Source organism: Oryza sativa, chromosome 1 (assembly GCF_034140825.1).
Source record: "Oryza sativa Japonica Group chromosome 1, ASM3414082v1".
Taxonomy (NCBI): domain Eukaryota; kingdom Viridiplantae; phylum Streptophyta; class Magnoliopsida; order Poales; family Poaceae; genus Oryza; species Oryza sativa.
In genome coordinates, this window is record NC_089035.1 from 43674354 (window position 1) to 43922500 (window position 248147).

The 248147-nt window shown below is 44.8% G+C and overlaps 33 protein-coding genes, 2 long non-coding RNA genes and 3 other non-coding genes across 66 annotated transcripts; 18 read left to right on the forward strand and 20 right to left on the reverse strand.

Annotated features, from left to right (window-relative positions):
• Positions 1–4326: 4326 nt before the first annotated feature.
• TRNAI-AAU (transfer RNA isoleucine (anticodon AAU)) lies at positions 4327–4400 on the reverse strand. The gene has a single exon. It is a non-coding gene; the product is annotated as a tRNA-Ile (tRNA).
• A 14270-nt stretch (positions 4401–18670) lies between these two features.
• LOC4326407 (protein TRIGALACTOSYLDIACYLGLYCEROL 2, chloroplastic) lies at positions 18671–22637 on the forward strand. The gene is made up of 5 exons (XM_015763613.3): positions 18671–19362; positions 20382–20711; positions 21538–21653; positions 21917–22007; positions 22118–22637. The coding sequence occupies exons 1-5, from the start codon at positions 18880–18882 to the stop codon at positions 22208–22210; spliced, it is 1113 nt and encodes a 370-aa protein (XP_015619099.1). The 5' UTR covers positions 18671–18879; the 3' UTR covers positions 22211–22637.
• Positions 22638–22780: 143 nt separating this feature from the next.
• On the forward strand, positions 22781–24990 carry LOC4326408 (outer envelope pore protein 16, chloroplastic). Of its 5 annotated transcripts, none has more exons than XR_010741516.1 (6): positions 22781–23032; positions 23137–23188; positions 23467–23498; positions 23671–23764; positions 24014–24081; positions 24541–24990. XR_010741516.1 is itself a non-coding variant. In XM_015763624.3 (6 exons), the coding sequence occupies exons 1-5, from the start codon at positions 22919–22921 to the stop codon at positions 24079–24081; spliced, it is 300 nt and encodes a 99-aa protein (XP_015619110.1). In that variant the 5' UTR covers positions 22781–22918; the 3' UTR covers positions 24476–24990. The 5 variants fall into 5 exon arrangements, 4 of the variants coding, with proteins under 4 accessions (XP_015619110.1, XP_015619105.1, XP_015619122.1 ...); XM_015763624.3 differs by having other exon boundaries at positions 23671–23704; positions 24476–24990; XM_015763619.3 differs by having other exon boundaries at positions 23671–23704.
• An 859-nt stretch (positions 24991–25849) lies between these two features.
• On the forward strand, positions 25850–26551 carry LOC4326409 (metallothionein-like protein 2B). The gene is made up of 3 exons (NM_001397951.1): positions 25850–26005; positions 26070–26135; positions 26246–26551. The coding sequence occupies exons 1-3, from the start codon at positions 25941–25943 to the stop codon at positions 26355–26357; spliced, it is 243 nt and encodes an 80-aa protein (NP_001384880.1). The 5' UTR covers positions 25850–25940; the 3' UTR covers positions 26358–26551.
• A 1558-nt stretch (positions 26552–28109) lies between these two features.
• Positions 28110–37877, reverse strand: LOC4324294 (uncharacterized). 10 transcript variants are annotated; one of them, XM_066310738.1, is made up of 19 exons: positions 37492–37877; positions 37325–37404; positions 37182–37232; positions 36589–37095; positions 36193–36444; positions 35767–35832; positions 35166–35342; positions 34508–34559; positions 34139–34426; positions 33524–33634; positions 33099–33287; positions 32215–32490; positions 31063–31671; positions 29778–30286; positions 29617–29677; positions 29474–29542; positions 29076–29276; positions 28488–28654; positions 28110–28377 (listed from the first exon to the last, which is right to left on the reverse strand). In XM_066310738.1, the coding sequence occupies exons 1-17, from the start codon at positions 37723–37725 to the stop codon at positions 29193–29195; spliced, it is 3615 nt and encodes a 1204-aa protein (XP_066166835.1). In that variant the 5' UTR covers positions 37726–37877; the 3' UTR covers positions 28110–28377; positions 28488–28654; positions 29076–29192. The 10 variants fall into 10 exon arrangements, with proteins under 10 accessions (XP_066166835.1, XP_015620965.1, XP_015620964.1 ...); XM_015765479.3 differs by having other exon boundaries at positions 28488–28537; positions 36193–36447; XM_015765478.3 differs by having other exon boundaries at positions 28488–28573; positions 36193–36447.
• Positions 37878–42615: 4738 nt separating this feature from the next.
• LOC4324295 (probable E3 ubiquitin-protein ligase XBOS31) lies at positions 42616–44308 on the forward strand. The gene has a single exon (NM_001428087.1). The coding sequence runs from the start codon at positions 42744–42746 to the stop codon at positions 44082–44084; it is 1341 nt and encodes a 446-aa protein (NP_001415016.1). The 5' UTR covers positions 42616–42743; the 3' UTR covers positions 44085–44308.
• A 1509-nt stretch (positions 44309–45817) lies between these two features.
• Positions 45818–49303, reverse strand: LOC4324296 (pectin acetylesterase 5). The gene is made up of 10 exons (NM_001428088.1): positions 48839–49303; positions 48665–48744; positions 48450–48539; positions 47770–47894; positions 47240–47300; positions 47101–47151; positions 46907–46984; positions 46714–46819; positions 46452–46597; positions 45818–46134 (listed from the first exon to the last, which is right to left on the reverse strand). The coding sequence occupies exons 1-10, from the start codon at positions 49266–49268 to the stop codon at positions 46009–46011; spliced, it is 1293 nt and encodes a 430-aa protein (NP_001415017.1). The 5' UTR covers positions 49269–49303; the 3' UTR covers positions 45818–46008.
• Positions 49304–50009: 706 nt separating this feature from the next.
• Positions 50010–51650, forward strand: LOC4324297 (glycine-rich RNA-binding protein 2, mitochondrial). The gene is made up of 4 exons (XM_015757044.3): positions 50010–50810; positions 50960–51028; positions 51132–51238; positions 51345–51650. Exons 1-4 carry the CDS (start codon positions 50684–50686, stop codon positions 51390–51392), a joined length of 351 nt encoding a protein of 116 aa, XP_015612530.1. The 5' UTR covers positions 50010–50683; the 3' UTR covers positions 51393–51650.
• Positions 51651–51889: 239 nt separating this feature from the next.
• On the reverse strand, positions 51890–54919 carry LOC107278964 (soluble inorganic pyrophosphatase 4). 4 transcript variants are annotated; one of them, XM_015757033.2, is made up of 10 exons: positions 54771–54919; positions 54191–54253; positions 53777–53974; positions 53571–53599; positions 53284–53349; positions 53088–53195; positions 52817–52882; positions 52621–52741; positions 52217–52298; positions 51890–52142 (listed from the first exon to the last, which is right to left on the reverse strand). In XM_015757033.2, exons 3-10 carry the CDS (start codon positions 53913–53915, stop codon positions 52100–52102), a joined length of 654 nt encoding a protein of 217 aa, XP_015612519.1. In that variant the 5' UTR covers positions 53916–53974; positions 54191–54253; positions 54771–54919; the 3' UTR covers positions 51890–52099. The 4 variants fall into 4 exon arrangements, with proteins under 4 accessions (XP_015612519.1, XP_066166839.1, XP_066166842.1 ...); XM_066310742.1 differs by having other exon boundaries at positions 54152–54253; XM_066310745.1 differs by lacking the exon at positions 54191–54253 and having other exon boundaries at positions 54771–54911.
• On the reverse strand, positions 54917–55608 carry LOC112935997 (uncharacterized). Its single transcript, XM_015757060.2, has 2 exons — positions 55460–55608; positions 54917–55345 (listed from the first exon to the last, which is right to left on the reverse strand). Exons 1-2 carry the CDS (start codon positions 55538–55540, stop codon positions 55250–55252), a joined length of 177 nt encoding a protein of 58 aa, XP_015612546.1. The 5' UTR covers positions 55541–55608; the 3' UTR covers positions 54917–55249.
• Positions 55609–57939: 2331 nt separating this feature from the next.
• LOC4324301 (protein SOSEKI 5) lies at positions 57940–59489 on the reverse strand. Its single transcript, XM_015757012.3, has 2 exons — positions 58457–59489; positions 57940–58352 (listed from the first exon to the last, which is right to left on the reverse strand). The coding sequence occupies exons 1-2, from the start codon at positions 59362–59364 to the stop codon at positions 58232–58234; spliced, it is 1029 nt and encodes a 342-aa protein (XP_015612498.1). The 5' UTR covers positions 59365–59489; the 3' UTR covers positions 57940–58231.
• Positions 59490–75519: 16030 nt separating this feature from the next.
• LOC4324302 (transcription factor MYB59) lies at positions 75520–77079 on the forward strand. The gene is made up of 2 exons (XM_015765673.3): positions 75520–75883; positions 76095–77079. The coding sequence occupies exons 1-2, from the start codon at positions 75619–75621 to the stop codon at positions 76658–76660; spliced, it is 831 nt and encodes a 276-aa protein (XP_015621159.1). The 5' UTR covers positions 75520–75618; the 3' UTR covers positions 76661–77079.
• Positions 77080–86021: 8942 nt separating this feature from the next.
• On the forward strand, positions 86022–86992 carry LOC107281162 (uncharacterized). Its single transcript, XR_010741571.1, has 3 exons — positions 86022–86434; positions 86566–86618; positions 86730–86992. It is a non-coding gene; the product is annotated as an uncharacterized lncRNA (long non-coding RNA).
• Positions 86993–91853: 4861 nt separating this feature from the next.
• On the forward strand, positions 91854–92915 carry LOC107275406 (agamous-like MADS-box protein AGL29). The gene has a single exon (XM_015784989.3). The coding sequence runs from the start codon at positions 91923–91925 to the stop codon at positions 92547–92549; it is 627 nt and encodes a 208-aa protein (XP_015640475.1). The 5' UTR covers positions 91854–91922; the 3' UTR covers positions 92550–92915.
• A 1973-nt stretch (positions 92916–94888) lies between these two features.
• Positions 94889–96363, reverse strand: LOC4324303 (probable aquaporin TIP1-2). Its single transcript, NM_001406109.1, has 2 exons — positions 96159–96363; positions 94889–96077 (listed from the first exon to the last, which is right to left on the reverse strand). Exons 1-2 carry the CDS (start codon positions 96289–96291, stop codon positions 95452–95454), a joined length of 759 nt encoding a protein of 252 aa, NP_001393038.1. The 5' UTR covers positions 96292–96363; the 3' UTR covers positions 94889–95451.
• A 3049-nt stretch (positions 96364–99412) lies between these two features.
• Positions 99413–104672, reverse strand: LOC4324304 (vacuolar fusion protein MON1 homolog). Of its 2 annotated transcripts, none has more exons than XM_015785552.2 (15): positions 104228–104672; positions 104025–104104; positions 103816–103887; positions 103637–103676; positions 103408–103509; positions 103164–103285; positions 102953–103085; positions 102362–102453; positions 102205–102286; positions 101426–101490; positions 101024–101311; positions 100835–100926; positions 99883–99947; positions 99637–99728; positions 99413–99538 (listed from the first exon to the last, which is right to left on the reverse strand). In XM_015785552.2, exons 1-15 carry the CDS (start codon positions 104600–104602, stop codon positions 99502–99504), a joined length of 1737 nt encoding a protein of 578 aa, XP_015641038.2. In that variant the 5' UTR covers positions 104603–104672; the 3' UTR covers positions 99413–99501. The 2 variants fall into 2 exon arrangements, with proteins under 2 accessions (XP_015641038.2, XP_015641045.2); XM_015785559.2 differs by having other exon boundaries at positions 99622–99728.
• Positions 104673–105132: 460 nt separating this feature from the next.
• LOC4324305 (ABC transporter B family member 20) lies at positions 105133–113647 on the reverse strand. The gene is made up of 11 exons (XM_015785524.3): positions 112999–113647; positions 112173–112227; positions 111916–112091; positions 111620–111820; positions 111041–111300; positions 110650–110960; positions 110349–110569; positions 109907–110247; positions 108692–109470; positions 108205–108446; positions 105133–107062 (listed from the first exon to the last, which is right to left on the reverse strand). Exons 1-11 carry the CDS (start codon positions 113374–113376, stop codon positions 105833–105835), a joined length of 4194 nt encoding a protein of 1397 aa, XP_015641010.1. The 5' UTR covers positions 113377–113647; the 3' UTR covers positions 105133–105832.
• Positions 113648–115380: 1733 nt separating this feature from the next.
• LOC4324306 (11S globulin seed storage protein 2) lies at positions 115381–116947 on the reverse strand. The gene has a single exon (XM_015785625.3). It carries the CDS (start codon positions 116795–116797, stop codon positions 115664–115666), a length of 1134 nt encoding a protein of 377 aa, XP_015641111.1. The 5' UTR covers positions 116798–116947; the 3' UTR covers positions 115381–115663.
• Positions 116948–120988: 4041 nt separating this feature from the next.
• Positions 120989–121812, forward strand: LOC4324307 (protein SODIUM POTASSIUM ROOT DEFECTIVE 3). Its single transcript, XM_015785679.3, has one exon. It carries the CDS (start codon positions 121080–121082, stop codon positions 121692–121694), a length of 615 nt encoding a protein of 204 aa, XP_015641165.1. The 5' UTR covers positions 120989–121079; the 3' UTR covers positions 121695–121812.
• An 836-nt stretch (positions 121813–122648) lies between these two features.
• TRNAR-UCG (transfer RNA arginine (anticodon UCG)) lies at positions 122649–122722 on the forward strand. The gene has a single exon. It is a non-coding gene; the product is annotated as a tRNA-Arg (tRNA).
• Positions 122723–122788: 66 nt separating this feature from the next.
• On the forward strand, positions 122789–132957 carry LOC107276114 (fructose-bisphosphate aldolase-lysine N-methyltransferase, chloroplastic). 6 transcript variants are annotated; one of them, XR_010741567.1, is made up of 16 exons: positions 122789–122918; positions 123007–123122; positions 123221–123284; positions 123386–123496; positions 123587–123646; positions 123780–123887; positions 123986–124055; positions 124648–124688; positions 124790–124870; positions 125009–125044; positions 125239–125322; positions 125654–125784; positions 130036–130289; positions 130760–131520; positions 131634–131782; positions 132479–132957. XR_010741567.1 is itself a non-coding variant. In XM_015785572.3 (15 exons), exons 1-15 carry the CDS (start codon positions 122859–122861, stop codon positions 132629–132631), a joined length of 1353 nt encoding a protein of 450 aa, XP_015641058.1. In that variant the 5' UTR covers positions 122789–122858; the 3' UTR covers positions 132632–132957. The 6 variants fall into 6 exon arrangements, 5 of the variants coding, with proteins under 5 accessions (XP_015641058.1, XP_066166861.1, XP_015641066.1 ...); XM_015785572.3 differs by lacking the exon at positions 130036–130289 and having other exon boundaries at positions 131432–131520; XM_066310764.1 differs by lacking the exon at positions 130036–130289 and having other exon boundaries at positions 124648–124677; positions 124803–124870; positions 131432–131520.
• On the forward strand, positions 132669–137381 carry LOC4324309 (protein NETWORKED 2D). 2 transcript variants are annotated; one of them, XM_015785535.3, is made up of 3 exons: positions 132669–132801; positions 133313–133435; positions 134167–137381. In XM_015785535.3, exons 2-3 carry the CDS (start codon positions 133342–133344, stop codon positions 136863–136865), a joined length of 2793 nt encoding a protein of 930 aa, XP_015641021.1. In that variant the 5' UTR covers positions 132669–132801; positions 133313–133341; the 3' UTR covers positions 136866–137381. The 2 variants fall into 2 exon arrangements, with proteins under 2 accessions (XP_015641021.1, XP_066166848.1); XM_066310751.1 differs by lacking the exon at positions 132669–132801 and having other exon boundaries at positions 133189–133435.
• A 1266-nt stretch (positions 137382–138647) lies between these two features.
• LOC4324310 (2-methoxy-6-polyprenyl-1,4-benzoquinol methylase, mitochondrial-like) lies at positions 138648–141991 on the reverse strand. The gene is made up of 8 exons (NM_001428091.1): positions 141693–141991; positions 141479–141605; positions 141341–141402; positions 140714–140869; positions 140474–140618; positions 140217–140288; positions 139340–139448; positions 138648–139046 (listed from the first exon to the last, which is right to left on the reverse strand). The coding sequence occupies exons 1-8, from the start codon at positions 141802–141804 to the stop codon at positions 138945–138947; spliced, it is 885 nt and encodes a 294-aa protein (NP_001415020.1). The 5' UTR covers positions 141805–141991; the 3' UTR covers positions 138648–138944.
• A 613-nt stretch (positions 141992–142604) lies between these two features.
• Positions 142605–146096, reverse strand: LOC4324311 (probable protein phosphatase 2C 38). Of its 2 annotated transcripts, XM_015785645.3 has the most exons (6): positions 145154–146096; positions 144718–145079; positions 144289–144525; positions 143815–143858; positions 143269–143686; positions 142758–143168 (listed from the first exon to the last, which is right to left on the reverse strand). In XM_015785645.3, exons 1-4 carry the CDS (start codon positions 145452–145454, stop codon positions 143847–143849), a joined length of 912 nt encoding a protein of 303 aa, XP_015641131.1. In that variant the 5' UTR covers positions 145455–146096; the 3' UTR covers positions 142758–143168; positions 143269–143686; positions 143815–143846. The 2 variants fall into 2 exon arrangements, with proteins under 2 accessions (NP_001415019.1, XP_015641131.1); NM_001428090.1 differs by lacking the exon at positions 143815–143858 and having other exon boundaries at positions 142605–143168; positions 145154–146024.
• Positions 146097–151031: 4935 nt separating this feature from the next.
• Positions 151032–152310, reverse strand: LOC4327810 (GATA transcription factor 16). The gene is made up of 2 exons (XM_015785691.3): positions 152037–152310; positions 151032–151885 (listed from the first exon to the last, which is right to left on the reverse strand). Exons 1-2 carry the CDS (start codon positions 152163–152165, stop codon positions 151586–151588), a joined length of 429 nt encoding a protein of 142 aa, XP_015641177.1. The 5' UTR covers positions 152166–152310; the 3' UTR covers positions 151032–151585.
• Positions 152311–154431: 2121 nt separating this feature from the next.
• LOC4327811 (probable LRR receptor-like serine/threonine-protein kinase At1g67720) lies at positions 154432–158287 on the reverse strand. Its single transcript, XM_015775275.3, has 7 exons — positions 158023–158287; positions 156763–157945; positions 156612–156683; positions 156461–156529; positions 156257–156328; positions 156042–156110; positions 154432–155936 (listed from the first exon to the last, which is right to left on the reverse strand). Exons 1-7 carry the CDS (start codon positions 158150–158152, stop codon positions 154589–154591), a joined length of 2943 nt encoding a protein of 980 aa, XP_015630761.1. The 5' UTR covers positions 158153–158287; the 3' UTR covers positions 154432–154588.
• Positions 158288–160857: 2570 nt separating this feature from the next.
• LOC136355537 (uncharacterized) lies at positions 160858–162116 on the reverse strand. The gene is made up of 2 exons (XM_066308230.1): positions 162102–162116; positions 160858–161721 (listed from the first exon to the last, which is right to left on the reverse strand). Exons 1-2 carry the CDS (start codon positions 162114–162116, stop codon positions 160858–160860), a joined length of 879 nt encoding a protein of 292 aa, XP_066164327.1.
• A 2276-nt stretch (positions 162117–164392) lies between these two features.
• LOC9272410 (tetraspanin-6) lies at positions 164393–165648 on the forward strand. Of its 2 annotated transcripts, none has more exons than XM_066306971.1 (2): positions 164393–165356; positions 165427–165648. In XM_066306971.1, exons 1-2 carry the CDS (start codon positions 164492–164494, stop codon positions 165456–165458), a joined length of 897 nt encoding a protein of 298 aa, XP_066163068.1. In that variant the 5' UTR covers positions 164393–164491; the 3' UTR covers positions 165459–165648. The 2 variants fall into 2 exon arrangements, with proteins under 2 accessions (XP_066163068.1, XP_015630772.1); XM_015775286.3 differs by having other exon boundaries at positions 164393–165327.
• Positions 165649–168295: 2647 nt separating this feature from the next.
• On the forward strand, positions 168296–172674 carry P58B (dnaJ protein P58IPK homolog B-like). Its single transcript, NM_001401729.1, has 9 exons — positions 168296–168421; positions 168835–169000; positions 169276–169477; positions 169571–169731; positions 169861–169954; positions 170032–170244; positions 170730–170810; positions 171699–171917; positions 172240–172674. Exons 1-9 carry the CDS (start codon positions 168346–168348, stop codon positions 172441–172443), a joined length of 1416 nt encoding a protein of 471 aa, NP_001388658.1. The 5' UTR covers positions 168296–168345; the 3' UTR covers positions 172444–172674.
• A 496-nt stretch (positions 172675–173170) lies between these two features.
• On the reverse strand, positions 173171–174066 carry LOC4327813 (transcription factor MYB44). The gene has a single exon (XM_026022515.2). The coding sequence runs from the start codon at positions 173999–174001 to the stop codon at positions 173249–173251; it is 753 nt and encodes a 250-aa protein (XP_025878300.1). The 5' UTR covers positions 174002–174066; the 3' UTR covers positions 173171–173248.
• Positions 174067–175114: 1048 nt separating this feature from the next.
• LOC4327814 (pentatricopeptide repeat-containing protein At3g16610) lies at positions 175115–177805 on the forward strand. Its single transcript, XM_015775263.3, has one exon. The coding sequence runs from the start codon at positions 175260–175262 to the stop codon at positions 177699–177701; it is 2442 nt and encodes an 813-aa protein (XP_015630749.1). The 5' UTR covers positions 175115–175259; the 3' UTR covers positions 177702–177805.
• Positions 177806–178742: 937 nt separating this feature from the next.
• Positions 178743–178815, forward strand: TRNAK-CUU (transfer RNA lysine (anticodon CUU)). Its single transcript has one exon. It is a non-coding gene; the product is annotated as a tRNA-Lys (tRNA).
• A 2934-nt stretch (positions 178816–181749) lies between these two features.
• Positions 181750–194402, reverse strand: LOC4327816 (E3 ubiquitin-protein ligase listerin). The gene is made up of 15 exons (XM_015757213.3): positions 194121–194402; positions 193769–193831; positions 193011–193088; positions 192158–192249; positions 191874–191976; positions 190826–190978; positions 188678–189336; positions 188114–188603; positions 186792–187276; positions 185525–186323; positions 184595–185285; positions 183446–184509; positions 182916–183371; positions 182190–182420; positions 181750–182104 (listed from the first exon to the last, which is right to left on the reverse strand). The coding sequence occupies exons 1-15, from the start codon at positions 194292–194294 to the stop codon at positions 181877–181879; spliced, it is 5766 nt and encodes a 1921-aa protein (XP_015612699.1). The 5' UTR covers positions 194295–194402; the 3' UTR covers positions 181750–181876.
• A 4937-nt stretch (positions 194403–199339) lies between these two features.
• LOC112937633 (ABC transporter B family member 20) lies at positions 199340–200656 on the reverse strand. Its single transcript, XM_026022514.2, has 2 exons — positions 200128–200656; positions 199340–200038 (listed from the first exon to the last, which is right to left on the reverse strand). The coding sequence occupies exons 1-2, from the start codon at positions 200504–200506 to the stop codon at positions 199458–199460; spliced, it is 960 nt and encodes a 319-aa protein (XP_025878299.1). The 5' UTR covers positions 200507–200656; the 3' UTR covers positions 199340–199457.
• A 4735-nt stretch (positions 200657–205391) lies between these two features.
• On the forward strand, positions 205392–209606 carry LOC4327818 (mitochondrial uncoupling protein 2). Of its 3 annotated transcripts, none has more exons than XR_001542664.3 (9): positions 205392–205639; positions 205866–206084; positions 206201–206285; positions 206477–206607; positions 206696–206794; positions 206930–206982; positions 207084–207158; positions 208900–208986; positions 209165–209606. XR_001542664.3 is itself a non-coding variant. In XM_066306857.1 (9 exons), exons 1-9 carry the CDS (start codon positions 205580–205582, stop codon positions 209183–209185), a joined length of 897 nt encoding a protein of 298 aa, XP_066162954.1. In that variant the 5' UTR covers positions 205392–205579; the 3' UTR covers positions 209186–209606. The 3 variants fall into 3 exon arrangements, 2 of the variants coding, with proteins under 2 accessions (XP_066162954.1, XP_015622201.1); XM_066306857.1 differs by having other exon boundaries at positions 206477–206626; positions 206700–206794; positions 206878–206982; XM_015766715.3 differs by having other exon boundaries at positions 206878–206982.
• Positions 209607–211284: 1678 nt separating this feature from the next.
• LOC4327819 (cysteine synthase) lies at positions 211285–217238 on the reverse strand. Of its 2 annotated transcripts, none has more exons than XM_015763767.2 (10): positions 216926–217238; positions 216414–216523; positions 216275–216332; positions 214521–214784; positions 214306–214443; positions 214179–214230; positions 214023–214102; positions 212570–212629; positions 211884–211964; positions 211285–211704 (listed from the first exon to the last, which is right to left on the reverse strand). In XM_015763767.2, the coding sequence occupies exons 1-10, from the start codon at positions 217172–217174 to the stop codon at positions 211612–211614; spliced, it is 1185 nt and encodes a 394-aa protein (XP_015619253.1). In that variant the 5' UTR covers positions 217175–217238; the 3' UTR covers positions 211285–211611. The 2 variants fall into 2 exon arrangements, with proteins under 2 accessions (XP_015619253.1, XP_066166886.1); XM_066310789.1 differs by having other exon boundaries at positions 214521–214838.
• A 5112-nt stretch (positions 217239–222350) lies between these two features.
• On the reverse strand, positions 222351–223285 carry LOC136354945 (uncharacterized). The gene is made up of 2 exons (XR_010738867.1): positions 223075–223285; positions 222351–222921 (listed from the first exon to the last, which is right to left on the reverse strand). It is a non-coding gene; the product is annotated as an uncharacterized lncRNA (long non-coding RNA).
• A 152-nt stretch (positions 223286–223437) lies between these two features.
• Positions 223438–224662, forward strand: LOC4327820 (cinnamoyl-CoA reductase 1). Its single transcript, XM_015766958.3, has one exon. The coding sequence runs from the start codon at positions 223523–223525 to the stop codon at positions 224504–224506; it is 984 nt and encodes a 327-aa protein (XP_015622444.1). The 5' UTR covers positions 223438–223522; the 3' UTR covers positions 224507–224662.
• The last annotated feature ends 23485 nt before the right edge of the window (positions 224663–248147 follow it).

The window sequence follows — 248147 nt, forward strand, 5'->3', positions numbered from 1 at the left end:
TATGTTAAAAAAAATCTCAAATAGTAAACTTAAGTGTGATAAAAAAAATCTGACCTTCAGAGTCTAGAAAAAAAAATCTCAAATCTTAAAATTCAGTGTAATTTATTTTGGGTGGTGCTAAACTTCAGTGTGTTTTAAAAAAAACTCAAATATTAGACTTCAGTATGATTAAAATTAAAAAAAAATCTGATCTTCAGTGTGTTAAAAACAAAATCTCAAATGTTAAAACTCATCGTGTTAAAAAAAATATGGATGCTGCATTTTAGTGTGTGAAAAAAGTCTCTGGGGATTTTTTTTGACGTGAAAAAAAATCTATGGGGATTTTGGATGCTGACCTTAGCGTGTTAAAAAAAATCTCAAAGTTCGCTTAAAAGACTCAAATTATAACAGCAAGCTGGGTGGCCCGCGCAATTGCGCGGTTAGCACCCAAACAAAATCATATATTTTTTAGTATGATTTTACTTAAAATTTATTAAATAGCTATCTAGCTATCTCATTGTCTTGAGACTTTAAAAGACCAAACCTTATCATCCTCGTGTTTCTAATTATATAGTTTTTAAAAGTCACACCAGTTGCTACCCCTTATGTCATCTCCTTCTTGCTTTCTTGATCTACCACTATTTCTATTCATTCTTCTTGAAACCTTTAAAAATTGGATTTTATAGTTTTTAGAGTTTATTGTCACGTTGGGTTTCATTTTTATAATTTCTAGATGTCCCGTCAAACGTTGCTATTATACTCTTCTACGGCCCGTCCACTGTCTCTTCTCTTTGTTGTCATTGAAATTTTAAAAATCGAACATAATTATTGTTTGGGTTCATTTTTTACTTTTTAGAAGTCCCGCCAAACTGTCAGCGGCTTTGCCATTATACTCCTCTACGGCTCGCCCGCTGCCTCCCTTCTTTATTCTCATTAAGATTTTAAAATCGAACATAATTATCATTGGTTTTTTTTACTTTTTAGAAGTTCCAAACTTTTAAAAATTGGACTTGTAGTTTTATTTTTTATAATTTTTAGAAGTCCCATCAAACGATGCCACTATGCCCCTCTACAGCCCGTCCATCGCCTACTCTTTATTGTCATTGTGATTCTAAAAATTGAACATAACTATCGTTGGAATTCATTTTTTATTTTCTAGAAGTCCCGTCAACCGTCGGCGGCTCTGCAATTATACTCTTATACGCCCCGCCCGCTGCTTCTCCTTTTTATTGTCATTGAGATTTTAAAAATTGAATATGATTATCAATGGGGTTTGTTTTTTTTACTTTCTAGAAGTCCCGGCAACCGCCTTACTCGTTTGCTTCACGGCCTGCCTGGCGTCCCTCCTTTTAGTCGTCATTAGGATTCTATTTGATATTTTATTAACAATTTTTATATCTCGTATCAACCGCCACCACTCTACTCCTTTATAGGCATGTTACTTAATTTATCTCGTCATGTGTTTTAGATAGTCTTTTCTTTCAATAATCTTTATTTTTATCACAAATTTTAGTTATTTATAAATTGTATTCCTAATTGAAATCTTATTTTTCTTTTTCTAATTTCAGATTTTTTTAAAAAAAATAGTTAATATTGTATTATGTTATTTTAATGTTTTTATTTTTTATTTTCAATTTCAGTTGTTTGAAAATTGTATTCCTACTTTAACTCTCTTTTAGTTTTTCTAATTTTATATATTATTTTATTTTTATTCTAAATTTTAATTAATCTCGTATTTGGTTCTTACATGGATTCTTCTTTCAATATTGCTTATTTCTAATTCCGAATTTCATCTAATTTTAAATTGTACTCCTACTTGAACTCTTTTTTCATTTTCTTTTGCTAATTTTGGATTTATTTATTTTTATTCTGAATTTTAATTAATCTCATATTGGTTTCTTATATGTACTCTTCTTTCAATATTCTTATTTTTAATTCCGAATTTCAGCTATTTTGAAATTGTATTCCTACTTGGACTCTCATTTCCTTTTCTAATTTTGTATTTTATTTTATTTTTATTTCGAATTTTGATTAATCTCGGATTGTGTTCTTATATGGAAACTTATTTTAATATTCCTTATTTTTAATTCCGAATTTCAGCTATTTTTAAATTGTATTTCTACTTGTACTCTCCTTTCCTTTTATTAATTTTGGATTCTATTTTATTTTTATTTCGAATTTTGATTAATCTCGTATTAGGTTCTTATATGGAAACTTCTTCCAATATTGCTTATTTTTAATTCCGAATTTCGGCTATTTTTAAATTGTACTTCTACGCGCAATTGCGCGGCTAGCACCAAAAAAAAACATATATTTTTTAAAGTATGATTTTACTTAAAATTTATTAAATAGCTATCTCATTGTTAAGACTTTGAAAAAACAAACTTTATCATCCCCGTGTTTCTAATTATATAGTTTTTAAAAGTCACACCAGTTGTTACGCCTTATGTTATCTCCTTTATTTGTTTGCTCGATCTATCACTATTTCTATTCATTCTTCTTGGAACCTTTAAAAATTGGATTTTATAATTTTTAGAGTTTATTTTCACGTTGGGTTTCGTTTTTATGATTCCTAGATGTCCCGTCAAACGTTGCCATTATGCTCCTCTACGGCCCGTCCACTATCTCTTCTCTTTATTATCATTGAGATTTTAAAAATCGAACATAATTATCGTTTGGGTTCATTTTTACTTTCTAGAAGTCCCGCCATTGTACTCCTCTACGGCTCGCCCGCTGCCTCCCTTCTTTATTGTCATTGTGATTTTAAAATCGAATATGATTATCATTAGTTATTTTGTTATTTTTAGAAGTTCCGAACCTTTAAAAATTAGACTTGTAGTTTTATTTTTTATAATTTTTAGAAGTCCCATCAAACGATGCCACTATACCCCCTACAGCCCGTCCGCCGCCTACTCTTTATTGTCATTGTGATTTAAAAAATCGAGCATAACTACTGTTGCAATTCATTTTTTATTTTCTAGAAGTCCCGTCAACCGTCGGCGGCTCTGCAACTATACTCTTATACACCCCGCCCGCTGCTTCTCCTTTTTATTTTCATTGAGATTTTAAAATTCGAATATGATTATCAATGTGGTTTTTTTCTTACTTTCTAGAAGTTCCGGCAACCGCTTTACTTGTTTGCTTCACGGCCTGCCTGACGTCCCACCTTTTAATCGCCATTAGGATTCATTTGATGTTTTATTAACAATTTTTATATGCCGTATCAACCGCCACCAACTCTACTCCTTTATAGGCATGTTACTTAATTTATCTCGTCATGTGTTTTAGATGGTCTTTTCTTTCAATAGTCTTTATTTTTATCACAAATTTTAGTTATTTATAAATTTTATTCCTAATTGAAATCTTTTTTTTTCTAATTTCAGATTTTTTTAAAAAAAATAGTTAATACCGTATTGTGTTCTTTTAATGTTTTTATTTTTTATTTTCAATTTCAGTTCTTTCAAAATTGTATTCCTACTTGAACTCTCTTTTAATTTTTATAATTTTGTATATTATTATATTTTTATTTAAAATTTTAATTAATCTCGTATTGGGTTCTTATATGGATTCTTCTTTCAATATTGCTTATTTTTAATTCCGAATTTTAGCTAATTTTAATTTGTATCCCTAGTTAAACTTTTCTTTATTTTCTTTTGCTAATTTCGGAAATATTATTATTTTTATTCTGAATTTGAATTAATCTCGCATTGGGTTCTTATATGGACTCTTCTTTTAATATTTCTTATTTTTAATTCCGAATTTTAACTATTTTTAAATTGTATTACTACTTGTACTCTCCTTTCCTTTTCTAATTATGGATTTTATTTTATTTTATTTCGAATTTTGATTAATCTCGTATTGGGTTCTTATATAGAAATTTCATTCAATATTGCTTATTTTTAATTCTGAATTTCAGCTATTTTTAAATTGTATTTCTACTTGGACTCTCCTTTTCTTTTCTAATTTTTAATTTTATTTTATTTTTATTTCGAATTTTGATTAATCTCGTATTGGGTTCTTATATGGAAACTTCTTTCAATATTGCTTATTTTTAATTTCGAATTTCAGCTATTTTTAAATTGTACTTCTACTTGGACTCTCCTTTTCTTTTTTTTTTCTTTTTCTTCGATTAATGTGAGAATTTCTAGCCCCCACAGCGAACGTGGTGCCTCCTTTGAAAGCAATTTTAATAATATAATAGATAGATAATATGCTTTGGTTTTGGGGGATTTTGGAACCTGACCTTAAATGCGTGTTAAAAAAAATCTCAAAATTTGTTAAAGAAAAACTAACTTTATTTATTTTATGGATACAGAGTGGAAGAAAAATCGCAACAAAAAATAAAACTGGCCCATGCAGGTCTCGAACCTGCGACCTTCGCGTTATTAGCACGACGCTCTAACCAGCTGAGCTAATAGGCCTTGTTGTGTGTTGATTTTGCCGTAGGACAAAAAACGTAAATACTACTAGCCTGTTTGCTTTTTTGCCCTTGTCCTTTTCTTTTGGAATTCGTTCAATGGGGACACGCACCGGTCCACCACCGTCTTTTTTTTAAAGAACCAACGTGGTACACGATTCTCACACGCTCGACTCGACCAAACATACACCTACTACAAAGAGCCAACCCACACCACACTTGCCATTATTTTGGGCCAACTCCACCTCGCCGTCCATACTTGCTAGAGCACCCGCAATGATAAAGTAAGGTGTTATCTATAAACATGTACATGTCAGCGATAACTAAATTAATAGTAAACCACCTCAATAGTATGTCTACATGGGTATCTACAGCTCTCTAATAATTGTCTCGTTTTTCTCTATAGACTATCTCTAAGTTAGTAGATAGCTTTGCTCTCTCTCTTCATTTAATCTCATCCAAGTAGGAAAATATGCTGACATGAATCTCTTGTAGAGAGCCTATAAATAACCATTACGGGTGCCCTCAGCACTTGCTTTTTTACTGTAGCCTATTAGTTGTATTAGTTAAATTAAATTTGGAAACTAAAATTTAGTATTTATTTTGAGGCATTTTCATTTATTTAGTAGTATTGTGTCGGTGACATGGGACCGGGAGTATCATGACTTAGAGACTTGAGGCAGACACGATCACCCACGTGGCCTAACCCCCTCGGGGGGTCGGGCCCGAGGGTGATACGGCCGCCCTTCTCTTTGTCTCCCCGAGGGGTCGGACCGCTCCCGTCTCGGCCCCGAGGGCCGAGGCGCCCCAACCCCTTGTGGGTTTTACGCCGCGTATATGGGGTAGGTAAGCATAGCGGGGCTCACCTAACCGCATTTATTGCGGTTTGGACGAGCGCGTCACGCCACATGTAGCGCAGTATGGCACGCTCGTTTATCCGGTCTGTGACCGGTCACAGATCGGTCAGATTGCGGGTTAGGTGGCAACAGGCGATCTGACACACGCCTCGCCCCGTCCCGTCAGGATGAGAGTCTCTAGGCACTCGTCCCTAGCCGGAGCCAGCGTGCTAGCTCCTGGAGATGGCACGTTGGTCCTGGTCAGATATATGCCAGGCTTTATCCCAACCATTATAAGCAAGACGTTGTATGAAGAAGGGCGAACATGCAGATTGCTAAACTGACACGTGGTGGACAAAGGTGACCGGTCTGTGACTGGTCTGACACTGGTTATGTCGCCGGAAGACAACCGTGTTCCCACGTTGCACCTGCTTCCGGCGGAGTGGAGGTAGGTATGGGCCGTCCCGTCAGAAGGGTCACTCGGGCAGCAGCTGTTGCAAATCTCCGCCCATTTATGAAGAGATGACAGGGTGATCCCCGAGGTCAGACGAACGAGGACGCGTGGCCACACTCAAAAACAGGCAGTGTTTCAGCTTCCAAGAGAAGGCAAGCCAAGTTTTACTATAGATAGGATGGGCCCCCACCCAAAAAGAGAGAGAAGGAGAAGTGGTGCATGTGGTATCCCCTTGAGATATAAAAGGAGAACCTTGCCCACTTAAGAGAGGGGGCTGGAAGGGGGGATGATCTGGAGAGGAGATCCCACGAGAAAAAAAAAGGGAGAAGAGGGTTTTTAGAATAAGAGCTCTCTGGCTCTCCAGCTCTTTGTAGCTTCTTCATACACAGATCCACCAGAACACAGGAGTAGGGTATTACGCTTCTCAGCGGCCCGAACCTGTATACATCGCCCGTGTCTTGTGCTTTTTCCATTCTCGCGAACTTTCCACAGACTAGGAGCTTAGAATCTCACCCAGGGCCCCCGGCCGAACCGGCAAAGGGGGGCCTGCGCGGTCTCCCGGTGAGGAGCCCCACGCTCCGTCATCTGGCGCGCCAGGTAGGGGGGTCTGCGTGTGTTTTTCTAAGTTCTCGCATTCTTTCGTGTGCGCCAAGCTTTTCCTGTTCAGCCCAATGGCCGAACAAGCAAAGGCGCACAACCTCTCTCCGAGTGTTAGCGGTGACGACGGGGAGCCGAACCCACGCCGTCGAGCTCGTACTCCACCGCCCCCTCCACGCCAAAGTCCTAGGCGGGAGGAGGCGCTCGAGAGGGTCGAAGGATCCGCGACTTCGACATCCACGGGTGATGGGGAAGGGCGGCGAGATGGGGAGCGTCGCCTCCTCGTCTACGGCGACGGCAGCACGCCCCAGGGCGCGCTCCAAGCTGCGGGCGCGCTCCTACGTCACCCGCCCATTGTCCCTGACCCGGAGTCTCCAGCCCAACGTTGGCTGGACGACGTGGCCAACTTGGTCATGACGGCGCGGCAGCGCCTAGATACTGGTGGGCGGTCCTCCGCCACCAAGACCTCTGGTACTGCTACCACCGGCTCCACGTCGTCAAGACGGAGGGCGCGGCGAGCGGCGGCCGCTGTTCGCCATTCGGCCGCCACTCCTTCGTCAGCGCCTCCGACCCGGGAAGATCTGCGTGGGGGGCCGGATGCCCGCATCAGTATCGAGCGCCGGCGTAATGGCCGACGTGCTACCCACGCAACGGAGGGCGCCTCCTCGTCTGGAGTGTCACCTCAACACGGACGCGGGGATCAGCCCTCCGTGCCCCCGGTTGGTGGTGTCGGCTGTAGAGCCTTTGTGGCGAGCCTTCGGAACGTCCGTTGGCCCCCAAGGTTCCGGCCCACCATCGCCGAAAAATATGACGGGAGCGTCAACCCCGCCGAGTTTCTCCAGGTCTACACGACCGGGATCGAGGCCGCCGGGGGTGACGACAGGGTCATGGCGAATTTCTTTCCCATGGCCCTGAAGGGACAGGCACGGGGTTGGCTAATGAACTTGCCACCCGCGTCCGTCCACTCTTGGGAGGATTTGTGCCAACAGTTCACCATGAACTTTCAAGGCACATATCCGCGCCCAGGTGAAGAAGCGGACTTACATGCAGTCCAGCGAAGGGATGATGAGTCACTTCGCTCATACATTCAGCGGTTCTGTCAAGTCCGCAACACCATACCATGCATCCCTGCACACGCGGTGATCTACGCGTTCAGGGGGGGTGTGCGGCACAACCGCATGCTCGAAAAGATCGCCTCCAAAGAGCCCCAGACTACCGCGGAGCTTTTTCAGCTCGCGGACCGAGTGGCTCGTAAGGAAGAGGCATGGACCTGGAACCCCTCCGGTTCCGGTGTGGCAGCTTCGGCCGCCCCCGGATCCGCTGCTCGGACATGGCGGCGTGACAGGAGGAGGAAGAAGAGGTCAGCCCATTCCGACGACGAGGGTCATTTCCTCGCCGTCGAGGGCGCTTCGCGGGCCACCCGAAAGGGGAGGCCTGCGAGCGACAAAAAGAAGGAGGCCGGCGCTCCCAGTAGGGAGCGCCCAACCGGCAAGTGGTGCATCGTCCACAACACCTCCCTTCACGACCTCGCGGACTGCCGCGCAGTCAAAAGTTTGGCTGAGCGGACGAGGAAGTAGGAGGAGGAGAGGAGGCAGGAGCGCCGAGAGGGCAAGTCCCCGGCGGTTCCTTCCGGCAATCGGCGAAGTGAGGCCAAGCAGAAGGCCCCCGCCGAGGACATCGATGACGGCGATGATGACCTAGGTTTCCAAGAGCCTGGGGCCACCATTGCCACTGTCGATGGGGGAGCGTGTGCTCACGTTTCTCGCCGGAGCCTCAAGGCCATGAAGCGAGAGCTTCTGGCCGCGGCCCCTACTCATGAGGCGACGCGCCGGGCGCGGTGGTCGGAGGTTGCCCTCACCTTCGACCAGACCGACCACCCACCGTGCGTTGCCCGGGGAGGACAGATCGCAATGGTGGTTTCCCCCACTGTTTGCAACGTGAAGCTGGGGCGTGTCCTCATTGATGGGGGAGCAGCCCTCAACATCCTTTCCCCCGCAGCCTTTGACGCTATCAAGGCCCCGGGGATGGTGCTCCGGCCGTCCCAGCCGATTATCGGTGTGACGCCGGGTCACACTTGGCCGCTAGGTCATATCGACCTCCCGGTCACCTTCGGTGGATCCGCCAACTTCCGCACGGAGCGGGTGAACTTTGATGTGGCGGACCTCAGTCTGCCCTACAACACGGTCCTAGGGAGGCCCGCGTTGGTGAAGTTCATGGCGGCAGTCCACTACGCCTACCTCCAGATGAAGATGCCGGGCCCCGGTGGCCCCATCTCTGTCCATGGCGACCTCAAAGTCGCGCTTGCTTGTATGGAGCAGCGCGCGGACCACCTCACCGCCGCATCCAAGCCCGAGGGAGGCGACGAGAGGCTTGGCACCTCCGCCCCCGCCGCCCCGAGGCAGCGGATAGTCACATGCGACGAGGTCCCGGTCAAGGAGGTTGCCCTGGGCGACGGCCCGTCCAAGACCACACGGATCGGTGGTCTTCTGGACGGCAAATAGGAAGACGCGCTCGTCTCTTTCCTGCGGGCAAACGCTGACGTCTTCGCATGGAGACCGGCGGATATGCCCGGGGTCCCCAGGGAGGTGATTGAGCACCGTCTCGCCGTGCGGTCGGGCGCAAGGCCGGTCCGGCAGAAAGTACGGCGGCAGGCCCCGGAACGTCAAGCCTTCATCCGCGAGGAGGTGGCGCGACTTCTGGAGGCCGGATTCATCCGCGAGGTCATCCATCCGGAGTGGCTGGCGAACCCGGTGGTCGTTCCCAACGCGAACGGCAAGCTTCGGATGTGCATCGACTACACCGACCTTAACAAGGCATGTCCTAAGGACCCTTACCCCCTGCCTCGCATAGATCAGATTGTCGACTCCACAGCGGGGTGCAACCTTTTGTGTTTTCTAGATGCATACTCTGGTTACCATCAGATTCGCATGGCTAGGGAGGATGAGGAAAAAACTGCATTCATTACCCCCATAGGAACTTATTGTTATATGACAATGCCCTTCGGGTTAAAGAATGCAGGTCCTACTTTTCAACGTACTACTCGAATTTCTTTGGGTAGCCAAATAGGACGTAATGTTGAGGCTTATGTCGATGACTTGGTTGTAAAGACGCGCAACCAAGAGACCTTACTCTCGGATCTAGCGGAAACTTTTGAGAGTCTCCGCTCCGCCCGCATAAAACTGAACCCCGATAAGTGCGTGTTCGGTGTACCTGCGGGCAAGCTTCTCGGGTTCTTGGTCTCTGCCCGAGGCATTGAGGCCAACCCCGAGAAGATACGAGCTATAGAACGGATGCGCCCCCCCAGCAAGCTTAGGGATGTGCAATGCGTCACCGGTTGCATGGCCGCCCTAAGTCGGTTCATATCGAGGCTGGGAGAGAAGGCGCTACCCTTATTTAAGCTCCTCAAACACTCCGGGCCGTTTACTTGGACGGAGGAAGCTGAACGTGCCCTCACTCAGTTGAAGGCGTATCTCAGCTCTCCCCCAGTTCTGGTCGCCCCGGAGCCAAATGAACCCTTGCTACTCTACTTAGCGGCGACCCCGCAAGTGGTTAGTGCGGCGTTGGTTGTGGAGCGCGATGAGGACAATCCTCATTCCGCGCACCCCCACCCTGTGCTGGCTTGGCCCGGGAGAGAGCAGGGAGGAGAGGCCCCCAAGCCGAACGGTGGCCCAAGGCCCCCGACAATCGGAGCAGGCCCTCTGCCCGCTTGTCAGACGGTGCCAGGTGCCCCCGACCCCCAGGATGGCCCGGGGGCCACTGCGGGAAGGCCGCACCTATCGCCCTCTGACCCCGAGGCTAACCCTGTGCCGACTCGACCCGGGAGAGAGCAGGGAGAAGAGGCCCCCGAGCCGAACGGTGGCCTAAGGCCCCTGACGACCGGAGTTGGCCCTTTGCCCGCTTGTCCGACGACGCCAGGAGCCCCCGACCCCCAGGACGGCCCCGAGGCCACTGTGGGAAGGCCGCCCCTGTCGTCCTCCGACCCCGAGGTCGTCGGCACAGAAGACGAGTGCGCCCCGCGAGGCCGCTTGGACAAAGAGCGCCCCAGGGATGTGGCCCCTAGCGAAGAGGATCGGCCCCACCGAAAGGTGCAGCGGCCCGTCTACTTTGTTAGTGAGGTCCTCCGGGACGCCAAGACCCGATACCCTCAGGCCCAGAAGATGCTTTACGCTATTCTGATGGCTTCGAGGAAACTGCACCATTATTTCCAGGTGCATCGGGTCACAGTGGTTACGTCTTACCCCCTCGCCCAAATCTTGCATAATCGAGAGGGTACAGGACGGGTGGTGAAATGGGCAATTGAACTTTCTGAGTTCGATTTGCACTTTGAACCACGTCACGCTATCAAGAGCCAGGATCTCGCCGATTTTGTGGCAGAGTGGACCCCGGCTCCCGAGCCCGTCTCAGTCCCCGAGGCCAGCTCGGGCCCCTCGCAGCTGCCTCACACCGCCCACTGGGTGATGCAGTTCGACGGCTCCCTGTCTCTTCAGGGCGCCGGTGCGGGGGTCACATTGACCTCGCCGAGCGGAGACGTCCTCAGATACCTGGTTCGCCTTGACTTTCGGGCGACCAATAATATGGCAGAGTACGAGGGACTCCTTGCGGGACTCAGGGTGGCAGCTGGACTGGGGATCCGCCGCCTCCTGGTGTTAGGCGACTCCCAGCTAGTTGTTAACCAGGTCTGTAAGGAATACCGGTGCTCTGACCCGATGCTTACGTACGCCAAGTACGGCGTATAGAGCGCCATTTCGACGGGATAGAGCTTCGGCACGTGCCCAGACGGGATAACACGATTGCCGACGAACTCTCACGGCTCGCTTCCTCGCGAGCCCAGACCCCACCGGGCGCCTTTGAAGAAAGGCTTACCTAGCCGTCGGCGCGACCTGACCCCTTAGGGGAGACGGACGCGCCTGACCGGCCCCCGAGGCCCGTCGGAGTCCAGGCCTCGGGACCCGAGGGGAGCGCTCCCAGCTCCCTTAGATTGATTGCTTGGATCGTTGAGATCCAAGCATACCTCACAGATAAGACTCTACCCGAGGACCACGAAGGAAGTGAACGCGTCCAGCGCATCTCCAAACGCTACGTGCTGATAGAAGGGACCCTCTATCGGCGCGCGACTAACGGAATCCTCCTGAAGTGCATTCCTCGGGAACAAGGCGTCGAGCTTCTTGCTGATATCCATGAAGGCGAATGCGGAGCCCACTCCGCCTCGCGCACCTTGGTTGGTAAAGTCTTTCGTCAAGGTTTCTATTGGCCGACAGCTCTCAATGATGCGGTCGACCTGGTCCGGCGATGCAGAGCGTGTCAATTCCACGCCAAGCAAATCCATCAGCCGGCCCAGGCCCTGCAGATCATACCACTTTCATGGCCATTTGCTGTCTGGGGGCTCGATATCCTAGGACCGTTTAGGCGGGCCCCGGGCGGGTTTGAGTATCTGTATGTTGCGATCGACAAGTTCACTAAGTGGCCCGAGGCTTATCCGGTCGTCAAGATCGATAAGCACTCCGCACTTAAATTCATTAAGGGCATCACATCCCGGTTTGGAGTGCCTAACCGTATTATTACGGATAACGGCACCCAATTCACTAGTGAACTTTTCGGCGATTACTGCGAAGACATGGGCATCAAGCTCTGCTTCGCCTCACCTGCCCACCCCAGAAGCAACGGCCAAGTGGAGCGCGCAAATGCGGAAATCCTCAGAGGCCTTAAAACCAAGACCTTCAACATCCTCAAGAAGCACGGCGATTCGTGGATCGAGGAGTTGCCAGCGGTGCTCTGGGCGAACCGAACCACGCCAAGCCGAGCAACCGGGGAAACGCCTTTCTTCCTCGTCTACGGCGCGGAAGCGGTTCTCCCATCCGAGCTCACCCTAAGGTCCCCTCGGGCCACCATGTACTGCGAGGCTGATCAAGATCAGCTTCGCAGAGATGACCTCGACTACTTGGAAGAGCGAAGGCGGCGCGCGGCCCTCCGAGCCGCGCGCTACCAGCAGAGCCTGCGGCGCTACCATCAGCGCCACGTCCGGGCCCGATCACTCTGCGTCGACGACCTCGTCCTACACCGTGTCCAAACGCGTGCTGGATTGAGCAAGCTCTCACCAATGTGGGAGGGTCCGTATCGAGTGATCGGCGTCCCCCGGCCGGGCTCCGTTCGGCTGGCCATGGGCGACGGCACAGAGCTGCCTAACCCGTGGAACATCGAACACCTTCGTCGCTTCTACCCCTAAAGGGGGATCGGGTGTCAGGTTTCGGGCTCGGGCCAACCCCGCACCCCCCTCGGGCGTGCAGGGTTGGCCGGGGGCTACCACATATGCATATTCTTATTTCTCTTATATCTGTATTTCAATAAAAGCATTTTTGATTTCCTAAAGGCTGTATCTGTGCTGTTGTTTCCTTTTGAAGGATCTTGACTTGAAATAGGTCACTCGTGTTCAATCCTGCCCTCGGGGGCTCGGGTCGGCTAAAATCGCCAAACGGGGCCCAGAACCGAGCCGTGCCTCGGGGCGTAGTGAACTCCGGGGGGGAATCGGCAAAAACCCACAATCGGGTCACCCATAACCCTCGGTCACCACGCTCCCGGCCTGGCCAGTCTCGACATGTGGATCTCCCCAGGCACTAGCCCCGACCCGAGCCATTTGAGGACTAGGACCTGGGCACGAGCCCTTGTTCAAGCCAAGACACAAAAGGACCGCGGCACAGACATCCTCGTCTCATACACACAACAAATAGAATTGACACAAAAAATTTCCTCTTTATTTGATTGCAGATTAAATTAGTCTATACAAGAAGGGGGCCCGAAGGCCTCGGAAGAAGAAAAGAAGAAACTATTTAAAGATTGGCGGGGGCCTGGGGGCTCACTCCGATGCACCCGGGTCGCCAGCCTCGTCGCCACTGTCGCCCACTCCGCCGTCATCGTCCTCCTCGTCGGAGTTGAGGGCGAACGCGAGCCGAGGGGCCGAACCCTCGAAGCTGTGGACGATATGGTCGGCGGCGTCCCGGACCTGCGCGCGCGCACCGTCCTCGGTCCCGGGAGGGAACTCGTCCAGCGCCGTCCATGGGGAGAAGTCGGGATCCCTGGCTTGGTAACTCGCCAGTACGAGCTCCACCGCTCCTCGGGCGAGGTCCCTCGAGGATGACTTAATCGTCCTCTCGAGCTCCTCGGGGAGCCGTTGGAGAGTCCCGGCTATCTCTGAGAGGCGCTGGGCGAGGCCCCCCTGGTTGGCGGCATACTTCGCAGTCCGCCCGCCCTAGAGGCCCGCCTGCCGGCCGGCGCGGTCTAGACGGGAGACGGCGTCCCGAAGCATGCCGGGCCCTACCTCGCCTGCCAAGCGGAGGGCCTCGACCTCCCCGGCGGACGAGTCTAGCGCGCCCTGCAGATCGGCGATAGTGTGTTCGGCAGCTGTGAGGCGGGCGGTTAAGTCGCTTTCGCCCGCGGCCGCCCCGCCACTGCGCGCCCTCGCGTCCAGCTCCTTCTCCCGCGCCTCGAGCTCAGCGGCCCGCTGGTTCAGCGCGGCCCTCTCGGCGCGGGCACCTTCCAGATTACGGCGCGCCTGCTCCTCCCACGCTGCCTCACGGAGGGACAGGCCGTCCGCCAGCCGTTGCGCCGCGGCCTCGGCCTCCTCGAGAGCTCGCTCCCGCTCGGTGAGCGCGTCCTCGCGGAGGCGGAGCGCGGACTCCTCTTCGGCACAGGCGGCCTCGTGCGCAGTCAGCGTTGCCTCCCGGATGGCAACGGCGGCCTCGCGATCCGCCAGGTCCCTCTCCACGGCGCAGGCACGCTCTTCCAGCGCCATGGCACGGGCCTCAAGGGCTTCTTCGCGCCGCCGGGATACCACCTCGGTCTCCGCCGCCCGCCGTTCTCGGGCAGCGGCAGCGTCAAGGACCCCCCGGGCGGCGTCGAGCTTCCTCCCTAGCTCCGCCTCCCAGCTCCCGTATTGAAGGCGGAGGTCGTCCTGCGCCTCGTTCATCACGGTAGTGGCGATGAGGGCAGCCCCCCTCTCCTCCTCCACCTCCCTGGCGATCTCCCCCAGCATCTTCCGACGGGCTTCGAGCTCTGAGACGTGACGGCGGTGTGCCTTGCGGCCCACCTCCACCATGGCCTCCACCGAGCGACGCCCCTCTTCGACACGTGCCCATGCGGCGTCGAGCTCCACCCGCTCTGCTTGCAAGGCCTCCATCTGGGCACTTAACCCGTCCAACACCGTGGTGTTAGCGACGGCCAAGGCCTGCAGAAGAGGCTCTGCGCTCAGTGGGGCAGCGGAAGGCGTGGGGGAGAGCCGCCTCGGTGAGGATGCCGCGCGGCTCGGCCCGCCGATGGACGTGCCGGACTCAGGGATGTCCCCCGGACCTGGCTTGTCCTGAGCGTCGCCCGAGGGAGTGGGCCCAAGCGATGCGCCCGCGGCCTCGTCGCGAGCTGCCTCGGAAGTCGTCGCCGCCTCGGCCTGGCGAAGTCTGGCCTCCTCCCGAGCGGCTTCTTCAGCTTGGCGAGCTCGGACGGCCACCTGGGCGGCCTCCTCGGCTTCCCGTAGGCGATCCGCGGCTTCTCGCCGGTCAGATTCCCGCCTCCGAGCCTCCGTGGTCGCCGCATTCTCGGCCTCAGATTGGCCGGACTTGAATTGGCAAGAAGGACGCGACGGGATCTCGCTGAAGCAGAAGAAAAGCCAGAAGACAAACAAGGTGGGTGAATGAAAACTTGTGTTGGAAGAATGAATACAGCCACAATGGGCGTGGGACGAACCTGCGAGGGGGTCGGTTAAACGACCACCTTGGAGGGGAAATGAGGTTTCCCCGGGATGGTTCTGTCCCCCCCATCTTGCGGAGCCGTTTCTTCTTCCGCTCCCCCTCGGGCTGCGGCGTCGGCGCGGCCCCCTCCGGGCGCCTGCTGCTGACACGCGCCGCCCCGCCCCCTCGGGGAAGAGATGGGGAGGAAGTACCCTCTTGCTTCCTCTTCCCTCAGGCGTCGGCAGGGCGGCTGCCCCCCGAGCCCCCATCACGGGGCCCGGAAGCACAACCCCCTCCTGGGGTAGATTGATCTCCCTTGCGGCTCCCGCTCGCACCGTCATGGCCCTTAGGAGCTCGCTCCTCTGAGGCCCCGACCGCCATCATGATGGACAGGATGTTGGCGCGATCTGGATCGCTGCAGAGGGGGAGGACTCCTTGGGGGATGAGGGATGCCTCCGCGGAGCTGAGATTCAGCACCCGTTGGATCATTACCTTGAAGTCTTCGGGGACCCAGTCCCATTTGACCCCCCGGTGGGTCCTCATACAGTCCTCGGACCCGGTGTACTCCCAGGCGCCCCGAGCGCGCCGCTGGAGTGGCGCGATCCGGCGACGAAGATAGTCGCCGAACACCATGGCCCCTGTGAGCCCCTGGGATCGCAGGCCCGCCAGGCGGTCGAGGACGGCGTCGTAGCCATCTCCCAGATCTACCGGCGCCCGCCAGTTGGAGGCCTGCGCTGGAGGCTGGCTCGGAAGTCGGAGGCGCGCTTCGTCGGCGAGGGGGGTGTAGAACCAGTCGCTCTTCCAGTCATCCCACTTCTTGCGGAGGACGCAGGGAATGTAGCGGTTCAGCACCGGCCCCCGCGGCTGGAAGTAGCAACCACCAACCACCGACGGCGGCGACACCGGCTGTACGGTGAAGAATCACCGGAACAGCCGAAGGGATGGGCGCACCCCGATGAACATCTCGCACAGGTGCGCGAAGATGGCCAATGTCATTACCGCGTTGGGGGTGAGGTGCGCCATCTGGAGATCGTAAAACTCCAGAACATCCATGAAGAAAGAAGAAAATGGCGGAACCAGCCCTGCCATTGCAAAAGGGAGGAAGAAGACGGACCGCCCCGGGTAGCGTGGCGCCGGGCATCCCTCGCCCAGCGAGACTATCTCCCGGCCGGTGGCAGATTCCGGCATGAAGCGGCGTGGCAGCCCGGCCTGTCTCTCGCTCACGATGCGGGAAGACGGCAGCACGCTACCGTCAAGCGGAGCGGAGCCCCGTGCCATGACGCCGGAAGAAGAGATGTTTGAGAGCGAGCACGTGTGGCGAAGGTAGGGCACAGGAAACAAGGAGTTAGGGCGCAAGCGGCGAAGACAAGGGGAATAATAGCGAGAGGAAGGAAGCAAATCTCTTCCTCGGCGACTTTATACCCTTGCCAACGCTGTGCCCGGCTCCTCGTTTCTCGCGCCCACTATTTCGCCCCCTCGTTTCTCGCGCCCACGCTTCCACTAATCCCATTCGCCCGTTTGCGGTGCATGAGGTGGATATGCGGCTGTGGCAGTCGAGATGGAACATATCGTGCGCGCGTTAATTACGCTCGCCGACCGAAGCGCCATCATCATATCTCTAGGAAAAACGAACCGGCTTGTCCCGATTTTTAGACCGGCCCACCTGTCACCAGGCCTTAGAAAGTGGCGTCACGCCCGACCGCTTCCCTCGAGGAGGGCGATCGCCCTGACATAACGCCGGGGGCTACTGTCGGTGACATGGGACCGGGAGTATCATGACTTAGAGACTTGAGGCAGACACGATCACCCACGTGGCCTAACCCCCTCGGGGGGGTCGGGCCCGAGGGTGATACGGCCGCCCTTCTCTTTGTCTCCCCGAGGGGTCGGACCGCTCCCGTCTCGGCCCCGAGGGCCGAGGCGCCCCGACCCCTTGTGGGTTTTGCGCCGCGTATATGGGGTAGGTAAGCATAGCGGGGCTCACCTAACCGCATTTATTGCGGTTTGGACGAGCGCGTCACGCCACATGTAGCGCAGTATGGCACGCTCGTTTATCCGGTCTGTGACCGGTCACAGATCGGTCAGATTGCGGGTTAGGTGGCAACAGGCGATCTGACACACGCCTCGCCCCGTCCCGTCAGGATGAGAGTCTCTAGGCACTCGTCCCTAGCCGGAGCCAGCGTGCTAGCTCCTGGAGATGGCACGTTGGTCCTGGTCAGATATATGCCAGGCTTTATCCCAACCATTATAAGCAAGACGTTGTATGAAGAAGGGCGAACATGCAGATTGCTAAACTGACACGTGGTGGACAAAGGTGACCGGTCTGTGACTGGTCTGACACTGGTTATGTCGCCGGAAGACAACCGTGTTCCCACGTTGCACCTGCTTCCGGCGGAGTGGAGGTAGGTATGGGCCGTCCCGTCAGAAGGGTCACTCGGGCAGCAGCTGTTGCAAATCTCCGCCCATTTATGAAGAGATGACAGGGTGATCCCCGAGGTCAGACGAACGAGGACGCGTGGCCACACTCAAAAACAGGCAGTGTTTCAGCTTCCAAGAGAAGGCAAGCCAAGTTTTACTATAGATAGGATGGGCCCCCACCCAAAAAGAGAGAGAAGGAGAAGTGGTGCATGTGGTATCCCCTTGAGATATAAAAGGAGGACCTTGCCCACTTAAGAGAGGGGGCTGGAAGGGGGGATGATCTGGAGAGGAGATCCCACGAGAAAAAAAAAAGGGAGAAGAGGGTTTTTAGAATAAGAGCTCTCTGGCTCTCCAGCTCTTTGTAGCTTCTTCATACACAGATCCACCAGAACACAGGAGTAGGGTATTACGCTTCTCAGCGGCCCGAACCTGTATACATCGCCCGTGTCTTGTGCTTTTTCCATTCTCGCGAACTTTCCACAGACTAGGAGCTTAGAATCTCACCCAGGGCCCCCGGCCGAACCGGCAAAGGGGGGCCTGCGCGGTCTCCCGGTGAGGAGCCCCACGCTCCGTCATATTGTGTTTTGAATTGCTAGGAATACCAAAGTTGTTAGTATCAAGATTCTAGGCAGTATCCTTAAAGTAGTATCAAATCGTAGAATTGTATGGTAGTATTGTAATACTATTATATATAACCATTCTTTTTTTAAAAAAAGTAGAGTAATAATATATATAGAGTGTGAAGCATGGGCACAAGCAAAAACAAAGAGGGAAAAAAAACCACGTGGAACATGTGCACATGGTGATGCAACAAACAGTAACTATACCGGAGACAATAACAAATAGTCCTTGTTTTGTTGGAGGAGAAGAGACGACCTTGCTATAACAACGGAGAGATTAAAAGTAACACCTCCGCCGCACCTATAGCCGGTGGGTTAAAACCGTTATTCAATCCACCACGTTGTCAAATCGTACATGTTTGATCTATAACCGAGAAAACCAGTGTAACCCGCTTGTACTGATTTGGTTTTGGTTGCTGGGTTGGATGGTTTGCAATGAACAAACCTAAATTCGATGGCTCCTAGAGCGTTGATAATGTCTAAATTTGTATACAAAAGTTGATTTATTTTAGAACAGATGAGTTAATACACAAGGTTAGCAGTATATTTTCTTTCACCAAGAAATATTTTCTAAAATAATAATAGTAAAAATAATGTGAAATCTTGTGTAAAGGTTTGGAGGAGTGTGTGGTGGAGGTGATGTGATGTGATTAGTTGACGAGACGGGGAGGGGCGTCCAGCCAAAGAGGATCGAATCGCCATCAGCCACCGCCGCCGCCGCCGGAGACCTCCGATCCGCCGCCTCCAATCGCCGACGATGGAACCGCTCAATCATCCAAGGTGACGCATCGGCATCGCCTCTTCCAATCCCCCTATTCATCCATCCACTAAATTCGTCATCATCGCCATGGCCACCACCAAATCCTTTCTCCCTCCCCCATTCATCGCCCTCTCTTCGAACCCTCGTCCCACCACCCTCGCTCCCACTCCCAATCCCAGGCCCCGCCGCCGCAATTCCCTCGCTATCTGCTCCGCCTCCGCCTCGGGCGACCCTTCTCCCACACCCGAGGCCGAGGGCGGCGGCAACCCGCTCCTCGCGCTATGGCGCCGCACGCTCCACCCCCTGGGTGACTACGGCTTCGGCAAGCGCAGCGTCTGGGAGGGCGGCGTCGGCCTCTTCATGGTCTCCGGGGCCGCGCTGCTCGCCCTCGCCCTCGCCTGGCTCCGGGGATTCCAGCTCCGCGCCCGCTTCCGCAAGTACCAAGCCGTCTTCGAGTTCACCCAGGCCTGCGGGATTTGCGTCGGCACCCCCGTCCGCATCCGCGGTGTCACCGTCGGCAACGTCGTCCGCGTCGACTCTTCCCTCAAGAGCATCGATGCTTATGTTGAGGTACCCCCTACTTACACCATCCTCTTCCTTTTTTATGCATCCTTTTGCATTCCTTCAACAAACCAAAATGGAAGATGGCAGATCTAGTACATGCACCATAGGACTACTTCTTATCACCTTACTTATATTACTCTCTCATACAATTGGCACTCAAACCATGTAACTTGTCAAAATGGCAATGCATATTCTTGTGTTTAATTTTAACGCATTTTCTTGCTAACTGCTTCGCCTTCTTTCTAATTATCAACTGAAATTTGATGCTAACCTAATCAATCAGAATCAAATGACTGCTTCATGCATGTCAAATTCTATGCAGATATATGCCATTTCCTTCTAAAGAAGATTGCCATTGCTTACTGATGCTGAAATTAATTGCATCTAGAGTAGTTTTTTTTTTCTAAAAAAAATATTGGATCTAGAGTAGTTAGTTGCTCAAATTTTGTTCATTCGGAAAAGCTGAGATCTTTACTCTTGCTGGCTAGTTTATTTTAACCTGGCTGTGTAGCCACTCGATTTACCTAAGCTGGTAATCTGAACAGCAAATTCCTGGTATTGTAACTTGTCATGATTCATGATTCATGGATGGGAGGGGTCATGTCCTCCTTTTAGATGCTTAGAGTTTTCCACTACTCACTTACTCAGACTTCACATTTTCAATATAAAGTTGGTGTTGCAGGTGTGCGACTTATTTGAAAGCAAGACTTTGCATTGACTTTGCCCTAAATGCCTATTAATTCATAGAACAACTTTCTGAAAAGAATCCATGGTTTAGTTTGTGCAATGCAATGTGTCATTAATTTGCATTTATGCTGTTTCACTAAGCTTCAGGGCTCATTGGTTCTCTTACGGATACTTTCCAGTTACACAAATAGGTTGAGTTTACCTTTCAATCATCACTCCTTTTAGTAAGTTGGGCAACAAGAGCACCTTCATTTTGGTCTTGCCTATTGTCTACATATGTGCATTTCTTACTGTATAATTCCCCCTGGGCTGAATATTTGCTATCTCTTGTATGATAGGTTGAAGATGATAAAATTATTGTGCCCCGCAATTCAGTGGTTGAGGTGAATCAGTCTGGTCTTCTAATGGAGACACTGATTGATATAACACCAAAAGATCCACTCCCTACACCTTCAGTTGGTCCTCTTGACCCAGACTGTTCCAAAGAAGGTTTAATTCTCTGTGACAAAGAGAGGATGAAAGGACAACAAGGAGTAAGCTTAGACGCACTGGTTGGAATATTTACTCGTCTAGGAAGAGATATGGAGGAAATTGGTGTTCACAAAAGCTACAAGTTGGCTGAAAAAGTAGCATCAATAATGGAAGAAGCGCAGCCTCTTCTTTCACGGGTACATTTTTCTCATCGTTCTGCTTTTGTATATAGTTTCCATATCCGGAGAAATATTTATAATTTGTCCTATTTAGTTAATCAGATCTCTTTGCAACCTATTTTTTTTCTCACTGCCACTCAATAAGATTTCATGGTTCATATGCTTTACCCCTATGGTGAAATTTTCGTAACCATGCTTGGAAGTGCAACAGCGTTTCCTGATCCTGTGTACCTTTTAAATATTGAAAAGAGTGGTTACTCTGGCAGTTAGTACCACTGGAGTCTCATCCTTTATACCTGACAGTTTTTCCTAACATGTCAATGTATCATGCATATGAAGCCATAAATCATGTAATTATCGTGATTATTACTTGCAAATAAATTTTCAGCCTTCATTCATTTGTTTTCATGCCTTTATGTACAACTCAACTATTGGCATGTTTTTTTTTTATGTCTTGTATATGGTTCAAATTGGTTGTGTACCAAAGTATATGATCTATTTGTGTATGATATACCAAGAAAAAAATGATCCATCCTGTCCATACTTAAGTCAGACGTTGGTTGACCACTGAATGTTCCAGGGTATGGTCAATTTTTGTCCTATCACATAGCTGCACTGGTTGGCATGCATGTAGCACTGTCAAGAGAGGGGACCTCCATTTAGGGGGGATATGTTGTTAGGTTTCTTGTTTATGTCACATGCTTTTGAGAAAGAAAAAAAAAAGGTTGTGGGTGGTACTTCCTCCATATGTGCAGCTCTGCCGAATCCTTTTTTTTTGGGTGCAAAATCGAAAAATGTTCCTGAATAGTAGTACTCATCCATTTAAATGTTAGTGATGGAACAGATTGAAGCATTAGCTGAAGAAATTCAACCTCTGCTTTCTGAGGTTCGTGATAGTGATCTGGTGAAGGATGTCGAGATTATAGCTAAAGGTCTGGCTGATGCATCCGGTGATTTAAGGTACTTCTGGAAAGCATTGTGGCCTAATACATATTATTTATACAACTATGAGTTATAACATCTTGCTTGAGGTAAGTCATGATAAGTAATGATATAAATTGGAGAATTTGATATAAACCATCAAGCTATGACTTTCTTATTATGAAAGAGTCTACAAGATTATACTAGTATTCAAATAGACCTCTCTAAATATACACTGCATCATATTATATAATGTACCAAAGATAAATGTGATGATAAACTTTTCTTGTGCTACCCTGCAGAAGGCTGAAGTCTTCCATGCTTACCCCTGAGAACACCGATCTTATTAAGCAGTCTATTTTCACCCTTATCTTTACTCTGAAGAATATTGAGGTTTGCATATATATACTCTTTTAACTTTCTTTAGGTCAGTTTTGGTTATTTCTCAGTCAGATCATCAGACTGAAATGTATTTGCTGTACCCGTCCTTGGTTACTTCGCAGAGTATCAGCTCAGACATCTCTGGTTTCACCGGTGACGACGCGACAAGGCGGAACATCAAGCTGCTTATCAAGTCACTTAGCAGACTGTTGTGATTGCTCAGGAATAACACGGGGGAGCTTTCTCCATTGGGAAGCGCTGATACAGGAATTTGCTATTAGTGTAGCATTTCTTGAAAAAAGGAAGAAAATGAGAGGAAAGCGCAGGTTGAGAATGAGATTAGAAAGAGGTCATTTGGAGAGAGGGGAACCAAGTTTTTGAATAGTGGAATTATAGTCTCTGGTTTTGTTTTCCAAGTTTCCTGCATTCCCGGATATTATTAAAACAAGAAAAGCACGGGGAAATGTGTAAATCTCCGTTAGTTGTGTAGGGCATCTTCTTAATTTGTTTTTGTTTTTTTTTTTTGGGAGGCAGTGTAGGCCGGTTTTTGTTTGATATTGTGATGTTTCATTCTTGTGCCCTTGCGCAAAGGTAACCAGCAAGGAATGCATAAATACATGAAAACTTTGTTGTCTGAGTGAACCATCTTGTTGTGTATGGGAGTCCCATGTGTTGCGTATTACTCCTACTTGTGTGCCCAGAAACAGAAAGAATTGCGTGGGATATGGACTATGCGAGAGAGAGAGAGAGAGAGAGAGAGAGAGAGTGCAGAGGAAGGGAATTGAAGAGGTAAGCGATCCCGGGCGGAAGGTGTGCAGTGCATGCCGGAGTTGGCGACTGCTTCAACTTAATTGGCTGGCTATATTATTTGTGATTGTATACACAATAGAAGACGACGAGATCGATCGAGCAACGAACAGCATATGGCTCACAGCGGCTTCTCCGGCAGCCTGACGTCGCCGAGGTTCGACCTCGCCGTCGACATGGGCCATCCCTTCCTCAACCGCACCGTCGACGGCTTCCTCAAGATTGGCGCTGTACATAATACATCTCTCTCTCTCTCTCTCTCTCTCTCTCTCTCTCAATTAATCTCTGCATCTTATGTATTATCTTTTATTTAATCGAATAATAATCGATGCAGGTTGGGGCTTGCAAGGTCGCTGCCGAAGAGACCTTCGAGTGCCTTCACAGAGGTCTCAACTTTACTTCATCTGCTGCATATATAATTTCCCTATCATCGTGTTCATTTCTCTCTCATCCAAAAGGGACAAAGACACACCAGAGACAACATGAATCTCTCCTGTGGCCATCATTTCTACCCACCATATTTGTTTTTAATGTTGTCACTCTCCTTCTCTATTAATACATAAGCTTTTACCCCTTTTCAAATATATAATTCACCCACTGAATAATGCACTTTCAGAGTTAGTGCTCCATGCTATTTTGACTTTTGACCTGTTTCTTTCTGCAGGGGACGTCTCAAAGCACAAAGTTGAGAGTGCAGTAAGTATATATAAATACACTCACATTTCCATAGCTTTGCATCCGTTATTCCATTTTCTCTCTATCTGCTGTTCCATCAAGGACAGTTTCTTCAGAAATGAAGTTACTGTTTCCCCACCTAATACTGCTATACTCCTGCTGATCTTGCGCTCCTGAATTTATATGTATGCAGCTCAAGAAAATTTGCAAGGAAGGCGCATATTGGGGTATAATTAAATAATCAACTCATCTGCATATATAATCTCCTACTTCCTCCGTTTCACAATGTAAGACTTTTTAGCATTGCCCATATTCATTTAGATGTTAATGAATCTAGACATATGTATGTGTTTAGATTCATTAACGTCTATATGTATATGAGCAATGCTAGAAAGTCTTACATTGTGAAACGGAGGGAGTACTTGATTTTCTATTAACTCAGCTTTGCTCAAAACTAACAAAATACTACTGTCAACGTACTCAAGCGCATGTGTTGTATTTTTGTTAATCTAACAATGGAAGAAACACATATTCAGGTACTATTGCGGGTGTATATGTGGGCATGGAGTATGGAATCGAAAGAATCCGTGGTCACAGGGACTAGGTAATATACGCATATGGTGTTTGATTAATTTGGTCGGAGTAAATCTCAAAATACTTGGACCAAACTATCGCAAAGCTACAAATTTAATGTTGTGCATCACAAAACTATAAATTTAATGACTTGTACCACGAAACTACAGATTTTGTAATGAATTTATCAAAGAACTACAGATTTTAAAGTTTAAATCAATAGCCTGTTGTTTTTCTGAAAGTTACAAAAGCTACAGTTTTATAATAAAATTGATGTTAAATTTGTAGTTTGGTGATAATTTAGTACTAAATCTGGCAGACGCACTCTTAAATATATAGTTTTGTGATAGTTTGATTAAAGCATCTGTAGTTTTGGAAAATGTACTCATCTGTTCATGAATATATACTGGCTGCTGTCTGTGCAGTGTGCACGATCGATCTGGATGTTAACTTGCATTTCCTTGGGATGTGTGTGTATGCAATTGAGCAGAAGAACGCGATGGTTGGAGGCGCCGTAACAGGAGCACTGGTGTCTGCGGCGAGCAACAGCCACAGGCAGAACGTGGTGAAGAACGCCATCACTGGGGGAGCCATCGCAACCGCTGCAGAGTTCCTCAATTACCTTACCTGAAGTCTGCATACTACTTGTTGTTGATCTGTGCCCCCAAGAAGAATAACACTCTACTCTTACTTGTTGGAAAAAAATAGTATTAGCAACCACGCATATGCAAATTTTAATGCAGTAATAATAAGAGATGGATCGATCGTTTTCCAGCTCTTGTATATGTGACTGGCCCTGCTTTATGTGTGTAGTGTTAATTTCAGCTTTAGCAGTACGTGATTAGTGATGGACAATAATTGTCGCAGACGTATCTATCAATTGCTCCTGTTGTGTGATGCTTTAACTGTTGGAATCAAAGTTGCGTTGCCTTTGTTGTTATGAGGAGGAATATATATGTTGGGGCAGGAAAAGAATGGAGGAGAGATCGTTCTCCATATCCTTATCATCGGCCTCGTCACTGCTCGCAGTTTAACTTTTTGGTGATGCGAGCGATGGTCAGCCATATATATACTCCCATGCTGCATGCTAGTAATCAATATACGCCTTGTAAAAGTAAACGATCGTCTAGTAATTGCAATATCATAGGGGTAGCCATTGACAGAGATCTACATAGATAGAGGGGGAACAAGAATTGACACTCCACAGATGCTCCACTCATTCACCTTTACTAATTTATATCTTTTGATGTTTGATCGATCGATCGATCCGTCCGTCGGTGTCTCGACGAATAAAAACTGCAAATCGAACTGTATGTATATAATATAGCGTCGTAAATTAAATTAAATTAAATCGAACTGAATACTACATGTCGAAGCAAGAATTAGTTCAACTAAAAGATTTAGTTTTTCCGGTTGCAATATTTGTGAAATTAATTGAAGAAATTAAGAAGAAAACTGGAGAGATATATATATGGATGAGACAAAATGAGATAAGACGCATGGTGGTCCCTCGGATGATGTCGTCCGTTCCTTATTTCCATTCCATGGCAGCTGCTATCGCTATCTAGTGCGCGCGGCATCTCCAATCCCATCCATTCTAGTGGTCGATCTAGCTACTACTGAGTATTGTTTTTTCTTCTTTTTACTACTGTTGATTATTCTGCAACTGCAGTTAGATGCTTGCTACTCCTACATCGATCTCTCTCGCGCGGGCGTATGCATTGCATTCACTACTGATGATCCGTGGGTGTAGTGTGGGTGGCTATAAATAGGGCAGGGTGCGGTTGCCATTGCTCCTCAGGCCAGCAACTGAGAAGCTCCATACAAGTAAGCAGCAGCTAGTTGCCGACAAGGCCAGAGAAGGAAGAAGAAGCTCTCATCATCATCACCATGTCGTGCTGCGGTGGCAACTGCGGATGCGGCTCCAGCTGCCAGTGCGGCAACGGCTGCGGCGGGTACGTATATTACATGCAGATCGATCGATCGATGCAATTCAAACTTGACGATCGATATATGCAGATGCAAGTACTCTGAGGTGGAACCCACGACCACGACCACCTTCCTTGCCGATGCAACCAACAAGGGGTATGTACGTATACCCATGCTTGATTAATTATACATACTCCGATCGATAGATTTTATATAAGTATGAACACTATATATCCATTACATGGGCAATGCATGATCGATTGCAGGTCTGGTGCTGCTTCCGGAGGATCAGAGATGGGGGCGGAGAACGGCAGCTGCGGCTGCAACACCTGCAAGTGCGGCACCAGCTGCGGCTGCTCCTGCTGCAACTGCAACTAGAAGAAACTTATCTCCATCCAATTCATCACCTGATCAACGAGCTACCAGTACCACTACATATGCCATGTACTAGCTACCTAGCTTGCATGCAAGTCCTTAATTTGCTGCTAGCTAGCTAGCTACCTACCTTAGCGTCTCATGTATGTCATGTTGCCGCCTGGCCCCTAAATAAAATTCCTTACTTAATCGCAAAATCTTATTTATATACATTTTCTTTGTCTTAACTATATACTATACTCCTGCTGCATGCAAGCAGAGGCTATATATGATCGAGAGAGTACGTAATTCTAATCCTACCATCTTATTAATTCATATTAACTTGGCTGCTTATATACTTCTGTAACCTCGATCTCAAAAAAAAGTGAAACAAGCTGAGCCTAATATTGAGAAACTGAATTACTACACGCAAAAGTTCAGCGCCAGACAGGTATTGATGATGCATATCCTCTGCGGTATAACGGTTGCTACTGCCTCTGCAGTATTACAGGGGATCCCTGTTGGACAGGCAAAGGGAATGCACCCTGACCATTGCTGCTTGTGCTACCTCCCTGGAGCAAAGGATAATTTATAGAGGATGCTTGTATGAGTTGAATCATATAGGAATTCTTTCCCCTCTCTTCTAAGATAGCCCTTTGAAATAAAATTGGACACCATTTGATGCCTTCTTCGAAACAGAGGAATTTAACAAAAATTTGAAGAAAATAAACTGTCTCATGTGAAAACCATTTAGGATGGCTCGATACAAGGAGAATGTGAAGGGAAGTTTGAATAAGTTTAACTTATTGGAAAATTTTCTTTGACTGTATCTCTCATTTGATTCATATGTTTTTCCTACGATTTCATCCAAACTGACATTCATGAAATACCTCCTTTTTTTAATATATATATATATATATATATATATATATATATATATAGTAAATTTGTTTGGTGCTCCATGGTGCCCGGGCACCATTGTTGAAATTGAGTATATACCCAATTCAAATTAGTATGAAACTTTTTCAATTACTTAGGTATTAACATTAACTACTTTACTAACTAGTTTAAAGCAAGTTTGAACTGAATTTGAACTTGTTTTTGTTAGATTTTGATTCTAGGTATATAGCATCCATACATATAATTTGTTAGGTATGTAATCATGGATTGTGAAATAAAGTTAAATTTGAGTTGTTTTGTTGATAAGTAAAGGTATAAATCAAATTATTATAACTAGGTATATACTCACAATTTGAAAATTTTGAAAAATTTGAGTGATTTTGTGCATTAGATACCATGGTGCCCGGGCACCATGGTGCCCCATATGAGTGTCCTATATATATATATATATATATATATATATATATATATATATATATATATATATATATATATATATATATATATATATATATATATATATATATATATATATATATATATATATATATATATATATATATATATATATATATATATATATATATATATATATATATATATATATATATATATATATATATATATATATATATATATATATATATATATATATATATATATATTGCCGTTGACTTTTTCATACATTTGACCATTCGTCTTATTCAATATTTTTTACAAACAAACAAAAATATAAGTCATTCTTAAAGAAATGTTAATGATAAATCAAGCCACAACAAAATAAGTATTAATTACAATTTTTTTAATTAGACGAATGATCAAATATATCTCAAAAAGTGCGACACGTGTGCATAATACTAGCAACTAACAAAATGGTAGCAGTAAATTTTACACTCCATATTGTACAGGAGATGTACTATTCAATTACCATAAGCAAAATTTTTCTGTTTCACCCTACGCATTTACAATGTTAACTCTCAATACGAATCTAAGAATCACAAGTTAATTTTTCCAAAAAAAAAGAAGAAAACAATAATAAGTTGTCTGGAAGTTCACTGATATCTGCAAGGTTTGGTTTCTTCCAGGTAGCAAATAACACTAGCATGCAAACATGTACACCCTTGTTACTTTCGTTGGAACAACGCTGCAAATAAACACACATACTATTATTGATCCCAGCATCCCTCTCAAAAACTTGCGCTGGCTCAATCTTAATGGTTGGCTACAAAATTGCAGAGTCGCATTTATGCGCACCTCGCCCAAACTTAGTCATACTTCATTGAGGTAGCCACAACGCTTAGATCCTGTAATCAGCTTGCAGGTGACAGGTGATTCAGATCCTATAATAAACAATTAAGAACTTCAGAGGCATGTGCATGCATCCGGACGAAGGAATTTACACCATGCACTTGCACTAATATCTGTAGTTATTTTCAAAACCATTAGTAACCTCATAAAGTACACCATGCCAAGTTCTACGGTTCTAATACAAGCAGATCAACACAGGCAAGTCAACTGCAGATACAATATGTCAATATCAATATATGGGGCAGTTAAAACAGGTTGTTTATCTCCAAAATCCACTGCAAGGATTGAAGAAGCATTGTGCTGCAGTATGTAAAAAGTATTGACAGACTGGACATGTGTCAATAAATGTTCGGCCTAAACAGGACATGTGTGCATCTTATTTCTTATTTCCACTAACATTGCAAAGCACTGAAGAAATAATGTGAATTTCCATATGTAAGATAAAAGTGGTGAGAGGTCATCCAAAAGGTGTTATGCAAATTCACAGGAACTGCAGCCAGAAGCTAGTTTGTGATGAAGTTTAGCTGCACACACCTTTTCATAGTTTGGAGCAGAGGAACACAGCCACAGATTATTATACTGCAATGAGCATAGTTGAAAGTACCAATTCTAGCCCATGCTTCTATCCACAGAAATAGCACATTCGAGTGATTATTGAACTCCTAGATCGTTTGACAACTGCAGTATCCCACGCATTTGAAGGTATGGGTTCTCCAGCAGTTTTTCATTGTTACACTGGCAACAATGTAAATAACATGTCAGTACCGACATAATTGAGATATCAGATATGCATGAAATGAAACCTCCTACGACACTTGAAGCACCTGGCGTGAAACCAGAAACTAATCTAGATAAACCGATGCATATGGATGGCATTCATGTAATACTTCAAATTTCACCCCCATAATGAGATAGGAAAAAAGAGGCTCCACCTGTTGAGCTTTTGAGATGAGACTTTGAAGCATCCGTTGGTAGGTATCTGGCTCTTCTGTCATCATTCTCTGTGCATATAATTTTTATCAATCAAAGTGGACCAGAACTATAAGCAAACAATCAACAATTGTGATAGGCATACCTTCAAGAGAAAAGCAGCAGAATAATATGCTACCCTTGAGTCTGTATCATCTAGAAGACCCCTGTTGGTGTTGATTAATTAAGGGGCAAACATCATCATCATGTGTTAGCTACACATACAACACATTATGTAACTAATCTATGTAGAATAGAAAAGATTACCTGAAGAATTCATTGCCTTCTACTTCCTTAAGAGCTTCCTGGTCAGCTGTGCATTTACCAATCAAGAGTAAAAGAAGCGCTGCTCGAATATCTGACGTAGCACCAGGGAGATTGCCTCTACCTGTGCTACCAACAGCAATACCCAATGCAATATCATCGCTAGCTGCCCCTTCAAGTTGCATCAATGGCCAGAAAAACAATGAAGTTGGTACGCGTGCTACAAGCTGCATAGGAGCTATCGCAAGGCCTCTCAGAAGTAGTGCTGCCATTGATGTCTCGGAGAGTAAAGTGGTTTGAGCAGTTTGATTTACGCTTATGTCTTGCAATGTCTCACTCCTGCAAAAGTTCTTGTTTCCAACATTTTGATGCGACGCAAGAGTTTCCAGATGGCTCTCGATGTTCTTAGTTGTACAACCAAAAAGTTGACCAAGGGATTGAAGCCCACCCATATGCATCACATTTGAAGATGGCAGTCTCAGACATAATTGAGAAAACAACATATCACACATCTGCATGAGGAAACTACAGATCAGAGAGGATAGAACTCAATAATACTAGTTTGTTTAAACAGCTCATTCCACAGGGCACCACAGAGGTAACTGACTTTAAGCAGTTAATAAGGGCGAGGAGAAACAAAATTAGCTAATTTCATTTTTATTTAAAACAAAAGTTGAACTTGAAAAATTTTTAGATTGGTTACGATTAGCTGTATCTTCATGATTCTTCATCCAAATCCTTCTCAGTAGTTCTTATATGCCAGAATATTGGCTGTAAGAATCTAATTTTAACTGCAAAATAAGCTAATCAACCGAGCAGGTATGTTGCTGCCAAATGCTACTGACAAAATATGGCCACCACTTAAAAAAGAAAGAAAGAATATAATTAGGAATCATCTAACAACAGAAAAAAAAAAGTACTAGCTTGACAAACAGAAACTGCAAGCTCGGGAGGAGGTTTGACCATTCTAAATTCAAACTTTATGAGCAGCAATCAATAACATGGAACAGCAAAATAATCAATAAGCATTATAATGTTACTCATACGTCTAAAAAAAACTGATTCCCTTCTGCAAACTTTTATAAGTTAACTTTTTTATCTTGAGTTCCTAAGGATTCTTGGGAGGTGCCAAGAGGTTTAAAAGATTAACATTAGGTGGTATCAGTACCTATTGGTGCCTCCCAAGTACCGGGAAAAACACTTAAGTTTTAAGGAGGAAACTGCTACATACACTACCAATTATGGCTTGTACCATAAGTGCCAATTGCACTCATGTGAAAGTAATCACCTTTAAGATGTTAATATGGTCTGTCTCATTATTTTGGACCACAAGCAACAAAGCACTGTTCATAATATCTATAACCGCAAAAGCTTTGTCCAGGCGATGTTTGCTATGATCAGCAACTGTGTGCTCTTGCATGTCATTGTCATCTAATAATAATTTGCAACGCATCAAAAATTTGTCCAGAACATATAGAAATCCCCATCTAATGAAGTTATGTTTTGACTTCAGAAGCCCACATAGCAGACAAACAGGCAATGAAACTTCTGAGGATGACAAATCTTGGCTTCCGGCAACTTCAATTTCGTCTTGGAGCTTTTGGATTTTAGACCATATAGAACCATCTGTTTCCTCACTGATTTCTGAAAGGAGCAATTCAACTAACCAAATATATCCATGATGCCTATATGATGAAATCTGCGAGTTAAGAAGTGAGTGCAAAGTAGCCCAGCAAAGCCTTGCTCTAAGTGCAACATCAGCATCTTCATGTCCATCTCTAATGCTGCTGAAACACTTGTAAGATTTTGTTACTTGGATCATATAAGCAAACTCAGTGTCAATCCTAGAAAATGTGCTGACTGTTCCATCAAGTTTCCTGATAACCTTGTCCAGAAGCTACAAATATTGAGAATCAATCAGAATAAACACATAAATAGATTTTTTTTTTAAAAAAATAATGTGCTGCTTCAAGTTCGTCGCCAACACTGTCCCTAGTCCTTACTTTATACAGAATAAAACATCCTTACTTTATACAGAAGAAAACATTAACATACTACAATATTAATATACAGAAGAGAAGTATATTGCATTGTCGTGTCAATTACACAAATGAAGTCCAACAAACAGAAGAAACGTGCATAGCAGCAATCTGCAATACCAGGTAATACAAATAGCATGGGGATTTTATTTGTTGGCATCAACTGTTGCTTTTTAGGTGCAATTGTGCATGTATATGGATCATTATTTGTTGAAATCACATAATAGAGTTGATTTTAGAAGCTATGAAGATTGTGGATACAGTTTCCCATTACACACAATTGTGCATATTTGTGGTTTAGTGACATGAAATAGAAACTCAACAAAAGTGTTGTAATGTCTACTCTTAGCTTCTTAAGCGTGCAACATATATTAGTAACACACAAGTCAAAAGCATAATACCACATTCAACTGCTCATATTCTGTTGACTGTGACAAAGCTGATGATATAGCTTTTCTCAGCATGTCTCCAACGCCTTCAACACCGTGCTTCACAGAAATATAGAAGGCCTCTGGAGCATCAGCACATGCAAGAAGGGAAGCAAGGGGCTGAGCATCATCATAAGTGTAGGTCGAAAGGCCGCCAGCCAAGAATGTTTCATTTATTTGATGCAATACATAGTCAAATAGAACAAAGAACAAATCCCGCTTCTCCTCCCTTGAGTTGGCTCGTGAATACTGCAAATGAAAAGGTATATGCATAAACATCTCTTTGTTAATGACTCTGCATAAAATGTAGTGATGCAACTGAATGAAAAACACCACAAACATAAACCTCTTAATGAAGTCCGAGAACAATACTATCATGATTATTAGAAAGGGATATTGAGCTGAATTATTGTTTCATAAAGACATGTAGGTTCGAGAGAGAGCGCAGACCATTGGCAGGCCCATAAATCAATTATGATTCCTTGCTTCTTACTGTTTACTACTACCTCCGTCCCAAAATATAAAGTGTTAGGGTTGGACATGGGTATTAAGAAAGTTGCTGGAATTAAAAAATGGTGGAAGGTTGTGATTGGTTGAGAAGAGATATGCAGGAAATTTGAATGGTGGAAGACTGTGATTGGTTGAGAAGAGATGTAGGTAGAGAAGTTGCTATATTTTGGGACAAGTTTGAAGGCTAGAAGTAGTTATATTTTGGGACGGAGGGAGTAGTAATTTGTGCACAACTAAGACACTAATAGTAGAATATCCAGTCAAATAGACAGAAAGCTCGCTAATCAAAAAGCCATATATAAAGCAGCATAGGCCATCTACACATAGGAAAAGAGTATAAAACTAACCTCGAGACAGATATAGTCAACTCCACCAACGCGATCTATCTGGTCAGGAAGAAAATGTGTATCAATGGCACCGTTTGGAGCTCCATCAGATACTTGATACAACATATTTGTCAGCATGCAAATAAGTTTGCTGTGCACTACTTTTGCCCACGAATGCTCCACACTTATCTCAAGAAGAGTCTTGATTACCTATATATGGTAAAAAAAGATGCAAATAGTTATATCCTCCTCAAAAAGAGATAATTTACTGACAGAAATTAGTTGAAACTACATAGCATATGTGTTCATACATTTGCTTTTGCAACTCCAAGATTAACAAACAGTAATCCACATTTTTACATAACCTAAAAGGCATGTGAGTAATTGGACTAAGAAAATGCTGCTAGTCAAGAGAGAGAAATTTTGAAGAAAGTATGTTTTCTTACCCTTATGTCCAGACCTCCAAGTCTACTCCTAATGATTTTTCCTCCATCACATACAAAATAAAATAGACAGCTCAAAGCTGATGCCCATACAATCTCTTGCCGCTCCTCCATCTACGAAACCAAGAATAGCAAACAGAGCCACATGTGATATGTATCAGCATACTACAAAATTGAGCATCCCGTAGAAAAACATAAAGACAAATGGAACAGAACAACAAATAATCAATTCACTCAGAGTTAACCAGTTTCCATAGGAAGCAAACTGGTAGAAGCACCATCACATAATCATCAGTTGCAAATTACTTGGGCATAAAAGTAGACTCAATTTGAAGTAGCTTAATACTACCTTCATATTTTAATGTATGACGCCGTTGACTTTTTGTCTAACATTTGACCATTCGTCTTATTCAAAAAAATTATGTAATTATCATTTATTTTATTGTGACTTGATTTGTCATCAAATGTTCTTTAAGCATGACATAAATATTTTCATATTTGCACAAAAATTTTGAATAAAACGAATGGTCAAACGTTGGTCGAAAAGTCAACGGCGTCATACATTAAAATACGGAGGGAGTATATGATAAAATCAATATTCTATCGAGTGACAATCACCTGAACAAGGAGAAGAAGAACCTCAAACATTATTTTCAGAAGCCACGACTCAAACTGATCAATAGCAGGACTAACCCTCTGCTCTTGTTCAGATTCTGTAGCCCTCTGTTCATCCATACTTGATCCATATTCGTTGTTCATATAAGAATGATTCACAGTTTCACTTTTCTCAATAAGTGGTGCATTCTCAACTATCATAGGCTCCAGCAGGTGTGCATGAATCCCAAGGTTTAGTATCAGATCAAATGCCTTTGTCCTGGCAGGAGATTTTTGAGAGCTCAACATACCCTAAAAAGCATATAAATGTTAGTGATATAATCACACAATCCCTTTCGGGCCACTGTCTAACTGTCATGCAAAGTAGAACACCTCAAGCATATATAGTGTTAGAGGGGCAGCGGCCTCCGAGTCCATCATATACCTGGACCAAAGAAAATAAAGGAAATCATTTAAGCCCTCAGAGAATATGCACAGCATAAGATACATGAAAAAGATATCTGCACAGCAGAAACTTCGCAAATTGGTAAAGGGATTTAAATAAATGGTTTCAAAGGCTGTAGGGGAAAAAAGAGGCTACATCAGGCTTACAGTAAGAGTTGGGCAGGATCAAGATAATCTCAACTATTTTAACTGAGATGTGTTCATATTTACTCAGAAATATCGATATCTACACTGTGTATCTCCTGAAGTAGCTCACAACATTACTATGTACACAAAGGAACAGCAATTAATTACTTGAACTACTAATTCAATGGGAGCGAGATACAAGTATGTGTTTTATACTCTAAATGCTGCCTCAACTATAAAAATATTTTATTCAGGTAATAAATGATTCATTGAGACATGATATAAGAATAAGTAATGGTGCCAACAATTGAGCTATCAGTAAAAGCCCTAAAAGAAACTACGCAGCCACACTATCAAGGATTCCAGTGTAAATGAAATACATCACGAACATTTACAGGTGTGTGAATGGAGGACAATGAAACAAAACAAAATGAAATGAATAGGGTGTAATGTTATTTACATGTCGATAACAAGTTTGATAAGGACACTGAATGCCACATCTGCTGAAGGTTGGCGACTCTGGGTGGTCAATCTTGATGGAGCACTGAACTGATTTGAGTTTGAAGTTGTTTCTGAGCAAACTTCAGCTATGACTTCGGAAATTTCGGCAGGGTTCAATTTTAAAGGTTGCTGCTCACTGGTAAAAGTGGGTAACACAATAAGCAAGACATTCAAGCGCATTGTTAAACATGACCATAAAAAATAGATAAAGAGACAAAACTCATATTCAAGAACAGTTATATATATCTCAAACGAGTACTGTTGATTTATAGAAGAACATCATATCATCTACAATTAATATGGCAAATTGATATAGGGGCAGCGAGAGAGAGAGAGAGAGAGAGAGAGAATCATTTGACAAAATATAATTTGTGTCTCCATAGGTTTGTCAATTAAGCACTGGTTGTTTCTTCTTTTCATTGTCTACATCAATCTGTATGTCTGTAATATAAACACTTACAGTTCAATTTCTGTAATGCAACACTGAAACCGGCCTTATATAAGCATTTCAAATGCTGCCCTGGATTATGTAGAGTGAATAAATGAAACAAGAAAAGTACCTGTAGTGCCTATACTGAAAAAGGGGACGTGCTCGAGGCTGGAAAGTATTTGCAGGTATGTTCATCCTACATAAGAAGTAGATGGTCCCATAGATAAGAAATTGTCATTTATCGTTGATTTCAAAAAAAACATAAACATTATGTCCAATAACTGGTTTAGTGATGACGATTTTACTCATAAGGACATATACATAAAACAATTAGTATACACCACTGGTGTCAAAAGCAATAATCCCAAAAAGAATTATAATTACAACCAGAAACGTTCAGCAAATTTTCCAGGGTAAATTCTTGAAGAGCATCGATATGTCAAGGGGTCTTCTTTTCAAGAAAAAAAAAAGAAATGAAAATAGAATGTAAAGCAGTGTGAATATGTTTCATGCAAACTGATGCAGAGACATCTATACATCACTTTAAAAAACCTACCAAACTTGATTAGGGCCTGATTTCATGCGTTTTGAGGCAGTTATTGCTTTCAAGTGACTCTGTGATGATGCAAAAGTACTTGCTGTAGAAGTTGAAGGTTGCAACAGATCAATATCAGGAAAGTCCTGGATAAAAGAATATTTCCATTGTTGATCATTAATCTTCGCCTCCATATCTCCAACTAGAAGAGCTGCAGCACCAACTTCAAGAAAACCCTGTGTATGAAAATCTTGAAGGTCCGCAAAATCATTGCTGCTGATAAAGGAAGAAGTCAGTGTTCTTAAATCTGTATATTTTTTTTTATTAGTCGGTGTGGTCTATTTTCACAAGGGAACTAGTAGAGGGAAACATTCCAGTCAACCTAATCAAACCAAGTAATAAGCACAAAAGAAGTACCTTTCTTTGGTAGAAGCCGATGCTTGTCTTTCACCATATACATGCCATCGCCAGTTTAAAATGTCAAAGGATATATATTTGGTATCATCGGCAGGCTCTCCCCCATCAGCTTTTTCAGTTGCTGATGATATTAAATCTGAAGGGGCATGTGATTCCTTTGATTCAACAAGATCCATGTTGGTAATAGCTTCTGGAGTCAACTGAGAAACTAAGGACTTGTTGAAAAAGGAAGAAAGTGAGGGGAGGGATTGTTTTGTAGAGGTTGGTGCAACAGAGTGGCCAATGGGTTGGAAGGACAACTTTGGGATATGCCTGGCAACTAATGAGCGGACGTAGTTCAAAGACTTGACAAGAGATGGTGAAGCAAAGTTGGTTATTGGTGGAGCAGCAACAGAGGAATGTGGCGAAGCTGATGATGATCTCTGAGTTCCCAATGGTTCGCATTTTGCTATGGTATTTGCGCAAAAGAGATCGATTTGGCGTAGAGTTTGCACCCTTGGGGTGTACCTGATTAAAGAGTGAATAAAGTGTTTCAGTGTTTTAGGTGTGAAGAATTAGAAGAGAGAGAGAGTGAGAAATGAGAATGAGCTTACCTGATAAGATAAGTCTTTAACAAGGAGACACATTTAGGGACAACTGCGGGGCTGGTTGAAAAGAAACGAGGCGGATATTGTAAGGGAATAGATAGAAGCATTAAATTAAATAAAAAAGGAAAGGAAGAAGGGTGAAAGCATACCTACGATCTCTTTCAGCAAGAGCATGGTCGATGAGGACATTGTAAGCCATATCGATGGTTGATGGGTTGGCGATATAATCCTGGCAGCAGGAACAGCAGAAGATTAAAAGTAAGAAGAAGGGTGGAGAGAGAGAGAGAGAGAGAGGGGGAGTAGTTGTTATTATTACCCGGAGGGTTCTGGAGGCCTCGGCGGGGGCAGAGGAAGCGGCGGGTGGCGGGGCATGGGTGTGGGTGTGGGGAGCGGGAGGAGAGAGGCAGTCGGCGACGGCGCGGCGGAGCGGCTCGGGAGGCTTGCGGGCGGAGGAGAAGGAAATGGAAGCGGCGAGGGAGACGGATCGCGGTGGCCGGTGAGGGGGCAGCTGCCTCCCCACCCGCTTCGACTCCTGGACCTGGACCGCCATCCCGGATCTCTGATGCCCTAGATAGCCTCGCCCTAACTGCCGCCGACGCCGACGCCGACGCCCGCCGGAGCTCGCCGGAGCTCCGTCGCCTGGGATCCCTCGATCGATTGTGAATTTTGTGACAGTGTAGGGTTACTAGGTTAGGACCTGTCACCACCAACAAGACGACCACCACATCTATATGTGGGCCTTCCCTTCTCCAAAAAGGAGGCCCAAAACATGATCATACGTCGTCTCGTTCGGCCCAATAGGCCTAATGTAAACAGCATACAAGGTCTAAGTCTTCATGGGCTGGCTCGGTCCTTAGGCCGATCATAGGTCCGTCCCTGTTCAAGTCATCGGAGTATTTTTTTTTTTTACTCCTACTAATATTGCTACTCCTATTACTGAAGGCTAATATCTCGAACCAAACAACATTGTCCATCCTCTCTCTAAACAGCACTGCACCCAAAGACGCTACAGGGACAGTTTCCTTCTAAGTCCCGACCTTATAAACCTTCTAATTAAAAACACTTGAAAACAGTATAAAATTAAAGATACATATTAATCTGCAATCAATATAGAACGGTTAACATACAACTATATTTTTTATTATGGCTACGATTAAACATACAAGTGATCCATCGGCTACGATTAGAAATAACAGTGCTCTTCTTTTATAGATGATGTCTCAACGTATCTTGAGTAATTGGATCTAACTATATATGAATACTACACAACAGAACTACTAAAGCAAGGTCTTAATTTCTGGAGAAAAAGAACGGTATAAAACTCTAGTCAGTATTTTTTCCCCCCTTCTTCATTTTATATGCATGTTCAGAGTTCACTATCCGGACTAAAAATGAGTATATATAGTCCAGACTGTAAATGAGCCCATATAATCAGCTGAAATTAGCTGGTACTGCTAGCAGCTTGTGTTACTTTCAACTATACAATTCAATGATAATTACATGCATGTCGAATGCTGATTGCCTAACCTGTCGCCGGGCAGCATCTATCACCTACACCATCAAAGATTCAGTCTCAAACTCTGAAACCTCTGAAAGCGATCCAAAAGGCTGCAGGCGAAGAATGAAGATCAAGCAAGCTACTCCAATTACTAATAGGTTAACTTGTAACTGTCATGACTGCGTATATACTGTCAACTTGCATTGTTCTAGTATTTCTGCACTTGTTGATCTATCGCCCGCTGACGAAAAACGAAATTGCTAGTCATTAACACGTAGAGCGCTACGTCATCGTCGCATCCATACTATAATATCAGTATTTTCTTTTAATCGTCCTTTCTTGAGTCAAAGCAGCAACAATTAATAAAGTAAAACTGATGACCAGTATGAGTATTATTAAGAGTCCTTAGAAGTTGGATCTTAGATGCAACTACTCTGCTTATGCCTGCTGTGATCGATTGATCGATACGCGTCTTATGTTTAAAATGAAAACTGGCCATCACATGCATTAGCTACTTGGTCTATTACATTCATTCATTCATCCAGGCCATGTGTGTGCAATGGAAGGATATTAGCTTAGCTAGCTAGGTGTCATGTTAAAAACAAGAGTACAATGACCTTTCACCCTGTACAGCAAGGCGACTAGCTAACTATCTGCCTTCTTCACATACAAACAGATGCATCTGGTAGTATGTTGCGTCAAGAAACTGAATTTAAGCCCTGTACTGTAATTCAGAAAAACTTATATACGCATACATACAGTCGAAATCATTTCACTGCCAGCTTGTTCATCAGTTTAATTAATTACTCCATATATCCATGGCAGTACAAAATACTACTCCCTCCATTTAATATTATAAGTCGTTTTGATTTTTTCTAGTTAATTTTTTTTAAGTTCGACCAAGTTTATAAAAAATATATTAATATTTTTAACATAAAACAAACAAATTATCAAAATATATTCAGTGTTACAATTATTAAAACTAATTTGGTGTAGGTTAGCAGACATCACATCAATTACAAACTACTACTAGTAAAAGATCGAGATGAATAGCAATTTACTGTATAAATACATGCTAGTCGCCAAATGGGATGCAGATGCAGTGTGCGAGTAAAAACAAACTGAATAAATGCATGAAAACTACACATGCAAAATGCTCCGATCCATCGACAAAAACGCATCTATATATGTGCACACAAGTGACCTAAGAGCCAGAATTAATTCGATGCGTACGCACGATTATATTTGTTCCTTTGAAAGGGATTATTATGCTTACTTTCGGTTCTAGATTTCATCCATATTTATACTAGTACTAGTTGATCTATAGTACTCCTATACCGTAAAAGACAGCACGTATATATGCGTGGTTTGAACAAATGAAAACTAGTACTAGTCATGATAGAGAATTTAAGTAATACTTTTCTAATTGAATAATTTGATACTTAATTAAGCTTATTGTTGCGTTCGCGAAAATTAAGCCTATTGTTAATTAGCTATTGTTCCTGCGACTGCGACGTTAATTAGCAGGCAACAAAATGTTTTGGTGAGTCAATTCTTCTTCAATTCAGAAGAACTAGCTACACCCAGTCATTAATCGCAGATATGCAGTGCCATTAGCAGCTTATAGTGTTATGCTCCAAGTTGGAACAATTATTAAGGATGTTCAGAAGTCTCTCTTCATGCACAGTTATTTACTCAATAACACATCGATCAATCAGGTGAATGGTGACATTTCTCAAGTGGATCGTTTACTCACGCTGGGTTTAGATCCAGGGGTGAAAAGTTTTGGCTTATCACATTGGATATATGGACACATATTTAAAATATTAAACGTAGACCAATAACAAAACAAATTATAGATTTCACCTAGACAAATTTATTAAGCCTAATTAAGCTACCATTAGCAAATGTTTGCTGTAGCACCACATTGTCAAATCATGGATCAATTAGGCTTAAAAGATTCGTCTCACATTTTACACGCAATCTATGCGATTAGTTTTTTTTTCTATATTTAATACTCCATGAATGTGTCCAAATATTTGATGTGACATGGTGAAAAGTTTTTGCGTGGGAAATAAACAGAACCTCAATATAACACTTAGAACTATCATTCTAAGTCAAACATGTCTATGTTTACCATTAATTTTTAGAAATCCGTGTAGTTCTAAGAAACATGTAAATTTGTCTTATTTAATTTTTTTTATGATTAGTATTTTTATTGTTACTAGATTATAAAATATAAATAGTACTTTATGCGTGACTTATGCTTTTTAGTTTTTTCAAAAAAAAATTCAAATAAACCGGACGATCAAAGTTGGATACGAAAACTTATGGCTGTGCTTATTTTAGGACGGAGAGAGTATTATTAAAGTATCATGAATCAAGAATATACTCCCTCCATCCCACAAAAGAGCTAGCATCCCAAGGTGGAATTAGTGGAGATGAAGAAGGACTAAAATGCTCTTATTGAAAAAAATAGTAAAAGTGATAGGTAGGTAAAGGGTATTGAAGAAATAAAACTTCTCGTTTTACACACTGAGAGTAGGTAGGACAAAATTCATACTCTAGAAGTTGAGTTTTTTTTACGGAGGGAGTATATCTTATGGTACTAAACTATATAAGTTTATAGAAACTGATAGGTAAAGTTTGAAATGTTTGACATAAAAGAAACCTAAAACGATAAATAATTTGAAATGGATGGAGTACTGTATTTTCATGGGAAATGGAGCTTGTAGACTAGTAGAAATAGAGTCTCGATTTAAACCTGAATTTTGAATAGAAAATGGCCCACGCAATAGTGTACCAATAGTAAGCTAGAGAAACCCAAGGTAAATATGGTTGAAGTTGAAAGTGTACCAAACACAACCTTGTACAAAACTGCGTGCGGTGCATAATTAATCAAGCCGGTGATGCCAAGCGTGCACCGACAACCAGTTTGTTTCTTATTTTAAGAAAATCAACACGGTCGTCTCAGATCGCATGTTTGATCCGTGTTATAATTAATTAAGGGGTTAGCTAGCTCATTAATTAACAACCGCTTGTTTGCATGATTGTTGCATCCCCTGTACAATATACTCCAACTTTATCATATTTTAACAAAACAATTAGTAGTATTACTTAGTACTAAGGCACTAGTAGTAATTATATACCATCAGATATATAGACAGTACTTTGATGGACTTAAGCATTAATTAAGACATAGTAGTACTTAAAAAGATGTAATGATCTTAAACGAGCTCATCGGCTGGCGCGGCTCGTTTTGAACATGAGTTTGAGCTGGCCTAACTGTTTAGAATAAAGGTCACATCCACGTTGACAAGTCAGAAAAGGGTAAAAGGCAGCTGCGCGGCCAAGATTGCAATCAAATTAAGGTTAAAACTGGATAAACTCTCCCAGGCTCCCTCAAAAATCATACAGTACTATTTCAGTGGCTGCAATGTTTTAATTTCTAGTAGCAATTATAAGTGGATACGATGTTCGGTTTCAAAAAAAAAAAGTGGATACGATGTTATATACAGTAGTGTTCCTGTCTGAATAGCGATTTTTTTTTTGAAATAATGAATAGCGACTTTTCCGACCTGTTTTGGCGCATGATGCCAATTCAATTGGTGTCACCGGAGTAGGTTCCAAAGTTTACCTCCCCAGAATTATTGTAACACCACTAATGTATGTGAACACACATGTTTTTATAGACTCGTTAGAATTTCTACTAGTATGACGAAGCTAGAAATTCTTGTGGGAAAATGTCCGTTTTGAGAATATACGTTCATAAGTCTGGAAACAATCCTAACTACCGGAAGAAAAAAGGGTGAATGTTAAATAGACTTAACGCCTTTATTAATTAATATTTATTATTACAAAAAGGCACGCATGGTAGTTGAAGAAGAAATCAGTGTAGAAAGCGAAGACTAAATTGAGGAAGGCAAGTGGTTTGAGGAATGCTACGAGCGAAAAGATTTGGAGTATAAATAAACAGAGAGCGATGGAGCCGGTCGTTCCAAGCTGAAGCCTCCACTCACTTGCTCTGCCCACCGGCGCCGGCGCCGTCGCCGCCCTATCCTGTCCTACCTATGGGGCACGGCCTGAGCTGCAGCCGCGACACCGACGAGTACGACCTGTTCCGCGCGGCGCAGCTGGGCGACATCCACGCCCTCTCCGCCCTCCTCGCCGCCGACCCCGCGCTCGCCCGCCGCGCCACAGTCTACGACCGCTTCACCGCTCTTCACATCGCCGCCGCCAACGGCCGCCTCCAGGTACTGTCCATGTTGCTGGATCGCGACGGCGACGTGGACGTCCTGAGCCGCAAGAAGCAGACGCCGCTGATGGTGGCGGCCATGCGTGGCAACACCGAGTGCGTGGTCAGGCTCCTCCGCGGCGGCGCCAACGTCCTGACCTTCGACTCGCCGCGCGCCAGGACGTGCCTCCACCACGCCGCCTACTACGGCCACGCCGAGTGCCTGCAGGCCATCCTCGGCGCCGCGGCGCAGGCGCAGGGCCCCGTGGCCGCCTCCTGGGGTTTCGCGCGCTTCGTCAACGTGAGGGACGAGCGGGGCGCCACGCCGCTGCACCTGGCTGCGAGGCACGCCCGCGCGTCCTGCGTGCGCCTGCTGCTCGACAAGGGCGCCATCGTGTCGGCGCCAACCGCCGTCTACGGATTCCCCGGGAGCACGGCTCTGCACCTGGCGGCACGCGCCGGCAGCATGGAGTGCATCAGGGAGCTGCTGGCCTGGGGGGCGGACCGGCTCCAGAGGGACTCGGCGGGGCGGATCGCGTACGCGGTGGCGATGAGGCGGGGGCACAGGGCGTGCGCGGCGCTGCTGAACCCGGCGGCGGCGGAGCCCATAGTGTGGCCGTCCCCGCTCAAGTTCATCGGCGAGCTGGAGGCGGACGCCAAGGCACTTCTGGAGGCGGCGCTGATGGAGGCCAACAGGGAGAGGGAGAAGAGGATCCTGCACGGCAGCGACATCAACATCAAGGGCGGCGACGAGGAGGAGGAGAGCGAGGATGAGGAGGAGGCGTGCAACATCTGCTTCGAGCAGGCGTGCAGCATGGAGGTGAAGGAGTGCGGGCACCAGATGTGCGCGGCGTGCACGCTGGCCATCTGCTGCCACAGCAAGCCCAACCCCAAGACCCTCCTCCTCCACCCGCCCGCCTGCCCCTTCTGCCGCACCACCATCTCCCGCCTCGTCGTCGCCACCACCAACTCCAACAAGACCAACAGCCGCCGCCGGTCGAGGAGCAGAAGCAGCAGCTTCAAGGGGGGGCTCTCGTCGGCCATGGGGTCGTTTTCCAGGATAGGCCGCGGCTCCGGGAGATTGGTGGTGGACGGCAGCAGCGTAGGAGAGCTCGCCGACAAGCCTGACCACGACTTCTCTTCTGTCGCCGCCGCTGCTGCTATTTGTGACACATGACCCTCCCTCTATTCATTTTTTGTGCAGTTACACCTTACTAGCACTAGAGCTTTGGGTAATCAATCAATCCTCCCACAAGCTCAAGCTAGGTTATTCATTATAGCAAACAGGAATTGGATATTGGGATTGGATTGCATTTGTATTGTCTTGTGTTGCATTCAATTTGTAGTATATACTTGTTTTTGGCTTGTCATGGTAAATAATATTTACTCCCTATTTATTGTACGATTATCAAACTCATACTCAACTACACTAAATACTGCAGTAGTATAACAAGGCCAACACCAGTGGATGTGCATGGTTGCACAAACATTGTACTAGTACTACCAAAGCTATGAGATCTCCATAGAGGTACTATATATCTTAATGTTTCCCTACAAATCAGCAGGTGAGTCTATCACCCACCTCACCTGTACTGTACTGTACTTAACGCTAATTACTTCTCTAATTAGTACCATGACCAGGGATAGCTAGCATGCATGTGTCTCCCGGCGTTGGCTTTTGTATCATGTAGAGTAGTATAATTAAGTTTATGACCAAGACAGATTTCCTCCTGAAAATTAAATTACTGGACAAACTTGACGGTTTCACACAGAAACTGCAATACACAATGTGCAATGCAATCGCCAAGTGTCAATGCAGTGTAAGCAACACGTTAAAGCTCATAGACCGTACCTACTTGTGTGCCTTTCCGGTGTTATAAAAATTAAGAAGCCTTCCTCCTTATTACACGTTCCATTACCATCATTTGACCAGAAAGATTGATGAGCCGATCAAACAAAGATACTGCTGCGGCTGCTAGCCAAGCCTTCCATGCATAAGATGGATAGGAAGTTGATTCAGGGAAAACTTCACCAGTCAATTTGGCTTCAGGAACGTGGTGCTAGTGCTTAGAATTGGAATTGGAATTGGAAGAGGAAGAGGTCGAGTGGAGTGCCACCAACCTGTTGGTCTCGGACGCACGCACGCACTTCCACTTCCACATCAATTAGTTAGGGAAAGGGCAGTTTCAATTTCCGGATTACGATAGCAGCCGGCAAGTACACAAGATATTTACAAGGCTTCCTCCTATCATTGAGCAATATAGTATACAATACAACAACCTACAATAATATTTTACTGAAAGAAAGAAAGAAATATGTCACCTTTGCTAGTGGAGGCAGAGGAAAGGAAACAAGTGTATGTGCAAATCTTCCAACAAATTGCGTGCTTAGACCGGACAACTTACCTGTCAAGAGGACAAGCAGACAGCAACACATATGTTTGACATAATCCCAACCAAACCAATGGAAGAAAAACCGGCTCAACGCCATCAGGTGTACTTGCCAGTCTTACGTTCCATTCCAGCTTCATCTAACAAGGACAAACACACTCTGGTCACTGCCAAGTTGGGCATGCCATACCCATATAGTATGGCCTTGTTTGGATCCTTCGGGCTATTAAATAGCCCTCCGGAATCTTGTTATTTAGGAGTATTAAACGTAGGTTACTGACAAAATCAATTCCATAACCCCTAGGCTATTTTGTGAGACGAATCTAACGAGGTATATTAATCCATGATTTGCTACAGTGATGCTTCGTTAATCATAGATTAATATACCTCGTTAGATTCGTCTCGCAAAATAGCCTAGGGGTTATGGAATAGGTTTTGTCAGTAATCTACGTTTAATACTCCTAAATAACAAGATTCCGGAGGGCTATTTAATAGCCTGAAGCATCCAAACAGGGCCTATGTCATCAAACTGATAGAGGCATCAACACGGCAAGATCTTGTCAATATTTCTATGTTTGAACGGTCCTCAAGAGGTGCACTACTACTAGTGTGTGTCCCATTCAACTGGACATACTGTATCTGAGAGCCCCATAGGGGTGGGTATATTCTGCTTCAAATCATCGGTAAACTACAACGGCGAAGAACCACATGTCAGCCTTCCTGATAGGGTTGTTCAAGAACAACATTGAAGCATGTTGGGTTGCACGGATATTCACAGTCTATTTCCTTCACCTCTCTCCGATCAAAGAACCAGTCGCCCACCGCTTCAGCCACAGTCTGTTCACCAGAATTGAAGCAGATGTGAGTATATGACATGTCATTGATCGCAGAAGCAAATGAATCAGCAGGACTGCAAAGAATATAAATATTGGTCGACAACCAGTAAGTTAAGTACTACCCTCTGATCAGACTTGATTTCAGCATTCTACATCTTGCTGGCATTCAGAAGCCATGACGACATTGCAATAAGACTACACCATCAAACTCTAAAACGATGCAATATCTAACCACCAAAGTCTGTAAGTTCAAATCCTACGGGGGACATGCCAACCTATAGTTCTATAAACAAGATCATATCATTCCGCATGTGTTACCTTATTGTTTATTCTCGAAGCAGATGGGGAGTGCCAAGCCAAAGACTTCATGGATTGGCAATGTATAAAGCATGAATCAATGAACATGCCCCAGCCCCTTTTCTTCTTGAATTCACTTATAGCATCAAGCAGTGATTTTCTAAAACCTGAAAAAAATATTTCTCGAGATGGTAAGGTGCCAAAGTGACAGCGGATGGAAGGTAAAGTCATCCAGAAGGCATGAAGCAGTAGAGCACATGTCATGAGTTTATCATATTACAACCTTGTAGAATTTCAAGCTGTTTCGTATTACACTTGGTAATATCCATTCTGCAATCTTGCCACAGATTTTGAGGGTCAGATCCGTCTGGAGTCAAGACATGCTCTACCTGAAAAGGACAACAAATTTTTTATCACACTAATATTGGAGCTGCTAACAGAACATGGAACCTGCCAACAGATACGGATAATGGTACCTGCCAAACATCATATGCTGGATTGAGAATAAACATTGGGGTGGTGATGCCTTTCGCCACTTCTTGTGGGAAAAAGCACTACAAGGCACGATTAAGGATTGCTACTTAGCACATAACAGCTTGAAAAGTACTGAATAAAAAAGGTGATGATATTAATACAAGAAACAGTATCATAAAAACAACTAAAGGATTACCTGCCCTGGTTCCATATCTGAACTACAACCAGGGAACCGTTTCCGCAAATCCTGCAACAAATCAACAGCAAACATAAGAATCATACAATTAAAAAAAAACAAAAAAAGGGTATACGCAGAGAAAAGTGCAGACAGCGACCTGTTGACGAGCAACATCATTATAGAAGCCCCGCATATACCTTCTCCCAGAAATGTCTTCCCTGTAATGAGAAAAGTTAAAGGAACAGTAAAATGCAAGTTTTAAGGGCTGGCTATACTTGTGTTTTGCTAATGGCCAATGCCCCAGAAGAAGTGATAAGCTATCCTATGAATATGTTGACCCCAAAAGTGGAAGTGTGAATTATGGGTTATTGGGCACATTGTTGGATGATCAGCAGTAAACACATGCATAGCTAACTTATTCGTCCACAGCTGATTCACCTGAGGTGAGCAGGCAATGTGGTTTTAAATGTAAACATTTTACACATCCAAAGTTAACATATAATAAAATCATGACAAATTGTCAACATCAAACCCCTTGACAACTTAGCATTCCCAGATGCTTATACTGAAGTAGCAGCAGTCCAGAAGAAAGGATAATGAAGCAATGCGTGAATTGCATGTTGAAAACTTAAACAGGGAAGAGGATATTGAAACACTGCAGTGCTCAAGATCAAAGCAAGCACATACACGTCAAGAAAAAAACCACCATCTGCAAGACACTTAACAGTAGAATCCTTTGGTAAAAGTGCACGGAAATCATCACAGTGAATGTATGTGGATAGACCACCTGCAGAGCATCCTGTAAGAAAAGCCTGCAAATGTAGGAAATAAAAAGAAATAAATTAACACAGCAACATTTTGAGTTATTGCATCAAACATAGGAATGAATCATTTGATATAGCTATGGAAAAATCCCTTCGCTAACTTGCAAGTACTGTAAATGAATGGTTAAAATAATATGAAACACATTAAAATGAGGAGATCAAAAGATCAAAGCATAAAAATCATAAAAGTGGGTGTAAATCATCCACAATAAGGGCTTAAAGAGATTGGTTGTCAGCTACAGGTACAAGATATAGAAAAATGACGAGGAACACTTGTAGTACATTATTTTAGAGGAATATTGTGGCGATCAGGTGAGCATGATCAATAATTGACAGGGCTTTGCAAGTGAAGACAACATTCATGCTGAAAGTGAATTATTTTCCCTGTATCAATACATATTCTAGTGTGGTGCGTAAAAGCAGCCAGACCGATCCAATACTGCGACAAACAATAAGATACTAGTAATTCATAAGTCAAAAGGTTCTAGCAGTGAGTATGAATAATAATCGGGCATCCTATTTTAATTGGAAGGAAGAGGAAACCTGTTTAGCACGGGCTAGACCCTTGGGTAGAAGTTCAGCCATGACGGCCTCCCAGATGCGCTGGCCTCTGAAGAAGAAAGTGGCGCCATACTGTAGAGAATGACGGCGCAGTACAGTAGAACAAGTAAGAAAATGTGGTGAAGTGAAGTGGGGAGTGTAGGGTATGGTGACTAGTACAGTGTATAGGAATAGGAGGTTGGTTGGTGCAAATAAACCTGGTGTTCATCTTGGACATTTCCAGATAAGGAGGCACCATCACAATACCTGATCTTGACCTTGTTCCAGTTGTAAAAATCTGCATCACTATGTATGTGTGAAGTGAAGTACTCCAATAGCAAGTAGTAGTAAGTAGAAGTGCAAAGAGGTGAGAGAGAGCGATTGGATTTGACCTGGGTTCTGGGCCTTGTCGTCGCTCAGGATGCCGACGAACTCGACCCGGGTTTCCATGTAAGCAGATGAGCCAAGACTGGTTTTCTTGCGATGATCACAGGACGTGCGATTCCTGCACCAGCTCCCGCCCTCTAGGTGGAGGAGCCATTTGTTAGATCCGTCGCCGAAGCCTGGCAGCCAGTGGTACCCAGGCGGGGTCCCGTCGAGGCAGACAGCGCCCTTCTCCTTGGCGCCGTGGACTAGGGTGAGGTCGACGAGCGTGGGGAGGCGGTGGCCGTAGGACGGGGAAGGGGAAGGGGTGCCGAGCGAGCGGGGGTGTACGAGGAGGAGGAAGAGGAGGGCGACGGCGAGGAGCACAAGGGCGAATGCGGCGGCGTGGCGGAGAAGGCGGCGGCGGTGGAGCGCCGGCGCGGAGAAGAGAGGCGGCATGACTGAGACTAGTTGTTGTTGTTGGATCTGTTGAGGATTCCGTCGTCGTCATTTCTAATTTCTAAAGCCAGCGGGATCCAGGATCCGGGATGTATACAATAATAATCGCAAATGTAGTACAAAAATAAATAATCTCGCTGGTCTTCTCTTCCTTCGCCGACTGATCGAAGCGCCGCCGCCTCCTCCGCCACCGCCGCCGTCTCCTCCAGTCCCTCCGCCTCTGATATCCTCCCTTACAGATGGGGCCAGCCGCTTGGTGGAGCTGAAGCCCAATCACATGAATGTATTCCTTCTGACCCTTTCCTTTTTTTTCTTTTTCAAAATTTGATATCGTACATCTAAAATGTTGTCCACCTCTTAAACCAAAACGGTTTATTATAAAATATAAATTAATTTATACGTAAAACTTTTATATATTTATTAAGAAAGATTTGGGAAATACCATCACAAATATACATGAGTTGCAAGATACCATTATACGTGACAATGATATGTGGGGCTTCAATGACACATACGATGATTTTTCCAATTTCGTGATTGGCCCTATTTATTCTTAGCAAGTTAAAAGTCAAATATAAAAAAACTACGTTGAAAATATATTTAAATTAATTTCAAATTAAGATTAAAAATTCAAATTTGCTTTTGCTCATTAGGCCTACCGATGGAGCCATGAAATTTTGGTTATTTGCTGGTGGACATTTATCCCATTAAAACGAGCTATGGAATCGTCTCGTTTCTCCCGACCAGTTGGATTGCTTCTGCCTCATCCCTTCTTGTCGTCCACGCCGCCATCTCCTTGGTCATCCGCAACAACGAGGAGCTCGAGAAGCTGCTGTCTGGGGGTGACCATCGCCCATGGCGGAGTGCTGCCCAACATCAACCTGGTGCTCCTCCCAAAGAGGGCCGCGGAGAAGGCCAACAAGGAGGCCAAGTCGCCAAAGAAGAACCCCGCCACCGCCAAGTCCCCCAAGAAGGCCGTCGCCGCCGCCGAGTAGAGTAGAGTAGAGTAGAGTAGAGTAGAGTAGAGTCTGAATCGGGTTTCTTCTTCTTCTGCTGTATGTAATGCTGCCGTTAGATCTGATAGTGGTGGGGTGGTATTGGTCCTAGCTTTGTACTCCTTGCATTCCTTGGCTAATGGAAGTTCCTTCCTTACTTTTGCTCCCACATCTGTCTTGTTCTTGGAAACGCATTCCGTGTTCTATTTCTGCAAAACGGGATTCTTATGTGCTTGCTTGCTACGTCCGGAGTCCCTGGACTAGCAGTAACACTGTGCTTGAGATTGTTGGATTGGACAATTTATTAACAGTCTCTGTCCGAGTCCAAAATATGTGGATTTCACAGGGTTCCGATTGTCAAAAACGACCCGCTTCTCAAATCAGTATTTGATTCGGGGATAGATCTAGGGTTTAAAGCCAATGCTGAATAGGAGACCAAAGCTGGTGCCTTACGCGGCGACTCCCTTCGGGATTCTGTCCCATCCTTCATCTACTGCCCGTGCCCGTGCCTCTTCCTCCTCCTGCCGCTCCAAACTCTTCATTGGCGGTGCAAATTTCCTGCCTACCTGCTTCGAATTCGATATACATTATTGTGCAAACATTGTCTTTGGTTGAATTAGTGTTAGCTCTAATTCGCTGCAACCACGCAAGCCTAGTGCTAATACTTGTACCGCTCTGTCTTGTTTTGATTTGCAGGTCTTTCTTACGATACAAATGAGACTGCTCTCAAGGATGCTTTCTCTCAGCATGGCCATATTATTCAAGGTACATCTCAAACCATCTGTTCCTTTCCGATGCTATCAGGTTTCTGAATCTGTGTGTGTGAACCGACAGCGTCCTCTCCCTGATTGATTAATGTGTTGTGCAGTGAAGGTAATATGCCACCCAGTGACAGGGAAATCCAAAGGGTATGGCTTTGTCAAGTTTGCCTCAGAAGATGAAGCTGCTGCAGCATTGCACAAGATGGGGGGTGAGGTAGGTTTGCTCTCTTGTGGTGCTAGACAGGCACAAGTCAGGATGTTTTGCTATAATATGCATTACTTTGCTAATGCAATTGTTCCATTTGATGAAATTGCTTCAGGTGATTGATGGAAGGAACATAAGGGTACACTATGCAAACAGCGGATGATCTGGTGCCACTTCTTCTTGGAGGAGTAAGTGTCTTGTCTTGTGTCGGGGTGCATGGAGAGCTCAACTAAGGCATGTATTTGTAGATATGTAGTCTTTCGTTTTCATGGCTAGCAATATGCACCTCTGCATATGTGGGTTTCAATCTTGTCCCATCTCCCCAATACACAAGTCATTTGATATATCATCTAAACATTTATTCTGTATTCTGCTGAATTTAGACAACTGGAATATATCAAAGCAAGCTTAATTTCCCCCAGAGTAACATGGAAATAGAACACTAGTCTCTGTCTGCTTTAGCTCAACTTGGACCCCCCTGTTGGCGGAACAATTCCATGTTTCCGACTTGAAAACTTATATGATTGGTGTAGCTACCCTTGAAAAACCATTGCACGAGTTTGAAAAAAAGAACTGCTCATTCTATGCACCAGTAAACGCTAAGCCTATTATGGGCATATCAATTAACAAGGAAGCTCGTACTTCTTGATGCACACATGATTCATCCAAAATTTCCAAAGCATGTCATATTTTGCTCAATCAGTTATTCATATCACATATATGAGCTGGGAAAAGAATATTTATCGGTCGGGCGTACTGCCATCAAGGCTACAAATTATCTATAGTAAGAAAGAATGGTATTATATACGTATATAATGCAATGTGTCCATGTTTTTTCGTCAACATCTTCCAGCAGTGACAAGGCACCTCCTATCTGCGTAGGCCCTCAAGGATGTAAGTAGCATATAGATCCCTGTAGAACAAAAACCAGCTCAATATTTGGCGTTGCATATCGCCCAAGGAACATATGTAGGAATTGAAACTCACATGGAATGGCGTATGGTCTCATAAGCAGAAGTGGCAGGCATGAAGTCGTTGACAGCCACCTCCTTATTCTCATTCTTCTTGTCTATTTTACCCCATTAAAGAAAATACTCAATTCAAGAAGATAGTAGCACTGTCTAAGTACATGTACATGCACTAAGTGGCCAAGATGCAGTAATCAACGAACTTCTGCGAGAGATACAATTACTAGGCATCCATCCAAAAACACAAACCATATATGTTCCTTGTCCTTTCAAACTTGAGAAGCTACAAATAATTCATACTGCAGTGATAAATAAGGCAATGGGAAGCTAGCTGAGCTTGTTTCAGTAGAGTTCCATGAATATTTTATGCTCTATGAATGCAAATAGAACAAGTACATTAAGAGCAATAAATTAAAAGGATACAGTCCTCGAAGAAACGCCTGATTTCAGCTAAGCGGTGAGGTGGGAGGTCCTTGATATCGTTGTAATGCTTGTACTCAGGATCATCAGCACAGACTGCAATAATCTTATCATCTGCCTCTCCCTGGATAAAACCTTACCACTTTAGAATCTGTTCATTCATTCTGAAGAAAGCGCACTTGTTGAGTAGGGACCAAACCTGATCGATCATTGGCATGACACCGATGGCCTTTGCCCGTAGGAAGCATCCTGGGATAACTGGCTCCTGTGTGCAGTAAACATTAGTTCAAAACCACCAGATACGCAGGAAAAGGGATCAATTGTTAAGGATTACAAAAATAGACTTGATAGTGGATTTATTCTATTGTGTTGTGTAACAAGTTTCAGTGAAGGGACCATGTATGGATGGGCTATACCTAGATGAAAGACTTATTGTATTCTGATTTAGCAACGTGCAAGGAAATACACACCTGCATTATGACCAGCACATCCAAAGGATCACTATCGTCGCACAGCGTGCGAGGAATGAACCCATAGTTGTGAGGATAGACGACTGAAGAGTAGAGAACTCGGTCTACCTGAGCATGTTGCATGGTACAGAAAAGGAAACATAAGCTTAGGAAAACTGCAAGTGCAGAAGAAGATGAGTGAAACATGTATCTTTACTTTTACGAGCCCGGTTTTCTTATCAAGTTCATACTTGACCTTGCTGCCTCTCGGTATTTCGATGACCTGAAAACAAAAGTGGCTGAGTATTGCTTTGTCACATAATGTGGCTTTGTGAGACAGAACATGGGTGGGTTGTTGAGTCAGTGTCAAGATGGCCATCATCAGAAGACTGAATATACATAGCTAGCAGGTTTTGCATGCCATCCGCATGAACTGTATGGTGTAGTTAAACAAGAACATTTAAGTGATGAGAGAATCGGCAAAGGCAAGCAGCAGTGTCTTACACAGTTGAAGATGGTGGGTGCCTCAGGTCCTGCAAGCAAAGCAAAGGAGGGAAAATGATGAATTTTTGAACCTAAGAAATATAATAGAAATCTGAAGGGTAACGTGTACCCAAGGAAATCACTACTAGTAACGAAATACTCCAAAGTGAGGTGGTTGAGCAGCAGTTAGTAGAGTAGAGTAGAGAATAGAGTTACGAGTATTTTACCAATCTCAAGGTCATGCCATGGGTGTGCTGCAACAGATCTCTTGGACATGGATGAGAGTATCCTCTCATTGAGAGCTGGTGCCTTCCCCTCGCGGGTGGAGGAGCTCGCGGTGGTCGCGACTTGGAGAGGGGGAGCCATGGAAATGGAATATTGAATCAAATCTTAAATGGAGCTTGCTGTTGCTCGATGAAACAAGCCTGCATGACATAGATGAACCAAATCAAACAGAGTACTATGAATGAAGTAAGGAAGGCAGGAAATGACTTACTAGTAAGTTGCAGGCTAGCATAGGCATAGCATGGACAAAATAAATTAAGAAAAAGAAAACAAAGCCGAGCAGATCATACTAGGAACTCTAGGAGTAGTATTATTACGTAGAGAGGGGATGGGGGCAGAGAAGGTTGCAGACGCACCAAGTTGAGACGTTGTGTGTTGTGTTGCTGCTTGGATTGGATGAGCTTGATCTCCTAATTAGGCTGTGTCAGGACAGGGAAGAAGAAGATCAGATGGAAGCAAGCATGCAATGGATGGTTTGTCTACTCTGGCGGTTTTTATAGAGAGGCAGAGGCAGAGGCAGGCCTAAAAGTGTTGAGTAATTGCTGAGTCAGCATGGGAAGACGGTTGGAAGAGAGAATGATCGATCGATCTATCTATCTATCTATCTATCTATCTTCCTTTCCTTCCTTACCTACAGGGCAGGGCGAGAGAGAGAGACCAAGTCTAGTCAGTTGAATATGTATGTATCGGAAGTTGGGACAGAGCTGTATTGTATAGAAACTGAAGTTGTATGCATGTACTGTATGCACTGCACGTCCGTCCGTCTGCGATTAATTGACCTGGAATCAGTCGTCCCCGTGGATCTGTGCTATGCTATGCCGCATACTATCATACTACTAGTTGTATGAAGTATGAACCGATTAATTGGGTTGGGTTGGCTTGTTCAAGCAGTAGCTGTGTGCATTGCAGTTTCTACTTAGAGAGCGAGCAGTTTACCCGATCAACATGTCGGCCACCACGGCATCCAAATGAAGAAGATGTCAAGATCCATTGTTCCAGGCCAGGCCCAGTGTTAAATGTTACTCCAATGTTTGCGCGTTGAACCGTACCGTAGTAGGAGGAAGGAAGGAGAAGGACATGAATTAATCGATCCAAAACCAAAATGTAAATCTAATGGAAGGTGTGAGCGAGTGAGTCCATACAAGACAGTTTAATACTCCTACTAATAAGCTGCCTGAATCCAACAAAGCAGCAAACTACGGAGTAGGAGTATGTAAGAAGCAATTCAATTAGGCAGGCAGGCGATTCATCAAACACGTAGTACTCGTTTTCAACGATCATTAGCTACTACGGAGTACTACTACCCATCAAGTGATGAAGAAGAAAGTAAGTACTACTGTAGAGGGGAGGAGCTCCACTACTGGGGTAGTACAGTAAGCCCTAGATGGGATGGAATGGAAGGAGTAGCTGCCTAGCTAGGAGTCGGCGCCGGCGAGGTCGTCGTCGTGGTTGGAGTTGGAGGGGAACTTTTGCTTGAAGGCGTCCTGGCGCTGCATCCACATCATGTGCCCCTGCCATTCAATTCAATCCATCCATCCACAGATCGATCTGAGTGAGTCTGAGAGAGAGAGAGAGCAGCCACCGCGCGCCACCATGGATGGGATGGGAGTAGGTGATACTGATACCTGGAGCGCGGCAGCCCAGACGAGGAGGAAGGAGGCGACCCAGAACCTCTTCTCCTTCACCACCCTCCTCATCGTCCCCATCTTCTTCAATTCCACCCCTTCCTTCCTTCCCCCTTGTTCTTCGATCTCGATCCGATCTGATCTATTCCACCCCACCCTTCCTGAAGAAACAAGACATTTCTCTCTCTCTGGCAAGTTTGGAATTGGAAGTGTGGGGAATCAAAGAATTGGGCTGACGAGCCTTGTTCGGCCCATGCATACAGATTCATTGTTGTTAAAAGGAAGGAAAAAGGTACACCCAAGGTCCCTTAACTTGTCATCGAGATAAAAAACATCCTCGAACCGCAAAACCAGATATGCGGAGTCCCTCAGCTGTACAAAACTGGTCACCTGAGGTCCCTCGGTGGTTTTCAGCCCGGTTTTATCTGACGTGGTGGCTGAATCAGCATAGGACTCACGTGGGCCCCACATGTCAGACAGTCCACGTCATCACCTTTCTCTCCCCTCTTTTCTCACCTCCTCTCTCTCTCTCTCTTCTTCTTGGGCAGGGCGGCCGGCAAGCGGGGAGGAGGCCGGCGGGCCGGCGTTGCGAGGCAGGAGAGGAGGTGCGGCAACCGGCGGAGGCGGCGGGAGCACAGGGGGAGGCGAAGGGGGAGCATGGGGAGGGCCAGCTGCCTGTCTGCCCCGACACCGCCGTGGCGGCGCGGGCCGTCGTGGTTGACGATGAGCTTGGCCCTGATCGATGGCAGCGTCGATGGAGGCGAACACCGAGAGGAGGAAGACAAGAGAGGGGAGGAGACATGCTCCGTTGCCGCTCTCCCCTGCTGGCCGCCGGCCGCGCCGTTCACCTCTGGTCCCCCCCCCTGCCCGCTGCCCGTCTTCGCCAGCGAGCGCCACCGCCGCTCTTCTCCCCTATCGGCCGCCAGTCGCGTTGCACGCCTCCCACTCCCCCCCGGCCTCTTGCTTCGCCCCACCCTGCCCTGCCCGCTCCTCGGGCGCAGCGCCGCACCCCGCTCCTCCGACGAGCCGACCTAACCGCGCCTCCCCAACTCCAATGAGAACGACATGGATGCCGGCAGCGAGGAGGCGAAGCAGGAGCAGCACCGGGTGCTAGCCCACAAGCTCTTCCTCCTCTCCCACCCCGACCTCAACGACCTCGCCAAGGTTGCCCTCCGCTCCGACGCCCTCGACGCCGTCAAGTCCGATGGCATGGCGCTGCTATTTGAGTCGTTGGCCGTCAACGGCGTGCTGGAGCCGGATGACGCGCTGCTCGTCGAGATGCGCGTGCGAATCGATGAGGAGGTCCCCCAAGCCATCGTCGTCCGCGCCTAGCTCCTCCCCCGCCACCCACGCCCGCCGCACCGACCGGCCGTGCCCAGCTGCTTCCCCGGCGGCCAACGATTCGATCCAATCCGGCGAGAGAGAAAGGGAGAGGATGTTGCTGGGGTCGGCGGCGCTTCTTTTCTTTCTTCTATCCTCTTCTCTTCTAGTCGCCGGCAGCAGATGGGGAGAGGCAGCCGTTGTCGCCTCCGCGCCTCTCGGCCTTGTCGGCAGCGGCGGCGTCGTCCTCCACCGTTGTTGCCCTCCTCACGAAGGCCTCGGTGGCTGACGCTGCGGCTGGTGCCCGCCGCCGCTCCGCCGGCCACCGCCCTTTTTCCGCGCGGCCTCGAGCGCGTGTGTCGTTGTCGGGTGCAGCGACGTAGGTGGAGGCGGAGGCTGACGCTGCGGCTGGTGCCCACTGTCCCTTCTCTGCCCAGCCTCGCGCCTGTGCGCCATCGTCGTCATCGGTGCGGTGGTGGAGCTTGGTCATCGACGTGCCCCGCCTCGCCCGCACAGAGAAGACAGAGAGAGGAGGAAGGGAGAGAGGGGAAAAGAGAGGTGACGACGTGTCACCTGACAAGTGGGTCCACGCTTACTCAGCTGCCACCTAGACCAAAACCGGGGTCAAAACCACAGAAGGACCTCGGGTGACTGGTTTTGTAGAGTCAAAGGACCCCGCATATCTGGTTTTGTGGTTCGATGATGTTTTTTAATCCCGATGACAAGTTAAGGGACCTTCGGTGTACTTTTTCCTAAAAGGAAACCTGCATTACTCCAGTATACGTAAAGTAAAGAGTCGCTTCCCCTGGCTCCAAGCCTCCAACACCACCATCTTTGTTTCATTAAAAAAAAAACAGCACCATATATATTCTCAGGCATCAATAAGATCATCCACAGTTAAATCCCCCACAATCCATTCCATGAAGACCTACATACTCCTTTCTCATGCCTTTCTTTTCTTTTAACAAAGGAAAAGGATAATCAATTGGAATACATGTTATCGCCATGCCATCAATTCCTCCTAATTCATCGACGGAACAAAGGCGAAAAATAACCAAAGTCTTAATTTTGATGCATTCGATTGCTGGCTGGTACGTTGTGGTTGGTAAGCTGAGTGCTAGTACGAAGCATCATTTGCTATGCGTCGGTACTCAGGCATGTGCTGGGTGACAATCATCTGACATTGATTGATTCCCTTAAGTTAATAAAAGACGAGATTACACAGATGTTTTTATACGTGTGTTCCATCGTTTTCGTTTTCGTTTTCACACCAACTGATCGAATCGCGCGCTCAAACGAACAAACTAACTTGTTGAAATGAAAAAAAAAGGGAAATAAAATAACTAACTAGTGTAGTACTAGTAACAGAAGAAACATTTTGGTATCATTCGATGGATGAGTTGCCTGACAAGAGCATTAGCTTAGCTTAGCTTAGCTTGCTGATCCCCTCCTCTATGATCTGATCTGATCTGTCTCCGGGCTGTCCATGCGCGCCGCCGTCGATTTGGCGTGCAGCTGTTGCCTCCTCGGGACGCCATCCTGATCCACCACGCCAAGCCTACTACTCTGTCCCCTGCAATTCAATTCAATAATATAATCAAGAGGGATTAATTTGTTGATCAAATTAATTAACTAGTAATGTGTTACGCAGTATATGTAAATAAAAAAAACTGGTACCTGTGGGCATTGCAAGAGGATGATCTCCTGAGGGTGAGGTCGATAGGGTGGGTGGTTGTGTTGTTGTCCAGCAAGCTTCCACTGAAGTAGTCACGGTGGTCCATGATGTCCGGCTTGTTGTTATGCCAAGCAGTAGCACGGCAGCGTTGTGATTGTGCTTGGCCCTGCAGCTCCTTGATGGAGGAGGCGCCGCACGAGATGAGCTTCATCAGCATCGCCGACGTCCGCATCCGCCCTGCCGGTGTCGTCGCCGCTTGTTGCTGGGGCGTGCAGCCATCCTCCTCCTGTTGCTTCTGCTTCAGGGTAACAAGCTGGGTGGTGGTGTCGTCGGGGCTGCTTGAAGACGGTGGAGGTGATATCTCATCAATGCCAATTAAGGACTGCTGCGCCGCCGCCGGGACAGGGACAGGGTCGGTGGTGCGGTGATAGTCGGCGAGGTCAAAGGATGTCATGCACCTCCTGTGCTGCGGGGGCGTATTGGAGTTATGGTGGAGCAGCGGGGAGCCCTTGAGGACATACTCCTCATGGTTGGTTGATGGCGCGGGGATGAGGTCGTCGGCGGTGAGGTCTTGCCAGACGTAGCCGGCGTTCCTCCTGTAGGTGGTCTTGGCGGACCAGGAGTAGGCGGCGGGCATGGCGGCGCCGCGGAGGTCGCTGAGGCGGGCGATGAAGTCGCGGAGGTGGAGGCGCGGCCGCGGATGATCGGAGTCGGAGTCGGAGGGGACGTGGACGTGGACGAAATGGGGGTGATCCAGCTGCCCGTCTTGCCGGCACAGGTAGTACACCACGCCCACCACAACCTGCTTCATCTGCTTCTTCTTGAGCTCCGTCCTCCACACCATCGTCCGCTCGGGGCTAGCCCAACCATTACCATCACCTGACCTGCTATGACGACTAGGATTTGCCATCAACCAACACTACCGTGTGCTGCAGAGGCACAAGATCGAGTGTGTGTGTATGTGAGTAGAAGAAGAAGATCCAATTCGAAGAGGACCGCCCGAGCCGACGGAGGAACAAGCTAGCTAGCTAATCCATCATTCTCTCTCTCTCTCTCTCTATATGCAACTCTCTCCGTCGCTCAAACGCGTTCGATAGCCGGAATATTTTGGGAGTAAAAACAAGTGTGAAGAAGGTAGTCAGCAGTTCACATGACGCATCACGACCACACAAGCCACATGCATCAATGGCCGTCCGTCTACTATACTAGTACTAGTCAATTCCACTCCACGCGCTCCCATCACTACACATGCATATGTACGGGCGGCACAACCGGTCAAACATACTACACTTAGTCCACACCTACTACTACTCCCTAGTACTACAGATACTCCATGCAGACCAGTGGGTCCAGTCATCAATCCGAGTCAAACTTGACAACTGGATGGTCAACTAACTTCCCATCATGTGTGTCCCTCTCTTTTAGCGGGCCGCGGAGCCCATCAACCATGCATCTGGGCTAATTTATCCTCACCACATTAACCAACCGCTACCTAGCCCTATCAGGAATTTTTTTTATTAAAAGTTTTACAAAAATAATTTTCAATTTTGAAAATTGACATAAGTAGTCGCCCGCCACCCTCTGGGAAAAATCGCCCTCCCAGAGGGCGGCAAATGTGACGTGGCAGACGGCCGTTCGCTCTCGGGCGACGGCCGTCAACGAAATTTGCAAGCGGCCCCCTTGCCGCCCTCCGCTAGGGCGATTTTACACTGTGCGGGGGGCCGCCTGTAAATGGGTGGCGGGGGACTGGAATTTTGCACGCGGCCCCCTTGCTGCCCTGGGGGAGGGCGATTTTATACTATGCTTTATTTGAGAAATATATTTTTTTATTAATATCAATAGTTATCAAATCTTTTTGTATTGAAAATTGCACGCGGCCCCCTTGCCGCCCTGGGGGAGGGCGATTTTATACTATGCTTTATTTGAGAAATATATTTTTTTTATTAATATCAATAGTTATCAAATCTTTTTGTATTGAAAATTGCACGCGGCCCCCTTGCCACCCTGGGGGAGGGCGATTTTATACTATGCTTTATTTGAGAAATATATTTTTTTTTATTAATATCAATAGTTATCAAATCTTTTTGTATTGAAAACTATACAAGATTAAAATCTCCAAGATTGGTAAAATACAATTTTATTATTTTTTTAGGGCCTATTTGAATTGTTACCCTACAAATTTTTTGGTAGTGCCAAAATATAGGCAAGTTTTGGCACTGCCAAATCTTTGGTAAGGTAAAATTGCATTTGATCATATTTGGTTTGCTACCAAAATAGAGCCAAAATGTAAAATTGTAGTGAAGAATGTTCTACATGATCCCAAATCTAGATTAGGTATTACCAATGAATAGGCTTCAATCCAAATCAAACACAAGTACTATTCAAATTACCAAAATATTAGTAGGGCATGTTTTTGGTAGCAATCCAAATAGGCCCTTAGTCTTACGCATACAAAAATTCACCACCATAATTAAACATTGTAATGATAAGATAGATAAGAAGTGCCATCGATACACGGTACAAATTTGTTGATCCCGACGAATCTAGCCTGCGGTAACCTATCGGCCCCTTCTAGGTCGGTCAGAATGCATTGCATTCTCGTGGTCCTTCAATCGTTGATACTCTACTTGTGTTTCTGACTCTGTTATCTTCTGGCCATGATATGATGGAGTGACATTGTCGATCTATCGAGTAAATCCACACATCCTTGGATTGCCCTGAAAAAATAGTAATGTTATTCAGTTTGGGTAGAAATTTTGTGCAAATCATAGCGGATTTTGGAAACGGTTAGACATACAACGAAATCGTTGTCTACATTGGGGAAGACAAAATATCTCCTTCCAAATGTTTGTTCAGCAAAGGATGTAGCCACCTGGCAGCGATCTCTGCACCCACACTTTGGACGCTCGGACCATTTAGGTAACCCTAATGGATTGTTCCTCCAATCTAAGCTTGCAATTTCCACCCGATGTTCGTACTCCATCCAAGCATGAATGAACTATGTGGTCGGTTCAGGTTGCGTTATCGGCCCGCCACTGGAAGTAACTCGGACTTTGTCAATCCATTGTACGAATTGACATTTCCTTACATCCTCTTATGTACATCCATTTTGGGATAGTTAAGTTAATGATAGTACTGAGGAGTGATGAAAAGAATAGTTGTAATTACCACGAAATCATCGTCGACAATGTTTGGACACATGAAACACCTTTGTCCTCGAGTTCGGTGCCTTACGGACCTTATGACCTGACAACGGTCACCACAACGACACTCTGGACGCTCACGCCACGTGGGGAGTCCTAGGGGATTTACCTGCCATTCTAAAGCCTCAGCAGCAATTCGACATTCATGCTCATCCTTCCGCCTTAGGTAGTCCGATCTTGTTTCACTACGTGGGTATGCACGTGTTCCGTCGTTTTGTGGGTTCTCCATGTCTACCCACTCGATGAAGTTGCACATTGGACGATATGTCTGCGTAAGATGTTACAATTGTGTACGAAGAAGTTAGTTTTTTTATCCATTTGAACTTTGAATAGATGAATCATACCTGATCAAAGTTCGCACATTGGAAGAATCTCCTGCCCCGAGTTTGTATCATGAGGGAAGACTTGAGTATGCATCCATCCCCACAATCGCACAAAGGACGGTCACACCATGGTGGAAACCAACCAGCAAAAGGATCGCTTCGCCAGTTGAGACGCTCAAGGAATGGCGCTTCCATTCTCGTTAGTTGTGTGCTAGTTGGAAAGAAGATATGAAGAGGTTGCCTTCAGATTGTCAATTATATAGCATCGTTTTCAGTGCAATATATGTGCACTCAATGAGATACATTATTCATTAGATGTGACAAGACGAGCACGCGCGGGCGTGATTCACTTTATGTCAGCAGGCAGCGCCGAAAGTTGATAGTGACTACTCGAGCTGCCGCTTTTCATGTGTGCCGTGCTGGACTGTGCGCGCTACTGGATCTGACACTACCGTGAAGCGCCGAAAGTGTGTTGTCGTGAGCATAAGTTGTTCTAGCACCATATGAATGAAAAGAACTATGTAGGCGAGAGAAACACAAGTAGTACTGCAGTAGTAATAGCAAAAGTAGTATTGCTTTACAAGTTTGTAAGCCAAAAGAAACGGTCACATAAGGACTGAAGAGGTAGAACACTACTGACGAGACCTCTTACCCCTGTCCCTCCTACCCTGCGCCCTAACGTGCCCCTGGGAGTACGTGAGTCGGTCCGGTGGTATGGCACGGCCAACCCGTCCTGCCTGTACAGGTGTGACCTCTGGCTGCTCCTGAGTGTGCACCTCTGGAGCTCCTCCAAGCTGAGAGGAGCCTAGTACGTTGTCACATCCTGATTTTTGTTTCAGGATTTATAAATTATTTAATAAATTATTATTAGAATTTATATTAAATGTTCATTAATTTACAAGTGAAGTTAAATGTGGGAAATAAAATTTCCTAAATATAAAGCATGGATGGATTTAATTTTGATTAAATTCTCCATGATTAATTACACTCTCTGAAATTTTCTCAGATGTTTCGGAGCTCAATTCTTAATTTTTAATCATACAAAGAGCATTTCAGTAATTACCCACATATTAAATTAATCATTAAATGGTCTGTTTTTAATATTGTTAAATACTTTGGGTGTCCAAGTATGTTCAAGATTTTTCTTGGAATTATTTGAGCATAGGAAGTATTTTTAAAAATTCAAAGATCATTTCATTGATTAATTTAATTGGAAAAGTAATAATAATCCTCTTCCTAGTCTTGGGCCCTTTCCAGCCCATCTCCCTCTTTTGTCTGCACGGCCGTGCAGCCCAAGTCGGCCCAGCCGAGCTTCCCCCTTCTCTTTCTTTCTTTGCTTTGTTTTCAGCCAGCCCAAGACGAAAAGTCTAATTTGCCTCCCTCGACACTGTTTATCTTCTACCTCTAGCAGCCGAACTGAGACCGATTTGGCTCGGTTTTTCTCCTCCAAATCTGACCTTTCCCCTTGTGTTTTTCTAAAATTTAGTTGAGGGGAAATATTCCTCTTATCCTCCTCTATCTTTACCCCCAAAAATCGGTGCAAATCGTTGAGTATCTTATCCGAATCGAACTCGTTTTCGAGTTTATCTCCAAAACCGAGTTTTTGATTTCCCGGATCGATTTCTTGCGGGAGGAGTCCGATCTCTTCAATCCAAGGCTATAAATAGGACCCCCTAGTCCTCCTCTTTCGTTTGCCCCCTCTCCCGTGGTCTCCCGTGCCTCGTAGCGCCGCCGCCACGTGCTCCACCCCGCCGTCGTCGCCGGCCGAGCTCCATCCGCGTCGCGCCGCCGCCTCCGTCGTCGCCGCCGGTCGCCGTCATCGCCGTAAGGTGCGCCGAGGTGTGGGCAAGCTCGGCCGCTATCTCCCCGAAGCCGCCGACCACCGCAGCCCCGTCGCCGCCGTCGACCGAAGCCGCGCCGCCGCTAGACCTCGTCGCCGGCCGTCGTCGTTCGTCGTTTGGTTCGAGGGTGGGTACCGTTGGGTTCGTCTCGTCGTCCTCTACGTGTTCATGTCCTCCAAAGTCGCAGCCGACCATCCAATCTCCGGCGAGGTCGCCATCTTGGTCCGGCCATTGATGAGGTCATCATCATGACGTCATCATTGTTTTTTTCTTTTTCCTGTTTTTCTAATAGATTAAATCTTCGGAAATTCATAACTAAATCATCGTAACTCGGTTTTGAGTGGTTCAAGTTGCTAAATTCATCTAAAATCAGGATCTACATGTTTGTTTACTTTATATGTACTGTTTATTTGGTTTTTATTAGTCTTTTTCTTTGTTTTGCGTGTTAGCTTGTCGTTTCCGTCGTTGCGAAGGTTCGTGAGTGCGCCGGAAGTATTCAAGAAGATTAATTGAAGATCGATTATTGCAAGGCAAGTCACACAGATCCTAAACACAATCCTTTGAGCATGTTGATCCTATATTTAAATTCTCTATTTATTTCAACTGTGCATTTATTTTCGAATGTCACCGGGTGGTGTGAACTTATTCCTTTGTTATGGCCAATTTGCATTGATTACTTTATTCCTTGATACCTTGGGTTATTATAACTTGACTAGTTGGGCTTTATATATTGGTTCAGCTAGATATTAGTTATGATTGCTTAGCCATGCTTAGAAACATTAGCACACTATTGGGATAACTTATGACTCACTATTATTTAAGGATGGCTTAATGATAGTTCACGATGGTTAATCGTGATTGGTTAATTAATTACTTGCCAACTAAAACTTGATAATGGTGGGTTGTGAGCACATGGTTTTGAGAGTCGTGCTCATGACAATTAAGGACCGGTTCGCGAGCTACTGTTGTGAAACATTTATCGTGCCAACCACAAGCCAGCGTGGGCAACGGCTTTATCTTTTGTGTAGCGTGATTCATTATAGTGCGCCAGACTGAGAAGTGGCGAGAAGTCCACGGGGGTCGCTGGGGAGTCCATGCCTTGTTTATAAGGGGGTGATTATGATCCAGGAAAGGTGTGCTGTAATGGATTATGTTGTGCAAGGGGTATTGTCACAACTCCTTTCCGAGGTACCGTGGTGGTATTGAGGCACATGGTGACATGATGTGGGGTTGTGTCTTGTGGGTACAGTGGTACACCTCTGGCCAGAGTAAAACTATTCGAATAGCCGTGCCCGCGGTTATGGGCGGGTTGAGCAATGTTTTTCGTGATTAGTCTCACACCTCTCACAATAATTATGGATGTTATATCTGGTAATAATTTGCTTAGCTCCTGGTTTGGAGTTAGATCTGTACAGCCGGGTATGGTTGTTCAGGATGGTTGGGCCTGTGCAGCATGGGTGTGCTGTTCAGTGTTGATTAAAATTTCTGATTAATTACTCCACTGTTTTACTCCTCTTAAATGTTTTGCTAAATGCTGCTTTTGCAAATGAGCCTATATTATGCCATCCTTTGGTATCCTTGTGCACTTGCATATTTGCTGTGTGGCTTGTTGAGTATGTCATATGCTCATTCTTGCAATAATCAATCAACCTCAGTTGAAGAAAAAGGATCCAGAAGGAGAAGACGTTTGGCTTATACCCCAGTTGAGCTGCCTGTGGGAGTGGAGCCGGAGCTTCGCTAGACCGTAATTCCGCTGCTGTTTTCTTTTCTTTTGTAAGTGTGTAACGTTATTATTATGATGGATTTGTATATTAAATTGTCAGTTTGTGTACCTCGGCTGATTCCTGGACGAGGATTTTATGCACAAATAAGTTCGGAAATTACTAGTGAATTTCCGGGCGTCACCTCTGGAGCTCCTCCAAGCTGAGAGGAGCCTAGTACGTCGTGGTGGTGCGCACCGTGCAAGTCGTCGTCATAGAAATGGCTAGTAGGACCAGACCTACCGGCGTGAGACGAAGAGGCACCAGTACCCAAGATCCCGGCTGCAAATCCTGCTGGACAAGGACCATCAGTTTCATACAGGTATTTAATAGTATTAATAAAAATTAAAGTACCATGTGGGCGAGGGATCGACGCTCCGTGAGAGGAAGAGCTGGCGAACGCGCCCGAAGAGGTGGCGAACGCGCCGGAAGTGCTGGCGAATGCCCCTGCAGAGCTCGCGGAAGCGCCAGTCGTGCCTGCGAACGCGCTCGAAGGCAGACGAGGTCCTGCGATGATGAAACGTGCAGTTAAAACGTGGTGACGTATTCGTGCAAAAGCTGAAACAAAAATGAACTAACCTCTGGGCTGAGCTGTACCGTGCGAAACCGGTGCTGTAGGTCGCACTGCTCCGACGCTAGGGGCGCTCGAAGGCAAACGAGGTCCTGCGAGGATGGAACATCAAGTTACGACGGGGTGATGTTTTCGTACAAAAACAGAAACAAAACTTAAGAAACCTCTGGGCTGAGCAGTACTGTACGAAACCGGTGCCATAGGTCGAGGTTCTGCTCCGACGGTAGGTGCGCGAGGCCGTGGTTGTACTGGACCAGCTGGAGGTACAATGTCCACGGCGCTGCGACAGGAGAAGACGCGCATGACCGCACGCATCTTCTCCTGCATCCGGTCGAAGGTCATCCTCTGCTCAACGTCAGTCAAGTGCAAACCTCTGTTCAACCTCACTTGGACTGCGGTGATATCGGCACTGATATCTCGTGCGGCATCGGCCTATGCAAGATGGAAATAAAAAATTCAGTAATTGTCCTATATTATGCAAGATAATTGAAATAATTGTAAGAACTAATACAAATTCGACGTACCCCCACGAAGTAGTCTCGGTCATGGTGCATGGGATACGCGTCCGTGACAGCGGCAACGTGCGGCTCTGGGGCGTCTGGAGTGAAGGTCACACACGCACGAGTGCGAGGAAGGTACCGGCGAAGGTAGTCACGGTAGTTCTCCTCTGTGTGTGGGAAGAGCTCGTTGATCACCTCCTCTGTAGCTAACACCCAGTCGTCAACGTACTGTTGTACACGTGGAGCCCAAAGTGCGCCTGCTAGCTGTCCCTGTCGAGTCAACTTGTGAAGAGAGGTAAATTATATGGCTCGATGAAGTAATTAGCATAAAAATTTTGAAATGAACCATCCGAACTCACGAGTGGTCGGCAGGGAGGACGGTCGGCTGCACGTTGCCCGGAAACACCTGCCTCAGTCCGAACTGTCTCATCACACACTGCGGGCAGTGAGGCTCGACGAAAATGTCGAACACCATCGGCAGGATGGGGAGCCAGTAAGCCTGGTCGCATGTGCACAAGGACGAAAGTCCTAGCGGTGCTCTCGCAGCGACGGCCTCTTCTGTGTACGGCTCCCAGATGACGTCGCTCGGCTGGAGACGGTCAAACTCAAACACAAAGTCCGGGTAACCTCGTCTCACCTGGACGTGAGCGTAACGACGCTGCAATAAACATGATCGGAATTAGACATGTTATGTGATGATAAAAAAAGAAGACGATTGATAAACTTATAACGCAGCGAAGTTGCACTAACCCCACGTCGACACCAGTAAGTCCCCATCGTGGGACCGTCCTCTGGCCACTGCGCGCTGCGACCAACCCCGTAGGGTGCGCTGTCCACCACTGGTCGACCTATGGCAAACCTCTCGGCTGCCCAAAGCTGAAGCAACATAGGGCAACCAGCGAAGATCGCTCCCGCGTCGGTCTTCGTGCACGCCTCACAGAGGGCACGGTACATGGCTACTAGCACGGCAGAACCCTAGCTCCACTGCGGCACGTCCTGTGGCTGAGCATCCGCGATGGACCGTGCGTAGTGGACCAGCCGGCAGTCCACAGCGTGCCCGTGGGTGCTAGTGAACATCACCCACCCGAACAACCACAACAGGTACGCCTCAAGGGAGCGTCGGACCGAGTAATCATCAGCGTCAGGGTGCAGAAGGTCCGTCTACAATTAAGAATGAAATGTTAGTACAAAACAATCTGTTGATCGCAAAATAAGCATGTATGATAATAACAAGTTATTTACTTACAGTGAACTGAAGCAACCAAGCCTTGCTAGGCCCGACGGTAGAGTTAGGGGGAAGGGTGTCGGCCGGTCCTAGGTGTGGAAGGCGCATCACGTGCTCGAAGCGCGCGGTGATATCCTCCTTCCACCCAAAAACACCGTCCACGGGACCAACTGGGGCTCCTGCCAGTGGTAGCCCGAGCAGGTACGACACGTCCTGCAGTGTCGGAGCCATCTTCCCACAGGGAAGGTGGAACGTGTGCGTCTCAGGTCTCCAGCGGTCTACCAGAGTGGCAAGGAGTGACCGGTCTGCATCCCACCGCTTCGCTGGGTCACGGTCGTCCGCCGCCGCCTCAACAAGCCTACAAAGTTGGTAGAAGGCCTGCCGCACGCAACCTGCATAGAGCAAACTTTAAACATAAGTACAAGACAAAGCAAAGTTGAGTTGAAATGTGAACATACGCGTTCCAAGGAATGTGACGGGGGTCGACACGCAACCACTCGCGCGACGTGCGTGGACGGAAGGTGCCGAGCTGTGCACCCTCGACTGATGACAGGAACGAGCAGTGGCTCCTGTCAATCCCACGGTTGAACAGCGCCGGTGTGTCGTACGCCATACCTACATCCAATAGATCGATCAGAAACATAAAAATAATTAGTTCAACATAAGTAATAAATGTTCATAAGTAAATTACTAACACATATTAAACAAGAGTACAAACAAACAAAAGTGTCACAATACGGAATATTTCTGATTACAATAATAACTGCAGTTACACGATATGAGTACTTAGTCCGAACACTCATCACGATAACATTATGATACAACACCGAATAATTCACAATACTACTAGTACAACAATAGTCAGAGGTACTCATTACAACAACATTCAATTGAAATTACACGATAGAAGTATTTAGTCCGAACACTCATCACATCACAATAGCATTTTATTTCCTAAATCGATAGCATTGTTACACCATGGAATCGCCTGCTGCAAGACGACGCCTTGGCCTTGCGCGCCTGCTTGTTGTTCCTTCACCAAGTGGTCGCCTTCCATCACTTGCCTGTCCAGATGGACTAGCATCCGCGCCGCTTGGAACTTCTGCATTCTTCGGGCATTTCTTGTAAGTATGGCCACGCAGATCACACTTGCTGCAGCGTAAAGTCCTCCCACCTGCTTCTGACTCATCCATATCATTTCTGATGCGTCTAGTTTGGCGTCAACCCTTTTTCACCCTTAACTTAGATGGATCTGGAATATAAAAAACTTTGCCACTCAGCGTTGTGTAAGATCCTGAGATCCCGAACCCATATATCTCCTCACTCCATGTATGAAAGATTGCTTCTTTCCTGAAATAATTTGAGACGTACACATTGGGAGATATGCCACAATCACCGGCAGTAGCAAGAACGTGTGAGCAAGGAAGTTGATGAAGCTTTGGCTTCATACAACTGCAGGTACATCCACCATCCGCCTTCAAGACACATTCCTGCATGGCTTGCTTGCGATAGATACCACGCCTGCTCCTATCAACACAAATTATTTCATACCGATGCACTTGTGTGCCTTGAGCAACAACTCTATGTCTCCGTGCCTTTTTGATTTTATCTTCCATGTACTTTGTCACTACGTTGCCAAACACTATGTTGTATCGGCCATGGACGGACCAATTTTCTTGTATCGATCCCTAAAGTAGGCTTGCGTGCCGTGAAGGATGAATTCAACAATAGCAACCAATGGAAGTACCCGAACTCCTCGCATTACCCAGTTGTACACATCTGCCAAATTGGTTGTCATTATGCCATACCGAGATCAATCGGTGTCGAACAATAGAGACCACTTCTCCTTAGGCTCATTCTCAATCCACTGAGTGAAATTTCTGATGGACGACCCTGACCTCCTTCTCATTGTTGGTGGGTCATCATGTAATGCACCAAGAGGTATGGGAGGCTCGTCACCTTCAACTTGTGGTCTGCGAGATTGCTCGTCTGTTTGCTTCGTTGTCAACTCATCCAACTTGTCCCACAACTCATTAAATTTCTTCTCTTGGTTCTGTGCACAGAGCCTCTTAAAGAGCTCCATAAGATGCTTGTTCTTGAATTGCTTGTAGAAATTTGCACCCATGTGACGCATGCACCACCGACTCCGAACATTAGGCCACTTAGCTGGAAGTCCCTTCTCATCCCAACCGTTCTGCAAGTAGTCAATAGCCCGCAACATACCCGCATGACAATCATGTATAAGGCAAACGTTGGGCCTCATACGCACCACTGCAATGTGCACTCTCTCTAGGAACCAGTACCAGCTTTCAGTGTTCCCACTCTCTACAAATGCAAAAGCCATAGGTAGAACCTGGTTGTTCCCATCACACCCAATTGCTGTCAATATCTGACCTCGGTATTTACCTGTCAAAAAAGTTCCATCTATGCATAGAACAGGTCGACAATGCACAAAAGCATTGATGCAAGCACCCAATGAGAAAAAGGCTCTTTGCAGCACACTCTTTATTCGATCATCAACCGATGTAAATGTATGTAGGTCATAGTAAGTATTATTATTCCTCTGGGCAATGGTGGCTAATAGACGAGGCAAATTATCATAAGAAGCTTCAAATGTGCCATACCTCATCTCAATAATCTTTTGTTTGGCTCTCCAGGCCTTTGCATAGCTTATGGTGTACTTGAATTTGTTCTCGATGTGCCTAATAATTGATTTTGGTTCAAAGCCAATGTTACCAACAACACTGCTGTACATCTCACTTGCCACAAAAGCTGAAGTGATGTTTCGGTGATACTTCTCCACCCCTTGTAAGTAGCATTGGTGCTCGGTCACAATGCTAACTTTCCAATAATCATTCCATTTACCCTTTTATGCATGGACACGCCACGGACAATCTTCCTTCATGCACCTCACTTCATACACATAATTTGTTGACTTGACCACCCTAAACTCTCTCTGCAAGGAAACTGCCCAATGCTTCACCGCCTCCTTCATCTCATCCTTATGAGCATACCTAGCACCCTTAATTACCTCGTTCTCCTTATACTCCCAGGGTACATGATCACCCTCTGATATAACAAGTCCAGAGAAGTCCTCATTTGCCCAATCAGTGGCCATTACATCACCTTCCTCATTGGATGATGCGTCGTCCTCCGCTTGCTCATTATCCGAATCTTCCCTCTCCATTTCATCAACAATTATACCGACTCTCTCCCCCTCATCCGCCATGCCCATGGCCTGCTCCTCCCTTGGTTGATTTTCCTCATTTTGCATCGATGGTCCAACAACATCCCCTGCATTGCTAGGACCCTCCACATCTTCGGTTTGCATTGAAACATTTGTATATTTCTCTTGTACCGACACAAATATAACGAGGGGCCATGACCGTTCAAAAGCCATTTCCACATACCGTCTCCAAGCAACAGTGCTGTCCATCGGCATTAGTTCCCAAAAATAACCTTCTATTGCACGACTCACTACAACAGATACTGACATTGTGTAGACTTCTTGGTCTATTCTAAATCCTCTCAACAACCAACTATAAATTGACTGAAATGTTCTCTCCGCAGGCCTATCGATGCCCTTAGATGTCATTACAAAATCTGACAGATCAACACCATCTGGACCAAATCTAATATTTCCTTCACCGTGAACTATCTGAAATGTGACCTTATTTGACATTGTGCCTGATGAAAACAATAATTACGTTAACCTCGCATTTCTGTACTACACCCTAAGTTACATTCTCTACAATATTGTTCTCCAAAATTCTAAAAGTAGGTTACGTTCTCCAGATCAAACTAAACTACATCTTACAATTAACACTACTATCTATGTCTCAATTCATACTATTATATTCTGTGCTCTGGATCTACACATGTGTGCTGTGTGCTATAGATCTGCTAAAATATATGGAACTAAAACTAAAACGCAACATATATACTCAAACATAACATATTAGTACAAATGCAAAAGATGTATGGGAGCAAACCTGTGATGAAGTGAGCGAACCAGCAGGGCTTCGCCGCTCCCCTTCTGCTGTCCTCCCCTCTCTCTCTTTCGTTTTTTTTGGATTTTTAGTGAATATAATGAAATTTGAGAGAGGGGGGACGGGGCTATATAGGGGGGAGGCAAAAATCGCCCTCCCCCAGGGCGGCAAGGGGGCCGCCTACAAAATTCCAGGCCCCCCGCCGCCCATTTGCAGGCGGCCCCCCACACAATGCAAAATTGCCCTCCCCCAGGGCGGCAAGGGGGCCGCCTGCAAATTTCGTTGATGGCCGTCGCCCGAGAGCGAACGGCCGTCTGCCACGTCACATTCGCCGCCCTCTGGGAGAAATCACCCTCCCAGAGGGCGGCAGGCGACTACTTCTGTCAATTTTCGAAATAGAAAATTATTTTTGTAAAACTTTTAATAAAAAAAATTAAAAATAAAAAAAATTCCCTTATCTGCAGGTTACAGCGAGTAAGCGACACTACTATTCTACTATAATGTATGCATGCTTAATTCCAAACAAGTGTACTAGTAGTATTTATTTACTAAACGAGCATAAACTTCTTTTTTCAAAATAAATATAATTATGCTTGACAGTTGTTGTCGATTGACAAACACTTTTACCAAAGGGTAAGTTTCACTTGATTATGTGTAAAAGGTAAATGGTAAATGTAATAATCTCTCCAAAATTGTATCCCCTATTACATAACCCTTAAGAGTTTATTTATAGCTTGCATATCTGGGTTTAGAACTCTAAGTAGGGATGAAAACGGAGCGGATACGGACGGATAATGCTCATACCATATTCATTTTCATATTTTTTACCGGATACGAAAACGAATACGGATAGCTCGAATACGGAAACAAATACGGATTATCTCGAATACGAATAAGAATCGAATATGATCGGACACGAATACGGAAACAAATTTTTCTCGGAACACGAAAACCAACTCAACTTCTAATATAAATAAATATCAACATATATAATTAGCTCATTTTATATAAAATGAGGTATAATTTATAAATATTTTTTAAAATTTAAATAATATTAATAGTATGGACTAGTGTTAAGAGATAAACTACTATTAAAATCTATAAATGTATATTGAAGGTTATAGAGTTAGAAAGAAATGGGGTATGTCTCATGGGTCCTGCGGATATCCGAATAGCACTGTTCACCGGATATCCGAATTATTATCCGTATCCGACGGAAACCCTGATATTATATTCGTATTCGTATCCGGGAGAAAATATCCGTATTCGTATCCGTATCCGAAATATCCGAGAATTATCCGATCCGAAAGGTATCCGTATCCGTTTTTGTCCGGAGCGGACGGAAACTATCCGCTCCGTTTTCATCCCTAACTCTAAGGTACTGTTAGTGAGTTTACACAACCGTCTTTGTGACATGTATGTTTATAAGGGTAATACTAGTCTTTTGGCCCAACCTACCGGCCCACTGGCCCTAAAGGTCTCCCCTCCTGGGCTGCTTATTGGGCTTCCTTGAACGGACATTTTCTCATACTGTAAAATTACATCAAATTTTAGTATCCTCTAGTAAAATTTATCTAAAAGTTTTTTTTAAGCATAACTTATATTTTGTGTTTATAGAACCTTTTGAATAATGTTAAAAATTAATAGCGTCATATATTAGAAAACGGAGGAAGTAATCATCATCGATGATTCATGTATACTATTCTTTTCATCATTTTAATTAACGGTGAATATCAGAATATAGACGGTCCTCTAATCCAAATCGGCCATCACTGACGATGATGGATGGTGCTAATTAATTAAATCTTTAAAATGTCCACATATATATGACGTCGTAGGGCACGATAGTGACATCTATCGCAGTGAATATAATTGTGACGACGCTTTGTCAAAAAAAAAAAAAGGTTGTGACGACTCCGATCAATGTAATGGTGGAGTATATATGACAGATGGGCACGCATGGAGAGACATATCATATGTTTGTGTATCTTGCGTCAGCTTCCACTGATATAGTATTATGTTTAGGAGATGGATTTTCATTCATCGAGAGATATCCCTCGCTTTTTTGTCATAAAAACAATTTTTAAAAATTGAACTATATATTTGTACGTAGAGTCATATATATATATGTCTCGTTAATTTATCTTGTCCATTCTTTTTTTTTTGACTGAAAACATATTTCCATCATGTCATCTAAATAGTCATAAAAAATTTAAAAAATTTAAAGTTACATGTGTACGGAGTGATATGTCTCATACTAATCTATCTTCTCAATTCTTTTTAAATTATTTTGATGGAAAAGCTAAAAACCATCGATAGTTTTTATCGATTTCACACATATTTCACGCACCACACGCCTGGACCAACTAAGGAATGAACATTTTCTGATTTGAATTGAAATTACACTTTAATTACCTTGTAATTATACTATAATTACATGCAAGTTATATTGTAATTATGTTTGACAATTTTTTTTTAAAAAAAACTATGGGTATAATTTTAGATGCACCCTTTTTTGGACTGTCTATGTAGTATTTGACAAAAAGAACCCCTAAAAAATCTCACAATTTTTCAACCGTCATATTGCTTTAATATTTGTGTGCACCTACCTAATGAAACATAACCTACCATTCCTCATCTCCTCTCCCCCTTAGCGGCCCCACGACACGAGCTTGAGTACTTGATGCCGCTGCCGCCACCTAGCCTCAATGGCTTGCGGGAAGGCGTCAACGGCGCGGCGAGCCCCACCGGCTGGCTTCTCCCCCTTACCTCCCTCCCTTTCCTCCCTCTCCTACTCAAGCTGGTGTCTCCCCGTCATCGGATCCATCACAACAGCTGCCCATAAACTAGCTTTGCCCTTGCCACCAACACCGGCCCATCACCCTCCTCCATCCCCATGGCTCCAGTGCCGCCGCCACCACCTCATCATCTGCCCGTGTCCACCGCCCACCGTCGGCCCGCGTCATCCCTCTAAGCTCAGTGATCTCCCTCCTCTTCCCCTAGCCCCCCCTCTCCTCATCCAACCCTCACCCTAACACGGGACCCTAAACCTTAACTCTTCTACCTTCGTTGGGGTTGCTGAAGCTGGCGGAGCTAGGGAAGAAGGTGTTGTCAGAGCTTGAGGAGGAGAACTGGGATCGCCGGAGCATGAATCATAAAGCAAGTATCAAGGTTAGTAATTTGTAAGATTTTGGCTCCCCAAATCTATCGTCAGCTATTTAGCTATTTTTTATTGATTATTTTAAGGTGACATGAGGATATGGTGAGAGGGATGAAAATACTTTCCCTTAAATGTATCGATCGATGGCTAGGAAATATGAAGTATTTTCTCTATCTCAAAATAAGTTAATTTAGTATGGGATGCGACATCTGTTAGTACTACTTCCTCTGTCAAAACTAACCTCATATTAGGATGTAAACATTTGTATGTCCAGATTTGTTGCACTAGTATGTATGACGTTGACTGTTTTTTTAAGGACGGAGGGGGTACGTACTACTAGCTAGCTAGATGCCGACGGATGATGATGGATTGGAAAGGCAAGTAAGCTGGAGTAGGTGGTACTAGCTAGCTAGGTGTGCCACGCACTCGCACTGCACGGAGTAGTACTGCTGCTGCAGAGAGGCGCACGACGACTATAAAAGGAGAGTGCAGGTATCTTCCTATAGTAGCTAGCTAATTGTATTATACTAGCTTGCTTGTTCAATTCAATCGAGCAGTAGCTAATTGCATAGTGATCGATCGATCTGTATAGATGGTGGTGGCCGGCAAGAAGCAGGGACGGCATTCTTTTTCTGCATCATCATCGTCGTCTTCGTCTTCTTCTTGTTCAGTAGTGCAGCTGGGTCATCATCAGCGCCCACAGGGTGAGGACCCTCTCATCGGCATCAAAGCAGCAGCAGCAGGAGGAGGAGGAATAATGAGAAAGGGCCCGTGGACGGAGCAGGAGGACGTGCAGTTGGTTTGGTTCGTGCGGCTGCTGGGCGAACGGCGGTGGGATTTCTTAGCAAAGGTGTCAGGTTTGCGCGGCGGCGGGTGATGAGCATATGCGTGCGTGCATCTAATCTATCGATTAATTGTTGATGATGTCGATCAGATGGATGGATGCATGCATATGCCGTACATAGTAGATTTGATGATAGTAACTGACATAAATATAATGTATGCGTGCGATCAACGCTGGTTGTTGGATCGTCCGTCGTGTGTATGGGTGGTGTGTGGCTGATGCAGGTTTGCAGCGCAGCGGGAAGAGCTGCCGTCTCCGGTGGGTGAACTACCTGCATCCAGGGCTGAAGCGAGGGAGGATGAGCCCCGAGGAGGAGAGGATGGTGGTGCAGCTCCACGCCAAGCTCGGCAACAGGTGGTCTCGCATCGCCAAGAGCATTCCTGGCCGCACCGACAACGAGATCAAGAACTACTGGCGCACCCACCTGCGCAAGCTCAAGCTCAAACAGCAAAAGCAGCAGCAGTCCGACGACCACCACAACGACAACGACGACGACGACGACCGCAACTCCTCCTCCTCTTCGTCCTCCTCCAACAGCAACAGCAACCTGCAGCAGCAGCCGCAGCCAGAGGATGAGTCGTCGGCCAGTGGCAGCCTGCAGGCCCAACATCATGAGGACCAGCACCAACTGTTCCTTCATCCTCTCTGGAACGACGACATCATCGTCGACGTCGACTGCTGGAGCAGCAGCACCAACGTCGTCGCTCCGCCGCCGATGCCCGCCTCGCCGCTCTGGGATATCGATGACGCCTTCTTCTGCTCGGATTATTCGCTACCTCTCTGGGGATAGTATATATCATCCATCAGCCGCCAAGACGATGACGACTACATCAACTCGATCGATCGATGCCTCCTAATCATGTGGGAGTACTCAGCTCATCTCAATTGTTACATCCTTGCTACAGCTGCTAATTACTGTAATTACTAGCTTGCATATAGGGATCGACGGAGGAATTAATATATACATGTTAGTAACTCGTTCTATAGCGCAACTTGCAGTTGCATCTCAATCTCTGATCAGTACTATATAAATATATATATATGTAACAGCTGCTAGCTATAGCTAGCTGCGTACACATCCATATGAATGTGTGTGTGTTCATGCTTGTACTGCCTCTTGTAGTATATGCACATATACGTGCAAGTGCAACAGACGGCTGCTGGCTGATATATTTTGATCAGCGCGCCACGTGCACGTGCATACGTTTCTTCATTTCTGGCAAATTCATATGTATCATGTTATACACTGAACTGAATACTGTATTATGCTTCACGTACCATTTTGTATATATACATATCAGATAATAATTTTATGGTGGCTTGGTATGGTACCGAGTGGAATTAACAGATGATCATCGTTATTCTTTTCGCACGCGCGCGAAGCAAGCATATTAGGGCAGTAGAGAATCTGAATTTCGCAAATAGCTTGCTTACACAGAATCTGAATAAATGCATTCATGAGATGCAAAGCCAGGCTGATTGAATTGATACCCGCCCGCCGCGTGAATCTTAATAATTGTGTCTGTACATGCAGATGCATGAGCAACATGCATATTGCCTCCTACCTGAAAACTGTGGAGCGATTGCAACTGATACGTACTATATCAATCCAAGATGCTGCGTACTACGTGCTATATACAGAACAACAAGATTAGGAGGACAGCTATCTAAATAGCTACTGTTGCCACCCGGCCGGCGATTAGCTATACAAGCAAGAGAAGATCAGAGGCCGGACAGGTACGTGTTCCTTTTCCAAATTCCATCTCAACTGTAGTCGGCCTGAATGAGCGAGATAGATAGTAGATGGAGGGAATTGGGTGATGTGTATTAGCTAGCTAGCTGAAGGTCAGCCACTGCCACTGCCCCTGCAAGTTGGAGAGGAAAAGAGAGGCCCCAATTCAACTGCTTCCAAGCTAGATAGCTTCTGATAAGCCACCTGGTTTTTATTCTTTTCTTTTCTTTTCTTTCTTTCTTTCTCTCCGGCCGGCCGGCCTTTAAAAAGGAGATCGATCATATCGATGACGATCCAACAAGATGAAGAGCTAGCTAGCTAGAAGGTGCCAAGATTAAAGTGGTAGAGCATATAGATATCGCCGTACGTGATAAGGAGCCAGCAGCAGCTTGGTACCTTTGTGCAACTTGCCTAATTTGCTGTAATTCTCTCATATTACCTAGCATTATCCTGATGATTAGTTTACTCCAACTAGCTAGATAGTGCTTCATCACCATGTAGCTAGCTTGCTTGCTTTAGTGCTGTTGTCTTGTCTTCTAGCGTGCTGATAGCTAACCTCACGCATGCCCAGCCTCATCTCATCTGATATTGATCCTCACTTTCTTCTTTTCTGACCCCCACAATGCTAGCTGCTGCTTGCAATCTCTTGCAATTTTTTCTTTTCTTCTCCTTCCTGCCGGCCTCCAATTCGATAGCTACGTCTAGCTTGACATGGGATAGGGATATGATATATGCACTGCACAAGAATCTTGCGGCCTTCCTGTTTCTTCTTTTTATCACAACATCCATAAAGTCGCTTTCTGTGGGGAAAGATGGTTGCAAAAGTATTACTACTACCCTCTGTCCTTCTTAGCTTAAGCTTAGGGTCAAATCTTCTCTCATCATATATTCCAAAAGGAAGAAAGAAAAAACATATGGATCTAGTGACACGCGCACTGAAATCATACAGGGGATTTAAGGTTCCTTGTTTTGTTGTTCACAATATGTGTTAGTAGTTTGGATGTATTTTAGATATAGATAGATGCTTGTTAATTAGTATTCCCTCCGTTTCATATTATAAGTCGTTTTAACTTTTACCCACTTGAACTTATTTAGACTTGATCGAATTTATAAAAAAAATAGCAATATTTACAACATCGAATTAGTTTCATCAAATATAATATTGGATATATTTTAATAATATGTTTGTTTTATATTGAAATGTTACTATATTTTTCTATTAGTCAAACTTATAAAAGTTTGGCAAAATAAATCAAAGTAACCTATAATATAGAACAGAGGGAGTAGCAAGAAAGAAAAGTTCGATATAGTGTATACCGCAATTCTGAAACTAGTATATTATGCATGCATGAGGATAAAAGGGAGGAAATGGTTCTAAACTTCGAAGGAGCGTCCCATCGTTGTTTGCTGTGAAAAAGCTAGTTAACTATTTCATCTGTTTATAACTAGTAATATGTCCGTGCATTGCAACGGATGAGATCCATATAATATAGGCTAGGAAGGTGGATTAAGATGACTAGAAAAGTGGACTGAGGATAAAGCACTGGAGGCGGTGGTTACATATACAAAACCGTAGAAATTAAGATGTGTGCGGGTGGTGAGAGGAGGAGATAAAAGGATGACGACTCCCTTTTAAATAGTAGAGATTTCTCATTAGTGAACAAAAAGCTGACGTCTTGAGGATTCAGTACATAGCTGACACTTGTGTCTCTAGATGTCTTAGTGAAAGTAGAAGTGCACTTGGAACATACTATAAGATGCATCCATGATAGGCAGCATTGACACAGCTTTCAGTGCAAAGTCAAACAACATACTCCATATAGCTAGGCTAGCCCTGCATTTGCTTTCTTGTTCCATATAATCTTACACCTTGATGCATCAGTGGCCTATGGTCTGATCATGGCAAAAGAAAAGTACAGTATATTCCATTCCCAAGCATAATTCAGGTTCACCTTTTTCTAGGCAGAAAATTAAGCGATTAATAATAGTTAATAAGTGTCTGACAGTAACTAGCTAGCTAGTAGATAGAGACTGGACTGAACTAATCGTCAATATATATAATTGATTTGTCAGAATTAAGGAGCAAAACTGGAGCTGCAGGTACATATATTACAGGTAGATGTGGGCCTATCCTAAATTCTAATTTCGGTATGCCTGTGAGTGCTGATCAAATTAAGCACTTAAAGATTACTTTATTGTGGTGCCATGCACGCAGTAAGTAGCTAATCAAAAGTGAGCAGAGCTGAGGAATCAGCCATCAGGCATATCATGATGGATGGATGGATGGGTTAGCCTTGCATCGATCATTCAGTTAACACTTAACACCCACAAAGGATTAATTCAGGCAGACACTGATTCAACAAGAAGCAAGGCATCAGTAGAGACGACATGCACTTTAGCCACTAATATAATTACTGTCTAGTTAGTGTCTCCATTCCAACGACGTCGCCATTGATCATGGAGGAGGGCTACGCAAGCAAGCAATGCAAGCGCATGATTGTTTTTCGATCGATCACGTCACTGACGAACGCATATCCATCATCATTCATATCCATCCAACTTGCAGAGAAAAGATCACGTCGATGTTAGCTCAAGGCAGGCGCAATACACTAACAGAGTTTAATTAATTCCAAGTGGCCTTGCCGATTGGTTATATAATTAGCGTGTATAATAACAAACGCAGGCAGGCATTGCCATTGATGACGATATCGTACTAACTAACTAGCTAGACAATTGATTGAATTGGATGGGCTTATCCACGTTTTCAAATCACCGCTCGCAATTTCGTTAGGATCTATCATATCACACATGCATACTGGCTGCGCATGTCGATCACACTAGCTATCTAATCTAGATCGATTTGTCCCCAATGGCAGACAACATGCCATATGACCTTATCATCGTATATATATCTCGTTTTCGCTGGAAGGTGGAGCACCCCCTGCCTACATGTGTTTGTGAAAATCGGCATTTTCACATGCAGACGTCACAACCACACGCAAACACGATTTTCACATATGGACGTCCTAAGGAAGCTGCTTGGAAAAACCGATTTTTACAACCGACCAAGCAAGAACACCGGATTGCAATTTTTTTTAAAAATAAAAATAAAAAATCAAATCCAAAACCCTAGCCAAGGTCCCCGTAAGGCTACCGCCATCATCGAGCACCGCCACAACAGCCTGCTGCCATCGCGTGGTCCAATGTCGATGTTGTTGTTGCGTGGTTGAGGTCCTCGTCATGCTGTCGAGGTCGAGGTCTTCATCGCGCGCTCATTGACACTGCCCTTGTGCCCGATGGTGCCGTGGATCCGCCGCCTCCGGCCACCAGGAGACGGATCCGCCATGGCTGGAGCCCTCTCGACTGATCTTCCTCTCCCGCCATCAGAGGGGTAGAGGTGTCGCCGCTACCAGATCCACGAAATGCCATCGTGGGTTTGCCGCCTTCGGGCTAGCAGGAGACAGATCCACCATGGCTAGGGCCCTCCTCGATGGTTCTTCCCCTCCCGTCATCGAAGAGGGAGATGTGCCACCACCTATCTCTGTTGTCGTCGTCACCGCTGTCGGCCTCCACAGTCGCCGCCAACCTCTATAGCGATCGCTCCCATAGTTAGCCGCTCCTGGCACCAATGCTCCTGTCATTGCTCGATGGGGAAGAGAGGAGAAGAGAAGGAGAAGTGAAGGGGGAGAGAGAAGAAGTGAAATGGATTGATAAGGAGAAAAGAAAGAAAATAAATAATGGGGAATGGAGCCGGCCAGTCGTGCCTCAATTTTCACATACAAACCTCTTAAGATGCTCGTCTGGGAAAATAATTTATTATTGTAGACGGATCTGTTAAGAGACCTACTTGTGAAAATTTAAAATGTGGGCCTTGATCAAACACCTCTCGCACATTTTTATAAGCGGGTATTTTTTTTCCTCCTTAGTAAAAGTAAAAGGGACCTACACATGAAAATCCTTTTTAATAGTGCTTGCCACTGCTTACGATTTTTAAGATGGAGGTTGTTACTACTTCATTGCAGGGCCAGGGGATCCAAAACTAATTTTCTTGTTTGGGAGGGGCAAAAATGCACTATGCTGAATTAAAGAGCATGCGGTTAGCTATATACTAGTGGACGACATAGAAAAAAATTTCACGCGGTTGCAATCTCCAAGTGATATTTATCCTTTACTATAGTTCGAAATGTTAGTGCACACATGCAATGCACTAACAAAGCTTTCCTTGTCATACTAGTGTTGATCCGCTTGCGATTCTTCTTGAAAAAAAATGTAGCAAAACTCATATATATATAATGTAAAAATCTGAAAACTATATCCATGTCATCTAGCTAGAGAAAACTTTTACTCTCAATTTTTTTACGCATGATTAAATTTAAGGGTAAAATTTTACTCTTGATAACAAGAATATATATAGAATGATTTACACTGTATATTTTACTTCCTTCTAGTCCATATATAACTCTCTGCCGTTTCGTTTCGATTGGGGAGGGGGGGGATTCCCACATAGACCCATCTGAAAATGATCAGTGATCGATGCCTAGTTAATTATCCTATTGCAATACTGCTTTCTTTTCTTTTGAAGATGAAGATAAAGATTAAATTTTTTTTTGCACAAAACGAGGTGGTATTAACGTATGATTGATTGGATTTTAATTATAACAAACTAGAAAAAAGATTAATTAATATGATATTTTAGAGCAACTTTCATATAGAAAGTTTTCGCACAAAACACATTATTTAGCAATTTGAAAAGCATGCCACGAAAATCTTAATCTTTATCCAACTCTTGTTGGAGAAAAGAACGGGACCTAAAGTAGATAATTCAAAATTAATACATGAATTATTCATTCTTTAATATGCTCGAAGATCGAAGAAATACCACTAGTTTCCGTCTATTTAAACGTACATTACGGGATGCATTTAAGAATGTGTGGGTGCGCTCCGTTCTTTTTAAAAAAAAATCAAACTAAGAGGAGATATGACCCCTCCTAGTATAACGAATCTAAACAAAGGGCTATCCACATTAGTTGTACCAGAAGAGGTCACATTTCCTACTAGGTTAGCTTTTTTAGGGTGGAGTGAGTAGTGATGTGTGTGTGGGTGCGTCATATAATAAAAAAATCGTTAGATACTCCAGAAAAGAGTAGCAACTAACTAGGGAGCACCAAGGCATATTTAGTACTTGCACTAGTAGAGTAGTAGTAGGGAGTGGATTTTTATCTCTCGAGGGGACATTCTCTCGTTTTATGCATGGTGTTTAAAAAGTTATCAAAAAATTTAGAAAAAAATATTAAGATAGATCAATATATGATATATCTTTTCGCAAACTTGCAAATTAAAATTCGACTTATACAATTCAAAACAAAAATAACAAATTTGACCATGAATTACGCGTTCTATTAATTGTCAAATTCGTTATTTTTATTCCTACTTGTATAAGTTGAATTTTAATATGCATGTTTGTGAAGTGATATATCACATATTGATCTATCCTATTATTTTTTAAAAAAAAATTTGATGGCTTTTTAAGTGACATGTAAAAATAAGGGGATATCCCATAATGGATGAATTGAGTTTTCGGTAGTACTAGTAGTGTAGCCTGTAGTTCTTTTTTCCCCCTTGAAAAGGAGAAGTAACAAGGTGAACAGGCCTCCTAACACAGGTTGAGAGTAAACCAACATTATCCCACCAAAGTTTTACGGAATAAGTTCATACGAGGTCCCTTAACTTTACACCGAATCCGATTTTCGTCCTTCAACTCAAAAACCAGATACAACCGGTCCCTGCTCTATCAAAATCGGTGCAAACGAGGTCCCTCGGTGGTTTGAAATGCGGTTTTGGCTAACGTGGCGCCAACGTGGCCGGTTTGACTTGGTCTTTGTCCCACGTGGCATTTGACGTGGAACTTACGTGGCAATTCGATTCCGGAAAAATAATAAAAATAGTGGCCCCACATGTCAGCTACACAAAAAATATAAAAATGGTGGGGCCCACGTGGGCCCCACCTGTCAACCTCGCCTCCCTTCTTTCCTCTCCCCCTCTCTTCACCAGCCGCACGCCGCCGCAGAGGCGCTCCACCTCCGGCGCCGACGACTCCCTCAGTCTGGGCACGTCGGCGACCGCCACCGCCACCGAGAACGCCTCCCACCACAGCACGTCGGCGAATAGCGGCGTGTACCTATCGGCGACCAGCAATGTCACGCACAGGCGACACGTCGTCACCGTCAGGCACCTTCGTGGTCTTGGATTGCGAACAGGACGAGGAAGCGCTTCGGGAGGTGGAGCGCAACCGGAACCACAAGCGGCAGTGGGCTGCCCAGGGGCTGGCGGGGCGGCGCTGGGCGCTAAAGATGACCGAGATGAGGCCGCTCACGAGGACGACAGCCCGCGTCATTATTCTTGATTCTGGCCAATTAATTCTTGATTCTTTCTGGATGCGATGATTTTAGCTTGAGCAAGCAGTAGATCTTGATACTGTAATGGTTACTCGGTCGCTGCCGTCTTGCTTGGCACTGCTCGTCGCTGCCCTGGTAGCAGCAGCAGCAAACAATATGCGAGATTCTTCAGGGAAATACCAAGTTCTGGTGCTGATAGGCGGCGCCATGGCCGTAACGGCAGCAGTGGTTGCGTCGGTGATGAGAAGCTGCAGGGGTCGAGCATAGGGATCTCGATCTTGTCCGCCTCCTCCTCCTTGCTTGTGTTGCTCTGCGCCCCGGCTGAGTTGCCGTTGGAGCAGTTGGCCGTCGCGCGGTGGAGGACGACAACGGCGAGGGGGACGGGACGAGCACGTCGGTCCAGGTCGTCTTCTTCTTGCTCTTGCCCCCACCCTTCTTCTGCTCCGGCAACACCCGCTTCTTGAGGTGCGTGCTCCACCTCGCCGTTGGCGTCCTCTCGGCCTCATCCCGTCGCCATCTCCCAGGAGCTCGCCGCCACTCTCCACTGCTCCGCCCGCCGCCCCTCTCTCCGCCCGTCACCCCTCGGCGCCGCGGTGCCGTCGCCCCTTGCCCCTCGCCTGTCCCGGCCTGCTCCAGCCACCGCCGCTTAGCTCCGCTGGCCTGCTCCAGCCACCGCTGACATGTGTGTAGCTGATACGTGGGTCCCATGATTTTTATTTTTTAAGATTGAATTGCCACGTAAGCGCCACGTCAATACCACGTGAGATGAATACCTAGTTAATGGAGCCACATAGACGCCACGTCAGCCAAAACCGGGCATAAGAGCAAGTTCAATAGTATAGCCAACTACTAGCTCCAAATTATCTATAGCCAATTTATATAATATTTGCTTACTATACTATAATATCTGGTCCCACCTATCATACACACATTATGTCTTGGAGTCCGTGCTGCAGCTGGCTACAGATCTGTAGCCCACTGCTCTTCTCTCTCTTTATTTATCTCTTTAAAATATGTTTATAACTGGCTTATTGCCCGCTATTGTACCTGCTCTAATACTGCCAAGGGACCTTGTTTACACGGTTTTGTAAGTTGAAGGATGCGTTGTATCCGTTTTGCACTCGAGGGACGAATTTCGAACTCAGCGACAAATTGAGTTTTACTCATCAGCTCCAAATTTCCAGTAAGTGGACAAAGGAATATGGGCCTATGGGCCGCCGAAGTTCTGGCCCATCCGTCCAATGAGATAGATGGGTGACCAGTTAATTGGGCCTCCCGTACGTTGAAGGCCTGAAATATTTAGGCCACGGAAAGTGCTAGCATGACATGCGTGGGTCCTCCCTATGAACTAATTCACATTTAACACCGTCTATTCGTGAGTATGTTTTACATGAAAGGGATCATCTGAGGGGGCGTCTAGTATGCGGATATTCGCGGTCAGCGAACGTTCCAACAGCCTCTCGTTCCAACATCCGCACCTGGTTTCTGACGCGCGTGCAACACTGCAAGCTAGCCAAGCCAGCCCATGGGCTTTAACCTGCCTTTTCTCTTTGTACCATGCCTTAGCCCAAGAATGTCTTGATCAACCCAAAACATATTTAGGAAAAAGTACACCGAAGGTCCCTCAGCTTGTCATCGAGTTACAAAATCGTCCCCTAACTGCAAAATCGGATACAACGCATCCTCCAACTTACAAAACCACTACAAACTAGGTCCCTCGGCGGTTTTGACCCCAGTTTTGTATGACGTGGAGGCTGAGTCAGCGTGGGACCCACGTGGGCCCCACATGTCAGAATGCCACATCAGCAAGGTCTCTCTCCCCTGCCACGTCAGCAAGGTCTGTCTTCCCTCTCCCTTCCTCTCTCTAATCTCTATCTCACTCTTCTCTCTGGGCAGGCCGTCCGGTGGTGGAGAGGAGGTCCGACGGCCGGCCGGCGATGCTGGAGAAGGAGCGACGCGGCGCCGGCAGGCCGGGAGCAAGCAGGCGCCGCGGCGGTAGGCGCGGAGGCGGGCGCCGTGGCGGCGGTTGGCGCAGGGGCGACGGAGGATGGAGGAGGACGGTCGGAGCGAAGCTCAACGATGCGAGTCCTGTGACGAGTGGCCACTTGCGATAGGGGCGACGACGCTCGGGCATTCCCGGATTGGCCCGGCGTGACTGCCGCTCTGATTGAGACCAGTGGAGGCGGTTGCGCTCCGATGTGATTTGGTGGCGAGTAAAGACGGAGCGAGCTTTGCCTCTATGTGGCGGGGCTAGGGTCTTCTAGCGACGAGGCGGCTTAGGGTGAGCAGCCCGCGGGCGGCATCATGGTTGGGACTTGGGGGCGCGGCTAGGCGAGGGAGGAGGTTGTTGTCGAGCTTGTATGCTGTTAGAGAAAGGAGAGAGAAAATGAAATCGTGTAGCTCGAATTTGTATGCTGTTATTTGATAGTATCTGCAGGTATGAGTCTCGAAGCTGATGAGCATTCGATGATTAAATTTTAGTTGCATTGCATCTTCAAACAGTCCCCTCAGTTCGTGCTTATATGATTTATTTACAGAAATGATATTGTAGTGTTTGAATGGATTCAGGTTCTGAAGAGTTCTGGAGCTTATTAAGAGTGCGCTTCTGGCAGCACTAGAAGGTTACTGTTTTGAACGCTTGAAACTTACTGAATTATTGGTTGCTTGAACTGCGAATTGTGAGCGAGTATAATTTATGTTGCTCCTCAGTTGTCTTTTTCTCTGTGCAACAGCTCCGATTCCAGGCTCCCTGTTTAGACAGTATGATGTACAAGGTCCAATTCCAGTTATAAAAGATGTTTTTATCCCTCCAGACACAGAAGAAGATGGGCTGCCTGCTGCCCTTGAAGATGCCATGCCTCTAATTTCTTTTTTGGCCCCTCTATGTAAGAAGTGTTACAGTTTGTTTAGTCAATTTGAACATGTAATAATGACAAGATAAATTTACGAGCAGATCGACACATGCAAAGATCGAATTGCTGCTGCCCTTGATAAATTGCGATTTACGACATACATCTTCGTGGGAGCGAGGTGCTGCTTCTGGGCAGGAACCTGATACTGTTTTACTTGGTGGCCGAGGTTTTGGAGCAGCCATGTCTGCTCTAACTGACGCCCTCCCCCGACGTCCTGCTTCTCTCCGCCGGCCGCCTCCTGCTCTGCTCCCGCCGTCGCCTCACCCGTGTGAAGCCGCTACACGCCGCTGGCGTCGCTGCCGCTGGAGCCGGGTCCACGTCCCGCCGCCGTCGAGGTCGCCCACAAGCCACATCCGGCGGAGAGGAGGCGCCCCTCCTCTGCCCTTTTGCTGCCTGACCCAGGCGTGGTGGCCTCCTCCCGTCGCAGCTGCCGCCGCCGCCGCCGGTTCTCCTCCTCTCCCGCCTCGTCCCGGGTGACCTCCTCCCCACCCCACCCGTCGGCCGGCTTGCCCAAAGGAGAAAAGCGAGAAAGGGAGAGAGAGGGTTGATGACGTGGCATCCTGACATGTGGGTCCCACGCTGAGTTAGCCGCCACGTTGGATAAAACCGGGTTCAAAACCACTCAAGGACCTAAAGCGAACGGTTTTGTAAGTTGAGGTATGTAATATATCTGGTTTTATGGTTGAGGGACGATTGTGTAACTCGATGACAAGTTGAGGGACCTTGGGTGTACTTTTTCCAACATATTTATACCTAGACTATATACTTCACATATGTAAACTATATACAAAGAAAGTTTGTACATGTAAATTTTTTTCATGTAAATTTTGTACATACAAATTTAAACAATGCAACAGTGTGCAATCCCTTTCTAAAAGAATATTTATACGCGAAAAAAAATCTATACATAGAAACTTTATACATAGATATTTTATAGATATAAACTTTATGCATAGAAAATTTCTGCATATAAATTTTGTACCTATAAACTTTGCACATATAAATTTCAAACGAATTAAAAAACAATTTGCAAAAACCTTATATTAAGATCATTAAGGCCCATATGCCCATCAGATGTGCTTGTGTTCACGATTTCACGTGTACCAGCGTTTTCGTTTTCCACGTGAGAGCAGGCAGGCCGTGGGGTGAACAGAAAAGGAAAATCATGCGTGACCCTAGAAATGGAAATCCGGATTCGTTCGCTGATCTCGCTACCCGCGAACGTTCACGCATTAATTAGCTTTTCTGATCATCTGTGTTAATGACATATGGGCTAAGTGGGACCCACATGTCAGTGACTCAAGGTTCTGCTTACGTCCTGTGTCCTGTTTAGAGAGCCCAAAATTATCGAAAGCAAAAACAGCTAGTGAGTAGTTAACCTATATAACCGATTCATGCATCCCTTTTACTCTTTCCGTCAAATCATCCTCATCTTCTTCATATATATGATAGTGTTCCTATAAGCACTGGCACAGTAGACTAGAGTAGTGTGGAAGCCTTCGTAGGCACAGTGTCACTTCTATCTCTATATCGCCATCTCCGCCAATGAGTTGTCGTCGTTGCCTCCGAATACTAGCCTCATGGTTAGCAGTTAAGAAAATCCATCCTTGCCCTCTACATTTGGTGGTTATTACGTACTTGGCGGTTGGCCAACAAAATATATTGTCTTGATGGTTTTGATGCTATCTTTGACCCTTTTTGGCTACCAAGAAAATTCTGGTTTCTTGTAGTGAGCCTCGAAAAAACTTAAGTAACGATATCAACGGCAGACTTTAAAAACGAGGCTCCAAATCACCGCCTCTATAGGCTTGCTATCGGCCCAGATCGCTGTCTGCGCTGACGTGTTGTCGCCGCTACCTTTGCAAGCTAGCTGTCACTAGGGTTTAATATTTCATTTTCGGCATTTGTATCGGGGGTGCGATATACCAAAATTTTGGTCTGAAATTATTTGAATTTTTGAACAAAATTTGATCAAATTTAAACAAAATATTGTCAAATTCATAAAATAATGAAAAATTTTCAAAATTTTAGCCGAAATATTATCGTATCGGGGGGAGGGGGGAATCCGATAGAATCGAAATTTCATTCAGGAATTTTGAAGCCGTGGCACGAGATTCTACCTCCACGGCTTTGTCTTTCGTTTATTGGCGAGATGGATCGGTCGAGGAAGACTAGAAGAGGGCGGCTGTTTTGCAGAAGTCAAGTACTATTGAAGGTGGGCGGTTGTTTGGAAAATGCAGGCTTGGAGATTTATTAACCGTAGGATTGATCGGAGGGCTTCATGAAGTCGTGTCGTGTGTACATAGAATGCGTAGTACGTTGCTCTACTTTAACTGATCAATAGATGCACCTCTCCTCATCTCAACCTCTCTTCTACAGCACCTGATCGATCGATCATATCTCAGCCCCACTAAATCTATCGTCCTAGCTAGCTTGACCACCGCTAGGTCATAGACGTGACTAGTACGGTCAGTTTTCCCCTGGCTTGTGCCCAAAAATTTTGGTCATTGAGCTGGTTGTTGAGTTTCATCAAAAATTTTCCTTGATGATCGAAGAGATGATACGTACTTTTCTCTCTCCTCCACATCAGCAACTTATCTTTAGCTAGCTAGCACTTCTACGGGCCAGGACAGCACATTGTTTTATTAATTGTATTAATTTCTAAATGCTGTCAAATTAAATGTGCACTCTGATATTCAACTTTTATACAGCTTGGCCAGTTTAATTTGCATGATTAATTTTGACACGAGGAGGAATGGCTGGCCCTCGAGCTAGCTAGCTAGGTAGAGAAATATGTGTGTGTTCAAGCAATTAACAGCGCTCCACTGGCCCTTAATTAATTAAACCTGTTATATATCTGTGTAGTGTACGATCGCTGGCGATAGATAGGTACTAGATAAATCTATTATATAATTAAAGGAATAGAAAAAGGAGCCTCCACGTTCGCTCTCATGGTCTAGAAATTCTCACATTAATCGGAGAAAAAGAAAAAACAGAGTCCATTTAGAAATACAACTTAGAAATAGTTGAAATTCAGAATTAAAAAATAAGGAATATTAGAAGAGGAGACTAGAGTCCATATAGAAATACACTTTAGAAATAGTTGAAATTCAGAATTAAAAAATAAGGAATATTAGAAGAGGAGTATAGAGTCCATATAGAAATATAATTAGGAAATAATATAAATTCAGAATTAAAAATTAAAAATAAGGAATATTAGAAGAGGAGTATAGAGTCCATATAGAAATACAATTAGGAAATAATAGAAATGAATTAAAAATAAGGAATATTAGAAGTAGAGTATAAAGTCCATATAGAAATACAATTAAGAAAAAAAATAGAAATTCGGAATTAAAAAATAAGAAATATTAGAAATAGAGTATAGAGTCCATATAGGAATTTAAAACTAACTAAAATTCAGAAAAAAAAAAAGGAGCCTCCACGTTCGTTCTCATGACCTAGAAATTCTCACATTAATCGGAGAAAAAGAAAAGGCAGAGTCCATATTAAAATACAATTTAGAAATAGCTAAAATTTAGAATTAAAAAAATAAGGAATATTAAAAGAGGAGACTATAGTCCATATAGAAATACAATTTAGAAATAGCTAAAATTCGGAATTATAAAATAAGGAATATTAGAAGAGAAGACTAGAGTCCATATAGAAATACAATTTAGAAATAGTTGAAATTCAGAATTAAAAAATAAGGAATATTAGAAGAGGAGACTAGAGTCCATATAGAAATACAATTTAGAAATAGTTGAAATTCGGAATTAAAAAATAAGGAATACTAGAAGAGGAGACTAGAGTCCATATAGAAATACAATTAGGAAATAACCGAAATTCGGAATTAAAAATAAGAAATATTAGAAGTAGAGTATAGAGTCCATATAGAAATACAATTAAGAAAAAAAATAGAAATTTGGAATTAAAAAATAAGGAATATTAGAAGTAGAGTATAGAGTTCATATTGGAATTTAAAACCAACTAAAATTCGGAATAAAAAGGAGCCTCCACGTTCGCTCTCATGGCCTAGAAATTATCACATTAATCAGAGAAAAAGAAAAAGCAGAGTCCATATAGAAATACAATTTAGAAATAGCTGAAATTCAGAATTAAAAAATAAAAAATATTAGAAGAGCAGACTAGAGTAGTTATTACACATTAGTAGTTTTGAAAAGTTATTGCAAAATTTAAAATTACGTTGTCATTGTAATATATTTTAATAATATAATGAGAAAACATATATGCTATTATATGAGAGAAAATATAATGATGCTAGCCGCGCAATCTGCGCGGGCCATCATGCTAGTTAGATATAAATAAAAATAACCGGTAATGCACGTCAATCTGGATGTGTATATATGTGCACAGCAACGAACACCTCGCGAAGTACTGAGTGATAACTAAAGTATACAGCATGCATGTACCGAGAAATGTATACGATCGATCGACCTTAGAGCAGACGTCTAGCAATAATATTTGTATACAAGATCCTAATATATAAAAATACTTACTCAATATATATATGCGCAGTCAGCAGAAAAGAATGGACATAGCTAGGTAGCTAGCTGCAAAACAATATATATGTGTGTGTACATAAACGTACAAAATTGGAAGATGATGAATATATTGATGCGCGACTAGCTAGCATGAGAGTAAATAGCTAGCTAGTCGTAAAACCCTTCCCAGGATGCATGCTCATACATATATAGCGTGCATTATTTACCAGCATGACAGACATTATTGTTAATTAACCCACACCCCATATTAGCAAGCTTGCAAACACTAGTAGCGAGTTAATTCTGTAATAATTTTAGAGATATGCATCATATCATATCCCTCCTCCACACCCAAATTAAAGCTAGTGACAACTCACGCGATCGATATGATGGAGCCTGGAGGCTGGAGCTGTATATATAGACATATGAACCACAGATCGATGGAGAGGACACCTGCGCTATAGCTAGTCGTAGTTGTGAAGATCGAAGTTGGTTGTGTGATTAGATAGATATGGCGATGCAGGTGGCGGCGCCGTCGCGGAGGAGGCCGAGCTTGGGGCGGCAGAAGATCGAGATCCGGCGCATCGAGAGCGAGGAGGCACGTCAGGTGTGCTTCTCCAAGCGCCGTGCCGGCTTCTTCAAGAAGGCCAGCGAGCTGTCCATTCTGTGCAGCGCCGACGTGGCCGCCGTCGTCTTCTCCCCCGCCGGCAAGGCCTACTCCTTCGGCCACCCCTCCGTGGAGTGCCTCCTGGAGCGATTCCTGCCGGACTCGTCGTCGGGAGCGGCGGCGCGGGTGCGGCGAGGAGCGAATAATAATGGTGGTGGTGGGATGGTCGGGGAGCTCAACAGGCAGTACGGCGAGCTGCGCGCGATGGTGGAGGCGCACAAGGCGCGGCGGGAGAGGGCGGACGAGAAGATAGAGATGGAGCGCGCGGCGGGGAGGTGGCTGCCCATGGACGCCGATGTGCGCCGCATGTCGCCGGAGGAGCTCATGGCTTTCGGGACGGGCCTCATGGCTGTGCAGGCTGCCGTCTCCGCGCGCGCCGACCAGATGCTGCGCGACGCGCTCCTCATTGGCCGCAGGCCGCCCACCACCACCACCGCCGGCTTCGGCTTCTTCCACATGCCACACTACTGATCTGAATAATATCTATCTATCTATCTCCATTCATCCATCTCCGCAATATAATCTGCTAGAGCTAGCCTCCTCTTCTTCTTTGATCATTTCATCTCATCTATTATTAATTAGTTGCTGCATGCATGCATATCATACCCGGCCTCATCGTTGTATCCCGGTCGATCGATCGCTAGCTAGCTTTTTTTGTTTCCATCACACATTCATTCGATTCCATGGAGATTGGAGATTTGTATCCCTGCATGTTATTATGTCTTCTGCTGCAGTATGTATCGTCCTTAGCAAGCACGCGCAAACTTATATGCGCCACTGCAAATGACAGATTAGTAGTTCACCTCCAATGTATTAGCTGCAGCCACGCGGATGTAATATCACCCTTTTTATTACTAAAAATATATGCATTAGCTACATGATACATGTCTTCTTGTTGTTATTGTTATTGTTATTGTTAATATATTTTTCTCTCTGCGTGACTCTGGGATATACGCCCTGCTAGCCCACATATATATGTTCAGTACGTAGGTATATATAGGCGGTGGAATAAATGTATGGCGTTTGTGAGTTGTCGTTCGTGCACCTATCCCTAGTAGAAGAATGAGTGATCCCCCTGCGGATCATGGCCTTACCACTAGGTCTCCGATGGTTTCTTCTCGTTTTTCTCTTCGTGAAATAGAAAGTTGTTCCACGAAACTAGAACGAACATTACGAAAAATAAGATTAGAGTCCTTTTTACACCCTACGCGCTATTTCTATATATGGCAAGACTGTTTCTAGCTAGCTAGAAAAGGAAGCTATTAATCTAAAATGGCAAAGTAAATTAGCTAGAGCCCGACATCTAGGATACGTTTGGAACAACTTGCATGTTTGTCGAATGATTTATCATATACTAACCTATCTTGTTAATTTTTTTTAATTTTTTTATAACTATTTGGATGACATGCAAATAACGAGGGGACATCCCCTCGAGAGTTTAGAATCCACTCATCTCTATAGCCCTTGCTCAGCTAGGTTAGCTCACCAAGCCATAGCCCACCAAAGCAAAGTTGCTAGTTCGATAGCTTGTCGACAAAGGAGAGGGGCAAGGATTTTCAACTAGGCCGGGCGTGCTAGTTTCCCAAGCAAAGCAAGGTTTCTAAGCAGTTACCCAAATGCACAGCCTAGCATGGCAAGGAGTGGAAGTAGCTAGCCTAGCATCCAAACGTTCCCCTAATCTCTTATCAAATTATGTCTTCCATCTGTGTGCTACCTCTCCTATCTCCGTGCTCCCATTGTGCCAGGGTTCAAGAGGATGAGGCCTTTCTTCCCATTGCCATGTCTCTAGCTAATCCTAACTAAATACACTGCTACCCTCCTCGTTATGCATGCATGATGATGTGTGCCAGGAGGACGCAGCTTTAAAATATAGATGGGGCAGAGAACGGAAATGTTCACTCGATAAGAGTAGTTGAACACAACATATATCATATTTATAGTTCAATCGTATAACTATCTCGATCATTGTTTACAGCGTGCGTGTGTTGTGAAGAGACAGACTAATCTGTTGGACGTTCGCACCTTGTTATACCTAATTTTGATGGTACGATAAGAGGGTAGGAGGGTTTTTTTCCGGGGGGGGGTGTCTAGGGTGACACGGGTCGTAGCTGGGTCCATCGGCCCACCCTAACTAATAGATAGATCCGCCTCTGGTGCCGGTTGTGTGTTAGCCCCTTGTCCAACATTTCTAATGGACCTCTATAACAATTATTGATGCATATCTCTATGTAGAAGGCCACACACTCTGGATTAGCAATGAAGTGATTTGCAATACGTATGGTGTCATGCTGAAACAAGATTGTCAATACATGATAGAAATTTGATCGTTGCTACCACAAATATATCCTACCAGTGCATGACTAGGGTCAAGAAGTAATCCCTGTTATGATCTTTTTTTTTGTTCGATTTCAAACCAGTACATAACTAAGAAAAGTGGGATCCACCAATTAAAGTAGCAGCTTCTCTATATAACTTTAACATAACTCTACGTAACTAGCAAATAACTAGGTATCGTTAGCTCGTCTATACCAAATAAGGAGGCGATTCCCTCGGAAACAGGGCCGAAGAGAGAGTTAGAGATAACTCCCAATATCTTTGCCTCTATTATCCACATTCATGTGTTCGGTTGATTTTGCATCCTAGCACCCTCTTTCTAGAAGTGAAAGGCTTCTTTCTGATCTCTACTCTTTCTAGTGGAGATGTTAAAGACAGATGATTCAAATCAGCTTGCCTCTATCTCCACCCACGAATCAAGTTAACCCAATAATTATCCGTAGTTGGCAACCCAGATGGCAGAACTAGTGATTTTTAGATAATTGAATTCATTTCGGCCTTTGCTTCAAATAAGTTACAACCATTATTGAGAACATGATGGTTCATTTTCTACGTACATCCCTTAATAATATATAAATAATAGATAGATGGGATTTATTTAGGTCCTCATTTGGAGGAAGCAAATGGATCGGAGCGCATAAACTCGTTTCAATCATGAAGTGATGGTGCAAACGCAGCATGTATGTATATATCTTTCCACCAACTCAAACAAGGACGTGAAGAACGACAGTGAAGAGAGCTTTGGATTAGGATGCATGGGATGTGTTGACATTATATTGCAGATGAGACAACCGATGGATGGACGACGTTACAGCTGCAATGCATGGTTGGCTTGGTTGACAGCACAGCACAGATTTTGGAATTAAAGGAGATTTACGTAATTTGTTTGTACAGAAGAAGAGAGTAGTAATTGATTGGGGGTGGAAGACGACACAGGTAGCAGCTGCATGGAGTAATTAATATTCTAGCTATATATGGATCGAGACGGGGGACGAATTCGATTATTGAGACTGGGAGCAGACGATATGATATGATATGATCAGTAGTCGGCGGTGGGCAGCTGGTCGTGCGGGCGCTGGCCGATGAAGATGATGTCGTAGATGAGCGCGGCGATGGCGGCGCCGACGAAGGGGCCGAGCCAGTAGACCCAGTGGTTGTCCCAGACTCCGGTGACGACGGCGGGGCCGAAGGAGACGGCGGGGTTCATGGAGGCGCCGTCGAAGGCGCCGCCGGCGAGGATGTTGGCGCCGACGATGAAGCCGATGGCGATGGGGGCGATGACACCGAGGTCGCCCTTCTTGGGATCCACCGCGGTGGCGTACACGGTGTAGACGAGGCCGAAGGTCATGACGATCTCGAACACCACCGCGTTCCAGGCGCCCACGCCCGCCGACAGCGAGAAGGCACCCACGGCGGCGCCGCCCGTCGCGATCTTGAGCAGCAGGCACGCCACCACCGACCCCAGCAGCTGCGCCACCCAGTACACCACCGCCTTCACCAGGCTGATGTTCCCCCCCACGAACGCGCCGAATGTCACCGCCGGGTTCACGTGCCCGCCGGAGATGTTGGCTCCCACCGCCACCGCCACGAACAGGGCCAGCGCGTGCGCCAGGGAGGCGGCGATCAGCCCCGACGGCGTCGTGCCGCCGCCGTCCGTCAGCTTGCCTACGTACCATTATCGATCCATCATCATATTAATTACTCATAATTAAACGGATGAATTACTTGGATTCAATGCTTGCTTACTGAAGGCCATGCCGGATCCCGATCCGGCGAAGACGAAGATGAGCATAGAGATGAACTCGGCGACGGCGGCCTTGGCCGTGTCCGGGTGGGACAGCTCGCCGGGGGCGCCCACCGCGATCCGGCTCACCGGCATTTTCTTCTTCTTCTTCTGCTAGTACGTTCGTCTAGTTACGCTAAGCGCGGCTATTATATTGCTCCCCTCCACACTCTCTCCCATCTTTGTACTACTATATATAGGGAAGGAGGGAGAGTGAGTGATTCATATATGACCTCTTCAAACCAAACCAAACCAAGCCAAAGCCATGCATAAGGCATCCATATTTCATTTTATTAATTAGTTTCTTCACCGCCCTTTGCGCGCCTATTTTTGTCATCAATAACAAAAGTTGCAGACAGTTCCATGGATAAGGACGTGTTCTATGATTTTTTTTATTTGTATTTCAGAGATTTTCTGAGACTAGATGCCTATCCAGAAGGAATAAAAAAACGTCCAAACAAAACTTCTTCCAGAACCTGGCTGAGAGTATCGTTATATATAACATTGCATTTTTTTTCTCATCCGTTGGGTCGTCTTGAGATTTGTGCCATGTGAGAAAAAAAAACCACTAAGCAGGTACCTCTTTTTTTTTTGAAAACTCAATATAATATTATAGATTAAAGACAGAGTTCACATGAAGTAAATCCATGATACATCGTCCGAAAATAAAAGATCTCAAAAGCAATTTTCCTTATGAAAAGGAAGGGAAACTTGACTACGAAAAACAAGCAGGTACCTGAAGCTAGGATTTAAACCCTCATCGTCGTGAGCGGATGCATTCGCTCTTAGCCACCAGGCCACACTCGAGTTAATTCAATAACATACGAACTACATATAAATTGCTCTATATGTTGTAATTGGAATATAGTTATTTTTACTATATTTACATTTAAAAGTTTTCTGTAAAATATATCAAATAATGTATAACCACTCCCTTATAATATACTGTACTAAGCAAAAGATGCTCAGAAATTTTAGAAAAGAAATGCATTCATACGGAGCTAGAGAAATTGTTTGGACTAATATAGGAGAGTACCAACCTGTAAAATAAATAATAACTGAAGTATTTTTTTTTCTTTTAGAAAGGAATCGTCCATTATAGAAAACGATGAGTGAGAGGAGGGGAGGGAGTAGAAACAAAGGAAGAAGGCGATGTGTGCCGCCCAGCCGTTGTCCTTGCTGATAGGCCGGGCCTCCTGGCCAGTAGGGACGCGCCACGAGGACAAACGGTTGGCCAGGGTCGCTTCTGAGGCGCCGACCGTGACGTGGCTGCATGCTCTCTCTGGATTCAATAATTTATCTGACCGTCTGGCTATAATAATGAAATGGAGGCTCGTGTTGTGGTTGTGAGAGCTCATCCATGGAATTTGCAGGGTCATGTAGTACTCCCTCTATCTATTTTTATAGTTATATTTTATATTAGCACACAAATAAAAGATAAGTAATTCTACTTGTCATTTATTTAAACATACTACGGGTTATTTCTCGTAAATAAGTGATTCATTAATATTTACATTTCTCGATGTCCATGTAGCCAATCTTGTATGGAAGAATGAAGTCACGCATTAAATCCGAGAAAGTAATTAAGATGATAAATTGTTGGATTAAAATATGCCTATCAAAAATAAATTTTCCAGATTTAAAAATATACCTATCAAAAATAAATGGAGGGAGTACATCTTTTGTTTCAAAATAAGTTCATTTTCAGTTTCTTATGTTTGTCCCAAAATACTATCCCTTCATCCTAAAATAAGCTAATACTCTCTTCGTACCGAAATACTTCCTCATCACATAATACAAGAATCAGGATCGGATGAAACATTTTCTAGTACCACAAATCTAAAGAGGCTAGAAAATATCTCATTCGATTCTAGGTTCTTATTATCGAAGAGATGTATAAATTTATTTTTAACCCATCCCGTTTGTCCTAAAATAAGTTCATTTAGTTTTTGAGTAATCATTGCATCAAGTTAGTGAAATTAGAAAATCAATGTATTGAGAGTAGGTAAAGTAGAAAATCATTGTATTGTGAGTTGATAAAGTGAGGATATTCTAGTCTTCTTAGTTTTGTATTGATTTATATGGGATTTGGGACAGAGGAAGTATCAAATGTGACATATCCAAAAATGGGAAGCAAAATACTCCCTCCGCCCTATAATATATAAGGGATTTTGAGCGGATTCAGAGTAATATGATGCATCACATCCATCCAACATCCATCCAAAATCCCTTATATTTTGGGACGGAAAGAAGACTCACCAAACCAATCAATCAAGCATCAATCAATGGTATACTACTCCACTCCACTCCATAGAGTAGGACATGACCATCATCGTCATTCAGAATCTTGTGATGATCAGATGAGGTTGGAATACACTACTACCAGGCAGCCAGTATATGTTGCACAGCAGTTTGGAATCTTTTTAGTAGAATCTGTCAGCTAGCAAATGTGCATTAATAGACGCATTTCTCTACACAGATAAAAATACCAGCAATAAATCGGAAAAATGTCAAAGAGAAACAAGCGTATTCCAGGACGTTTACACTTTGTGTCTGCTAGTACAGACACTTGCGGTGCGTATTCCAGGACCAGATCGATCCACACTTGGAGTTGTAAAATAAAAAATCCAGCAGAGCTAGCGGATGCTTCTGGAATCGACTCCACTCGACTGCTCCAGAAAGATCCTATTACCCGTCTCTCTCTCGCACATTCTCAGCGTTTAAAACATGGCATAAACTTCGAAAAAGTGGTTGACGCACAGGTTTCCCAAAGGCCAGGTTACCGCCGGGCGCCCCGGCGGTAAGCACGGTTACTGCGCAGTAACCATAAAAAACTGTACGAAACCGTACAAAATTTATCAAAAATTTAAATTATTTTTTAAATTTATTTAAATTTAAGGAGGTTACCGTGGTTTTTCTATTACCGTACCCCCGTGGTTAAGGCCGTAACCGCGGTAACCACGCGGTTACCGATGGTAATGTAAACCCTGTTGACGCATCACCAAAGAATAATTAACCAAAAAAAATCTCCTCTAATATACAAGAATATATTTCACATCAAGTTCCTAAATAATATCCCCTCATTTTGGCCCGGAGAAAAGTCCCCGTAGTTTAACAGTAACGAGTATGGATCCCGATGGAAATTACTAACTCTAAAAGGTACTAACGGATTAGATTACACGAAGAACATACATAGAGTGAAAGAAACGAAATGGCATTGACAACAAACAGGAACCAATTAAAATTGACATGAAATACCCTGGGTAGCAAATAAAATCATGACTTTAGTGAAAATGTTATACAAACCTAATCCCTCATATCTCCCCAACAGTGATGGTACTGCCTGTGTCGGTATATATAAGCACATAAATAAATCATCAAAACTTCCAATAAAGAAAGAAAATAAACGTACAGGAATTTACATACAAGACAATATATCACCAGGAAAGGGTGCTTTCTCCGTATACGAAAATTTCGTTTTCCAGGTCCCTGATCCATTGGCATACTCTATTGCATACCTTGATTGCTTGACTCTGCAAAATAAGTATGCTCAAAATTATTGAGTTGCTATACAACCAAGAATATGGTACCTTAATCCATTCCCCTGGTGCCTAGACTACCACAGCATTTACCACAACAAACAAAACACAAGTGAGCATACATAAACTGATTGTGACAGGTACAAACCTTGTCAGCCAGTGGATTAAAAGCGGCGTACAACTCAAAATCCTGGGTTATCCAGCAGAACAGAACTGCAACAAAAAAAAATTATAACTTTAACAAACTGTCTTCCTATAAAGCACACGGAGAATATCATTACTCAGTAATTCTAGTAAACCCAAGAACACCATGATGACATATGCATGGGCTTGCAAACGTTCATAACCAAATCTTACAGAAGAGAAAAGCAATTACATCCCTTATCATTGTATACTCCCCAGATTTAAAATTATTTCAAGAAGGATTTCACACCTATGTTTTGTTTAGTAATGCTAACAGAAGCTGACATTCCAGTTATACAAGGGCTATAGGTCATGTTCGTGAGACTTTACAGAACCTTTATGGGTCACAGATTCAAAGCAACTGGAATCAAAACTTAATAAATATAATTTTGTATTGCAATTCTACATGGAAGACTGACAAATGGGCCCTCTACGTCACAAAATGCAACGTGCAAAGCAAAAATCAAGCTAAAATCTTATAACTTCTAGGTCAGTTTGTTTGCAGGACACATGCATCAACACAAATGGCTCATGCTGGAAAACCCAACAAAATTACCATAGAACTAAAATGGATCCAATGACAACTTATCACCGTATAATAACATCTATCTTTATCATTCTTCGTAGATTGTCTACTTCTCTTTTTCATGAAAACAATTTGATGAGCAGAAACCTGAATCCCCACAGGTATCTTATCAGTGGCTATTATAACTCGTATGCATTATAAAAATAATTGAGCATCAGAATTGACTAATAATGGATTGCACATTTCATCTTTTATGTGGTATAAAACTATACAGATTCTACTCACAAATGTGCAACAAACACCACCGTCTGGTTAACAAACTTAACTGAAATGCTGTATCTGTCAATGATATCTCTTCAAACAAGGGTAATTAAATTGCTGGGTAACTCACCATAATCTTCATCTCTTCTGAATTGGGTTTTATGTGGACCAGTTGCTTTATCATGCATGGAAGCATACAATTTTTGATAAGCTTTGTACAATCTGCGCATATCAGTTGAATATTAATTTTATAGAAAATATCATACGTATGAAAAACAAACAGTGAATTGTATTTAATAAATAAATCAAAATACAATACCTTTTCTGTTGCTTTGGATTGCTTATGATTAAGGGGAACTCAGATGATACATATTGATCAAGGTAAATGCTTTTATATATAAAATGCCAAAGTCCAGCTGGTCCACCAATTGCCATTTCAGAAGATAATAACTGAAAGTGCAGATCTTGAGAGAACTGTGGAGGTGGTGATACAGATTGAGAAGATGGATCAGCAGGGAGATCTTCAATGCGCAGTGCGCTCTCACGCAGAGACCTTTGGACTTCCACAAGGACATTTGCCTTCAAGAGAACATTCTGAATGCGGGACCTACACAATGTTCATAAAAGGGAAAGGAAATTAATTCCATATACACTTAAGACAGGACATGCTCAGGCATCATGATATTTTTAAGAGACGTGGTCACTTGATTGTATAGCTCACCTGGAATCTTTCAGATCATAAAAGGCGTCTGATCTTGCAGTAAGAAGTGTCAAGTATGTATTTTCCTGCCATGAATTAAATAAGATTACTTAAGAAGCTACAATATAGTTTCCCCCTCAAATATGATACAAATTATATAATGAATGATTAGAAGCATGGCCCTGCACTCGCCAATTCTATTCATTCATATGTTTTGTCCAAAAGTTGAATTCCCCTATAGGAAAAAGAAAAGGAGTCCCAGCATGCTAGGTGCTTAGTATTTTTTACAGGACCTGGATTCTTACTCCGATTTTGCCCCTCAACACTGTTTTCTTTTATATTTGTCTTCTCTACATTCCTCTCTACCAACACTGTCATTATGCATCACCCTCATTTCCATTGATCCTCAGTTTTCAACATGCATATTTCAAGCTCAAGGTTTTTCGAAGTGTTACTGCGATTGTTGACTATGTAGACCATGCTTCGTAAAATATAAATTGTTGTCTGTAGAGAGGAAAATGGACAATAGACAAAGAGGCCAACTAAGCTAAAGTTCAGCAAGGGAGATAAAAGGCATTATAGTATGATCTGCTGAGGGCAAGACTTTGCTTTTCTTTTAGTTCAAAGCTTAATTAACCTAACCAACAGTAAAGATTCAATAGTGAGGAAATTTAGTCTAATATGAGGACAGATCAAACTGAGATATCACACCTCAATACATTAGCACTATTTATTGTACTTATAAGTTATTTCGACACAGATTAAAAAGCATACATATTCAGATGATATATTTGACTCACATCAAAAAAATGAACATAAGCATATAAGAAAGCCATAGAATTGTATCTTGGAAGGCATATGGGTGAAAAAGACTCCGAAGTCCTGCATTAAAGAAAATGTAGTAAGAACGTCTCAAAGTAAAGATTACCATTTCAGAGTGTGTGTCGTGATGATTACCTAAAAGATTCAGAGGACAATATGAAATTTGAAAGTAGAAAAATATCATCAGGATGCAAAGTTGCCTTTTGTGCTCCCACTAGACTAATAACCTGAAAAATAACAAAGAATGAAATCCCAGAAACACGAACAAGTAGGATTGAAGAGAAAGATCGAGGACAGGCCCTATCTTAGCCTGCCTCAGGATGGGATGCTAGCAGCACATAACAAACCTAGATAGACAGAACAAAGAGCGAGACATACAGATCCTTTTGTAAAATTATAGGGCAAAGAACTACAGATAATTGTTGGCTGAAGCGTGGGACGGCGACAAAACGAATGACGCCTCATAAAGACCTTAACAGAATTGTAAATTCAGCATAGTTAAGGACATAAGGTGAAGACATGTCAGGTTTGGTTAACCAATAAAAATGACGAGAGATACCATTGTATATAGTATATACGCATCTCTAATAGATGAATGTGGACATGTGGTACCTAAATTGTGCTCAGAAATTCAGCACACTAAACTTAAATACTTCATTTATGCCCAAAAAGTCACATAATTTAATATCCCAGTAAAAGTTTTCCCTGGCGTGAAAATGGACAAACCTTGTGCTCACACATCAACAGTGCAAACAAAACTCCTGAATCAGCAATGTCTTGTAAAACTGCACTAGCCGCCTGCCTTGTGGATTGGGCGAGGGGAAGGCATGTGTACGCATGAAGAAATGTAGCAGGATTCCTGCAGAATGGTTTGGTGAGATTTAGTTGGGCAACTAGAGTGTAAAATATTTCAGGCAAAGGAAAAAACAAAACTGACCAGCTGAATGCATGTATAAGTGATAGGAAAACTGCATCTGTGCCACCTAGCAATGGTGCCATATCAAATTTAGGGTTCTTCTCAAAGCATCTGTTGACAGACTTGGTCAAAATCAGCAGCATCTACAAATTAAATTTTCAGATAGAGAAATCTGGATGAGAACTTTAGAAAGTAAGTTTGTGTAATCACAACCAAAAGCCCACAGAAATTAATTGTGTTAGGATGAATGCAGCAGGGGAAGCACCTGACCATACATGAGCTCTAGTTGTCCCCTCAATCCTTCATATGACTCTTCAGTGCAACTTATACAAACTAAGTATATTGGACCCTTGACAAGGAAAACTATCTGAAAGATGGAGAATAGGTAGGAGTTAGAAAGATTTGGAAATAAGAAGTCCATGTTAATTATGCTTGGATTTATCTTCGAATGCGGCATAAAAGTATACAAGTTTTGGACAGGAAGCCCACATCACCTGATGTTTGGCAGCCCTTACAAATTTGATATGGTCACCACTGGAATGAATGAAAACAATAGGTCATTGCCGAAAAGAAAGCACCAATTGAAGAAGACAGACAGACAAACAGATAAGGTTAGGCCACAAGAGAAGAGAAAAGAATAGAAGAAATGTGATCATTGGGTATCATTACACACCTGTTCTCAACGAAAGAAATGATTGCTTGCAACGTGGCGGAAAACCCAGCAAGCTTATGCTCATCTCCATACCTAAGAATTGGTTTGTTTTTTGCACAAGTGGTGGAAAAATTGAAGGGGAAAGAGAATGCATTAAGTGAGGGTGGCAAAGGGTCGTTTGTTTTGTGCATAAGTGGTTGTTCTTCTTTTTATAAAAGAAAAGAAAATACCTAGAATAAATTGGCTTGCCAGAATTGCTCAAGATGAAGAAGTGCTTTTTCCGTTTGCGCCATGAAGCAGAAGTATCGTCCTGGAAAAAGAAGGGAATAATGGTACAGTACAGGAGTAGTAGTTAGTCCAGATTAGAGGATGTAGTTAGTGCGGAGTGGTGATCCATGGAGATTGGAGGGAGGAGGCATATGATATGGAAAACCTCGTGGAGATGCTTCTTGTCGCGGGGCCAATCGTCGTCGTCGGGTTGGGGTTGGGGATCGTCGTTGGCGGCGGCGCTGGAGGCGAGGCTGGTGCCCCTCTCGGCGGCGTAGCCGCTGCTGCTGGGGCTGGGTGGAGCCACGTCGGCGTCTTCGAGGTCGTCCTTCCAGGCGGAGGCGGAGGTGCTGATGCTCCCTACCCTGGAGACGGCAGTGAGGTAGCCCTCGTCGTCGTCGTCGTCGTAGTCGTCGTGGATCTCGAAGTCGGGAGGGAGGTGAGAGGTGCGGAGGGAGAGGGAGGCGAGCCTCTTCTCCGGCGGCGGGGAGTCGGGGGGACCAGGGGGGCTAGGGTTATTGGTGGGAGGATCCATATCCATGGGGGGCCTTCCCGACGCGATGCCGATGCCTCTTCTTCTTCTTCCTTGCTCGCTCGCTCCCCTCCCCTGTAGAGAATGTACTCTATTCGATTCGATCGTGTCTTTGCTGGGTTGGGTCGCCTCCGTCGGTCGGATTCGATGGAACGAGACCGGTTGTTGGCTCCCTTTGGCTACACTACACACAGTTTCTCTCCCTTCCCTGGATCTCTTCTCCTCTACATACAGTCCTTCATTCATTCACTTGGGTTCAAATCTACATATACATACATGTTATACCAGCAATTCCTTACTATTAGTAAATCCCTCGTGCCTTCGTTTCAGCACGCACGCGACTGACACCCACCAAAAACCGCATTTCGTCTTTGGCTATCGCATTTTGCTAGCACATGATGTGTTTCTAACTCCCATCTCTCTTTCCCCCTACACTACAGGGATGTACTACACCAGGATAGATATAGATATTAACCACACAAGAGAGGGGCAAAACACACACAACCGGAAATATAACCAACTCTTCCGCCGCCCCATCATTCCATTCAACAACCCAGAGCTTTGCTCCATTACCAAACTGAGTGTATCAACAAATTAATTACCAGTGCGCCTGCTTAAACATGATCAAACAAGAATACCTACCCACTCCCACTTCCAGCACACCTATGCCCAAAATTACTTCTACTACTTCCACCAAAACAAATATAATATCCCTTCCCTAATTACACTTCAATGCAGTACCAAACTACACAACACACCCCCCCCCCCCCACCAAGAATTCCATTTAAGTGTCAAAAATAAAATGCCAAAACTACATCACACTATCACAATGAACAAATCCGATCTAATAACGATCAGTTACAAAAATGAATGAATAGGCAGGCAGCGCAGCACATGGAATGTTGACCAATTCCATGTGCTATATGCTATTCCGGACTCATCAAACTCTCAAGTCAATGTTGGAGTGGATTCAATGGGACAGCGCATCTCAGCTTCACCTCCTTTATGCCGCATGCTATATGCTATTCCGGACTCTTCATCTCAAAGCTTTATTACAGCAAAGCAAATTAAAATATCATGTGTCCAGACTCCAGAGCCTGTGCCAATGCCTATGCCTATCCTGTCAGATCGCAACACAAATACTTGTACCATCTCATACTGTCTCCAAGCTGCCTTCCACGTTTCCAGTCACTAGTTAGTGAAGCAGAGTGAGCAATGTACAAATGCTACCAGGGGTTCTTATATTAGTCTACGTTGACGGAATCCTTTGGTGAAATGAGGTTGCATCAACTTGACATACAACCCATTCTTTTGCACCAGTGAATCATGCGTTCCCTGCTCAACTATCTTTCCACCATTCAGAACAACAATGTTATCCACATGCTTCATCATTGCCGCCCTATGTGCAATGAGAACTGTCGTCTTATTCCCCATAATCAATGTGTCGAGGGCCTCCTGCACCACTCTACTGGACTCGGATTCAATTGCAGAACTGGCTTCGTCAAGCAGCAAAATGGGTGCATTCTTCAGCACTACACGGGCAATGGCGATTCGCTGCTTCTGCCCAGGAGTTAAATCCACTCCCCTCATTCCCACATGTGTGTCATAGCCATGTGGCAAACTGCTAATGAAATGGTGAGCGTTCGCAATCCTAGCCGCCTCTTTCATCTCAGACTCTGTTGCATTGTGCCTTGCATAGATTATGTTCTCCCTTATGGTTGTGGAGAATATAACTGGGTCTTGAGGAACTAAACCCATGTGGCTCCGCAACCATCTCAAGTTGAACAGCTTCAGATCACGGCCATCCAATAAAACTTGCCCGGCGGTTGGATCATAGAATCTCTCTATCAAAGAAATTATCGTGCTCTTCCCTGATCCAGATACACCTACCACAGCAACAGTTTGTCCTCCATTGACTCTAAGGCTGAAATTACTCAAAACCATCGTCTCAGGGCGTGTAGGATAGCAAAAATCAACATTCCTGAATTCAATGCTACCATAGACATTGGGGGGTTTTAGCCCACTTGCATCATCTGGATCAATCTTGGGTGCACGATCAATAATTTCAAATACCGACGTCAGAGATTTTCGACGCTTGAGAATATATGGCGCAAGGCCAAATGGCTCCACCAGTGCAAAAGTCGCAAAAGAGAAGACAATGTACTCTTTAAGTGCTGTTACCAGACTAAGGTGCCCATTCTTAACAGCTACGGCTGTATACCACAGCAGAAGTGCATTGCAGGCGAAAAGAAGGAACTGAGATAAGCCAAAGGCAAAACCAATACCCATTCCATGAACCAAGCTTTTCCAAAGAATATTCCCAAGCTGCAGTCTGTAAAGTTCCATTATTTTGTTACCAGCACAAAATGCCACAACAGTATAGATATTCCTGACTGCATCCTCAAGAACCAAAGAAGCCTTCCTGTGCATCTCCTGAATTCCTCTTGAAAAGCCAGAAAGCCACATTTTCTGAGGGAAGGAAAAAAAAACAAATCCAGGCATGAGCTCCACATGATTTTCATTTTTCAACAAGCTCACTGTAAAACTTTTCATGTCAAGATCTGTGCATTCTCATTGGACAACTATATGAAGAAAAACAATTGTGGATTCAAATGTATACTTGACTCACATGCAAAACAAAAGAAGCAAAGCCACTATAAGCTATTCAAAACAGTGATAACAACTTTCTCAAGTACCTTTACATAGACTAAAAGTGAGACTCTTTATATCTTTGATCATAATGATGGTATGCTGGTTTATTAGCAGAATAATTATTTTCCATAAATGAATATATGGATACAGGCAACCTTTTTTTTTCTCGAAAACGCAGGAGAGCTGCATTTCATTTCATTAAGGGGAAGAAAAAACAATACAAAAACACAACACAAAGAAAAAACCAAAGTAGGAGTGCCCAAGCCCTCCTACCAAGACCCACACACACTAGACAACCCGGGGAGCTTAGTTGCCTAGATTAGCCGTCCCACTAAGGAGCTTTTGAAGGCGAGAAGCTCCAGCGACACCCCAAAGATGGCCCTCATTTTCTATCACTTACAAGACCGTCACTACTCTAGGATACAGGCAACCTGTAATTGGAATCTTAAAGCTTGTCTATTATTATCTCAAATAAGTCAGAAAATACCAAGTTCAAAATTGTAAACACAATGCATGTTCACTCTGCAAATTTGCATATGATTGAGAGCTTATCAGGTAGTATTGCATTACTTATTTTTGTTTTAATCTGAATTATCATATTATAGCTAATTCTAGATTAATAGTTTATCAACACCAAGAGGACAATAGTTATGCCACAGCTTTACCAAATCAAGCCTATGACTCTAGCAAGTCTGGACATGGTTGAGATGGGAATGATGTTGCCTCACTTGAAACAATGCCAATGCCAGGTAGCATTGAACAACATCAAAGAAAGTTAACAGTTGGACAGAGTTCAAAACTTCAACTGTTACCAAGACATAGCTAAAAGAACGTTGTAAATCTTAGTAGCATGTAATAAGCGTTCAGTATAAGATGCATCTATATAGGAAAATGTAAGATTAGTATAGACTTACGGCATTACCAGCTTGAAGAAATGTTGAAAATAGATGAGAACTAACCTGCGCAACTGCAGAAATTACAAGGATGGGCAAAGTTGCCAGGGCAACCAGAGCAACACGCCATTCTAGCAACATGCCAAGAAGAAGTGCCACAAAAATGGCTGCTGTATCCTGAATGAATATAGAAAGCCTGTTGCTGAAAGCAGCACGAACAAAAGTAGCATCATTTGCGAGTCGCATTGATAATATGTCTGCACTGTTTTCTTCTTCATCAAACCACCCTACTTCATTGCGCAAAATTGCTGGAATACAGTAAACAGAAAATGTAAGTTCCCTAAGAAATGTGAATTCTGATTGCAGTGGATATGTTAGATGTCTACTGCCGAATCATCTGTGCTATAGAAGCGTAGTGTCATGGACACACAATCACAAAATAGACATTATTTTAAATATGGATGTGATAAACAATCAAGAGTATGTTATAATGGTGGTATTGAACCAAATAGCGCAATGGAACTTTCCATGGCACATTTCAGAAGAGGCATACCTGAAAACATCATCCTTCTAACACGTTCAGTCATCTTCTCTCCCATTATACCAAAATAGAAGTGCTGTAAGAAGTTAGCTAGCACGGTTATTATACCCATGCCAACAATGAATGAGCAGTACTTATTGACTTCATCATGCACATCACGTACACCAATTCTATAGTATGCCACCACTATTAAAGATATTGTATAAGCAAGAAGAGGATTAAATGAACCAAAGCAAGCAGCACCAGCACTCCCTAATAGAGCATAAAAATACTCAGCAAGACTAAGTTCTACAAGCCTCCAAAACGATGGAGCTTTTGTTTTCTGCTTCTTTGACTCCTCAGCATGAAAATTGTCAAACATATCAAGAGGACGACTGAAAGTTTTTGAGTGCGAGCGCTCATTCTTTGGATCAGAAGTCAATAGTGGTGATATTGGTGATTCTGGATCTGAAGTATTTGAAGATTGTCGGTGTAGTGGGACATCAATTTTGGGAAGATCGGGCAATTTCATTTCAAAACTGTCCTGCCTTTTGATGGATGGAGCTCTCTCAGAAGCAACTGTAGGTAACCTAGTTTCTGCCATTTGTTCGGAAGGAGGGCTTTGAATATTTGGTGATTCGTGTGAGTTATGATTTGCATCTGAATTACGGAATGCAAGAAAACCGTGTGTTTTCTGAAGTGACGGCGACTTTGACATATTAGGAGATGATGACTCTTGGAAGCTGTGACTTGCTGAAGAATCCCTTTCAATTTGGAAGGAGCTAGGCTCTTTGTAGTTTCTTATCGGAGTCCTGAAACATTTTAGGTGGGAATGAGTCCTTCAAATCAACCATCAAAATTTAGGACACTTATAAGCTATGAAGAATAAACGTTATTTGATTGATGGGCAAATAAATAGCTAAGAGATTAAAAGTAGGGATATATACTGAACAATAAGAAAGAGCATAATATGATATGAGGCTATCTAAAGAAAATAAATTGTGAATCCTGAATGCACGAAAGGAAACTATTAAAACTGTGAAGTCAGAACAATTCACTCAAGCTGGAATACGATAGAGGCAGATAGTACTGGTTGTCCAGATTTCTTTTCTAATACATGTATCTTGGGACCTCAAAATTCAAATAAAAATAAAACATTTGCTAGCACCAAAGGAAATCAGGAAAATTCTCCAGCATTAATGCAGAACAAAAAAATACATGGTAATTAGATAAGATGGGTGCACTAACCGCTTTGGAAGTTTTGCTGCTTCTTCACACCTAAGTAGTTCTGCATAAAGGCCATCCAGATTTAACAACTCATCATGTGTTCCCATCTCAACAAGCTGACCTTCCTCCATTACAGCTATATAATCAGCATTCCTGATAAGACTGAGGCGTCTAGCTATGATGATGGTAGACCTACCAAGCATCAGAATATCTAGTGCTTCCTGAACAGCTTTCTCAGCCTCAAAATCAAGAGCACCAGTAACCTCATCCAGTAAAAGAATTGATGGATTTGAAAGCACAGCACGAGCAATGGAGAGCTTTATCTTTTGTTCTTCTGTCAGTGAAAGGCCAGCCCGACCAACCTATGTCATATTTAGGTTCACTAAATAAGCACGTTCACCGGTAAAAGAGAATAAGAAGTTTCACAGTTTCAATATATGTTAGAATAAAGCATGAACAGCACCTGAGTATCATATCCTTTTTCAAGTGAACTGATGAAAGTATGTGCATGAGCTGTCTTTGCTGCCTCCTCAATCTGGTCAGTTGTGGCAGATCTTCCATATGCAATATTTTCCCTGATGCTCAAGCTCAATAAAGCCGGTTCCTGGGTCACAAGTCCTATCTGGCTTCTTAACCACTCTAACTTCAGGTTCTTTATATTCTCTCCATCCAAAAGCACTTCACCTGCAACATATAACAAAGATGATTCAAATTCATAATTGAGTAAACAGAAAATAGCAAAGAATAGCTTGTAAGCATAATACCTAAAGTTGGATCATAGAAACGTTCCATGAGAGGAATAATGCTGCTTTTCCCTGAACCATTTCTGCCAACAAGAGCGACAGTCTTTCTAGCAGGTACAGTAAGGTAGAAACCACTTAAAATGGGGATTTCTGGGCGGGATAGATAACTGAAGTAGACATTGCGGAACTCAATGTTGCCTTGCACTGAAGGTAAGGTACGGCCATCCTGGTTTACAACAGAGGTTGAACGGCTAATCATTTCATAGAGCCTGTATGCAGCTATACGTCCTTGTTCAAAAGAATAGAAGTTTGTTGCTGCTTGATTAAGTCCCCTACAAACAATTGGGAACCATGAGTGTGCTGATCAATATAAAACTATAAGTAAGGCAATCTCTTAAAATTGGATGCTTACAGGCCACTCAGGATAATAGAAAACAGGGCTACTACAACTTCACCACCATTAGCTTTTCCATGAGATATAAGGAACCTCCCAACCCAAAGTTGTAAGGCACAAGAACATATGGCAAGGCCATATGTAAATCCAAGACCAAGACCTTGCACCAGACTTATCAGGATTCCATAGCGCAGTGTTGCTTGAAGTGAAGTAGCATAAGAATATTTTGCGAGGGTCTCATTTGTGAATGAGTACAAAGTCCTAATGTATAAGATTGCCTGCAATAATGAGAATGATTCAAATGGATGCATACCTTCATTAGCAATTAATAATAATGCTACATGCAGTTGCGAAAGGAAAGTGTGTTTTGTATTTTAGCAAGAGGTATATTCCTAGCTAAATCCACCATTCCGCACATCACTAGAGGCCTACCAATTTCAAGACCATAAATTTATTATCCTTTTAGACGATGATGTTGTACTCTCATCTTTTTAGAAATAGTCGTTTGTAGCGAGAAAGTAGGACAAACCAAGGTTATTCACGGATGAGATGTGGGCAGTCATTACAGGATAAAAGAAAGTCAAAGAATTTGAATACCTGTTCGGCAACGCTTGCTGCTTCACCATACGCATCCTGAATGTTTTCTGCAAGCCTGTGGAGAAAAATATTTGATATTCCTCCTGCAGCAACAATGAACGGACCAGTAGCCAATGTCAAAAGAGCTATTTGCCAACAGTTGACCAAACCGATGATAAGACCACCAAAAAAGGTAGCCATGTTGTGAATGTAGTTCCCAACCTAAAAGAACAAAGCCAGAATGGGAGAATAACCCTTGTCAGTCAGATAAGCATGCGATTTGTTGTGAATAATCATGAAGGCTCATAATTACTCACTTTCTCACTCAGCGCAGACTGGATGAGTAAGACATCACTCAGCACTTGACTGACAATATCACCATTGTTCCCATAGGTATCAAAGAAACTCATGTCTTGATTTAACAACACTTGTACATACTTTGATCTTATCACTGCTGTCTGCCTTTCCCCAGTAAGAATCCAGCATGAAACCTCTATAGATATAACAGACAGTGAATTTGTTAGAATAAAAGAAAACAGAGAGTGCATAAAAAGCTGATGTAGCCTCATCTTACCTATCCATCCCGCAAAGAAAACGCCAATGGCAATATATAGGAAGTGTAAAGCATGCTGCGGGTAAAACACTTAGTTACTAACTTCCAAAACACAAAGATACATAATTCTGAGAAAAAATGATTATACAGAGATAGAAGGACAAGCAAATGCTGATATTCACATAAAAGTGAGTGTAACCAATTAGATAGATGGACAAGAGATGCATAAATGAGTGTAGAAATGCACAGATATTAGTGTGGAGGTTAGAAAATTGTGAAGGTTTAGAAAACCAGCAAGCTGCCAAAGTAATTTTACTAGTAAATGAATTTGCAAAGGTTCATCGCGTGAGAGCGAATTGTTTCATTCAGTGTGTTGGAGCGAAAGGTTGGTTCCAGCTGAACACGCATAAATGCATAGGTCATAGAAAAGCTAGCGAAAGCGGCACATTCAGACATGGAGTGATATAAGCTTCAACCATACGCCTATAAACACCGGTAGCAATACCATATCGTAAAAGGTCAGCAGCTTATCTAAATCAACATCAGAGAGAGGCAGAAATAAATAATGACAGCTTACCAAACAAGCCTAAGAATAAATCTGCAGTCTAATACTAACTAGGTAGTTTGCTTATGAAATTGGAGATAACTAATGCAAAGCTGGCAGAAGAATTGTAACTGTAACAACCAAGGAAATTTGCATGATTACTGCGCCAAGTAAGAAGGAATGTTGATTTGCGGGGTGGGGCGGGGCGTACGTATACCATATATGTAGGAGTGGAGTGGCATGTATATGAGAAAAATGGAGATCTGGTAGTACGTATGAGAAAGGGGAATGAAGGAACCTTACCTGGTTGATGTGGTGGAAAAGGTCGTGGTTGTGGCGGCCATGAAGCGAGTGGATGGCGGTGCCGAAGAGGTGGAGGTAGACGACGAGGGCCACCCCGTGGGCGGCGGCGGCAAGGGCGCCGGCGGACATGAGCGCCCAGTCGAGGCGGTCGGCGCAGGCGAAGAGGCGCTTGAAGGGGACGGCGGCGGGGGGCGGATCGGGCTCGTCGTCCCCATCGTCGAGGGCGGCGGCGGCGTCATCCTCCGGAGGCGGCGCGGCGTCCCCGGCGAGGTCAGCGGCGTAGGGAGAGGGGGATTCCGGCGGCTCGGAGGCCTCGGAGACGGGAGTGAGAGGCTGGACGTGCGGCGGGGACCAGCCGAAGAGGCCCCGCGAAACCATGAGCAGCGGCTAGTACTCGTCGGCGGCGGAGGCAGATTTGAATGGCATCCACACTACCTTAGTAGCTAGCTAGTCAAACAAGGTAGTCCAGTCTAGAAGAAGACCCAAGAAGAAGAAGAAGAAGAAGAATGCTTCATGGGCGGGCGGCGGGCGGCGAGGTGAATCGGTCAGTGGTGGCGGACCTCGATCGCCGGCCGACCCGGATCGGAGCCCAACACCAAGACCAAGAGGGGAATACCACTACTACTCGCCACACTAGCCTACTACTGCTACTGCTACTGCTGTTGCTTTCCTCTTTAGGTTTAGGTTTACAGGTTGGCTCTTTTTACCGCTCAACACCTCCATCTTCTGCTGTTTTGCGTTTTCGGGTTCCTGCTACTCTACTCTTTGCCTCTTTACTCCTCCTCTTTACTCTCTTATTAAAAAATAATAAAAGTCATAAATAGCTCAGATAATATTGGACAACCATGTAAAATTCTAAGCACAAGCCCAACTAACTGATCTAAGAGGGTGTAAAGTTTTGGTGTGTCACATCGGGTATTATATATGGTGTTGTATTGGGTGTCCGCGCACTAATAAAAAAACTAATTATAGAATCCGTCAGTAAACCACGAGACAAATTTATTAAGCCTAATTAATCCGTCATTAGAAAATGTCTAATGTAGCACCACATTGTCAAATCATGGAGCAATTACGCTTAAAAGATACATCTCGCAAATTAATCGCAATCTGTGCAATTAATTATTTTTTTAACCCATATTTAATACTTTATGCAGGTGTTCAAACGTTTGATGTGACATGGTGAAAAATTTTGGGGTGGGATCTAAGCCTAAAGATTCTCGCAACTTCATGTTTTCCATACTGAATTTTTATAGCCCACTTAATGAATTTCACACTCTGTTAGCAAAATGGGCAGAACTCTACTCTAAATTCCAAGTGCTATAGTTCTTGTCAATGATTTCCATCATCAACTAGAGCGGCAGAGACCTAGGAGTTCGGGCGGAAGAGGATTTCCTCGACGTCGGTGGAGGAGAACTGGGATTTCAGCAAGATATGCGGTCCTAGGGGCGGTGGAAGGTTGGGAGTCCGGGAGGCGGAAGAGGATCTCGACAATGACAGCTGCTCTATATGCGGCGAAGGCGCGGAAGCGGATCCCGTCTAGTCGGCTAGTTTTGACTGGACGACAACTAATGAGGGTGGGCTAACCAGCGGCACGTGGCATCAATTCAACTCACCTAAAGCAAATGTGTACCGAGGTCATGGTTTTTTTATGGTTGTATGTTCTCTTCTTGTTTTTTTTATGGTTATATGTTCTCTTCTTGTTGAGATGCGAGTCTAAGTGTTTTAGGTATTCATTTCGTTATATATACCCTATGTGGATAATTTGGTTATGTATATCCTTGTTGGATATTGAGACTGGATTAATGAAAAATCATTATTTTAAAAGAATCATCAACTAGAGCTGCGAAACAAGTTCTGTTGAACAGTAGAGGACAAGATACCATAACGATTTTTGCAGATGTACCACTAAAATGAAATTTAGGAGCACACGAAGTAGTATTGATTTCAGGACTACGGGAATTATTTCAGAGTTTAGATTAAGTGCTGAATTCATAGCTTAGATTCAGGAATTCCACAAAAGTTAAGATTTGAATTAATGATTTCGAAAGAAAAATCAGAACACTAAATTCAGAGCTATAGCAGTGTGCATTTCCCCTGTTCAACAACAATGAAAGCAGCATGCATGCATGATTAACAGCTCATCTCCCTCTACAGTTCATCTCCTAGATGTAGGAGACAAGAAAACACAATAAACAGGTTATTTTGTGCAATCATCATGCGTCCATCTATTATGATCTATCCCACGCACACTCGCCGCCTTTGTTTGTTAGCGCGGGCAGCGGGGATATATGGCGCCCATTCATGCAGCCAATTTGTTAGATTCATATATATCGCGCGCCTCTCAGAATAACAACTCCACTCCACTGTAAAACAAACAAAATCTGATAAAACCAGTTCGTTCATGCATGGCAGATCGAATCGAACGGCTGTTGACTTTAAAACAGAGTTTTAAAAAAATAAAGAGGACATATGCATGATAGGACTATCAAATTCCACTCCATCTCGAGCTTATTGTTATTATCAAATAAAAGAGGTAGGTGATGCTAACAACCAAAGAACCGAATTAAATCTAACGACTGACATGATCTAAATAAAAGGAAGGAAGCTGAATCTGCTGATGCTGCTAGGTGGGCAGGTGCTGGAGATGGAGGATGGATATTGTCCATCAAATCGAATTCGAATTGGGGGCGAAGAAGATCTCGGAGTCGAGCCTCTTGGAGCGGAAGAGGTTCTCCATCTCCGGGGTGGTGTTGAAGGAGGCCTGGAGCACGGCGGGGGAGATGGCCTTCCAGACGGAGGTCCTCCCGGCGAGGTGGGAGAAGATGGGGTTGGGAGTGGTGATGATGGAGAACCACTCCATGCCGGTGTCGTCGGCGATCTTGGAGACGACGAAGAACCTGGGGACGATGAAGAGGCAGCCACCCTCGGCGCGGGTCTCCAGCACGCGCGTCCCGTCGATGCCCACCACCTGCACGCGCCCGCTGCCCCGCACGATGTACGTCACCTGGTACGCCGAGTCGCACGAGAACCCCGGCGAGCACATGGAGTGGCCGTCGATCCTCACCAGGTCGGCGCCCAGCCCCACCTCCTTCACCAGCGGCAGGTTCTGCGTGTTCAGCACCACCACGCGGCCCCCGTTCTTGATGTCCACGTCCAGCGGCGCCTCCAAGCAGTTGAGCACCATGCCCTCCCTGTCCTTGTCGCAACCCTCGGGCATCCTGAAGCCATCCTTGAGCTTCACGATGCCGGCGCCGGGCTGGGTGGAGACGAGGGAGGCAGCGGCGTCCTGCGGGAGGTCCCAGGCGCGGGCGACGAACTCGGTGGAGAAGCCGGTGAAGATGCCGGTGGAGCCGGTGAGCTGCATGTTGGTGAAGCGGCCGGCGGTGTGGCCCTTGGATGTGTCCCCGAGGAAGAGGACGACGAGTTCGGTGGTGGCGGCGTGCAGGTTGTGCCACCAGGTGACAACGCCGAATGGAAGGGCGAGCGCGTCGCCCTCTTTGATGGGTAGGATCTTCTCGGAGGGGGTCTCGGGGAGGAGAACGGCGCAGGTGCCCTTGCCCTGGAGGACGTAGGCCACCTTAGCCGAATCGGAGTAGAAGGGGAGGGCGAGGCCTCCGGCGGCAAGCGAGAGTTTGGCGGCGCCGATGGAGGCGGCGCGGAGCATGGGCAGCTCGGAGGGGGACCAATCAAAGTACGAGCCGCCTTCGCCGCCGTAGGACTTGGCGGGACGCTTGGGACTCAGGTCCATGACCATGGCCTCAGCCGACGCCGCCGAATCGGATGAAGTGCGCTGCACCATGATCTTAATTGCTAGGAAGTGATCGTGGATTGGATGAACTGAATGAAGAAGGTGAAGTGATTAACTGGGAGGGAGACTGATCATTGTAGCTATTTATAGAAGATGCTCCAGTCCAGGTGGGGTGGGAGTGACTGCGTACATGCAGCAAGTTCAGTTGGTTGCATTCAAAGATAATTATCGTCAGTTAGCCGGATAAGGAAGCTGATGGCCTGCGATCCTTGGATCCGTTCCCGGTTGGATCGGATCGGGCGATGAATCACTTATCTTCCGAGACGTCCGTTCCGTTCGTGTATTGACTCGTAGTACTGAGGCCTGGCCGGCCCAGATCGATTACCTGCCGCCCGCGCCAGCGCGACCTTGCGTGCATGGACCCCATCTCACCACCTCCGCACTTCCGCTCCATCATCAACCCAAAATATATTAATTAAAATTCCGAATAAGAACAAAATAGATTCCAAATAAGCTTTAAAATATCACTAAAATTCAAAAACAAGAGTAAAAATTTAAATAAATAAATACTGCATACCAAGACTACTAATTAAAATCCGAACTAAGTAATAAAATAAATCCCGAAATTGATTTTCAATACTAATTTCAAATAAACCTTCAAAATAAGAAATTTGGAATAAATTCATAATAAAATTTATTAAAAATACAAAGTGTGTAATTGCTAGATATATGGGACTAAAAGAAAAGCACCGATGTTCACTTTCGATAACTAGAAATTACCATATATTAATTGAAGAAAAAAATAAAAATACTACATAAATGAAAAAATAAATAAATGAAGTGTTCCATAGGAATTAGACAAGAGGCACATATGTGTTCTATTTTGATTATCAAAACAACAAAATATAACATTAAAAATTTTAAAAAAAGGTACACATCAGACTTTAGAAAAAAATATTATGTAAATTAGTTTTACTAGAGCCGCGAGAAGGCAAGCTGCTCCAGTGACGAATATTAGGAGCTGTGGGAGGGCTCCTATAGCTCCTCTCTCCTTGCCTTCGTCCTCTCATCCGCTGCCGCAGGACACCACGACTCCCTCCTCGGTACCTCTTTGTTGTTTGCTGTGTTCCTTGCCAATAGCTTGGGAGCAAAGGGAATGACATAGAGAAGAGAGAGAGAGAGGGGGGGGGGGTGAAGGGGGTTTGAAGGAAGTGGGACTCACCGACATATGCCTCCCCACTATACTTTTTATTTGTTTATCTCACGTATGGACCCAAACATTTTATTTTATTTTTTAAAAAAATATTGCTTATAGTGCCACATCAACGCCACATGGGACATGAATCAAGTCAAACCATCCACGTAGGCGGTACATCAGTTGAAACCGTAGTTTAAACCGTTTTGGGATCTAATTTCGTTTCAGGGACAACTTAGGCTGAGTTCGTTTGGAGAACAAAGGGAGTTTGTTTGTTTCGTTTTCCGCGCGCACGCTTCCCAAACTACTAAATGGTGTGTTTTTTGTAAAAATTTTCTATATGAAAGTTGTTTTAAAAAATCATATTAATCTATTTTTGAAGTTTAAAATAGTTAATAATCAATTAATCATGCGCTAATGGCTCACCTCGTTTTGCGTTTCTTCCAATCTTCTCAATCACCTTTCCCTCAAACACAGCCTTAGGGACCTTAAGTGAACTTATCCTAATACTCTTACTCCGGACGGGCTCACTGAATTAACTTTGGCCCAGAAACTCCATCTCTCCCTTATGCCTTTCTTTGCAAGGCCCAATACCGTATCTTCCAATTTTTTTTTCTTTTCTTTCCCATTTCCATACCTAGTATTCTACCTTGATCATTGAAGCCTTTCCAAAAGAAAAAAGAAATGATCCAAAAAAAGAAAGAAAATAAAGGGATTGATCATTGGAGTAGAGTGCTCCGTAGTCCATTGGCTGCCTGCCTGCCTGGCAGCATCAGATTCTATTCTAGTCGTGGATGAGAAGCTTCTCACCATTGCCCATAGATTGCAAACCTTTTTCTGAGTGTGAACCAGATATGATATGAACAAAAACCTAACAGGATTGATCAGAATCATATCGAAATCAATAATTTAACATGAATAAAAAGACAAAAAAAAACTAAGCTAGGGCTATGTTTAGATCCAAAGTTTGAATCTAAACTTCAGTCCTTTTACATCACATCAACATGTCATACACACACAACTTTTTCAGTCACATCATCTCCAATTTCAACCAAAATTCAAACTTTACGCTGAAGTAAACACAGCCTAGCTTGAACGCCGAATTTGCTGCTGGTGAACCGTACAGAACTCTCAACATTCCAAATGAAGAAAAGGAGCTAACTACAGGGGTTGTTCATATAAACCTCAACATTCCAGCAGCCATTTGCATATACTATATCAGAAAAGCAAGCACGATGTATATATGCAGATAGAGCATACTACGATTAGCTAAAAAGTGAAAGGAGGTAGAGTATATATTTGTCCCCAAAAAAAAAGGAAAAAGAGGAGACTGCCAAATTATTTTCGATTATTCCTCCGGACCTAAGGTGTACAAATTAACGAGAGTCGGAGCTTCACCAGAAGCCGCCGATGGTGCATAGCATGTGATTTTTTTTCTTTTCTTTTCTTTTGCGGCCGGGGGTTTGGGCCTTGGGGGCTACTGTCTACACTAGTCCACTCGTCAACTGAATTTGCTTAGCTTTTGATTAATTCTAGCTTAATCAGTGCGTGTATTAATTCTAGCTTAATTAGCTAGCCGTCTCCTGGCGTTGCCATTTGCCTTTCTTTTTTCTTCCTTTCTTTCAGGGGTTAGGCTCGAGGTGAAGAAATTCAGGGAGCAATTACTAGCTAGTACTATATAGTATATACTAATGCAGTGGGTGCCTATATATGCTTACATTCTTAATCTTGTTAAAATTTTGTGATTCATTCTTTTTTCTCTTGACCAACAAGAAGCAACCATCATCAGCCTTTTTTCTGCTAAAAGGAGTGACTGACTGTCTAACTACTTGCTCCATTCAGATGCAGCAGTAGGAGGAGTGTCTCCATGTTGAGCATATGCACTTGAGATGGGAGAACACGTAGTAAGACTGGGAGTAATTAAAGATGAACAAGTAAGTATAGGTGACAGGAACGGAGCACCGACTGAAGAGCTTACCGACCGATTGATTGTTCAGTTCAGTGCAGACAATCATCATTTGATCATGATGAACCAATTAATGACTCACCAAATTAAGTAAGAAAGATAAACCCAAAGTCGTCAATATGTAGGGTCCCTAAAGAAAAGAAAAGAGCAGTAATAAGTACCAATGTCAACAAAGCAAATTGCTCAGCTGATCCGTGCCTATTTTTTTATTATTTATATATACTTAAACCACTGACTCATACTAATTCGTAAACAAGTAATCCTGCACTGCATGAGTTTCAAACTGATGGGCCGAAAGGTAAGGTACGTGCAGATGCCTTATTCATTTCCGCGGAGGAAGAAAGAGTGGTTCTCCTTCAGTTGAGTCAACCTTTACTAATCCAATTTCTACATTTCGACGGCGACGTACCTGCAGTCTAATTAGTAAACTGTAGTAGTGAGCAAATTGTACTAGAATTTTAATAATCCGCTTGCATCATTGCCTAGTTGCCTCTTGTCTCATCTCTCATCTCTCATCTTCTAGTTGTGGTACACAGTCTATCAATCTGCATTTGACTAGCTTGCAGCTAGCACTTGGTCTATGTCTCTCTGATTATTTCTTTTACTAATTGTTTGCTAATTAATGAATGTATGGCGGCCTGATTAGTTGTAGTAATTAGCAGAGAAAAATTAAAATAAGTGTGGTAGAGCAGCATGTATGTACGTCCTGTTGCGCATGTGAAGGAATCTGTATACGTATGTATTTATGCAGTGTGGATGCCATCTCTTATACTGTATTCATGAAACAGACAATAAGACAAAACTAAAAGACCCGATGTTGATCTCGATCTGTACGTACTTAATTATTGCATAGTATATGGAGTACAGTATATAGGTAAGTACAAAAGATGATGTTTATATAGGAGTAAAACACTAGCGCAGTATACTGTGGTAGCTAAAATTAAAACGAATAAGAAATGGACAGCACAGTGGGGGCAGGGGCAGAGAAGCAAAGCAAAGGTTCGTTTGGTGGGCCTATGCTGAAGTCGCTGCTGCTGGGGTGGGGAGTTTAAAAGAAGCAGCAGCAATCAGCAAGCAAGAAGAGGCACGCGCGCGCGATGCGAGAGCAAAGCAAAATCAGCAGCAAACTACAGTAGTAGTACAGTAATTAACAAGCAGAGGAGGCAGTAGGCATGGCGTCTGTGGTGTTGAAGGATCTGAACAAGCGGCTGCTGGGCCTCTCCTGCTCCTCCGCCGCCTCCACCTCCATCGTCCTCTCCGGCCACTCGCCGCCGCACCTCCGAGACCCAGCTCGCACCAGCAACAGCAGCAAGAAGAAGAAGACGAAGGCGAACAAGAGCAAGCAGCAGCTGGTTAGCCCTGCAAGCTCGTCCAGGTTCCTTCTCAACTCCTCCCGGATGCAACCCAGCGCGGATGAGTTGCCGCCGCCCTTCGTCATCCCGGTTGCTGTCGCGGCTGCGGCGGAGGAGAATGAGATCGTAGCTGCTGCAGTGGAAGGAGGAGGAGGAGAAGAGGAAAAGAGAGAGTCATCGTCGCAGGTGGAGGTGGTGGTCCTGCGGGTGTCCCTGCACTGCAAGGGATGCGCGGGGAAGGTGAAGAAGCACATCTCCAAGATGGAGGGCGTCACCTCCTTGGACATCGACATCGCCACCAAGAAGGTCACCGTCGTCGGCCACGTCACGCCGCTGTCCGTGCTCACTGCCGTCTCCAAGATCAAGCCCGCACAGTTCTGGCCCATCTCCTCCTCCTCATCGCCCATGCCTCCACGCGCTTCCGCTTCCTTCTGATTTCTCATCCACCCTGCTTACTGCTTGCTTCACCCTTAATTTTAGATTATTATGTGCACTAGTATCTGTAAGTACTACTGTATACGGAAATTTATAAAAGCCATTTTTTTTCATGAAATGTGAGGGGGTATCAATTCACAGATTATGAACTACGAGAAAGTTATCGATGCATCTTAATAGCTAGTGAGAGAAATATCATCGATACAACTTACCTCGTAAATGCTCTCAAATTATACTTCAACAATTTTCATTTTAAATATAAAAAACTTACTATTAGCACTAATTACGCCTAACACAACTGAACCATGGTTGGAGACCTATGATTTTGAATAGGATGAAACGAGTGTAGGTAAAAAGTACAGTCTGACGATATTTTAGATGATGTGGAACAGTAGTACTGTAGTACAATACAAATTAATATGACGTTGAATTAGTGTGAACCGAACAAATTCCTACTAGTAGCTACTAGCATATCTAACTTGAAACGAAAAGAAAGGGGAATTCTTCTTCTGTCCGCCCGGCTTAGGTAGGTGAGTGGAGAAGAAAAAGAAAAGATAAGTTCAAGTTGGAACTTATCCTGGTGCTAGCTTGTACCACGTATCATTTTTTTTCAGGATCTCTATTAGTATTAATTAATTGAAGTAATCAGTGGGTGGATGGATGGATGAGCGCGTAGTACGTGTTCCTGCTAGCCACTTTCATATTCTCTGCTTTGGTTAGATACGATGCTTCCTAGATACAGTACTTACAGAGATTACTACTCCTTCCATGTCTCGCATGCATCCCCAGAGTAATCAGCGCGTTTTTTTTGCCTTCTGGCTATCAATTACAGTACATTTGTGTTTAAAAGACAGGCTAATCCCATACAGTCACAAGTCTTCTGTTCAGTAAAAAAAAAAGGTACAGTGATTGTTCTGTACAAATAAAAAAAGGATAAAGCAGAAAAAGAGAGGCGACCGCATAGCGCAGTGGATTAGCGCGTCTGACTTCGGATCAGAAGGTCGTGGGTTCGACTCCCACTGTGGTCGTTTTCTTTTTAAATTTTTGGGCCTTTTTTTTTTGGTTTTGGTGGGGGCCCTCTTTTGTTGGGGCCCAAGAAGGGCCTTGTTGAGCTTAGCTAACGCAAAGGTCAATCCCACGACTCGACTAGCCAGTCTCTGCTCGATGCGATTCCGCTTCGCACCCCGCCGCTGCGCCGCCGCCGCCGCCGCCTCCGCCTCCAAGGTATTTCTATATGCTTCATAATATATGGAGTACCTTCAGCTGCTACTGCCTACTACTATTACTAATAATAATGTTTTGGAATTCAAAGGGGGGCGGCGGCGGCGGCGACTGCGACTGCTCTGTATTCCTGCGTTGGCTGCGCAGCAAGTCTGGAACCCACATTTCTTCTGTATTATCTCTCGGAACCTCCTCTGCCTTTGGAAGGTCATTCTCATTCTCATTCTCTCCCTTAATTTGTTCTCTTAATTTCTACTACTACATAATAATCTGTTACTAGCTGCTAGCTTTTTTTGTCCATTCAGGTCATTATTTGCATCGGAGCCCATTCAAGAGGGGGACTGTATAATGCAAGTTCCTTACCATGTTGTATGTTCCTATAATAACAATACTTCCTTCCCCCTCATCAGCTCTGCTACAACCAATCTCATCCTTTCTACCACATCTATATTGTCTCTATGTATGTGCAGCAGCTTACCCTTGATAAACTTCCTCAAAAGTTTAACACCTTACTTGACCATGCTGTTGGAGATACATCTAAGCTTGCTGCGCTCCTCATCATGGAGCAACACTTGGGAAATGTACCTCCTTCTCTCTACTCTCTACTATTTCCCCTCCCCTCCCCTCCTCACATATCATTCTCAAGAAAGAGGCTTCCTTTTATGATGTAGGAATCAGGATGGGCGCCGTATATTAAATCTCTTCCCACCAAGGATCAGATGCATAACATGGTATTTCAATATGCTTAACTTGGGGCCTGATTGTTTTACCTTTTCTGTTCTCAAATCTGCATATCCCAGTTTTTGAGTTTTATATGCATTTCCAACAGAGATTTGATGCACCAAAATCTCTACTTTGCTCTAGGTGCTCTGGGATCTAAATGAGCTCCATGCGGTCCAAAACAGCTCAATTTATGATGAAGCCATTGAACACAAGGAACAAGCTAAAAAGGAATTTTTGGCACTGAAGCCAGTTTGTACCCTCCTTTTCTCTATCTATGCACGCAATATGCACATCCAATCTATCCTTCCTTTTCCACCAATCTCATTTTTATCCTTTTCATATGCAAGGCTCTTGACCATTTCCCACATTTGTTTGGAGAAGTTAAATTGGGGGATTTCATGCATGCTTCTGCATTGGGTATGTAGTAACATTTCCTCGCTGAATTCGTGTTTGATGTTGCTTAATGCATGCAAGTTGAGTACATCGGTCACACCATGCAACATTGCTATCATATGGCTCCCATGCACTGCAGAGGGTTGTAAATAAATATAATCAAATCAGGAATAGGGAATACATAATTCACATCAGGTTTTATAGCCACATGCATATACACTTAAATGGATGATGGCATATGATGCAATCATTTACAAAGACACTAAAGATTCTGATAGAGGAGGGGTTGATGTAGAATGTGCCACCGCTTCAACTCCTCATTTAAGGAGGAAAATATAAATTAGTAATTAATCAATATATTAAACTAGTTTTGGCATTTCAACATGTTGGAACCAGGCTGGCAACATTCTTACTGTTTTGAAACTATACATGTTTATTTCCACATGTCAGACATTGAATCCCTCTGATTGTTGGTTAAACCAAATTAGTAAGAAGGGCACTTCCACCTGGACCTTCTTGCAATGTACAGTGGTATTTCATTTGAGTTTTAAATGACCAAAAGGAGCATAATAGGAGAGACTGTAAACTTGGGGCATTTTTTACATGGCACATGCAGTTTCATCTCGAGCTTGGCGGACTCCTAGAGGTGTATTGTTGGTACAGTTTCTCTCATTTGTTTCCTATCATCTTTTTTGCAGATTAAATGGATCGCATGCATAATGCCCTAACATTTTCGTGATACTGAAAGCGTCATTTAGATTCCATTTGCAGATTTCCTCAACCATGATGGTGTTTTTGGTTCTGTTTTGATATATGATGAGCAGAAAGATGTTTGTGAGGTAACCATCATTAGTTCCACATCTATCTGTGTACTTTTGTGCCTATGTTGTATGGTTACGAAGATCTTTTACATAATTTCTTATCCACCTAGAGATACCAAAGTAACATTCTTTGCTCTTATTTCTTACAACTTGCAGATCATTGCTGACAGAAATTATGCTGTTGGTGAACAGGTGATTCTTGCTACTAGTTATTATGCTTTATTCTATACACTTAAATAACCTGATAAACTGTGAGTAGCCAAATCCATGAGCTGCATCTTTATCCTTATCACAAAAATGTTTCTGGGAATGGAGGCAACCGTGCTTCATTTCTTTTTATGTGTTTCTGCTAGCTCTGAAATCTCAAGTGTTCACTACAATTTTAGGTGATGATAAGGTATGGGAAATACTCAAATGCTACACTGGCACTCAACTTTGGATTTACACTCGCCAGAAACATATATGACCAGGTAAAACAGCAGCCTAGCTCTAAATTCAAATGTCCTGATTTCCAGGAGGCACGAATGCTTACTATAAATTGAAAGGGCACTTATATTATGTAAAATAAAACAATAAAAAACAAATACCAATTTTTCGCATCTTTGTCACTTTGAAAGATTAGTAATTTTATTATTGAGGACTAGATGTCATTAAAAATATAGTTCTTAAGGTCTAATTAAACTTCCTTTTCCATTGACCAAGAAATATTACATATTAATTGCACATTGATTTTTCAAAAATCGCTGCCCTTTGTATGTATTGTTGCACATGGTGTTCGAGTAACTCCTTATCACTGTTCAGGCACTTATTCGAATAGATATGCCAGTCCAAGATCCACTATACAAGAAGAAGCTTGACATATGGCAAAAGCATAGGCTCCCAATATTTGAAGATATGTGCAATTTAAGCTCTGCTACTTCTTTTGTCATAAAGTATGTTGTTGGTCAGCTCTTTATGACCAGTTCAATTCACTCTTCAGTTGCTATATTTTATCTGCTCTATTAGTATAGAGATACTGGACATATTTATGCTGTAGACATTTTTTCTCTGACAGCATGCTGAACCTTGAAATTGAGTAGAGGTAGGCTAACTTCATTAACTACATGAAGGTTGGAGGGCCTTGGACCGAGGTCGTCATGAGTTCAACTGTTCGTGTTGAACTATGACCGCGGACCCGTTAAAAACAGATTGCAAAGTGATATGCTAAGCTTGAATGAACTTTGAAACACTAGCTTATGTATCTAGAGAAACTTTATCAGTAAATGTATTTCTCGTGTGCATTAATTCAATATTTTCTGGAATGAGACATTTGAAATAGTCAAAAAATGAAGGGAACAATCCCTCGCGTCGCTCTCGCGCGGGCGGCTCGGGGGGCGAAAAACCCTAGCCGCCCGCGCCTCCACTCCCTCCCCACCGCCTTGCCGCCGCCAGAGCTCGCCGGCGGCAAAGCCGGCAGCGAGCAGGGAAGGCGGCGGCGAGGCCCTTCCTTCCTGGCGACTCCCTCCCGGCACGACGTGGACGGGACGACGCCGGCGAAGACCCTCCACCGTGGTCGGAGGTGGTGACGGCGGTGCGATGAGGGGAGGCAGCAGATCCGGCGCCTCCAAGGCCGGATCCGGCCACCACGCGCCCGGATTTGGTGCGACGGCGGCGCGAGGCGGCTGGGGGGCAGTGGCGGCGGCTCAGCGGCGGCGTGGCCGGCCCAGTGCGGCAGCCTGGGCGCGGTGGCGGCGGCTCGACGGCTGTGACGGCGGCAGCCTGGAGGCGGTGGTGGCTGGGAGCGGCGGCGGCAACACGGCCGGCCCGGTGCGGCTGCCCGGGCGCGGCGGCTGGGAGGCGGCAGCTCGGCGTGCGGCCGGTCCGGGCTCACGCGGCTCGGCAGTGCGGCCGCGAGCCCCCATGGCGCGGGCAGGCCTCGGCAGCCAGGCAGCCAGGGTGCCGCCGCAGTGCCCTCCTCGGCCGGGTGGGCTGTGCGGCGCGGCCAGATGGGGCGCGGCGGCTGGGTGACGGGGGCGCCGGTGGGTTGTGCCGGAGCCGGAGCAGCAATAGCTTCACTGGCGTCGGCGCAAGCCCAGATGGTAGTGTAAAGGGAGCTGGCAGCGGTGGGTCGTCTTCTCCGTTGCCGGTCGTGTCACGCCCAGAAATTCCCGAATAGAATTCCAAGCAGAATGTGCATTAAAATCCCCGTCCAGGACCGGCCGGGGTACACAAAAGACAATGTTGACATTCAGATCCACGTCTTACAAACATCATAAAAGTCTTACATAAATGCAGCGGAAAAACGAAAGACAACAGGAGCTAAGCCTTGACTAGAACTGCAGCGGGAACACCACTCCACAGGCATCCTCGACGGCACGGACGAAGCCTACTCCTCGGAGAAACCTCCATCGGACACATACTCGCACTCTGGGGTTGGGGGAAAATAGAGCAAGACTGAGTACTACCCACTGTACTCAGCAAGTCATACCGGAATAGGGGTATGATGCAGGGAATTATCAAGGGAGAGCTAGAGTGGTTCATTTGCATAAAGCGAGCATTTATAAACAGAAGTTGAAAGAATTAAACAGTTGCAATAATTAATTAATATTGATCATCCGCTGTCCAACGCTATCCCACGTTGCAACAGGCCCAACCATCCACCTATACTATCCAATTTCATTAGACTAAACTAGGGTGAGACTAATCACGGTGAATCTGGTTGACCGCCCATAACCGCGGGCACGGCTATTCGAATAGTTTTACTCTGATCAGAGGTGTACAACTGTACCCACAAGACACAGCCCCACGACACGTTTCCGTGCGCCGACATGCCACCACGACATACCGGAAAGAGGCCGTGACAGGACCCTTCGCATAACCCCCTCTAGCCAAGCACACCACACCTCAGGTTTCACCCCCGTCCCCAGCGGGCGACGGGCAGTCCCCTCTCGTGCCTAGGTGAATCTGGAAGCCGCATAGGCCGTCGCAGGGCCCATCCAAACTCCATCACGCCCACCCTTGCCTGGATGCGTCAGCTAGAGAAAAGCTACACTACAAGCCCAGCCGTTGCCCACGCTGGCTTGTGGTAAGTACGATAAGTTCTTCCAGGGCATCCCGCGAACCGGTCCTTAACTGCCATGGGTGCGACCAGCAAAACCATGCACCCACAGCCCACCATGTGATTTATTTTAATTAATCAACACCAAAGCGGTGGCACTAATCCAACAATACCATTAGAACCAACAGTCTAAACATTAACAGGATTTTCCCCATTATATACTAGTTGAACTAAGCATGGCTAAGCAACTCCTAGTCCAACGTCTATTCATGTTATAACCCAAGCTAACAAAGGAGCAAGGTACCAAAATAGCATGGCTGTAACAATAGGTAAACATCCCATAATAACATTATAAAACGATGCAGTATTTGAAGAAAAACAATAGAGCATTTGTAATATAGGATCAACATGTTCAAGTGACAGGTATGACTTGCCTTGCTCTGCAGCTGGAGGAACCTCGGCGACTATCTCGAAGTACACCGGAGCGTCGGAAGAACCGGAATCTAGGCGACATACAAAGCAAACAATACAAACAGGCTATAAGACTACTGAAACAGAGAACAAAACCATTTTTAATGGATTCTACGCATTTTTCTTGATTTACTCGGATGAATTAGTTATGAATTTTAGAAGATTCACTTTGTTTATTACTATAACAAAAAGTCCTTAAATAATTTATTGCGCAATAATTCCCAGGGTTGACGTCATCAGGGGGGGGGGCGCGGCGCCGACATGTGGGGCCCACCGGTCAGCGGCTCGGGAGAGAGGGAGAAGGGGCGCCGGCACGCGGGCCCCACTCGGCAGCGGCTCAAGGGGGGGGGGCGGTGCACCGTGGACCGGGACCACGCAGGTGGTCCACCGCCGGTCCACGGGACCGACGGCCCAGATCGCCCCCGGGGCTGATCGGACGGGCGGCGGCGACCTGGCTCGGCTCGGCTCAAGGCCGGCCGACCGGCCACAGCGATGGCGACGGCGCGCGCGCACGCGTTGCCGCGACGGCAATCGGCGGCGGAGGCGGCGGCGCAAAGGCGACGCGAAGGCGGCGGCGCTAAGCGGCGGCTAGGAAGGAGAGGGAGGGGAGTAGAGGGGAGAGGACGCCTCACCGAGGGTGGCCGGCGCGGAGGAAGACGACGGTGAACGGCGATGGCAAGCCACGGGAGGACGATGGCAACCGGTGGACGGGCTTCGGGGTGCCCTAAGGAAGGAGGAGAGAGAGATTAGAGAGAGGGAGATGAACCACGGCGGCCGGCATCCTTGGCCAAAGGCGGCGGTAGAGGTAGAACTCACCGGAGCGCGAGGGGATGCGAATTCCGGCGACGAATCCCGACGGAGGAAGGGCGGACGGGGTGGAGTTCGTCCTTGCGAACCCGACGGCGGCGAGCCTAGCGGCGGCTAGCGGCGGGAAAGGCGGCGGCGGGTGGGTGCACGGCGCGGGAGCGATGGGGAGCACGAGGGAGTTCAGCGAAATGGGGAAAAAGAGAGAGGGGGCGACGGCGGAGCTTAAATAGGGGAGGGGAGTCCCGGACGTGGCCGGTAGGGGCGAGATTCTGCCGGCCAACGTGGGGGAGTGGGAGAGGAGAGAGAGAGGCGGGATTCGAAAATCGAATCCCGGCCATCTCGGGCGCGGGCGCGGGCGGGAGAGAGAGGGGAGTGGGCGCGGGAGGTGCGGCGCATGCGCGGGCGTGACCGACGTGGCCCGGAGGAGGCGGAGGCGTGGGCGCGGCGGCGCAGGCGCGAGGTAGGAGACGGGCCCGACAGGTGGGGCCCACCTGTCGGCGTCCCGGGTGGAAGGAGGGAGGCGGCCGGCCTAGCTGGGCCTTGGCCTTCGGCCGGCCCAGCGGAGGGGAGAGGAGGAAGGAGAATGGGCCGGCGGCCCACTCGAAAAGAAAAGGGGGAAAAAGAAAAAGAAAAAGGAAGAAAAGGATTTTCCCTGGAATTAAAATATTGCTTGCTCAATTTTAATTGGTTAAAATTATTTCTAGGGCTCTGAAAATTCCACTAAAAATCCTGTTAGTGACTTTCGACATGTAGAACTCAAGAAAAATTCCACATGCCAGATTCGATTATTATTTGTATTACTTTCTTAGGGTTTTCTCTTAGATTTGCACCGGCATTTTCTTAGGGTCATTTATAAATTAAATTTTAGGCTTGGGAGGAGAACTTCAGGGTGTGACAGGTCGGCACCCTCGCCCTTCTTGGAGCTCCTCCCCTTCTCTGTGGGGAGTTTCTGGGTTGGATTGAGGCGGCAGCTCGTCAGCGGGGGAAGCCTAGGCTGCCAAAGCAATGCCATCCAGTCCCGGGTTCTCCTTTCGTCCAAAGCTGGCGAGGAGGCCAGCGGGTGGTGGAACGGAGGGGTCCTGGGCCAGCTCTCAGGCAAGGTTGTCAGGATCGGGATAATAGGTAGTATCGTTTTACTCAAAGTAATATCGTACCGTAGGATCGTATTGTAGTATCGGGATACTATGGGATTTTCTTTTTTTAAGTTTAATTAATATTTATATTAATTATATATAGCCATTCTATATTAAAAAAATATAGTAATGATATATGTCATGCAAATAGAGATATTTATCGAGAGAAACCACGTTGGTTTTGATATATTTAGCTGATTTTTATATAAATTTGAGCATATTTATTTATATTATTTATTTGAAACCATGTTATTTTAAATAATATTTTGTAGTATCGTAGGGATCATAGAATCGGGATACCACCTAAAATTTTGTAGGATCGTGTAGTAATGAATAGTATGATCGAGATACTATGAATATTAGGATACTATGTGGGATCGGTATCGTTTCGGCTTGGTAGGATCGTATTATCGTAAGATACTAGAATACGAATCGGGATACTGACAACCTTGCTCTCAGGGGCGGTGGTTGATGTCGGCTGACGGAGGGGCGTCAGTGCGGTGTGGTTCAATGAAGTCGGCCGACGGAGGGGCGTTGGTGTGGTATGGCGGAAGCTACGTGTTGCCATTTGTCTGTGTGGTGGTTCTGAGTTGGTGGACGGCGATTTGCAGTCAAGGTTGTAGGGTCCCAGGCGAAAGCCTAGTCCGGTGGTTCACCGGGCCGGCAGCGGCTACGTCTTCGGGCGTCGTAACCTCCTTGGGGCGTTGTCGAGGGGTATCCTCTTCCTTTCTTGATGAGCTTCTCTGGGTGAAAACCACATCTTTTTTAGATGGGCGATGGCGGCATCCTGGATGTCGTGACCACCGTGGTGGCATCGTTTTCAGAGTCTTGTCTCTGTGGTGTTGCCGTAGGCCTAGCGGCGTTCGGCCACGCTTAGCGGGGGTCGTTTGGTGCTAGGCTTCACCCTCAGCGGTTTGTGCTTGGGTGGTAGCGCGTGGTGTGTGGTCATGCACCTTGGTGCATTGTGATGTTTTTTTCTTGTAATTTTTACTCCTTCTTAATACATTCGGATGGCCTCCTTCGGCCTTCCCGGCGAAAAAAATAGTCAAAAAGTTATCATTCTGTAATAGCTTTGGCATGATATAAGAAAATGGTCTCTGCTTGTATTTTAAATTCAAAGAATGGAAACAGGGAAGTCAAATCCTCTCAGAGCAAAGGCATTGGGATTCCTCTGATTCTGCGCGCATTTCTTCGGGTTTTCTCTGCCATGTCACTTAAAGGTGCTATGCTAGTAGCATATTTTTCTTGTTTTGCATTTAGCCTGACAGCCCCTTTAGGTTAGATACTAAAGAGTTTCTGTTGATGTCCAATGGCATGATTACAACGTCTTTAGAACTCGAAGAGATGGCCATGGAGGCTGCTGAAAGTGATGGTAGGCTTGCCAGATGTCCTTTGAAGAATATGGAGAGAGAAATCCATGCTCACCGCAGGTTGCTCTTGCACTTCGCTGAAATGATTCAGGGCCATTCTGCAGCTATTGAGGTGAGGGCACCAAGAATAACAAGAGTTTTGTCTATTAAAAAAGTAACCTACAATTCCAAATATCCTTTTGCATTTTCCCATTCTGTCAGCACTTATGTTTTATGGTATGTATGAAAACAATGTTGCTATTGTTCTTAAGTAGAAACATATTCATACGATTATAAGTGGCTATGTAAAGGAATGCACTTGGCAAATTATACACATGCATTCTTTGACAAAGACGAATACTCCCTCTAATCCAAAATATAAGTCATTTTTAGCTCTCTCAATTCTGCTCCAAATTTAAGTCATGCCAGAATTTCAATGCATTGTTTTCTGTTACATAAATGCTGCTTCTCTCATGAATAAATTGCCCATGTTTTCCAATGCAAAAATAATTTAAGGCCATCAAATTCATTAGTCACTTTTATTACTCTTTGTGCACAACTCCAAAACGACCTATATTTTGGATCAGAGGAAGTAAGACACACACACATATATACAACTCAGGCATGGATGTTCCAATATAGTAAGTTAGTAATCATATTTCATGATTATTACAGTGTTTGGGAGATTAATTCACCAATTAAAAATTTGAATACATACTATACTAAAAAAATAGGGACACAAATTGAAATTATCATGAAAGACTTGAGTGAAGCAAAACTTCAATTAAACAGTAAAATTGAATAATCTAATTTAATTTCTATATTGCAGCAACTTGAAATTGTTGATGGCCCTGCCTCTAGGAGCATGCATCCATTCAGAAAAGAAATGGCCAAAGATCTACTTGTCGGCGAGCTCCGAGTTTTGGAAAGTGCTCATGCATGGGTTGCAAATTATTGTGAAACAATAAAGATTCCACAATAATCTCATCGAGGCAATGCCGCTTTGACAGGAGCAGGAAAGGGAGTTTAACATCAGAGTCACTGTTCCATGCATGGAAGACACTTGTCTCTCTGGCGTATGTCAACTTATTCAAAGAGAAAAAATAAATCCCCTGCCAACATATAGGCTGGTATCTTAAGCCTGTTCGAAATGTATGAATTTTGCAGGAATTTCAGAGGCTTGATATTTTTTTCATTAAATTCATGAATTCTAAATGGCCTTTACCTATTTATCTCATGTGAGAAGATTGATAATTAATCAGATTGCCTTTGGAACAATATGAAATGTCGCTCTTCTTTCTGAAAGAATATAGCAAGTAATTTAGAAGTAGAACCCTATTCCATTCCATCGTGGGGCACAGCTAGGTAGCAGTATTGTGTGCCTGTTGTCTCATTTGATCTGCCATTTCAGCGCAGTTATTATTTTTCCTATCTGCATTTAAGCAATTCTATTATGTACATGTTTGTGCATCTGCTGTGTGTTCTCCTTTCCTTTAACCTCTCACCATCTTAACTATATTTAGCCATTGAATGGACTTGGCTATGAGCCTCTCAATGGCATCTCCTCCCTCCTCCTTTCTTGCTCTTTTCATTTGCCACTTCTCTGTTCTCGTGTGTTAGTTTTCATGCACAGGAAAGACTAATGCTTTGGATTTTGGAGAAGGTGAAGGAGGAAGAGACAGAGGAGGCAGGATGCTGCAGCGGGCGGCGAGCAATGCGTATTCATGGTGGTGGGCGAGCCACATCCGCACCAAGCAGTCCAAATGGCTTGATAGCCATCTCCAAGGTGACCGTCCAATATATAATCTTGATCTTTTTTATCATATATTTGATTTCTGTGAGTTATGTATGTACTTATATGGGAGATTTGTTGGTTTGTTCAATCCTAGAAGTTCTTCAATGGGGAGAATAACGAAATTATTCTAAGCCTTCCATCCATGTGATTCTTGATATGAGGCTACAGATATTCTTATTTGGAGTAGCACGAGATCTCACATCTCTAAATTAATACACATAACCTCTTCACTTTTCTGGGTAAATCTGCACAATCATAATCAGCTTAGGCTTGTTGATCTGAAGATTAAACATGTATTGCTTATGGGAATGGGACTGAGGATCAATTTGGACCAAATCGAATGTGTAAATTCCTGAACCTCCAGAACTGAGGTGAATGCATATGCGTACAATTGATATGATGCAACCTGATAAAGGGGACAAAGAAACATTATACATCTAGATGGAAAACAATCGCCTTAAAAATATATTAAATTTACTTTAGAATATTGTCATATCAGGAAACTGTTTCTCCTGTTTGGGAGCTTTATTCCTGTGTTTTCAGCAGTTTCTGTTGCAGTTATACTTGCTAGCAAAACAAAATAATGTTGATACCCGTGACATAATTAGGGCCTTTTTGAAGCTATGAAACCAATAATGTATGTGAAATCTTATCTGCTGTAAAATCATCATAGAAATTTGTGTTTCTGATCCCATGAAATGGTCTTGTGGATATATATGCAGATATGGAACACAGAGTGAAGTGCATGCTCTTACTCCTTGGAGAGGAAGCTGATTCCTTTTCAAAAAGGGCAGAGATGTACTACAAAAGGCGGCCGGAGGTGATCACTCAAGTGGAAGAAGTATACAGGGCGTACAGGGGTCTAGCTGACCGGTATGACATCATTTCAGGGGAACTGCACAAAGCAAACCATACCATCGCGACAGCTTTCCCTGACCAAGTGCAGTATGCAATGCTAGAAGAGGAAGATGACAATATCCCCAAGGCATTTACCCCAGTCGATCCACGTAAAATTCACAAGTCGACTGTTGACGGATTGATGAAGAAGAAGAAAGGAGGAGAGCAGCCTGCAGGGTCGATGAACAAGAACACGACGTCAGCTCCAATCGACAAGGACAACGCACGGGAGGAGATCAGCAGACTACAGAAAGAGATACTTGTGATGCAGACCGAGAAAGAATTCATCAAAAGCTCGTACGAGAGTGGCATTGCAAAGTACTGGGATCTTGAGAAGCAAATCAATGACATGCAGGAACAGGTGTGCCATTTCCAAGATAAGTTTGATGAAAGTGCGGTGATTGAGGATGATGAAGCCCGGGCACTGATGACAGCAACAGCCCTTAAATCTTGTGAAGACACCATTGTCAAACTGCAGGAACAGCGGAAGACATCTGCTAGCCAGGCAATGGGCGAGTCAGAAAGAGTCAAGGTTCTACGTGAGAAGCTCAAGGCTGTAATGGAGGGGCATGGGAAATCCTTGCCGGATTCTCCAGATCCTTGTGATAAAAACGTGAGGAAGAATCATGGCTTTGAGATGGAAGAGGTACAGCATATCAAACTGGGTGAATTTGAGACGCAGACAGTGCTCGAGAAGATCAAGGAACATTTTGAGAGGGACGGCAGCATCTCGGTGGCAGAAATCACAGAACATATCGATGAACTTGTTAACAAGGTGGTTGATTTGGAGCTTATGGTGTCATCGCAGAGCTCACAGATAGACAGGCTGTGTCGAGAGAACAGCGAGTTGGAGAGTTGTCTGCAGAGTCTGGAGGAAGAGAATGTGAGTGACCCAGATAAAGTAAATGAGAAGCTGAAGAAGCTAGAAGAGGAGCTGGTGAGAGTGCAGGCTCTTGAAAGCTGCTTCCACAAAGACGAGAGCACGATCCGCTCGAACTTCAGCGAAGCCATAAGCAGACTGAGTGGTATATCAGAGATGTTGCAGTCATCTGAACACGGTGGTGTAGGAGGCACATTGGCAGTGGCGGATGGGAAGGAGGAGGAGGAGGACAATGATGCAGGAGGCATAGATGATGTTGCTGAACCCCAGGTCCAGACGGAGGCTGCATCTGATGACGTTGATCCTGCGGGTAAATCAACAGCTGACGTTGATCCTGCGGGTAAATCAACAGCGACGCAGGAGGAGGCCCAGGCGGTGGACGTTGGACAGGAGAAAGCAGGAGGATGTTCGCGGGAGAGAGGGTCGTTGGTACGGCTGCGTCACATCTCCTCCGACGACCTGGGAGGCTGTGACGATGAAGCTCCAGCTGCAGTGGATGACCCCGATGGCATGCGGAAGCAGAAGAAAGGACAAGAAGGAGAAGGGGTTGAAGAAGAGAAGAAGGTTATCCTGGTGGCGGAGTACAGGGCGCTCCTTGAGGAAAACAAGGATGCCAAGAGGAGGCTGGCTGAGGTGGAGAAGACGAACCAGGAGTGCATGCATGAGATCCGGTCGCTGCGTGAGCTGCTCAGCAGTGGCTCATCCGAGGCAGGAGCGGCAGCAGCAGGAGGAGGAGGAGGAGGAGGAGACAGCAGCGGAGGTCGGCGCGGCCATCGAAGGACGCCGAGCTATTCGCTGGGACATCACAGGAAGCAGAGCCTGTCGTCCATCTCGAGGATGATCAGAATGGGGTCGACCATCCATGAAGGCGACGAGAGCGAGAAGGTGAAAGCTGAGGAGCTGCGGTTGCCAGCGGTGGCCACATCGTCGTCGCCTCTGGAGAACAAGTTACGCAAGGACATCGACACGCTGCTGGAGGAGAACCTCGAGTTCTGGATGAAGTTCAGCTCGTCCCTGCAGCGGGTGCAGGAGTTCCAGCGCAAGCACGACGAGCTGATGCAGCAGCTGCAGCCGGCGGCCACCGACGGCAACAGTGACACCAAGCAGAAGCAGAAGCAGGAGCAGCAGCTGAGGGCGCTCAAGACGGAGCTGCAGGTGTGGTCGGAGCAGAACGCGATGCTGCGAGGGGAGCTGCAGTGCAGGTTCGCGGCCCTGTGCGACGTGCAGGAGGAGATCACGGCGGCACTGGAACAAGGAGGAGGAGGAGGAGAGTTCACGTCGTACCAGGCGGCCAAGTTCCAGGGCGAGGTGCTCAACATGCAGCAGGAGAACAACCGGGTTTCCGACGAGCTGCAGGCCGGCCAGGACCACGTCAAGGGCCTCCAGGCCCAGATCGAGAAGAAGCTGCAGCACGGGGGCGTCACCCTGCCTGACGCCGACGGACCTGCAGCCGGAGCCGGAGCCGGAGCCACAACCCCGCCGCCGCTGCCATTGACGCGCGTCGCCTCCAAGTCCAAGGTGCCCCTGCAGTCCTTTCTGTTCCCGGCCAAGGCCAAGAAGCCGTCGCTGCTGGCGCGCGTCACCCCTGTCCTCCAGAAGCAGCAGCCCGATCTCAGGTTCCTTGCCAAGCTGCAACCGAGGTAGCTCCTCTCTTCTCTACTTCCACCATTGCATTCCGCCCTTCCTTCGATTTGGACTTCTTTCCCAACTGTAACCTCGCTCATTCCTTGTAACATCTCAATTTTGGACATGCATAATGGGTCTTGATAGATAACGACTGCAATTAGTTCTACTTCTGAAATGGGCTATACGTACAATCTGTGTATATGACTCATGTCCGACTCAACTATTGTTTTACTAGCTCCTATAGAGATAAGCTGATCCTAAGGATCAACTTCCCATAACTATTATTTTCCTATCTCCATAGAGATAAGCTGATTGTAAGGATTGATGGATGAGAAGTAGTTGGATCAGTCTTATAAAAGACGCATAACTATTGTTTTCCTATCTCCATAGAGATAAGCTGATCAATATCTCCATAGAGAGAAGCTGATTGTAAGAATTAATGGATTCCTATCTCCATAGAGATAAGCTGATTGTAAGGATTGATGAATGAAAAATAGTTGGATCAGTGTTATAAAAGACAACTAATTGTAAGAATTGATGTATGAAAAGTAGTTGGATCAGTTTTATAAAACACGCATAACTGTTGTTTTCCTATCTCCATAGAGATAACCTGATTGTGAGAATTGATGGATTCCTATCTCCATAGAGATAAGCTGATTGTAAGAATTGAGAAGTAGTTGGATCAGTGTTATAAAAGGCGGGAAAAGATGGTTGGAGGAAGATGATAGTAAGGATTACTATTGTTTTCCTATCTCAGATAAGCTGATTGTAAGGATTGATGGATGAGAAGTAGTTGGATCGGTGTTATAAAAGACGCATAACTATTGTTTTCCAAGCTGATTGTAAGGATTGGTGTATGAGAAGTAGTTGGATCAGTCTTATAAAAGACATAACTATTATTTTCCTGGTTAGATAAGTGTTATAAAAGACGTTCTTATCCCCGTAGAGATAAGCTGATTGTAAGGTTTGATAGATGAGTAGTAGTTGGATCAGCGTTATAAAAGATGGGAAATAGTGGTTGGAGAGAGGGTTGATGGATGAAACGTGGTTGGATCAGTGTTATAAAAGATGAAAAACGGTGGTGAAATGGAATGAGTACCGTTAAGCGATTAATCGAATTACGGATAATTAATCAGGATTAAACGGAATTTTGGCGTTCACACTAATGGGCCTGTTCGGCAAACTGGGACTGCAGCTGCGGCTGCTGTAGCCCCTGCTATCTTAGAGCTTGCCGGACTATTCCGGTTGGCTGCGGCTGCTGCAACCCCGGCAGCCAAACAGGCCCAATAACGATATATTTGATAATTTCTTATGGTTATAGACATACTTTAACATATATTATCAAAATGAGATAATATGCTTGCATCACCATTTGATTATACTGAAACAAACAGTAACTTTTGTTACGCATATAGCCGGAAGGGTTGACCAACTCTTGTGGGTTGCTAACCATTTAAAACAGGTTCCAATATAACTTAATTGTGACACATAATAGGTCTAATCTAATAATTATAAAAAAAGGTGATTAAGCAAACAAAATGTCCAGATTTGGTCGCATTTTCAAACACCGTTTCGACATGCTGAAACGGAACGGTTTGGCCGGCGTTTCCGTATATACGGCCGTATGGTCGGCCGACTTTTACAACACTGGGTCGGATGCTACTAGTACAGCATGGTCGTCTGTATAACACAACAACGTCGTTACATGTCGCTCACTGCTTGCCATCATCCAAAGAATGATGCAGAATGCAACTGAAGCCGGCGGGAGCTGACAAGACCAAAACAAAGGCGTGAGAATAGGCTGTAACTTTTCTGTCAATCTAGTGTGACTCCCTTTTAGTTGTTTGTTTTGGTTGTCAAAACAACATTTTATGCTTTTCAGTAAAGCTGGGCTGTCAAAAGCCTTTCATCTAAAAAAAATAAATACAAGAAACATGTACAGAAACACTGCATGTATTTATTGCAATGCTAACTACTGGTACAAGATTGAGTTAGTTTGTTCGTTAGGTCCTGATTCTTAACGCCCGCTTCACAAGACCTTGCCGTTGCCGTAGGAGTAACAGTAAAGTATCCATCAAACTTGAAACCCAGAATGTTCTACAGTTTCAGTCCAGAGTGAATGGCAACCACACCACCCACCAGATTTTCGTATTCTACCCTCTCAAATCCGGCTTCTTGGATCATCTGAGCAAACTTTTCCTGGAAAAGCACAAGTTTGATCACCAGATATGCAAAAGATACATCTCAGCTGTCTCCGTAAAACTTCCCTACATTTCTGCTTAATGCCTCTTGCCGTGGGCACATAAAGCAATATGTATGAACCTTTTATAAGTTACTGGTTTCTAGTTGCCTATACTGGAGTGGATAGCATACAGTAGAAAGCCTTTTAGAACCAAAATTCTAAGCAACAAATGTACATCCATGTTTTGTCAATAGTTAATCCTAACATGGCAGCTCAGAAGTAGGCAAGGATAATAAAGAACCAGAATTACCTGATTTGGAAACCGGCGGATACTCTCAACCAAGTATTGGTATGACTGGCGATCACCGGCCACTAGTTCTCCCACAGCCGGAATCACAGAAAATGAATAAACATCATAACTGAAGAAAAGGCCAAAAGAATCAACAACTTGTCAATAGATCAATGGAAAGGTAACTGGCAACTATATACACATAATAGATATGCTATTTCTGTTGATTTAAAACTTTAACTGCCTCAAGAATGACTCCTTGTTAAATACTACTAGTAACTATGCATATTTTACAGAAACTGTCCTGCTGAAAATATTCTGGTCTAATGGTCTCACAAATGTTGGTCACAGCTTTGTTCACGTGTACAGATTCACTCTCCGTTAGTAACAGAACTATGCCAAAAACTTTGGCGTCAAATTTCCACAAGAACCAGCAGGAAGAAGCTTCAAATATATTTTCTAACAGAAGGGAAACTTTTCCGGTTGGATTAAGCTGTCCACTGACAAATCACCACAAGTATTACTTTTGTTTTTTACAATCCTCAGAATTGTTAATTTCCGCAAGCATTGGTAGGAAGAAACATCAAATATTCTTTTTCCCCAGAAGAAGGGAACCTTTAAACCATTGAGACATCTCAAGTAATATTTTCATTTTTAGAACCCTCAACGCTTTAATACATAGCTTGGTATAGAACTACGAACGATAGCTTTATAGAAATGATTACCAGTTATGAAAGCTAAAAATGTAATTGTTCACAACTGATTTAACTCTGTTATTTTCTCTTTTATTTTACACCATGTGTAAGAAGACACTTGGAAAATACCTTATATGAAACTATCCTACCTGTGTTTCTAAATTAGGTAGAAAAGAAACATATACTTGGCTAAAGAAACTTACATCTCTTTAAAAAGCGGAACATCCACATGACTCAATTCCAAGCATAGGAACCTTCCCCCTCGCTTTAGGACTCTGAAACATGTAAATCCATGTGAAACTAACAGCATTTGATAGAAGCTGAGATTAGACATTAATAAGAAAAGAAAAGCGCTTTGGACACATCTAATGATTTGATCCAAACATACTACACATACACAACATTTGAAAATCATGATCAAATATAAATACAGTCAGTTAGTTCAATATTATGGGCCGACCTATAAGCTTCTGATAGAGCTTTTTCAATGTGTGTCACATTTCTGATCCCAAACGCAATAGTATAGCCATCCATAGATCCATCCTCAAAACTCAGAGCTTCAGCATCTCCTTGTATCCAGCTAAGGCAATGGCCTTCTTTGTATCCTGAAATAAAAAGAAAACAAAATCAACCATGGGACAACAGAAGCAGTATGTGAAATAAAGGTGGCATGATGCTAAGAAATTTCATGAATCCAAACCTCTTTCTGAAGCACGTTTCTTTCCAACATTCAGCATATTTGGATTAATGTCACAAACATAGATTTGTGTTTCTTCTTCAATATCAGTAAGAGTACCCTGCATAGCTCTATGGCTCACGCTATTGATTCTCTCGAGCGCACGGAAGGCAACATCCCCTGAAGGCATAGAGAGTCATTGGATGAATTACTTTCCAATTTCAAAACGAGATTAGCAAGCAACTAGATAAATTCTTTTGAGAAGGGAGTAACCGTTTACTTGGACATGTTGAAATATCATTCATGAACAGACTAGTAGTAATTGAAACATTAGGTGTAAAATCACCTTATTTTAGGACAGCGCGCATTTTTAGAACAAAGAAAAGTTCCGAAATTAACATGTCACCTAATTGATGCACATTTCATATAATTTGCAGTATTGCACAGGAAATGGGGATATTAGCACATGGAACACAGCACAGCACATCGACGTTTTAGACATGCCAAAAAAATGCAGAGGAGTTACATAACACAAATACACTAATATCTTTTGACTAGCAAGGCTATGTTTTTAGTCGGGTGGGTCAGTAAGCTATGCATGGTACATGGCATCTTAGGATGTTAATGCTGAAGGTAAGAAAGGAAGAATACCTGTTCCACCAGCCACATCTAGATGCTTCATCCCAGGAAAAGGATTAAGCTTTGAGATGAGCCTTAAAAAATAGAGAAGAGGAATGTGGTAAGCCTGACATGAAAAAAAGGAGGAGGAGGAGGAGATTGGAAGCAAACCTGTCCTTCCACAACCTATGTAGTCCAACGCTCATAAGATCGTTCATGAGATCGTAACTGGAGGCGACGCTGCTGAAGACGTTACCGACCAATTTGCTTTTGTCCTCTTCAGCTACTTGCTTGTATCCTGATGAACCAACCAAGAGGAAGGAGTTTGGACAAGAAGAAGAAGAAGAGTTAGGTGGTAGGGTAGGGTTTAGGAGGAGAAGGGTACCGAAGCTGGTGGCGTGGGAGTGGAGGAAGGCCGTGTGGATGCTGGTGGGCGGAGAGAGGAGGCGGCGGCGGCTGGACGACGCCAGCCTACCGGCCGCCGATCGCAGAGCCATGGTGCTCCAAACTTACTTCCTTACGATCAAGGCGGAGGCGGCGGCGGCGGCGCCTGGTGCAGCCGCGTCGGTGAGTCAGGGATGCCGGCGGCGGCGTCAGATTGAGATTGGGATCGGTGGCCGAATGGGATGGGGACCGACGACACTAGCGCAGCCTAGGGTTGTGTGGGCTATTATTGGGCCAGATGATATTGGGCCACTGCGACGTGCAAGGACAAGTGCGGGTGATGTCCAAAGGAGGCACCAGCGCCCGCCAACGGCCACGGCCGCTCTAGCAAGACCACCACCGCCTCAATTACCGATGTCGAGAGAGTTGAACATGATTGGGCCACTAACATGTGGGTCCCACGTCGTCATGCCAGTTAAAACCGTTTCCAATACTGCCTTTCAACCTAATGTGACCCAGTTTTTCAACATTAGCGATGCGTTACTACAACGATTTTCAAACTCGACGACAAGATGGGGATCTCAAGTGAACTTCTTCATATGTTGATTGATGATTAGGACGCATAATTTTCTTTCCATTTTTTTTGGGTGAGTTTAGTAATTCCTTCCACTAAATTACCAATGCAGTATAAGTAAAAGGCAAATCCTATGTCCGTTGCTGACAAATCCTGATACATCAAGTACCACGTAATTATATTAGCATGCGTCCAATGTGTTTTTGTTATCATCAATGGACTTGTTTAACTTGTGTGAAAACCACCTCATTATAAGGTGTATTTTCAATTTCACAAAGTCTTCATGGTAATCTTGAGTATTAACTTCTCATCATAAAATATGTTCTTAATGATAGTTATAAAACCAATACTAGTCCATGTTCATTGTACTCTTTTTGGGACGAAGGTTACTAACTTTTGCACCGTAATATGCATGGACTAACTAGTTGGTCAAAATCTTCAAATTTCGACCTTTTGAAATCAAAATGGTCCTATAAAAATGGGCAGAGCAAGTAACTAACAAATTCTATAAATTGGATATTTTGCTCACATCGCTGCAACTCTTTACATAGTGACAAACTGATGGATGACGATCACTAATTTGCTCTCAAAATCCAAAGACTTGCCAAAGGAACGCTTTACAAATAGGGCAGTTCAATTCGATGCTGCAATCAAAATTGTGATTCTCACTTGCATGTGTTCTCTGTTATATAAATATATGTACTACCGCAGAACGAAAATACTGAATGAACGAGATGGAATGGATCTTTCTTCTGCCGCGGTGAAGATGGACATACATTCAAAGTCCAAAGCTGAAAGCAAACAAGTCCGGCTCTCATTGCACAGGGCTACCTCCAGCTTCAAACTCTCCAAAGCCCTCTCTAGCACATAGTACAACGGAGACTTGAGAGGCGGAGGGAGATGCTGCAAAATGAAAGGAAGGATATGAGATATAATCATCTCAAGCCATGTTTCAAAAAAAAATTGCTTGAGTTTCATCCACTGAAAGATTAAGCAATGGTACCTGAAGTTATGCAGCTCCCAGGTTTCGCCAACCGCATAGGAGTAATATGATCAATATTTGCATTCCTGAGCTCATGCAAAGGTACAAGTCTATCCGTACATATTATAGAATCAAAATTAATATGCTCCACCCTTTAACCAGCCAAGATACCATGGATTATTCACTCAGAAAACCTCTATGATCTTCATCATTTCTGTGTAAGCGTTGAAGCACCATCACCACCCCTCAGTGAAAGTAATGGGCCACCATAGAATCTCTTGCCAACTAGAGCAGAGTCCAGGAATAGTACTACAACAGTAATATCATCGTGAAAGTGTCTCCTGACCCCGCGATCAATCTTTTTCAAGTCTGAGTACCTCATTTCTCTTTTTTTTGCTGCCTCTCGCAGAGCCGCTTTTATTAGTCTTCTTGCAATACCCTACAGTTTTTTGGGGGGCAAAAGTTAGCAACAAGATGTTAGCATCAGAACATTCAGAGCACGCAGCGATTATAAAGAAAAGGGGATCACGGTTGCAAAATATGAACATGAGACATGTGAAGATCTACCTGAGCAAGGCAAATTCACTTTGCCCGAGATACTATACTCGATTCTACAAAGATACAACAAAAATCAAAAGACACAACAATAAAGCAAACCCTGGATAAACATAAGTCAATGAATTAATTCAGAAAACAGAGTGAACTCAGGGGAAAGCGCACAGTTAATCTGGTTTGAAACAAGAACTTAAGGAACTGATCAGCGAATGGAACTTATAAATTCAAAAGATATTAATTCCATTAGAGCTAAATATATGGCTTGAAGCATCTGAAGCAACATCATGTTATGTGTGACCCAGCACAGATGTTGTTGAATATCCCTAGGATGTTTGCTGTTCTAACAAATAAACTCAGCACGTCTGACATAACAATTAATGTTGATTCTTCTTAAATTTCAACGATAAAGACATGACTGACATGGAAACTAATTCAGAACTCCACGAAAAAAAATTATTGTCAGAGAAAGTTAGGATATCATCTTACATTTCTTGGCGCACAGTTAACTATATCCACAGCCTCCTGATTGGTCAGGTGCTCCCATAGCCCATCTGAGGCAAATATCACAAATTGGTCTTCTGTACACAGTTTATGTACTTCTATGGATGGTTCTGGAGAAAGAATTGGTTTGTGGAAGGGTTCTGAAAGCCGGAATCTCGCCAAAAGAGGCTCTCGGTTAAATTCAGTACTTTTTAGGTAAGCATCGCCTAACGTTCTGGAAACCTGAGCACATCACAAATTGGCAAGGCAAAAGGTATGAGTACTTGCGCTATTATATGGTAAAGGTGAGCAATATTGTGAAACGTCACAAATTGTGCACCCACTCAGTTAATAAACCGGAGTGCGGTGCACATGGAATAATATTTTGAGGCACAATCTGTCATACAGAAGTGATCAAAGTGAAACAAATACTACCTGAATAAGGCCTTTGACACGCCAAACGTTGTGCTTTAGGACCACGATTCGTGGATCGTCTGGGTGAAACTGTCTTAATTCCTCCCTTACAGACTCAATGCTTGCGTTATGCTCGGCTGACAGCTGAACCGCCTTAATAACACCCCTTTCAAGTCTCCCTAGAACAGCACGGGAATCACCAGTATTTGCTACATAAAGAACTCCTTCATTGATGATGCCAACCAAACAGCAGGAACCAACGGAGGCAAGCTGCGGTTTGATGAGCCATTGCTTCCTTACAAGATTGAGAAACCCTTCCTCCGTGGCAGCATAGGATTTGCGAATGACATCAACTGAAACAGTTTGCTGTTCCGTAGCAAATTCTGCAGGGAAGCAACATACTCTTTAGATTGTAGTAGTAGTAGTAGTATTGAGAGAAATAGAGGAATGAACATACTCTTTAGATTGGGGAAGAAATGTTGTGCGATGAAATGAGCAGTCTCCGGGCCACCATGGCCATCGTAGATGCCGACAAAAGTGGTGGAGGAGGAGTGGGAGAGAAGAAGAGGGGCAGCTTCGACCTGGCTGGCATCCTCGAGAAGGTTGTTTGCCTGCACGAGGGCCATAGAGAAGTCGCCGCAAGCGTGCCTCCCGGTGTCCTTGTACCAGAGCAATCCATCCCTGGTGCCGCCGACGGCGAGCTGGTGGTCGGGCTTGAAGCAGGGGCGCACAATCCGCATGACCGTCTGCCCAACCATGTTGCACTTGCACCAGGAAACCTAGGTAGTAAGAAAGATCCAAGGAGGAGAGGCTTGACGAAGAAGATGGAGGAGACTATCGATCAAGATTGCAAGAAGCAGGAGCTTGGTGGTCAAGGGATTGGGGGTTGGGGTCTGGCCCCAAGAAAGAAGAAGAAATTAAGAGGCGGTGCATGAGAAGGAAGAGAATCTTGCGGCGTGAAATCGGGGTTGATTGCTTTGGCTTTGGCTTGGCCCCAAATAAAGGGAGGAATTGAAGGGTAGTAACAAAGAAAAAAAAAACACACGAAAACGAAAGAGAAGAATCCCAAATCCAAATCAAATCGGGCGGAATTCCTCCGCCTGCAGGCTGCTGCTATGCTATTCCTCTCCCTCCCTCCCTCCTATCCTAATTCATACTCATACTGCTGTGCTGGAGTAGAGGAGAAGAGAGAAGCGGAGTGCCGTGGCCAGATCGACGACGAATCGCGTGGGATTGATTCCGCCGTGAGATTTCTCCAACTTCTTTCTTTAGGATTAGGATTAGGATTGGAAGAGAGGGGGAAGGAGGAAGGAGTATCTATCTATCCCATGTGACCTGCAACAAGAAGAAGAAGAAGAAGGAGAAGGAGAAGGGAGGGGAGGTCGTTTGATTATTAGTATGGATTATAATTAGCAACAGCAACTACTACTTGTACTTTATTACTCCTATCCCCTAGTCTTAAGAGTGTTAGCACTAGTGTACTCCAGTTAGAAAGAAAGAATATGATGAATTGATGACGGCGACGGGGGCAGCCCATGGTGCTTTGGTTTGGTCTCTGTCCCCTCGTCCCCTCCCCTCCCCTCCCACAGATTTTCCTTTCCATGATATTTTTCTGAATTTTCTTTTTCCACGACTTAAACAACATCTACGACTCCAATATTAAGTATTAGTGTAAATTGCACCTACAGTACAACAACTTGACAGGTGGGTGCGGTATAGTGCAAGAACTTGGGAATTGAACGTCTGAGTACAATAACTTGACAAATGGGTGCGTTCTAGTACAATTTATATCCAATTACCTTTAAGATTTTTTTTTTCTTCACCTTCTCAAATATCAACCGAAATATAATAATTTTTACATCCACTTTAATTGACTTTCAATTATTATTTATTAGGATAAAAATATAAATATACTTATACAAATCCGCGCTACTATATTGTCAAAATAAGTACTTAAAAATTGAATTTATATAAAAAATACTCCAAATAATTAAGTTGCCGTATAACTTTTTAATTTATTGTATCAAAATCATATCTACCTTGCAAGTTGTTGCATTTATACTATCACTTACAAAGTTCTTAAACTAAATTGCACCTACCTACCAAGTTGTTGCACTAGAACGCTCATTTTTTAAGTTATTGTACCAAATTACACCCACATACCAAGTTGATGCACCATGGATGCAATTTACTCTAAGTATTGATTTTTCTCAACTATCTGACGACTAGTATTATCTTACCCGTATCACGCAATTGCTAAGTTGAGTTACAAAACCGAAACAATTGCAAAGGATTAAAAAAACGAAGTAGTATAACAAAACTAGCTGGATGACCCGCGCAATTGCGCGGCGAGCACCCAAACAAAATTATATATTTTTCAGTATGATTTTACTTAAAAATTATTAAGTAGATATCTCGTTGTCAAAAGACTTTAAAAAATCAAACCTTATCATCCCGTATTTCTAATATAGTTTTTAAAAGTTACACCAGCTGCTACCCCTTACTTATGTCATATTCTTCTTTATTTGCTTGCTCGATCTACCACTATTTTTATTTATTCTCCTTGAAACCTTTAAAAATTGAATCTTAGATTTTATTATCTCATTGGGTTTCTTTTTATAATTTCTAGAAGTCTCGTCAAACACGGTCATTATGCTCATCTACGGCCCATCCACTACCTTTTCTCTTTATTGTCATTGGGATTTTAAAAACTGAATATAATTATCATTTGGGTTCATTTTTAACTTTCTAGACGTCTCGCTAAACCATCAGCGGCTTTGCCATTGTACTCCTTTATGGCTCGTTCGCTGCCACCCTTTTTTATTGCCATTGAGATTTTAAAATTGAATATGATTTTCATTATTTTTTTTACTTTTTTAAGAAGTTCCGAACCTTTAAAAATCATACCTGGTAGTTTTTAGAGTTTATTGTCTTATCGGGTTTCATTTTTTATAACTTTTAGAAGTACTGGCAAACGATGGCACTATATACTCATCTACGGCCTATTCACCGCGTATCATTGGAATTCTAAAAATCGAACATAACTATCGTTGGAATTCATTTTTTATTTTCTAGAAGTTCTGCCAACTGTTGGCAGCTCTTCAACTATACTCCTATACACCCCGCCCGCTGCTTCTCCTTCTTATTGTCATTGAGATTTTACAAATCGAATATAATTATCAATGGGGTTTTTTTTTCTTTCTAGAAGTACCAGCAACCACCTTGCCCATCTGCTTCACTGCATGCCTGTCGTCTCTCCTATTAATCATTACTAGGATTCTATTTGTTGTTTTACTAATAGTTTTTATATGTCGTATTAACCGCCACTACTCTACTCCTTTATAGGCCTCTTACTTAATTTATCGCGTCATGGGTTTTAGATGGTCTTTTTTTCAATAGTATTTATTTTATATCACCAATTTTAGTTATTTATAAATGGTATTCCTAATTGAAATCTTTTTTTTCTTTTTCTAATTTCAGAATTTATTTTTTTTTCAAATTTTAATTAATAACATATAGTGTTCTTTTAAAATTTTTATTTTTAATTTTTGAATTTCAGTTGTTTCAAAATTGTTTGTATTCCCACTTGAAGTCTCTTTTAATTATTTTGGATATTATTTTATTTTTTATTCTGAATTTTAATTAATCTCGTATTGGGTTCTTTTATAGATTCTTCATTCAATATTGCTTATTTTCAATTTCAAATTTAAGTTAATTTTAAATTGTATTCTTACTTGAACTCTTCTTTTCTTTTTCTAATTTTGGATTTTATTTTTATTTTTATTTTTATTTCGAATATTAATTAAACTCGTATTGGGTTCTTATATATACTCTTCTCTCAATATTCCTTATTTTTAAATTGCAATCCTATTTGGACTCTCATTTTCTTTTCTAATTTCAGATTTTATTATATTTTTATTTCGAATTTTGATTAATCTTGTATTAGGTTTTTATATGGACTCTTCTTTTAATATTGTCTATTTTTAATTCTGAATTTCAGCTATTTTTAAGTTGTATTTTTACTTGGACTTCCTTTTCTTTTTCTCCGATTAATGTGGAAATTTCTAACCCCCCCACAGCAAACATGGTGTCTCTTTTCAAAGCTGTTTTAATAATATAATAGATATAATAAATACTTTTTTAACCGTTGGATTACTTTGAGATTCGTGCATATATCCCAACCTTAATTCCTTTCATTTTTTTTCTTTTCCCCTCGGTGTCGCATTCTTGAACGACGCTTGATGCCTCTCACCGTTGCCTCCGCATAGCGTGTTATCACCCGGTCTTGTCGGCTAGGCAGAAGACGTCAACGGCACAGGGAGGCATCCCCTTTCCTGGGCTGGTCTACTCCCTCCTCCCTCCTCCAATCCAACAATAGTGAGGTGCCCCTATTCAGATGGCTCCCCGTCGCCAGATCAGCCACCACCACCGCTCAGTGCCTCTTAATATGTTGCTCTGTTTTGCTCCCGCCACCAACACCAACATACCACTACCTATTGATCTCGTGGCTTCGGTGTGGCACCGCCGTCACCTCCCATGGTTATCCCTCTAAGCCCGATAACATCCTCCTCTTTTGCCTTCCCCCTCCAACCCTCATCCAGAACCCCTAATTCGTAGGTACCTCCCATGGTTATCCCTCTAAGTCCGATGACTTCCTCCTCTTTTGCCTTCCCCCTCCAACCCCCATCCAGGACCTTAATTCATAGGTACTCTGTCGAAATTTAAGCTTTTATCGGTATCGGAGAAGAAGAGGCTGTCAGAGTAGGAAAAGAAGCACCTTAGCGCATGAATCACGATGCATATCTAATGATCGCTTGTCCAAATTCGTTGTTTTAAGATGGATCACATCCCATTCTAGGTTAAGTTATTTTGGGAGGGAAGGAGTAAAATCTAAAGATTTAATGATGGATTTTTGGTCGACAATGGGTCCAAAGATCTGTGGTTTCCTTGACGATGCACAATGGTGGTGTTTGAATCTCCTGAAGATGAAAATGAAGATTAAGTGTTTCACGTAAAACGAGGTGGTAGTACCGTGTGATTAATTGAGTTTTAATTATTACAAACTTGAAAAATATATTAATATGATATTTTAGAGCAACTTTTATATAGAAAGTTTTTATACAAAACGTACTGTTTAGCAGTTTGAAAAGCGTGCCACGAGTATCCAAAATTTAGGGCCTTTTTGATTTGGAGGAAAAACATAGGAATTTTGGAGGATTTCAATCCTAATGGAAAATTTCCTATGAAGCCCTTTGAAACAAAGGATTGAATCATATCTAATCCTTTGAAATTCCTATGGAATGGACAAATCCTATAGAGATTTTGGAGGAAATTTAGCAAGAGCTTCAACCTCTTGGTATGTTTCCTTTGAGTCTATCTCTCTCATCCAATTCCTACGTTTTTTCTACGGTTCAATCAAACGGTCATTCCTGTGTTTGGGGGAAGCTAGCTCGTGCGCACGCGCCGGCGACGCGCACTTCCGCGCGCGCGTAACTAACCCCTTAGTTAACGCTAATGACAGTAATTAGAAAAAAAAAGTGAAGATTTTTTTACTAATAGATTGAAAAAATTTTCAGTTAGATTTGAAAACTTTCGACTTAAAGATTTAAATTTTTAAAGTCAAATTTTGAAAACTTTCAACTCAGATTCGAAAACTTTCAACTCGAGATTCAAAAACTTTCAAGTCCAGATTTGAAAATTTTGAAAACTTACATCTTGAAATTTGAAAATTTTTAACTTGAGATTTGAAAACTTTCAACTCGAGATTCAAAAACTTTCAAGTTTAGATTTGAAAATTTTGAAAACTTTCAACTTGAGATTTGAAAAATTTTAAACTCAAGATTTGAAAACTTTCAAATCCAGATTTAAAAACTTTCACCTCGAGATTTGAAAACTTTCAAGTCCAAATTTAAAAAATTTTAAGTTCAGAATTAAAAATTACTAGTAAAAATAGGAAACTATTCACTAGTAAAACTAATTATGATTTTTTCTCCTACCCATACGGCATCAAACTGCGTAAAAAGCAAAAAAGAAAAAAAGAAAACGACGATAGATGTTAGCGAGAAAAAAGAAAAATCGCGCACGCGTCGGTGGGCCGGGAGTGCGTGTTGCCGGCGCGCGTATTAGGTTTCTCGTATGTGTTTTTCATGCGTTTTGCAATCCTCTGTTTTACACTTACATTCCTATCAAAATCCTATATTTTTCCTGTTCCTACGTTTTCTCAATCCTTTGATTCAAAGAGCCCTTAATCCAACTTTTGTTGGAGAAAAGAAGAGGGCCAATGACTCCTCCATCAGTCACAGTTGCTTTCTATAAGTAGAGATAGTAGTAACACCTGATCATGTAGACTAGTACTTTATATACGCCAAATGAGAACACAAGTAGTAGTAATGGCTCTGGCTTTTCCCTTTGACCTCTGTGACTTGACCAACGCATCAAAGGAGGAAATACAGGCAGGCACATCATCATCTATAGAGTCACAGTAACAGGGGCACAACCAACCGAGAAGTAGCAGTACCAGCACGAACAGACAGGATGGATGATTGATCAATAACCAAAGCTCAAGCTCAAGCTCCAGCTTTAGCTCTTTTTTTCTTCTTCTTCTTCTTCTTCTTCTTCTCTTGTTACATTGCAGAGAAACCAAACTTGAATGTTAGGCGGTAAACTACTACTACTAGTACTAGTACAGAGACACAGACAAAGAGTCGCATTACAGACGTCGTTACAGCTTAAGGCAAGAACAACAAGAGCTACTACACCACAAGACAAGATTGATTATTAGCTAGCTTCGGTGACTGCCATAGCGCCGGGGGGAGGGAAAAAAAGAGAGGGGAAGGAATCGCTGCTTCTTCTTCCTGCCATGGCGCCAGAGGTTGATTCGGTTGGAGGTTCAGGCGTAGATGACGCCCGAGGAGAGTGCCATGAGCAGGATGGCGGCCCTCTCCTCCTCGCCAAGGCATTTCCTGCGGCGCATCCGCCGGCGCTGCTTGAACACAGCAGCGTCCTTGCTGCGGAAGCCCACCGTGTGGAGCTCCATGGTGACCTCCTCCTCCTGTGCCTTTTCCTTCTTGGCCTTAGTCTTCTTCTGCTGCTCCGCTCCGTCGGTGGCGGTGGCGGTGGCGGAAGAGTCCAGGCCGAGCGCCGCCCGCCGCCTCTTCCGATACCGGATCCCGCATGCGTTGCACAGCGACTGGAAGAAGGGATCATGGATCGGATCTCGGATCAGATCAAAACAACATACGACTACACAGAAACCAAACGAAGAAGAAGAAGAAGAAGAAGAAGAAGAAGAAGAAGAAGAAGAAGAAGAAGAAGAAGAAGAAGAAGAATGGGATATTCACCTTGGGTCCTCCGGGTCCGCCTCGCCATAGCGGAGTCTTGGTAGTGTGGCAGTCAGCGCAAGCCTTAGAGCCGTTGCACTCGTCGGGATCCACCTTGTCCACCGGGGAGGAGGAAGAATCCATATCCATCTGCAGCTGCAGCTAGCTACCGGCGGCCGCGATCTGGGGGCGGATCGATTGATCGGGCGGAGAGCCAAGAGAAATGGATGGATATGGATCGCGAGAGGGGAGGCGGCGGGAAATGGAGAGAGCGATTTGGGGTTTAGGGTTTAGCGGGCGGGGGCGGGGGCGGGGGCGGGAGGGGTTGGCTTTTTGTTTAAGAGAAGAAGAGGCGGAAATGGCGGCGTCTCGGGTCAGTGGGAGTGGGAGTGGAGCGGCGGGGACGACAGGGAAGGAAGGAAACCCTAATCCATCCCTCCCCCCGCCCGCCCGCGTGCTTGTGAATTGACCCATTCGGCCCTTAGCTGGGCCTCCCTTTCCTTCTGCCTGCTACGGCCCAATAAAGGCCCATCCACCATTCACTCCGTTCCTTCATTCTAAGCCCAAAACTCTGACTACTGACCGCGCGCATATGTGTGTCTTTTTTTTATATTAGTGTACTTAGTTAGTACTAACTTTGCTAGTCATTCAAAAGTCAACAGAGTTATACTGTACATTATTGATTGCATACTTCTCTAGTACAGTAGGAATACTACTACCAGTAGAAATCTTCTATTAACAACTTATTAAAGTAATAAATAAAAAAACCTCCACATTTGCTCTTACAGTCTAGAAATAAATTAAGGAATATTGAAAAAGAGACTAGTGTCCATGCCGGTATACAATTTAGAAATAATAGAAATTCCGAATTTAAAAATAGAAAAATTAAAATTTGGTCAGAGTCCATTTAGAAATAACAGAAATTCGGAAATTCGGAAATTCGGAATTAAAAAATATAGAATATTAGAAGAAGGGTATCAAGTCCATATAGAAATACAATTAAGAAATAATAGAAATTCAGAATTAAAAAAATAAGAAATATTAGAAGAAGAGTATTGTCATGGTTATGGATACCACATACCCACTAAGCTCGGCAGGACCCACCATACACAAGTCTTATATGGAATCATATCTCAAATATAGAAAGAGTTTCGGATAATGAAGGACGAGTAGAGTTCTATATGAAAACGACAAGGATTACTCGTATTGTATCCATATTGGTCTCCCTAATTCTACTTGAACAAGAGAACATCTATGAGTATAAATACAAGACCTTCTAGGAGGAGGAGGGACAGACCGATCGACACACAAGTCAGAATAGACACCAACACACGCCGTCAAACATCGACATCAGAGATAAGCCTAGATAGACCTAATGGTGCCTGCGGAGGCCGACAAGATGGATATAGCGCCATATCTGATCTCAATGAGTTCGTACTCGAGGAGAAAGACTACCCTGTCGTCGACTACGTGTTGGTTATCTATGTCGCCAAGTCGACGACAACTAGATAGGTTATCCCAAATATTGTACTTGTGTGATTCTGATGAATATAAAGCAACATCGGCTACGACCAACAGGAGTAGGGCTATTACATATCAGATAAGGGGCCCGAACCTGTATAAACCCTTGCATACGTCTCTTTTACTTTAATTTCGCATATACCCCTGGTACCAACGGTCTCCATAACATGAAAATATCGTAGTTGTGACCTCAAAAGTTCACAAATATAGAATCCATATAGGATTTTAGAATGAACTAAAATTTTGGGAAAAAAATTAAAAGTAGATTTTAGAGTCCATATAGAAATACTATTTAGAAGTAACTGAAGTTTGAAATTAAAAAACAAGAGTATTGAAAGATGAGTTTAGATTCCACGTAGAAATACAATTAGAAATAATGAAAATTCAGAGTTAGAAATAAATAATATTGGAAGAAGAGCTTAGAGTTTATATAGAAATACAATTTACAAGTAACAAAAATTCAGAATAAAAAATAAGAAATATTGGAAGACGAGTCTATAGTCCATATAGGAATATAATTTAGAAATAACTAAAATTTGATATTAAAAATAATTAATAACTATCACGTATATAAAACACAGTATGAATATTACACATTAGTATTTTGGTAAAGTTAGTACAAAATTTAAAACTTGTCATTTTAATATATTTAAATAATAAATTAAGAAAATACATATGCTTATTATATGAGAGAAAATATAATGATGCTAGTTAATATAATAAAGTAAACATAAAACTAGGAGTAAAGATGAGTTTCTCTATCTGGATGTGCGGGGCAGGTTAAAAATTAATATTTTATTTTTATCCATGGTGTTTATTCTTTCTCATCTCTCTGCATTTCATAGTTAATATATCATGTTTGAAAAACAATAATATTTGCAATGATAGCTCAATTTAAGAGAATATCTGTAGATAGAAATAAATATGATATAGCAAATGTAAGCGTGAAAAACAATACCAGCCTCCTATAAAAAGATAATACCAGCCGCGTAATTTACGCGTGATGAAGTAATTAAACAGAAAAATAGGAGTAGAGACGATCGAGCATGTCTCTATCTGGGCGTGCGGGGCAGGTTGAGGGAATCGCAGAAGCTGGAGTCGTACATGAGGTTGTCCATGACGAGGTCGTGCGACCGCACCGTCGCCGAGGAGCGCGCACCGGCTGCCCCCGCCCCCGGAGAGAAGAAGCTGGCGGCGGGCCTCTCCGACTCCGAGGACGGCATCTCCAGCGCGATGGCCTCCTGGATGTCCTTGACCACCTCGGGCATGGACGGGCGCCCCCGGGGATCGGCGTCGATGCACCGCACCGCCGTCTCGGCCACCTTCCACACCGAGTGCACGTCGCGGTAGCGGCCGCGCAGCGACGGGTCCACGATGGCCTCGATGTCGCCGCTCTCGTAGTGCGACTTGGCCCAGGGCCCGAGGCTGGCCATGGCACCGGCGCCGGGCGTGAGCAGGATGGGCGGGCGGCCGGAGATGAGCTCGAGCAGGATGATGCCGAAGCTGTAGAGGTCGCTCTTGTGGGTGAGCTGCTGGGAGACGTAGTAGTGCGGGTCCAGGTAGCCGAGGGTGCCGCGCACGTGGGTGGTGATGGTATTGGTGGTGGAGTTGGTGGCCTTGTTGGACTTGGAGAGTCCCAGGTCGGACACCTTGGCCCTCATGTGGGCGTCCAGGAGGATGTTGCTGGTCTTGATGTCCCGGTGGATGATGGCCGGCGTGCAGCCGCAGTGCAGGTACTCGATCCCCTTGGCCGCGTCCTCCGCCACCTGCAGCCGCCGGAGCCAGCTGATGCTCATCATCTGCAGCTGCTCCTTGAGGCTGCCGTTGTGCATGTACTCGTACACCAGCATGTAGCTGCTGCTGTCGCGCTCCCAGCAGTAGCCCAGGAACGCCACCAGGTTGCGGTGGTGTATCCTGGACAGAAGCGCCACCTCGTTGGCCAGCTGCTTCTTCCCTTGGATCGACTCGTTGCTGCTCGCCACCTTCACCGCGATCTCCCTCCCGTCTCCCAGCCTCCCGTAGTACACCACCCCGAACCCGCCCGACCCGATCTTCCTCGCGAACTTGCTGGTCGCCTCCTCCAGCTCCCTCACCTCGAACTCCAACGGACCCCGCGCTGCCATAGCCGCCATCATGTTGTCTATTTCTCCTCCTCCTCCTCCTGCTACTGGTGTTGCCTTCTTCTTCTGCTCCGCGGACACGACTATGCTCTTGCTCTTGCTGTTCCCACCCGCACTAGCACCTTGTAATTGTTTCCTCCCGCTAACACTAACATTATAGGCATAGCACAGGGCAGCTGCAAGCAACAAGCCTATTCCCATCAGCGCACATATCCCAATTATCACATTCCGCTCCTCCTCCTCTTGCTTCCCCACTCGGACATGCTTGTTCCCTGAGTACCTGCAAACATACGTACATATGCCGCGCGCATATACTGGAGTAATTAATTTCACCATTCATTTTATTTCATTATTATTATAGGCATACATCATATATATCACTCACTTGAAAACAATGGTTCTACTTAGCAGAGCCCTGGGAATGACTCCAGACAGCCTGTTGTTCTCTAGGTACCTGCATTTTATACATACCATGCCGATTCTCTTATAATTTAATTATCAGCATGCATTTTCTTAACAAATCTCTCACTTATATGGTACTATTATATATGTTCCTAGACTAGGATATATAGTAGTACATACAGTATATAAAAGACTCACAGCTCGCTGAGCTTGGGCAGACCGCTTAGGTATGACGGCACACCGCCCTCCAGTTGATTGTTCTCTAAGTGTCTGCAAAAGAAAATTTCAATTCGACAATATTGTTAGTTTATAATATGGACATAAGGAGTATATACTATAGAAAAAGGAAAACAGAAATAAGCCTGGTGCAAGTGCGTGCAAGTGGTGAATTGAGTTACTCACATGACTGTCAGGTTTGTACAAGCACTGAGGTCCGGAATTGGGCCTGTCAGCATGTTGTTGTCAAGCCGGCTGCAAATTCGTCAGAGAAGAGAGCTCATCGATCAGCTTAATTAATGGAATTAAGAGCGAGTCAGTCGCTTGTGTTACGTACATCTCCTGTAAGCATGGGAGCGCCGCTAGCTCCGGTGGAATGGCGCCTGTCAAGTTGTTTCCTGAAAGATTTCTGCACCCGTTCCGTACTACGTTACTACTCCAAGGAAGGAAACGCCCGGGAATAATTGAAAGAGTGACGACGTACGTACATGGCGATGACTCTGGATGAGGTGCAAGTGAGCCAGGACCAGGGTGCGGGAACACACGGGTCGCCGCCCTCCCGCGCCCAGCTGTGCTGCTGCTGCTGGTAGCGCGCCGCCAGGGCGTCCATGGCGACGGCGTCGGGCGAGGCAGGGAGTATGGGGATATAGCTGTAGATCTCCATGGCATTGAGGATGGGGCCCCTGGCGGAGTCGTCCGTCTTGCGGAAGGCGAAGGGGAGCACGAACGGCAGCGAGATGTTGTCGTAGCCCGGCTGGTACACCCGGTACTTCCCCGGCGCGTTCTCTCCGATGTCCACCGTCGGCTTGCTCACCTCGGCCAGCCCCGGGATGTAGAGCTTGAACCTTCGCGCCGTGGCGGCCGCGTCGTCCTCGATCTCCGCCAGATACGAGCAGGCCCACCCGCTGCCCGGGAAGCCGTTGAGGTCCAGTCTGTAGGTGAGCGCGCCCAGCGTGCCCACCACCGCGGTCTGCATCACCTTCTGCGGCGGGCGCTCGCCGGAGGCCACGAAGACGGGGTTGTCGGTGGCGACGCGGATGGTGCCGGGCGCGGCGTCGACGAGGAAGTTTGGCCTGCGCGCCATGTCGGACTCCCAGACGCGGTCGTAGGGGTCGTCGGGGTAGCGGACGGGATCGGCGGTGGGGGCGCCGAAGTTGATGCGGGCGGCGAGGGAGAGGAAGAAGGCGGCCTCGAAGGCGGTGTGGTAGAGGGAGGCGTTGAGAGGGCGGAGCTCGAGGGTGGAGATGAAGGGGTGGCCGGTGGTGGCGTTGGCGAGGCAGACGGAGAGGGAGGGTCCGGACTGAGCCAGCGCCACCATCTCCCTCGTCACCACCTTGGACTCGTCGTAGATGACGATGGTGGACCACCGCGAGGCGCCCACGTACAGGTCGAACTCCGGGAACACCCTGCTGCCGTCGAAGTTGCCGTACAGGAAGCTCGCACGCACCAGGTACCTCGTCCTGGCCTTCACGCTCACCCTGTAGCAGTACTTGCGCCCGTCCGCTGGGAAATACCGCACCGTCCTGTAAGGCCGCCGCCCCTGCCCCGAGATGGACGAGATGCTCGCCGTCGTGCCTGCGCCCCCGCCCACGTACGCCTCGTCGCCCGTCCACTCCAGCCCGACCTCGTCGGTGTAGTTGCCGGAGCCCCCGCAGTCGATGCTCTGGAACCCTGCCCACGCATTACGTACCATCTCACTCACTGACCCACAACTCCATAAAATAAAATATAGAGATTATTAGACTCACCAGGTATCTGGGCGACGGAGACGGAGGAGAACAAGACGACGGCGACGGCGAAGAAGAAGAAGAAGAAGAAGAAGAAGAAGAAGAGGAGCCGCCGCGCGCGCAGGAGGCAGCAGCAGAGAGGAGCCATCATCTTAATTACCTAGAGTAGCTCCTTCTAGCCAGGCACCAACACCCAAATTAGCTAATGCTATAACTTAAGGGCACTGATAGAGAACTTTGGCTGGGAAATACTACTCCAGTGAATAAGTACTGTATCAATCAGATGAAATGCGAGTGTGATAGTGCTATTGGAGTCCAATGGAGTAGAGTAGTACAGTGTACTAGTACAATGCAAGCTGTGAGCTGCAGCCTGCAGGGGAGAGGGAAAGAGATCATGCATCAGGAGAAAGCAAAGCAGTGGGATGCGAGTGCGATTAAAGCAGAGTGAGATCCCATCCCATCAAGTTCCAAACTAAATTAAATAACCAACCGTAAAGCTAACCCACCTCCAGTAGTATTTCATTCTCAAGTGTCTGCAAGGTACAAGGTACTAGTGATACATTATGTGTTACTGCTCCTGCGGTTGATGATAGGATCTCTCATTCCCTTCCCTTACTGTCACGCCTGCCTCTGCAGCGTACTCCAGTATGGACTACTACTAGAACGCTGCAGTAGCAACCAGTAGCACAATACTCGTACTATGGCAAACCAAAGCCTGCATCGGCACCGCCCTGAGAGCAAGGCTAATAGTATAGCCAGTTGCTGACTAATAGCTATTTGCTAAAGCCAGCTACTGTTGGAATTAATGAATGGGCCTTAGCCCACTCGAAGATTAATTCTTTGGAAAATCACAAAAGCCCACCTCATGGGATGGCATGCATGTGGAGTTTAGTACCACCTTGCTTATTCTAGGAGAGGGGGACCTCCTTAAAAGGGAGGATGCCCTCCTAGCCACTTGAAGCATGTGTGGTGGAGAGAAGAGGAGAAACACACGCGCGCGCTCGCTCGCCTCGCCTGGCAGGGCAGGCGGCGCGCGTGCACGACGTACGCGTCGAATGGTCCGAAAAATTGGCTCCTCACCCTTGCGCAGATGCAGCCTCCTTTTGCAGTTTTGTTTTGCTGCAAATTCGGATTCGTTTTTGTTTTGGAAACGTTCCGAAAAATCCGATGCGTGCAAACGGCGTGGAGTCCGGATAAGTTACGCGCGACTTATCCGGTTCGGTTACGCGCAGTAGAGATCGTGCGGGCGCCCTGATCAAGCGACCCTTCTCTATATAAACCGACCCACCGTCTTCACGCAAAAAATGCGAAAATCAATCTAGGGTTTGCCTCCTACTCTGTACTGCGCCGTCGCTCGTAGACTACTCCATCCCGCTCGCCGGCGTGCACCAGCGATCAGGAGAGCAGGTCTCCGGAACCTCTGCCTTTGACGTCCTGCACCGGGAGAAGGCGACAATAAGGTTTTTGGGAAGCGCTTCGCGCGACTGCTCCCTGTTCGTTCGCGACGGCTCGCCTTCCTCTTCGCTCGCGTGTTTCGTGCCTTCGTAGACACCTGTGAAAAGTTTCGACCAAGCAGCCGGTCTTTTCGTCACCTCGGTACGTGTTCAATATGCTGCGCATATTTGATCTGTTCATGTTATTCTGCGTAGTTTACATGTGTAGATCTAATGATGCGTTCATGCTAGTTTTCATCTGTAATGTCATGATTTATTTATGGAATAAATTAAATCATTATATGCTGCCCATAATCTCAACAGCTACTAGTACAATAGATAGTCTGTTGGCTGGCTACACCTCATAATCAAATAGTAAATTATATCATGCACATATCAATGTGTGTGATCAAGAGTGAATTGCATCTTTGTAGCCAGTTGTGCCAATAGCATATTCACATACCATATCAACCAAAATCTCTATAGTATAACAATTACAAGACAGTATTACTACATAACAATAACTCAAATACCATAGATTAATCGATAATATCATGCCAGTCCGAACACAAGTCTTAACAAAAGGACATGGTAATGAAAGATATCTGTAGTTCCAAAGAACTGACAAGGTAATAGAGGATAAAGCAAAATAAACATAACGGTTTACAGATCCAAAAGTCACATCAACAATAGGGCATTAAGCAAAAGTACATATAAATATGCTGTCCAACAAGTGAGAATGATTTATTCATCGAAGATAGACTGATTTCTTCATCGAAGATAGACCCTTGATAGCAGGATCATTGCATCATATTACCATTGCCTGAGCTATCATCAACCTAATGGGAGAAGAAAAACACATATAATATCCTGAGTAGTTTGTCACTTGATGAATAAATGAAACAATGAAATCTCTTTTCAGTGAAACCTCACTAAAAGGAGTAATCAGTACATGCATTTTTCTGCAGTTGGTATATCTTACAAAGAAATAGTTGCACTGTCATAAAAATTGAGAATTTCATTGACCATTTCGTAACAGTGTGCAGTATGCCCAGATGCATAACAAGTAAATTAAAAGTGAGTTTAGCAGGTAAAAGCAATAACAAAACACCATGCTACTGCATCATAAGAAAGAAAAGAGAAATACTGAACTGTGGCTATTAGTAGTCTGAACTAGGAGTACATTTAGTTCAAGTAAATCATCACAAGAAAGAAAAGAGAATCATTAGAATGTGTCTGTAAGTAATCTGGCCTAGTACTAAATTTAGTTCATATAAGCTACCTTTGAGAAGTGCAGCACCATGATTTGGACATACTGAGCAGAGCATGTTCCTGAAATAAATTAGACACAAGGGTTAATTGATATAATCTACACACGGCAAAGAAAAGGCAAAGAAACCACATGCTTATTACCCTACCATGTTTATGCCTGTTGCCTATGTCCAAACCGACGCCAAATATGCTCAATTAAATCAGTTATCAGTTGGGTATGCACAGAACAAGCACGAATAGCAGATTTTCTACGTAGCACATCAGTAAAACATGGATTATCACCAGAAGTTACTTCAGGAGGCAGGACTATTGATGTCCTAGGAATTCTATTGAGGTCAATGTCACATATCGCATCCTCTCTCTCATCTTCAACAATCATATTGGGGAGAATCACACAAGCTAGCATGATTTTCCCAACACTCTTCCGTTTCCACTTCTTCACTGGACAGCGCACAATGTTGAAACGGGCTTGTAACACTCCAAAAGCCTGCTCCACATCTTTTCTTGCCCCTTCTTGACGTTCAGCAAACAATTTATGCTTCTCTGTTTGTGGAAGTGATATAGATTTCATGAAGCTAGCCCAATCTGGGTATATACCATCAGCAAGGTAATACCCATTGTTATACTCATTCCCGTTAACAAAAAAATGAACCCGAGGAGCCTCCCCTCTAACTTGTTCAAGGAATAGAGGGGACTGATTCAGCACATTGATGTCGTTGTTAGAACCAGCGACACCAAAGAAAGCGTGCCAAATCCAAAGGTCATGTGAAGCAACCACTTCAAGGATAATTGTTGGGACTTTGTAGTCACCACGGGTGAATTGGCCCCTCCAAGCTCTAGGACAACTCTCCCACCTCCAGTGCATGCAATCTATACTCCTTAGCATACTTGGAAAGCCACGAGACTCGTTAACCTGTAGTATATGCTCTATATCCTCACTTGTGGGTAGTCGCAAATATATCCTCACTTTAGGGTTTAGGGTTATTGTGGGGAGAGATTGATTTACAGCAAGGGACTAAAAATAATTTTAGATAAAGATCCCAGCTCAGGATATGGTATAGGCATTTTTTTAGTAATGCAGATTAAGTAATAAAACTCACATGCTATGTTTTATGTAAAAAAATGCTACTACAGCCAATGTCATCTGATTCTCATTTTAATCGACATCACGTATACTAACATTCATGAAAAAAATTGTAAAATTTTAACATGGTCCTTAACATAGATCGCAAAAATATCTTTTCAAATTCATTTAACGCACGAACACAATAGTAACAGGCATATAAAATCTGAAATATTAGACAGAACTATGACAAATTCGCAACTAACTTACCATTCTTCAAAATCGTGTTGCAACCCGATGTTGGTCTTGGCAGCCATAGGGAGAGGACATACAGATGAACTCGGCATGGCTTGCGATGGTGGAGAAGCAAACCAAGCTGGCGGTGGGGTGGCGAACCAAGGACCTCTATAAAGATATGGCACTGCCGACGGAGTAGGAACACCAGGAGGATAAGAAGAGCTGGTATGTGGAGGTGGCGCAACCTCCCTCTTCCTCCGGTGAGACATGGCTGTTGGTGGAGAGGAACTAGCGTTTTCGGTACAAATCTGTGGCGTGCGGGCGGGAGAGATTAGCGAGGGGGAAGAGGGAAGGCGGATAGTGGGAGGCGGAGACAGTAAATCTTACCGGATTTTTGGGGCCGGCAAAATAGTAGATGGGGATTTTTTTTCGGTGGATTTGTGTCAGGAGGGGAAGAGATCTTCGCGCTCGAGAGGGGAAGAGATGGTGCGTGTGGGAGGGAAAGAAATGGCGCGCGGCGCGGGAGATCGAGCGCCATCACCCGGGATCGCGCGGGAGATCGAGCGCAATCGCCCGGGATCGCGCGGGAAGGGCGGAGATCGGGCGGGCGCTGGGTGGAGGGGAAAGGGGATCTTGATCGGCTACGGTGGGGAAGGGATCGGCCGCGGTTAGTGGGGTCCACAAATCGTGTTTTTTATCGCCCAGGTAGGCTGCAAGCAAGCGATAGCGCGTGGGAAAGAGAGCTATCGCCGGGCGATAGATTTGTCGCTCGCTCGCTTCTCTCTCATCGTTTCTCTCCCCTCCACATAGGAATATGATGATGTGGCACATTTTTGGAGTCCGTCTAGTCAGCTTATTGTACCTGCTCTCAGAAACATTTTTGGAGCCCGCCTAGTCAGCTTATTGTACCCGCACATTGATGGCCGATATATGTAAATTTAACAAAGAAACGAAAGATGTCCTGCCCTACATTACATTGGCCTGGAATAAAGACAGCTAGCCCAAAAGGTAGTGTGTGTGTGAGAGAGAGAGATATCCTACAGTCCATACCGCAAAAGTTGGACTCCAACAAGCTTTGTTGGCCCGCTACCTTTTCATGCATGGCCATTCTTTCTTGCATTCTCATTAGCTTTTACACTGTCAATCGCATCTCCATGAGGCCACAAGTCCATAAATCATCCAAGAAGCTATCTATTAATATGTTTTTGAATTCTCATTAAATTTTTGTGTCGATCAACTGTTAATGATGTAACAAAAACCGTTAACGATACAAGAGAATTTAGACGTGTTTTTCTACAATTTAGACTTGTATAGGTCGAATTTGAACTTAGCTTAAATCCATATGTCCATAGAGAAATATATCACATATATTAATTCATTTTGCTATTTTTTTTAAAAAAATATCATAGCTATTTGAATGACCTGCGAGCAGGCTTGGAAATTTCGGACTGAAATTTCTGAGATTTCGGTCATTTCGGACCCCTCTGATACGATATTATTTCGGCCAAAATATTTCAATTTTTTTATTTTTTTTCATGAATTTTGGTAATATTTGTCCAAATTCAACTAAAATTATTCAAAATTTCGGTATTTCGGTGACATCCGATCAAATCGACTAAACCGAAAAGTTTAACCCTACTTGCGAGAAATGAGAAAACAAAAAAAAGGGAACTATTCTAAACTCTCAAGGGGATGTTCCATCATTATTTGCATGCCACTTAAATAGTTAAAAAAATAAGAAAATGTATTAACATGTGATATATCACTCCACAAACATGCAACTTAAAATTCACTTTACATGTCACACCGAAAAAACAATATGCCTGTGAATATGTGTTAACTAGTTGTAGTTTAATTTAATTTTTTGTTGCGACACGTAGAAGTTGAATTTAAGATGCATATTTGTGGAGTGATATATCAGATGCTAATACATCTTCTCAAAAAGAATTATTTTTTTGTTAACTCTTTGAGTGTAATGTAAGCAACGAGGGGATATCTCTCGACTATTCGAGAGTTTATAATCCACTTCACTTCAAAAAAAAATCTCACTTTTCATGTCTCGGTAGATCTTGCAGGTTATATATGCTTGTTCTTAGTTAAACCATATCGAATATACGAGATAGATAGATCTCAGTAGTAGTGAAGAGCAGGCGCGCGCAAAAAACAGATTTGAAATAGTTTACTCCAGTAGAAGAAAAAAAAAGAGGTTTGGGGATGCGCAAAAGTTAAGTAGAGACGGTTCCAGATCATCGTTAAGTAAAGCAAAGTAGATAAAGAAAGTAAAAAAGCAAAAGCAAATTAAAGCAGAGCGCTATAGTAGGTTGCAGAGGCGCAAGTAGCTAGGTAGGTCGATGTCGATATATGGAGGCCGGAGCACACAAGAAGAGGAGGCTGGATCAGATGGGAGCTATATATGTTAATTATATTATAGCTAGCTGAATTTGCAAGCACGTACTACATTGTTAGATTTGATCGATCGGTGAGCATGTATAGCCGGCGGGCAGCGGCGGGAGGAGAGCAGCAGCACCTGAGCAACAGGGTGGTGGGATTGGTGAACCTGGTGACGCTTGTGGCGTCCGTCCCCATCATCGGCGCGGGGCTCTGGCTGCAGGCTCACGGCGGGTCATCGCCGTGCGGGTCCGCGCTGCAGGCGCCGCTGCTGGCCATCGGGTTCGTGACCCTCCTCGTCTCGCTGGCTGGCTTCCTAGGCGCCTGCTACCACGTCCCCTCGGCGCTGTGGCTGTACCTCGCCGCCATGCTGCTCCTCGTGCTGGCCCTGCTCGGGATCACCGTCTTCGGGCTGGCCGTCACCGCGGGAGGGGGCGGCACGCAGGTGGCCGGCAGGCCCTACCGTGAGTTCCGCCTCGCCGACTACTCGTCGTGGCTGCAGCGCCACGTGCGGGCGGAGCGGTACTGGAGGCCGGCGCTGGCCTGCGTGCTGGCTGCCAGGGCCTGCGACACCCTCGCCGCCTGGACGCCCCTCGACTACCTCCGCAATGACCTCACGCCCGTGCAGTCCGGTTGCTGCAAGCCGCCCACCGCGTGCACCTACTATGACGATGCCCAGCAGCAGCAGCAGCAGCCCGACTGCTACCGGTGGAGCAACGCCCCCGGCGTGCTGTGCTACGGGTGCGACTCGTGCAAGGCCGGCGTGCTGGAGCAGCTGCGTCGCCACTGGCACAACGTCACCATCCTCAACGTCGTCCTCCTCCTGCTTCTCATCCTCTTCTACTCCTGCGCTTGCTGCGCCTTCCGTAACACTGCCACTGCCACATCCTCCAAGACGATCTTCCATCTCCATCCGCGCTGGGAGTACCGCTGGTATCTACTTTATCTTTGCGCGCGAGAGAGTGAGCAATCATCCATCTCTACTTCTCTAGCTAGCTTGTAATGTAATTGATCTGGTGCGTACGTGTGCAGGTCAAGGTGGTGGCATGGACGAAGATAGCTAGCTGCACTGGTGAAACCAAATTAAGTTTACCTCCTTTGCCTTCAGCAGGATACTTACATAATTTAGGCACACGCGCCGTACCGCTGCTGTAATTAGTTCTCAACGTTTCTCAGGTTTTTTTTTACCTAATTAGTTCTCAGTGTCTCAGTTTGTTCATGTGGATATACATTTACTTATTTTGTTGAGAGAAAGACATGCATGCATCCATCTCAACATTCATGCATTTTAGTATATCAATTGCATGCTTATGTCTTCTCAATTCTGTTGTTGCTCCATTCCTCTCTCTAATATTATCTCCTTTTTTTCCTTTTCGTTTTTTTCACATTTTGTTATGGGATGGTATGGTGGTGAAAAAGGTTGAAAAAGAAAAAGGCATGTGGATTCCCTACGCACATGCATGAGCTTTCCGACACACATGTTGTCGGCGTGCCATACGTGTTCACACGGCGATACATACATTTCGCGCATTAGACCTCCCCCAATTTTGGGGCATTTCAACAAATAAGACACCATATATTATTTGGATTTATGATTGGAAGTGTAAATTGAGTCGTTCTTCCGTCTGGGAGAGGCAGGCGGCATGTGGAGCCGACAATGGGAGGTCACCGCTCGGTCGATGGGCGCCGTTGACGAAGGTAAGTAGCAAGTGTCTTGGAGGATGACTCGGCAAATGGAAAAGGGTGCTCATTAAACACCACATAGCAGGAGATAATAACTTGATTAGAAATATGATCCAGACACCGATATCATTTATGGTATGTGGGATAGCCAAGAGAAATGAACAAGGTGGAGCAGGAGAGAGAGTTTGTGTGGGACAATAGCCGAGAGGTTTGGATAGCATTTACAGTCGAAGACACGAAAATGGTTTAGGATGGGTGGATGCCATTAAACGCAAAGTACGATGTGTGGAACTCTTAGAGTTTTGGTGGGGGTGGCGGTTGATAAAATATACGGTGGTATGAAGGGCCTCAACCCAAGAAGATGAGGGGAGACTTGCCTGGAAGAGTAGGGAGCGCACGATGTTATATATTAACCAAATGACCCATGCTCTCAACGTTGTCATTCTGAGGAGAAATTGGGGGTAGGACACGCGCAACGCAACTCCCTCCGTGAGGAAGAAGGTGCGGGAGGTGGTGTTATCTAACTCGTCACCATTTGTCGTACTGCATACTGTGGATAGTTTTAGAAAACCAAGTCTTGACATAAGCAAATATGTTAGATAAAGTGCGAAAAGTGTCAAACTTAAAACAAAGAGGAAATATCCACGGATAGTGAGAGTAGTCTCAAGTATAACCAAGTAGTATTTATATTTAGAATCACTAGGCACAGGAGAAGTCCACAAAACATATATAGTGAATTAAATCAAAATTGGAGGTAACTCTAGTGAAACCGGTGTGAGGCAAAGAGGTGGTGTCGACTGCCTCTGTGAGGGTAGGGGGGGTCGGTCATGACACGTGATAGAGAGAGATGGCGGCAACATACAGTGCGAGTTAGGGTTTGGAGCGGAAGCGGAAAACATCTAATACCATGAAAAACTGAGTCAACACGATAATTGTTTTAATCACAACCATGAGTACATAGGCATGTACATCCTTATTTACAATCGACCTGTAGAAACAAAATCGAGAATCAAATAAAACCGGTAATAGATAAGATTATAAAACCATATCTCTAATCGTGATCTATTCATTTATATACGTATTTCTTTCTGAGGTGTTGGATTCTTTTAGACCGGTATAGGTTGGATTTGAACCAAGATTGAGGAATAATTACATGAAAAATTATTAATATCAAAGTATGTCATTTAGGGGAATATCAAAGCATGTTTTAGTTTGATATACTCCCTCCATCTATACTTTTAATAGTCATATTTCTAAATCTGAAAAATTTATTTTTGATAGGCATATTTCAATCCAACAACCTATTATCTTAATGATTTTCTCAGATTTAATGCATGACTCTCCATTTTTCCACACAAGATTGGTTACATGGGCATCGAGAAATATATATATATATATATATATATATATATTAATGAATCGCTTGTTTACGAGGAATTACTAGTAGCATGTTTAAATTGATGATAAGTAGAATTACTTATCCTTGGTCTATATGCTAAGATGAAATATGATTATCAAAACTAGATAGAGGGAGTATTAGGAAAATGCGCATTTGGTCGAACAGAATTACTATTATTAGAGCAAGTACAATAGCAAACTATTAGCCAGCTACAAATATATTTTAATAAGATAAAAGATGAGAGAGAAGAGCAACGGGCTATAGATCCGTAGCCAGTTGCAGCACGGACTCCAAGACGCAATGTGTGTATGACAGGTGGGACCATATACTAATAGTATAGTAAGTAATTATTGTATGAATTAGCTATTAGGGGTGTGTTTGAGGAGAAGGAGATTGGGGAGATTGGGAAGATACGTAAAACGAGGTGAGCCATTAGCGCATGATTAATTGAGTATTAAATATTTTAAATTTCAAAAATGGATTAATATGACTTTTAAAGCAACTTTCCTATAGAAAATTTTTGCAAAATACGCACCGTTTAGTAGTTTGGGAAGCGTGCGCGCGGAAAACGATGTGCTTTCTCACCCTATATCACACAAACGAATGCAGCCTAGATTGACAATAGATGAATTGGAGCTAGTAGTGGGCTATACTATTATCGGCATGTTGTGAGGAAAGGCGTATTTTCGTGAATCCCGTGTTTATTCAGGGGGTAACGCAGAGCAAAACAGACGCCACGCGTCATGTGGTGATTGGTCCTGGCTACGTGTCCCGTTTCCGTCCCAGTTAACTTGTGTACGCGAATGAATGAGAAAATTTGAGTCTAATTTAGCAGGCAGAACTAAGAGAGCACGGCGGCGGCGGCGGCGATGGCGCGGTGGCCGTGGAGGTGGAGGGTGCTGCTGCCGCTGCTTCTCCTTCACTCCTCCCCCGTCTTCGCGCAAGGTACTGCGACCCCCGCTTTCTCTCTCTCTCTCTCTCTTTCTTGCGCGGCGGCGCTTCCTCTTGGCCCCGCCACCCCCAGCCCCAAATGGCAAATACTGCAAGTGAATCATCCATCATACAGATAAGATGAACGCGAGACTCGTCATCTCATTCCACCACAGCAGTGTTCTGCATCCATCTGCGATACCATTGGATCGTTTCTAACACAAGATATTTGGATCTTAGAGCCACCCTTGGATCCTAAATTTAACGGGACCACTGCATCCTAAATTTGCTATTTAACATATTGATTTCATGGATCAGCAATGCCCTAAGTTTCTTTTCACTCCAATTAGCACTACGTCTACACAAAATGGATGTTTCCTTTATGCCTCCTGGTAGACTAAGTATCATTTTTCCCCTCATTTTTTCAGAAGGCCAAGATAATGATCCCTCTACTTTGTTCAAACGAGCCTCAGAAATGATGAACCTAAGGAAATATGATGGATCACTTGGTCTGCTAAATGCTGTGTTGGAGGTTGACCCAAATCACTCAGAAGCTTACAGGCAGCGTGCATCTGTGCTTCGTCACAAGTGCAGGTAAAAAATTTGTGTGTCCGTTACTTTAGTTTATAATCCATTCATGTTTGATTCACATATTTTCCTCAGTTCAAAGTTACTTACCAGAAAAATAATTACTTGCCACCGCCAGAAAGCTAAACTCCCATTTTCTCTTGCCCCAAAAATGTCTAAAGACTTGTACCATTAAAGAACCGTTAAGCTAATATGCCTACTTATAACATTGTCAGTTTTACACGTATGTGTCACCTTTCCGTATCCCTTACTTGTTTCAATGTGTTTTTTCTGAAGTCTAGGTACAAGGAAGCGGAGGGTGACTATAGCAAATACCTGGAGCTAAAACCTGGGAGTTCTTCTGTGGAAAAGGAATTATCTCAACTGCTTCAGGCTCAAAATGCATTAGAGTCTGCTTATGGCCAATTTGAATCTCATGACTTCTCAAAAGTCCTGGAGTACATCAACAAAATTGTGCTTGTTTTTTCTCCAAACTGCTTAAAGGTATATTTCAGAGGATAGTAGGAATCATGGACAGCTAAATATTTCATCTAATTTTGTCTCAGTAAGCTGCAGTACTAAAGATTGATTTTTCAGGCGAAGCTTCTCAAGGCTAAAGCATTGCTAGCACTTGAAGACTACTCAAGTGTTATCTCAGAAACAGGATTTATTCTGAAGGAAGATGAAGATAACCTGGATGCCTTGTTGCTTCGTGGCCGAGCATATTACTACCTCGCTGATCATGATGTTGCATCCAGGTAAAGCGTATCTGGTATTTTAGGTTTGGACAAGTGCATGCTTGTTTGTGCCTGCACACACAAATGCAGTACTAGATAAATGTGCTAGCTTTAAATATTTGTACAGTGATGACAATATTAATTGTTTAGGCACTACCAGAAAGGCCTTCGTCTAGACCCTGAACATTCAGAACTGAAGAAAGCATATTTTGGGTTGAAAAATCTTCTGAAGAAGACTAAGAGTGTGAGTATGATTTCTTTGTATCAACAAATTAGGGGCTTACTGCATCATAGTAATAGGATCAAACGGTGTGCATGCAGGCTGAAGATAATGCTGCCAAGGGTAAGCTACGTGTGTCTGCTGAGGACTACAAGGCAGCCCTAGCAATGGATCCAGATCATACTTCTTACAATGTACATCTTTATCTTGGGCTATGTAAGGTTCTGGTTAAACTCGGAAGAGGCAAGGAGGCTATCAGTAGCTGTACAGAAGCACTCAACATAGATGGAGAACTTGTTGATGCATTAACACAGGTTACATTACTTGCTTGGCATGTACAGAAATACACATTTTTCTAATTTAGAGTTCGTATTATTCGATGTTGAAATTTCCGTGAAAAAAAGAAGGGAATTTCAGTCTGATTGCCCTGCCATTAATGTTGAATCTTGGACTCCTTCCGCACACTGATGCCACATTATTGAGCAAGTTGTGAGCATGCAGACATGCAGTCGCATTAGCCTGTCCTGCTAATTCTGTATTTTAAACCACAAGACTTGGGAAAGCTGCAACTGTTATTCAGAAACCACAAAAAATGTAATTCAGTATGCACAATCAATGTGTTCTGATTTTGTGAGTGAATAAGTGATGCAAAAAAAAAGTAATGTATATTTGTTTGGTAGTGTTGCACCAGGAAACTAAGTTATGCACCAGACAATGCAATTGAATTAGTTGTTATAGCCAGATCTCACTAGTCTGTTACTTCATCTGCTTGTTGTATGTTACCTTCTACTGGTTGCAGAGAGGTGAAGCTAAGCTTCTTACAGAAGACTGGGAAGGAGCGGTTCAGGATCTAAAAGAAGCTTCCCAGAAATCTCCCCAGGCAAGTTTTATGTGGACCTATCTCTTTTTTCCCCTACCCTCCTAGGCAAATGTTAGGGATAAGTGTGCTCATATATCAGCATATCTTCTTTTTTGTCGTTTGAAAACATTCATATTGCTATTTGAGTTCCCATCAAATAATCTGCTTATGTGGCTACGCGGTGTGTTGATCTCATTTTCTTTTAGATTTGGGAACACAATATTTTTAGTGTAATTGTGCTGCAATCAAATTATCATGAAACATAGTTCCAAATGGATGAAACATCTAGTTTTAGTCGATTGGATAGACAATATGCGAAAACAATTATTTGTTTTTTACGGTAGTCATCTGATGATACTTTTACTCCCCGTGATGTATTTCTATTTGCTGCCCTTCTGCCAGCAATCTTTGTTATCCGGTTTTTGCAGCGTGGGATCGTAGGTTGCATATATTTCTCTAGCACCTATGCATGCAATGGATGAGTTGATAAAACTAGATTTGCACATTACTATTGTTAGTACTACTAATAATAAAGTGGGGCACCGAAGAGGAACTTTATGCCAATGTATTTATGAATAAGCAACAGGATCTCATCAAGATCTTAAACTAGCGGAAAAGGTGAGGGCGGTCAGAGTATCGAACATGTGTGAGCCCCGCTTGACGGCTGCCCCTTCCAGCACAGTTCTCAAATAATATTGATAGTTACACAAATTGCTTCTCAGCTATATTACAAATAGGAAGTTAACTTGTTGCTTCCATGTTTCTTTAACATCAGGAATTGAATCCAAAGGTCATGTGCTTTTAATGGAATGCTTTATTAGATTTATCTATCTAGCAGACTTGGTCTCTGCCCCTTTTCTGTATTTTTTTGGTACAAATGTAACAACGGTTTGCACTGTTCATGCTCAGGACATGGGAATCCGAGAAGCACTAATGAGAGCTGAAAAGCAGCTTAAGTTAAGCAAAAGAAAAGATTGGTATAAGATCCTTGGCATTTCAAAGACGGCATCAGCTGCAGATATTAAGCGTGCCTACAAGAAGTTGGCACTGCAGTGGCATCCAGATAAAAATGTAGATAACCGAGAAGAAGCAGAAAACATGTTTCGAGAAATTGCTGCAGCTTATGAGGTATGAATAAACAAAATTGAACCGTACTAAGTATTTAATGTTCTATGAGATGACATTTTCTATTAATATGGTTAATTTAAAATACTCATGCATTCCAAGTTTCTAGCCCTGGTGTTGTACTATGAATAAGAACTAGCTGAAGTGCATTTCATCCACAAAATATATCATGCTAGACACCGCGTGTGTCCGAGAGAAAAAAGTGTCCCAATAACATAAATTCTGGTCACCCATATTTAGCGATAGGCATGTTTGTTTTGAATCAGATCGACATGCTGCAGATGCCACGCGTGTCTTTTAACAATGCGCAATCGGCAATTTGCAGGTTCTTGGGGATGAAGATAAACGTGTAAGATACGACCGAGGAGAGGATCTTGATGAGATGAATATGGGAGGAGGAGGTGGTGGTTTCAATCCTTTTGGGGGAGGTGGTCAGCAATACACATTCCATTACGATGGTGGATTCTATGGAGGAGGAGGATTCCCCGGGGGCGGCTTTCCTGGAGGATTTCAGTTCAACTTTGGATAGAAAGTTACTGTCTGTGGAGTTGGAGTTTGTATGTTTGTTTGTTTTAGGAACGCTGATAAGCTTAACAACAGGTATTGATTGTAGGCAGTCAGGCCGACCGACCGATCGATCAAGATGAGAATCGTATACAAGTGTTGTTTAAGCACCATCAAATTTTCCTTAAGTTGTATCCTTCCTTGGGATTTTCTGACGCATATGATCCAATCGAAATAAACTGAGCCTTACTGTGGAGCTAGCTGTTTCACTTTCACTAGCCAAGGATTTGCGCCGAAACCATAAAAACCGAAGGTCCATTCCATGTATTGTGATCGGAGTCGGCACGCAACAGAAAAACTAACCCAAAAAAAAAACTTAGATCCTCTGAAGAAACATACTGAACCACTCGCTGGACCGTCTAGCCATCAGTCAACCATGAGCGTCATGTCTAACAATCTCCATGTTAACTGTAACATCTGGCTAGCTAACTTTCTCTGTTTTATATTGTATAAGAAGCTTTCTAAAGTCAAACATTTTTTTAAACTTAGATCAAATCTATATAGAAAACATAATAACATTTTAACATAAAACAAATATAATATCAAATTATATTTAATAAAATTAATTAGGTGTTTTAAATGTTGCTAAGCTTTTCTATAAAAATTATTAAACTTAAGAAAAATTGACTTAAAAAAAGTCAAAATGTCGTATGATATGAAAGGGAGAGAGGAGGTTTAAAGTGATTTGGAAGTCAAGCATGCAACTCCTCCTGAGAAATTTTTATTTGATGATCGATCGATGTTTGAACAAAGTCTGAAAATGAATGCTCCTAATTTGGGGGCCTACGGCTGCAGGAGGCCAGGGCCATGAGGGAGTAGGCGAGCTGCGCAGTATGGCGCTGCACCTCTTCCCTCACCATCTGTCGCATCACCTGCAACATGACACGCGATGCCGATGATGATCTGCTGCTGCCGTCTTGGATCTCAGAAGCAGCTGCCAGTGCCCTGGGCGGCGGCGGTGCCACCTCAACCTCAGCAGCAGCAGCAGCGGCGCCGGGCAGGGAAAGGCTAAGGCTCAGGGTCAGCGACGGTAGTGTCTCCTGGGCCTGGGCCTGGATGATGGCGGGCGGCGTGACCGGCCGATCTGCAGGCTCGTCGTCGTCGTTGAGCACGACGATGCAGTCAGGTGGAATATTAATTGGATCGGGCAGCAGATCAGGGTCCTTGGATTTGAATTTGGCTTGGCGGCGGAGGCACCTCCGGAGGTTGGAGTTCCAGTGGTTCTTGACGGAGTTGTCGGTGCGGCCGGGGAGGAGGCGGGCGATGGTGGCCCACTTGTTCCCGTGGCGGGCATGGGCGGCGGCGAGGAGGGCATCCTCTTGCGGGGTGAAGGGGCGGTGCTGCACGGCCGGGCTCAGCTGGTTGCACCACCGCAGCCGGCACGACTTGCCGGAGCGCCCCGGGATGGCGCCGCTGATGATGCTCCACCGGTGGGGGCCATGCTGCGCCACCAGCCTCGTCAGCAGCGCGTCCTCTTCCGCCCTCCACGACCCCTTCTTCCTTGTCTTGCTACACATCCCCATTTACCTTCACTTCAATTCCCTAGCTAGCTCCCCTCGCTCGTCGACAATGCAAGCGCGCTATATATCGCACTTCATTACCTACTGCCTGCAACGTCCGGGCAAAATTAAAGCAAGCAAAAGTAATAAGTCCATTAGCAAGTAATTAAAGTATGACGCACGTATGCATACGTGTATGGGCGTCTGGACGATGCGTAGGTGCGGCCATGTCGCCTAGCTAGCTAGCTAACTCGTATATCGCACGCACGCATGCATGCACCGATCGATCGATGCTGTCTTGTTCCTACCAAAACGTACACTACGCTTACTCGATCGATCACGTAGTATTCGTTGATTCTTTCTTGGTCGCTCGATCGTTTTGGGTTAATTGCAAATTGAGATTATATTGGTCCTAGCTAGCGAGACAGATAACGACTACACGTCGATCGTACGCAGGTGCGACGCCACAGGGATACTGAAAAAGGAAAAAGTACGTACTATTGGATGCATGCGCTTCAAAGGGAGATAGAGATAGCTACGTCGAGGTGGCGAGCTAGATTACAAGAACACGGACGGACGATCGATGTGCCACGCCCGTTTGTGAGAAAAGCTAATTTAACCAGCAGGGGAAAACGGCATGCATGCACATCGACCATGCATGCCTAAATTACAAACAGTACCAGAGGTAATATATAATTTTCTTTCATTCTTTAATTTATACCAGCTTAATTGCCGATCGAATTCACCACCGGGAAGTTATTTGTCAAAATCTCTTTGATGAATGGCCAATATATACGCTATATATAGAAACATCTTTATTTTTTCTAACTGCTAAGAGAAGACCCGTATGTAAAAATAAGGAGGTGCCCGCTTTTGTCATCCAACGCTACAGAGATAAAGAGAGAGGGGTCGACTGATATATGTCTATTGAGTTGGTTTTCCCTTCTTTTATTGTCACATAGACGATGTAGACCAAGAAACAAATCTTATAGTTGGAGATGGACTTATTCCCGGCTGAAAACACACTGGCCCAGCAGGCCATCGTCTTCGCTAGGCCGGGCCATCCTCTTCTCGCGGCCCAGCAACCCAGCTCCCCTCCTCCTCCACTCCACTCCGGCCCGGCAGCGCACGTACACCAGCTGCTCGTGCAAATGCGCACCAGCGCCGCCCGACCTCATCCGGCGCCAGATCGCCCCGCCGCCAAACCAATCTTTCCTCGCGGCGGCGTTTGGTCGGCGTTATGTAGGGTAGGTCCCGCCGGCAGCGAGGAGTAGCGGGCGCGATGCGTCACCGTTCTCTTGCTGCTGCTGCTTCTGCTTCTGCGCCGCCACCACAAATGCCGCCCTCGTTCCACTTCCATTGGCGCCACCATGCTGCTCGTCGCCTCTCCTCCACCACCGCCTGCCTCCATCCACCTCCACTGCAACCTCCTCGAGCGTCGGCGTCGGCGTCGGCGTCGCTCCTCCTCCAGCTACAGGACCACATCGCCAGCGGCCACCTCTCCCGCGCTCACCACCTGTTCGATCAAATCCCCAGCCCGGACGTTCGCACCTACAACGACCTCATCCGAGCCTACTCCTCCTCCTCACCGACCGCCGCTGCGGATGGCCTCCACCTATACCGCCGTATGCTCCGCCACCGCGTCGCCCCTAACAACTACACCTTCCCCTTCGCCCTCAAGGCCTGCTCTGCGCTGGCCGACCACCACTGCGGCCGCGCCATCCACCGCCACGCCATCCACGCGGGCCTCCAGGCCGACCTTTTCGTCTCCACCGCCCTCCTCGACATGTACGTCAAGTGCGCTTGCCTACCCGACGCCGCCCACATCTTCGCCACCATGCCCGCCAGGGATCTCGTCGCCTGGAACGCCATGCTTGCCGGCTACGCGCACCATGGCATGTACCACCACGCGGTTGCTCACCTCCTCAGCATGCAGATGCAGATGCATCGGCTCAGGCCCAACGCCTCCACCCTCGTGGCGCTCCTTCCGCTCCTTGCCCAGCAGGGGGCGCTCGCCCAGGGCACCAGCGTCCACGCCTACTGCATTCGTGCCTGCCTCCACCCCAACCGCAACAGCAAGAGCAAGCTGACGGACGGGGTGCTCCTCGGCACCGCGCTCCTGGATATGTACGCAAAGTGCGGGAGCCTGCTCTATGCTCGCAGGGTGTTCGATGCCATGCCTGCCAGGAACGAGGTCACCTGGAGCGCACTTATCGGAGGCTTTGTGCTGTGCAGCAGAATGACCCAGGCCTTCCTTCTGTTCAAGGCCATGCTAGCCCAGGGCCTCTGCTTTCTTTCTCCCACTTCCATTGCCAGTGCTCTCAGGGCCTGCGCCTCCCTCGACCATCTCCGTATGGGTGAACAGCTGCATGCTTTGCTTGCTAAATCTGGTGTCCACGCCGACTTGACTGCAGGGAACTCACTTCTCTCGATGTACGCCAAGGCTGGCTTGATTGACCAGGCAATAGCTTTGTTTGATGAGATGGCCGTCAAGGACACTGTCTCCTACAGTGCGCTTGTATCAGGGTATGTGCAGAATGGCAGGGCAGAGGAGGCGTTCCTTGTCTTCAAGAAGATGCAGGCATGCAATGTAGAACCAGATGCTGCAACAATGGTCTCGCTCATCCCAGCTTGCTCACACCTGGCGGCTTTGCAGCATGGAAGGTGCAGTCATGGTTCTGTCATAATCCGTGGACTCGCATCAGAGACTTCTATATGCAACGCGTTAATAGATATGTACGCAAAGTGTGGGCGGATCGATCTCTCCAGGCAGGTTTTCAACATGATGCCATCTCGGGATATTGTGTCATGGAATACTATGATTGCAGGATATGGAATCCATGGACTAGGGAAAGAAGCCACTGCATTGTTCTTAGAGATGAATAATCTAGGTTTTCCACCAGATGGTGTCACATTCATCTGCTTACTTTCGGCTTGCAGCCATTCTGGACTTGTGATTGAAGGGAAGCACTGGTTTCATGTGATGGGACACGGGTATGGTCTAACTCCCAGGATGGAGCACTATATCTGCATGGTTGATCTTTTGTCAAGAGGTGGTTTCCTCGATGAAGCCTACGAATTTATCCAGAGCATGCCACTGAGAGCAGATGTTCGTGTGTGGGTAGCCTTGCTTGGAGCTTGCCGGGTTTATAAGAACATTGATTTAGGAAAGAAGGTGTCAAGGATGATCCAGGAGCTAGGGCCCGAGGGCACCGGCAACTTTGTTTTGCTGTCCAACATATACAGCGCTGCTGGGAGATTCGATGAGGCGGCGGAGGTTCGGATAATACAGAAGGTACAGGGTTTTAAGAAGAGTCCAGGCTGCAGTTGGATTGAGATAAACGGCTCCCTACATGCATTTGTTGGGGGAGACCAATCTCATCCACAATCACCTGAAATATATCGAGAGCTGGATAACATTCTAGTAGGTATTAAGAAACTGGGTTACCAGCCCGATACCAGTTTTGTTTTGCAAGATCTGGAGGAAGAGGAAAAGGAGAAGGCACTCATCTGTCATAGTGAAAAGCTAGCTATAGCCTATGGTATCCTGAGTCTTAGTGAAGATAAGACCATTTTTGTTACTAAGAATCTCCGCGTTTGTGGGGACTGTCATACTGTAATCAAGCACATAAGCTTAGTGAAGCGCAGGGCTATCATTGTACGAGATGCTAATAGGTTTCATCATTTCAAGAATGGGCAATGCAGCTGTGGAGATTTTTGGTGACAACACAACGCGTGGTTCAGCTACTGAGCTACGGATTACAATCCGAATCTTGATTTTGAATTTTATAGTTCGATTCAATGATTAATTTTTATGGATTATCTTCACCACTTTCGTTGCTTTGGCTCTCTTTTCATGACCTGCTGAAGAAAAATATAAAACACTACAAAATATTTTTAAAAAACTTTAAAATTCAAAAGCGCTTTGGATAATGAATATTGTTATATTTCATGACCCTAATCAACCATGTAGAAAAAATTGACAAATGCAATCAAACTTTCTTTATTTTTTTTTTAAAAAAGAAAGGTCATAGACCAGCCTTATATTGAAAGCCACAGTGGCAAGGGTTTAGGTTTCTGGGGTTAACAGCTTTATAGAACACAAAAGCAAAAGATCTCATGGCATAGGAAGGAATAGATGACAAGCAAGCATTTAACTGTATAGCTCTGCCAACATGAGATAAGTTCCCACATTCCAAGTATCTAATCTTTCCTCAAGGGGTGTTCGGATCTAGGGAGTAAACTTTAGAGTTTAGTCCCTGTCATATCGGATGAATTTGGAGTATTAAACATAGACTACTTATAAAACTAATTACATAAATGAGAGCTAATTCGTGTGACAAATTTTTTAAGCCTAATTAATTTATAATTAGCGTATGTTTACTGTAACATCACATAGGCTAATCATGGATTAATTAGACTCAATAGATTTGTCTCGCGAATTAGTTCAGGGTTATTGAATGGGTTTTATCAATAGTCTACGTTTAATATTTATAATTAGTGTCCAAACATCCGATGTAATAGGGGCTAAAAAGTCATCTAAACAGGGCCTCAAGTTTCTGCCATAGGAATACAAACAAACAAGGCATCTATTTGTAGCTAAAAGAACTCCATTGCCAAATATTTGATTTGGTTGAACTGGCACATTTACCAAAATTTCATATCACCTAGGATATTCAGTCTTACGAAAACTTCGACAGCATAATCACCGAATATTGTGCAGTGCATATGAACTATTATATTTATGATGTCGTATTACCAAATTGCCCGTCTAGCTCAGTCGGTAGAGCGCAAGGCTCTTAACCTTGTGGTCGTGGGTTCGAGCCCCACGGTGGGCGATTATATTATTAATTTTTGTGCCTCAAATTTCCTAATAAAAATCACTCCAGTCGCATATAAAAATTTGCAAATCCGCCTCAAAACCCTTATATCCTTTTCCACCTCGAATCCCTAATAAAAATCACTCCACAACTCCAGTCGCATATAAAAATTTGCAAATCCGCCTCAAAACCCTTATATCCTTTTCCACCTCGAATCCCTAATAAAAATCACTCCACAATCACAGATAATTCTTTTTTTTACAAATCTACCTCAAATTCCTGATCTCCTTTCCCGCCTCGAAATTTAAAAATCCGCCTCAAATCTCTAATCTCCTTTTCCACCTCAAATCCCTAATAAAAATCACTCCACAATCATGTATAAAAATTTACAAAACCGCAAATCCACCTCAAATCCATGATTTTCTTGCATATCATTCTGTGAGCATAATCTCCTGCATTATTAATTTGGGATTATGTGTGTTCTATGTTTCCGATGGACGATTGATTATAGATGTTGAGTTTGTGACAATTACTCGAGTAGATTAAATATTAGAAGGTTGATAAGTTTTTGTTTTTTCTGGCAAAGGTTGATTGTAGGTGAAAATGTTCTGGAAAAATCATAAACTTAAGGGGCTGTTTGGATGCCCACCTCAATTTACCACAGTTTTTATACCAAAGGTGTGGCAAGATGCAAATTATGTGGCTCAAAATTTGATGGCCACACTTGTGGCAAACTTTAGCTAAGAAAAGAGTCTATGACTAGTGGGACCAAAAGAGTAGAAAGGACCAAAAGAGTAGAAAGTGTGGCATGCCAAAGTTATAGAAACAAACCAAACACTAGCCACATTTCGTTAAACTAACATACCTCAAGTATGGTAAAATGTGACACTAACCAAACAGGCCCTTAGCCACAGAAAGGGCTAAGCTGCTGTTGCCTTGAGGAGCCCTTGTCGAAGAAGCAGAAAGCAAAGGATCAGCCAGCATTCAACTGGGCTTTGAACAAAACTGCGGGGCAGGTTTGTTCTGCTAGATTTTGTTTCTTTACTGTAACATTGACAAACCTTGCTTAAGCATTTATTCTGATTACAAGTATTGAACTTGAATCATGCTTTGGAGTTTGGAGCATTTGATTGAACTCCATCCGCATATTCTGCCCACCTGGCTAGCTGCTTTGCTCATGTATTGGATGGGAATTTCCAGTTTTGACGTTCGTGGGACATGATTTTTCTCAATCACATACTGTACAGCTGTTTGGTTGCACACTTGTACTGTTGGGTTGAACTGAACATAGCAATTTGTGCCAAAATTTATGTCCTTCCTGGGTTTAGTTGCCTGGCTTAAAGCAGGCTAACACCCCTACTACTACCTTTTTCTCCTTTTTTTTTTTATTTTTAGCATCCCGGGATGGCTACCACGTAATTTCTTTTACAACATGCTCCCTGGTTGGGCAGTTGGAACCGGTAGCATGCGGTTCAAGTTTGGTACCTCCCACCCCATGTGTCTGGTCTCCCCCTACATGCATGCCACGCATGCACTAGCAATTTTGCAAAGGGTAGCTTTATCTATATGTATTTTCAAATTCATTATATATAGGGAGAAAAAAAGACAAAATTCTAAAAGATTTATATTGAAAAACTATCTAAATTTTATCTTTTTAACGACTAAAATACAATGAATTTGAGATTAAGATTTTACACATAAGTGTGATGCTATTTTAAGTACTTGTACAATTTTTCCTAGATTTTTTTTGATAAAGTTTGTTACTCCCTCTGTTTCAGGTTATAAGATGTGTTGACTTTAATCAAAGTCAAACTGTTTTATAGACAAATATAGTAATATTTACATTACCAAATTAGCTTTATTAAATTAATATTAAATAATTTTTATAATAAATTTATCTTGGGTCAAAAATATTATTATTTTTATCCAAAAACTTGGTCAAACTTAAAATCAAAGTCAAAACATCTTATAATCTGAAACGGAGGGATTTGTTCGTTCGGGTTGGGTACCCACCTCCTCCGCACGAAAAACGGAACGATCCATTAGCACGTGATTAATTAAGTATTAGCAAAAAAAATTTTCAAAAATGGAACCGTTCTCCCTCTTCTTTTTTCCATCTATGTATAAGGTCAATATAATTTTTTAAGCAACTTTTGTATACAATCTTTTTGCCAAAAACACACCATTTAGTAGTTTGAAAAAGCGTGCGCGCAGAATACAATGGAGAGGGGTTGAGAACACAGAGCAAAGAGTATAGCGAACTACAACATCCAAAACATCAATAGCCAATTTAATAGTAAATTCATATAATAGTTATTTACTATACTATTAATATCTAATATCTAGTCCCGCATTCCATACGCTCGTTACGTCTTATAGTCCGTGCTGCAGCTGGCTACAGATTCATAGCCCACTGCCCTTCTCTCTCCCTTTTTATATCTTTAAAATATTAAATTCATATAATAGTTATTTACTATACTATTAATATCTAATATCTAGTCCCGCATTCCATACGCTCATTACGTCTTATAGTCCGTGCTGCAGCTGGCTACAGATTCATAGCCCACTGCCCTTCTCTCTCCCTTTTTATCTCTTTAAAATATATTTATAGCTCATAGCCCACTGCTCTCCTCTCTCCCTTTTTATCTCTTTAAAATATATTTACTGCCCTTCTCTCTCCCTTTTTATCTCTTTAAAATATATTTATAGCTCATAGCCCACTGCTCTCCTCTCTCCCTTTTTATCTCTTTAAAATATATTTATAGCTGGCTTATAGCCTGCTATTGTACCTGCTCTAATGGAGTACACGAAAAAGCTGGTGTGCGTCTAGTTACCCAATAGGCACGGCATACTAAACCATATCAGCAGCACACGTGTTTCAGGAGTTTGATAGACAACTTATTACTAAGCTACAGGTGATAATTATCGCATTTTGAATTACGGGACAACGGAGACACATGAACTACATATTTTTATCTAACCTTCATTAAATTTGTAAGACAAAACATAATAACTACGGAGTATAAATTTAAATTTCTACGGTGCAAAAAAAAAATAGGCATAGCGCAGCACAGCCGGACTAGAAAGGAGTTTGGCACAAGGGACACGTTGATTTGTTGGATGTTGAGAACCACTTGTAGAGGCAAGCACCATGAAACTTATGCCTGCACGTCTTGCAAGCCAGCCGGGGAAGGCTGTGGTTGCTCGTGTGCAGAATGCTGTAACAGATTGGGCATTCCTCCACCCCCTCAAACTCCTTGTCAAAATTGCTTTTCCAAGTGTGGATCGCCTCTGCTATTGCGCCGTTCTGTACACACAGGAACATAAGCTTAGAGACAAATATTACTGATGTACTAAGAACATTGTTCTTTTATTCTGATGGAAGGTATTACCTGGTTGCGTACGAATGCCGTGAGAGAAAGCAACCATTTTCTGCACTTCACTTCACTGATGCCCAAACTTCTGGTACATTCAACATCCACATGGCGCAGAGGGTAACAGCTCGGGAGGCGTATGACAAGATCAATTCCTGTCTCCTCCTTCTTGTATGTAGCAACAATTTCGTACGCCGAGCGGTTAACACTAACTGAGAAATTATCATCAGCATACAGAGAGTCCTTGACCTGTAAGATGGGGTAAAATCATTTTGTAAGGTAGGTTCCATGGATCAATTTGACAGTAAAATATCAATGTACCACCAATTTAGTGCAAAATCGATTCTGATTGGAGATGAAAATTCACAATTAACGAAATGAATAGAGCCAAAAAGTACAACTTGAAAGTTTGAACTGCTTCTGGTAAAAAAAGAAGTTTGAACTGCTTCAACACGTGGTTGTATCATAACCCTCCCGCATATGGAAACTTTTTAATATCTTTTCTCTAAATTTCAAAGTGGTTTCCACCTTGATACCCCTCCAGTTTGGTATAGAACAGAGAAGTAATATGCCCAAAGCAGCCCGAGGGTTGGCTAAAAAAGTTATAAACATTCTTTTTCACAATGAAATAACATACTGTGTCATAATATAGTGTCCAGGGTAGGCCTGTAAATAGACACTCGAAAGGGCTGAGTACTGGATAAAAAATTAAATATGCATATTTTTTAAACAAAAGTGTAATACCTGAGAAAATTCATCAAGTAGAAGAGGAGGACTGCACCATGCTCTAGTGAAGGACTCGATTGAGGATGACAATGAACGATCTCTTAAACTAGTAAACCATGTACGCACATAGGAAGGCAACAGCCTAATCATCATCCCATACAGTCCCCCTGCAAGTGAGGCCATTTGCCATGTCCCAACTGGCCAAAGGGATTCAATGCATGGGAGCAGTGAACATGTAATTATGGCATTCTTAGAAGCTTGCGCAGCAACTTCTGCTTCAGGCATGAGTTCAGCATCTTTTTTCTTTCCACAAGGTGCACCAGTCCTTAAAGGAATATGCTGGAAAATGCAATCCAATATACATGGACTAATCTTATCTTGTATATATTGAAGTACCCTTTCCCTAGTAATGGAAGCTGGTGGTAGTAATTGCAGGTGGGACAACAACAATGACCAGGCAATGAAGGCATCAACCTAGGGAGAGAAAATATAAGCCATCAGTTCACGAACTAGAAAACACACCTGCTGAAATTTATTAATATACATACCCTATCATGGGCTAACAGATCTGTCTGGAGAAGTTCAGAAGTAGGCATCTCAATTAACGATGAGAGTTCTTCTCTCAGATCTAGTGTCTTCTCTGAATCTGGCATCAACTCAATACTTTGTCCCATGCAAGATTCCTGAGTCAGTGGTCTATTTGATCCCAGAGAACACTCCTTTATTAGTGAAAATTGACAGAGGGGTTCAGAAAGAAGTAGAGAATAAGCAGCAAACTGCAGATGAGAGATTGGCTGTGAAGAGAACAAAATTGAATATAGCCCACTGACTGAGCCCTTCGCGAGCCCCCACAGTTCCATCGACTCCAGTGCACATCTTCTAGTCTGTGGTGAAGCATAAATGACAAATGATGCCACAAGTTCCCAGAAATGCATATAAGCAACGCGACTGGAAGCTATGATGGATGAAGCCTCTTCACAAGAAGACTTTGCAATTGCCTCTGAAACACCAGAAGCCAAGAACAAACGAAGCATACTTTCCATCATATTGTTATTTCTATCAGCAAAATCCCCTGATTTAATAATTTGCAAACTCTGGAAGTTCTCCGTTTCTTGGATATCCACGAGATGGTTGAGGTGACACAGTGTAACCAAAGCGAATTCACCGAAGCTTAAAGTTAACTCATCTATAGAGCTAACCACTAATTTAAGCTTCTCCAAAGTATCTTCATTTGATTTCTGGTTTATTACAGCATCATTGATGGCATCTGTCATTTCTTCCACAAGCAAAACAGCTGATTCAATCCACTTCTGTACTGTATGAAACACAAAATGCAAATCATTTTCCTGAAGTTCTGTCCAGCAATAGCCAACCATAACTGCTATCAGTTTCACCCCCAATAGTTCAACCATTGTTGACAGGGTAGTTCCACTGGTGGACAGCGACGGAGCTTCAATGGCACAGAAAATCTTGTACTTCTGAAAAAGAGTCAGCAATAATGATCTTTCTGTATCACTGATCTCTCGTTCAATCTTAACTTCTAGTTTCTGGGTTCCACATGTTATATTCAACGGGAAGCAAGACAACACCACTTGCATCCAATCAACAATGTCTGCCAAATATTATAGATCATATGAAATGACTGTAAAGCAGTGTTGTACTAGTACGACCAATAAAAGGTTTCAGTGTTAGCTTACCTTGTTGAAGTACTTCCCTCGGGCTGGATGATAGGCAAGAGATGGCTACATCAAGCCAACTCAGTATGTTTTGCCCCACCAAATCAGTGTAACAAGAAGCTTCATTTAATTTCAGTTTGCCTGACAACGGTTTGATGATTGTACTCATGACAAAGGGAAGAGTCTTTACACATTTTCTATTTACTGTGGAACCAATAAAAAGATTGCTCAGTAGTTTCTCAAAAAATACAAGTGCCTCGGATTCTCTCCAAATACACTCATTGATGCTATTGATACTAAATAGCAAAGCCACAAGAGCACGTAGAAAATGATCTTGAATTTTCTCAATCTCATTGTCAGAAATGTGCCAAGCATTGAACAGTACCCACTGGTTACACTCATGAAAAGCTCCTTCCAACAATGTGTCAAGCAATATGGACAATATGCTGACCTCTGCACATGATTCCATTTTCAAGTGCTGAATCATAGAAGGCAAGAATGTGCTGAATACACTCCCCCCTTTCCATTTCCAAGTGCAAAGAATCTCAGCAGCAACCCATGCTCTAGACAATGAAGGAACAGTTGAAGTAGTATCAATTGATTGTGATGTGTTGTAACATGTATTTCCTGGAACACCTAAGATCACTTCACCAAAGCCAAGGTTAAGAACAAGCTTGTCAACAAAAGCAACAAATTGATGGTGTTTCAGTCCCTGCAACAAAGGAAGTAACTATGTATTAAGTTCATTTACTTCACAAAATAGCAACGACTAACAACGGCCATAAACTATATATTTCTTCTGTCAGGCATTACGCTTTCACAAATTCCAGAACACGAACAGAATTTGTAAGAATGGCAGTAAAATACATGAATGCCTGCATTTATTATATTATGTACAAGAAAATGCACTAGTTTTGGTAACTTGAAGGGAAAATAAAGACAGATTCTTACCGTTTCATTTGTAATAACTGGCTCAAATTTGATCTTCACTGGTGCATTCTCATTTTGTAAAGATGGTTTCACCCAGAGTGGCCAATATTCTCCCTCAGATAAAAGAAGATAAAAAAAACTCTGCAATTTTGTGTGATCAAGAGAGATGAGCTTCAACATGTTCACCATCCACTCTGAGCATAAGACTGATGTGCTCTCAGTTGGCAACTCTAGTGTCTGAAATAAAGCACACCTGACAGATTGAGCTAAAATATTTAACAAATTATTCAAGGTGAATGGATGAAGATCACTCCAAAAGGATGGACTTAAGCTTTGGCAAAAGGTATGTATACTCTCTGCAAGGTTAGCTTTCAAATGTATTCCCTCATCCAAATGATCATCTGAACTGTTGCATGCAGAAGACCCAACATCAATATCTTCTTTATAACCTTTCAAGTCATGTTCTTCATCGAGTGTTAAGGCCATGCTATATTCCCATTCAATGATAAACAGAGCTGCCAGAACAGAAGGAAATAAAGAATCTTCCTCTAGTCTTCTCAGGGCAAATAAGCTACCCTCAAGAACTTTGAAAGCAAAATGAGCCATCTTAATGTTTGATGAAAAGGATTGTGCTCCTATAACCTTCGAGTCCTTTGGTTCAGTAGGCAATAACACCACATATGCAAACCTTGCCCACTCAAAAGTTGATGTCATGAGTACTGATGTCAAACACTTCAAAATGGACCCGAGCATTTTGTGGACAGTATCAGCAGAAAGAAAACAAATTTGGTCATCTTGATCTGAGCCACCAAGTGCAGCACTGCAATTTCACATATCAAACCCACATCAGCAACATATTACACAGGTCGGTCTACCACCACTATGGCAATCATATTAAACTAATTTTCAAAGTTTTGGTTGTTGCCTAATCCAAATGAACTAGTTCTTTTTTCTGTTTGATGTTTAGGAGTTAACAAGTGTTCTTATTATTTTGATATCTGTAATCCTTTTTAGGCCTGGGCAGCAAGGCTGCAGCAACAAGAAAGTGTGCACAACTCTATCATCAAATGGATTTAATGGGTAACACGAGAAACGATTTTAGTAGGGGTACGAGGTATTCTTGTATTTTATAGTAAGTGTGCACAACTCTAACATCAAATAAAATGGAACAATTCGTGTACAACTTATAATGGTTAAGCGCAAGTGTGCATCTCATAAGAAATATGAAGAAAAACCACCACATAATGTGCCTCAACAAATGGGCCAAATCCAAATTAGAAGCACATACCATACATAATGGACATGGGAATCTGTAGCAGGCAAATCACAGAAGACAGATTCTGCAGCAGAATCTAATAGGTCATGCCGCCAATGTTCTGGTAGAGAGCCATTTTTCTGCAAATTTCTCAACTTGCCCCCAGCAATTCTTTCTCTTACCTTTTGAAGTATAAGTGTCAGCAATTCAAATTGGTCATCAACGTGTGAGTTCTTATTATCAACAGGGTGCTTTTGCTTAGCACTAGTATATTTAATAATCGTACACCACTGGTCAAAGAAGCACTCATCTATAATTAAAGAGAGCAACAGATCGATCTTTGAGCTACAAGTACTATATTTCCTATCCAAACACCAGGGGACAAAGTCACCATTGAACACATCCAGATAACCTTGGACAGATTCCTCACTCTCTTTCTGTGAATTCTTCAAGAACAAAGGGACAGGCCTGAATATTTCAACCAAAACTGATAGAAGTTTAACAACAATTGGAGTGTCCTGCATGAAAGCAAAACATTTTAGAATATCAATCTGGCTGGTAAAAAGCGCTTGTTTGCATATAATAGCATAAATTCACAGCATATCTTTATCTTGAAGCTCATGTTGTTGTTTGCATTATATATGTTGACAATTCATAGAAGAAAATTGAAGCAATTGGACTTCTATAAAAGGAGAAAATTTTATGTGAATGATGAACCCCAAATATATATAGCATGGATGGCAGTTCCAGAAGATCTTAAGTCACTTGCTCTGCCTGCAGCTAGGTAGAGCTGATCCTGTTCCAACAGAATTTTGACCCACAATGATCTCTAGTTCATAGGGCTGTATCCCTACTTACCTTCTGGATCTATAACAGAAATCATTTGTAGACAAATGGAAAAAGACCAGCTTTTGTAAAGAAATGTAACACTTGCAAGCATTAAAAATAATATATAAATATATTCAGAGTACACTCAGCAATCCCTAATGTTAGACTTCAATGGATCTTTTTTCAAACCTGCTCTGCTCCCATTTCGAGTCAAGAGAGTCATGCTGGAGAGAAAAGGTCAAAAATTCGAATTCATTGGCATAGTATAAATATAGATAAGTTCAATAACAGCAAAATTATTTGGCAAATGTATACTCAACCCTGCTAGATACTCAAACTCTACTCTTCTTACACAAGTAGATGAATTGACTGAAAATAAAGCAATAGAAGGCTGGGATCAGATGTGTTAGTGAAGTAACGAAAATAAAGTTGACTCTTTCAAGAAGTATATATGCAAGTGTTATTGCAACAGAAACACACCTCAACAAGAAGTAAACAGAAGGAATGAATTCAACACTTGAGCTTACCATAGACTTGATAGCTGGCACAGATTGTTCAATCAGTGGTCTTGCTAAGCTTTCCAATGGCCATGTTTTACCTTTCTGTACAATGAGCTGATCCAACGAAATAAAAAAGGACACAACTTGTTCCACATGATACTGAAAATTTGGCAAACTCTCCCTTTGATGGATTATATCCAAACAGTCCTTCAATAGAGTCTCACAAGCAATATTTAACAAATGATTTTCCATAGCTGAAATCTCATCCAATATTTCAATGATGCATTTCCCCAAATCCTGAAGATAATAAGTTGGGTAGCGTGTGCTTGATGCCAACAGTGACTCCTTATGAGATAACTGACAATCACCACTGATTGCTTCATCAGACAATCCACTCAAACTAATATCCTGGTTTTTGGAAGATGGTATTCGAAGGTAATCATGCCAAACAACTTTTGCAAGAAAGTAAGTTATGAGCTTGATAGGAATATCATCCGAAGAACCTCCTCCAGAATGTCTGGGAAACAAAATTACGCAGAAACTTCAGAACTTACAAAGTAAATGAAAACAAATAGTAAAGAAAAAGGGTACCTCGGTAGAACTTTTAGAAGCCACAAGAAACTCTGTTTAAAGGTAGTAAAGAATGCCAAACTGTCAGCAGCTGATAATTGCCTCTGGTTTCTTCCAGCCCAGAGATTATGTAAGAAGTCAAAAACAAATTGCTCTGTAGTTACAGCTTTAGATGGTATAGACTCCAAAAACTGAACCAGGAGAGGGTATGAGGCTTGCTTGGATCCATAGCATCCATTTTGTAGAAAGTGCCAAAACCGGCTGAAAACAACCTTGTGAATGTTGCAATATGACCAAGCCTCTGGAAACCTTCTAGAGAAAGCAAGAAATGCATCCCACATAGAGGAGTGACATGATGGGTCCTTTTCATTGAAGGCACCAAGTAAAGCAGGAGATAGTACCTTCATGGCTTCTTCATTGAAAACATGAGAAACATGTTTGATATAACTTGCAAGCAGTGAGTATGTGGCAGACCGTATAATCGCACTTTTTGACTTGAGGAAATCAAGAAAATATTTATTCATAGAAAATGCAGATTCAGCAGAAGACAATGTGCCAGATAGAACTTTTGAAAGACTCGTATTTTCAGAACTGGAATTGTCACGGACACAATTTTGTAATTTTACACCTAGCAAAATGTCAATCAGAGTTGCCATTGCTAACAATGATGATGATATTACCTATAGAGTTTGGCAAAAAGAAGGCAACCATTAGTAGAAGTGCAGTAGAAATTACAAACAGAATGTTTGAAATCCATAAATCAAATATCATTTATACGCATAATCGAAGATAACTGAACATAAAGAATACTCTTCAGAAAATTTCTTTCATGCGGCATGCACTTTTTCCAAGAGAATATGAAGCACAGATGATAATTGTTAATGTAGGCAGTACATGTAGCATTAGTTGATGAGATACAGAGGAAAAGGAAGAAATTAAGGTTGTCAATATGGTTACTGTGCCCAACCTTTTTTTTTTTGGGGATTAGAGTCATCAACCATCATTAGTATCTAGAACTACAAATTCCATTTCCAATAATCACCAGTAGAGAAACAACTAAATAACAAGGTGAGTCCATGGGTGAGCATATATTGACATGAGCAAAGATTTTTCTTCAATAGGCCTCACACCTTTTTGCTCAATTTGAAAGACAACCAAGTTTGGCACATTTTTACATCGTAACCATGTTGTACCAAAACTACCTGATGCTGTATTGCATAAGATACTAAGATAATATAATTAGGATCATTCCCATCTAGTATAAGTAGACTTCTAAACTTCCCAAAAGCTGTTTTGTTCAGCTTATAGAAGCCCGGGTTTTGGTTACCATGTTAGGCGAACACCCCCCCCCCCCGATATCATGGTACTTCCTCTGTTCCTTTTTATAAGGGAAATTTTGATTTCAGAAATTCTACAAGATTGAACCTTGATGATTAGTTTCTCATAACATAAATTCTTAATAGATACAAAACCAATTTTGCGTGAAGTACTTTGAAGCATGAATCTATTGGTAAGTTTTACACGATAAATGCACTTGTGAGATAACTAATCATTCGCCAAGAACTTCAAAATTTGACTTTCTGAAATCAAAATACGCCTTATAAAAATGAACGGAGAGTAGATAATAAGATATTTTTGTTAGGGTCATGCTCATATACTACAAGTAGGCTCTCTGTTCTCTACTATTAGCGATCCACATAAAACAATTAATGGCCTATGCAGTTAATTCTTGTTAGGGTTGAGCACATCACTATGACTAAGGAGGGCTCATTTCTTCTGTCTTCTATTGTTGATTGGAATATTGGAACATTTTGTTGGATTTTTAACATCTGGATACTAAATAATGTCAGCAGAATGTAACAGTTGCTTGATTATTGGACCTACCCATCCAACGAATAACTGTTTGTGCTCGTCACTTGGTTGTTGCAGTGACTTGTGACATACTGTGCCAGTAACCTGACCTGCCTCAATGCCTCCCTACCAGTTACAGCAGTTTGTGCATGTGTGTATTCGTGTATCTGGCAAGTGGGTTGCCCATCATGATAAAAATGATGCCAGTTTTTACACAGTCACCCTATTACATTGGCTATAACTAGATCATACAGCTGACTTTTTATATTTTATCTGAAAATTGTTGCACATATTATAATGGAAAAATATAAAGCATACCCTCTGGTGCATATCTTCTAGTTCATCCATTGGTGTAGCCTTGTCAGACAATGCTTGTGTTGTTAACTTCAAATTCTCGTTCAAGTGAAGAAATGTTTCCTTCACACATAACATTAAAGCATCCAACCTTTTATCTGATTGTGGGAAGGCAGCCTATCAATAAGAGTAGAAACAACATGAACAGACAACTTTGTGATTCAGCAGATCTGTATGAGAAACCAGTAGATATATTACATCAAAGCATAAGATAAGACTCCATCTGAAAATTTCTTGGTTCTCAACACTCAAAAGCAAATATAACTAAATGAATAACCAAAATAAGTCTGATCATCATAGGTTCAGCTCAGTTTCAACAAGCGCGAACTTGACAAATGAGGTTAAGTAGCTGGCATGCTTTCTATGCTTTTGTGCTTTGACATTGAACTTATTCTGGACTCTCGGGAAAAGCTTATTAAACCAACATACCTTAAATTCAATAAAGCTGCTTATTTAAGAAGGCTAGGCCAGTATGCCTCAACCAAGTTATGAAACTATGACTGAATTAATGCTACTACATCAAGGACCCATTTCAGGGAGTGAATTTATTTGAAATGTTTTCAGAGTTCCTTCCTCTAAGCTAATGGATTTTATTTATTGTGACTAGCCAGTGATGCTGCATTGCAAGATCCCAAACAAATGCTACTGCAAATTATCTCAAAGCTAGCAAGCAAATGATGAAGTACATTGTGTAGAAATAGCTGTCATTAATTCTAGAAATTGCGTAAAGAATTAACATGTGATCAGCAATCCACAGATAATCATGCCACAAATAACACATACACAAATATATCAAATCACCCCATGCTCCACAAATATCCAAAAATCATCTGCACAGAAGATCCTCCAAGGTGCCAAGGTGAAATCACCGTCAGCACCAACTCCAACATTTCTAGAAACGACAAGCAACCCAGATGGAAAATGAAACCAATTGATCTAGATGAAGGTTCAGCTGAGAATGACTTGCAGCCAGTATCACCGATCAAGTAAATAGTGATAGCATATGATCTACCTCAAACGAATGCCGAGCAGCCTGTGCAACCTCAAGAGCAGGGTCAAACTGAGAAAACCACCAAGGACCCATCAAAGCCTTAAGATGCGGAGCAAGACCCTTCCTGAAACAGTCAATCAATGACATCCATTCAAGATTGATAGAAATTGTATGCTGGACAGAAATTGACCAGTAATTTCATGGAACCATGAGAAGTTAATAGCTGGTCCAAAAAAACAGGTAGCAAAAGGGGACCAACCAGTTGTGTTTGAGTTGAATGAAAGGAAATGAAATAATTAACATACTTGACAGTTTTGACGAGGCTAGACATGGTATCGTGAGTAGCACGACGAACTTCTCTGTTATAGTCAAGCAGCAGCCTCTTGTACTCGAATGCCTATATGTTTTGAAAAAGGTGACAAAGTCAGTGGAAAATTGTAGACCTGTGACAAACTCAGTGGCATATAATGGATTCTCTCTTTTGAAAAAGGTGATGCATTTTCAGAAATGGCATTAGAATAATCATGAAATAGATTTCGCTGTCAGTAAACTAGAGGAACATAACACTCTGAATAGCAATAATCCATCACCTAATACTGGAGCAAAGCATTTAACAAGAATTATGAGTTCCATCATTCTATACTTCACTAACACATAGTTAAGCTTAGTAGGAAGAAGCAAACCGTAGAGGTAGAACCAACAAGTGATTCCTCAAGAAGGGGCTGGACTACTGAGCTGGATTCATCCAGTCTCGTTTTACAAGGCAACAAGTCATAGACCTTTAGCTTTCATGAATTGCAGGAAAAACAATTATAAGAACCAGAGAACAAGGTATAGTTGTTTGATTGTAGCAACTAACTCCACTCGGATATTATATTTTTGAACAAACATCATATGAAGTATATATTACCATAGTTAAAAAAATGTTCACCAGCTAGCAGATGTGCTGATCTACAGATAATTTTTGCATGAATTTGAACTAACAAAATTTACGGTATGCATATGAGGGGAAAAAACCTACTGTGGCACATGGCACATTCTCACATAAATACTAAGGATGGTAAAAAGGGTTGTAAAGAAGGATCACTTATACTCTGCCGAGGACCATAAAAATAAAACATCACGATGAAAATGCAGCAGAGCCATCAAGGAAAATACCCATTGTGGAACAATTTGCACAACTTCCTGACCAGGTTTTTGTGCAAAGAGCATAGAGAGCGTAGATAATGCCTTGAGCTGCATTGATGAGTGAAAGAAAAATGCAGCAAGTTAGGCCTGATTTATTGTGGCAAAATAGATCGCTACAGGAAATACACATTGCTTTAAGATATTGACAATCTGAGGGTTCAGGAAGAAATAACACTTCTGAATGGATGTCTAAAATAATTTATTTCTTAGCGAAACTTTCCACAGCCATGAAAATACTAATTCTCTTTAGCAGCAGTCCACTAATATGCTTAATATAATCAGGCCAGCAAGCCTATTAGCATAATAACTTTGAGTAAGAGCAGTGTTAAGAAGAACTAAAATGCAGATAATAAGTTATAGATTATATGCCATCATATACATACAGTATTTATATGTTCTTTCTGGAAGGAAACCAAGCTCAAGTGCAGGAAAGGTCAGACCTTAACTTTACTTCAAAACAATAACATCTTGAAAAGCAAGGAAGTCATGCTACAGATTTCAAGTCTGTCTTCTTAATCGCTTGGACATGGACGGTTACAATCCTAAAAATATTTCATATCGACAGACGACAGTAATTGCAGAACCAGCTAATTATAACTAATGATGGAGGGAGACACTCATATTCCAAGCGCACAAGCATTAACAGAACATAATTGAATATGCAAGCGCAAAAGCATAACAGAACAGTATTGAATTAAGAAAAGAATTGAGTGAAGGATGTGTCTGACCTTTGTTGTTGGATCCTTCCTTCCTAATCTCCTTAGGTGCTGCAGCACCTCACTGTCCACATCCTTCCAAAATAAACAAAAAGAAAACAAGATTACATTATGGGGCAGCATGCGGATAGTATTGATGAGCATGACAACATGAAGGGGGCAGTTCAACCAGAGCTTGTGAAGTGGTGGCATGGTGAAGGTAAAGATGGGCGTGCAAAGCATAGTAGTTGAGGCTGCTCATAGGTAGGGTTTAGATAGGAGCATGGTTGTAGCAAATTGGAGTAAGCAGGTAGGGTGCTCGCTCATCCACAGTTAGGGTTTGGAAATTGGAAAGGAAAGATAAGGATGAGATTGCAGCACTTACGGGAGGGAGGAGAATCGAGGCATCGGGGTCGGTCGAGGACGAAGGCGCGGCGGGCTCAACACGGGAGGCGCCATGGTAACCCCCGAAACCAACGATGGGGACGGCACCCTGCGCATGCGGCAGCAGCGACGCCGCCAAGCCGCTGCTGGCAGCTCGGCCCTTGTGCTTCCCCATCGCCTAATCTCGGCCGCCGCCGCCGCCGGCCGCCCGCCCGCCGCCGAGGAGCCCGATCAAGCAAGAAGAAGAAGAAGAAGAAGAACCCTCGCTTCGCTTGCCTCTCTCTCTTGCTTTCTTCTTTTCTTTTGCTTTCTGGAATCTGGAGTCGGCGGCGGCTCTGACTCTGATGGGCCAGCCAATTGAGATTATGCAAACTTTTCTTCTCGCAAAACGTCCAATTTCACTCCCTCTACCGCAACTCCAGTACTAGAACCGGATTTGCTACCAAACAACTCTCATAACAGTATTGACAGTGGTCTTTGCTTACTCCCTCCGTCCAAAAAAAATGAATATATTAGATGTGACGTATTCTAGTACAATAAATCTAGACAGAGGTATATCCAGTTTCGTAGTACTAGGATGTGTCATATCCAGTACTAGGGACGAAAGGAGTACATGGAATATACGGACCAGTTTGGTTTGGTGCCCTACCAAAATCTTGGTAGTACCAAAGTTTAGGTAACTTTTGGCACTACCAAATTTAGGTGGACAAAATTTGTACTACCTAAGAACTGGTGTTGGTAAAATTTGGCACCAATCTAAACATATAGAAGCACTATACAAAATTACCAATGAATTAGTAGGGCGTAATTTGGCACCAAACCAAACAAGCCCTACATGACACGTTGACATAGTCTTCGTCCTACATAACATGTAAAAAAATACAACGAGAACCACATCTTAGCATCTCCCTCTTCTCCTCCCTCTACGGTGGTGTTTGGATCCGGGGAGTAAATTTTAGTCCATATCGCATCGAATGTTTGGACACTAATTAGAAGTATTAAACGTAGACTAATAATAAAACTAATTCCATAAATGAGAGCTAATTCGCGGAACAATTTTTTAACCTTCTGGAACCTTTCTGGAACGAATCCACTTTTCTAGGAAGATGGAACATTTTGGGTTAATATACCCTGGTTTTTTTCGGAAAACCATATGGTTCGTTATGAATCCCCTTATGCATTATGTTCGATATCAAGGAAAGGCAATTCTTGCATCAAAAGGAACTCTTCTTTTGAAGAAGAAATGGAAATGTTACCTTGTCTATTTGTGGCAATATTCTCTCTTTTTGACTCAACCGCAAAGGATCCATCTAAACCAATTAGCAAAGTCTTGCTTCGATTTTCTGGGGTACTTTTCAAGTGTACCAATACATTCTTTGTTTGTAAGGAATCAAATGCCGGAGAATTCATTTCTAGTAGATGCTAAGTGAAAAAATTCGATACCAAAGTCCCCGTTACTCCTCTTATTGATCTTTAGCAAAAGCCCAATTTTGTACTGGATCGGGGCATTCTATTAGTAAACCAATTTGGACTTATTTTTTATCAGATTGGGATATTCTTGATCGGTTTGGTCGGATATGTAAAATCTTTTTTTATTATCACAGTGGATCTTCAAAAAAAAAAGACTTTGTATCGACTAAAGTATATCCACTTACCAATAAGAAGACTTCCGCTACATACAGATTCGTAGTAATAGGATATGTCACATACATATAGTAATAGGTTGGTTTTTTATGAGAGGAAGGGAGTATGATCGATTGGAGACAGCTATAGCAGCGGCCGGCCGGCCGGCCGGCAGGGTCACGGAATTGTCGATCGATCGATCGACAGCTTAAATCACTTGGGAATTGACGATTGTAGCAAAGCGGGCGGCAGCGGCCGGACGGACGGATACAAATTAAGGCAAGCAAATTAAAGCAATCTATGTCTATGCATAGATATAGATCGATGTCAGTGACTCTAACGGGCGATGGGCATATATATATATATACAAGATCGATCCACCGTCCGAGATAGCTAGATTCACTAGAAGCAAGCCAAGCGATCGATATGATGAACGACAAGGAGGAGGAGACTACTCTGAGGATGGCGCGGCAGGAGCTGGAGGATCTCTACCTGGGTCTGGGTGTGCCCGACGAATCGGTGGACCTCACATTCAAGGACCTCCCGTCCGCGTCCGCCGCCAGCGAGAAGCAGAATGATCTGTTGGCCGTCAGGTCCTCCACCAACATCTTCGCCTACAAATTGCAGCAGGACGAGGAGGAGCATCGCCCAAGCGCCGAAGCGCCGGCCGGCCTTCGGCTGTCTCCCACCACTACCAGCAGCACTGTTGTCGCCGACCGCCGTGTTGGTGCCAACTACAACGACAAGCGGCGTCGTCCGGGCATACCTCACTCCAACATCTGCGCGCTCTGCAACAGCTACATCTACCTCTTCCGCCATCGCTGCTTGGTGTGCGGCCGCGTGTACTGTCGGCGGTGCGTCGGCGCTGGCATGGGCGACATGACAGAGGGCCGCAAATGCATCGATTGCTTGGGAAGAAGGTACAGCCACCGCTACATCCACCGGGCCGGCACCAACCTCACGCCCTCCGCCGCCTGTTGCACCTGCGCCTTCTGGGGCTACTACCCCGACGCGCAGGCTGTCAAGCTGCAGGAGCTCGTCTGGGCCGAGAAGGGCCCTGCACCACGCCGCCGACCGCGCCAATCCTCCTCCGCCTCCATCTCTACCTCCACCTCCACCTCCTACACTGGCACCTCATCTGCTTCCATAAACATGACCACCATGATCAGCTTAAACAATGGCTTCCACTCGACTAGACCTGTACTCGCGTCAGCTTCCACCACACCCACATCCTCCTCCTTCCTTGTCTCCTCTTCTAACCCACACGCCTTCCCCCTCTGATCGATCCTTTAACTTGATGATGCTGTAAACATTTGGATGCTATATATAGTATTAAAGTCACTACTTCTTTAATCTCCCACATATTCAATGCATAGGTATCAAATCAATTTTGTTGTTTTAAATTTGTATTCACAATTTGTTGTGATTATATCTTCTTGGTTCAAGAGTGCCGTTTGGTTTGGTTGTTTTCCTCCATAATATGCTAACAGGGTGATTCTTCCTCAGAGGTCCGTTGATGGAGGGGAAGAAAACAGGCATGTAGCTAGTGAAAAATGCTATGGGAAGACCTATGGTTGAATTGGATTTTGAAACATACTAGATGGTACCATGAGCTTCGCTACAGATAATGTGCATGAGTGTTTGTTCAATGTTGTAGAGATCATATATATATATATATATATATATATATATATATATATATATATATATATATATATATATATATATATATATATATATATATATATATATATATATATATATATATATATATATATATATATATATATATATATATATATATATATATATATATATATATATATATATATATATTGACGGAGCTTGGGGCTCCTCACCGGGAGACCGCGCAGGCCCCCCTTTGCCGGTTCGGTCGGGGGCCCTGGGTGAGATTCTAAGCTCCTGGTCTGTGGAAAGTTCGCGAGAGTGGAAACACACAAGACACGGGCGATGTATACAGGTTCGGGCCGCTGAGAAGCGTAATACCCTACTCCTGTGTTTTGGTGGATCTGTGTATGAAGAAACTACAAAGTGCGAGCCAGCCTCCGATTGTTCTGGGATCCTTTTTCCCTCCCCTCCCTCCTCTAAGTGGGCAAGGTCCTCCTTTTATATCTCAAGGGGATACCACATGCACCATCTCTCTCTCTTTCTTTTGTGTGGGGACTCATCCTCTCTTCCCTCCAACTTGACTTCTCTTCATTAATGGACGGAGATTTATATGGCTGCCGTCCGAATGACCTTCTGATGGGACGGCCCATACCTACCTCCACTTCCGCCGGAAGCAGGCGCGACGTGGGAACATGGCTGTCTGCTGACGACATGACCATTGTCAGACCGGTCACAAATCGGTCATTCTTGTCCACCACGTGTCAGTTTAACAATCTGCATGTTCGCCCTTCTTCATACAATATCTTGCCTGTAATGGTTAGGATGAAGCCTGGCATATATCTGACCGGAACCAACGTGCCATCTCCAGGAGCTAACACGCCGGTTCCGGCTAGGGACGAGTGCTTGGAGGCTCTCATCCTGACGGGATGGGGCGAGGCGTGCGTCAGACCGCCTGTCGCCACCTAACCCACGATCTGATCGGTCTGTGACTGGTCACAGACCGGATAAACGAGTGCGCTGCACTGCGTTACATGCGGCGTGACGCGCTCGTCCAAACCGCAATAAATGTGGTTAGGTGAGCCCCGCTATGCTCACCTACCCCATATACGCGGCGCAAAACCCACAAGGGGTTGGGGCGCCTCGGCCCTCGGGGCCGAGACGGGAGCGGTCCGACCCCTCGGGGAGACAAAGAGAAGGGCGGCCGTATCACCCTCGGGCCCGACCCCCCCCCCCCCGAGGGGGTTAGGCCACGTGGGTGATCGTGTCTGCCTCAAGTCTCTAAGTCATGATACTCCCGGTCCCATGTTACCGACATATTATATATATATATATATATATATTCTTTAGAACATTGTGGAATATGTGAGGATGTTGATTTGATATGCTTGCACACTGAATGATGTAGGATGCTTGTATCAATTTTAAGATATAAAAATTTGCAGTGGAGGATAGTGTGGCGTGTTTGCATGTTAATCTTTATGATGTACTGGGTTGTAACTATATAGAAGATATATAGAAGGAATACTATATGTGAAGGCGTGGGGGTGCCATTCTTGAAATAAAGGCAACGGGTAAAAAACAGAAGCATGTGCGACATACAATGTGTCCAAAATGTTGCATTCAACATGTCATTGAATATTTGTACATGCAAGCTTAATAAATAAATATATAATGGGCATAAACATCGGCATGAGCTATCAAAAGAGTGCTCCTTAAAATCGATGTGTTGATAAATTGCATTGTGATACGGTGAACCCTACAAATCGATGTGATGCTGGTGGAATGACTCGAGGCGATTTAATTTTATTTTTAAGTTAGAATTTGAGTCATAGGAAAGCTACACTTAATAGTGGGTCTCATATCAATGACCAGTTTTATCACGGTCGATCGAATTACCCCCCTGAACCACAAAACCGGACATTGTTCACCCTCAACTATGCAAACCGGACGAATTACCCCCCTTGACCCAATCCGCTGTGGTTTTGGTCTACGTGGCGTACACATGGCAGTCCAGTCAGCATTCTATTTTATAAAAAAAAGTGGGACCCACTTGTCGTACCCTCTCACTCTTCCTCTCTCTTCTCTCTCACTCTTCCTCTCTCTCACGGGCGGAAGCGGGTGAAGCGGACACGGCGGTGGTGGGGGATGAGGAGGCGGCCGCCAACGACCGCGAGGCAGAGGAGGCAGAGGCGGATGCGAGGCCCCGACGGCCTCGGCTTGCGCGGCCTCGCCGGCAGGGGATGAGGTTCGTGCCCGCGGATGAGCTCGAACCGCGGGTCGGCGAGGTGGTGCGCGAAGTTCTCCTTGCGCCCCGTGAAGAGGTTGTCGACGATGATGACGCTGTCCCCGCGGGAGCTCGTCGACGAGGTGGCTGCTGATGAAGCCCGCTCCCCCGTGACGACGACGTGGAGGGGCGGCTTGCGGACGCCGACGGGGAGGCGGCGCGCGGCGGCGGCGGCTGCGGAGACGACGACGGATGACGCGCCGCCGTCGCCGCCGCCATGGCGTCCTGTATGAGCATGGTGTCGCCGGACATCCTGCCGACGACCTCGCCGGTGTTGGTGTACTTGACGAAGAAGGCGATCTCCTGCCTCAGGATGGTCTTGAGGCACAGGTTCCGTATCCTCGCCGCCTGCCGCTCTCCGGGGATCATCCAGCATGTCACCTCTGGCCACAAGATCATCCAACAAGTTCAGCTTTGCAATCTTTGCGGCAAGACAGTACAGTAGAGTACAGTGGTGTGTTCCAGCACTTACGGACGAAGGAGGCGACGGAGGAGGCGATGGCGAGGTAGATGAACTCGAGGGAGACCATGGACACCCGGTTGACGGCGTCGATGAGGTTGCCGAAGAGCACCGTCATGAACGGCAGCGCGACGCCGTTCGCCACCGCGCCCAGCGTCCCCAGCGCCATCAGCGCCACGTCAGTCTTGTCCGCGAACGCGAACAGCTTGTGGAAGTGGAACGGCACCCACGCCGACGCCGACGCCGCTGACGCCGCGCGCTCTCCCCTTGCCGCGGCGCCGCCACCGCCCTTGCCATTCCCCAGGCTCGAGTCCGCCGCGGCGACGGAGGCCGACGACGGCGGCGCGGCCGCTGAGGCGTTCGCCTCCGCGTCTCTCCAAGACTCCGGCATGGCCTCCTACTCTCGCGTCTCTCACTGCTCTTCTTCAAGAATCGATTAATCCCACTGAGCTCCTGCATACCACCGAGCTCGTTGGCAGCCGCCTCCTCATCCCCCGCCGCCGATGCGCCCGCTTCACCCGCTGCCGCCGCGTCAGCTTCACCCGCCACCGCCGCTCCGGGTCCCCCGCCTGCCGCCCGTGAGAGAAGAGTGAGAGAGAGGAAGGGTATGACAAGTGGGTCCCACCTTTTTATATATATAAAATAGAATGCTGGCTGAACAGCCACGCGTACGCCACGTAGACCAAAACCACCGTGGATTGGGTTGAGGGGGGTAATTCGTCCGGTTTGCATAGTTGGGGGTGCAGAATGTCCGGTTCTATGGTTCAAGGAGGTAATTCGGTCGACCGCGATAGTTCCGGGGGAGGGTAATTCGTACTGTTTCCATAAATATATAATGGGCATAAACATCGGCATGAGTTATCAAAAGAGTGCTCCTTAAAATCGATGTGTTGATAAATTGCATTGTGATATGGCAAACCCTACAAATCGATGTGATGCAGGTGGAATGACTCAAGGCGATTTAATTTTATTTTTAGTTAGAATTTGAGTCATAGGAAAGCTACACTTAATAGTGGGTCTCATATCAATGACCAGTTTTATGTCAAGTGCTTTAGTCTCACATTGACCTTGTAGAGATAGACACAGGGCACCACACTCACAAAGGAAAAATGGGTAATATGAAGTTCAACATGCATCTAGAACCCCTAATTTATTGTGGTGATAATGACAACACAAATAGAGAGGTACTAATGGAATTTGTTGAGATGGTTGCAAGGTTCAAATGGAGTGTGATTCAAATAAAGGTTAAGCAACATCTTAAATGTGGTAACTCTTGTAAACTTTGTTTATTGAGTTTAGGATGTTGTACTATTAAGAGGGGGGTATCACATGCATATAATTGGTTAAACAGTAGTGCTCAAGTTCACTTTCTTTGAGTGTTCCTACAGTTTTCTGGTTTATACATGAGTATATCTTTATTAATTACCGGCGGATAAATGAGATGAGCTCGTGGAGTGGCCACGGGCAGAAGGGCTTAAGATCTGGGGAATGGAAGGACAAGTTGGCTATGAGACTTGAATGTTCAGCATTTCTTTTAGGTGTGGCAAAGGGGGTACGGTGAGTGAGCTAGCGAGTTGTTGATGGAATTAATTCGTGGTTCTTCATTAGACTATCCGACGCTATTTTAGACTATTCGACACATTAGACAATCCGAAATTTCACTGCATGTCACTCTCTGTCCTGAGAGGCATTTTTGCTCTCAAAGCATTGGATTGTTTGATGTAAGATCGAACTATATGATGCATCGGACTATTCAAAATTTAACCGAACTTCACTATCTGTCTTGGCTTGAAAGATCTCTGAGAGTGAAGTATTTGCGGCTAAACTCTAAACCCTAAGACTATCCGTTGAATCAAATAGTTCAAAATTATCAGAACTTCGCTCTCTGATTCTCGCTCTTTTTTCACCTTTTTCTTATTTTGGGGGGGAGCAAAATATCAGACTATCCGATCTAGAAATCGGACTATCTAACGTGGGCTAAAAGATTTCTCTTCATCGACCACATTTTGGGCGATCTATATAAACCCTCCTCCCCCACCAACGTTTTCCAGGGTTATCCCAAATCATTCAACTATCATCTTGCTTTGGGTTGAGATTTGTGCTAAGATGCTTTGAGTCTTTGATCTCTCTATTCCTCTCTCGAATCCCCTCTTGTTCTTGGTGACTTTAATCTTTGTGGTTGTGAATTTGGAGTTTGAGAACCTAATGTGTGTTTTTTTTCAATCTTGAGCACTAGAGTTTGCCAAGAGCTGTGTGATGTTTGTTACTTTTGGAGGTTGAGGACTCCTAGACAGCTAGGCGTCGCTCTCGAGGCATCGATCTATTGGTGGTTGGTAAAGGGAAGAAGATCGGATCTTGGCATCTCGCTCATGGAAAAAGATAACTCTAGTGGAGGAGTGTATTTGTGCAACCTCAAGAGGATATGGTAGAAAAAGCCCAGCTCTTTGTGAGTTCCTCAACAGAGACTAGAATTTCCTTAAGGATTTGAACTCCGAGAAATACATCGTCCCGTACATCTCAATGATATCCTCTCATTTTACCTTCTTGTTACTTTATTTTGTGTTGTAGTAATCTAGTTGTTGTTTGAGATTATATACTTGCTTGTTGGATCTAAACCTTTTGGGTCGTGGCTTGCTAGGTTTTCTCTTGAGCGGGTTAGGCAATCCGATCTCAGTTTGGACCATCAGATATACATCTGACCATCCAACCTTGTAATCGCTTTAGCTTCCACAACTTTATTTTTCAAAAAATTGCCCATCCACCCCATTGGGCCTACCAAGGACATTCCATAAGTCAGACTAGCAATATTTGTTGTCAATCTCGATCACACCGACCTTCGGCAGAGCCATGTTCTTGCCAACTACAAGTGGCATCAGGCATACCTCACTGGCTCACTTCAACCTTTGTGCAATCTGTAGTAGCTACATCTACTTCTCTCACCATTGTTGCTTGGTGTGCAGCCGCGTGTATTGTTGATAGTAGAGATAAAAACGGAGCGGATTCGAACGGATAGTGGTCATACCATATCCTAAACCATATTTTTAAGCAGATTTAGAGCGGGTGCGGATAGTGTACGGATGCCGATGCGGAGCGGATTGTTTCGGATGCCGGAAATGGTGCGTAGTCTGATCAGAAACGGATTAAATTTATCGGATGCTACATGTATATGCAATCAATACAACATCCAGCTAGCAATGCAAGGAACAACAATACAATAATCAATAAACTACTCATCTTAATAATTATGTGCTTAGGTGTTAAACAACATGAATACATGGTGTCTATAATGTAAAAAAAATAAAGCTACGCAAGTGTGACATGAGACGATGAAAGCCTCAAGCTAAGAAATCTAGGTTAATTGATGAATTAGGCCATTGGATGGACCAACTTATGTTATATCCAATCTGAACTCGCATGCTAACTTGAGACGATCGAACTCCTAACTGCAACTCATGATTTTATATATATATATATATATATATATATATATATATATATATATATATATATATATATATATATATATATATATATAAGCGAACTCCAACAGTGAATTTCATCTTAACTAAACTATATAACAATAATAAGATTAATATAGACTTCACCCGTTGCAAACGGGCATTTTTTCTAGTTTTAAAAAAATTATCAAAGAGACGCCATACCACGTATTATAGTGTTTATTTGCGCCGCAACTCATACATACTTATGTTGACATACCACAGCTTAATAAATGGATATAGTCCCTCCGTTTCAATTTGCTTGTCCCACTGAATAGGTTGTTTGGTTAAAAATTACAACTAACTAAATCCTAATCATTTTACCCAAAGCCAGCATTAAAATCTATCAACTTATTAAAGTAATAGAAAAATGAGTCTCCACGTTCGCTCTCACGGCTTAGAAATTCTCATATCAATCGAAAAAAAGAAAAACAGAGTACATATAGAAATACAATTTAGAAGTAGCTGAAATTCGGAATTAAAAAAAATGAATATTGGAAGAGGAGACTAGAGTCCATGCCGTAATAGAATTTCGGAATTAAAAAAAATAAGAAAATTAAAAGTAGGTTAGAGTCCATTTAGAAATACAATTTTGAAATAACTAAAATTCGGAATTAAAAAAATCCATATACAAATACAATTAAGAAATAATAGAAATTAAAAATTAAAAACAAGGAATATTAGAAGAAGAGTATAGAGTCTATATAGAAATACAATTAAGAAATAATAGAAATTCGGAATTAAAAATAAGGAATATTAGAAGAAGAGTATAGAGTCCATACAAGAATTTAGAATTAACTAAAATTAAGATTAAAAATAATAAAATTAAAAGTAGAGGGAAGAAGAATCTAGAGTATATAGGAATACAATTTATTTTTTCGAAATTAAAAAATAAATAATATTGAAAAATCAGTTCAGAGTCCACGTATAAATACACTTAGAAATTTTCAAAATTTAGAATTTAAAATAAATAATATTGGAAGAAGAGGCTAGAGTCTATATAGAAATACAATAGAAATACAATGTACAAATAACGAAAATTCAGAATTAAAAAAATAAGGGATATTGGAAGACATGTCTACAATCTATATAAGAATACAATTTAGAAATAACTAAAATTTAACATTAAAAATAATCAATAACTATCACGCGCAATATGAATATTACACATGGCTAGTTTGGTAAAGTTAGTACAAAATTTAAAATTATGTTATCATTTTAATATATTTTAATAATAAATTAAGAAAATATATATGCTATTATATGAGAAAAAAATATAACGATACTAGCCGCGCATTCTGCGCGGGCCTCCATGCTAGTGAGACAAAACATAAATCCCGAGCAAATTGCATTTACTAATCTCAATCTTGATCGATCGGATATAACCGAGACAATATAACATTGATATTAGTAAAAACAATAACTATTTGATTATGTCAGATTTCACTAATAAACCGATACATAACACTTGATAAAAGTGACACGGCAGCGCCGCGGAGTAACAAGCTTCTCCGGCCTCGCCGCCTTCCCCATCAAGCCGACAACGCACGTCGGCTCTCCTACCTAGCCGACAAGCTTGGCGGCGTGGAGCGAGGGGATGGCCGACGAGGTCTCTCTTCTCAGTCCTCCCTCTCCTTTCCCTTCTGGTGCAGAGCACGTGTAGGCCCTACCTAACGAGGAACATGTGAAGTTGTGACCCAAATTGACTATGTGATCTTGAAGAGTTGTGTGATTAGACGACGTGGATATAAATATTTGGTTTTCGGTGTTGAGGTAAACGCCTCCTCTGTTGAAAAAGAGTACACAGACTCTCGTCTGGATTCTGGATCTGGATCTGGATCTGATCCAACTCCCACCCAACTCTCCAAGTACGGCAGCAGCACTGGCTACTGCGGAGGAGGCGTTGCGACTTGCGAGTGGCGGAGGACTAGGAAGTCGCCTCCGCCTCCGCTGCAGACACACTGGCGATGGCTTCCTCCTTCGCCGCCGTCTTCTTCAGCAGCGCCTTCGCTGCCTGCTTCGCTGAGGTAAGCACGCTGCGACATCCCCAACCGCCTCAGCCCATCGGTCGATGGGGAAAGAAGAGCAACTTTGTGAATCATTCGCTGTGATGCAAGAAAAGGGCATCGATCGTTAGCTTTTAACTGGACAACTAGGAACTATCGAGTCCCTCACTTCCGATTTTAGCTTAGAGTGAGTTTGCTTGTTCTTACTGTAGACACTGATAATGTATCGATTCAACGCTCTCATCAGGTGTGCACCATTCCTCTCGACACAGCCAAAGTGCGGCTTCAGCTGCAAAAGAAAGCAGCCCTAGCTACAGGCGGAGGAGGAGGGACCACTGGAGGAATGCTGGGCACAATAATGTGCATCGCAAGGGAGGAAGGGGTGGCCGCGCTTTGGAACGGCATCATCCCTGGCCTTCACCGCCAGTGCGTCTATGGCGGACTCCGCATCGCCTTGTATGAGCCTGTCAGTTAGTGCTCCTTTCCTTCTGTTTCATACTACTATTTCATATACATTTTCTTCTTTCTTCTGTCAAAGCACTTCATGTCAACACCATTAATTATCCCCTCCTTACCTTGCAGGTGAAAGCCTTCTTTATCCGAGACGGAGATACTGTTGCTGGTGGTGTCAGTTTATTTGCTAAGATCCTTGCTGCTCTTATGACAGGTGGGTACTTTTCCCTATCCGTTTCTCTTTGCTGCACTTTCTCAATAATTTGTCACATATTAAATTGCTTTTGCTAATTAAATGCAGCCAACCAGTTTACATCCAAATTTCATGTGTTAAGGACTTAAGGTAGGTGCACTATGCACAAGTAAATATACTCTTATATTAATTACCGTTCTATATATTCATAGGTGTCATAGCAATTGTTGTGGCAAATCCAACTGATCTTGTCAAAGTGAGATTGCAAGCTGATGGAAAGGCCACCACTGTCAAGAGGCACTATTCTGGAGCCCTCAATGCGTATGCTACCATAATCAGACAGGTTGCTGCTACAATTCATGGTGATCATGAGCAGTAAATTAAAAAAAAAATTCATATTCCCCACGGCCTGTAAATCTTCATATTTTCAGGAAGGTATTGGAGCTTTGTGGACTGGCCTCGGTCCAAACATAGCACGCAATGCTATAATTAATGCTACCGAGTTGGCCAGCTACGACCAACTCAAACAGGTGCCTTTTGATTCTTTCACCTTGTATTCTTGTGGCCACTTTCTATGTGTGTTACTGTTCATCACTTTGTTCTGTTTGTGCAGATGTTTCTAAAACTTCCTGGGTTTACTGATAACGTTTTTACCCATCTTTTAGCTGGACTTGGTGCTGGATTTTTTGCTGTTTGCATTGGCTCTCCAGTGGATGTGGTATGCTCTGCACATGCTGTTTAGGCTCATCGTTCCCAAGTCATGTTATGTTCTACAGAACACTCTGTTACAAAATGTAACTATACATGACTTCCGTGTAGGTGAAATCAAGAATGATGGGTGACGCAACGTACAAGAGTACACTAGACTGTTTTGCAAAGACATTAAAGAATGATGTACGGCAAACCCTTCTCCAAAACTTTCATAGCTCTTCTGTTGTGTACAACCAAATCTTTTAGATTTTTCGATGCAAATGTATTTTGGTACTATACAACTAATCTTCAAAGTTCAAACACTTGTAGCGAGCACAGAAGTAATTTTCCTTGGGGATTAACAGTTCAACATTTCAGTTAAACATTCCCTTAAAACATTTATGTTCCTCTGCCCTAAATACTTGTCCCTTAAATCGTCCACTCAACTGAAAGGATAGAATATAGCTGACATTCCATTCTAAATAGGATTTCACCTCAAGTAGGTTGAAGAGCCTTATTTTGCCATGACTTCTGATTGGATTGGTCAACTTGAATTTAGGAGAGGTTATGACAGAAACTGGATGCTGCTAAGGAGAATGGATTTTTCTCCGTGACTTCGGATCAAAATCTGAGGCTAAGAACCTTGCGCGTGATGATTCCTAAGCTAATATGCACCAATTCTCTAATTAGATGCATAAGCAGCACATTTCACATTTTCACTTGCTCCTAATGAAGTGTCCAAAGTGTACCCTGCAACCATGGATATTTTATTTGAACTCAGTTCACTAGCTTTACTTTGCCTTGTTGCTCTATATAGTTTTTTCGAATTACATTGTTTTTTTTGGTTCTATCATTCGACTATAGTCTAGTTATATGGAGATTGAATTGTTGATTTGGCCTCTAGTTTTTTATATATTCAGGTATTATGATTGTTATCCTTTCTTAAATCTTTTAGAATTTGCAATCTGTTTGCTTGTTTGTTTGGGGGTATATAGTATGTAAGCTTGACTGGCTGCATTTTACAGGCCTGGTCCCTCTCTAACCCTGTGTGCGTTTTTCCATTTGGATTTTGCTCATGTTTGTAATTGTTTTGTAAGCAGACCTATATTACTAGGGTTTGCCCATTTTACTAAGAGCGTTAGGGGAAAAAAATAGAGATATTGAGAGCCTATTTGCCATTGAAAAAAAAACTAGCATGTAAAACGAAAGGTGTTTTGAAAATCTTACATGCCCTTAGGCCTTATCTGATTCAAAGGTTTGTTTCCACAAATGTCTACTATCTGATCATACTATCGAACAACAGGAGCAGTGTATTAGATCTTATACTCATTAACTTAACCTTAGCACATACATGATCACCTAAGCTTATGCGGAATGGTGTAATTAACTGAGCGGTTGAGCTTGAGGCCATCTTAGTCGCGGTAGGAGTCGTCGGTTAAGTCGAGGTCGCGGTAGCGGGTCGCCAGAGGTGAAGTAGAGGCTTGCGGTGCGGATGGCGTCGCCCTTCCGGCCTACGTTGGAGAACGCCCTTCAGTCTCCTTCCAGTGCTCCTTAGGATCGGTGTTAGGGTTTATCGGGAGTGGCTTAGTGTATTTAGATCGTCACCTAGATACAACCGGCCTCTCCCTTTTAATATTGTGCTAGAAATCAGGGGCGAATCCGTTATGGAGAATGATGTGGGAACATCGCAAAAAAATAAAAACATGGCATGTCACCAAGTGATCACTTTCTACCACTCAATCAGCGTAGTACATCTGAATATTACACATACAGACATACTAGGCTACCCACAACATAGGGATTCTGTTAAACGTAGCTGTCTCAGTCCTTGGTTTGTTTCTGGTTGCTGTAGATGCTCATGCATGTGGACTAGGTTGTATTCATATCTAATTTAGAAGGCGTTTGCACCACGCAATATTTCTATACTGATGATCCTTTTCTGCAGGGACTTCCTGCTTTTTATAAAGGGTTCATTGCAAACTTTTGCCGCATTGGGTCATGGAATGTGATAATGTTTTTAACACTGGAGCAGGTAACATTCTTTTTTAATGCTATTATGCTACTTTAGGGGAAAAATGGAAAGAAAAAGGAAGTCCTAGTCTCATCGCTATAGCCTGACATGCTTACACCTAAATAAGTGCTCTATTTGTTTTCACTCTGTCATAGCAAAGCTAATGATTTTATTTTTATTTTTGTGAAATGACAAAAAGGTAAGAAGATCAATTCTGTAAGTCTGCTGCACTGCACTGCAAGCCAAGGATCTATCATGCAAGTGAACAGCAGGAGCAGGACTGAATCGATGCTTGATTTAGCTGTAGCTCCTGAGTCCACTTTATAGTGCTGTTTGCTGAAGGCCACATATGTCTAGGATTAGATTTGTTTTGTACAGGACAATGCGTTCTAATTAAACCCATCAATTCAGCAGAGGACAACATCAACAGAGTCATTTGTGCAGAGATGATTGGCCATAACATGTCATTGTACTGTCTGAGCAATTTTTTAATTTTACCAAAAATGAAACTCACAAAATCTAATGCAAATATAGGTTACTCTTGGTAGTAATTTCATGTATCCGAGGTTTGTAAACAATATGAAAGGAAGTTGTGACTTAAACTTGCTTTTGCATCATCTATTGAGCGCGAGTTTCTCGAATTATCTTGTGGCGATTTTACCAAGATTGCTGCCACACATAATATAGGCAGATCATCATCTTCATATTTTTGCTAACACATTTGTGCGTATATGTGGCATCTGCTGAAGTCTGCCCAAATAGTAGCTCCTGACAAGCCATTCTTGTATTGGGTTTCATTCCAAGGTTGCAAGCTACACGTATTTCAGTGAAACTGTATTTCACCATTTCTATGATGGGGCTACATGCTTTTGGACTTACACACGGTGCTCTTCTTTCACCTCACATGATAAAACCATTCCTCATATCATAAGCACAGTTGCTCTTCTTTTACCTCACAAGTGTTATCATAATGTGATAAATGGATTAGATTTTTATAGACTTATCTTGATACGAAATTGATGGTCAAAGTTTCAAAATGTTTAAACCAAATCTGGTTCTAAATGTCAAATATTTATAATAAAAGGGAACATTACTTTGCTCTTCACACTGACCAACTGTGCCTCTTGCTTTCCCGTTGATTTTAATATCTTATTATGGATTTTTTTAATATCCTATGGATTTCTACAACACAAATAAATACTCCCTCCATTCCAAAATATAAGGCATAACCATCCTTAACCCAAAGACCAAGAAATAATTAATATCTCATCATTATCATGAATCACCCCAATTAATACAATACATGCAACTAATAGAATTGAAGATTTGTGAGTATAGGATTTAAAATAATAATGATTTAGGGGAGAGAATGTGCTAATTAATTGCATGCATGCATGCACTCACTTTAAAAAGTAGTATGCCCTACATTTTGGAATGGAGGGAGTATTATTAATGGTGAGGTTAGCAGCTATATCTATTTTGTATAGTATTAAGTATTAAAATAAAACTATAATGAACCAACTATCTACACCTCTGACAATTTAAAACCTAAATCGAAGATGTACCCTATCAACCTATCTTACTATTTCAAATATTAACTAATAATACCAATATTGAAATAAAAAAGGCTTATATCAACATCCACTAGACCTATACCAGCTCACAAACAAACAATTTTAACACTCGCTTACTTACATACATATATTTTGAAATTGAAGTTTCACAGAAGTACACTATTAACGAATGAGCCCACCCACGAGATGACGTGGCTATTTGGGCTGGTTTTATTCGTGGCCTAAATTGGCCTTACCAATTTTTGTGAATGTCAAATTTTGGCAACTTTTGGCATGGCTAATTTTGGCAAAGGAAAAAATTGTGTTTAGATTGAAGCCAAAATAGCCTAAATTAACTGTTGAAATGGCCTATTTCTTAGGCATGCCAAAATTTGGCTCCAAACCAAATAGACAATAAACACTATTGAAATTGACAAATATTGGTAAGGCCAATATAGGCCTCAAACCAAACCAATCCTTTATCTACATATATTTTGGATGCGGATGTGGCATCGTGATTATTCCGCCTAGGATGAAGCTCTAAGTCCACATACTAGGTGGAACAACCAAGTCCACATCCTAGGTGGAACAACCATGTCTTGTAAAACTCCAATACAGCGTCAAAAAAAAAACTCCAATACTAAAACATATATGTAACTAAGATCACAAAATATGTAGTTACGTAAAATTTACTTCAAACGATAATACCATGTCTTCAAATACCACACCTCGAGTGACAGCTCTCGACAAAAAAGCACTAGCAGCATCCGGAAAGCACTTTTAAAGTGCTTCATGCTAATTGATAATGTTTCACGGCTCTTCGAAACATTTGTTTACAATTACCAAACACCCAGCTTTAAATTTACGTATGTATTACAAACTGCTCCCAGATTGATTTAAGGATAAAAGAGAAGAGTAGAAGATGTTCAGAGAAATTTCACAGTACCCTCACAAGCCTCATTATAAGTGCAAAGGTAACTGTTTTATTTATCGAACAAACAGCTATGGAGTGGTATGATACTTCTCAGAAAAAAAAAACTAATGGCCAGAAATCTCAGAAACAATTATGATGTTGTGAACACTGAAGTTAGGCTCATGGTTCAGGTTGCAACTTCTCACATTCTTCTCTTATCGACTGAAAAAGGATAGATGAAAGGTACCTCTCACCAAAGCTTGGAAACACAACCTGTAGAAATGAGCCAAAAGGATGTAATTACATGAGATGATTTATCTATGTGTATTTGACATCCAAATATCCAATACCTCATGTAATAATATTTGGAATTGAGTTATGATTTGACAAAAGAATAGCAGATGTTTGGAAACTGGAAATGGTATTAGCACTTATGACAATAGAGTACTCACCACTACCAACTTTCCAGCATTTTCTGGTCTTTTTGCAACTTTAATGGCAGCTGCTGCTGCTGCCCCAGATGAAATTCCAACCTGAAGAACATCCACATAGTTTCAAATGATAAAATATTCTCAGTTTTATTCCTGAAGCAGTTATGAACTTGCCTTTGCAGTTATAACAAAATTATAAAGTGTGAAACGAAAACGGCAGGAAAGGCTCCTACTGTAATTTTCATTGTAAGGAGATTATGTTCAGAGTTTGATATTTACAAGAAAGGGTGAATAAAGCTCTTGTCAGCTCCTAACTTTCGGTAGATCCATCACACATCTTGCTGGCATTTCTGATTTTATATCTGTGTTCACTTTCGGTACAATAGTTGAGAAACTAAGAGGAGAAATCTATGGTCTGACATACAAAAGTGTAGGTTTCTACTAGTTAACCGCTAATCCCTTATTTTTAGATGGAAAATAGAGTAGACTGACTCAAGATAGTGCCTTGAAATTGATTGTTCTTGATTCACGAATAAGACTGGGGCATGCATGAAAAGCAAGGCAAGAAAGGGCATTATCTAGCATGCTGTGACTCGTGAGTAGCGATTTGCCTGTTCTCATTAGAATATAAAAATTTGCAACTCAAGAGCAAACCAAAGAAAGAATGACGCATTAAAAGAGTAGATCACAACATGAAATTAGAATACCAGTAATCCTTCCTGAAGAGCCAATTGCTTTGCTGTCTCAACAGCCTCATCACTAGATATCTGCAACAATCAGACAGGTGGTAAATTTCTCAGATATTAGCATGAGTAAACCCAGCAACAATCCTCGGAAATGGTGAATTTCTCATACACTAGTTATTCCATACTTGGTGAGCTATTTGGGCCAGTATGGATGCTCTGAAGAAAGGAGTAATCAAGATGGGCATGGGCCAGGCCCATGCAGCAGTTTAGGCATGATAAATTAGGAAGAAGTCAAATAAAGTTACGAGATTATCTAGTTAGGTAAGTGGATGAGGTTTGTTAGCAAACTAGATAGAGAGATTAGATTGGTTTCCATAATACTAGAGATTAGTTTGTTGGATGTCAAGTCAGTCCTCCCTACATGTAAAGGAAACCCTCTTATCAATCAAGCAATGAATCAGAATTAGCCAAGTTCTTCCCAACCTAAAGTAACCTCTCATCCCAACCAAGCCGATGCCACCCGGCTACCTTCATGCTGGTGTTTATCCCCAATGAATTCTAGGCCATAACACCAGTCAGTGATGAATCCATTATGTTAAATTAGCGTACAGGATGTTGTTTTATTCTGTACAGGTTGAGAGGAATAAGAGTCTTGCTTCTTCATCGGTACTGAACGATGAGTTTGTCTGGAGTCTAAGGAAGCTTAATGTACTGCCAAAGGTGATATTTTTTTGTAGAAGGTGGTGAAGGATTTCATTCCAGTTCACGATGGTTTGTTCAAGAAGCACATTGAAATGGCTGGAATCTGATTGCTCTGTAAGAGAGAATGAGACAGTACTGCACATTCCACTTTGGCTCGCTTGATTTACTTTGGCTTTGCAGATTATCAGATCTGCACCAAATAACTTTGGGTCGCTTGATTTACTTGTTACCTCAAAGTGCAATAATGATCATGCATAATCAGTGGTATGTACACCTTATAGACTAGCCGAGAATTATAGGAGGCATGGGGGCTGATGGGACAACCAATTCAAAAATGGCCTTATCTCTTTGCCTCCTCTCGTCTCCTCTCCTCTCTACTCTCTCCGCTGCTCTGCCGCCGCCCAAGCAGGCCGCCGGCACACCGAGCGGCTGCGAGGAAGGCGGCGGCTGGGCTCCTCGGTGGGGGCCATGCTCCCTGTTGCGTCGGAAGGGATGTGGGGGAGGGTCGGGGCTGGGGTTCCACCCCCAGATCTGGCGGCGCAGTGTCAGCGGGAAGGTGGGTGGCAGAGGCTTCGCAGTGGCGCCCGGAGGCGGCTGGGCCCGCGCCTGGCCGCGAGGTTTGGTGGCGGCAGGTGGTCGGGAGCGCGAAGGTTAGCGGCAAGGTGTCAGCGTCGGTGTCTCTTCGTGCGGCGACGGAAGCGGCGGAGGACGGCGGCGGCCTGTTGACGGCCAGTCTGAATATAGAGTAGAAAAGATTGGAACAAGTGCAGACCTCAATCACTTCATCGAGAACTTCACTATCCAAGTTCCTTGGAACAAATCCTGCCCCAATGCCTTGAATCTTATGTGGGCCTAAACAAATGGGGTGAATTATAAGGGAAAGAGCAGACATTTGACAAACCTTAAGGAAGTAAGAACACAAACATACCAGGTTTTCCACCAGAGAGTATGTTACTCTCAGAAGGCTCAATACCAATAACCTACAAAAGATAACTGTGTAAGGACTATAAAGTGCATATAACATCAGATTTTGCATGGATGGAACTTAAAGAAACCTTAATTCCAGGATTTTTCTCTTTCAGGAAACGGCCAGCACCAGATATTGTTCCACCTGTTCCAATTCCACCAATGAATACATCCACCTTCCCTTTAGAATCCTCCCAGATTTCTGGCCCAGTAGTCTCATAATGTACCTGCTTGAAAATGAAGAAAGACAAACATTGGGCACAGTACAAATCTAGACAGACATGTGGCTAGTTCTATATGTTACCTTTGGGTTGGCAGGGTTGTCAAACTGCTGCAGCATATAGGCATCAGGTGTCTTATTTAAAATCTCTGTAGCCTTATCTACAGCCCCCTTCATCCCTTTTGCGGCATCAGTAAGGACAAGTTCAGCGCCAAAAGCTTTGAGTAGAACTCTTCTCTCCATGCTCATTGATGCAGGCATGGTCAATATTAATTTATATCCTCTGGAAGCAGCAATGAAGGCAAGACCAATGCCTGTATTTCCACTTGTTGGTTCCACCAAAACACTCTGAGCATAGAGCATAAAGTAATATGTCATGCATGGTAAGTCACTGGGTGAGAGCTGAAATAATGTACAGAGAGAAAAGAAACAATGAAGTAGGATTGGATAAAGTTTTTACACACTTACACACGCACGCACATGCGCGGTCACTAGGCTTAGAGCTGAAGTAACGTAATGAGAAAAAAAAAAGAAGAAACAATGAAGTAGCATCTGAGAAAGTTTTCAATAATTCAAACCAACATGACATATCCATATAAATTTAAGAGTAAATTTCACAAAACTACAGGTATTTTGCATAATTTATCACGAAACTACAAATTTAAGAGCTTGTTTCACAAATCTACAGATTCAGTGTCTCCGTTTATCACAAAGCTACAGGTATTTTGTACAATCTATCACAAAACTACAGATTTAAGAACTTGTTTCACAAAACTATAGATTTAGTGTATTCGTTTATCACATAGCTACACATTTAGTGTCTTCATTTATCACAAAACTACATATTTAGTGTCCATTATCACAAAACTACATTTTTTAATAATGCTAAAACCTGTAGATTTGTGATAATGAAGATACTAAACTTGTAGTTTTGTGATAAATGAAGATATTAAATCTGTAGTTTTGTAAAACAAGTTCCTAAATCTGTAGTTTTGTGATATATTGTGCAAAGTACCTGCAGTTTTGTGATAAACGAAGACATTGAATCTATAGTTTTGTGAAACAAGTTCTTAAATCTGTAGTTTTGTGATAGATCGTGCAAAGTATATGTAGTTTTATGAAATTTACTCTAAATTTAATATCCGTGGAAAAATTTCATAACTATTTGGATGAATATGATAGTGCATAGAGCCATGGACATCGATGCATATACTACTGTAGTTGCTTTTCCAATAGAGTTGCCATAATTTTATTTTGAACAATGAATAGCAAGTACCCTTGTTTTAGTGATGGGTGGAGGAATTATATGGCACTGTTAATGCACTCTGTTCAAAATGTGAAACTGGACAAATGGATTATTCATAAACCATGGCTCCTAGTTCAGGCACAGTTTGATTCTTGGGACACTCAATATGTATTGGTGTCTGAAACCAAATGTTTGTTTCTAGGAAGCATCAAGAAATCTAGATGAATGAACAGACCATGTTTCCTCACTTGTCTTCTTAGTAGTTAGTACTACCTCCGTTTTTTAATAAATGACGCCGTTGACTTTTTCTCACATGTTTGACCATTCGTTTTATTCAAAAATTTTATGCAAATGTATATGATATAAATCACACTTAATGTACTATGAGTGATAAAACAACTCATAACAAAATAAATTATAATTACGTAAATTTTTTGAATAAGACGAATGGTCAAACATGTGAGAAAAAATCAACGGCGTCATCTATTAAAAAACGGAGGGAGTAGTAATAATCAGGAAGAAGGTCAAAATGTGAAAGACGGCAACAAGTGGTTATGCATATATATATATAAACAAAAGAACATTGATTCACCTTTCCAGGAGTTATCAAGCCTTTCTCTTCCGCATCAGAAATCATACTGTATCCTATCCTGAAAAGAAATTGGGGGTATAAGGTGAGTCCAGCAAGGCAAGGAAAGGAAAGGAAAGGAGAGAGGGCGGCGAATGTGTACCTGTCCTTGACACTGCAACAGGGCTCCATAATCTCGAGCTTAGCAGCGACATTGGCAACACATCCCTTGACGATGTTGTTGAGATATACCATTGGAGTCTTGCCGATGAGCTGCAATCAGACATTAAATCCTCAAACAGGCAACTACTTCACATTAGAATACAGCGCACTCGTCGGCCAGAAATGTCTCTAAACGATGTTGCTGCCGATTTCTCTACTTTTGGCTGTGTTCGGCAGCAGCGGATTGGGAGAAAAACTCCCTCTGCATATGCTTTCCGAACTACTAAACGTGTGTTCTTTTTGCAAAAAAAAAATCTATAAGAAAATTGCTTGAAAAAAAATCAAAAAATTAAAATAATTAATACTTGATTAATTATGGGCGTATCTACTCAGCCTTCTCTTTTCCCCTCCTCACAAACAGGCATCTTGCAGTTTAGACTTGCAGGAGTGGCATGAGTAAGATGCGGGTAATTTGTACAAGTAGGTAGGTAACGCGCAGGGTAAGGAAATTGCCTGGGTGACGTCGTCGGCGATGTTGAGGCCCTCGACCTCGGCGGCGACGGCGTGGCACATCCAGCTGGAGGAGGAGGAGGAGTTGATGTTCCGGAAGGGATGGGGCCGGGGCTGGATGGTCAGTGTAGGGTTGCGGGCGAGAGGTGGTAGGAGGAGGGTCTGTCGTGGCGATCGGGCGGAGAAGAAGCAGGAGGACCCGAAATGGACCTGCAAGGCGGCGGCGGCGACGGGCGACGACCACGACGCCATCTTGCGTTGCTCGGACTCGGAGGTGTTGGATAGGGGAGTAGTTCCGTATCTGCGGATGGACGACGAGCTTTTGTTGCCTAATCCCCTCCCTAATGTACGGTCTTTTGTGAGGCGTTTACAATGCTCCTCCACATGTTCGGCATATTCGGTGCCACGTCCTCATCCACATGTGTAGCCTAGTGAAGACCGAGTGGCCAAACTTGGTCACCCGTTCTTGGCTGAAAAGCGAAGCTCAGGCGCAGGCGCACAGCTGAAAAGCACCGCCCGACGCCGTCGCCGCTCGGGCCACGGCGCGGAGGCCGGACGAGGAAGGGGGAGACGCCGCTCCAAGTCGTCCGCTCGTCGCCGTCGCCGCTTGGGCCACGGCGCGGAGGCCGGATCCGAGCGTTGGCGCGCCGGCCTCTCCGCTGCGGTGGAAGGCCGGCTGTGCGCCGCCGGTGGGAGGAGAGGAGGGAAGAGGAGTAAGCGGCGGGGGTCGCCGCCGTACGCCGCCGAACCGCCGTGGAGTTGGAAAGTACGAAGCCAGCGGCGGAAATTAGCGGTGGAAGTTGGGGAGACGCGGTTTTCTCTGAAGGTGGGGCCCACGTGAAAAAAAAGTTTGGTGGTGGGTCCCATGTAAAGCTACGCCCACTGTGGAGATGGAGACTCGTTTTGCTTTCTCCTACGTGGATGGTTTGGCTCCGTGGTAGACAGCGACCCATTGCTACTGCCATATATTCCCTCCATTGAAAAACAAATGACAACGAATCCAGACGGCTAGACGGCTAGATTAGATTATTAGGATGTGTCATATTTACTTTTTTATACAACAGAGTGAGTAGCTTTCACTAATTCTATAGCGCAACAAACATTATATATCTTCTGGTGCATCGTCCAATAAAATATTGTTTAGTTTGCGAGACGAAAAGTTTTGGCGTGTCACATCGAATATACGGACATATAACATAGTCTAATAACAAAACAAATTATAGATTCTGCATGTAAACTGGAGACAAATTTATTAAGCTTAATTAATCAGTCATTAGCAAATATTTACGGTAGCACAACATTGTCAAATCATGACGCAATTAGGCTTAAAAGATTTGTCTCGTAATTTACACGCAATTTATGTAATTAGTTTTTTTTCTATATTTAATACTCCATATATGTGTTCAAACATTTGATATGACAGGGTGAAAAATTTTTGTTTGGAAACTAAACAGGGCCTTAGACTTGGTCAGCTCTAGCAGACCCTATTAAAAGACCCCTTAACTCCTACACAATAGAGGAAAAAAAATTGGAGTAGTACAGGCCAGTCACAGTGTAAGCACCGGCGCGAGGTCCTGGAGCGGCGAGGAGGAGGAGGAGGAGGAGGTGGGGGCGTAGATCTGGCGGGCGGCAGCGGGTTCTTGGCGGTGGGTTCTTTGCAGCGGCGACGGCAGCCGGTTCTTAGCGGCGGAGGCGTCCCCGGCTGTCGCGGCGGTGTCGGCCACCATCACCGGCGTCGGTTTCTTTTTGCGATTTTTTTTTCTTTTTCATCTTGTGGTGGACATACGCCTCGATTGTTGGTTTCTATTGATTTTCATTTCTTCAATTTCTTGTTGTTTAAACTATAAACGATTCTCCTCTTCCAATCCTCAAGATTTTCTTGCCTTTTCTCTGACTCGGTGGCAGGAGGAAGAATGGTTGTGGCGGGAGGGGAATTTTCGTGGGCACAATGGGGATTTCGCGATGGGATTCGGCGCGAGGGCACGCGAGGGCGAGGCTACGCCGCCCACAGTGCGCGCGACCCGCGTCCTTCTCCTCCGCCCGTGGACTCGCGAGAGCGAGGTTTCGCGCGGCGTTGCTTGGGGGCGAGGAACTCTACTAGGGTGCGATTCCTTCTGCCACGCACGCCAAAATCCTCGCTGGCACCGTGTAGCACCGGTCCACATAGGTGCATTGTGATAGGCCTCATAGTAGAAATTGAACGTGTGTTTAATTCACGCTAAAATTAGAAGTTTGGTTGAAATTGGAATGATGTGACGGAAAAGTTGAAAGTTTGTATGTATAGAAAAGTTTTGATGTAATGGAAAAGTTAAAAGTTTGAAGAGAAAGTTTGGAACTAAATAAGGGCTGAGACTAAAGGACCGAGAATAACCAGATCGTATCCATCCCCTATTAGCGCCTGCTTGCAATTAAGTGAATCTGTATTAAAATTCACCCTTTGCATCCCTGGTTATTCTCGGCTGAGTCTCTTGCCACACATCCCCATCCACCCAGATTTGTCAATCCCACAAAAGCACCATCACAATTAATTTTAATTAAGTGTAAATTACATCAGCGGTACACAAACTTGTTAAGTAGGTGTAATTTAATACATGAACTTATAAAACGCTCGTTTTGGTACATGAACTTGTTTGGTGCATGTGAACAAGGTCAAAATCACACTGCAAGGTTAATCTTACTGATTCTGTTGTTGATTTAAACTTTATATAAACATATGTCTAAGAAGGATAAACATATAATAAGGCGTAATGATTGCATAAAAACATAAAAATCTAAGTAATGATGGAAGGGATAGAAACAAAGAAAGATAAAGTGAAATCTAAGTTTACAAATATAACCTTTCTTCTATGTATACGCAAATCATCTACTAATTTATAATTTATAATGTTCAATATAGAAAAATTGGTCTTGTCGTGCCATTTTAGTCTTAGTTTACATGTATCACACAAGTTCATATATCAAAATGAGTATTTTACAAGTTCATACACTAAATTGTATGCATCTGACAAGTTTATATTGTTGTTTTGGTGGTTGGTGCGTTGCTTTCAATTGTATAAAGTTGTGCAAATTCACTTAGCTCCATTTTACCTGCCAATTCACAAGCCGTTGCCATTCTCCCTCTTGAGTTTATATCATTTCTTGCACCCTACATTGTCCACATGATAATTAGGAATTTTAAAAGCTCTAATGGATCTCTACACCACAGAATTTGCACAAAATCTTCGAAGCTTCTACAGCTGCCCAATTGCTCTAGCTGCTTGCTTTTAGCTTGCCTAATCCTCTAATCCTTAGGGAGCATATTTTTATGAGCGAAGTAAATGGGCGGTACTTACATCTATATTCCTAAACTCTCAAAATGTATTTTTGTATCTTCGAACTTGTATGGGTGTCATATATAGGTCCAAACGTGCTTTAACCCGCTTCATGCGCTGACGTGGCATGCTACGGTGGCGCCTACGTGTTACTGTAGACCCATATGCATATAAAATTGAAAACCATATTTTTTTTCCTCTTAGGTAGAGAGGAGACAAGATAAAAAAAATAATTCTAAGGTAGAGAGGAGAAAATACGTATTTTTAATTTTTTTTTCATATGACTGGTATGCAGATCCCACTAACATGTAGGCGCCACCGTGGTATACGTCAGCGAATGGAGCGAGTTGAAGCCCGTTTGGACTTATATGACACCGAAGACAACTTTGAGGACCTGAAAATATACTTTTAGAGTTTAGGAACCTATTTGACACATCCGTATAAGTTAATGGATCGCTCGTTTACTTCACTCCTTTTATGTTAAATCTAGGATTTATTTTTACCAGCATAAAATTTGACCGCATATTGATAATAAACCAAACATGCGCAATATAACTATACCATAGTGGTAAATTGGTAGTGCTATAAAATTTACTTAAATTTTGATATAACAAAAAAATAATTGTAAGATTGAGAACCAAATATGTATTTTTTATTCAAAATTCTTCTTACTCTTTTTTTCCTCCAGGGAAGCATAACTTTTGCCACGGAGTAAATCAAATCAACAAGAATATGTGCAAATTGATCTTTTTGTTTACTAGCAAAATGCCCATGCGTTGCACCGGGTAATGATATAGTGACTGAAATTTGATTTGAACTATTTATATGAAGAAAATGAATTGTAATTTAATGAAATATAAAATTTTCTGCAATATTAATTAATTTGGGTATTTGGGTATTTGGGTATTTTTTAAGTAGGTAGGTATATAATTAAATTAATTTATAAGTAAAGTAAGTGTAAGAAATAAAATGTTATGGTTGGATTTAACTTTTATTAAAATTTCTATATTAATTAAATTCATTGAAATTTTCTTGGAATTTACATAGCTTAATTGCTAATTTTGATAATACAAATATCATTTCAGCATTTATTGAAATAAAAATCTAAATAAAAATCATTTTTTCTCTATGGGCCTTTTTCAGCCCGCAAGAGAGCAAAGTCTACTTAATACCCCATACCCCCATACTCCTCCTCTCCCTTAGTGGACCGCTGGCCCACGTGCGGCCCAAACCCTCGATCGATCTCAGCCGTTCGTTTTGATGGACGGCTCAGATCAATTTAAAATTGATGAAAACCTAACCCTAACCCTAACCCTAACCTTCCCCCAGTCGAGCCGAACTGGCCGCCGCCTCCTCTCCCTCTCCCTCTCCCCACCGGCGCCTCTCCCCCTCCCCCCAGCCGGCCGACTCCCCCGCCACCGGCGCCGTCTCTCCCACTACTGGCGTCGTCCCTCCCTTCTCGCCGGCACGGCGCGGCGACGGCGGGGTGCGGTGGGGTGTGGCGGCGGCGCCGCCTTCCCCCACGGCGAGCGGCGGCGGCGCCCTCCTCCCCACGAGCGGCGGCGGCGCCGCCTCCCCCGCACCGAGCAGCGGCGGCGGTGCGCCCTCCCCCAGCGATCGGCGGCGCGCCCTCCCCCCAGCGATCGGCGGCGGCGGCGCCGCCCTCCCCACAGCGCGACGCCTCCCACTCTCTCCACTTCTCCCCCTTTCTCTCTGTGCGGCGGCGGCGGGAGGGCCGGCGACGCCCTCCCCTCCGCTAGATCGAGGGGAGGGGAGGTGCAGCGGTGGTGGTCCCGGCGGAGCGGGAGGGGCGGCGGCCCGGACGGCGTGGAGGCGGGCGTCGGTGGCCACCGTTTTTTTTTCAATTTTTTTCCATGGCTATTGCTAACCGAATCGGATTGTGTGTGGACGAAAATTAGATGTGATGACCGGAAAAATACGAATATTTATATTAGTTATAGATTTGTTTCGATCTTGGAGTCGTTTTCTTCAACGTGTGGTTCCTCCGCTGTGCTGCTTCCTTTTCCTCCCATATAATATCTCTTTGCACTAATTTTGGTTTTTCTGTATTATCTGGATATTGAATTTGGACGAACCGGGTATATTTATGACATGGACAATGAAAGCCACATTCATAAGAAAAAATGACATCACATGGGATGAAACCATATTCGTGATAGACCATACCCAATACATGCCACATCCACATGCCTTTTTTTACCCCCTTATCAACGGGTTATATCTTGTATTTAAATCCTCAAAATTTTTTCTATTCGTGTATAAAGTCCAACATTTGGCGGTATATACCTTCAAAATTAGAAACATGCTTCAAATACCCACCCCTGCACTTTCCCCTCTACCTCTCCGTCACTTTTCCCCACTTCCATCAGCCCCTCCTCATCGCCTCTCCCTGCCCAGTCCCCCCAGTGGAAGAAAATTTGGTAAGAGTTCTACGCTTATCAGAAAGACTTTGCTTCCCGCACGACACCTGTCCACACAAATCTTAGAGCAACAAATATCTCTCCTGTTCCCTTCTTCCTCCGGCCGGGGACTTGGTGACAAATCCAGCTCGCTCTTGGGACCGAGAGTCCAGCATCTTCAGCCGCAGCAAGGTCCGGGGGCAAGGTCTAGAGCAGAGTTTCCGGTTGCCACCGCACCCGTCATGCTTCTTCCATGGACAATATTCACCTGACATTGTTATTAGTCAAAAGTAATGGATGAACTTGCAATGCACTATAACTTGGGAGAAAATCAAATTGATAGATGTCGCCATATCGATACAATGCATCATAGTAAATGATTAGGCCTAATTGTGAAAAGAGAAAAATGATTAGGCCTGACCTTAAGATCTATTGACAGCGGCTGGGTTGGGAACTTGGGCACGAGGTCGATGCCGCTCGCCGCCTTGTCCCTTTCTTCGACACGTCGTCTAGTGCTGCTAGCTGTGACCTCGCCGTGGCAAGAGATGCCATCAGTCAAACGGCTCGATGCCTCGCCGGGTAGTAGGAAGATGGGAGATGGGAGATTGGAGAAGATAGAGGAGAGAACTGTTGGAAAGAAGGTGTCGCACGAGAAAGCAAAGTCTTTCTGAGCGTTCTTCCCCACCCCAGTGGTAGTGCGTTGTGAACTGGAAAGCAACCAGCAGGGGCCCTCGGCCCTCCCATCTGTCTATACTACTGGAGTAGTATCTGCTGGTTGCTGCCCATACTACCCACTCACCCACCCACCAGTCCACCACTGACCACACCCTCTCGTCCGCGTGACATCTGGATCGCCGGCGGAATCGAGTATGGAGGAGGAGCGGCGCGTGCTCGTGACCGGCGGCAATGGTTTCATCGGATCCTGGATCGTGCGGATCCTTCTCGCACGCGGGTACGCCGTGACCGCAACCTACCAGCCGGGCACGGACGCTGCGCACCTCCTCGCCCTCGACGACGAAAGGCTCCTCCTGCTCCCCGCCGACCTGCTTGATGCGGGCGCCATCTCCGCGGCGGCGGCAGCGGGCGGGGGCTGCCGGGCGGGCGTGCTGCACGTGGCCTCCCCGTGCACGCTGGCTGACCCGCGGGATCCGCAGGCCGAACTGGTGGAGCCGGCGGTGCGGGGCACGCTGCACGTGCTGGAGGCGGCGCGGGGCGCGGGAGCGCGGCGCGTGGTGGTGACGTCCTCCATCTCAGCCATGGTGCCCAACCCGGGGTTGGCGGCGGGAGAGCTCGTCGACGAGCGAAGCTGGACGGACATGGAATTCTGCAAGGCCCGGGGCAAGTGGTACCCGGTGTCCAAGACGCTGGCCGAGAGGGCGGCGTGGGAGTACGCGGCGCGGTGGCCCGGCTTCGAGTTGGCCACCATCCTGCCGTCGACATGCCTCGGCCCGCTCCTGCAGCCCACCCTGAACGCCAGCTCTGTCGTGCTGCAGCGCCTCTTGCAGGGCTCCACGGACGACCAGGCGGACTACTGGCTCGGCGCCGTCCACGTCCGCGACGTCGCCGCCGCCCACCTCCTGCTGCTCGAGGCTCCCACCGTCTCCGGGAGGTACCTCTGCACCAACGGCATCTACCAGTTCAGCGACTTCGCACGGCTAGCTGCCAGGATCTGCCCCGCGTACGCCCACGCCATCCACCGCTTCGAGGAGGGGACTACACAACCGTGGCTCGTGCCGCGCGACGCCCGTGACGCAGCACGCCGGCTCCTCGACCTCGGCCTCGTCCTCACTCCCCTCGAGGAGGCCATCAAGGACGCGGAGAAGAGTCTCACCGATAAATGCTTCCTTCCTTGATACTCATAATAATTACTGTACCTATAGGAGTAGTATATTGTTTCCTTCATTTTGTTTTAAGACTCAATTTATACTTAGTAATTGAACCGTGCTAACGCTACGGTAATATTTAGTAATGCAAATTAAACTATTAAAGTTTAACATTCTTAAAAAAAAGAATGACAGAGCCAATTACTATAATATTAATTACATAGCGATGTGAGTAAAATAACATCGTGACTTTTCTATCTTTTGATTTGAAACAATGCAAGCCTATTGTACAACTTCACAATCAGGCATAGACATAGAAGTCCATAGCATCTAATATTTGATCTATATCTGGTTTACGATAGAACTTCAATCTCAAAGCATTTCCCTTTTTCATTTGATCACCTGGCCTAAGAGAATTGAGAGTCCAAGAGACCTTGCATCTTCTTTCCCTCAGTAGAACATACAGAGCAAAGACATAAGTTGAGTACGCAGGTGACTTTGTCACTCACCCAGTCACCAAGGTCTTCCCGCCGATCAGAAAGTACTATAAACTTAATGGATCTGGGAAACAAATTTACATGTGCATTTCAGCCAATTAAATGATCCAAGTACTTAAGCGGACCAAAAATGTCCAACATGCTTCAGCTTGGTGTCATCTACCTCAAAAGCTAATGGCGGTGAAAGTTTACAAAATAAATTTCCAGTTCACATATAGTACCAGATGATCTGGAATGATTCACTTTGGCAGCACGGGCCGCGCCTCAATTGATCAATTGATATTAGCCGCTGCATGTTCGGAATTTCAGATTTTCAGACTTTCAAACCAAAGTTAAGACTTCCAGAATTAACTTTTATCAATGAATATTCCAAAGTTTAGACTTTCAGAATCTTAACCATGGTAACTTATAACTTAAACTGTCTTATCATGTGCTTCCATGTATGCCTATTTACATTCTGAAATTTTAACATAGCTCTATACATATTCTGAAATATACCATGTGCTGAATGCCTGAATCTGAAACAACAGCATTAGTTTTCTGCAAGTATTCATTAAAAAAATATGCAGCAATCTTGTATAATGTACCAAACTACCCAAGCAAGACAAGCAAGATGATGTTGATTTTAGGTGCTGAATTAAGGTAATGTAATAAGAAAAAGAATATATTTATAAAATTTAATGATTTTCCTCATCAATTTGACTATATCACAAATATACTCCATACATTAATTTTCAAAGCATAGGCATAAAGCTTCAAAAAGCAAGCCATAGATAAACACTTATAGTGCCCAAAGCACAAATTTATTCCAACACTGTCAAAATAGAGATCATTATATTTTCTCTAAATAGCAAATATGGGGTAAATAAATGAATAAATTTCAGAAGTGAAACAACCCTTGCCAAAGCCCGGCAAACAACTATGCATTCCAACATTGTGTACATTATTGAGCTCAGAACTAACATATGAATTTCAGTCGATATAACACATGAATCTGTCATGTACTGCAAACTGAAATGCTAATTTTGTAACTCCAATCCAATATGAAGAATCGATGTTTGTTGGTGACAAGAGCGAAGTGGTATTTAGGTGCAAATATAAACAACTTAACCGGGAGATAAGCAACAACCCAAGCGTAGAACCTATCAGGAATATCCTTAACCTTTAGCTACATCTACCTTCCAGCACATCTGAAAAAGTTGCTCCCAAGTTGTACGCTGGTGGATAGCAGAGGGCTTCGTGCAAGGGAGAGGTGGAGACAAAATGCAGGAATTGAGAAACACTGTATGAAGGCAGCGACCTGATGTTGGCAAGCCAGCGCACTTGATGACTGATAGCATACTTTATGGAGTAAAATAGACAATTTCCTTAAAAAGAAGAACTGATGAAGAACCACTACTTTTACTGCATTAGTTGTTAACCAATAGTATTAAATTTAAAAGTAGCAAATTATCATGAGTTGCTCATATAATGCTGAATGTTACCTGACCAACATCGGCACAGTAGAAGTAGGAAGGCCTCGCAGAATCAAAGCTGCATCTCCACGGGTTTCTAAGAATGCCCAAACTTCTAGTTCTAAGTCACTGTCATCAGTGTATGGGTTGTCTTTTGGAATGGAGTAGTTACCTCACAAGCTGGTTAGCAATTTCACTCTGTCCTGTAAAGGGAAAAAAGGGAACAAATTATCAAATACAATACATGCTGATGCTCCATATATTGCTAATTGTTTGTCTTATGTGAGAGGAGATTTATCACAAATAAATATGTGAAGTCATTTGCAAAAATTTCAGTTCGTACGTTTGAAGTTCATCAGAAACATATTTATCTACCTACCCCGGTATCTACTTACACAAATATAAGTAGTGAATCCAGATAACTGGGTTGTTGTTATATGGGAAAAAATTGCAGCAGTAGCAGTACCTATCTCATAACGGTGGAAAAAAGACACTCAAATCAATTTGATTACCTGTATCACCATCCTGTTTTGCAACTCGTAGCAAAATAGAGTACAGTAATAAAATCCTATTACCAGTTGCAATAGTACAATGGAACTTAGTTGATTCCCATAATTTGTAGTATACACATGATGACATAAAAGGATGGATGGGGTCTAGTTGTACAAGAAGGGCTCTGCAACACTATTTTATCTCCATTACCAAATTCTCTGTAACACTATTCTATGTGCATTACCAAAATCAGAACTCAAAAAAAGCAGGAATTCATTCAGATTGTAACCTGGTCAAATTCTTGTGAGCAAAAATTTACCTTGGGCACAGAGGAGATCGGCAAAGGTGGCCGTCGGTGACGATGCGGACGGGAGAGATCGACGCTAGCGGAGCAGATCGGTGAGCGGCCGTCGGTGGCGATGTGGACGGGAGAGATCGGCTCGGGCGGAGGCGCGGAGGAGATCGACGATGTTGGTGACGCCAGCCGATGGGAGAGGGATGGCCGTTGTTGGCGTGGCGGCGTCGCAATGGCGGATGGCGCTGGATAGGGCGATGGAACGATGTGAGAGAGAGGAGGTGGCGTCGCGATGGCGGATGGCGCTGGATAGAGCGATGGCGGCGGCGTGAGGGTGCGGCGTCGGCAGCGTGCGATAGAGAGGAGGATGCGTGTGAGGAGCGTGATTGGGGGGATGCGCGTGAGGAAAGGGGAGAGGAGGATGCGCGTGAGGAGCGCGTGCAGAGGGGAGGGTCCGCGATGATTTTGAGGCGTTGGATCATATGATTCTGGACCGTCGGATTTGATGAATGGGGTTTGTAGGAGTGTAGTTGATGAATTATAGGGTAGATAGATATATTAATAAAAGTTTAGGGAAATATAAATTTCCCAATACATCGCCTTAACTACAACTTAGAGACATACATAAAACCATCCTTTTGGAAGGTAAAGGTAGCAAACTTCAGGATACAATCGTGCAGTAGAAATAGACGAAATCGACAGGAGCTGCTGCGTTGCTGCGACGATTTCATCCACAGGGCTCTCCTAACGTGCACTGACAAACCGGCGATCCTTCTGTTGCCTCCACAGACACGGACACATCGCGTCATCCCTGCAGACCAGAGTCGCATTTGTGGCTGGCGCTCAACCCGAACGGCAAAATCAACATGGTTACAACTGCAATCAATAGTAACAGAAGAAACCCCCACAAACAACATCCCATTTTCACGCTAGCACTAGGATGGAGGCGATTCATTGTATGTAATATTATCAGGATCAAACATGAGGTGGTTGGGAAGGAGACCTTGGGGTGCTTCATGAATCCCCCAGGGAGATCAACACCTAGGCATTGAATTAAGCTCCTGCCTTGTTGGATCTGCCGTGCCCAATGGCCGCCGCTCCTGGGACCACCGAATGGGTGTGCAGGTGTTGCGGCTCCCCACCAACGAAGCCGACAAGCGAAGGGATCGCTGATGCCAGATTCATCAGAAGAGAGCACCGGCAACCACTCACCTCGTCCATTTGCCAAGCCTGGAAGTTGAAGCAGCCAGATTCACCGCCTCCAGAACCCACCACCACCTCGGGCTACCATGCATGGGGACGACACCGGCGACCTTGTGCTAAACGGGACAGAGCCCGAACTACGGGAAAGACCAGAAAACGGAAGGGACCCGACTCACACTAGGCTAGGAGGAGGCTAGACCCCTCTTCCGGCCGTCGCCGGTGGCGAGCCGCTGGGAACGAGGGGGAAGAGGGGCCGAGGGAGGGGAGTTCTTTTTTTTTCTCTCGGGAACGAAGGAGTAGAGCTAGACCGCACCCGTCTTCACGATATTATGATATTGTTTCCTCCTTGATGTCTTGTGCACCAATAAAATTACTTTCTTCATTATCCCCAAACTAATCAATCAAATTGAACCGATCACCTCACAAGTGGAACATGGTGTGGTGTTTGCCTTTGATATAACTGACTAATAATAATTCTTTGACTCGATTAAAGATCCCCGCCTTGCCTCGGGTGGCACCTCGAATCTCGCCACTGGCCCTCTCTGCGCACTATCCTCTTCACTACCGCTCGAGCTAGCTGCTGGGTGCAGTAGCAAGGACGGAGGCGACGTGGCTAGCAACTGGCGGCGTAAGTGAGATGGCATCGAATAGTGCGAAGCGAGTGGCACGAAGGCGGTCCCATGGAGTGGCTGCAGATGCGCCCGAACCAAATATGGCCGATTGCATTCGGTGGTCAGTGGCGGCACACAGGGGATCGAGAGGGTGGCACGCTTCACCTCGCAACGATAATGCTCCTCGCGACATTGAGGCCCCTCCGCAATGTTCTCCTCAGGGCATGTACAACGTGGTGCCTCGAGCCATGTGATTTCAAGATTCAGTTAGGTTCGGATGCCATGCTAGAGGTTTGGAGTGGCCTCGCAGGGTGGTAGAGGAGCCTGCAAATGTAACAGAGGAGGAGAAAACATTGACAATGCCAAAACATAAGCAAATTTTGATAGCACCAATTTTTTCTGCAAACTTATGTGTCTTATTGGCCCATCTAGGAATGATTAACCCGCGCACAAATCGCGGGCGCTGGGCTATGCCACGTAGGATAGGAATAATGTGCGGGGTGGCGATTTTGTGAAGTCCCTCATGAACAGTACCCCTGAGAGGATGTTTTACGTGGAGGCCCTTCTTAAAGCCATATATTTCATGGAAAGGAGAGGAAAATCGCAAGTTAGGACCGAACTGTAAAAACTGAAAACCGAGGGGGTTATTCGCAAAATGGTGCGCACTAACCTTGAGTCCTTGACACCCCAAGCCATATCCTGGTATCCCCGCTGCGCTCCCCTCCTCCCTCCCGTCTCGACCACCGCCAGCGCGCCGCCGCCCCCCTCCCCCGTCCCCGTCTCCGCCTCCGCCTCCGCCTCGCGCCACCGCCCCTTTCCCCGTCCCCTTTTTGATCCAATGATCCAAATACTAATAATCGTGAAATTTTAGACCGGAGAAAAATATTCGTGCGTTTTTTCTCTAAAGATTACTCAGGGCTGTAACTCACGTCATTATAGGTTGAAGCCTAAAAATAACAGTTTTTTGCCCTAAGGATAAATATTCATGATTTTTTTGTACCAAAATATCCCTTTGCTAATACTAGTGAAATTTTGGATCCGAGCAATAAAATGGTGTGTTTTCTCCAAATGTTATACTCACGAATTTGGATAGAAGGCTATAATTTATGAAATTGTAGACTGGAGGAAAATTTTCATGAATTTTTATTTTCATAATCTTAATATTCTCAAGTTTCACATGCAATGATCGTGAAATTTTCAGCCGGAGGAAATATTATGCACTTTTTTAAACGTGAATACTCACATGTTTGGGCCAAACGCTATAACTCATGAAATTATATCTTGAAGGCAAAAAATGATGAATTTGTTACCCTAATTTTAATATTCACAAATTTCACACGCAACAACCTCGATGCTCTCGATGCTAATATATACTAGTGAAATTTTGGTCTAGAGGATAACTTCATATGTTTTTCCCCGGTTAATACTCATGAGTTCTGCCCGAAGGCATAACTCACGAATTTATAGACTGGAGGAAAAAATGTGAAACTTTTTGTCCTAATTTAAATATTCACAAATTTCTCTTGTAACAATCCCGATGCCAGTACTAACTAAATTTTGGGCTAAAGGGAAAAACTCAAGCATTTTTATCCAAATGTCAGTATTCGTAGGTTTTGTCCAAAGGCTATAACTCAATAATTTTAGCCTGAAGGAAAAAGAATCACATAATTTTTCATCATGATGAGAATATTCACAAAAATCATGTTCAATGATCCTGCTGCTTATACTAACTAAATTTTGCGCTGGAGAAAAAAATCATGTATTTTCTAAAGGTTAACACTCACTTTTTTTTTGCCCAAAGGCTATAACTCACAAATTTCGAGCTTGAAGGTAAAAAATCATGGATTTGTTTCACCGTGATGATAATATTCACAAACACCATGTCCAGTGATCCTAATGATATTACAAGCAAATTTTAGGGACCAAGGAAAAAATCATCCATTTTTTTCTAAAGGTTAATACTCAAGTGTTTTTGATTAAGGATATAACTCACGAATTTATTACATGAAGGAAAAATAAACATGAAATATTTTGTCCTAAATTTAATATTCACAAAATTACAAACACAACAATCCCGATGTTTTGGTCCTGAGGAAAAGTGATGTGTTTTTTCCAAAGGTTAATACTGATGTGTTTTGGCCGAAGGCTATAACTCACAGAATTATAGCCTAAAGACAAAAAATCATGATTTTTTTGTCTTAATATTCACAAACTTCACATGATGCTAATACTAGTAAAATTTTGAACCTGAGGAAAAAATTCAAATGTTCTTTTTTCCTAAGGTTAATACTCACTTGTTTTGGCCAAAGGATATAACTCACAACACTATAGCCTAAAATAAAAAAAATCATGAAATCCTTTGTTTTAGTGTCAATATTCACAAACTGCAAGCGCAATGATCCCGATGCTAATACATGTAAAATTTTAGACTCAAGGAAAAAATCACCTGTTTTTTCTAAAGCTTAATACTCACCTGTTTTGGCCGAAGGTTATACTCACGGAATTATAGCGCGTAAAGGCAAAAAATCATGAAACTTTTTGTCCTAATTTTAATATTCACAAACTTCACATGTAACAGGGCCTGAGGAATAAATTCATGCATTTAATATTCACGTGTTTTGGTCGGAGTTTATAACTCACAAAATTATAGCCTAAAAGCAAAAAGTCATGAATTTTTTTGTCCTAATTTTAATATCACTTCACATGTAACCATCACAATTCTAATACTAGTGAAATTTTGGGCCCAAGAAAAACAATCATGCATTTTCTCGAAAGGGTAAAAATCACGGGTTTTGCCCTAAGGCTATATCTCACGAGTTTATAGCCTGAAGGCAAAAAGTCACAATTTTTTTCATCGCTATGAGAATATTCACAAACATTATGTGCAGCGATCCCGATGCTAATAGTAGCTAAATTTTGTAGAATCATGTGATGATTTAATCGTTGTGGTGAACAATTGTCAAAGGTGAGTGTTTACGAAAATACGGTGAATAGTGTTTTCGGTTTGAGAATGGTGTTGTCAGCTCTGGGAGGCCGGTCAGACCGGACAGGTGCCGCTAGTCAGACATGTGGTGATTGGGTGGTTTGACTAGGTAGTCCGGCGGTCAGACCGGCAGATTCCGGGAGGTAGTAGGTTTTTGTTATTTTGTGGAATTTCTAGATTGCTTCATGTTTATGACTTCTAGATGGTTTCTATACATATGTGACATTATTTGTGTGCTTATGTCAGTCATAATGGTGCGAACTTGTACTCAGATATGTAGTTTCTTTGTTGTTTTTGTTGTTCATGTGCAGGTGTTGGTTGAGGCCATGGGAATATAGCCAGTGATGGATCGGGATTAAACTTTGGAGAAGTTGAGGTCCAGATGGTCAAGGAGATCATGCGGGATGCTCAAGCTAGAGAGCAATGCACGTGGAGGTGAAGGTTTTCATTTGGCATACAGATGGTGTTGTGTACGTATGGAAAGATGAGTCAAATTTGGATTTGGAGTCCAAGTTTGGAACGATTGAAGTGCGGAGTTGTATGGGGATGCTGTTTCCTTAGTTTGGTAGGTTTCCTATGTGATTAGGAGTCTTAGTTTTAGTTGGATTCGTGGCTAGGGGTAGCCACGTTATGTGTATAAATAGAAGAGGGGTTGAGGCTAAAAGAGATCGACTTTTTGGGAGAGAAAAGTTAGGGTTAGCTTCGAGGTTTCAATCGTAGTTCATGAGTTTTGAGAGGAGTGCTTTAGATATGCACTATGTAAACACATCTTGATGTAATCAAGTTGATCTAAAGAGTTTTGTCGATACTTGTGTTTCTAGATCCCGATGGTTTGACCGGAGGTAAGCAGGCAACCTAATCGGTGAGATATTGACGGTCTAACCGGTGACAGGCAAGCGGTCAGTCCGACAGCGGCAAGTAGGAGCAGATAGGAAGGCGTGGTCCGACCGGCCAACCAACACCAGTTAGACCGACGCCAACGCTGCGGTCAAACCAGTGTGTATATGGCGGTCAGATCGGCTATGCCGAGGACTTCATCAGGTTAGAGGCTAAACTTTTATTTTTGCTAAAAGTTTTTTTAATGATCTAGATGCTAATGCTAGCTAAATTTTGGGCCAGAGTAAAAAAGCATAAGTTTATTTCCAATGGTAAGTACTCAGGTTTTGCCCGAAGGCTATTTCTCACGAATTTATCTCACGTAGTCAAAATCTCACAATTTTTTTATGAGAAAATCCATGAAATGCCATCGACAAGCACCATAATCCCAGAAATGCCATCGACAAGCGCAACTTCCCGAAAATGCCATCGTACAAGTCTTTTTCTTCAAGAAATGCCATCGCCGTCAACGCACCGTTCATTCCAAACCGTTACAACCATAAATTTGACCAAATTACCCTCAGTTCAAAATTCCTCCTCATCGTCGGCCGCCGAGAAGGAGGCATTGCCGTTCGTCGTCAAGCCGCGCTCGCCATTATCTCTATCCCGTTCCTTGTTCACCTCACCATACTGAGTAAATAACCTTTTGACACCCTCTCGTTTCGTGCTGCCGATCGACGGGAATGTGGTCGTGCACACGGCACTCTGGAGCGCGCACCGATCTTCGCCGCCGCTTCGGCGTCATCATTTCCTGGCACAACCCGTCTGGCCCGAGGCAAGCCACTGCGCCGTGAAGGTCGCCTCGTCCCCCTCTGCAAAACGCCCCAAGAACCATCAAGATTGGAGGAGCAAGCACCACCGCCAAATCGTCCTTCTCCAGTGAGCCACCATCTGATTCCCCATGCAGGTGTCATCCCTAGGACCTCAGAAGCTTCACACGTACTTCCATTTTGCAGCTGGGAGGCCGGGGGAAGCCGGCGTCGTCATCGTGTTGTTTCCGCCGCCGCCGCCGCCATGTCCTTCCATTGCCATGACCTTGCCGGAGCTCCGTCTGCGACCTCCTCGCCGCGCCGTGCGCCACCACCGCCGTGGTCCGCCGGCATAGCGGCGCCACCGCCTTGGACCGCCGCCTCGCCGCCGTCACCGAGCCGTCGCCGGAAATTTCGTTTCATCTCTCTTTTTCTTTGATAGTGAAAACTGGATATATTTTGCACAGAGGGCAAAATGGTCACTATAAAAAAAATAACGGTTGTAACGGTGTAGAGTTGGCGGTGATGGCATTTTTTGGGAGAAAGAGGCTTGTGCAATGGAATTTTTGGGAAATTGCTTTTGTCAATGGCATTTCTGGGATTAGGGTGCTTGTCAATGTCATTTCATGGATTTTCTCTTTTTTTATCATGGTGAGAATGTCCACAAACATCATGTGTAACGATCCTGATGCTAATACTAGCTAAATTTTTGGCTAGAGGAAACAAATCATGAGTTTCTTTCCTAAGGTTAGTACTCACGGGTTTTGCTCGAAGGCTATAACTCACGAAATTGTAGCACAAAGGAATAAATTCACACAATTTTTCATCATGGTAAGAATATTCAAAACCATCATGTGCAACGATCTTGATGCTAATACTAGCTAAATTTTGGGCCAGATGAAAATTTCATGTGTTTTTTCCAAAGGTTTGTTCTGACGAGTTTTGCCCGAAGGCTATAACTCACAAATTTATAGCATGTAGTCAAAAAATAAAAAAATAACTGTGTTGAGAACGTTCACAGACTTCATGTGTAACGATCATATGCGCACTAGCTAAAATTTGGGCCAGATGAAAAAAATTATGAGTTTCTTTCCAAAGGTTTGTAATCATGGGTTTTGCCCGAAGGCTATAACTCAAGCAATTATAGCCTGAAGATAAAAATCACACAATTTTTCCATCGTGCTAAGAATATTCACAACCATCATGTGCAACGATCCTGATGCTAATACTAGCTATATTTTTGGCCAGATGGAAACAATTATGTGCCTTTTCCAAAGGTTAGTACTCATGGGTTTTGCACAAAGGCTATAACTCACGAATTATAGCATGTAGTCAAAAATCACAAAATTTTTCATCATAGTGAGGACGATCGAAAATATCATGTGTAATGACCCATATACTAAAACTAGATAAATTTTAGGCCATTTCTTTCCAATTCTTAGTACTTATGGATTTTGCCCGAAGGCTATAACTCACGAATTTGTAGAATGAAGGAAAAAACACACAATTTTTCATCACGGTGAGAATATTCACAAACATCATGTGCAACAACAATCCTAATGCTAATACTAGCTAAATTTTGGGACAGAATAAAGAATTCATTTGTTTTTTCTAAAGGTTAGTACTCACGGGTTTTGGCCGAAGGCTATAACTCACGAATTTATAGCATGAATGAGAAAATCACACAATTTTTCATCGTGGTAAGAATATTCACAACCATCATGTGCAAAGATCTTGATGCTAATACTAGCTAAATTTTGGGCCAAATTAAAAATTCATATGTTTTTTTCCAAATGCTAGTACTCACAGCTTTTGTCTGAAGGCTATAACCGATGTATGAATTTACAGCATGTAGTCCTAAAATAAAAAAAATCATAGTGAGAACGTTCACAAACATCATTTATAATGATCGAGATGCTTCACAAACTTCATGGACAACGATCCGATGCAAATAATAGTGACATTTTGGTCAGGGAAAAATTCATCCTTTTTTCAAAGGTTCAATCACGGGTTCGAGTCGAAGGCTATAACTCGCGAAAATGTAGCCTAAAGGTAAAAGATCATGTCGGTGACATGGGATCAGGAGTATCATGACTAGAGGTTTGAGGCAGACACAATCGCACACGTGGCCTGGTACCCCCGAGGGACGTCGGGCCCGAGGGTGATGCGTTCGCCCTCCTCTTAGTCCCCCCGAGGGGGTCGGGCCGCACCCCCCTCGGCCCCGAGGGCCGAGGCGCCCCGACCCCTCGTGGGTTTTTGCTCCGCGTGTATGGGTTAGGTGAGCACAGTGGGGCTCACCTAACCACATTTATTGCGGTTTGGCTGAGCGTGTCACGCCGCATGTAACGCAGTGCAGTGCACTCGTTTATCCGGTCTGTGACCAGTCACAGACCTGTCAGATCGTGGGTTAGGTGGCGACAGGCGATCTGACGCACGCCTCGCCCCATCCCGTCAGGACGAGGGCTTCTAGGCGCTCGTCCCCAGCTGGAGCTAGCGTGTTACCTCCCAGAGATGGCACGTTAGTCCTGGTCAGATATATGCCAGGCTTCATCCTAACCATTACAGGCAAGATGTTGTGTGAAGAAGGGCGAGCATGTAGATTGCTAAGGTGACACGTGGTGGACAAGAATGACCGACGTGACTGGTCTGATACCGGTCATGTCGTCAGCAGACAGCCACGATTCCACGTTGCACCTGCTCCCGGCGAAAGTGGAGGTAGTTGTGGGCCGTCTCATCAGAAGGTGACTCGGACGGCAACTATACAAATCTCCGTCCATTTATGAAAGGGGGGGGGGGTAAGTCCCCACAAAAAAGAGAGAAATGGTGCATGTGGTATCCCCTTAAGATATAAAAGGAGGACCTTGCCCACTGAGAGGGGGGACTGGACTTTTCCAGATTAGAAACCCAGAACAAGGGAGAGGCTGGCTGATACTTTGTAGCTCCTTCATACACAGATCTCCCAAAACACAGGAGTAGGGTATTACGCTTCTCAGCGGCCCGAACCTGTATACATCGCCCGTGTCTTGTGTGTTTCCTGTCTCGCGAGCCTTCCACATACAGAGAGCTTAGAATCTCTCCCTGAGTCCCCGGCCGAACCGGCAAAGGGGGGCCTGCGCGGTCTCCCGGTGAGGAGTCCCACGCTCCGTCATCTGGCGCGCCAGGTAGGGGGCTCTGCGAGGGATTTTCTGAGCTCTCGCACTCTTTTGTGTGCGCCAAGCTTTTCCTGTTCAGCCCAATGGCCGAGCCAGCAAAGGCGCACGACCTCTCCCCGAGTATGAGCGGTGACGACGGGGAGCCAAACCCACGCCGTCGAGCTCGTACTCCACCGCCCCCTCCACGCCAAAGTCCTAGGCGGGAGAAGGCGCTCGAGAGGGCCGAAGGATCCGCGACTTCGACACCCACAGGAGGTGGAGAAGGGCGGCGAGATGGGGAGCGTCGCCTCCTCATCTACGGCGACGGCAGCACGCCCCAGGGCGCGCTCCAAGCTGCGGGCGCGCTCCTACGTCACCCGCCCGTCGCCCATGACCCGGAGTCTCCAGCCCAACGTTGGCTGGACGATGTGGCCAAATTGGTCATGACTGCACGGCAGCGCCTAGATGCTGGTGGGCGGTCCTCCGCCACCAAGGCCTCTGGTGCTGCTACCACCAGCTCCGCGTCGTCAAGACGGAGGGCGCGGCGAGCGGCAGCCGCTGTTCGCCATTCGGCCGCCACTCCTTCGTCAACGCCTCCGACCCGGGAAGATCTGCGTGGGGAACCACATGCTCGCATCAGTATCGAGCGCCGGCGTAATGGCCGACGTGCTCCCCACGCAACGGAGGGCGCCTCCTCGTCCGGAGTGTCACCTCACCACGGACGCGGGGATCAACCCTCCGTGCCCCCGGTTGGTGGTGTCGGCTGTAGAGCCTTTGTGGCGAGCCTTCGGAATGTCCGTTGGCCCCCAAGGTTCCGGCCCACCATCGCCGAAAAATATGACGGGAGCGTCAACCCCGCCGAGTTTCTCCAGGTCTACACGACCGGGATCGAGGCCGCCGGGGGTGACGACAGGGTCATGGCGAATTTCTTTCCCATGGCCCTGAAAGGACAAGCGCGGGGTTGGCTAATAAACTTGCCACCCGCGTCTGTCCACTCTTGGGAGGATTTGTGCCAACAGTTCACCATGAACTTCCAAGGCACATATCCGCACCCAGGTGAGGAAGCGGACTTGCACGCAGTACAGCGAAGGGATGATGAGTCACTTCGCTCGTACATTCAGCGGTTCTGTCAAGTCCGCAACACCATACCATGCATCCCTGCACACACGGTGATTTACGCGTTCAGGGGGGGTGTGCGGCACAACCGCATGCTTGAAAAGATCGCCTCCAAAGAGCCCCAGACTACCGCGGAGCTTTTTCAGCTCGCGGACCGAGTGGCTCGTAAGGAGGAGGCATGGACCTGGAACCCCTCCGGTTCCGGTGTGGCAGCTTCGGCCACCCCCGGATCCGCCGCTCAGATAGGGCGGCGTGACAGGAGGAGGAAGAAGAGGTCAGCCCATACCGACGACGAGGGTCATGTCCTCGCCGTGGAGGGCGCTTCGCGGGCCACCCGAAAGGGGAGGCCTGCGGGAGGCAAAAAGAACGAGGCCGGCGCTCCCAACAGGGAGCGCCCAACCGGCAAGTGGTGCACCGTCCACAACACTTCCCTTCACGACCTCGCGGACTGCCGTGCAGTCAAAAGTTTGGCTGAGCGGACGAGGAAGTGGGAGGAGGAGAGGAGGCAGGAGCGCCGAGAGGGCAAATCCCCGGCGGTTCCTTCCGGTAATCGGCGAAGTGAGGCCAAGCAGAAGGCCCCCGCCGAGGACATCGATGACGGCGATGATGACCTAGGTTTCCAAGAGCCTGGGGCCACCATTGCCACCGTCGATGGGGGAGCGTGTGCTCACGTTTCTCGCCGGAGCTTCAAGGCCATGAAGCGAGAGCTTCTGGCCGCGGCCCCTACTCATGAGGCGACGTGTCGGGCGCGGTGGTCGGAGGTTGCCCTCACCTTCGACCAGACCGACCACCCACCGTGCGTTGCCCGGGGAGGGCAGATTGCGATGGTGGTTTCTCCCACCGTTTGCAACGTGAAGTTGGGGCGTGTCCTCATTGATGGGGGAGCGGCCCTCAACATCGTTTCCCCTGCGGCCTTTGACGCCATCAAGGCCCCGGGGATGGTGCTCCGGCCGTCCCAGCCAATTATCGGTGTGACGCCGGGGCACACGTGGCCGTTAGGTCACATCGACCTACCGGTCACCTTCGGTGGATCCGCCAACTTCCGCACGGAGCGGGTGAACTTCGATGTGGCGGACCTCAGTCTGCCCTACAATGCGGTCCTGGGGAGGCCCGCGTTGGTGAAGTTCATGGCGGCGGTCCACTACGCCTACCTACAGATGAAGATGCCGGGCCCCGGTGGCCCCATCTCTGTCCATGGCGACCTCAAAGTCGCGCTCGCTTGTCTGGAGCAGCGCGCGGACCACCTCGCCGCTGCATCCAAGCCCGAGGGTGGCGACGAGAGGCTTGGCGCCTCCGCCCCCGCCACCCCGAGGCAGCGGATGATCACAGGCGACGAGGTCCCGGTCAAGGAGGTTGCCCTGGGCGACGGCCCGTCCAAGACCACACGGATCGGTGGTCTTCTGGACGGCAAATAGGAAGACGCGCTCGTCTCCTTCCTGCGGGCAAAAGCTGACGTCTTCGCATGGAGACCGGCGGATATGCCCGGGGTCCCCAGGGAGGTGATTGAGCACCGTCTCGCCATACGGCCGGGCGCAAGGCCGGTCCGGCAGAAAGTGCGGCGGCAGGCCCCGGAACGTCAAGCCTTCATCCGCGAGGAGGTGGCGCGACTTCTGGAGGCCGGATTCATCCGTGAGGTCATCCATCCGGAGTGGCTGGCGAACCTGGTGGTCGTTCCCAAGGCGAACGGCAAGCTTCGGATGTGCATCGACTACACCGACCTTAACAAGGCATGTCCTAAGGATCCTTACCCCCTGCCTCGCATAGATCAGATTGTCGACTCCACTGCGGGGTGCGACCTTTTGTGTTTTCTAGATGCATACTCTGGTTACCATCAGATTCGCATGGCTAGGGAGGATGAGGAAAAAACTGCGTTCATTACCCCCATAGGAACCTATTGTTATACGACAATGCCCTTCGGGTTAAAGAATGCAGGTCCTACTTTTCAGCGTACTACTCGAATTTCTTTGGGTAACCAATTAGGACGTAATGTTGAGGCTTATGTCGATGACTTGGTTGTAAAGACGCGCAACCAGGAAATGTTACTCTCAGATCTAGCGGAAACTTTTGAGAGTCTCCGCTCCGCCCGCATAAAACTAAACCCCGATAAGTGTGTGTTCGGTGTACCTGCGGGCAAGCTTCTAGGGTTCTTGGTCTCTGCCCGAGGCATTGAGGCCAACCCTGAGAAGATACGGGCTATAGAGCGGATGCGCCCCCCAGCAAACTTAGGGATGTGCAATGCGTCACCGGTTGCATGGCCGCCCTAAGTCGGTTCATATCGAGGCTGGGAGAGAAGGCGTTACCCTTATTTAAGCTTCTCAAACGCTCCGGACTGTTTACCTGGACGGAGGAAGCCGAAAATGCCCTCACCCAGTTGAAGGCGTATCTAAGCTCTCCCCCAGTTCTGGTCGCCCCGGAGCCAGACGAGCCCTTGTTACTCTACTTAGCGGCGACCCCGCAAGTAGTTAGTGCGGCATTGGTTGTGGAGCGCGATGAGAACAATTCTCATTTCACGCTTCCCCACCCTATGCCGACTTGGCCCGGGAGAGAGCAGGGAGGAGAGGCTCCCGAGCCGAACGGTGGCCCAAGGCCCCCGACGACCGGAGTTGGCCCTCTGCCCGCTTGTCAGACGGTGCTAGGAGCCCCCGACCCCCAGGAAGGCCCTGAGGCCACTGTGGGAAGGCCGCACCTATCGCCCTTCAACCCCGAGGCTAACCCTGTGCTGACCCGACCCGGGAAAGAGCAGGGAGAAGAGGCCCCCGAGCCGAACGGAGGCCTAAGGCCCCTGACGACCGGAGTTGGCCCTTTGCCCGCTTGTCCGACGACGCCAGGAGCCCCCGACCCCCAGAACGGCCCCGAAGCCACTGTGGGAAGGCCGCCCCTGTTATCCTCCGACCCCGAGGTCATCAGCACAGAAGATAAGTGCGCCCCGTGAGGCTGCTTGGACGAAGAGTGCCCCAGGGATGCGGCCCCTAGCGAAGAGGATCGGCCCCACCGAAAGGTGCAGCGGCCCGTCTACTTTGTTAGTGAGGCCCTCCGGGACGCCAAAACCCGATACCCTCAGGCCCAGAAGATGCTTTACGCTATTCTGATGGCCTCGAGGAAACTGCGCCATTATTTCCAGGCGCATCGGGTCACAGTAGTTACGTCTTACCCCCTCGGTCAAATCTTGCATAATCGAGAGGGTACAGGACGGGTGGTGAAATGGGCAATCGAACTTTCTGAGTTCGATTTGCACTTTGAACCACGCCACGCTATCAAGAGCCAGGCCCTCGCCGATTTTGTGGCAGAGTGGACCCCGGCTCCCGAGCCCGTCTCGATCCCCGAGGCCAGCACGGACCCCTCGCAGCTGCCTCACACCGCCCACTGGGTGATGCAGTTCGACGGCTCCCTGTCTCTTCAGGGCGCCGGTGCGGGGGTCACGTTGACCTCTCCGAGCGGAGACGTCCTCAGATACTTGGTCCGCCTCGACTTTCGAGCGACCAATAATATGGCAGAATACGAGGGACTCCTTGCCGGACTAAGAGTGGCAGCTGGACTGGGGATCCGCCGCCTCCTGGTGTTAGGCGACTCCCAGCTGGTCGTTAACCAAGTCTGTAAGGAGTACCGGTGCTCTGACCCGCAGATGGACGCCTACGTGCGCCAAGTACGGCGTATGGAGCGCCATTTTGACGGGATTGAGCTTCGGCATGTGCCCAGACGGGATAACATGATTGCCGACGAACTCTCACGGCTCGCGTCCTCGCGAGCCCAGACCCCACCGGGCGCCTTTGAAGAAAGGCTTGCCCAGCCGTCGGCGCGACCCGACCCCTTAGGGGAGACGGATGCGCCTGACCGGCCCCCGAGGCCCGTCGGAGTCCAGGCCTCGGGACCCGAGGGGAGTGCTCCCAACTCCCTTAGATTGATTGCTTGGATCGCCGAGATCCAAGCATACCTCACAGATAAGACTCTACCCGAGGACCGCGAAGGGAGTGAACGCGTCCATCGCATCTCCAAACGCTACGTGCTGGTAGAAGGGACCCTCTATCGGCGCGCGGCTAATGGAATCCTCCTGAAGTGCATTCCTCGGGAACAAGGCGTTGTGCTTCTTGCCGATATCCATGAAGGCGAATGCGGAGCCCACTCCGCCTCGCGCACCTTGGTTGGTAAAGCTTTTCGCCAGGGTTTCTATTGGCCGACAGCTCTTAATGATGCGGTCGACCTGGTCCGGCGATGTAGAGCGTGTCAATTCCACGCCAAGCAAATCCATCAGCCGGCCCAGGCCCTGCAGACCATACCACTTTCATGGCCATTTGCTGTCTGGGGACTCGATATCCTGGGACCGTTTAGGCGGGCCCCGGGCGGGTTTGAGTATCTGTATGTCGCGATCGACAGGTTCACTAAGTGGCCCGAGGCTTATCCGGTCGTCAAGATCGATAAGCACTCCGCACTTAAATTCATTAAGGGCATCACGGCCCGGTTTGGAGTGCCTAACCGTATTATTACGGATAATGGCACCCAATTCACTAGTGAACTCTTCGGCGACTATTGCGAAGACATGGGCATCAAGCTCTGCTTCGCCTCACCTGCCCACCCCAGAAGCAATGGCCAAGTGGAGCGCGCCAATGCGGAAATCCTCAAAGGCCTTAAAACCAAGACCTTCAACATACTCAAGAAGCACGGCGATTAATGGATCGAGGAGTTGCCAGCGGTGCTCTGGGCAAACCGAACTACACCAAGCCGAGCAACCGGGGAAACGCTTTTCTTCCTCGTCTACGGCGCGGAAGCGGTTCTCCCATCCGAGCTCACCCTGAGGTCTCCTCGGGCTACCATGTATTGCGAGGCTGATCAAAATCAGCTTCGCAGAGATGACCTCGACTACTTGGAAGAGCGAAGGCGGCGCGCGGCCCTCCGAGCCGCGCGCTACCAGCAGAGCCTGCGGCGCTACCATCAGCGCCACGTCCGGGCCCGATCACTCTGCGTCGACGACCTCGTCCTACGCCGCGTCCAAACGCGTGCTGGATTGAGCAAGCTTTCACCAATGTGGGAGGGTCCGTATCGAGTGGTCGGCGTCCCCCGGCCGGGCTCCATACGGCTGGCCACGGGCGACGGCACTGAGCTGCCTAACCCGTGGAACATCGAACACCTTCGTCGCTTCTACCCCTGAGGGGGGGGGGGTCGGGTGTCAGGTTTTGGGCTCGGGCCAACCCCGCACCCCCCTCGGGCGTGCAGGGTTGGCCGGGGGCTAACACATATGCATATTCTTATTTCTCTTATATCTGTATTTCTATAAAAGCAGTTTAAATTTCCTAAAGGCTGTATCTGTGCTGTTTTTTCCTTTTGAAGAATCTTGACTTGAAATAGGTCACTCGTGCTCAATCCTGCCCTCGGGGGCTCGGGTCGGCTAAAATCGCCAAACGGGGCCCAGAACCGAGCCGTGCCCCGAGGCGTGGTGAACTCCGGGGGGGAATCGGCAAAAACCCACAATCGGGTCACCCATAACCCTCGGTCACCACGTTCCCGGCCTGGCCAGTCTCGACATGTGGATCTCCCCAGGCACTAGCCCCGACCCGCGCCTTTTGAGGACCAGAACCTGGGCACAAGCCCTTATTCAAGCTAAGACACAAAAGGACCACGGCACAGATCATCCTCATCTCATACTCACAGCAAGATGAAATTAACACAAAAATTTCTTCATTTTTGATTACAGATTAAGTTGATCTATACAAAAAAGAGGCCCGAAGGCCTTAGAAGAAAGAAAAGAAGAAAAAACTGAAGAATGGCGGGGGTTTGGGGGCTCAATCCGATGCGCCCGGATCGCCGGCCTCGACGTCACTGTCGTCTGCACCACCGGCATTGCCCTCCTCGTCGGAGTTGGGGGCGAACGCAAGCCGAGGGGCCGAGCCCTCGAAGCTGTCGACGATATGGTCGGCGGCATCCTGGACCTGCGCGCACGCGCGGTCCTCGGTCCCAGGAGGGAACTCATCCAGCGCCATCCATGGAGAGAAATTGGGGTCCCTGGCCTGGTAACTCGCCAGGACGAGCTCCACCGCTCCTTGGGCGAGGTCCCTCGAGGATGACTTAATTGTCTTCTCGAGCTCCTCGGGGAGCCGTTGGAGAGCCCCGGCCATCTTCGAGAGGCGCTGGGCGAGGCCTCCCTGGTTGGCGGCGTACTTTACGGTCCGCCCTCTCCAGAGGCCCACTTGCCGACCGGAGCAATCTAGGCGGGAGACGGCGTCCCAAAGCATGCCGGGCCCTACCTCGCCTGCCAAGCGGAGGGCTTCGACCTCCCCGGCGGACGAGTCCAGCGCGCCCTGCAGATCGGCGATGGTGCGTTCGGCAGCTGCGAGGCGGGCGGCTAAGTCGCTTTCGCCCGTGGCCGCCCCGCCGCTGCGCGCCCTCGCGTCCAGCTCCTTCGCCCGCGCCTCGAGCTCAGCGGCCCGTTGGTTCAGTACGGCCCTCTCGGCGCGGGCACCTTCCAGATTGCGGCGCGCCTGCTCCTCCTGCGCTGCCTCGCGGAGGGACAGGTTGATCGCCAGCTGTTGCGCCGCGGCCTCGGCCCCCTCGAGAGCTCGCTCCCGCTCGGTGAGCGTGTCCTCGTGGAGGCGGAGCGTGAACTCTTCTTCGGCGCAGGCAGCCTCGTGCGCCGCCAGCGTTGCTTCCCGGATGGTGACGGCGGCCTCGCGGTCCGCCAGATCCCTCTCCACGACGCAGGCGCGCTCTTCCAGCGCCATGGCGCGCGCCTCAAGGGCCTCTTCGCGCCGCCGGGACGCCGCTTCGGTCTCCGCCGCCCGCTGTTCTCGGGCAGCGGCAGCGTCAAGCACCCCCTGGGCGGCGTCGAGCTTCTTCCCTAGCTCCGCCTCCCAGCTCCCGTATTGAAGGCGGAGGGTGTCCCGCGCCTCGTTCATCACGGTGGTGGCAATGAGGGCAGCCCCCCGCTCCTCCTCCACTTCCTTGGCGATCTCCGCCAGCACCTTCTTACGAGTTTCAAGCTCCGAGACGTGCCGGCGGTGAGCCTTACGGCCCACCTCCACCATGGCCTCCACCGAGCGTCGCCCCTCTTCGACACGCGCCCACGCGGCGTCGAGCTCCGCCCGCTCTGCCTGCAGGACCTCCACCTGGGCACTTAACCCATCCAACACCGTGGTGTTTGCAGCGGCCAAGGCCTGCAGAAGGGGCTCTGCGTTCAGTAGGGCGATAGAAGGCGTGGGGAAGAGCCGCCTTGGAGAGGATGCCACGCGGCTCGGGCCGCCGATGGAAGTGCCGGACTCGGGGATGTCCCCCGGACCCGGTTGGTCCTGAGCGTCGCCCGAGGGAGTAGGCCCAAGCGACGCGCCCGCGGCCTCGTCGCCAGCTGCCCCGGAAGTTGTCGCCTGAGTGTCGCCCGAGGGAGTGGGCCCAAGCGACGCGCCCGCGGCCTCGTCGCGAGCTGCCTCGGAAGTCGCCATCGCCTCGTCCTGGCGAAATCCGGCCTCCTCCCGAGCGGCTTCCCCGGCCTGGCGGGCCCGGGCGGCCTCCTCCCGAGCGGTTTCCTCGGCCTGGCGAGCCCGGGCGGCCTCCTGGGCGGCCTCCTCGGCTTCCCGTAGGCGATCCGCGGCCTCTCGCCGGTCAGATTCCTGCCTAAGGGCCTCTGCGGCCGCCGGATCCTCGGCCTCAGACTGGCCGGACTTGGAATGGAGGGAGGGACGCGACGGGATCTCGCTGAAACAAAAGAAAAAACCAGAAGACGAACAAGATGGGTGAGTGAAAACTCGCGTTGAGAGAATGAATACAGCCACGATGGGTGAGAGACGAACCTGCGAGGGGGTCGGTTAAACGACCACTTTGGAGGGGAAATGAGGTTTCCCCGAGATGGTTTTGTCTCCCCCATCTTACGGGGCCGCTTCTTCTTGCGCTCCCCCTCGGGCTGCGATGTTGGCGCGGCCCTCTCCGGGCGCCTGCTACTAGCACGCGCCGCCCCGCCCCCTCGGGGAGGAGATGGGGGAGGTGTTCCTCCCTGCTTCCTCTTCCCCCGGGCGTCGGCAGGGCGGCTGCTCCCCGGGCCCCTGTCGCGGGACCCAGAAGCACGACCCCCTCTCGGGGTAGATTGTTCCCCCCTGCGGCTCCCGCCTGCGCCGTCGTGGCCCTTTGGAGCTCGCTCCTCTGAGGCCCCGATCGCCATCATAATGGTCAGGATGGAGGCGCGGTCTGGATCGCTGCAGAGGGGGAGGATTCCTTGGGGAATGAGGGCCGCCTCTACGGAGTTGAGATTCAGCACCCGTTGGACCAATATCTTGAAGTCCTCAGGAGCCCAGTCCCATCTCACTCCCTGGTGGGTCCTCGTGAAGTCTTCGGACCCGGTGTACTCCCAGGCGCCCCGAGCGCGTCGCTGGAGCGGCGCAATCCGACGACGGAGGTAGTCGCCGTACACCATGGCCCCTGTGAGCCCCTAGGATCGCAGGCCCGCCAGGCGGTCGAGGACGGCGTCATAGCCATCCCCCAGATCTACCGGCGCCCGCCAGCTGGAGGCCTGCGCCGGGGGCTGGCTCGGAAGTCGGAGGCGCGCTTCGTCGGCGAGGGGAGTGTAGAACCAGTCGCTCTTCCAGTCGTCCCACTTCTTACGGAGGGCGCAGGGGATGTAGCGGTTCAGCACCGGCCCCCGTGGCTGGAAGTAGCAGCCACCGACTACCGATGGCGGCGACACCGACTGCACGGTGAAGAACCACCGGAACAGCCGAAGAGATGGACGTACCCCAATGAACATCTCGCACAGATGCGCGAAGATGGCCAATGTCATCACCGCGTTGGGGGTGAGGTGCGCCATCTGGAGATCGTAGAACTCCAGAACATCCATGAAGAAAGAAGAAAATGGCGGAACCAGCCTTGCCATTGCAAAGGGGAGAAAGAAGACGGACCGCCCCGGGTAGTCTGGCGCCGGGCGTCCCTCGCCCAGCGTGACTATCTCCCGGCCGGTGGTAGATTCCGGCATGAAGCGGCGCGACAGCCCAGCCTGCCTCTCGCTCACGATCCGGGAAGGCGGCAGCACGCTACCATCGAGCAGAGCGGAACCCCGTGCCATGGCGCCGGAGGAAGAGAAGATTAAGAGCGAGCGCGTGTGGCGAAGGTAGGGCACAGGAAAGAAGGAGTTAGGGCGCAAGCGGCGAAGACAAGGGGAATAATGGCGAAAGGAAGGAAACAGATCCCTTCCTCAGTGCCTTTATATTCTTGCCAACGCTGTGCCCGGCTCCTCGCTTCTCGCGCCCACTATTTCGCCCCCTCGTTTCTCGCGCCCACGCTTCCACTAATCCCATTCGCCCGCTTGCGGCGCATGAGGTGGATATGCGGTTGTGGCAGTCGAGATAGATCATATCGTGCGCGCGTTAATTACGCTTGCCGACCGAAGCGACGTTACCATATCTCCAGACGAAACGAATCGCCATGTCCAGATTCGTGTGCTACTCAAGTAATGTGGCAGTCTTGAAGAGACCGCTCATTGTTGACAGCCGAGTTACCATTGCCGATGTGCGTGGTTTGTGATCGTTGGGTTTCTGCCCAATTGTGGAGACCGGTCCCACCTGTCACCAGGTCTTAGGAGTGGCGTCACGCCCGACCGTTTCCCTTAAAGAGGGCGATCGCCCTGGCATAACGCCGGGGGCTACTGTCGGTGACATGGGATCAGGAGTATCATGACTAGAGGTTTGAGGCAGACACAATCGCACACGTGGCCTGGTACCCCCGAGGGACGTCGGGCCCGAGGGTGATGCGTTCGCCCTCCTCTTAGTCCCCCCGAGGGGGTCGGGCCACACCCCCCTCGGCCCCGAGGGCCGAGGCGCCCCGACCCCTCGTGGGTTTTTGCTCCGCGTGTATGGGTTAGGTGAGCACAGTGGGGCTCACCTAACCACATTTATTGCGGTTTGGCTGAGCGTGTCACGCCGCATGTAACGCAGTGCAGTGCACTCGTTTATCCGGTCTGTGACCAGTCACAGACCGGTCAGATCGTGGGTTAGGTGGCGACAGGCGATCTGACGCACGCCTCGCCCCATCCCGTCAGGACGAGGGCTTCTAGGCGCTCGTCCCCAGCTGGAGCTAGCGTGTTACCTCCCAGAGATGGCACGTTAGTCCTGGTCAGATATATGCCAGGCTTCATCCTAACCATTACAGGCAAGATGTTGTGTGAAGAAGGGCGAGCATGTAGATTGCTAAGCTGACACGTGGTGGACAAGAATGACTGACGTGACTGGTCTGATACCGGTCATGTCGTCAGCAGACAGCCACGATTCCACGTCGCACCTGCTCCCGGCGAAAGTGG

Coding starts and splice junctions, on each gene's coding strand:
- LOC4326407 (XM_015763613.3), top strand. CDS start 18,880: ATGGCCACCACCAAATCCTTTCTCCCTCCCCCATTCATCGCCCTCTCT. Junction 19,363..20,381: donor GCATCGATGCTTATGTTGAG/GTACCCCCTACT, acceptor CTTGTATGATAG/GTTGAAGATGATAAAATTAT. Junction 21,654..21,916: donor GATGCATCCGGTGATTTAAG/GTACTTCTGGAA, acceptor GCTACCCTGCAG/AAGGCTGAAGTCTTCCATGC.
- LOC4326408 (XM_015763624.3), top strand. CDS start 22,919: ATGGCTCACAGCGGCTTCTCCGGCAGCCTGACGTCGCCGAGGTTCGAC. Junction 23,189..23,466: donor CTTCGAGTGCCTTCACAGAG/GTCTCAACTTTA, acceptor TTCTTTCTGCAG/GGGACGTCTCAAAGCACAAA. Junction 23,499..23,670: donor AGCACAAAGTTGAGAGTGCA/GTAAGTATATAT, acceptor ATATGTATGCAG/CTCAAGAAAATTTGCAAGGA.
- LOC4326409 (NM_001397951.1), top strand. CDS start 25,941: ATGTCGTGCTGCGGTGGCAACTGCGGATGCGGCTCCAGCTGCCAGTGC. Junction 26,006..26,069: donor TGCGGCAACGGCTGCGGCGG/GTACGTATATTA, acceptor CGATATATGCAG/ATGCAAGTACTCTGAGGTGG. Junction 26,136..26,245: donor GCCGATGCAACCAACAAGGG/GTATGTACGTAT, acceptor GATCGATTGCAG/GTCTGGTGCTGCTTCCGGAG.
- LOC4324294 (XM_015765479.3), bottom strand. CDS start 37,725: ATGGCGGTCCAGGTCCAGGAGTCGAAGCGGGTGGGGAGGCAGCTGCCC. Junction 37,096..37,181: donor TTAAAGACTTATCTTATCAG/GTAAGCTCATTC, acceptor CTCTTTAATCAG/GTACACCCCAAGGGTGCAAA. Junction 36,448..36,588: donor TCGGCTTCTACCAAAGAAAG/GTACTTCTTTTG, acceptor TTCCTTTATCAG/CAGCAATGATTTTGCGGACC.
- LOC4324295 (NM_001428087.1), top strand. CDS start 42,744: ATGGGGCACGGCCTGAGCTGCAGCCGCGACACCGACGAGTACGACCTG.
- LOC4324296 (NM_001428088.1), bottom strand. CDS start 49,268: ATGCCGCCTCTCTTCTCCGCGCCGGCGCTCCACCGCCGCCGCCTTCTC. Junction 48,745..48,838: donor CGACAAGGCCCAGAACCCAG/GTCAAATCCAAT, acceptor ATAGTGATGCAG/ATTTTTACAACTGGAACAAG. Junction 46,135..46,451: donor CTTCGAGAATAAACAATAAG/GTAACACATGCG, acceptor TCTGGTGAACAG/ACTGTGGCTGAAGCGGTGGG.
- LOC4324297 (XM_015757044.3), top strand. CDS start 50,684: ATGCTGAATAGGAGACCAAAGCTGGTGCCTTACGCGGCGACTCCCTTC. Junction 50,811..50,959: donor CTCCAAACTCTTCATTGGCG/GTGCAAATTTCC, acceptor TTTGATTTGCAG/GTCTTTCTTACGATACAAAT. Junction 51,239..51,344: donor TGCACAAGATGGGGGGTGAG/GTAGGTTTGCTC, acceptor AAATTGCTTCAG/GTGATTGATGGAAGGAACAT.
- LOC107278964 (XM_015757033.2), bottom strand. CDS start 53,915: ATGGCTCCCCCTCTCCAAGTCGCGACCACCGCGAGCTCCTCCACCCGC. Junction 52,883..53,087: donor ATGTGCTGGTCATAATGCAG/GTGTGTATTTCC, acceptor TACTGCACACAG/GAGCCAGTTATCCCAGGATG. Junction 52,742..52,816: donor TCATGCCAATGATCGATCAG/GTTTGGTCCCTA, acceptor GGTTTTATCCAG/GGAGAGGCAGATGATAAGAT.
- LOC112935997 (XM_015757060.2), bottom strand. CDS start 55,540: ATGGGGACGATGAGGAGGGTGGTGAAGGAGAAGAGGTTCTGGGTCGCC. Junction 55,346..55,459: donor TCTGGGCTGCCGCGCTCCAG/GTATCAGTATCA, acceptor ATTGAATGGCAG/GGGCACATGATGTGGATGCA.
- LOC4324301 (XM_015757012.3), bottom strand. CDS start 59,364: ATGGCAAATCCTAGTCGTCATAGCAGGTCAGGTGATGGTAATGGTTGG. Junction 58,353..58,456: donor TCCTCTTGCAATGCCCACAG/GTACCAGTTTTT, acceptor ATTGAATTGCAG/GGGACAGAGTAGTAGGCTTG.
- LOC4324302 (XM_015765673.3), top strand. CDS start 75,619: ATGGTGGTGGCCGGCAAGAAGCAGGGACGGCATTCTTTTTCTGCATCA. Junction 75,884..76,094: donor TTTCTTAGCAAAGGTGTCAG/GTTTGCGCGGCG, acceptor TGGCTGATGCAG/GTTTGCAGCGCAGCGGGAAG.
- LOC107275406 (XM_015784989.3), top strand. CDS start 91,923: ATGGCGATGCAGGTGGCGGCGCCGTCGCGGAGGAGGCCGAGCTTGGGG.
- LOC4324303 (NM_001406109.1), bottom strand. CDS start 96,291: ATGCCGGTGAGCCGGATCGCGGTGGGCGCCCCCGGCGAGCTGTCCCAC. Junction 96,078..96,158: donor GGGATCCGGCATGGCCTTCA/GTAAGCAAGCAT, acceptor AATGGTACGTAG/GCAAGCTGACGGACGGCGGC.
- LOC4324304 (XM_015785552.2), bottom strand. CDS start 104,602: ATGGATATGGATCCTCCCACCAATAACCCTAGCCCCCCTGGTCCCCCC. Junction 103,888..104,024: donor GGCAAGCCAATTTATTCTAG/GTATTTTCTTTT, acceptor ACCAATTCTTAG/GTATGGAGATGAGCATAAGC. Junction 103,286..103,407: donor TAGAGCTCATGTATGGTCAG/GTGCTTCCCCTG, acceptor TTTAATTTGTAG/ATGCTGCTGATTTTGACCAA.
- LOC4324305 (XM_015785524.3), bottom strand. CDS start 113,376: ATGGTTTCGCGGGGCCTCTTCGGCTGGTCCCCGCCGCACGTCCAGCCT. Junction 111,301..111,619: donor CAGCAAGCGTTGCCGAACAG/GTATTCAAATTC, acceptor TCATTATTGCAG/GCAATCTTATACATTAGGAC. Junction 109,471..109,906: donor GCAGCAAAACTTCCAAAGCG/GTTAGTGCACCC, acceptor AAAATGTTTCAG/GACTCCGATAAGAAACTACA.
- LOC4324306 (XM_015785625.3), bottom strand. CDS start 116,797: ATGGTGCAGCGCACTTCATCCGATTCGGCGGCGTCGGCTGAGGCCATG.
- LOC4324307 (XM_015785679.3), top strand. CDS start 121,080: ATGGCGTCTGTGGTGTTGAAGGATCTGAACAAGCGGCTGCTGGGCCTC.
- LOC107276114 (XM_015785572.3), top strand. CDS start 122,859: ATGCGATTCCGCTTCGCACCCCGCCGCTGCGCCGCCGCCGCCGCCGCC. Junction 124,056..124,647: donor CATGCATGCTTCTGCATTGG/GTATGTAGTAAC, acceptor TGGCACATGCAG/TTTCATCTCGAGCTTGGCGG. Junction 131,783..132,478: donor GCCATTCTGCAGCTATTGAG/GTGAGGGCACCA, acceptor TCTATATTGCAG/CAACTTGAAATTGTTGATGG.
- LOC4324309 (XM_015785535.3), top strand. CDS start 133,342: ATGCTGCAGCGGGCGGCGAGCAATGCGTATTCATGGTGGTGGGCGAGC. Junction 133,436..134,166: donor GCTTGATAGCCATCTCCAAG/GTGACCGTCCAA, acceptor ATATATATGCAG/ATATGGAACACAGAGTGAAG.
- LOC4324310 (NM_001428091.1), bottom strand. CDS start 141,804: ATGGCTCTGCGATCGGCGGCCGGTAGGCTGGCGTCGTCCAGCCGCCGC. Junction 141,606..141,692: donor CTCCCACGCCACCAGCTTCG/GTACCCTTCTCC, acceptor TTGGTTCATCAG/GATACAAGCAAGTAGCTGAA. Junction 139,047..139,339: donor TCCGCCGGTTTCCAAATCAG/GTAATTCTGGTT, acceptor GTGCTTTTCCAG/GAAAAGTTTGCTCAGATGAT.
- LOC4324311 (NM_001428090.1), bottom strand. CDS start 145,454: ATGGTTGGGCAGACGGTCATGCGGATTGTGCGCCCCTGCTTCAAGCCC. Junction 145,080..145,153: donor TTTCTTCCCCAATCTAAAGA/GTATGTTCATTC, acceptor GCTTCCCTGCAG/AATTTGCTACGGAACAGCAA. Junction 144,526..144,717: donor GTGTCAAAGGCCTTATTCAG/GTAGTATTTGTT, acceptor TGATGTGCTCAG/GTTTCCAGAACGTTAGGCGA.
- LOC4327810 (XM_015785691.3), bottom strand. CDS start 152,165: ATGGATATGGATTCTTCCTCCTCCCCGGTGGACAAGGTGGATCCCGAC. Junction 151,886..152,036: donor GCGGACCCGGAGGACCCAAG/GTGAATATCCCA, acceptor CCCTTCTTCCAG/TCGCTGTGCAACGCATGCGG.
- LOC4327811 (XM_015775275.3), bottom strand. CDS start 158,152: ATGATGGCTCCTCTCTGCTGCTGCCTCCTGCGCGCGCGGCGGCTCCTC. Junction 156,329..156,460: donor TGTACAAACCTGACAGTCAT/GTGAGTAACTCA, acceptor TTTCTTTTGCAG/ACACTTAGAGAACAATCAAC. Junction 155,937..156,041: donor AGTAGAACCATTGTTTTCAA/GTGAGTGATATA, acceptor GTATGTTTGCAG/GTACTCAGGGAACAAGCATG.
- LOC9272410 (XM_066306971.1), top strand. CDS start 164,492: ATGTATAGCCGGCGGGCAGCGGCGGGAGGAGAGCAGCAGCACCTGAGC. Junction 165,357..165,426: donor TTATCTTTGCGCGCGAGAGA/GTGAGCAATCAT, acceptor GTACGTGTGCAG/GTCAAGGTGGTGGCATGGAC.
- P58B (NM_001401729.1), top strand. CDS start 168,346: ATGGCGCGGTGGCCGTGGAGGTGGAGGGTGCTGCTGCCGCTGCTTCTC. Junction 169,001..169,275: donor GTGCTTCGTCACAAGTGCAG/GTAAAAAATTTG, acceptor TCTGAAGTCTAG/GTACAAGGAAGCGGAGGGTG. Junction 171,918..172,239: donor AAATTGCTGCAGCTTATGAG/GTATGAATAAAC, acceptor GGCAATTTGCAG/GTTCTTGGGGATGAAGATAA.
- LOC4327813 (XM_026022515.2), bottom strand. CDS start 174,001: ATGGGGATGTGTAGCAAGACAAGGAAGAAGGGGTCGTGGAGGGCGGAA.
- LOC4327814 (XM_015775263.3), top strand. CDS start 175,260: ATGCGTCACCGTTCTCTTGCTGCTGCTGCTTCTGCTTCTGCGCCGCCA.
- LOC4327816 (XM_015757213.3), bottom strand. CDS start 194,294: ATGGGGAAGCACAAGGGCCGAGCTGCCAGCAGCGGCTTGGCGGCGTCG. Junction 193,832..194,120: donor CCTCGATTCTCCTCCCTCCC/GTAAGTGCTGCA, acceptor TTATTTTGGAAG/GATGTGGACAGTGAGGTGCT. Junction 185,286..185,524: donor CAGTTATTACAAATGAAACG/GTAAGAATCTGT, acceptor CCTTTGTTGCAG/GGACTGAAACACCATCAATT.
- LOC112937633 (XM_026022514.2), bottom strand. CDS start 200,506: ATGCCGGAGTCTTGGAGAGACGCGGAGGCGAACGCCTCAGCGGCCGCG. Junction 200,039..200,127: donor CTCCGTCGCCTCCTTCGTCC/GTAAGTGCTGGA, acceptor TCTTGTGGCCAG/AGGTGACATGCTGGATGATC.
- LOC4327818 (XM_066306857.1), top strand. CDS start 205,580: ATGGCTTCCTCCTTCGCCGCCGTCTTCTTCAGCAGCGCCTTCGCTGCC. Junction 206,627..206,699: donor GGTTGCTGCTACAATTCATG/GTGATCATGAGC, acceptor ATTTTCAGGAAG/GTATTGGAGCTTTGTGGACT. Junction 207,159..208,899: donor CAAAGACATTAAAGAATGAT/GTACGGCAAACC, acceptor CCTTTTCTGCAG/GGACTTCCTGCTTTTTATAA.
- LOC4327819 (XM_066310789.1), bottom strand. CDS start 217,174: ATGGCGTCGTGGTCGTCGCCCGTCGCCGCCGCCGCCTTGCAGGTCCAT. Junction 216,524..216,925: donor TCGCCGACGACGTCACCCAG/GCAATTTCCTTA, acceptor GTCTGATTGCAG/CTCATCGGCAAGACTCCAAT. Junction 211,965..212,569: donor CTCTTCAGGAAGGATTACTG/GTATTCTAATTT, acceptor GATGTTCTTCAG/GTTGGAATTTCATCTGGGGC.
- LOC4327820 (XM_015766958.3), top strand. CDS start 223,523: ATGGAGGAGGAGCGGCGCGTGCTCGTGACCGGCGGCAATGGTTTCATC.